This window comes from Pleurodeles waltl, chromosome 4_1, assembly GCF_031143425.1.
Source record: "Pleurodeles waltl isolate 20211129_DDA chromosome 4_1, aPleWal1.hap1.20221129, whole genome shotgun sequence".
NCBI lineage: Eukaryota > Metazoa > Chordata > Amphibia > Caudata > Salamandridae > Pleurodeles > Pleurodeles waltl.
Genome location: NC_090442.1, coordinates 1,022,031,236 through 1,022,319,593, shown reverse-complemented (window position 1 = coordinate 1,022,319,593; position 288,358 = coordinate 1,022,031,236). Strand labels below are relative to the sequence as shown.

The following is a 288,358-nucleotide window of genomic DNA, read 5'->3' as shown; positions in this document are numbered from 1 at the left end:
AACAAACAGGGAGGGACACACTCATCACAACTGTGTCTCTTAGCACAAAAGATTTGGCATTGGGCGATTCACAATCACATTCGCCTAATAGCACAGTACATCCCAGGGATTCAAAACCAGTTAGCCGACAATCTCAGTCGAGATCACCAACAAACACACGAATGGGAAATTCATCCCCAGATACTACAAACTTACTTTCGACGCTGAGGAACACCACAAATAGACCTATTTGCAACAAAAGAGAACGCAAAATGCCAAAACTTTGCGTCCAGGTATCCACACCCTCAGTCCAAGTGCAATGCGTTATGGATGAGTTGGTCAGGGATATTTGCTTACGCTTTTCCCCCTCTCCCACTCCTTCCTTATCTAATAAACAAACTGAGTCAAAACAAACTCAAACTAAATACTAATAGCACCAACCTGGGCCCGTCAGCCATGGTATACAACACTACTGGACCTGTCGGTAGTACCTCATATCAAACTACCAAACAGACCAGATCTGTTAACTCAACACAAATAACAGATCAGACACCCGAATCCAGCATCGCTCAATCTAGCAATCTGGCTCCTGAAGTCTTAGAATTTGGACATTTAGACCTTACACAAGAATGTATGGAGGTCATTAAACAAGCTAGAAAACCTACTACAAGACATTGTTACGCAAACAAATGGAAAAGATTTGTTTATTACTGACATAATAATCAAATTCAACCACTACATGCTTCCGCCAAATACATTGCAGGTTACTTATTACACTTACAAAAATCTAAACTAGCATCTTCTTCTATTAAAATACATCTCACAGCAATATTTGCCTACCTGCAGATTACACATTCAACATCACTATTTAGAATCCCAGTCATCAAAACATTTATGGAGGGTTTAAAAAGAATCATACCCCCGAGAACACCACCAGTTCCCTCGTGGAACCTCAATATTGTATTAACACGACTCATGGGTCCACCATTTGAACCCATGCACTCTTGTGAGATACAATACTTAACCTGGAAAGTAGCTTTCCTAATAGCTATCACATCTCTTAGACGGGTAAGTGAAATACAAGCATTTACTATACAAGAACCTTTTATACAAATACATAAACATAAAGTGGTTCTCCGTACAAATCCAAAATTTTTACCAAAGGTTATATCACCGTTCCACCTAAACCAAACAGTGGAACTCCCAGTCTTCTTTCCACAACCAGACTCAGTAGCCGAAAGAGCCTTACATACGTTAGACATCAAAAGAGCACTAATGTATTACATTGATAGAACAAAACAATTTTGCAAGACAAAACAATTGTTTGTAGCCTTCCAAAAACCTCATGCAGGAAATCCAATATCCAAACAAGGTAGTGCCAGATGGATAGTGAAATGTATTCAGACCTGCTATATTAAAGCAAAAAGGGATCTACCTATGACGCCAAAGGCACACTCCACTAGAAAGAAAGGCAACACAATGGCCTTTCTAGGAAATATACCTATGACAGAAATCTGTAAGGCAGCCACATGGTCTACGCCACATACATTCACGAAACATTACTGTGTAGATGTGTTAACAACACAACAAGCCACAGTAGGACAGGCTGTATTACGAACATTATTTCAAACAACTTCAACTCCTACAGGCTAAGCCACCGCTTTTGGGGAGATAACTGCTTACTAGTCTATGCACAGCATGTGTATTTGCAGCTACAAATGCCATTGAACGGAAAATGTCACTTACCCAATGTACATCTGTTCGGGGCATGAGACGCTGCAGATTCACATGCGCTCTCCCGCCTCCCCGGGAGCCTGTAGCCGTTATAAGTTGATGAAACTTGTAAATTTGTAAATATATACTATTTTTATACACATTATGTACATACATACTCACTCCATTGCATGGGCACTTTTACTATATACACAACTCCTACCTCACCCTCTGCGGGGAAAACAATCTAAGATGGAGTCGATGCCCATGCGCAATGGAGCCGAAAGGAAGGAGTCCCTCGATCTCGTGACTCGAAAAGACTTCTTCGAAGAAAAACAACTTGTAACACTCTGAGCCCAAAACTAGATGGCAGGATAATGCACAGCATGTGAATCTGCAGCGTCTCATGCCACGAACAGATGTACACTGGTAAGTGACATTTTCCATATCTCCATATATATATATTTGTACATCTACATATATATTTATTTTCACTGAAAAGACAAACGTTAAAGTGTTAGTATAGTTAGGTGAAAATTGAAGTTTGAATGTAACATTTTAACCAAAAAAACGCTGTAATTTACCAGTTATGGTTAACTGAAGTAACTAAAACATTGTGGGCCTGATTTAGATATTGATGGATGAGTAACTGTCACAACGATGACGGATATCCAGTCTGCCTGAATCTAAATCCAATAGGATATAATGGGATTTAGGTTTACGCGGATGTGATATCTGTCACCATTGTGACATAGTAACTCGTCCGCCAGTATCTAAATCAGCCCACAGGGTTTTCGTTACTTCAGTTAACCATAACTGGTCAATTACAGCGTTTGAGCCCTGGACATGCAGTGTGCTCATCAATTATGTAATTTCACTTTTTATCAGTGATGTTTTCAATGATGTCATAGAACACATCATTAGTGTTGTAATATGCGAGGTCATAAGCAGTGCATGATGAGGGCACAAGTTATAGTTACTCCAGTTAAGTATAACAGGAAATTTCTTTTTTTTTTTTTAAACATTAACGTTAGTATCAGCTCATTACTTTGCAAATTTACACATGTTAAAACCAAATCTCGGCATAGGTTTCACTTCATTAGTACCACTTTGACACCCAAATAGAGAAACAAGCACCAGAAAGCTGACCAGTCAGCCATTACAAAGGGCCTTCCATTGCTCAGCAACACGTTTCATGTTTTAGTAACTCTTGAACTGTCTGAGCTAGAAATATTCTATTTCTGAAATCTGCAGAATATGCTGATGATGGATTATGTGGCAAATACAGCATATCCAAATACATTTGCATAAATATAGTAGACCTGAGTGTAATTGTTAATTCACTACAGCCAAGTGGTACAATCTAAAGTGACCTCCCTCAGTTATGTAGCAAGAGAATATCCCTGTCAGACCCCCAACGGTGGGTTAGGGTCTAGGAGAGGCTACTGGACCACAGATAGGTGTAGGGTGTCCCCGGGTCTATCCTACCATGGCTCTGCAAACTTTGGCCAGTACAACCCCTTCCAATCTTGATTTTCAGCAATATTGATGGTGAGCAGTCACAGGCTCTCAGGAAAGTAGTGTGTGTGTGGGTAGGCACAGCTCATGACTCCACAATCACGTCAGCACAATAATGAATTGTCCAACCAAGTGCGTTACCTTCAGAAAGAAAATTAAATTACACACACAGGCCCATATTTATACTTTTGACGCAAATAAGCACTGGGGCATATTTGCATCAAAAAGTTTTCCGCCGGCTAACGCCATTCCAACGCACCAGCCGGGCGCCTTTTTTATGAAATGACGTTAGCCGGCGCTGCAGCATGGTTAGAGTAAAAATAAATTTCCGTAACCGGGCAGCGGAGGCGAAGGGAAGACTGGGGGTTGTGCGCCAAAGAATGGTGCAAGTCAGGTTAGAGTAAAAAATATTGGCTCTAACCTGACTTGCGCCATTTTTTGACGCACAACCCCCATGGAAATGACTTCTGTCTTAGCAAAGACAGGAGTTATGCCCCCTGCCCAATGGCCATGCCCAGGGGACTTCTGTCCCCTGGGCATGGCCACTGGGCACAGTGGCATGTAAGGGGGTCCAAGTTAGGCCCCACCCCCATGCCACTTAAAAAAAACAAAAAAATTCTTCTTACCTGCACTCACCATGGATGGGTCCCCCCATCCATGGGTATCCTCCAGGGGTGGGCGAGGGTGGCAGATGTGTCCCTGGGTGCAGGGAAGGGCACCTGTGGACTGCTTCCATGGTCTCCCACCATAGAAATTAGCCCACAGGTCCCTTAACGCCTGCCCTGACCCAGGCGTTCAAAAATGGCGCAGATCCAAGTGGGTGCCATGTTTTAAGGCCCGCCTCCTCCTGTGCGTCATTTTGACACCGGAGGATAAATAAGGCGCACATGCCTTAGAGTCATTTTTTGAACTGGATCACCTACCTTGCATGTCATTAGCGCAATATAGGTTTTCATGTACAAAAAATGACTCAAACTCCATAACTTTGGCGCTAGACAGGGTCTGGCGCCAAAGTATAAATATGGAGTTAAGTTTGCGCCAAATTTGCGTAAAAACAAAATGACACAAATCCGGCGCAAACAGAGTATAATTATGGTCCACAGTGTTGAAAAGGTGTAATTTAGTGCCCTGGGATTGGCTGTACCTCTACTTACTACTTTCCCTTCTTCCCCCCTTCTGGTTGAGGCATTTCTCCACAGGAACAAAGTTATAGTGTGATTAGGCTCAGGTGCATATTACACCCTGTAATAAATAAGTGTGATCAGTCTTCCACAGTTCAGGATTAGTTGTCACTGAGTGAGGCTTGGGTGTTCAGTTGGTGGTGCATCTTTCATCTCTGGCGGGGTGTGGTAGTTTCCAGATTTCACCATGTGAACTCTTTCCTGTCTCTGTGTGGCTTGCAAACTAGAGTCCTGATGACGATTCCTCTGGGCTCCCTTGCTGCAGTCACATCTTCGGTGAGATTGCTGTTGGCAGAGGCATTTTTTGCAGACATCAGATCACACTCAGTACAGATGGGCCGATGTACAGTGATTGTGGCAGGGTGTACAGACCTGGCTCAACAAGCTCACAGACAACCCAACTTTTGCCCAACAGCGTAGTTCAGACTGGATCATCTTCTGGTCACAGTAGTGAGAGTCAGTACACAATCTTCTTTCTGGTCACATTGGCACCTGCCAAGCTACGTTTTGTACAGTTCCCACCTGCAAATGAAGAGTTGATACCCATTGACACTTGAGGGACACAGAGTTCCGTCTTCCTCATGCACCCCACCCAACCACCAAAACAGGGTTCACTCTGTACCTGGCTCTTCCTGGACAACCATTTGTCCTACAAAGTGGACAGGTTTCTTCCCTCTCTCTAAGCGCTTCACGTCAGGTGCCCGAAGTCTTCCTGCAAGGGATATACTTAGGTGAGGTCCACTCACCTCTTGCTAGTTGACTGTCAGGCAAACACTAGCTCTGGTTGCACAGCAGGTCTCTGAGTATTCCCTTTTTTGGCCATATAGAGCAAGCAGGCAGGAGATGTATATCTGTTATTTATAGATTTAGGGTAGTTCTCCTTTCAAGTGTCCTTCCCAGACACAGACTTTGTGTAAAGTCATGCTCCTCACTGCAGGGTGCTCTGTAGCTTGAAGTACCTACAAAACAGGTACAAACAGGTGTGAATTTTCTACATGCGACTATCATCAACTACACTGAAGAGTGATCGGGGGAAGACAGAATGCTGATCGCACCTTAAAGGGTCTCTTTTATCTTGAACAACAGAGACTGCAGACCCAACTTTCACTCTCATTATCTTTCTCTTTCACTTGCACCATCCACCAAATGACAGTGCTACAGTAAGACTCATAAGCAAAAAAAGACCTGATTGAATTTCTAAAGGAGCTTTGGCACCTCTCTCCCAACTTCACTGTCAAAGTCTCCTCCTTCCAGCCTTAGGAATATCAGTAATACGCATCCTCTGTCTGAAAAAACAGCCTCTGCTACATCTTGTGCACAAGGCCAAGCCATGGGCATCCTAAAACGAATCTCGTGAGTCTCCATTATGCTTGTTCATTCATATATACAATGCACATATCATCAAGCTGCATACTCAAACACTCATAACGTATGTTTATGACATTAGTGCTAGGGTCCCGGTTAATGCACAGAAGTAGAACATTACACACATAGACCAGTAGGACTCCATACCAAAAAAGGCTACTCTGATATATACTACTGACCACAAATTCCTTACCTTGTGAATATTCCCTAGACCTCAGACTGGATCTGAAAAATTCAAAAGCAGTACCCCAGTGTACCGGTAGGTGGCATTGCGTGGCTCTTTATAAATGACATTCCGGTCCATAAGTAATGAACAGAGCCACATATACGCACCACACACACATGCTTACATCAGTTTGATTTTGCAACTTTTGACTCCGATCCGGAGCTCTGCTTCTTTATCTATCAGGAGATTTTTGTTTTTCTTTTCTCAAAACTTTTAGTGTGTAAGGGAAATACCCCCCCTTAAAACAACAAGGTTTAAACCTTGTGCGGACTGTAGCAAACAGATGTCGATGACAGATCCCCACCAGGTATGTCTCTGGTGCTTGGAATCAGAATACAACTCCAGGGCCTGAAATTATTAAACCCAGTTAAACCCGAAGGCTGTACAGGATCAAGAAGCAAAACTCCATTTTGTGACCAGTTAAAGTTGCAAGGAGGGTTCCATTCCCACTCCCACAGTCATTCCTGTGGCAGATCTTCGTCACAAGCATAGTTCTCAGTTAAGTCAAAGAAGAAACAATAAATCGAGTGGGAATCAACCCCTTCCTGACATTCTCAGTTTTCATAAACGGCGCAAGTATGTCAACGTGCCACCCTGTCTCATTCTTAAACTCATCAGGAACCATTTTCGAGTCTGGTCTCTATGCACCACAACTTTCTAGACCTGTTGGCAAACATGCAGCAAATTGTAGCCTTTAGGGAGGTTATGATGCACATTTTCAGCTTGCTTCTGGCTTCCCCTGGCAGGCCTTTGGGCCCCATGGGATCTGCAGGTCCACCAATCAGACTTACGGTGATGGGTTAGTACTCAGTGCTGACTGTGCCTCTCATACCTAACTCAGGTTCCGCACTGGCTTCAGTATTCACTTTGATTTTGGTATTGTACTCTGCGCTGGTACGTTTGACATTAACGCTCCGCTGGAGGCACCTTAGAAGGATCCACACCCTATAGTGGTCAGTAGCTCCAAGCCAAACTCAACTCGACCTTGGCTGGGGCCTTTCTCGGAACCTAACCAAGCACAACCCTTTTCCAGTGCTCATTCTGACACATAAGCTTTACCACTTGGCCCCACACATACATGTACACAATTTTTTGACTCAGATCAAAGCAGGACTATGGTGATGAGGAAGAATTTGTCCCACAGTATGATGAAAGCAATTGATACAAGGAATTACAGGATGCCAGTGGCTTAGCCAATTCCAAAAACACTGCATTTCTTTCTTCCCCGGTCCTGCCGCAGAGAAGAGTGCATCATTTGCTACTGTGATTAGAAGGGCAGCAGAGGTCCTTAATCTGCAACTCCCCTCTATGGAGGTTAAAACTGCTGGAGATCCTTGTGCCTGGCCAGGCTCCTCTTACCTGACCTTCCCTGCCATTCAATGAGCTACTGACAAATATGCTGTTGGCCAGATCCATGGTCTGGTCTTCTGGTCAACCAGGGAGGGGGTGTCGCTTGTCACCATATCACGTTGGCTCTCATTGTACTAAAGAGGCTGCAGGATTTGGGAGGCAGCATTACCTGAATTGTGTGAATCCCACACCATGTGACAATTGTCGGCCTAATCCATTTCTGACCAGCTAGCAGCACCTCGTCTCTGACCAAGAGAAGTGATGATTTGTGGCAACCGGGCGCATGACATTATGGCTTCTAAGGGAAATCGTGGTAGATCAGATCTCATCCTTTTATCTCAGTTACATTAGTCTCACACATGCAAAGACAAAGAGAGGCAGGAGATGGTTCAATAAGATTTACTGAATCAGCTGTGTCTAGATAAAATAGCATGAAATGCATTATTCAGAATGAGGAAACATACTAGAAGCAACATGGTGTCAAGGAAAGTGAAACACAGGAAATGTCCCACCATCCAGTCACTATGCACAATATATGTAATTCCTACCTAAGCTATGGTAAAGCACACCAGGGTAAGCCCTAATCCGCCCTTCAGGATTCCCCCAGGAAGAATCATCCCCCAGACCTGAGTATGACAGTAGTGGAGAAGCTTGTTATTTATAGAGATACCATCCCCATATAGGCCGGGGAACAGGTAGTCTCAACGAGCAGCTGCAAGGAAGTCAGACAGCATGCGGTTGTGGTCATCTGGCTGTAACCTCCCTATAACATGTATGGGGTAGGAAAATGTTTTTATAATAAAACAACTAATGTTCTGAGAAAGTGTCCCCACATAAAAATACATTTGTTTCTGTGAATGTTAGAGACTCAGTCTACCACTTGTGCTGACAATCGTATCTCGCTGCAGCCTTGAGGAAAGCACAGAGTAAAAGAATGTCACACTAAGAAATGTAACGCTTTCATAGGCAGAAGGACAGCAAGATAAAGAAACTAAAACACCACCACAAATGTGGCCAATTCTAAAAGAATAAAATGAAATCAAATAAAATAAAACATTACTAGGCTAACAGGCACAAGAAGCAGGCCTGGTTGCTAAAATAACATGGCCAAAGACATTACTAAAATGGTTCTACAACAACCACAGACCAGCTCCAGATGAGCCTGAGTGTCCCACGCAGCATCCAAGACCAGAGAGTTCTATGGTTCAGGCTTCACTAGTAAAGTCAACTCTCATGCCTTCCCTACAATTCCACCCGACCATGAATCCAAATGTATGGAAACCTTTGGCAAGTGCATGTTTTCTTCTGCCAGCATTACTTCTACTTCTACCTTCATAAGTGGTAGTTTAATTGATTGCTACACCCATGCAAATCTTTCCAGCAGTTCCAGACGACCTATGGACATCTTTAGAATAACTATTCAGAATGGCTGGTGTGCAGTGAAATTTGTTATCCGATCTGGCCTTGACAAAACCAATTGCTTGAGTAAGCCACTTGGGTGAGGTCTACGAGCTTTTCAGGGCATGTCCTGGATCCATAATGGATATGTCATTTGATTGCTCTGTCGTTGGTAGGAAGGCACAGTTAGCCCTAGTATAATTTAAGGAGTGTCATGCCACAGCTCGCTCCTTGGGTCTTTCCACACCCGCCAGACATTATCTTAAACATTTATGAGCAGCTTGGGATTCTGTCAGGGGCTTGGAATACCGTCAAATCTAGCCACAGCAAACTTATAAGCCTTTTTGAGGTGAAGGCCGCAGCTCCCAGAATCAGTGTCTAAGGCATCTATGACAACGGATAGTTCAGTCCCCCGATCCTCGAGCACCCACAACATCAGATCTGCTTTAGTGTGTCCTTTCTGGCACACAGCCGCTCTTTAGGAGGCAGGATCTGTCATTTCCTACAGGGATGGCAAGACATTATGTCAAAGAGATGGGTCCTCCAAATTGTCCATTGGGGCTGCACACTCCAATTTCTTTCCATCTTGCCACACCTTTCTCACCTATCAGGGTAGCTGGCAGAGGACCACTTATCCATTTAGCAGCAGGAAGCACAGGCCCCTTTGACCAAAGGGGCCTTAGAGGGTTCCAGCCTCAGAAGGAAAAACTTTGTGTTACTCCCACCACTTTCTTGTGCAAAAGGAAGGTGTAGGCCTTCATCCTATTTGAGATCTTAACCCTCTCTGCACCTTCTTGTGAAAGGATAAATTGAAGATGCTCACCCTAGCCCAGGTTATGTCTGCCCTGGAGCTTGCAGACTGGGTGGTAGAGTTGATCTGCAGGACACCTATTTCCATATTCCAGTCCTGCAGGCCCACAGCTGTTATCTGTGGTCCATAGTGGGCCAGGAGCATTTTCAAATTGGGGTGCTCCCTTTTGGCCGCACCACTGGTGCTCCAGTGTTGAAGAATGTGATTGCAGTGGTCACAAGACACCTTTGGGGGTTGGATGTTCCAGTCCAGGCCCCATGTAATCATTGACCACCTCCAAACTATAGCGAACCTTCTAACATTGTTAGGTTTCCCTATAACTGTGCCAAAGTCACACCTGACCCCCTTCGCAGACACTCCCATTCAGTGGAGATATCATGGGTACGGTGCAATTTTGTGCCTTTTACCAAGAATAGAGAGACTAGGACATTCGGACTATGATCCCAATATTTCAGCCTCTGTCCCGGATCTCAGTGATGATTCCTCTGAGGCTCCTAGGACTGTTGACCTCCTGCATCCTGATGGTCAAGAAATGCTGAATGGCACATGCAGGCTCTGGTATTCTAGGTCCCAGTGGGCACAAAATCAAGGCAACCTATCAGATTATATTCAGATCTTGGAGGAAACATCAAAAGACCTGCACCGGTGACAGCTCAGCCGTAATTGGGCAAGTGGCAGACCCCTTATCACGCCTCCTTACACATCCCAGACCGTACTGTGGGGATTGACACATCACTGCTGAGTCATAGAGGTCATCTGGGGGACCAGCGCGGGTAGGTTCTTGGTTCCTCTGCCAGGAAGTTCTACGCCACTTGAAGTGGCTGACTAGCCAGGGCATTTCATTGGTCATGAACCACCTGGCAGGATCTCTAAATGCTAGGTTGGACAAACTCATCAATCAACACTTAGCAGATTACACCTGAAGGTGATGCAGGGCATCTTTTAGCAATGGGGAGAACCCTGGCTCAGTTCCTTTGCCACTGCAGAGAATGTGCAATGTCAATACTTCTGTGTGCTGGAGTTCCCATGAAGGGTCTCTTTCAAAGATGCACTCAGCATAGGGTGGAGCTCAATATTCTTGTATTCTTCGCCATCCCTACCTATCCTGGATTGAGTTCTGAAAATCACTGGGAACGACTAAGCCCTAGTCATTTTAGTGGCTCTGGATTGGGCCTGTGAGTGTGGTACCTGGAACTCCTGGGCTTGAGCATCTGTCCTCTGATCAAGCCATCACTTCGGGAAGATCTTTTGTCGCAGCAGCAGGGCAGGGTCTTGCACCTGGACCTGCGCAATCTGAATCTCCATGTATGGAGATTAATCAGCTGCAGTTGTTGCCATTTGATCTCCCTTCCAAGGTTGTTGATGTTATCTTGGCAGTGATACACCCTTCCACATAGTCAGTATATGTCGGACACTGACAAATTTGTGGCTTGTTGCAGCAACTGCCAGATGACCCAATTATAAGCCAAACTGGCTGATGTTTTGTTGTTTGTTTTATCTTTTCCTCAGCAAGTACTGGGACTAGGCACCATTAAAGACTAAGGGGGTGATTCCAACTTTGACGGGCGGCGGAGGCCGCCCGCCAAAGTTCCCCCAACAGAATACCGCTACGCGGTCAGAAGACCACCGCGGTTATTCTGTGTTTCCCGCTGGGCTGGCGGGCGACCGCCAGAAGGCCGCCCGCCAGCCCAGCGGGAAACCCCTTCCCACGAGGAAGCCGGCTCCGAATGGAGCCGGCGGAGTGGGAAGGGTGCGACGGGTGCAGTTGCACCCGTCGCGATTTTCAGTGTCTGCATGGCAGACACTGAAAATCTTTTTGGGGCCCTCTTACGGGGGCCCCTGCAGTGCCCATGCCATTGGCATGGGCACTGCAGGGGCCCCCAGGGGCCCCAAGACACCCCTCACCGCCATCCTGTTCCTGGCGGTCAAAACCGCCAGGAACAGGATGGTGGTGAGGGGGTCGGAATCCCCATGGCGGCGCAGCAAGCTGTGCCGCCATGGAGGATTCCTCAGGGCAGCGGAAAACCGGCGGGACACCGCCGGTTTTCCCTTTCTGACCGCGGCCATACCGCCGCGGTCAGAATGCCCTTGGGAGCACCGCCAGCCTGTTGGCGGTGCTCCCGCGGTCGTTGACCGCCAGGGTCAGAATGACCCCCTAATTGTCTTACGGCTTTTTTTTTTTATAATTTCTGAATTAGCCTTCTTTGTTTAAATCACCTGTTGTGGTGAGGTTTCCTAATGGTTTACAACATACATTCCAACCAAAGCCCTTTGTGATTCTGCAGTCTGTCTTGAATATGGTTATAACGTTTTCGATGTGCACCTCGTTGGAGTCAATGCATAGTTGCCTAATGAGCCTTTTTGTCCTGTCTTTTTGGTAGCAATAATGTCTGCTGATTGCTTAAGTGAGTTGCAGGTGATTTCAGTCGTCGCCTTTTTTCCAGAACAAACTGCTGCTGAGACTCGAGCTGCATTACTGCCGAAAGTAGTGACACCTTTTCATGTCAGACAGGGTATCACCATTCCGGCCTTCCTTGCCCCACTTCATCCATCGAAAGAGTAGGAGAGACTCTATTGTTTGGATCATTCCACTCGATCCTTCGCTGCTACTACTGCACTTGCACACTAAGAGGGTCATTCTGATCCTGGCGGCCGGTGGCCGCCAGGGCCACCGACCACGGGAGCACCGCCGACAGGCTGGCGGTGCTCCAATGAGCATTCTGACCGCGGCGGTTCAGCCGCGGTCAGAAGCGGAAAGTCAGCGGTCTCCCGCTGACTTTCCGCTGCTCATTGGAATCCTCCATGGCTGCGGAGCGCGCTCCGCAGCCATGAGGATTCTGACCCCCCCTACCGCCATCCAGTTCATGGCGGGAAAGCCGCCATGAACAGGATGGCGGTAGGGGGGGTCGCGGGGCCCCTGGGGGCCCCTGCCGTGCCCATGCCAATGGCATGGGCACGGCAGGGGCCCCCGTAAGAGGGCCCCAAAATGTATTTCACTGTCTGCCTTGCAGACAGTGAAATACGCGACGGGTGCAGTAGCACCCGTCGCACCTTCCCACTCCGCCGGCTCGATTACGAGCCGGCATCCTCGTGAGAAGGTCGTTTTCCCCTGGGCTGGCGGACGGTTTAACTGGAACCGCCCGCCAGCCCAGGGGAAAACTCGTAATACCCGCCGCGGTCTTTTGACTTCATCCATCGAAAGAGTAGGAGAGACTCTATTGTTTGGATCATTCCACTCGATCCTTCGCTGCTACTACTGCACTTGCACACTAAGAGGGTCATTCTGACCCTGGCGGCCGGTGGCCGCCAGGGCCACCGACCACGGGAGCACCGCCGACAGGCTGGCGGTGCTCCAATGAGCATTCTGACCGCGGCGGTTCAGCCGCGGTCAGAAGCGGAAAGTCAGCGGTCTCCCGCTGACTTTCCGCTGCTCATTGGAATCCTCCATGGCTGCGGAGCGCGCTCCGCAGCCATGAGGATTCTGACCCCCCCTACCGCCATCCAGTTCATGGCGGGAAAGCCGCCATGAACAGGATGGCGGTAGGGGGGGTCGCGGGGCCCCTGGGGGCCCCTGCCGTGCCCATGCCAATGGCATGGGCACGGCAGGGGCCCCCGTAAGAGGGCCCCAAAATGTATTTCACTGTCTGCCTTGCAGACAGTGAAATACGCGACGGGTGCAGTAGCACCCGTCGCACCTTCCCACTCCGCCGGCTCGATTACGAGCCGGCATCCTCGTGGGAAGGTCGTTTTCCCCTGGGCTGGCGGGCGGTTTAACTGGAACCGCCCGCCAGCCCAGGGGAAAACTCGTAATACCCGCCGCGGTCTTTTGACTGCGGCGCGGTAATTTGGAGGGCGGGATCCTGGCGGGCGGCCTCCGCCGCCCGCCAGGGTCATAATGAGGCCCTAAGTGTCAGGCTGCTACCTGACCATCAGGGCACACATTTACAAAGAACTATTGCCTTGAGAGTCAGGTCCTTCGGGATGGGTATTGTGCCTGTTCAGTCCTCTAGGACTTTTGGGGCTGAACTATTCTACAGACCCATCACCTGGGGAATTAGTGCTTTGGTGTCTATTCACAAAGAGAAGAATCTGTGGTTAGAAGTATTCATCAGAATTAAATCCGTAACCCTTGTTGTAATGGCTATTCTATCTAATCACAGATTCCTTACCACCCTCCTACCTCCACGTTCTGTGGAATGGACTCTTTTAATCTAAAAAGCTCCCATTCTAGAGATCTGCACACTGGTCATACCAATTTGTGATGGGCTTTGCATCTAAGGGCACATATTCGCCTGCAAAAGAAACTGACACCAGTAAGTATCAGTGGTAAATATATATGACTCCATCATCACTTCCTGAATAACACCTACCAGAGCACAGGAATACTTCTTTGAGTTTTCCGGATCCATTCTGATACCTGAGGAATACTCAAAAGGTGAGGAATCTGCAGTTGGAGATTCACTGAAAACAACGCAACAGAAGGTAAGTAACTTGTTTGTCACAACTATGGATTCACAAAACATGGTACATTGCCATGGGCACTTTATGTATTAAAGCCATGAAAGGGATGGTAGTCTATTGCAAATGCAATAAGGGCACCCTTGGTGACAGATCCAGGACTTCACTTATGTGAAGGGACAGGCCTAGGCCTCTGCACATTAGTATGAGGCTAGAGGCATAAAACAAATCGTACCAGATACACATGATCAAGGGCAGGGGAGCATGAAAGTACACCATGCAGGGTACATTCCTGTCCAACAATTCTCCTCTACATATTATATATAAAATGACTCAAGTGGTGCAAGCAAACATCAGGCAATTAAACCATTATGGAAATGCAGAAACAAAAATAATTCGAATTTAAGGATCTTTTGTAGATTGAACCTCTTAGTGTTCTTTTTTAACATATATATGTGTCTCTCCATGCCTATATCCTGGTGGCAGAAAGTCGTTGCAATTCGACTTTCAGATTGAAATAATTTGATCGCAGGATGGAGGTCAGGTGTCTTTGCTATAATAGTCATAAATCTGAGCTCATACTTATAGGTATAGCAAACTAATCACCTTTGCTTTTCACCGGACACAATGTGATAAAACAGCCGCAAGTACAGAAGGCACATCCCTGGGATTGTGGATTAATTGCACCCTGCTCCGTCGCAGCTACACACAGTTCACTTAGTTTCACATTCATGGACCACCTTTCAACAGCCAAGAGTGGGCCAAGCATCTTCAGTCCTGCGCCACAAAACACAGACACATCACGCCGAGATGGCCCCAGGCCAGCGGAGAAGCAGAAAGGTTTCTAAGAACTGTGAGTAAAGCCATTCCAATAGCGACTGCAGAACGCAAAAACGTGGAGAGTGCCTTCCACTCGTTTCTGCGAAAGTATCACGTGACCCCACACTGCACTACAGGGATCACCCCTAGCCAGCTACCCATAGGACAAGCGATCCAAGACACCATAACCCACCACCCCCCGTTAGCCAAGCACCCAAATCCCATGACTCACTCTGAATCTCGGCAGATAAGCAACAATAAGTATGCCTCATGTAAGATGCGTGCAAAACAGCACCATGTTTGACCTGGAGATCTCGTACTTGTCTGGCATTGACACCCCGGAGGTAAATTCTGTTTAACCTTAGAAATTGTCCCCTGTCTGTCACAGCCATGAACGGGACCATGCTAACTGCCCTTTGAGGAGCAGAAACAGTCATGAAAAAATTCTCAGATTCGGTGGAGCTCCGCCCACTTGTAGCAAGGATTGAAAGTATTCACACTGGAAAGTGTGTGCCTGCAGATGCTATGCACCGGGGGAGTCCGACTCGTCCCAAGCTGTAGATGTTGACGAATTAATAATATTAAGGTTATCGGTCGGAGTGAACAGAAAATAACTCCTTCCTCCGAATGGTGGCTGACTTCAAGGTCAACACGTTTATAATGAAAAAGTTTTCTGAAGGGGTTTCTGACAGACAGCCAGCTCTGCCTGCAGTGCCCGCTCTGTGTCCCAAAAGGTTGAACAGTCAGGGGGGCGGCGGAGCTTGTGTTGTGCTCTACTTTCTGTGTCACTCCCATTCTGTAGTTTCAGCAGTTTAAGTAGTTACCTTACCTCAAAGGTGATACATCACAATGGCTGCTGGGTGGCCCCCACATCCGTGAACACCATGGGGAGTTTGAGTGGCTCATTTCCACGTTCGCAGTTCCCGCAGTGATTTCCCTCGTTATACTGGCTGCGACCTTGACAAAGGAGCATGGAGACAACTGAATGACACAAGGCAGCATCAGCACACGAGCTACCCTAAGCAGGACTATTACACCGGTTTCCCACACTGCGCAGAGCAGCTAGGCTTCATCTGAACTACAGGTCAATTGGGTTCGGAAACGAGGCTAGAACCGCAAGCGTCTTTGGTTAACAGTTCACCTTTGCGGTGAATTCATAACTAGGGTGACCACCTGGCATTGAGGCAAATTCTGGACAGGATTGTAAAAAATTCAGGACAAAGGGTCCAAATTCAGGACAAAAATTCAGGACAAAGGGTCAAAATTCAGGACAAAAATTCAAGAACAAACGTCAGTTTTACAGACACACGCAAGAGAGTCCATGCCTCACTGTGTTGTCAGTGCATTTATTTACTCTTTTTTAACATAGCACTATTTATTCACTGTGGTCGTTTTGTGATTGGCTCCTGGTATGCTACATTCAGGTGTCACATTACGTCCTTGTTCAGTAGTAAATTAATGCCCTTCAGTACTGCGGCAAGGCCATCACCCCTACCCAAATCTACCCGATCTTTCCTGAAGAGAAAGTAACAGCAAAATTTTGATTATGTTTCTGAACATTTTAAAACGCCTGGCAAATAGTTTGGGAAACATTAAGGTAATTAACCTTATGCTCGTTTAAACAAATTGAACAAAAACATCTGGCTTACCCCAACCGCCCAAGGACTTTCAACTTAACGAGGCAGGGCAGATGGTGTGGGTGACAGTCTCACACCTAATGTCAGGATGTGATGTACCCATAACTTGTCTGTGGTCTCAGTACTAGAGTGTATGTCCGGGACTCTACATTTATCTCAGAAATGGGAGCCCGGACTACAAATCAAAGATAATAAAAGAGGAGGATGAAATTGAGAGCAAATGGGAGATCCACGGCAAGTAATTCAAAGGGTTGTTGCCAAGAACTGGGTAAATAAGGAAGAGAACTACAAGGTGGGACAATTCCTAAAATCAGACAAGATGGGTCCACCAAGACTATTCTAAGGTATTGGGAACCTGGGGAGTTGTCACTGCACACAGGAGCGAAACAGAAGGGGCACTGTCAAGTGGTTGAACAAGCAACACCCATCTACCTTGGTAAACTCTTCTGGTGCAATGGTCCGCTGTTAGTGCTTGTGAAGGGTGAGCAGGGGCCAGACCCCTGGCAAGGTTGTGCAAGGCAATTGCTCGCTTTGTCCATGTCTTTATATGGTTTTGAAATTGAGCAAAGGCCAAACTAGAGATCTGGGTTATCCCTAAGTGTCAAGTACACATAGAATCTTCAAAATATTTGGGATGTAAATTGCACAAACACAATTTACAAATTTTTAAATGTAATTAGTGTTTCTTTGACATATGGCACTGTTTTTGCCTTTATATACATTTAGATCTCAGATTGAACTGGGAACCAGTTACCTTTTGATACCTAATGATTAATATCTACCATTCTAACACTGATTTCCAGGAAGAAAATCTCGGCAGAGCGAACGGTCCTTCCAAGCCCAGTTTGCTTTTTGGTCTTCTCTTCTGCTTTCTGTAGAGGCAATGTGGCACTAGCGAAGATGGTGTGCTACCCCAATGATAGTATTATTTTGCAAACCTTCCTCTGCTCGTCCTTCATTCCTTCTTCAGACAGGCCACACATCTGATTTGGTCACTGCGGCGCCATCAGGAGCTCTTTCCACTCTAAAGCTAACTGTGACTGCTGGTGGATTAGGTCTTCTGGACTTAGAATGCTATTATTCAGCTGCAGAGGTCCAATGGGTGGCTCGCTGGCCTTCTGCCCACCTTCCTGCATGAGATGGGGTTTACCAGTAAAGACTTTTAAGAAAGGCTTAATGCACTGCTCATTGTTTCCTACTGACCATTCTACGGATCACCATTCAGGGTTATCGTGTACGGCTTTCTCTTGCCTTGCCAGAACCTGTACACCACTGCACTGACACTCTACTCTTCAACTCTGCACTCTACACCACTCTACTCTATGCCACTGCAATCTAGGCACTATACTCTACTCTACACCACTCTACAATACTCCACTCTGCACCACTCTACACCACTGCACTCTATGCCACATGAGTCTACTCTGCACTCTGACACTGCACCACTCTGCATTACTGCACTCTCTGCTACTCTATTCTATGCCACACTACTCCACTGCACTCTATGTAACTCTACCCCATGCCACTCTATGCCACTGCACTCTGCCCCAATGCACTCTATACAACTGCACTGTACGCCACTGCCCTCTACTCTGTACCACTGTACTCTACGCCACTGCTCTCTGTGCCACTCTACTCCACTCTACATCACTGCACAGACACTCTACTCTGCAGCATTTCACTCTCCACCACTGTACTATACACCAATGTACTATGTACTACTGCATTCTATGCCACTGCACTCTATGCCACTCTACTCTGCATCACTCCACTCAACAGCACTTTGCTCTACTCTGCACCACTCTACACTACGCCACTGCACTCCCTGCAACGTCAGTCTATTCTGCAATCTATGCCACTGCACCACTCTACACTACTGCTCTCTCTGATACTTCATTGTATGCCACTCTACTCCACTGCACTCTATGCCACTCTACTCTGTCCCACGCCACTGCACTCTAAACCACTGCACTCTACGCTAACGCACTCTAAACAACTGCACTGTACCCCACTGCACTGTACTTTGCACCACTGAGCTCTACACCACTGCTCCTATGCCACTCTACTCCACTCCACACAACTATGCGACTAACTTTAAGCCATGCTGAACAGCAGCTACTCTGGTGTAAAACATGGCTAATGGCTATAACACATTAGCAAAGCCAATAACTCTTTCGTAGATGAGACCTATTGGCTTTGCCAATGTTTGTTAGTACTATGAGGTACCGAGGTACCTGAAAGAACTGTGAAAAATACAATTACATCATAATAAAGGCTGCTACAAAATGCGCAAATAAATTTTGGTTAAATAAAAAAAAAGTGTTTCTCAAATACAGATTTGAATAATATACAGTTTATACCTAGTACTAAATAATTTTATAACACTCCATTAAAACCACACACCCCACAGCTCACTTTGGAACACCATTACAGTACCTCTCTAAAAGAAATATCTTTGCCACCAGAAAACTTCAAGTGACTCCTTTTAGTAAAGTCAATGCAGGTTTTCAAGCCCCTTTGTATTTGCAGATTTACCAGTTGGGCACATTTGCATGTCTTTAGGGAAGGCGACCCCCTGGCAAGAAGGTCTGATTCTTATCTGTCTGCCCCTCCCACAGAGTACAGGAGACTCCCTGCCTTCCAGTCCAGCTGGGGAGACTGATCTGCCCGTAATTCACCCTGCCTCCGTTGTCCTTTAGGTGAAAGGCTAAAATTACGGACAAATGCTGTCCGTGAAGACTTTCATCACGGACAACGGACGGCAGGGCGAAATTACGGACAGTCCGTGAAATTTACGGATGGGTGGTCACCCTATTCATAACCTCTGGTTCCCTTGGTTAACAGTACACCTTGCCGGTGAACGCATAACTTCTGGTAACCTCTGGTTTCCTTCTGAGAATGCACACGTTACAGCGGTGACAAAATTAGTGCTGCTCACTCACGGCTGAATAATTAATTCCGCCAGAAGACCGAATTGGCGGAATTTAGTAATTCTGTGTTACAAGTGTAACACAGAATGAATACATTCCTCAAATTACGCCCATCCATACTTTTTAACGGTCTGTGTAAATGTAAGAAACTAACACCAGCATGCAAGGTAGCACTAGTTATAGGCTGATGTCATCACATCCTGGTCAGGTTGATTTGCAAATGGGGTTGTGTGGCACCACCTACTGGTACTGGAGAGCTGTTGCTGAGGGGAAAGTTTTCTACATCTAGTCTGGAACTTGGGGGATGTTGAGGCGACTGCTGGAAGATATAGGCCCTCATTACAACATTGGCAGTAAATGCTGCCTACCGCCGTGCTGACAGCCGCCAACAAACCGCGGCAGTATACCGCTACGGGTATTATGACCCACACATAGAAATCCGCCACTATACAGACACACACACAAGTCCGCCAGACCAAAGGTCAGTGATAAATTGGCGGCACTAAAACGTTATGCCAACAGAAATACGCCCACAGTATCAGGACCCACGAATCACCGTGGCGGTCTTTCAACCGCGGTAAACCATTGGCGGTACACACCACTGCGCTCAAAATACACACACACTAACAAAACTACACCACAATGGACAATTCAAACTATACACACCTGACACACCCACATTACCCACAACCCTTTCAGCAACAAAAAAAGATTGCCAACTGAGAGAGAGACAACCCAGGAGCACCCACTCAATCTGAGCCATAGAACACCATCACCCATACACCATCCACGCACCTCACAGCACACACCCCAACACAGCACCTCACATACCCTCACACATACCACTCACACCACATCTATGGCACCCTAAGACACCCCAGGTTTTCAGAGGAGGAGCTAAGGTTCATGGTGGAGGAAATCATCCGGGTAGAGCTACAGCTATTCGGATCACAGGTGCAGCAGATGTCCATTGCAAGGAAGATGAAGCTATGGCGGAGAGTCATGGACAGGGTCAATGCTGCAGGACAGCACCCCAGAACAAGGGATGACATCAGGAAGAGGTGGAACGACCTACGGGGGAAGATGCATTCCGTGGTTGCAAGACACCAGGTAGCTGTACAGAGGACTGACAGTGGACCCCCATCTCCTCCCCCACAACTAACAACATAGGAGGAGCAAGTCTTGGCGATCATGCACCCTGAGGGCCTCGCAGGAGTAGCAGGAGGACTGGATTCTGGTAAGTCAAATCTTCACTATTATATCACCCACCCTACCTGCATGTCATCACAAACTCCTACCCCTTCCCTCACCCCATCACTCCACCATCTCACATATACCCCACTATCATAATCCACCCATCCCAATCCCAAGCCCTGCATGCCACACCAATGCATGGACACCCATCACTAAGCATGGACATTAGCGAGAATCACCTAGCCCACAAAATCATAACTCACACAAGGAAAAGCTGATAGGGCAATCACAACCATACAGGGAAACATACCCACGTACAAGATGGCACATGCAGATACAATAACACTGTATTTACATCCCCCCAGGACCCCAGCTCAACGTCACTGGGGAGGAGGTGCCACCAACATCCTGTCTCCTCCAGAAGAGGCCCACAGTGATGAAAGCAGCTCTGCACGCCTGGATCATGATGACCAACCTGGCCCATCAGGGACCTCTGGACAGTCGGCTACCCAGCCACAGTCCCAACACACCACAGAGCCTCCCACTCAGAAAACACCAGCACAGCACCCACCCAGCGGGCCCATACCTCTGTCCCCAGGACACGTCAATCAGCAGTGTGTCCACCACTACAGGGACCCCTGGAAATCCCACAAACCCAAGACAATCAGGGACCTGGGTCAGTGGCAGTGGGCACACGGTTCAGGGGACAGAGGCACAGGACAACAGGGAAACTGGGAGGACTGCTGTGCACCTGGGGGAGGAGGGGCCCAGGGAACACACTCTCCACGAGGCACTTGCAGGGATCCTGGGAGCATACCAACATTCCCAGGAGACCTTGGGCCAGATACTGGCCAAGTTGCAGGAGACCCAGCGGCTGCAGGTGGGACAGTACCTGGAGATCAGGGAGGACCTCAAACACATCCACACTTGCAGGAGTGCTGGCTGACATGGCCAACACCATGAGGGAGACAGTGGCACACCAACGGGCCCCTGGCACTAGCCACACCGAAGAACAGCCCTCCACCTCCACCAGCGCTAGTGGACAGGAGGCCCCGTCACAGGACCAACAGGCCACCAGCACCCTACTCCCTGCAGAAGGAGAACCACCATACAGAAGGTCCCTGCAATCCAGGCAGAAGCCAGAGAACATTGCCAAGACCCTGCCAGGAAATATGACTCCCCTGAATGTCACCCTTGTGTCCCACTCTGTCACCCTGTCCACCTTGAACTGCCATTGCTCCACTTCCTATGCCCCCTTGTACAATGCACCTGTGATACCAAGGGACTGGGCTCTATCTGGACATTCCTCCACCATCACCCCAGCCCATTGCACATCCCCCTCCACCTCTTAGCACTTAAATAAACACCCTTGGAACAAATACAACTATGGAGTCTGTCAATTGATTGAATTCTGTATTAGTTCAACAAGCTGTAAACATTTCAAATCATATGTACAGTAATATATACATTGGTATGACCTGTAGTGGGCAGCACTAAACACACCAGGAGCCAGAGTGGGCCACAGAGATCTGAAAACAGAGATGCCAAAGGGTACAATCAGTGGCCATAGACATAGGGAAATCAGCTGCCATGTCAAATGTCTAACACAAAACTCCAATGGAAAGTGAAGTTACAGTGTCTTACCTGTGTGTCACTGGAAGTACTGTTGTATGAGTGAGCTTCTGTTGTCCACATCTTCTTCCTCTGCCTCCTCTTCCTCACTGTCCACAGGCTCCACCGCTGCCACAAGACCATCTCCAGGCTCATCTTCCTGCAGAAAAGGTACCTGGCGTCTCAAGGCCAGGTTGTGCAACATGCAACGATGATCTGGCACACCTTTTTGGGTGAGTAGTACAGGGATCCATCTGTCAGATGGAGGCACCGTAACCTGGCCTTCAGGAGGCCAAAAGTTCTTTCAATGATCCTCCTTGTTCGCCCATGTGCCTCATTGTAACGTTCCTCCTCCCTTGTCCTGGGATTTCTCACTGGGGTCAGTAGCCATGTGAGGTTGGGGTAACCAGAGTCACCTGCACATATTCGAGGGATACCTGTTAGACATACACTCACCCTTAGGGATAACACCACACCCATATACCTACATGAACTGGGTGGGGACCATAGGCTCACCTATTAGCCACGCCTGGTACCTCTGGAGTTGAGACATCACATATGGAATGCTGCTATTCCTCAAGATAAAGGCATCATGCACAGAGCCAGGATACTTGGCATTCACATGGGAGATGTACTGGTCCGCCAAACACACCATCTGCACATTCAGAGAGTGAAAGTTTTTTCTATTCCTGAACACTTGTTCATTCCTCCGTGGGGGGGAGGGGGACAAATGCTATATGTGTACCATCAGTGGCACCAATGATGTTGGGGATATGCCCCAGGGCATAGAAGGCAGCTTTCACTGTGGCCAAATCCTCCACCTGGGGGAATATGATGTAGCTGCGCATGTGTTTCAGCAGGGCAGACAACACTCTGGTCAACACGTTTGAGGACATAGGCTGTAACATCCCTGATGCCATGGCCACTGTCGCTTAGAAGGAACCACTTGCCAGGAAATGGAGCACTGACAGGACCTGCACTAGAGGGGGATACCTGTGGGCTGGCAGATAGCTGAAATCAGGTCTGGCTCCAATTGGGCACACAGTTCTTGGATAGAGGCCCTATCAAGTCTGTAGGTTAGGATAATGTGTCTGTCCTCCATTGTCGCCAGGTCCACCAGGGGTCTGTACACAGGAGGATGTCTCCATCTCATATTCCTCCTCAGAGGTTGAAGTCTAGGGAGAAAAACAGTGAGCAGAGGGACATATTCACACATCTATTGAATTAATGATGCATCTCTTCCTTTACAGAAACAGTATGTGAATTTGAGAGTCAGTTGATGTGCCAATGGCTGCTGTGACGCAGTTAGGTGCCATGCCCTGTGCCCCCCTGAAATTGGGGGCTGCCTGACCTCTGTGGAGAGACAAGTGGAAATGAGGTAATTCTGCTGGTGTTGTGTGCCGTGGCGGACGCCATTTTCTATCTGTTCACTCACTTGCTACCTGACCTTCAACAGGAGAGGACCTACACTGCACGTGCTGCTGTGACATGTGTCTGGAGGCAACAATGGCTCAAGTGTCTGGGGAAAGGGCCCCTGCCTTCACTTCGGAGGAGTTGGAGAGACTGGTGGATGGGGTTTTACCCCAGTACACTTTACTCTATGGTCCTCCGGACAAACACGTGAGTACACTGTGAGCTTGGTGTGTGGGCCATGAATGTATGGAGTGTTGTGTGTGTCAGCCTCATGTGGGGGGGGGCTGAGGGGTCCTGGGCAGAGTGCTGCATGTATGGTGGTCACTGTCTGTGCGTAAGGGGATGGGAGGGGTATGGTGGGTCATGAGTATGGCGGTCCGGATGGTATGACTAATCCTTTTTCTGCTGTCTTTTCCCTGCAGGTCAGCGCCCATCAAAAAAAAGGTATTTGGCGTGTCATCGCCAAGGAGGTGCGGACCCTGGAGGTCTTTGACATGGCAGAGCACCCACTGCCACAAACGGTGGGAGGATCTGCGCCGCTGGGCAAGGAAGACGGCGGAGGCCCAGCTGGGGCTGGCATCCCAACGAAGAAGGGGTGCCCGTCGTACCCTGACCCCCCTGATGTTCCGCTTCCTGTCGGTGGCCTATACGGAGTTGGATGGGCCCTTGAAGGCATCACAGCAGCCACAAGGGGGTGAGTACAGATTCATATTCTTGACTTTGCGCGCGTTAAGGTGTTACCAAGGTGGGGGATGTGGGCTGTGGGTGCCCCTAGGCCAGGAGCGAACATGGCAGGGTAAGTCCCTTGTTGGGCAGGCTCTGAAGCACTCCAACCCCAATAGTGTTAGTGGCCATCTACTATTGGGCAGGGTCCTGTGAGTTTCAGGTGTGCAGCTAATGGCGTTAGGCATTGTACCCCATGGGCTGTATAAATGGTAGTGCATGGCCTAGTGCATAGGGCTGCTCCCTGTGTGTTGTGTACGCCAACGGTAGTGGTGTTGCTGGCATTGACCAAGTGTATCCTCTGTCTCTTCCCCTCCTTTTTGTTTTGTCACCCTGTCCTTGTGTGCATTAGCATCATCTGGGGGAGGAGCAGAGGCACCGGCAATGGAGGGAGCTGCATCCCACATGGGCCTGGAGGCCGAATCTACCGACGGTGAGGGCACCAGTGGGACGGAGGGCGAGGGGAGCACCACGACGGAGACAGGAGGGAACACTACAGACAGCGACTCCTCCTCCGATGGAAGCTGCCTGGCGGTGGCGAACACCTCTGTGCCCACCCCAACAACAGGTACAGCTGCCACCCCGTACCAGCACTGCCCTCCCAGCAGCCCCTCAGCTTGTTTCCCGTGCCCGCTCACCCAGAAGGGTGGGCATCTCCTTCGCCCCAGGCACTTCAGGCCCTGCCCCAGTCAGCCCTGCTGCCCTCAGTGAGGAGGCTACTGACCTCCTGAGATCCTTCACTGTTGGGTACTGATTGCCATCCAGGGTGTCGAGAGGCATTTGCAACAAACAAATGCATACCTGGAGGGCATTCACTCTGGCGAGGTGGCCCAACAGAAAGCATTTCAGGCTCTAGCCCCCGCACTGATGGCAGCCGTTGTCCCTGTCTCCAGTCTCCCACCTCCCACTTCCTCTACCCAGTCCCAATCCCCTCAACCCCAGCCTATCCCAAGCACACCTTCAGACCAGCAATCACCCAAATCACCAGAAGTGGCTCAGGCAAACACAAGCACCACACTTCATCTCATGGGCACTCACACAAGCACCATCCCCATGCAGACACACCAACATCCACTGCCTCCACTGTGTCCCCCTCCTCCTCGCTGTCCAACTCCCTCCCAGTAGCGTCTCCACTCACAGCTGCATGCACTACATCCTCCTCCACTACCTCCATCACCAGCACGCCTATCACTACCCACCCCTCACTGGCAGTCACCACCCCCACATCCATGCACACGTCCCCTGTATCCTCTCCCACTGTGTCTGTGACCCCTCCTCCCAAAGTACGCAAACGCAACCACACACCCACCCAACAGCCATCCACCTCACAACAGCATCCAGCCTATGCACCCACACCCAAACACAGCAGACTTACACCTCCTACAACCACTCCCTGTTCCTCCACTCCCAAACCTTCACCCTCTTCCCTCCCCAATGTCCCTAAGAAGCTTTTTCAAGCCAACATTGACCTCTTCCCTACCCCTCCCCATCCATCCCCTCGGGCCATGATGGCCAGAACCCAGCCCAGCACCTCAGCCACCAAGCCCACGTCCGCTGTGGTTTCTGCAGCTGTCAGAGGCTGTAAGGGGGCACCCATCATGCCAGCCAGTGTGCCACCAACCCCTGCTAAAGCCAAGTAGATTCTGCCACCTGGCAGGGTCAAGAAGGGGACAGCATCCAGCAAGGAGAAGGAGCCACAACCACCTAGCAAGGCCACGTTAAAGACTCCAGCTGGCAGACCCAAGGTGACACCACCATCTGCCAAGGGCAGGAAGGGGCACAGAACACCAGCCAAGGCACTTCAGCCGTCCGAACCTGCAGGTGAAGGCCTGGTGGCTACCAGCACAACCGCCAGCACCGCGGCCAGCACCGCATACCTGCACCGCCACCTGCACTCCCACCTGCACCGCCGCAAGGACCACTGCACCGCCGCAAGGACCACTACTGTCAGCAGCAGCAGCCCCAGTGGGCAGCCGTCCGAGTCTGCAGGGGAAGGGCTGGAGCCTCCCCTCACCACTGGCAGCACCGGCACCTGCACCACGGCCAGCACCGCCACCAGCACCACCGCAAGCACCATTGCAATCACCGCTGAAAGTAGCACCACTGCCAGTAGCGCAGCCCCAGTGGGCAGCTGTCCGAGGCTGCAGGGGAAGGGCTGGAGCTGGCCCCCCACCACTGGCAGCACCCCCACCAGCACCGGCACTACCACTACTGTGCAGCCGTAGCCACCAGCAGATGGACTGTAGTCCTGCCTCCATGGAGTATCATGCATCCTGGCCACTGCAAATCTCGTGGCTCTGACACCCAGGTGAAGGACTGTGAACTGGCACCCCCCAAGTGCTGCATCACTGGGCACACAGCCCCCTCCAGAACCAGTGGAAGAAGGCATCCACTAATCCCTATCCTTGGCAGGATGAAGCACACTGGGCACAAAGCCCCCTCCAGAACCAGTGGAAGAAGGCATCCACTTATCCTATCCTTGGCAGGATGAAGCACACTGGGCACAAAACCCCCTCGAGGACCAGTGGAAGAAGGCATCCACTCACCCCATCCTTGGCAGGATGAAGCACACTGGGCATAAAGCCCCATCCAGAACCAGTGGAAGAAGGCATCCACTCACCCCCTCCTTGGCAGGATGAAGCACACTGGGCACAAAGCCCCCTCCAGAACCAGTGTAGGAGCCACCCAATTGAGAGACTGTGGTTTTGCACTCCCCAGGACCAAGCAGTGGGCAAACCACCCACTTGAAAAACTGTGGCTTTGCACTCCCCAGGACCAAGCAGTGGGCAAACCACCCACTTCAGAGACTGTGGCTTTGCACTTCCCAGGACCAAGCAGTGGGCAAACCACCCACTTGAGAGACTGTGGCTTTGCACTTCCCAGGACCAAGCAGTGGGCAAACCACCCACTTGAGAGACTGTGGCTTTGCACTCCCCAGGACCAAGCAGTGGGCATGGAGACCCCCTCCAGGAGCAGTGGCGTTGTCCCATCTTCCGGCTGAGGTGCCTCCCCTTCCCCGTCACCCTGAGGTGCCTGTGTGTTTTCGACCTGATGCCCCAGCAGTGTTCTCTCTGTATTGAGACAGTAGTCAAGTGTGGGCTTGGCCTATGGGTTTTGGCCCAGTGGGCCATGGACATTTTGAGTGGACATTGTCCCGCCTTTTATAAATATTGTATATTTTGTAAATACTGTTTTTGAGTTCTAAACGTATTTATAACGATTTCTAATATAAATCTTATTTGACTCAATTCCTTTTGTCCTTGTGTTATTCCTGAGGGTTATGGGGTGTATATGTAATGTTACTGCATCTGTTTGTATGTATGGTCTTGGGGGTATGGGTTAGGGTGGGGGTGGAGGTGTTGTGTGCTGCATGTGTGTGTCACTCTCTGCCCCCCCCTCCCCTGTGTGCTAGGTGCAGTACTCACCGTGGTCGTCGTTGCCGACATTGGTACTCCTGATATATGAGCAGATACACCAGCATGGGAAAGATGTGCAGCTCGGGCTCCATGGCGTCCTGGTTCTTCCTTGAATGTCGAGAGGTGAGTCAATTCCCTTCAGAACACTGTTTCCGCAGTGCTTTTGATGTTGTTGGTACCGCCCCAGAAAAGGTGGTGGATTGGCCTCTCATAATACAGTGGGTGGTACATTGTCTTCCACCTGGATGTTGGCGGTTACCGCTGCGGTGATTGTTGCTACCGCCATGGCGGTTGGAGTGTTAAAGTGGCTGTCTGTGTTGCCGGTTTCCGCCGTGGTCATGATTCAATTTTTTTTACCACTGGCCTGTTGGCTGTGTTACTGCCGCTTTACCACCGACCGCCAGGGTTGTAATGAGGGCCATAGTGTCCACCAGAAGTGTTGTTACCAAATTTAGGAACTTTGGCACTCATTACAACCCTGGCGGTTGGTGTAGCTGGGGTTGTCACAGAGGTGTCTGCCACCACCAGGAAGCTTCCATCGGAGGAGGTATCTGTTTCTGAACTGTCCCCTGCACTCTCCGCCGTGGTGCTCCCCTCGCTCTCCGTCCCACTGGTGCCCTCACCGTCAGTAGACTCTGCCTCCTGGGTCCTGGGGGATGCAGCTCCATCCGTCGCCTCTGCTCCTCCGCCAGATGATGCTAATGCACATAAGGACAGGGTGACAAAACAAAAGGCGGGGAGAGACAAACGATACCCTTGGTCAATGGCTGCACCAACACCACAGTTGGCGTACACAGCACAGCCACACACAGGGTACAGGCCTACGCACTATGCATTACACTACCAGTGATATTGCTAGCCACCAAGGCATGGGGAAAGGCACACACTGGCAAATCCAGCACACCTGGGACCCATGCAGCTTTGACCAGTAGTGGATGCCTACGAGCTAGGTAGCAGGATTATCCCTTCAGGACCCTTGCCACCAGGGGACCTACGCTGAAATGTCAGGCCTGGCCTAGGGGCACCCACTGACACACATCCCCCACCCGGTTACCACCCTACCATGCGTAAGTTGTAATGATAGGCACTGTACTCATCCCCTAGTGGCTGCTGTGATGCCCTCAAGCGCCCATCCAGCTCAGGATAGTCCACCGCCAGTATGTGGGCCATCAGGGGGGTCAGGGGACGACAGGCACCCGTTCCTTTTCGGGAGGCCATCCCCAGCTGGGCCCCTACGGTCTTCCGTGCCCAGTGCCTCAGGTCCTCCCACCATTTCCGACAGTGGGTGCTCCGCATGCCATAGACCCCCAGGGTCCTCACGTCCTTGGCGATGGCACGCCATATACTCTTCTTTTGATGGGCGCTGACCTGCAGAGGGAATACACACAGGAAAATAGTATGAGTCAGACAGTCTTGCCTGTTACACTTATGGCCCACCACACCCCTTCTCATCACCATTTCCACACACATGGCCCAGCACACAACCTGTACGCCGCCCAGGGGACATCCACCCACCCCCCCTTACACAAGGCCTTCACACACCCCTCCATGCATTCATGCCACATGCATCGTGCCAACAGAGTACTCACCTGTTGGTCTGGTGGACCATACAGCAGTCTGTACTGGGGTAGGACTTTTATGCAATGGGATATATCCCCAACATAATTGGTGCTATTGATGGAACACTTATTGCATTTGTCCCTCCCGTCAAAATGAACAGGTGTTCAGAAATCATAAGAGTTTCCACTCAATGAATGTACAGATGGTGTGCTTGGCGGACCAGTACATCTTCCATGTCAAGGCTACGAATCCTGGGTCGGTGCATGATGCCTTTATCCTGAGAAATAGCAGCATCCCAAATATGATGGCCCAACTACAGAGGCACAGGGTGTGGCTAATAGGTGAGCCCTGGTTCCCACCCAGTATATGTTGGTGCATGGGTATGGTGTGGGCCATATAGGATAGTGTGTGGCTAATTGTTGTCACCCAATATATACAGGTGACTCTGGTTACCCCAACCTATCATGGCTACTGACCCCTGTGAGGAATGCCAGGATAAGGGCAGAAGCACGTTACAATGAGGCACCTGAGCGAACCAGAAGGATCATAGAAAGAACCTTTGGCCTCCTGAAGTCCAGGTTTCGGTGCCTCCATCTGACAGGTGGATCCCTGTGCTACTCACCCAAGAAGGTCTGCCAGATAAAAGTGGCATGCTGAATGTTGCACAACATTGCCCTGAGATGCCATGTGCCTTTTCTGCAGGAGTAGAAGGCTGGAGATGCCCGTGTGGCAGCAGTGGACCCTGTGGACAGTGAGGATGAGGAGGCAGAGGATGAGGATGAAGACAACAGAACAGCAGTGATCAGACAATATTTCCAATGACATACAGGTAAGACAGTGTTACTTCACATTTCATTGCCATTATTTTGAAATTCGTTGGCACTGGCATGCTGTTATTTTCCACTTCTATGCCCACTTACTGTACCCTTTGGCAATTCATTTTACAGATGTTGGTCCCTCACAATAGCTCCTGGTGTGATCACTGCAGCCAACTACACGTCTTTCATATGTGCTCATTTACTGTACAGTTGAATTGCAATGTTTGTACCTGGTTAAATGTCTACATACTTGAAAAATGTGACATACTTCTATTTTTTCCAAGGGTGTTTATTGAAGTGCTACAATATTGAGGGGCAAGTGCAATGGGATGGGGTGATGATGGAGTAAAGTCCAGGGTATAGTTTCAGTCTGTAGCACAGGTGCATTGTCCATGGTGACATAGGAAGGGGAGCAATGGCAGTTCAAGGTGGACAGGGTGACAGAGTGGGACACAAGGGTGACAAATCAGGAGAGTCTCATTTCCTGGCGGGGATCTTGGCATTAGTCTCTGGATTCTGCCTGGATCGCAGGTAACGTTTGCAGGGTGGTTCTCCTTCTGCAGGGGGAGGGGTGCTGGTGGCCTGTGAGTCCTGTGGCGGGGGCCTCCTGTCCACTAGCGGCAGTGGAGGTTGAAGGCAGTTCAGCTGTCTGGCTAGTGGCAGGGGCCCGCTGTTGTGTGACTGCCTCCCTCATAATGTTGGCCATGTCTGCCAGCACCCCTGCTATGGAGACCAGGGTGGTGTTGATGGCCTGCAAGTCCTCCCTGATCCCCTGGTACAGCCCCTCCTCCAGCCGCCTGTTCTCCTGCACATTGTCCAGGATCTGGCCCATCGTATCCTGGGAATGTTGATATGCTCCCAGGATCTATGCAAGTGCCTCCTGGAGAGTCGGTTCCCTGGGCCTGTCCTCTCCCTAGTGCACAGCAGTCCTCCCAGTTTCCATGTTGGGCTGTGCCTCTTTCCCCTGATCCGTGTGCCCACTGCCACTGACCCCAGGTCCCTGATTGTCTTGGGTATGAGGTGTGTCCTGGGTTCCCTGTAGAGGTGGACACACTGCTGATTGAAGTGTCCTGGGGACAGAGGTGTGGGTACGCTGGGTGGGTGCTGTGGTGGTGTTTCCAGATGGGGGTGGCTCTGTCTTTGTCTGTGACTGGGCCTGGGTAACCGACTGTCCAGAGGTCGCTGACGGGCCAGGTTGGTCATCCTGATCCAGGCGACCAGAGTTGCTGTCATCACGGTGGGACTGGATATTGCTGGCACCTCTTTTCCAGTGACACTGGCTGGGATACCTGTGGGGATGTAAATGATGTGTTATTGTTTCTGTGTGTGACATATTGTGAATCAGTGGGTTGCCCTCTTTGGTTGTATTTTTGCCTGGCAGCTTTAACTTGTGTAAGTTGGTATGTGGTGGGCTAGCCTGATTCTCTCAAGTGTGCATGCTTTAGTGATAGGTGTCCATGTAGGGCTGTGAGTGATGTCCATGCATTGGTAGAGCATGCAGGGCTTGGCATGGGGATGAGTGAAATGTGATGGTGGGGTGTGTGGGAGGTGGTGGAGTGATGGGAGTGAGGGTGAGGGTATGTGATGGCATGCAGGATAGGGAGTAGTAGTAGTAGAGAGTTGACTTACCAGAGTCCAGCCCTCCTCCTACTCCAGGTAGAGCCTCAGGATGCATGATTGCCAAGACGTGTTCCTCCCATGCTGTTAGTTGTGGGGGAGGAGGTGGAGGTCCACCGCCAGTCCTCTGTACAGCGAGTTGGTGTCTTGCTGCTATGGAACGTACTTTCCCCCATAGGTCGTTCCACCTCTTCCTGATGTCATCCCTAGTTCTTGGGTGCTGTCCCACGGCGTTGACTCTGTCCATGATCCTCCACCATAGCTCCATCTTCCTAGCTATCGATATCTGCTGCACCTGTGCTCCAAATAGGTGGGGCTCTACCCTGATGATTTCCTCCACCATGTCCCTTAGCTCCTCCTTTGAGAATCGGGGGTGTCTTTTCGGTGCCATGGGTGTTTGTGTGAGGTGTGTAGGGTAATGTGTTGGGGTGTGTGATGTGGGGTGCGTGAGTGATGTATAGGTGTGAGTGGTTTGTGGCTCTGGTTTTGTCTGTGGTCTTGCTGTCTCTCTCTGATGGCAATTGTTTGTAGTCGTAAAGGGTTGTGGGTAATGTGGGTGTGTGTTTTATAGTGGTGTGGTGGTGTGGTGTGTGTATGGGTGTCAGGTGTCTGTTATTTGAATTGTCCAATGTGGTGTTATTTTGGTTGTGTGTGTATTTTGAGCACGGCGGTATGTACCGCCAATGGTTTACCGCCATTGAATGTCTGCCGTGGTGATTCGTGGGTCATAATGTGATGGGCGTTGTTCTGTTGGCGTAACAGTGTGGGTTTGGATACCGCCAGTTTATCATTGACCTTTGGGCTGGCGGAATTGTGTATGTGGCTGAATAGTGACAGATTGGTGTGTGTGTCATAATATGGTGAACGGATATCCAACGTGGCGGCGGTATGTTGGCGGCAGTCAGCATGGCGGTAAGTGGGATTTACTGCCAATGTCATAATGAGGGCGTTTGTCTTCTGTGATTGTAGGAAAGTACCATCTTGCCTGGCATGTTACCCCCATATTTCACTGTATATATGTTGTTTTAGTCTATGTGTCACTGGGACCCTGCCAGGCAGGGCCCCAGTGCTCATATGTATGTGCCCTGTATGTGTTCCCTGTGTGATGCCTAACTGTCTCACTGAGGCTCTGCTAACCAGAACCTCAGTGGTTATGCTCTCTCTGATTTCCAAATTAGTCACTAACAGGCTAGTGACTAAATTTACCAAATTCACATTGGCATACTGGTACACCCATATGATTCCCTAGTATATGGTACTGAGGTACCCAGGGTATTGGGGTTCCAGGAGATCCCTATGGGCTGCAGAATTTCTTTTGGCACCCGTAGGGAGCTTTGACAATTCTTACACAGGCCTGCCATTGCAGCCTGCGTGAAATAACGTCCACGTTATTTCACAGCCATTTACCACTGCACTTAAGTAACTTATAAGTCACCTATAAGTCTAACCTTCACCTGGTGAAGGTTGGGCGCAAAGTTATTTAGGGGGTGATTCTGACTGTGGCGGGCGGCCGAGGCCGCCCGCCACAGTCCCGCCGACAAATGACCGCACCGGCCATTCTTACATTTCCGCTGGGCCGGCGGGCGCTCTCCAAAAGAGCGCCGCCGGCCCAGCGGAAATGCCCCTGCAACGAGGATGCCGGCTCCGAATGGAGCCGGCGGAGTTGCAGGGGTGCGACGGGTGCAGTGGCACCCGTCGCGTATTTCAGTGTCTGCTTTGCAGACACTGAAATACTTTGCGGGGCCCTCTTACGGGGGCCCCTGCAGTGGCCATGCCATTGGCATGGGCACTGCAGGGGGCCCCAGGGGCCCCGCGGCACCCCCTACCGCCATCCTGTTCCTGGCGGGAGACCCGCCAGGAACAGGATGGCGGTAGGGGGTGTCAGAATCCCCATGGCGGCGGAGCGCGCTCCGCCGCCATGGAGGATTCTCCCGAGCAGCGGAAAGTCGGCGGGAGACCGCCGACTTTCCGTTTCTGACCGCGGCTGAACCGCCGCGGTCAGAATGCTCGAGGGAGCACCGCCAGCCTGTTGGCGGTGCTCCCGTGGTCGGTGACCCTGGCGGTCACCGGCCGCCAGGGTCAGAATGACCCCCTTAGTGTGTGGGCACCCTGGCACTAGCCAAGGTGGCCCCACATCATTCAGGGCAAATTCCCCGGACTTTGTGAGTGCGGGGACACCATTACATGCGTGCACTGTACATAGGTCACTACCTATGTACAGCGTCACAATGGTAACTCCGAACATGGCCATGTAACATGTCTAAGATCATGGAATTGTCCCCCCAATGCCAATCTGGCATTGGGGGGACAATTCCATGATCCCCCTGGTCTCTAGCACAGAACCCGGGTACTGCCAAACTGCCTTTCCGGGGTCTCCACTGCAGCTGCTGCTGCTGCTGCCAACCCCTCAGACAGGTTTCTGCCCTCCTGGGGTCCAGGCAGCCCTGGCCCAGGAAGGCAGAACAAAGGATTTCCTCTGAGAGAGGGTGTAACACCCTCTACCTTTGGAAATAGGTGTGAAGCCTGGGGAGGAGTAGCCTCCCCCAGCCTCTGGAAATGCTTTGATGGGCACAGATGGTGCCCATCTCTGCATAAGCCAGTCTACACCAGTTCAGCGATCCCCCAGCCCTGCTCTGGTGTGAAACTGGACAAAGGAAAGGGGAGTGACCACTCCCCTGACCTGCACCTCCCAGGGGAGGTGCCCAGAGCTCCTCCAGTGTGTCCCAGACCTCTGCCATCTTGGAAACAGAGGTATTTGTGGCACACTGGACTGCTCTGAGTGGCCAGTTCTAGCAGGTGACGTCAGAGGCTCCTTCTGATAGGCTCTTACCTCTCTTGGTGGCCAATCCTCCTTCCTAGGTAGCCAAACCTCCTTTTCTGGCTATTTAGGGTCTCTGCTTTGGGGATCTTACCAGATAACGAATGCAAGAGCTCATCAGAGTTCCTCTGCATCTCCCTCTTCACCTTCTGCCAAAGGATCGACCGCTGACTGCTCAGGACGCCTGCAAAACCGCAACAAAGTAGCAAGACGATTACTAGCAACCTTGTATAGCTTCATCCTACCGGCTTTCTTGACTGTTTCCAGGTGGTGCATGCTCTGGGGGTAGCCTGCCTCCTTTCTGCACCAGGAGCTCTGAAGAAATCTCCTGTGGGTCGACGGAATCTTCCCCCTGCAACCGCAGGCAACAAAAAACTGCATCACCGGTCCTCTGGGTCCCCTCTCAGTACGACGAGCATGGTCCCTGGAACTCAGCAACTGTCCAGGTGACTCCCACAGTCCACTGACTCTTCAGTCCAAGTTTGGTGGAGGTAAGTCCTTGCCTCCCCACTCTAGACTGCATTGCTGGGTACCGCGTGATTTGCAGCTGCTCTGGCTCCTGTGCTCTCTTCCAGGATTTCCTTCGTGCACAGCCAAGCCTGGATCCCCGACACTCTAACCTGCAGTGCACAACCTTCTTAGTTGTCCTCCGGCATTGTGGGACTCCCTTTTGTGACTTCGGGTGGACAGCGGGTGCTGCCTGCTTCTGTGAGGGCTCCCTACGTTGCTGGGGGCCCCCTCTGTCTCCTCATCCAAGTGGCGACATCCTGGTCCCTCCTGGGCCACAGCAGCATCCAAAAACCCTAACCGCGACCCTTGCAGCTAGCAAGGCTTGTTTGCGGTCTTTCTGCGTGGGAACACCTCTGCAAGCTTCTTCACGAAGTGGGACATCCATCCTTCAAAGGGGAAGTTCCTAGTCCTCTTCTCTCTTGCAGAACTCCAAGCTTCTTCCAACAGGTGGCAGCTTCCTTGCACCCTCAGCTGGCATTTCCTGGGCTCCTGCCCACCCTCGACACTGTCTCGACTATTGGACTTGGTCCCCTTGTCTTACAGGTACTCAGGTCCGGAAATCCACTGTTGTTGCATTACTGGTGTTCTTCCTGCAGAATCCCCCAATCACGACTTCTGTGCTCTCTGGGGGTAGTAGGTGCACTTTACACCTACCTTTCAGGGTCTTGGGGTGGGCTATTATTCTAACCCTCACTGTTTTCTTATAGTCCCAGCGACCCTCTACAAGCTCACATAGGTTTGGGGTACATTCGTGGTTCGCATTCCACATTTGGAGTGTATGGTTTGTGTTGCCCCTATACCTATGTGCTCCTATTGCAATCTATTGTAACTTTACACTGCTTGCATTACTTTTCTTGCTATTACCTGCATAATTTTGGTTTGTGTACATATATCTTGTGTATATATCTTATCCTCATACTGAGGGTACTCACTGAGATACTTTTGGCATATTGTCATAAAAAATAAAGTACCTTTATTTTTAGTACTTCTGTGTATTGTGTTTTCGTATGATATTGTGCATATGACACCAGTGGTGTAGTAGGAGCTCCTAGTTCAGCCTAAGCTGCTTTGCCATAGCTACCTTCTATCAGCCTAAGCTGCTAGAAACACCTCTTCTACACTAATAAGGGATAACTGGACCTGCCACAAGGTGTAAGTACCTCTAGTACCCACTACAAGCCAGGCCAGCCTCCTTCAGTGATATTCTCAGGGGAAGGACATTTTCCAAATAAATATGACGTCAACTCTGCTTAAGAGAGAACGGTTATTTACAAATACAGAAAGTTCAAGATGATTACCAATCAATCCATGAGTGGGCAGCCTTCTATCATATGTTTCATAGATCTCTTGTCATTCAAGAGCTGCTCCACATTACCAAGTATGTGGAATCTAGAGACACCTGGCGAAATTTGTCTTGATATTTGTCAAATATATCTGGGTCGTTCAGGATGCAGACGACCGGTATGAAAGCGAATACCTGGGTATGGGTGTCTGATGATGCAGTGATATTTAACGGTATGCTTGAGGGGATATCAGAGTGTACCTAGGGGTCTGAATGTCTGTTGATTTCAAGAGTAGCATGTTTGTGTCTAGGGATTTGTGTTACGGTCTGAACTAATAGAGGTTATACACATAAAGGGATGTCTATATTTAGAGTATCTGAGGGTGGGTGGAGGTATGTGTGGTGTAAAGCCTCTTTGAATATTTGTGCCTATGGGGAAATGATGGTTTCATACTATGTACCTGTGCATCCTCGTGTGTGACAATGTTTCTCTGTGTCTGACTGTGTACCCGAGTATCAGAATGTGTACCTTGGTGACTGGGGATGCACAAGTGCTTATCTGCGATTGTTGATGTTTTGTAGAAGGGAAGAGATTATTTGAGGGAAAACGAGTTTGAATGCTTTAGGCTGAAGGTAGTGCATCAGGTGTGAGTAATTGTGTTTTCTAAAAAACACTTTGGGTCTTGGTGTGTACAGGTTTTTGGGCATGCCCGCCTGGCAGTGCTAGACATTTAAGGTGTTTGTTAGTTTCAGAAGGAGTTTTTACGTATCTTAGGATCTATTTGGAGTCTAGCCATAAGCTGGGTGTTGGTGTCTGGGGCACATGTTGGTGATATATACGTGTACTACTGTTTGAGGTCGGCTGTGCTAGTCAGCAGGTGCAGCCTGAGGCAATGGTCGTCATCACAGCAACTTTCACAAAATAGATCAGAGTGAAGGGAGAATTCCTTGGCGTTGACAGAAGACCGAGGTTCAGTACCATTACTTAAGTGGGAGGTGGAATAAATGCTTCACCAGCCTCTTTTTTGTACACATGCATACACCGCAGATTTTCATTGTTGTAGACATTTTGTGTAAACTGAGTCGGGATATTGTTTTTCTGTAGTACGTTTGAGGACCAGTTTACGCTACTGATAAATTTAACTAAGTGTTTTTATTGTTGCCCGCTTGCATGAGCGCCGCATTGTGTGCGCGCTGTCATAGACAATTCAATTAGATAGGGGTTATTACTTTAAAATGTTGTCAAAATCAATGTCCTCTTTATCAAACATTTTCGGTTTGTTGTGCAGTGAAAGTTGATTTTCATACGATTTTATAATCTTTGGGACATTTGATGCACATTTCAGAGTTCGCCTACAGTGATATTTAAATACATTTATGGACATTCTCTGATTCTTTGACCTAATTATTCGTCCAGTCACTGACTGCTGTGTTCCATGTGTTTTGGCTACATTGCAGTGGCAGTTATATTATATGGGTGGCCACACTCACATACGTTGTATAACCACACATTTCCTGCATTATGTTTCTTCCATGAATATTTCAAATTAATAATTTGTAGGATAACGTATTATATTTATACAGATCATAAACTCATATTTATGTATTTCAAGATGGGCAATGAGCAAAGCTGCAGCTCGTCTTGTAAAAATAATTTCCGAATTACATTAACACTGGTTCAAGTTGTTATACATATCCAGGGGAGCTTAATGCGAGCGCAGGCTGTCCCTCTCAAGGCTGAGTCAGAAACTAAATATGTAGGTGATGCATTGACAGTGTGGGCATCTCAAAGCTTATTTTATTTTATATTATTATGATAAGATGATATGTCAGGGGGTAAAGACATCTAATACCCCCCGAGGCCGACTTGAATCTTTGGCCTCAGACAGGAGTAAGAGAACATCCAAACAAACAATATGAGCCAGTAAACATCAAATATATTATCCAAAAATCAAAATATTCAGTTTATAGTCAGTAATTTAAACACACCATGACCTATGTTGCCACGAACCACCACACCAATTTAGTAAAGTTTAAACATTTAGTGCCAGATGTACGAAGCATTTTCCACATCACAAACGGCGAATTGGGCCGTCTGCGACGTGGAAATTGCTATTTGGGATGTACAGACCAATTTTTGCGATTCAGTAATCTATTTACCGAATCGCAATAAGGGTTTGCAAGTCGCAATTAGGAAGGGGTGTTCCCTTCCTAACTGCGAGTCGCAGTCTCATGTATGATTGTTTTGTGACCGCGAATGCGGTCGCAAAACAATCGCAGTTAGCACCAGTTTCAAACTAGTGCTAACCCATTCGCAAACCCATGGGACCCTTCCCCTTTGTGAATGGCAGCGTAAATATTTTAAGAAAACTTTTCATTTTTTGTTTTTGAAATGCATCTCATTTTCCTTTAAGTTAAAAGGGATGCATTTAAAAAAAAAAAAAAACTGCTTTATTTAAAAGCAGTCACAGACATGGTGGTCTGCTGCCTCCAGCAGGCCACCATCCCTGTGAGGGCGGCTATTCCCAATGGGGTCGCAAATTGCGACTTGCCTCATGAATATTCATGAGGTAGGTCATTTGTGACCCCATTGGGAATTGCAAACAGTGTCACTGACACTGTTGTACATCAGGTTTTGCGACTCACATATTGCGAGTCGCTATGACTCGCAATTTGTGAGTCGCAAAACCTGAAGTTCGTACGTGTGGCCCTTACTGCCCTTTGAATTAACAATGCTAAGAGCACATAAACCATACACAAAACCAAATGATAGAAGTATAAAAACATCACAGGCTGTCCAAAACGTCTAAAGAAACTCAATCTAATCAAAGCATTTATCATTACAAACTTCAAAAGAACACTGAAAAATAACAACATAATTAAGTGAAAAATAGAAACAGCATACATTTAGTTTGTGCAGTTGAATTAATCACAATTATTTACTAAACATTTAAAATCAAATATTAAGTCAGGCATCCCTAGCTATTACTCTAATTGGAAAGCATGTGTGGGCTTCATGCAAAAATAAAAATAAAACAAAAATGAATTTGGAAAACATTTAACTATGGCACTAACCAAAAACATGCAGTTGGATTTTCTAAGGGAGAAAAAACCTGCAAAGAAAAACAAATGCACATTGATTATACCTCTCCTAAATGGGTCAGCAGCTTGCAGAACCTTCATCAGCAGAACGCATCAACATCAGGTTTTTATTAATCAGCATCAGGACATGAAAGGGAAACAGTTCAGTAAAGTTGGGCCTAATTTAACTTAACTGTTAGAATCATACACAAGAACTAAACAGCATATGAACAGAATCTCAGAAAATGCAGTACTGAAAAGAAGCTCAGAAAATGGAGAACTGACTTACATCACTCCAAAACTTTGCTATATTAAAGTCCCAAAAAATACTAACTAAGCCTTTTTTGGACGGGATTATGAGGTGGTTTAGTGTGCAGCCAATAATACATCATCTGCGCTTCAGATGTATCTTTTCTTCATAGAGCATATTCGGATTGGTTTACGCTGCCACTCCTCTCATCTCGGGTCAGCAGCTTCCATATAAAAATCACAAATTAAACTACACAGAAACATGACATGCGCTTCCTACCAAAAACTAAAGCAATTGTTAGATGTAACAACTATTACCTCGAACAAAATATGAAACATGAGCTCAACAGAATTTTCCACTGTGGAAGTCACACAGGATGCCTGAAGAAACATTATTTTGAAAAGTTAGCACACATTTAAAGATTGTGTTTCTGAAAATTACGAAAATGTGAGCCTTTTAACTAATGCTAAACATGAATAATAAAACATGTAATATTATATTTAAACCATTAACCCTTCAGTACATTTTAATAATCATCTTCTGTCAGTTTATTTAATTATGATTAATCAAAATACATTTCATTAGACATTATTTTTTCATGTCGAACTTCATTGTGACTGACGCAAGGGCAATCACTTTTTCTAAAGCACAAATTAATTTTTCTAACACATATTTTTCAGTTAAGTCTTTTAATATATGTTATTATACATTATGTTTTAGTGCCATATTTTTATGAATAATGTTTGTTTTCTAACAACAGTAGCATGGTCGAAGTTGCTGCTTCAGTGGATGTGTATTTCTTCCCAGAACAGAGGAATCCGTGAATGCTCCTTGATGTTTCAGATGAAGTAAACAAGTAGCTGGTGGCTGGTTGGCACAAGAAATGATCTATATTCAGTGCACTGCAACCTTTTATTAAGGTGACCACCAAACTTTCATTAGAAAATGACTGTCCTCAGAGGTATGAAAATTGTTCTACCGGATTCCATCAGACACATGCTGGTTCAGTGTGCCTTCAATGATTGCTTTGAAATAGCCATTACGGAAAAGGTTACGCATTGAATTGTGGTGGCCAGACATGGAAAGCAAGGTTGATATTATGGTTAAGTTCTGTCATCTGAACCCACTGACTGACAGTCATTTGATCATTAAAGTTCCTCCTTTTTCCTCTGTTCCCTTGCCTAACGGTATGTTGTGGAGGTGACATCAAGGGTCCCTTGAAGGTGTAACATTTGGAACGGTGTTTCTTCAATATGTTTATTATTAAAAGAATGGGTACTGTTGTCTGCCTACCGATGGATAATTAAGCACTTGCTGCAAAAAGGAAGTAAATGAGAGCATATTTGTCTCGAATGAAAACACTGCATGATGATTTGGAATTGGTAAATCAGAATCCGCATGTTATTCTCCATTCTATTGACAAATGCTCACAACAACTGGATTTATGTGTGGGATACAGGCCAGGATTTTATTTCTGAAGACACAGTGATGGGGGGGAGGGAGGGATGGGGGTTGGACAAGGAAATCCCTCTTGCTCAAAGCAGGTGGTAACAACTGTGAAACACAAACTAAACATCACCTACCATCAAAGCTCACTCCAAGTACTCAAAAACAGTGTGTACCAGTTTTACAAAATATTTTGACTACACCATTGCAAAGTTAATTCTGCAGAATAGACGCCTTATATTTTCACCAGTCTCTACTTAAAATGTGTACAATTGCTACCTGACAGACACATTAAATATCATTGCCATCTTCACAGTCCCAGAAATTTGAAAATAATCCATATGCATTCATTTCGACCACAGCCTTAATTTAGATAACAGGCAGTTATGATAGTGGAGAGGCACATACAAATGCACAACAATCCTGGTCAGCTTGGAACATAAGAATAAATCAAGACACTGCCCAATGAAGGCATTCCACACAAATATAAATCAAAAGTTTTTATTGTAGTGGACCAAACTATTCCGTTGCTCCCTCGTAGTCAGAACTCCACTCCTCCCCAACTAACCCGTACAACATACTAGTGATAAATGAAAGTGTCTAACAGCTTGTTGCTCTAAATCACCTCTCATCCATCTTGAATCTTTTTTCTTCTCCGACACCTACACATTGACTCTGGTCACATATGAAGCCCTCAACCATACCTACACCCATCTTCTAGCACCTTGAAACTAATCGTAGCACCCTAACCCACACTATATACAGACAGGAACATGCACATGACAGTTGGCCTACGGAGCCCTCTTCTTGGCAGTATTTTGTCCTGCCCTGGCAAGATGGGCAGAACGGACATCAGCTTTTTGTTTTTATGAAACCCCACTGTGTGGGTTTGTTTTTGAAAAAACACAAAGGGGGTCATTACAACCCTGGCGGACGGTGTTAAAGGTGCAGTAATACCGCAAACAGGCCGGCGGACAAAAAAAGGGAATTATGACCGTGGCGGAAACCGCCAACAAAGACAGCCACTTTAACACTCCGACCGCCACGGCGGTACAGACAAGCAGTGCGGCGGTCACCGCCAACAGACAGGCGGAAGACAATGTACCGCCCATAGTATCACAACCCGCCAATCCGCCACCTTTTCCGGGGCGGATTCACCGTGGATAAAAACACAGTGGAAACAGTTTCTGCAATGGGAAAACGCTCACCTTAACACATCCCACGAGGAAGGAGGACACCATGGAGCTGGAATTACAAATCCTACCTGCCCTTCTCTTCCTACTCATCTACGAAAACCAGCGCCGGCGGCGGCGAAGACAACGGTGAGTACTGCACCTACGACATAGGGGAGGGGGGAGGCAAAAGTCAGGGGGATACACACACAACACCCCCACCCCCACCCCCACCCTCGCATATTACAACACACACACCAATGCATTTACAAACATCACAGTAACAACCCACAACCCCCCCGGAAGAATGCAAAGACAAAATTAAATCAGTTCAAACATTGTAATGTATCAATATACATGTGTCAATTATATACAGATATATATAAACTCATACAAAGGTATATACAGTACGAGAAGTAGTGCAGATATGCACATCTCAATGTCCGTGCACCACTAGGCCAAAAACGCATGGGCGAGGCCCACACAAGATACCTGTCCAGAAACGGAGAGAACACTGCCGGGGCATCAGAGAGAAAAACAACAGGCACCTCAGAGGGAAGGGAAGGGGGGGGCACCTCAGCCGGATTACAGCACCACGCCACATCCACGACGGGGCTCCATGCCCATTGATGTATCCTGGGGAGTGCAAAGCCACAGTCTCACAAGTCTCTACAGTGGGTGGTTTGCCCACTGTTCCATCCTGGGGAGTGCAAAGCCACAGTCTCACAAGTCTCTACAGTGGGTGGTTTGCCCACTATTCCATCCTGGGGAGTGCAAAGCCATAGTCTCACAAGTCTCTACAGTGGGTGGTTTGCCCACTGTTCCATCCTGGGGAGTGCAAAGCCACAGTCTCACAAGTACATAACAGCCTCCACTGGTTCTGGAGGGGGACTGGTGCCCAGAGTGCTTCATCCTGTGAAGGACTGAGGTAGTGGATGCATGTCTCCACTGGTTCTGGAGGGGGACTGGTGCCCAGAGTGTTTCATCCTGTGACGGACAGAGGTAGTGGATGGATCTCTCCACTGGTTCTGGAGGGGGAATGGTGCCCAGACTGGATTAGTCTCCCCGTGACAGTTCCTGTCCCATCACAGTCCCAGCTGCACATGGGATAACGATGCTTCATGTGGCGGTCTTTTCCTTCTTCTGCGGTGCATGCCCTGTTCAGCGGAGCTTGCCCTGTTCAGCGGTGCATGCCCTGTTCAGCGGTGCTTTGCCATGGCAGTCTCTGGACTGTTCAGCGGTGCTTTGCCATGGCGGTCTCTGGACTGTTCAGCGGTGCTTGCCCTGTTCAGCGGTCTCTGGACTGTTCAGCGGTGCTTGCCCTGTTCAGCGGTCTCTGGACTGTTCAGTGGTGCTTTGCCATGGCGGGCTCTGGACTGTTCAGCGGTGCTTTGCCATGGCGGTCTCTGGACTGTGTAGCGGTGCTTTGCCATGGCGGGCTCTGGACTGTTCAGAGGTGCTTTGCCATGGCTGGCTCTGGACTGTTCAGCGGTGCTTTGCCATGGCGGGCTCTGGACTGTTCAGCGGTGCTTTGCCATGGCGGGCTCTGGACTGTTCAGCGGTGCTTTGCCATGGCGGGCTCTGGACTGTTCAGCGGTGCTTTGCCATGGCGGTCTCTGGACTGGGCATTGGTGTGTGGCATGACGGTCCCTCATTGCCCAGAGGGGCTGTGGCTGTCGGGGCCCTCCTGGGCAATGCCTATGGCAGTGGTCTCCTGACCAGTGACGATACTTGGGCCCTCCTGGCCAATGACTCTGGCGGTGGTCTCCTGACCAGTGACGATACTTGTGCCCTCCTGGGCAATGACTCTGGCGGTGGTCTCCTGACCAGTGATGATACTTGGGCCCTCCTGGGCAATGACTCTGGCGGTGGTCTCATGACCAGTGACGATATTTGTGCCCTCCTGGGCAATGCCTATGGCGGTGGTCTCATGACCAGTGACAATACTTGGGCCCTCCTGGGCAATGCCTATGGCGGTGGTCTCATGACCAGTGACGGTACTTGGGCCCTCCTGGGCAATGACTCTGGCGGTGGTCTCATGACCAGTGACGATACTTGGGCCCTCCTGGGCAATGCCTATGGCGGTGGTCTCATGACCAGTGACGATACTTGTGCCCTCCTGGGCAATGACTCTGGCGGTGGTCTCATGACCAGTGACGATACTTGGGCCCTCCTGGGCAATGCCTATGGCGGTGGTCTCATGACCAGTGACAATACTTGGGCCCTCCTGGGCAATGACTCTGGCGGTGGTCTCATGACCAGTGACGATACTTGTGCCCTCCTGGGCAATGCCTATAGCGGAGGTCTCCTGACCATTGACGATACTTGTGCCCTCCTGGGCAATGCCTATGGCGGTGGTCTCCTGACCAGCGACAATACTTGGGCCCTCCTGGGCAATGCCTATGGCGGTGGTCTCCTGACCAGTGACGACAGTGCTGGCGGTGGCATCCCGGGCCGCCGGGAAAGATGCCGCCCTTCTCCTCTGTGATGCTCACACCAGGCTGTGCAGACTTCTTCTGGCCCTTCCCCACCTTTAGAGGAGTCACAGCTGACTCTGCAATCCCCCTGGGACCCCTGTGAGTTGTTTTGCCTCCAGGAGACTTCACCCGGTCCCGTCTGCCACTTTACAACTTCAGAGCCTTTACAGGGGGTGGACTGGCAGTGTCTTGGCTCCGTGTCACACTGCCTGCCCTGGTGGCGGTGCACTCCACACACCTTGAACACGCACCACTGGTACTGGAGGCTTTTTGGCTGAGGCGCTATGACGGGACTGATGAATTGGAGGGGTGGGGGTGGGGGCAAAAAGGTCAACTTTGCAGAGGGACAGTTTCTGACGAACACTGGGATGGGTAGCTGGAGGGGGTCTGGGAGTGGAGGAAGAGGAGGTGGTTGTAGGAGGTGTCACTTTAGGTGTTTTGGGTGAAGGTGCAGGTACTGGAGGCTGTCGTGAGGTGGATGGATGTTGGGTGTGTGGGTGCCCGCGTTTGTGTACTTTGGGAGGGGGCGTCACAGACACACTAGGAGAGGACACAGGGGACGTGTAAATGGGAGTGGGGGTGGTGAGTGCAGGTGAGCGGGGTGTGGTGCTGGGTGTTTTGGTGCGAGTCCTAGTGCCTGTAGATGTAGTGCATGCAGGTGAGAGTGTAGACGACACTGGGAGGGAGTAGGGAGACGATGAGGAGGGGGACACAGTGGAGGCAGTGGATGTTTCTGTTTCTGTATGTGTGTGATGCTTGTGTGAGTGCCTGTGGGATGTGTGGTGCCTATGTTTGCCTGAGCTACTTTTGTGTGTTGAGGTGTGTGCATGCTGGTCTGATGGTGTGCTTGGGATGGGCTGGGGTACAGGGGATTGGGTCTGGGTGGAGGAAGTTGGAGGGGGGAGGCTAGACACAGGGACAATGGCTGCCATCAGTGCTGAGGCCAGAGATTGCAGGGTTCGCTGAAGGGCAGCCTGACCAGAATGAATGCCCTCCAGGAATGTATTACTGTGTTGCAACTCCCTTTCTACACCCTGGATGGCATTCACAATGGTAGACTGCCCAACAGTGAGTGACCTGAGGAGGTCAATGGCCTCCTCACTGAGGGCAGCAGGGGTGACTGGGACAGGGCCTGAGGTGCCTGGGGCGAAGGTGATGCCCACCCTCCTGGGTGAGCGGGCACGGGGCGAACACTGAGGGGCTGCTGGGAGGGCGGTGCTGGTAGGGGAGGTGCCGGCTGTACCTGTAGAAGTGGGGGGCACAGATGGTGCCGCCACCACAAGGGAGCTCCCATCGGCGGACGAGTCCGTGTTGCTGGTTGGTGATCCGCTGGCCGACGTGAAGCTCCCCTCGCCCTCTGTCCCACTGGTGCATTCTGAGTCCGTGGTGTGGCCCTCCATGGCCATGTGGGATGCAGCTCCCTCGTGCTCCGGTGCCACTGTACCTCCGCCTGATGATGCTGATGCACAAAAGAACAGGGAGAGCACAAAAAGGGGGGGGACGACGACAGAAAAAGACAGGTTGAGTGCATGGCATACCGCTACCGTTGGCGGACAACGCCGTGCTCCTGGCCTCTACAGATGCAATTCCTGGGATCTGGCCTATCTGGCTATGGTGGACATCTGCACACATGGATGCCACAGGGGCATTTATACCTGTACTTGGCACTCTACTGCGGTGGGGTGGAGTGCCACATGACCTGCATTACGGAGGGGCCTAGCCTATGGAAGTCGCCATGGCCTAGGGAAATCCACAGCCCTCCTCCCACACCTAGACCCCTCAACTGCGCGAAAAGTCCCCAGAATGATAGTGTACTCACCCCCTTGTGGCTGTTGTGATGCCCTCAAGCACCCATCCAACTCCGGGTAGGCCACCGGCAGGATCCGGAACATCAGGGGGGTCATGGTGCGACGGGCACCCCTCCCACGTTGGGAGGCCATCCCCAGCTCAGCCTCCGCCGTCTTCTTGCTACAGCGGCATATGTCGTCCCATCTTTTCCGGCAGTGGGTGCCCCGTCTCTGGTGGGCCCCCAGGGTCCGGACTTCCTTGGCGATGGCACGCCAAATGTCCTTCTTCTGGTGGGCGCTGACCTACATGACATGCACAAGGGAAGAAGAGAAGTCATTACCAACTGCACCGTCGATGTAAGTGTCCCCCCTCCCTACCCTTGCCATGTGGCACATGCATTCACATGCATTCATGTTCCCTGAACACTGCCCCCTTCCCTCTTACAACCAGCCCTCTCCACCCAGGCCTAGCCCATACAACGTGCTCCCTGTGTACTTACTTGTTGGTCTGGAGGACCGTAGAGTAGCGTGTACTGGGGGAGGACCCCGTCTACTAGTTTCTCCAACTCCTGACAAGTGAAGGCAGGGGCCCTTTCCCCGAACGCAGCAGCCATCATCGCTTCCAGACTGAGGTCACAGCAGCACTTGCAGTGTAGGTCCTCTCCTGTCAAAGGTCAGGTATCGAGTGATTGAATAGATAGAAAATGGCGGTGACTTCCACGGCGGTGACTTCCGCGGCGGTGCGTATCATCAACGCCGGTTCACTTGTTCATTGGCTCCTGGGACCCATAGGGTCAATGTTAACCAATGCTGCATTGCGCCGCGGTCTCCCACCGCCTACCACGACGGTGTGCAACGCCAGCGCAGTTACCTCACAATACCATTGTCCCAGTTTAGAGGTCAGGCAGCCGCCATTTCAGGGGCCCACATGGCTTCATTTACTTCTGCGTCACACATAGCTAGGCCTACACTCAACACACATACAGGAATGGTTTTGTGTTTGGTGTCGTGTTCTGTGTATCTGTGGGTACATACCTGGACATTTGTTGACTCTGTGGTCGCTGTTGTCCTTCCTAGGCACCGTCAGCTGGGACAATTGAGAAGATGGCGGAATCCTCCGGTGTACTGACCACTGGTGGACCTGTTGACAATGGAGGAGCGACATTTAATCATCACCTACAGGTTTGACCGTGCCACAATCCAGGAACTATGTACCCAGTCGGAGCCAGACCTGATGTCACCAATCCGCCATCCCACTGGAATCCCCCCTGACGTTCAGGTGCTGTCAGTGCTCCATTTCCTTGCAAGTGGGTCTTTTCAGACAACAGTGGCCATGGCATCAGGGATGTCCCAGCCTATGTTTTCCAACGTGTTGTCCAGAGTGTTGGCTGCCCTGCTGAAACACGTAAGGAGATACATAATTTTCCCTGAGGTGGAGGATTTGGCTACAGTGAAAGGTGACTTCTATGCCCTTGGACATATCCCCAACATCATAGGTGCTATTGATGGGACCCGTGTAGCTCTGGTCCCCCCCCACAGGAGTGAACAGGTGTACAGGAACCGGAAGAGTTATCATTCCATGAATGTACAGATGGTATGTTTGGCAGACCAGTACATCTCCCAGGTAAATGCTATGTTCCCTGGCTCAGTGCATGACGCCTACATCCTGTGGAATAGCAGCGTCCCTTATATGATGGGTCAACTCCAGAGGCACCGTGTGTGGCTATTAGGGGACTCTGGTTACCCCAACCTGTCCTGGCTACTGACCCCAGTTAGGAATCCCAGGACCAGGGCAGAGGAACGCTACAATGAGGCCCATGGGCGGACTATGAGGGTGATCGAACGCACCTTCGGCCTCCTGAAGGCCAGGTTCAGGTGCCTCCATATAACAGGTGGTTCCCTATTCTACTCACTGAAGAAGGTGTGCCAGATCATCATCGCCTGCTCAATGCTTCACAATCTTGCTTTGCGACGCCAGGTGCCTTTTCTGCAGGAGGATGGTCCAGATGACAGTGTTGTGGCAGCTGTGGAGCCTGTGGACAGTGATGAGGAGGAGGCTGAGGAAGAAGACAACGACAACAGGGAGTCAGTCATACAGCAATATTTCAAGTGACACACAGGTGAGAACATTTTCATTTTTACCCTTACATTCACTGTCACACGTCTTCCTCTATCCTGTGTGTAATTTCATTGCATTATTTGGTAACTGAGTTGTACCTTTACATTACGGTTTTACAGGTGTGGTTACCAACGTGTGTTATCTGCTTGCATCCTTCAAGGACTTGTGATGGGTGACATAGGTATGTTGGCTTTACAACTAGAAATGCATTTTGACACTGTCATTGATAATACATTTTACCAAATCACAGACTGACTCCAGATTTTTTTGTGGTTCAAGGGTCTTTATTGAAGTGCTCAAAAATGGAGGGGGGTTGTACTATGGTGATGGGGGACGGTGGAGGAATGTCCATGGCAGAGTCCAGTCCATTGGTCACACAGGTGCACTGGCCATATGGGCAAAGGAAGTGGAGCTGGGGCAGTTAAAGTATGGACAGGGTAACAAAGTGGGACAGTGGGAGGACAATCAGGTTGGTCTCATTTCCTGACGGGGGTCTTGCCATCTTGCTCTGTCCTGTTCCTGGATCTCAGGGACCGCTTGCGTGGTGGTTGTCCGTCTGCAGGGGGTGGGGTGCTGGTGTGGTGGTCCTGTGGCGGAGCATCCTGTCCACTAGCGCCGGCGGAGGTGGTGGGCAGTTCATCGTCCTGGCTAGTGTCAGGGGCCCCTTGGAGTGCCACGGTGTCCCTCAAGGTCTGCTGTATGTCCTTCAGCACCCCTACGATGGTGCGCAGGGCGGAGCTGATGGTCCTGAGCTCCTCCCTGAACCCCAAATACTGTTCCTCCTGCAGGCGCTGGCCAGGACTGAAACTTGGCCAGGACTGTCGCCATCGTCTCCTGGGAGTGGTGGTATGCTCCCATGATGGAGGATAGGGCCTTGTGGAGAGTGGGTTCCCTTGGCCTGTCCGCCCCCTGTCACACAGCAGCCCTCCCAGTTCCCCTGTGTTCCTGTGCCTCCGTCTCCTGGACCGTGGGCCCACTACCACTGCCCCCAGGTCCCTGTTGTTGTTGGGGTGGTGGCTTATCCTGGGTTCCCTGTAGTGGTGGACACACCGCTGATTGACGTGTCCTGGGTAGGGAGGTATGGGCCCGCTGGGTGCGTGCTGTGCTGGTGTTTCCGGAGGGGGGAAGGTCAGTGTTGGGCTGTGCCTGTGCAAGGGGAACCGACTGTCCCGAGGCCCACGATGGTCCGGGCTGGTCATCAGGATCCAGTAGGGCAGAGCTGCTATCGTCACTGTGGGCCTCTTCTGTGGGTGGAGTGGATTTGTCTGGAGCCTCCGGTGTGGTGACGGTCCTTCGTGATCCTGCAGGGGCATAAGTGCATGATTATTGCATGTGTGTGTGTCATGGTGTGCAATGGGTGGCTCACCGTGTACACCAGTGCAAGCATTCCTGTGGGGGGGCTTGTGTGATAATGGTTGTGGGGGTGTTCTGGGTATGTGCAGTGAGCATGCTTTGGTGAGGGGTGACCATGCTTAGTTGTGTCATTGAGGGCTTGGTGTTGGGATGTGTGGTTTGAGTTATTAGTACATTAGTGAGGAGTTGGAGTGATAGGGGAGGGGGTGAGGGTGGGGGTGTGTGATAGCATGCAGGTAGGGTGGAGGATATGATAGTTAAGATTTGACTTACCAGTGTCCATTCCTCCACCGACTCCTCCGAGGCCCTCTGGATGCATGATGGTCAAGACTTGCTCCTCCCATGTTGTTAGTTGTGGGGGAGGAGGTGGGGGTCCGCCGCCAGTCCGCTGAACCGCGATGTTGTGCCTGGAGACCGCTGAACGCACCTTCCCCCGTAGATAGTTCCACCTCTTCCTGATGTCCTCCAGATTTCTTCGATGCTGTCCCATAGCGTTGACCCTGTCCACGATTCTGCGCCATAGCTCCATCTTCCTGGCTATGGAGGTGTGCTGCACCTGTGAGCCAAATAGCTGTGGCTCTACCCGTAGGATTTCCTCCACCATGACCCTGAGCTCCTCCTCGGAAAACCGGGGGTGTCTTTGGCGTGACATGGGGTGGTGTAGGTGATGTGTGGGGTGGTGTATGTGTTGATGAGTGTGGTGATGTGTAGTGGTGTGTGGTGTTTTGTGCGTGGATGTTGTGTGGGTGATGGTGTTGTGTGCCTCTGTGTGGTGGGGTTGTCTATTCTGTGCTCTCTCTCTGGCCTTTGTCTCAAATTTTTGGTCGTAGGGGTTTGTGGGTGATGTGGGTGTGTGTTTTATATTGTGTTGGGTGTGTGGGAGTGTTGTTTGTATGTGTATCAGGTGTGTGTATTTCGAATTGTCCAATGTGTCGGTGTTTTGGAGATGTGTGTGTATTTTGAGCGTGGCGGTGTGTACCGCCAATGGAATACCGCGGCTGAAAGACCGCCGCGTGGATTCGTGGGTCGTAATAGCATGGGCGTGTTTCTTTTGGCGTGGAGGTGGAGGTTTTGTTTTCGCCAGTTTAACACTGACCTTTGTTGTGGCGGACTTGTGTGGGTGTCTGAATTTCGGCGGATTCCGAGATGTGGGTCATAATAGCTGTGGTGGCATTCCGCGGTCGCGGCGGTGTATTGGCGTTCTTCTGCACGGCGGTAAGCGCCTTTTACCACCAATGTTGTAATGACCCCCAAAGATTGAAAACGTTTGGCGAACAGCCTCAAAAACAGTAATAGCTATCCACCAAAACGATTTGTACACTGAAAGAAACCACTGTGATGGCGGTTCCTTTCAGTATACTGAGATCACCGCTGGCTGGAAAGTCGTCTCTGAATATGGTGGATGGTAGTCTGTCAGGGTGTCTGAGGTAATGTCCTTTGTCACCCTAGCAGACTGTTCTCTGTCTGCCAAACCTTAAATCAGGCACTTAACTAGTAATGTGTGTAAAGGGGGAGACTAATAGTTCAGGTGCAGCTAAAACAGATGAATCATTATATTTTTTCTGAAATTAAAGTAGGTCCCTAGTGCATCTGAAGTCTTTTGCCAGGGAATTCCAAAGGGTTGGTGGACCACCAGAAATACTGGTTAGCAGCCAAATGATGTAAGAACCTTTTTGTTTCTAGTCGAAAGGTGTCTTTGCTCCTCAGCCCTCTCAGACACCTAATAATATTTCAGGCCATGTGCATGTATTCTGCTGTTTTTCATAGTGCTTTGTAAATAGTGCAGGCCATTATGATGCTGGTACTTGGTGCCAGATGTTCAAAGGGTTTTAGCATTTGCAAACACAATTATTCGGTAAATCCTTTGTCAAATGTACTGACCTCATTTAAAGATTCAGAAAAGGTTTTCCGAATTGTTAAAATGGTTTAGGAAACCGTACCAAGTAGCTATTTGGAAGGGGCATGTATGTATGGTATGTATTATTGTCGAGCAATTTAAATCTGGTTTCAAAACTTCAATATTTAACACTTATACAAAGATAGTTGTAACCATTTGCAAATGGAGCCCCCTTCCCCTTTGTGAAGGTTGCAAAAAACATTTTTAGGAGTATACTCCGAAAAAATGAGAAGCTTTTCATATTTTTTAAACTCATAACATTTTCCTTTAAAGAAATCAATCAGTATTAAAAAATGACTGCTTTATTTAAAAGAAGACACAGGTGTGGCAGTCTGCTGAACCCGGCAGTTGGTTCTTAGAAACTTTTAATGGTCTCAAAAATACTTGTTGCAAATTATGACCAGTATTTTGCAATCATATGTTAGTACATATGGCCCTTATTTGTCACTGCAATTAGAAGCCTGTGTCGTTATCTTAACTTAGGGTTGATATGGTCAAATTTGTTCGTAGCAGAGAGCAGCCTGGTTGCCAAGTGCAAAACCGCTTTTAAGGGGCAGCTAGTCTAAAGTCATGAACAAAAAGTCTAAAGTCCTCTGTTGAAATCATTGGCATTCAGTCTGTGCAGGAAAATTTATTTTTTTCGTCTCAATAAGTTTTGGGACAACTATTCTTAAAGTTAGGATACACTGTTATAGTTAGGAAATAGAATAAAACAAAATAGAAATTCACTTAAAAAAAGCAAAGGCTACAGGAAGGTTACAATTAGGTTCACATTTTACTAGCACAAAACCATAGAAATTCAGCAGTTATCGTTATGGTTATCTCAAATAACTATAACTTGTGCACTAAGGTAACTATAACTCGCGGCCGCCATGCACAGTTTTCTCCTGAATAAGTTTACTGCAAATGTTGCAGTGATATAGTCAATGATGTCATAGAAGATGTCATCAGTGATGTAATATCTGGGATAATTAGCAGTGTATGGCGAGGGCACGAGTTACAGTTACCTTAGTGCACGAGCCACAGTTACTTGAGATTACCATAACTGCTGAATTTCTATGGGTTTGTGCAAGTAAAATGTGACCCTAACTACAACATCCCTGTAACCTTTGTTGAATTCAATGAATTTCTGTTTTTTTGATGAGAAGTAATTTTTAGTACTTTACGTTAATCGAACTACGGCCGCACCCAGGCCCTGCGGCCAACCCCATATAGGCATCCAACCCCACGCCACGCACAGCCTTCAGCCATGTGTGGTGGGGTTTGGCAGCAGGGCCCAGCAGCAGGCCAGGCTGTGTGGCAGACACTCCATTAAGCAGCCAACTCTGCGTCACGCACAGCCTTTGCAAAGAAAAGAAAAGGTGGCAGGGTAGGAATTCTTTGACCCCCTAGCCTAGCCTTGGTGCTGGGGTCCCCCTGGTCCCCTGCCAGGGCACAAAAGCATCATTTTTGTAACATTTTCGCCACCCCTCCTAGGGTTTTTTTGAGCCCCTGGGACCACCCCCTTCCCAGGACTTTATATTAACAGTGGAAGGGAGCCTCGGGGACCCCCCGTCTGGGCTTTTACCAGGCCCCAGGGACCACCACCACCTCCTTAGGGCTAAATTCAGTGTCTTGTCAGGGGGGCTGGGTGGACCCCTCCCAGGCCCGAGGTACCACTACCTTCCTGAGGCTAGTAACATATTGAAAACTAGGAGGGGAAAGCACGGCCCGCTCCCCTGGCTGATTGTGGCCCCAGGGCTCCCATCTTCTAGAGCCCAGCCACATCTACACAGGTGTCTTGGCCGCACCCAGGGCTCCCAGTGTGCAAGAATGGGGACCATGGAGGGAGCCTCAATGACCCCATGGTCCCAGCCGGCTCCCTGCATGCGGAGCAATCTTTTATCTGTTTCCTTGACCGCATGACAGTGGGCATGGAAACAGATGAAAACTTCACTCCTGGCAAGCAGGAGCAGTTTTACAGCTCCCGCTTGCTGGGAGTGAAGTTAGTGTTTGCTCTCACTTGGAGATCTCCCAAGGGTGGACACATCCGGAGATGGCAGGAGCCGGTCCTGGGGGTGGCAGTTCCCAGGACCATTTATGGCTACCCTCCTTTAATTTGCATGGGCCGGCCTCACTGAGTTGGTGGTCCCAAGGCTGCCTAGCATTACTCTGCCCCAGGGAAACGTTCCATGGGTGAAGCGTGGGTGTTCCCACGCATCCGCCCATGGATTTTGGGGCATTACCAGATGTACCATTAATGGTATACCTGAGAAGCTATGACTTCCCAGGAGAGGCACAACAAGGAGAAATATATTTATGTCTCCTTGTTGTTTCCTATTTCTGTGTGCTGTGTTCAGCAGCACGCTTAGAAAAAGGAAAATGCCTCAGAGGACTGTTTTTGTGATGGAAGGTGCCTCTTCCTGCACAAAAACAATCCTGCATTCGTTGGCATAAGGCAGCACATTGCAAGCAAGCACAAGGAAAGGACAGGAATGTGCTGTATCATGTTAAATACAGCACATTCCTGCCCTTTCTATTTCGTGCAGTGCAGATAGGTGGCTTGCTGTGCTGTGTGAAATAATGATAAATCTGCCCCTTGTGCTTTTGGTTTCAGAATTAAGATGTAAATCTTACCTTGTTTACAGAGATATTTCAGCTAGGGCATGGACTAAGAAGGGCATGTTGACAGGAAATGACATGTAAACCACAAAAAGGCTCAATAGCATTGCTAAGAACAAACCTCAAAGAACAGTGTGGAGCATATATTTAGCATTTTTATATTTGTTTAAAATCCAGATTAGTTTAAGTCAGATTCTGCAAGCATGCCCAGTGTCAGCCTACTTGGAAATAACAATTCATTGCAAACCTTGGATCCTGACAGCGGTCTGCGTCACAATGCAATGCCTTTTGTTAGCATGGACTATGAACTAGGATTGTCACATTTCCCAGAACAAAAAATAGCAACATATTTTGCTGTTCTAAAAGGACAAAGAGCTGCCAAGCAGTCGCGGCTCGCACTTGACAGAAGAGGCGGGGCAGCACGTGCTTTTAAATAAAATAAAATAATAATAATTTAAAAAGAAAAACACTTACCTACTCCGCCGCGCGCCGCTCCATCTGCTCTGCTTCGCCTCCTCATGTCTGCAGCCACAGACTCCCCGCCTGCCCTGTGGCCAATCCTGGCGCTGCTCAAAGCAGCGTCAGGATTGGCGGGGAGCGCACAGCCAGGGCGTTCCGAGATAGACTGTAAGACTGTGGAGGCTCTCTCCAGCCTGGATCTGGAGAGAGCCCTGTGCGCATGTTTGTTTGGCCAGCCTGAGACGGCCGGCCAATCACACATGAGCTCTGAGAGAGAGTGCTGTGCACTCCCCCTCAGTGCACGTCATCACCCCTGTGGCCCGCCCCTTTTCACAAAAACACGATCATAAACACAGTTTATGATCGTGTTTAGGGAAAAGGTTTGCAGCTGCTGCTGCTGGCGGGGGTGGGACAACGCTCCTCCGCCTTTATGGAGGAGCCACCCCTGCTGCCAAGTGAAAGGAAATTGTTTAAAACTCTCATTATGTGTATGTAAATAAATCCTGTTTGCTTTAGTAGTCACTTAGAAATAACTCAAACAGCTTTCAAAAGGGTAAACACTGGATTGCACTGCTTTTCCAATTTATTAATAGCATGGACACAAAATGATAGGCCAGGCTAGTAAAACATGGGCGAGTGGAAAACTTGCAATGGGTGCACGAAGAAGATCAAGTTTTGTAAAAGTGAACCTCAAGTAACTCAAGAAGACAGGGTCAAAGAAGAGCAACCTCATGCATAAATAAAGACAACATTAATTTAAAAACAATTCATATTACTTACCACCACATGGAAATATTCCCCCTCCGTGGATCTATCGTCCAATGCAAACCAACAATTTAAAAATTAACAATGAAAATGTACTTATACTAGCAGCCCAATGAAACCTTAATTTCCTTTGAGGACGCACAGCATCAGTTTGGCCTGGCAAGGGGGCAGTTTTTACAGTATGCAGGAGTGGCAGAGACAGGTAAACAGATTTGGGTCTGCTTTGCGGCTGCGCCGCCAGATTCTGCTGTGTTGGGAGCTCTGCTGACGATGGGCTCGAGACGGCAACTGGTCACCCTGATTTATTAAGTGCTCCAGGCGGATGGCATATGCGGACAGCTGCACGTGCAGCAGATTTGGGACACGGAGAAGGTGCCCGACACCGGTCATACTGAGGAGAGAGCGATGCGTCTTTGTCCGATGGGAGGAGTAGGGGGCAAGATGAGTGCTGCTAATTACAGCATTGCCATTGTGTGCTGTATTGTATGATTCATAACTTGAAATCTGTCTTATAGTTGCATTATGCCTAATACTCAAATGCCCTTTTATGGATCATGTACAGTGTTGTTCGTTCTTTGTTGGAAAAAATTATAAAAGTTTAAAAAAGAGGAAAGAAAATTTACACATAAATACCAAGGTCCACATAAATGTTACTGTTAAAATGTTTATTCAAGCAAAAAAAAGGCAACCCAACCCAAAATTCACTGAGATCTACACTCTCTCATCAACTAACCCCTGCTAGACATATGTGTGACAGTATAATAGTATACCATAATTATTACAACCTACCCCCATCCACTCCCCACCTAACCCTTGTCATAACCTGTTTCAGGGCCAGCCTGCAAAGTGAGCGTTAATGGGCCTCGAGCATGGCGAATGGCACCTTTTACCACTAATATCTCTGGGCCTGACTTACTCTGGCACTGCAAGCTGGGTGCCAAGTACATCCTTATGGCAAGTAACTCTCTCGGTAGGGAAGGCAAGGATTCACAGGCTCCTCAGAGAGGTGGAGTGCTGGGCTATCCAGCAGAGTGCTATCCTTTATCGAAAAAGAGACATATTTACATCACATGCCAAATCACAAAACTAACTAAAGTTAGAATAATCAGGCTGGGGGCTAAAACGGGCAGGGATTATAATCACACAAAATATGTCTAGGTGAGATTATAACAGTGATGCAAGATCAAAATTGCTTGTGCAAGCAGACTTCCTATTTCTGTAACCCTCAGGTCAGTTCAATTGTGTCCCACTACAGAAACGTTCTCTCAGAATTCAATGCCCAAAGAACAAAATACCCTTTCCCTTGAGGAATAGCGGCACAGTCAATGTTCAAGTTTATTTTGATGGTTTACCTGATGTTTTGGGTGCTCAGGAATCTTGAGTGTGAGCACACACTCAACAGCAGTGCAAATGGTCTTGCTCGCAGTTCACTGCAGTGGTGCAACTGGGGCGCTTTACTTCATTTCCCAGTATTGGAGGTGTACTGGAGCGGCTCTGTCAAAGCAGCAGCTCAGACTTAAGTAGGGCCACAGCCCAAAGGATAAAAAACCCTCCTCACCAACCCCTAACTGTTGGAGGTCACAAACAGTCAGGCCTTGGTGTCAGCTCGTTCAAGAGTCAGTACAAGCTAGGATGCTTCTGTTGGTAAGAAGTAACAACACAACCAATGATAGTCATTATCTCAGGCTTTCAGCTGTGCAGTTGTATGAACCCTGGTTAGGTAATTTATGGGGAGGCTTGGAGACCGAAACTTGGCTCGGGTGAGAACGATTCACACTGTCTTTATTCAGTTGGCTCTTCTGGACTGTCCCACACTCGGTGAACAGCGGACGACTTCATCTCCTCAGACAGTTGTCTCCCTGTTGGGTCAGGTATTCCTTTCCCTCCCTCAGCAGGACAGGCAGGCTTTCAGGCACCAGACAGACCAACAGCGTTTCCAATTGCTATAGACATAAGGTGATGTCCCCTCACCTCTGGGTGACTTGCTGCCAAGGACTCCAGCCCTGGACCTCAGTGAGCACTGGAATTGAAACCAAGTGGTATGGCTTGGGCCCCACTCTTACAGTCATTTTACAGGCAGAGGATGTTAATCCCACTTTCAGTGTTCTGGAAAGAGTTTCAAGTATATCATTTCCAAAAGTACAGTTTTCTTCTGTACAGCAGGCATCATCTGTATTGAAGGTGGTAGCTCTCACAACTGGTAGTGGTCATCTCCAAAGAGGCGCACTCGAACCATAAGCAGAATGAAGTATGAAGTCCCTGCACCTGGCTATCATCAGCCTTCTGATTAAGCAATCTAGTGGGAGAAAATGGACAGGCCCTGCCTAGAAGATTTCCCCTGCACAACAAAAGAGAGCCCTCTTTTCACCTACTTACAGCCCCATCAGCCAAATGGCAAAGCTCAGGAAGGGACGATCAAGCAGGCTACAAAGGTCACTGCTACAGTCTTAAAGAAGGCCTGTGTCTATCCTTCCAGAAATGTAATTACCAACTAAGCATTTCCAAGATGTAATCATTTATTCCTAATGGATACAACTTTCTGTGGATTGTTCACCTTTAGAATGAGTCCCAAAGCGATAAGCTGCAGGAGGGAGAAATATGTAGGGCATATTCATTAAGGAAGTCATGCAGCAATGCCCTGGCATAGTATACATGCTTGGGCTGTGAGGCCATAAAGGTTAAGAAATGTATGCAGGGATGACCACCTGGCTGCCCAGCAGATGCTAACCACCAGAACGCCTCCGGTGAGACCTGTGGAAGCTGCTAAAGCCCTCATAGAGTTGCCACGAAAGCCATTTAGAGGGACTTTCTCGGTCATGGCACAGCAGGTCTTGATAGAGAGGCTAACCCTTAATGAAATGTTCTGTTTAGTCAATGTTTTGCCTTCTTGGTGCTAGAAAACCATATAAAAAGTTGATTGTCCACTCTGTCCTGTCAAGTGTGGTTGACATATGATTAGAGTGCATGCTTGGGAAACAGTTTATGAAGCTGCTGATCTATGTTGGGATGAGGGGGAGGAACAAAAGTTGGATGAGTGATAGATTTAATTATATGAAATTCCAAAACTACCTTAACAAGTGGGTTGGACAGGTATGCAGGACCAACTTGTCTGTGAAGAAAACTATGGAAGGTGGACGAACTGAGAGAGCCTGACATTCTTCAACCATATGTGTAGAGGTTATTGCAAGTATCAAAAGTATTTTCAGTGTAAGAATTAGAACTGGACAATTGTGCTTCTGCTAAAAAAGAACTGACATCAAGAACGTCAACACGAGTCAAATCCCACTGCAGAACAATTAACTGAGTGGGAAAAAACAAGTAAAGAAAAACTTTCAGAAAATGGGCCCCTAAAGATGACTTGAACAACCATGGCTTATTGGGGAAGCATAGCACAGCTGATAGGACAACCAGGTAACCCTTGACACTAGCCACTGTCAGTTTCTGCTTGAAAGAGGAGCCAAATGAAGGATGACAGAAAGGTGTGACATAATTAACATTTTGGCTGGTAATGAATCTCTTCACCTCACCTTGCCGCAAACACTTCCCCAGCACTGAGCCCTTTTTTTAATAAAGTTTTTTAGAATACATTTATTATTGCAAAGTGGCATTTTTCCCACATGTCGGGTATTCAAAAGGTAAATGGGATTTGTGGATTTCTGAAGGATACTGAGAAAATAGGCTAAATATACTAAAGGTTTGGAGGTTTGTTTTGGAAAAATGTGTTGTTCCAGAAAGGGTATATGTTTTTTTAACATGGCATGACAGAAGGTTTACTGCAAGATGATCACCATCTTCCCAACTTTCAGGAACAAGCAGAGTTGTAATAATGTTTTACCACAGTGTTTGTATTTTTTCTAAGTGGTAGCTGATCTTGTGGATTTTTTTGTGGTTTCTATGTACTTGGGACCTGGAAAATCAGACAAATATAAATAGTCTCTTCAACTCTGAATTGAGTGAGGGCTATTTGTGTGGATCGCACATGGGTTTCCCAAATAAACCGAGGCTTGAAATAAAAAAAATAATGAAAATAAGGAGGAAAATATAGAAATACGTGCCAACATTTTTATCTATAATTGTTTACCCCAATGGCTGATGTACAAAAGTAATATACTGTTACATCCATTAGATCCTTCTTTTGTTTGTTGGTTTCCAGAAAAACACATGGAACACAGAGCCCACAACTGAGCTGCAGCTTCTAATGATATTGCATTGTGTACCAGCAATGTAGCAGTTCCTGTGGTCACATTTAATGAAAGAAAAATGGGTATGGAGTAAATGTATGTATTTAGGAATGGTGGTTATTTGTACAACTCTGACTTTGGTGGTACCCACACTACCATATTATTCAGAGGTTCATTTTGCAAAATGTGTTCTTTCTTGCATAATGGCTTACATGTCGCAGCCATAAATTAAGAGAAATTCAATTAATATGGACAACTGTTCTACTATACTGTGTTCTTACACTTCTCCCGATAAAAATGGTACATGACTTCTGTGGGTGGGCTTATCGCCTGCAACAGGAATGGCCCCAAACCGAATATGGAAGCATCAAGATTTACCTTTGTAAATTGGCCCATTTTGGTGATGTGGATAGCTGTGGAAGCAGGTCCCTGGCTCAGTCGCCACCAGCTACCAACTCCAGACATTTCTGAAAAATAGACACTCAAGAACGTCCAGGGTGTTGTGACTTGTGGTGATCCAGGTCCGCTTTCTATTCCAGAATGCGCTGCCAACATCACACCTGAGCTAAAATCCCACAATTTCCTGTGACGAAAAATTCTGGAATTTGCAGGGATCCTCAAAATACTTACCGCCAGGGTTCCTATAACATTGTACTGCAATTGCAAAAATGAGCCTATCACCTGTGACAGTAAATGCCTAAAAAATAACATGAAGACATTACATTTTCACCTTGATAACGGACACATTTTTCCAATAAGGGTAGGTGTGGTATTTGGACCCAGGCAGCACTGTCACCTAAAAAACAAAAAAAAAATCTTACTAAACCTCTGCAAACTACTCACCAAGGAGTGTCCAGGATTGTGTGAATTGTATGAATTCCACAATGCTTTCTTACCCAGAATCCCCGAAAACCTCATACTTTGGCTAAAATCACACAGCCTCTTCACATTTCTAGAGAGTAAGGAATGGAATCTGCAGAGATCCACAAAATTCTTACCAGCCAGGGAAAGCTAGTTTGGGGGCAAACCCCATATCTGCCCTTTGGAGGTGGCAGAAAAACTGCAGTGTCCATTATGGGTTGAAGACACAGCCTGAAGTCTGGGTGAGCTATCTCCATCCCTTTTTTTCTCAACTAATTTTCCTTGGAGTCTAGTGGGCTTTCCGCCCCACAATGAAGACAGAAAGACTACTGTTACTGATATGGGGAGAGAGCAATGCCAGCTGTCAGGCAGGCAGTCCCCACTGCTTTTTTTTAAAAAAAGAGTACGTTCCTGGTGTTTTCTGCTACAGCCCGGTGGGGGGTCAGAAGGAGGACACTACGCCAGTGCCACCTTGAGAAATATTGTTCTTTTTTAAGGGGAAGCACTGCTTCATTGCCCTGGAAGTGGGGGGCACTCTTCTGGAAAAGAAACAGCACACTAGACCGTCCAGGGACTGTTTTTAGGGTCGAGCCTGTGCTAGCATGCGCACGCGCATGCGTATCGCTTGCGAGACGCTGTAGTAGTTAGAAAAGGGCTCGGAGCCCTGTCCATGTCACGTCAGTGTCTTTCATTGGTTTCGTGGGCTTGCCTTTTAAAATCTGCTTGCTTTCATTAGTGGAAGGCATGCATACTTCAGCCCTTTTCTGGTGGTTAGCCCTCCTCGAGCGCAGCGACTAAGTACTGAAAACATACGAGGCTCGCTGTTTTCCCTACGGTTTGTGGACTACTTTTTCTCTTTATTCGCAGCGCGATCTCACTTGGCAGAAGTCAAGCGTTTTGCATGAAATCGACCCTGTTACATAGTTAATTGCACTTTTGCCGGTTACGTAGATAATTGCACTTTTGCTGATAGGTTTCACTATGAGTGAACTGTAGCAGCGCGATTGCGGTCTTTTTGTCCATTTAATGAGGCAAGAAAAGTCTGGTTGGGAGTTTACAACTGCTAATAGCTCTAACTCGGAGAAATGCGAGACCCGTTGCATTGCAAATGCTTGTTTTTTGATGGAGCGAATACTCAACCACAGCTTCACAGGACAAAAATAGATGGCGGACTTGTGTGGGTGTCTGAATTTCGGCGGATTCCGAGATGTGGGTCATAATAGCTGTGGTGGGATTCCGCGGTCGCGGCGGTGTATTGGCGTTCTTCTGCACGGCGGTAAGCGCCTTTTACCACCAATGTTGTAATGACCCCCAAAGATTGAAAACGTTTGGCGAACAGCCTCAAAAACAGTAATAGCTATCCACCAAAACGATTTGTACACTGAAAGAAACCACTGTGATGGCGGTTCCTTTCAGTATACTGAGATCACCGCTGGCTGGAAAGTCGTCTCTGAATATGGTGGATGGTAGTCTGTCAGGGTGTCTGAGGTAATGTCCTTTGTCACCCTAGCAGACTGTTCTCTGTCTGCCAAACCTTAAATCAGGCACTTAACTAGTAATGTGTGTAAAGGGGGAGACTAATAGTTCAGGTGCAGCTAAAACAGATGAATCATTATATTTTTTCTGAAATTAAAGTAGGTCCCTAGTGCATCTGAAGTCTTTTGCCAGGGAATTCCAAAGGGTTGGTGGACCACCAGAAATACTGGTTAGCAGCCAAATGATGTAAGAACCTTTTTGTTTCTAGTCGAAAGGTGTCTTTGCTCCTCAGCCCTCTCAGACACCTAATAATATTTCAGGCCATGTGCATGTATTCTGCTGTTTTTCATAGTGCTTTGTAAATAGTGCAGGCCATTATGATGCTGGTACTTGGTGCCAGATGTTCAAAGGGTTTTAGCATTTGCAAACACAATTATTCGGTAAATCCTTTGTCAAATGTACTGACCTCATTTAAAGATTCAGAAAAGGTTTTCCGAATTGTTAAAATGGTTTAGGAAACCGTACCAAGTAGCTATTTGGAAGGGGCATGTATGTATGGTATGTATTATTGTCGAGCAATTTAAATCTGGTTTCAAAACTTCAATATTTAACACTTATACAAAGATAGTTGTAACCATTTGCAAATGGAGCCCCCTTCCCCTTTGTGAAGGTTGCAAAAAACATTTTTAGGAGTATACTCCGAAAAAATGAGAAGCTTTTCATATTTTTTAAACTCATAACATTTTCCTTTAAAGAAATCAATCAGTATTAAAAAATGACTGCTTTATTTAAAAGAAGACACAGGTGTGGCAGTCTGCTGAACCCGGCAGTTGGTTCTTAGAAACTTTTAATGGTCTCAAAAATACTTGTTGCAAATTATGACCAGTATTTTGCAATCATATGTTAGTACATATGGCCCTTATTTGTCACTGCAATTAGAAGCCTGTGTCGTTATCTTAACTTAGGGTTGATATGGTCAAATTTGTTCGTAGCAGAGAGCAGCCTGGTTGCCAAGTGCAAAACCGCTTTTAAGGGGCAGCTAGTCTAAAGTCATGAACAAAAAGTCTAAAGTCCTCTGTTGAAATCATTGGCATTCAGTCTGTGCAGGAAAATTTATTTTTTTCGTCTCAATAAGTTTTGGGACAACTATTCTTAAAGTTAGGATACACTGTTATAGTTAGGAAATAGAATAAAACAAAATAGAAATTCACTTAAAAAAAGCAAAGGCTACAGGAAGGTTACAATTAGGTTCACATTTTACTAGCACAAAACCATAGAAATTCAGCAGTTATCGTTATGGTTATCTCAAATAACTATAACTTGTGCACTAAGGTAACTATAACTCGCGGCCGCCATGCACAGTTTTCTCCTGAATAAGTTTACTGCAAATGTTGCAGTGATATAGTCAATGATGTCATAGAAGATGTCATCAGTGATGTAATATCTGGGATAATTAGCAGTGTATGGCGAGGGCACGAGTTACAGTTACCTTAGTGCACGAGCCACAGTTACTTGAGATTACCATAACTGCTGAATTTCTATGGGTTTGTGCAAGTAAAATGTGACCCTAACTACAACATCCCTGTAACCTTTGTTGAATTCAATGAATTTCTGTTTTTTTGATGAGAAGTAATTTTTAGTACTTTACGTTAATCGAACTACGGCCGCACCCAGGCCCTGCGGCCAACCCCATATAGGCATCCAACCCCACGCCACGCACAGCCTTCAGCCATGTGTGGTGGGGTTTGGCAGCAGGGCCCAGCAGCAGGCCAGGCTGTGTGGCAGACACTCCATTAAGCAGCCAACTCTGCGTCACGCACAGCCTTTGCAAAGAAAAGAAAAGGTGGCAGGGTAGGAATTCTTTGACCCCCTAGCCTAGCCTTGGTGCTGGGGTCCCCCTGGTCCCCTGCCAGGGCACAAAAGCATCATTTTTGTAACATTTTCGCCACCCCTCCTAGGGTTTTTTTGAGCCCCTGGGACCACCCCCTTCCCAGGACTTTATATTAACAGTGGAAGGGAGCCTCGGGGACCCCCCGTCTGGGCTTTTACCAGGCCCCAGGGACCACCACCACCTCCTTAGGGCTAAATTCAGTGTCTTGTCAGGGGGGCTGGGTGGACCCCTCCCAGGCCCGAGGTACCACTACCTTCCTGAGGCTAGTAACATATTGAAAACTAGGAGGGGAAAGCACGGCCCGCTCCCCTGGCTGATTGTGGCCCCAGGGCTCCCATCTTCTAGAGCCCAGCCACATCTACACAGGTGTCTTGGCCGCACCCAGGGCTCCCAGTGTGCAAGAATGGGGACCATGGAGGGAGCCTCAATGACCCCATGGTCCCAGCCGGCTCCCTGCATGCGGAGCAATCTTTTATCTGTTTCCTTGACCGCATGACAGTGGGCATGGAAACAGATGAAAACTTCACTCCTGGCAAGCAGGAGCAGTTTTACAGCTCCCGCTTGCTGGGAGTGAAGTTAGTGTTTGCTCTCACTTGGAGATCTCCCAAGGGTGGACACATCCGGAGATAGCAGGAGCCGGTCCTGGGGGTGGCAGTTCCCAGGACCATTTATGGCTACCCTCCTTTAATTTGCATGGGCCGGCCTCACTGAGTTGGTGGTCCCAAGGCTGCCTAGCATTACTCTGCCCCAGGGAAACGTTCCATGGGTGAAGCGTGGGTGTTCCCACGCATCCGCCCATGGATTTTGGGGCATTACCAGATGTACCATTAATGGTATACCTGAGAAGCTATGACTTCCCAGGAGAGGCACAACAAGGAGAAATATATTTATGTCTCCTTGTTGTTTCCTATTTCTGTGTGCTGTGTTCAGCAGCACGCTTAGAAAAAGGAAAATGCCTCAGAGGACTGTTTTTGTGATGGAAGGTGCCTCTTCCTGCACAAAAACAATCCTGCATTCGTTGGCATAAGGCAGCACATTGCAAGCAAGCACAAGGAAAGGACAGGAATGTGCTGTATCATGTTAAATACAGCACATTCCTGCCCTTTCTATTTCGTGCAGTGCAGATAGGTGGCTTGCTGTGCTGTGTGAAATAATGATAAATCTGCCCCTTGTGCTTTTGGTTTCAGAATTAAGATGTAAATCTTACCTTGTTTACAGAGATATTTCAGCTAGGGCATGGACTAAGAAGGGCATGTTGACAGGAAATGACATGTAAACCACAAAAAGGCTCAATAGCATTGCTAAGAACAAACCTCAAAGAACAGTGTGGAGCATATATTTAGCATTTTTATATTTGTTTAAAATCCAGATTAGTTTAAGTCAGATTCTGCAAGCATGCCCAGTGTCAGCCTACTTGGAAATAACAATTCATTGCAAACCTTGGATCCTGACAGCGGTCTGCGTCACAATGCAATGCCTTTTGTTAGCATGGACTATGAACTAGGATTGTCACATTTCCCAGAACAAAAAATAGCAACATATTTTGCTGTTCTAAAAGGACAAAGAGCTGCCAAGCAGTCGCGGCTCGCACTTGACAGAAGAGGCGGGGCAGCACGTGCTTTTAAATAAAATAAAATAATAATAATTTAAAAAGAAAAACACTTACCTACTCCGCCGCGCGCCGCTCCATCTGCTCTGCTTCGCCTCCTCATGTCTGCAGCCACAGACTCCCCGCCTGCCCTGTGGCCAATCCTGGCGCTGCTCAAAGCAGCGTCAGGATTGGCGGGGAGCGCACAGCCAGGGCGTTCCGAGATAGACTGTAAGACTGTGGAGGCTCTCTCCAGCCTGGATCTGGAGAGAGCCCTGTGCGCATGTTTGTTTGGCCAGCCTGAGACGGCCGGCCAATCACACATGAGCTCTGAGAGAGAGTGCTGTGCACTCCCCCTCAGTGCACGTCATCACCCCTGTGGCCCGCCCCTTTTCACAAAAACACGATCATAAACACAGTTTATGATCGTGTTTAGGGAAAAGGTTTGCAGCTGCTGCTGCTGGCGGGGGTGGGACAACGCTCCTCCGCCTTTATGGAGGAGCCACCCCTGCTGCCAAGTGAAAGGAAATTGTTTAAAACTCTCATTATGTGTATGTAAATAAATCCTGTTTGCTTTAGTAGTCACTTAGAAATAACTCAAACAGCTTTCAAAAGGGTAAACACTGGATTGCACTGCTTTTCCAATTTATTAATAGCATGGACACAAAATGATAGGCCAGGCTAGTAAAACATGGGCGAGTGGAAAACTTGCAATGGGTGCACGAAGAAGATCAAGTTTTGTAAAAGTGAACCTCAAGTAACTCAAGAAGACAGGGTCAAAGAAGAGCAACCTCATGCATAAATAAAGACAACATTAATTTAAAAACAATTCATATTACTTACCACCACATGGAAATATTCCCCCTCCGTGGATCTATCGTCCAATGCAAACCAACAATTTAAAAATTAACAATGAAAATGTACTTATACTAGCAGCCCAATGAAACCTTAATTTCCTTTGAGGACGCACAGCATCAGTTTGGCCTGGCAAGGGGGCAGTTTTTACAGTATGCAGGAGTGGCAGAGACAGGTAAACAGATTTGGGTCTGCTTTGCGGCTGCGCCGCCAGATTCTGCTGTGTTGGGAGCTCTGCTGACGATGGGCTCGAGACGGCAACTGGTCACCCTGATTTATTAAGTGCTCCAGGCGGATGGCATATGCGGACAGCTGCACGTGCAGCAGATTTGGGACACGGAGAAGGTGCCCGACACCGGTCATACTGAGGAGAGAGCGATGCGTCTTTGTCCGATGGGAGGAGTAGGGGGCAAGATGAGTGCTGCTAATTACAGCATTGCCATAGTGTGCTGTATTGTATGATTCATAACTTGAAATCTGTCTTATAGTTGCATTATGCCTAATACTCAAATGCCCTTTTATGGATCATGTACAGTGTTGTTCGTTCTTTGTTGGAAAAAATTATAAAAGTTTAAAAAAGAGGAAAGAAAATTTACACATAAATACCAAGGTCCACATAAATGTTACTGTTAAAATGTTTATTCAAGCAAAAAAAAGGCAACCCAACCCAAAATTCACTGAGATCTACACTCTCTCATCAACTAACCCCTGCTAGACATATGTGTGACAGTATAATAGTATACCATAATTATTACAACCTACCCCCATCCACTCCCCACCTAACCCTTGTCATAACCTGTTTCAGGGCCAGCCTGCAAAGTGAGCGTTAATGGGCCTCGAGCATGGCGAATGGCACCTTTTACCACTAATATCTCTGGGCCTGACTTACTCTGGCACTGCAAGCTGGGTGCCAAGTACATCCTTATGGCAAGTAACTCTCTCGGTAGGGAAGGCAAGGATTCACAGGCTCCTCAGAGAGGTGGAGTGCTGGGCTATCCAGCAGAGTGCTATCCTTTATCGAAAAAGAGACATATTTACATCACATGCCAAATCACAAAACTAACTAAAGTTAGAATAATCAGGCTGGGGGCTAAAACGGGCAGGGATTATAATCACACAAAATATGTCTAGGTGAGATTATAACAGTGATGCAAGATCAAAATTGCTTGTGCAAGCAGACTTCCTATTTCTGTAACCCTCAGGTCAGTTCAATTGTGTCCCACTACAGAAACGTTCTCTCAGAATTCAATGCCCAAAGAACAAAATACCCTTTCCCTTGAGGAATAGCGGCACAGTCAATGTTCAAGTTTATTTTGATGGTTTACCTGATGTTTTGGGTGCTCAGGAATCTTGAGTGTGAGCACACACTCAACAGCAGTGCAAATGGTCTTGCTCGCAGTTCACTGCAGTGGTGCAACTGGGGCGCTTTACTTCATTTCCCAGTATTGGAGGTGTACTGGAGCGGCTCTGTCAAAGCAGCAGCTCAGACTTAAGTAGGGCCACAGCCCAAAGGATAAAAAACCCTCCTCACCAACCCCTAACTGTTGGAGGTCACAAACAGTCAGGCCTTGGTGTCAGCTCGTTCAAGAGTCAGTACAAGCTAGGATGCTTCTGTTGGTAAGAAGTAACAACACAACCAATGATAGTCATTATCTCAGGCTTTCAGCTGTGCAGTTGTATGAACCCTGGTTAGGTAATTTATGGGGAGGCTTGGAGACCGAAACTTGGCTCGGGTGAGAACGATTCACACTGTCTTTATTCAGTTGGCTCTTCTGGACTGTCCCACACTCGGTGAACAGCGGACGACTTCATCTCCTCAGACAGTTGTCTCCCTGTTGGGTCAGGTATTCCTTTCCCTCCCTCAGCAGGACAGGCAGGCTTTCAGGCACCAGACAGACCAACAGCGTTTCCAATTGCTATAGACATAAGGTGATGTCCCCTCACCTCTGGGTGACTTGCTGCCAAGGACTCCAGCCCTGGACCTCAGTGAGCACTGGAATTGAAACCAAGTGGTATGGCTTGGGCCCCACTCTTACAGTCATTTTACAGGCAGAGGATGTTAATCCCACTTTCAGTGTTCTGGAAAGAGTTTCAAGTATATCATTTCCAAAAGTACAGTTTTCTTCTGTACAGCAGGCATCATCTGTATTGAAGGTGGTAGCTCTCACAACTGGTAGTGGTCATCTCCAAAGAGGCGCACTCGAACCATAAGCAGAATGAAGTATGAAGTCCCTGCACCTGGCTATCATCAGCCTTCTGATTAAGCAATCTAGTGGGAGAAAATGGACAGGCCCTGCCTAGAAGATTTCCCCTGCACAACAAAAGAGAGCCCTCTTTTCACCTACTTACAGCCCCATCAGCCAAATGGCAAAGCTCAGGAAGGGACGATCAAGCAGGCTACAAAGGTCACTGCTACAGTCTTAAAGAAGGCCTGTGTCTATCCTTCCAGAAATGTAATTACCAACTAAGCATTTCCAAGATGTAATCATTTATTCCTAATGGATACAACTTTCTGTGGATTGTTCACCTTTAGAATGAGTCCCAAAGCGATAAGCTGCAGGAGGGAGAAATATGTAGGGCATATTCATTAAGGAAGTCATGCAGCAATGCCCTGGCATAGTATACATGCTTGGGCTGTGAGGCCATAAAGGTTAAGAAATGTATGCAGGGATGACCACCTGGCTGCCCAGCAGATGCTAACCACCAGAACGCCTCCGGTGAGACCTGTGGAAGCTGCTAAAGCCCTCATAGAGTTGCCACGAAAGCCATTTAGAGGGACTTTCTCGGTCATGGCACAGCAGGTCTTGATAGAGAGGCTAACCCTTAATGAAATGTTCTGTTTAGTCAATGTTTTGCCTTCTTGGTGCTAGAAAACCATATAAAAAGTTGATTGTCCACTCTGTCCTGTCAAGTGTGGTTGACATATGATTAGAGTGCATGCTTGGGAAACAGTTTATGAAGCTGCTGATCTATGTTGGGATGAGGGGGAGGAACAAAAGTTGGATGAGTGATAGATTTAATTATATGAAATTCCAAAACTACCTTAACAAGTGGGTTGGACAGGTATGCAGGACCAACTTGTCTGTGAAGAAAACTATGGAAGGTGGACGAACTGAGAGAGCCTGACATTCTTCAACCATATGTGTAGAGGTTATTGCAAGTATCAAAAGTATTTTCAGTGTAAGAATTAGAACTGGACAATTGTGCTTCTGCTAAAAAAGAACTGACATCAAGAACGTCAACACGAGTCAAATCCCACTGCAGAACAATTAACTGAGTGGGAAAAAACAAGTAAAGAAAAACTTTCAGAAAATGGGCCCCTAAAGATGACTTGAACAACCATGGCTTATTGGGGAAGCATAGCACAGCTGATAGGACAACCAGGTAACCCTTGACACTAGCCACTGTCAGTTTCTGCTTGAAAGAGGAGCCAAATGAAGGATGACAGAAAGGTGTGACATAATTAACATTTTGGCTGGTAATGAATCTCTTCACCTCACCTTGCCGCAAACACTTCCCCAGCACTGAGCCCTTTTTTTAATAAAGTTTTTTAGAATACATTTATTATTGCAAAGTGGCATTTTTCCCACATGTCGGGTATTCAAAAGGTAAATGGGATTTGTGGATTTCTGAAGGATACTGAGAAAATAGGCTAAATATACTAAAGGTTTGGAGGTTTGTTTTGGAAAAATGTGTTGTTCCAGAAAGGGTATATGTTTTTTTAACATGGCATGACAGAAGGTTTACTGCAAGATGATCACCATCTTCCCAACTTTCAGGAACAAGCAGAGTTGTAATAATGTTTTACCACAGTGTTTGTATTTTTTCTAAGTGGTAGCTGATCTTGTGGATTTTTTTGTGGTTTCTATGTACTTGGGACCTGGAAAATCAGACAAATATAAATAGTCTCTTCAACTCTGAATTGAGTGAGGGCTATTTGTGTGGATCGCACATGGGTTTCCCAAATAAACCGAGGCTTGAAATAAAAAAAATAATGAAAATAAGGAGGAAAATATAGAAATACGTGCCAACATTTTTATCTATAATTGTTTACCCCAATGGCTGATGTACAAAAGTAATATACTGTTACATCCATTAGATCCTTCTTTTGTTTGTTGGTTTCCAGAAAAACACATGGAACACAGAGCCCACAACTGAGCTGCAGCTTCTAATGATATTGCATTGTGTACCAGCAATGTAGCAGTTCCTGTGGTCACATTTAATGAAAGAAAAATGGGTATGGAGTAAATGTATGTATTTAGGAATGGTGGTTATTTGTACAACTCTGACTTTGGTGGTACCCACACTACCATATTATTCAGAGGTTCATTTTGCAAAATGTGTTCTTTCTTGCATAATGGCTTACATGTCGCAGCCATAAATTAAGAGAAATTCAATTAATATGGACAACTGTTCTACTATACTGTGTTCTTACACTTCTCCCGATAAAAATGGTACATGACTTCTGTGGGTGGGCTTATCGCCTGCAACAGGAATGGCCCCAAACCGAATATGGAAGCATCAAGATTTACCTTTGTAAATTGGCCCATTTTGGTGATGTGGATAGCTGTGGAAGCAGGTCCCTGGCTCAGTCGCCACCAGCTACCAACTCCAGACATTTCTGAAAAATAGACACTCAAGAACGTCCAGGGTGTTGTGACTTGTGGTGATCCAGGTCCGCTTTCTATTCCAGAATGCGCTGCCAACATCACACCTGAGCTAAAATCCCACAATTTCCTGTGACGAAAAATTCTGGAATTTGCAGGGATCCTCAAAATACTTACCGCCAGGGTTCCTATAACATTGTACTGCAATTGCAAAAATGAGCCTATCACCTGTGACAGTAAATGCCTAAAAAATAACATGAAGACATTACATTTTCACCTTGATAACGGACACATTTTTCCAATAAGGGTAGGTGTGGTATTTGGACCCAGGCAGCACTGCCACCTAAAAAACAAAAAAAAAATCTTACTAAACCTCTGCAAACTACTCACCAAGGAGTGTCCAGGATTGTGTGAATTGTATGAATTCCACAATGCTTTCTTACCCAGAATCCCCGAAAACCTCATACTTTGGCTAAAATCACACAGCCTCTTCACATTTCTAGAGAGTAAGGAATGGAATCTGCAGAGATCCACAAAATTCTTACCAGCCAGGGAAAGCTAGTTTGGGGGCAAACCCCATATCTGCCCTTTGGAGGTGGCAGAAAAACTGCAGTGTCCATTATGGGTTGAAGACACAGCCTGAAGTCTGGGTGAGCTATCTCCATCCCTTTTTTTCTCAACTAATTTTCCTTGGAGTCTAGTGGGCTTTCCGCCCCACAATGAAGACAGAAAGACTACTGTTACTGATATGGGGAGAGAGCAATGCCAGCTGTCAGGCAGGCAGTCCCCACTGCTTTTTTTTAAAAAAAGAGTACGTTCCTGGTGTTTTCTGCTACAGCCCGGTGGGGGGTCAGAAGGAGGACACTACGCCAGTGCCACCTTGAGAAATATTGTTCTTTTTTAAGGGGAAGCACTGCTTCATTGCCCTGGAAGTGGGGGGCACTCTTCTGGAAAAGAAACAGCACACTAGACCGTCCAGGGACTGTTTTTAGGGTCGAGCCTGTGCTAGCATGCGCACGCGCATGCGTATCGCTTGCGAGACGCTGTAGTAGTTAGAAAAGGGCTCGGAGCCCTGTCCATGTCACGTCAGTGTCTTTCATTGGTTTCGTGGGCTTGCCTTTTAAAATCTGCTTGCTTTCATTAGTGGAAGGCATGCATACTTCAGCCCTTTTCTGGTGGTTAGCCCTCCTCGAGCGCAGCGACTAAGTACTGAAAACATACGAGGCTCGCTGTTTTCCCTACGGTTTGTGGACTACTTTTTCTCTTTATTCGCAGCGCGATCTCACTTGGCAGAAGTCAAGCGTTTTGCATGAAATCGACCCTGTTACATAGTTAATTGCACTTTTGCCGGTTACGTAGATAATTGCACTTTTGCTGATAGGTTTCACTATGAGTGAACTGTAGCAGCGCGATTGCGGTCTTTTTTTCCATTTAATGAGGCAAGAAAAGTCTGGTTGGGAGTTTACAACTGCTAATAGCTCTAACTCGGAGAAATGCGAGACCCGTTGCATTGCAAATGCTTGTTTTTTGATGGAGCGAATACTCAACCACAGCTTCACAGGACAAAAATAGATTGTTATGTTTGATTATTAGCCAGGTCTGCCTGTCCTCTGTTGGGGCATAATCCCGGCGTGAGCATTTTAAGGAAGGGCATAGAGCAGGGGGGTGCCTTCTCATCATGCCCTCCTGTTTGTCAACTCCCTCTTACTCTGATCAAGCAAGGAGTGACAAATTCATAGCTTATCTTGTTCAAAGATGTCTGCAAATAATTTAGAAACCCCTGGTTTGGATGTGAAAATTAAACCTTTTAAGGCCTCATTACGACCCTGGCGGCCTGCGGTGCCCTTGGGGGCCCCTGCACTGCCCATGCACTTTGCATGGGCATTGTAGGGGCCCCAAAGCACTGCCCCATCGTGCAGTTCACAGCCTGAATTTCGGGCAGAGAAATGCGCGATGGGTGCAGCTGCACCCGCTGTACATCAACATTGCCGCCGGCTCTATTATGAGCCGGCTGCAATGTTAATGTGACTTTTCCGCTGGGCCACGCTGTTTCCGTCCGCTGCCCAGCGGAAAAGACATAATAGGGAGCAAGATATACCGGCAGCACTGGCGGTATAGTGGCGCCCTCAGCTTCGACGGTCTTTGGACAAGACCGCCGAAGTTGTAATGAGGGCATTAGAGTGAGGCGAGAGTGGGGGGCTAATCCCCCTCTCCCCATATTCTCACTTTAAAGGTTTTTATTTTCTCAGATTCTCTTGATCTTTTGAACCTGGGAAGAACTTGGCTAGGCACGTTCTCTGCTGTCTGAGTCTGATGCGGTTATGGAGCTTAAGCCGCAGAGTTACACCGGTCAGCTCAGTAGTGAGAAACTGCACGCATCTCCCTTAATTTGACAATACCATTTTGTTCTCTCATGTTAACGGTTGTCGTACAGGCTGTGCTGTTTCTGCCTTTCTCTTAGGCCTGGCTGCTCTAAGTGATTACTCGGAAGTAGTCCATTCAGCGTCTAGAAGTTTACATTTCTTGTACGGTCAGTCACAAGCGTGCTTCTCATTAAAGAGCTGGTACCTGCAATGAGCTAGCACTTTTGGCTTTTGTCACAAGTGCTCCATTGGTGACTGTATGCAAAAGTATATAAAAACTCCCCTGTATTGTGGGGGAAATTTAGCATTAGACAAAGACCGTGGCAAAGGGGAATCTTTGACACTTGATCTTGCAATTTCGTAGACTGTTTACTTTTGCTTTAGTAAATGTAATTAGACTTCAAGTAGGTGTGAGAGCTGATTTAACTTTGACAATAGTTCAATGCTAGGGCTACCCAAATTAGAAGGTATTGCAATAGTCCTAGTGGGAACTGATGAATGCAGTGGCGGCTGCTGACATTTGAAAGTGGTGGGGCGTAAACGTTCCGGATGAGCGCACTGTGGTGAGTGAGCATAGCAAGTAAGTCTGACTGTCATAAGGGAGGGGGATCATCTGGGGTTCTCCCCCGAGAAACATTTAGAAAATGAGTGAGCAAATGGTGCATTTTGAAGTAAATTTGAGAATGCAACAAGGTTAATAAAGCAATTGTGAAATTGTACCTATTACATCAATAAAGAGATTTCATATGTAATGATGTAGGTGGCTGCTTATTCACGTGCATGCGTATCGCTTGCGAGACGCTGTAGTAGTTAGAAAAGGGCTCGGAGCCCTGTCCATGTCACGTCAGTGTCTTTCATTGGTTTCGTGGGCTTGCCTTTTAAAATCTGCTTGCTTTCATTAGTGGAAGGCATGCATACTTCAGCCCTTTTCTGGTGGTTAGCCCTCCTCGAGCGCAGAGACTAAGTACTGAAAACATACGAGGCTCGCTGTTTTCCCTACGGTTTGTGGACTACTTTTTCTCTTTATTCGCAGCGCGATCTCACTTGGCAGAAGTCAAGCGTTTTGCATTAAATCGACCCTGTTACATAGTTAATTGCACTTTTCCCGGTTACGTAGATAATTGCACTTTTGCTGATAGGTTTCACTATGAGTGAACTGTAGCAGCGCGATTGCGGTCTTTTTTTCCATTTAATGAGGCAAGAAAAGTCCGGTTGGGAGTTTACAACTGCTAATAGCTCTAACTCGGAGAAATGCGAGACCCGTTGCATTGCAAATGCATAAATGTTGTTTTTGCTAGCAATATTTAGTGAATCTTGTGAAATAAAACCGTTGATTAGGACCACACCTTCAGGCAGTAAATTATGGAAACTTCTAGCCAGTGTAGAAAATCACTAATGAAATTGCTAAATAAATCATGTGCCCAAACACTGTTTTTCCCAAGGCTTTCAGGTATCCATAATCTTGATAATAGCCCATTCAGATACAAACTGAAAGATCTGCATTGCTAGCAACGACTCGACTGTGTCTGGTTTGAGCGTTGTTTCTAGTGTTTAGGTTTAATTTCGGTACCACCTCAAACGATGGTTATGAGTCGTAAAATTATTTTATAAATCATGTAAGCATCGCAGGATGCACTACTAATCGAACAATGAGCCAGATAAGTGTCAATAAAAATAACCTACACCAATTTATTAAAATAGCACATACTTTTATATAAACCTTGATACCAAGATCACTGGAATCAGGTGAGTACTTTTAGAGATATGGATTTTTACAGTTTTTAAAACTTGAAACTATTTGGGCGTGCTAATGTTATCTTATGAGAGGAAACACATGGACTGCATTTAGACACTTCACAGTGTCTAAAAGGACTGTTCTCCAGGACTTAAAGTGAGTGTGGGGCAGGGTCCAAGGCCACACCAAACGGTCACCTTGGAAGGCTCTGGAGCGTCAAGGTGCAGAGGTGTGTAATGGTGTTGGGTGTCCCATTCACTTCAATAGGTAACAGTCCGGTTACAAAGTTGCTGCAGAGATGGACTGGAAGGTCAGTCCAGGGGAACCCACATGGGGGCTCGACCCTTGAGGTCCTCAGGGACATGTCAGTCTACAGGGGAGCAGCTCTTCTACTCCAAGGGACTTATTCTTGGCACTTTGCGAAGCACTGGCAGCTCTCCCAGTTTCTTGGAGGCTGCAGTGGCAGGACAAGTCAGTTGCTCCTCAAGAGTCGGGCTCAACAGGCAGGCCGGCAGGGTTGGCCCCAAGTCAGTCATGCTCCTCAGTTCTCAGTTTCAGCAGGCTTCTTGTCTACTCTTTCTTTTCTTTTGTGTTCAGCGAAGATCTGAGGATCTGGTATCAGGGGGACCCATAAATACTCAAATTAGGAGGTGTTAAGGGAGTGAAGTGTAGAAGCCTATGGTCACTATGCCGCCTGCTTGACCACTTCCTGTAGGGAGAGGGCATTACCCTGTCCAGAGTTCCTAAATTCCACCACACACAAGATGGCGGAATTTCCTAAGTCGTGTCCATTTCAGACTGGTCACTCTAGGGTTCTTCCCTCTCTGGAAATGTAACACACCTCCTGCCTAGCTAATTTTCCTGCCTGTCCTGGTGCCAGATGGGCCCTGGGCAGGGGTCGTCATCTCCCTGTGAGAGAGGCCACATCTGCATACCAAAGGCTGTGGACTTCCTTGAAGTTCCCTGTCTTGGAATGCAGGTCATCCTCTGGGGAGGGGCATTCCACACCCCAGCCCGAACAAGCTTTTGTTTTGAATCTCCAGAGAGTGAAGGCTGTCACCCTGGGGAGTCAGATTCTTGTCTGTTGGTAGCAGACTGGACAGAACTGGTTACTGAGCTCACCAGCAGTTGGTAGGTTTAAGGGGGCACCTTTAAATCAGTCACTGAAATCAGTGAGGGTTTATTAATATAAGATGTTTGATAACAGACATCCCTAGTTTCAGTGAAGCCATCATGTAGCTGGCAAACTCGTATTGATCAGTGTCCAGCTTATTTATTTAAAATGGCTTCACTGCATACTTACTATGTCTCGGAATCGACAGACATTCCAGGGGCATATCTGCTCTTGCAGATATGCCCAAATACATGATATAATGAACCCTGCCTTAGGGCTGTAAGGCCTGCTGTAGGGGTGACTTACAACTATTACAGGCAATATTTGAGGGTACACGCATACACAGTGTGTGCCACGTTGTGTTTTCACTTTTGGGAGCACCTTGTCACACAGCCTGCTATGGCAGGCTGCATGAGGTTGATGCTGGGTCCCTTTGAGGGGCACATGTTGTGCTGCAGCTCTTAGGAGCTCTCTTCAGTACTCATGCCCTGCCAGGGGCACCATTTACTAAGGACTTACAGAGGTACTAAAGGTCCTGTCCACTTGGGGATTAAGTGACCAGGGGCCAGATGTAGGTAGGAAAAAAATAGCGACTCGCAAATTGCGAGTATTTGCGACTCGCAATTTTTGTGTCGCTAACTGCAATGCAGGTAGAAAGTGCGCGGACAATTTGCGACTCGCACCCGGAGTCGCGCCACAGATATTGAGTCCGCTGTTTGCGAGGTCTCTTTTTGCGACCGCGCAAAAAACGGACTCGCAATTTGCGAGTGGGTGTCGCAAATTGCGACTGTACTGACAATTGAAAGCAGGTGCTGCAGAACACTCTGGAAAACACTTCAGAACACTCTGGAAAACACTTCCTGGTACATGATGATGACATCACAGCCAGGAAGTTTACAAATACACCTGGGAGGAGGGAGGACCACACCCTTTTAAACTGCAGCACAGCTAACAGAGCACCAGCAACCATGGCTGACACTCCCAGGAAGAGAAAGCTCAAGTTTGCAGAGAAGGAGCTGGAGGTGCTAACGGATGAGTGCTGTCAGCACCATGATGAGCTGTTTGGCAAGGCAGCCCTCAATGTGCCAGACTCTGAACAAAAACGAATTTGGCAGGATATACAGGACAAGGTAAACTCCCTGGGGGTCAGCCACCGGAGTGTGGACGAACTAAAGAAGAGGTGGTACGTCCTCCGCTCCCGGACCAAGGAGAGGGTGGCAGAAAGGCTCCGGGAGATGAGAGGCACAGAAGGGGGACCATCTACCATACCACCACCCACACCCCTGGAGGAAAGGGTTGAGGAGACCCTGGAGCCGGAGGCTGTTACTGGTATTGGAGAACTGGACACCTCTGAGCCCGACCATCAACCGGTGAGTACCATGTGATATGCCTGTACCCCCATCAATGTCATACCCCCACCCACCATGTACACAGGGGCATGCACAACCAAGACAGCTCCATTTCAGAGTAGCAAACACCAAAATGATGCATTATGGGCAATGTAGTCAAGTAGGCAGTTCATAGGCTACTGTTTATTAGGAAGTTGTTAACTGATAGTAGACACTGACAGTGTTTTCCCCATGTCCCACAGGTCTCCCACAAGACACCCCCACCAGCCCAAGCAGCCAGGTGCCAATGGTCAGCCAGCCCCGAGAGGAGACAACAGGACCAGCCACCACTCCCACCTGCACCACCAACACCATCCCCTCTCTGGCAACACCTGTTGCAACAGTGGTCTTGGAGCCTGCACCAGGTACAAGCCAGAGTGCCACATCAGACATCACAGGGCCTCCACCGCTGCGCAGGCGACGCAGGATGATGACAGCAGGGCAGCAGGCAGAGTCAGGGCTTCCCTCCACAACACCAACGGAGGCCCAACTGCTACGGGGTCAGCGCCTGCAAAACCAACAGTTGAGGAGGATTAGTGGGGTTTTGCAGCGCTTTGACAGGAACCATGCAAACAGCATGCAGCAGGTGCATTCACAATTGGAGGTCATTGGGAACAACACAGGTGACCTTGCCCTGTCAATGCGCGAACTGGTGGCTGGACTGCTAACGCAGAGTGACGGTGCGCGGCGCAGGGACCGCCTGCTGCTGCAACGCCTGGACAGGATGGCCTCCTCTATCGTCAGGCTGGCAGTAAACACAACTTGGATGTCTAGGAGAACAGTCAGCCTCCAGGTTGACATGGGCCACTTTGCGGGTGATGTGGCAAGGGTACTGGGCCGGATCACCCATGCAATAGACCTCATGGAGGCACGGCAGGAGTCCAGGGGTACAGGTGACACCCCACAAGACAGTGAGGAGGGCTCCACTGTCAGCAGTGTCTCTGCCGGTGACACCAGGGTGCTACAGAGTGGGAGTACAAGGCAGAGCACTGCTGACCCACCTAGTACCAGCCAGGCTGGCCGAGCCCGCCGTAGGGTGTGAGCTAAACACTGTCCCTGATGTTGGGGCACATGATGGCAATGTGTCCCATGCCAGGTGGACTTTTGAAGTCCCTGAACAGTTTATCCTTGTATATAGTTTGGTTTTTGGCACATATTAAATCATTTGTTCGATACACTTAACACATGGAGTGTTTGTTCTATTGGTGAGTATGGTAGAAGTTGGCACGTACCTTCCAAAGTATTGGTTTGCAATGTGTTCCTGTCTCAGTCTGCCTTGATTTGCGATGCTCCTATCCCCATGATGGCGATGTGGTTGCTCTTGCTCTTCATCCTCCGAATCTGGGTCTGCAGGGGTGAGAGGTAGCCCACGTCGGGTGGCAATGTTGTGCAGGATAGCGCATGCGACAACTATTTTGAAAGCAGTTATGGGGGTATACTGGAGGGCACCTCCACTTCGGTGGAGGCATCTGAACCTTGCTTTCAGCAGTCCGAAGGTTCTTTCAATCATGTTCCTGGTCCTCTTATGTGCACTTTTTTATCGCCTCTCACATTCATTGCTGGGTGTTAAGTACGGAGTCAGTATCCGTGGCCGTAGTGCATATGCACTGTCACCTGTTGGGCACAAAACGTACACTGTTAGCAAGGCATGGTTGGTTTGCACATTGATCTGTGTGCATGTCTACAAGGTGTATGCAGCTGTACCTAGGAGGTATCCGTCTCCAAACTCCCCACGTTCCAGGCGTTGGTGTATCCCACTGTGCCTAAAAATGTAGGAGTCATGAGTACTGCCTGGAAATTTTGCAACCATGTCAGTGATGACATAATGGGCGTCACAAACAACCTGAATATTGAGTGAGTGGGTACACTTCCCATTGCGGAACAGATATTCCAGGTTTGCAGGAGGGCATATTTGAATATGTGTCCCGTCTACACACCCTATGACATGGGGAAAGTTGGCAATCCGGTAAAAGTCCAACTTGGTGCTGTTAATTTCTGCCTCATTCCTGGGTAGGTAAATGTATCGGGACATGTGTGTGAGTAAGGCATCTAGGAATGCCCTGAGGAACCTTGATAGTGCACTTTGGGATACCCCACCTGCCACAGCAATGACCCCCTGATAGCTCCCCGAGGCCAAGAAGTGCAGTGAGCATAGCACTTGCACATGCATAGGGATGGCGCAGCCGCGCACAGTCTGGCGTTCTAGCTGTGGTTTGAGTAATTCTACTAAATCTAGTATAGCTGCGCTGCTAAGTCTGTATTTGTCATAAAATTCCTCCTCAGTTTGCTGAAGAGTGTCTGCCTTGTTCTGTAAATCTTCTCCTGTCTCTGGCTCCTCCTCCTCCTCTGCTGGGCTGCGTGGGCTCTCCTCCTCACTGCTATCAGGTATATCTCCGCCATCTTGAGTAACCCAGATGCCTTCTGGGTCCCCTTTTATACTTTGGTAATGGTAACCACCTGCTATGAGTTAGTGGTAAATTGGACGTGCAAAATGGGCTTTTTGCGACTAGTCGCAATTTGCGAGTTGCTATTGCATATGGTTTGCGACTCGCAAATTGCGACTTCCTATTTGCGGGTCACAAAATGGGGTCGCAAATTTTGTGAGTCGGTACCGGCTCGCATTGCATTTTGCGAGTCGGAAATCGGATTTTTGCATCCCATTTCCGATTTTGTGGGGTCGCAAATAGCGATTCGGGCCATTTGCGACTCGCAAAAGTTTGCTACATCTGGCCCCAGGTGTCTTGTTTTGGCGAAGGAACACTGGCACTGGGGACCTGGTTAGCAGGAACCCAGTGCACTTCAATCAAAGGTGCATCAAAAACACAGGAAAAAAAGTGTGTGTGGGGTTACTGCAACCAGAACACAGCTTCTTACTAGGCCTGGGCGGAGTTTCACTCAGCGGAATTCCATGGAGTTGCCTAAAAACCCAGTGAAATTCTGTGGAGTTTTGCTTGTGGCAGAATTCTGCCCCCCTGGTCCTAGTTAGAGCTACTGGGAAAATGTCTGATGGTCATTCTTCCCCTTCAAACCAATCCCAAAATCCAAACGAGACATTATTTATATTATACCAGTCCATCATGATGCCATTAAGAATAGCAGAGTTCTTATTTGACAATCTTTCCCACCCTTTATAAAATAACACAGAAACCATCTGACAATGTGCTACCTGGAACAAACCTGCTATTTATCTATATCTGGTTTTGAATCGAACAAAACAGACCTACCTGAGCAGCAGAGAGCTTAACAAAGATAACAAAATAAAATGACGAATACAGTTAAACATACACTACACTGTGCCACATTAATTTAGCTTAGATGATTACATTAGGGCTCAGAAAAAACACAATTCAAAAACAGTTATAGAATATCAACACACGCATTATCGTCAAAAAAACATTTCAATTCAAAAGCGAGTCAACCCGTGCACATGTTCTTTTCAGCTGCCGGCGCCATCTTGACTGAAGTGCGAAAGTGAAGACTCACAGAAGATCAGAAAAAGCAACATTTCCTTCCCCTGCGACTCTTCACATTAAAATTGTATGTTGCTTTTGCTATACTCAAAACAATCATTGCATTAGAATGCCGACTTTAATTTGCTGAAAATAAACTATTTTGTCAAAGCGCCTAAACGTTACCAAAGCACCATAATAACAGATGCAATCAACATATGGCAAAATATCGTCCTCAGGAGGTTAGCAGGCTATGCCAGGCCTACTAAGGACACAAATCTTCTGGTTACAGAATGATCACTGCAAGAGGCCCACTAGTCCCCTGAGCTACCTACTCAGATTGCCCTATTGCAGAATACCCTCCCTGCTAACTGTCTAGCGCCTGTGGATATGTTTCCTTGCTGGTCAGCATGTGCCTTACTTGCCCCATGTAATTCCATAATCCATCCGGCACCGAAGAATATATCACCCAAACCACAATGAAGTTTCCCACAGGTCCAAATCCACCCACGGATCCTGGAGCGCCAACCGCATGTCTCTGATGTCTGCTCCGACCAAGACTTGCGAAAGACATCAGGGCTGCAGCCCTGCTACCACGTCCAGGAGCCGGAAGAAGCAGCAGCAACGGTCCTTCTGTCTATCTCCAGTTACAGAGCAGGGCCCAGGCTAGTGCGGTGTCACCAATCAGGAAGCAGGGAGATGGGATCGGCCATGCAGGGCCTGCCTACAGAGGTATCAAGAAGCTTTCAGGAGTTAATTAAACTAGGGTGAGTGGCACTGAGTGCTGGTAAACTCTGCCTCACAACGTAATCAGAATTGTTGCTGAACTCTGCACTCCAAGTGGATTGCAGAGTAGGCAAAACTCTGTGAACTCCCCCAGTGGAGCGGAGTTTACCGCCCAGGCCTCCTTCCTAAATCTATCATCATGAACTTGGAAAAAATAGTTTCCTCCAAAGTAAGAGGGTGAAGCTCGCTGACACCTGAGAATAGTGATAGCTACCAAGAAAGCTAACTTCCAGGAAAGGAACAGGAGTGGCTCAAATTGTGGGCCCATACGTCTTGTCTGGACAATATTAAAGTTTCACACTGGGACAGGTAGGACCCTTGGTGGCATAATCCTCTTGAGTCATTACATAAAAGCTTTAGCAATGTGAACACTACAAAGGGAAGTATGTTCCCTGCTTTGAAGATAAGCAGTGACAGCAGCCAAATTAAGCCTGATGGAAGTGTATGCAAGGCCTGATTCTGCAAATGCCTGACTTCTGCAAGTGGAGCAGATAACAGACAATGTCTTGGACTGCTGCCTGGAGAGTGTCAATATACTTAGGAAGACAATAGTGTACAAGCATTTTCCATGTAGCAGCAAACAGGCTCTTTTTGTGGGGCTGCATGCCTCTTAAAGAATGGCCACACATTCTGAAGGCAGATTGAGGTACCCAAACTCTAACACTTCAGAAGCCAAACTGCAAGTCTGAACTGTTTGGGTTGGGATGCCTGAGAATGCCAGGATTTTGTGAGAGAAGATTTGGCCAGTTGGGCAGCTTCATGTGAGGCACTTTATACAGATCGAGGAGAGTGGTGAACCATGGCTTCCTCACCCAGGTTGGGGCTACTAAGATAGGAGTGAAGGATATTTGTTAAAGCCTGTGTAAGTCAACAATCAGCAGTAGTGGAGCAGAAAAACATAGGCAAATATCCCAGACCAGTTCATCCATAGCGCATTGCCCATGAACTGTGGGTGTGGTCCTTTTACCTGACATGCTGCACTGCGTAACGCTTGTGCATCATGTCAGATATGTACTGTGAATGTTTGAGTGTAGCCTGTTATGGCCTCCACCTGACACATGGCAGTACATCCAATGGAGCCCTCTTCCGCTGCCAACTTGACACCACTGCTCTAACAGACGATTTGTAAGATTGTTTGCTTTTATGGAAAAGCAATAAAAGGCAAGGCAAGTAATTAGTGGCAGACCAAGGTTGTGGGTCAATGCTCTGACGCCCCTTGTGGGCATTTTACCACAGTAGAGAGCGATGAGTATGGTCCCAGGTCAACACTAGATTCACCCAATGAACCTCCACATGTGACCTTTGTGCTGCTAGGCACTCCTGCAACAGGCACATGTATCACATGGCATGTGGGACTATACAATGCAAGAGGCCATCATGCCTAGGAAACACATGACCTTTCTACTTGTTGCGTGAACGGCCAACACAGCAAGACACTTTGTAAACACTGTGGGAGCTGTGATGACTTCAAAGGACAAATGATAAGGCTGATCACTTACCACAAACCAGAGGAACCGTGATGTGCTGGATGAATGGGGTTGTGGAACAGTGTGTCCTTCAGGTTGTGGGCAGTCATGAAGTTGCTTTGTTGCAGTTGCGTCATGACATCCTAGAGTGTCACATTGTGGAAGTGTTCTGACAGGATCTACTTGTTGAGCGGCTGAAGGGCGACAATGGGCCTTGGTGACAGGTCCTTCTGGAGGATGAGGAAGTATAGAAAGTATACCTCCTTGCATTGTTGTGGCAGCAGAGGTTCTATGGCCCCTTTGCAGAGTAATGCATGCATCTCTTCTTTAAGCAGAGGCTGATGTTCCCGGGAGACTTTGGGGGTTATTCTAACTTTGGAGGAGGTGTTAATCCGTCCCAAAAGTGACGGAAAAGTGACGGATTTACCACCAGCCGTATTACGAGTCCATTATATCCTATGGAACTCGTAATACGGCTGGTGGTATATCCGTCACTTTACCGTCACTTTTGGGACGGATTAACACTCCTCCAAAGTTAGAATAACCCCCTTTGTGTTTGTGGCGGTATGTCAAGGGGTGTTTGAAAGAGTTCTAGGCAGTACCCCTCTGCTATGATGCTGAGAACCCACTGGTTCGAGGTGGTCTCTGTCCACTAGGACAGAAACCCTTGTGGACTTCCACTGACAGTTGTTATTTGTTCAGATAAAGGGTAGGGTAAGGGAATCACTGCTTGGCAGGTAAGACAACTTTTGGGGCTGCGCCTTTCCCCCTGCCTATTCCGTTGTTATTTTCATATTCTCCCTTCTAGTAACCCAGAGAGGGTGTTTGCTGCTGCTGTTGCCTGGGGAAGGAAGTGGATGCCTCAGGGTGGTGATTTTAGCCACAATACTGTGTGCAGAAAAGGAGCCACAGGCCAATGTGATCTGTAAGACCCCCATGGATTTAAACTGTCCCCTGGGAATTTGTTCTTTTCCTGGCTTTATGGACCACTAAGGAGTCAGGTGGCAGGTGTTCCCTGATGTAAGGAGGGTCAGAGGGTGAAGGTTGAAACTTTTTGTCCACTTGAGGCGTGATGACTCTCACCTTGACTAGCTCATTGAAGATATCATGGGGCGGTTTAAGCCTCCCCCTTAACATTGGCTGATACTGCATGGGTCTCTGGGTGGTAGGTAGTGTTTCCATGAGTCGGTCTGTTTATGCATTTCCACCTTGTGGAAAGCAGCTGTCTTCTGCAGTACCTCGTGATAAGCAGCAGTGTCATTCCGTGGGGAGGGCTTAGATGGATAAATGTCTAAGTCAGTGTCACCCAGGGGCTCCACATCATAATCATCCCACAGGTCATCATGTGGTTGTGTCTCATAAGGTGTACTGTACCCATAGGGAGACCTTGGACTCCCCCCACCAAAGTATTAGGTAGGGGAACCTTGAGGTGACTGTGGGGGAGGGCCTACTGGTGGTAGTGGAGAGGGTGGTGGTATAGAAGAAGCTAAAGGTGGAAGAAGTGAAGTGTGAGGCAGAGGTAGCTGTGGCAGAGAAGGTGGTGGTGATGTCCCCTTGTTATGGCACCAAGGCTTTTTAGGTGCCAACTCGGATGGTGGATTTACAGCCTCCTCAAAAGTCAGTTTCCTCTTTGAAGGAATAGGGTCTTTTGTCTGGGGAGGCGGTTTGTCCAAAATTCATCTAATCCCAGACTGGATTTGTTTCCACTGTTGTCTGGCATCAGCCTCTTCTTGAAGGTGCTAGAGTGTTGGTTATTCCTGATCCTCCAAAGTGGTAGAGGATGCTGCTCTGGACGTCAGCTTTCTCTGCAGTGAAGATGGGAGCCAACAATCTGTCTAATGTTGAAGGGTGGGGCTTAGTGACGGACTTAGACACCGAGTGGTGTGTGTGCGCATCGGGGCTGACTCAGATTCTCTGTGCTGACCACGGCCTTGTGGAAGTGGTGGATTGGAAGACTCATGGCTGGTCTGTGGGCTTAATGCTCAGCCTTCTCAAGTGAGATGCTCAGCTTCAAGATGGTGTCCAGGGTTGGGAGGCAGGATGACTGTACTCTCTGTGGTCTTTTTTGTTGATGGACCCTGTGCACATGGAGGTTCATCTACTTCGACATAGGAGCAGGAGTCCTCCTCCATCACCAACACTTGAGCATGTGCGCCAGAAGCCTCTGGCTGCGGTCTCCCCTCGTCTCATGTTCTCCAAAAGGTTCAAAATATCACCCCATTGGTGTTGCGCCATCGAGGCCAAAGCGATGCCACAACCCTGGCAGTACCAGAGTATTTTCTAGTCCCTCAGTGCAGGGCACGCAGAACAGGGGGCCTCCTGGTGCTCCGGGTACAAACAGTGGTTGCATACCTGATGGAGGTCTTACCTTCGCTCAACACTTTGGGCAGTATCTGAATGAAGTCCTTTCCATTACTTGTACATTCTCTGGTGCCAAGGAACAGACAGAGACCCAACGAAGCCGGGTCCCATAGAGCCTGTTTTTTCATTTGATGAGTTAGAAAGGTTCTGAGCGGGCACAGGAGAACACCACATGGTGTCGGACTAGTGCCTGATGGAACACATCTAAACCCGATTGCGGAGAAAAAACTATATAGCAATGGAGTAAATGCCCATACACATTACCAGTAACGGCTGGAGTCACTATACCTCGTGACTCACGGAAACCATGGCGGTAGGCACTATCAGTGCCAGGGGAATTCCTTCCCTGGCACTGATAGGCGTCTCCCCAACCGCCTCCCCATAGGCCTCCCCCACCATCCTCCTCCCCCTCCTGACCCCCCCTCCCCACATATACACACATACACGCACATACATACACACCCATACACACACTCATACACACATTCACACACGCATGCATACATACATACTCACTGCAAAACTCACAATCACACATCCAGGCACACACGCACTCACACAACACAATATGCACGTACACACACACCCACTCATGCACACATGCATTACATACGCATGCACGCATTCAAACACAGTCACACACACCCCCACACAACACCCCCTACACCCCTCTCCTGTCGGAGCAGCAGCGCCGCCAGAAAAGCACAGCCACACCGTATCTTGGAACATGATACGGTAGGCAGTGTTTTGCTGGCGTGGCAATGCTGCTGGCAGCAGCGCCACCTTACTGCCTTCCGCCGCCATGACCATTCCAGCAGAATTCCGGCTACGGTCATAATGGCATGGATGGCCGGTAGCCACGGCGACTGTATGTTGGCGGCTGTCGCCGTGGTGGTAGGTGGCATTTGCCGCCAATCTCATAATGAGGGCCTTAGTGTTTGTCCTAAGAACTACCCTATCTTTATATAACTGGAAGAATGGTTCTTCTAAAGTTAAAGCCGGTATTCCACTTACACGTCTTAGAAAAGTGATAGCTACTAAAAATGCTACCTTCCATGAAAGAAATTGCAAAGGACAGGAATGTATAGGCTCAAAAGGTGGACCTATGAGCCTAGTGAGTACAATATTAAGATTCCATGATGGGGCTGATGAAACCCTGGATGGAATGACTCTTTTGAGGCCTTACAAGGCTTTGCTGACTGGAATCTTGAATAAAGAGATATGTTGTCTGTTTTGGAGGTAAGCAGCTATAGCTGCCAAATGAAGCCTAATAGATGAGTATGCTAAGTTTGCTTTTTGTAAATGTTACAGATAACAAACAATGCCTTGAACTGAGGTGTTAAGTGGGTCAATGTGTTTAGGTTGATAGCAGCAGACAAAACATTTCCATTTTGCAGCATAACACCGTATAATTGTAGGTTTACATGCCTCCTTTACAATCTCCATATATTCTGAGGGGCGAATCAAATAACCAAACTCTATGACTTCAGGAGCCATATCGCAACATTGAGTGTCTTGGGGTCTGGATGTCTGATTTAACCTTGATTTTGGGTGAGAAAGTCCGGCCTGTTGGGAAGTTTCTCGTGAGGAACTACAGACAGGTCCAACAGTGTTATGAACCAAGGTTGATGTGCCCATGTGCTAGCTACAAGGATCATGGTGAGTGATGTTTGTCTCATTTTGCGAACTAGAAATGGAATGAGTGGGAGAGGTGAAAAAGCGTAAGCAAATATCTCTGACCAATTCATCCATAGAGCATTGCCCTTGGACTGAGGGTGTTGGTTTCTGACGCAAAGTTTTGGCATTTTGAATTTTCTGCGGTCTCGAAGAGGTCTATTTGTGCTGTTCCACATCTTTGAAAAGGTTGGGGGGTTCCACCATTGCAGAGAGCGTTGAGTCTGGGGGTCCAACAACACTAGATCTTGGAGATCACCCTGTGACTGAGACCACTGATGAGATAAGACACTGCTGTAAGGGACACATGTGTAGTCTGGCATGGGGAACAATGGCAATGCATGAAACCATCATCCCTAGTAACTGCATCACTGTTCTCACTGTGCAAGTGTAGTTTTCTGGTAGTTGGGAAACAAAAGTTTGAAAAGCTTGAATTGCTGGGCTTGGATTTGCCAATGCTGACTGAGCATTGAGAACTGCCCCCAGATAGGGCTGTATCTGTAAAGGATGGAGGTGGGATTTGAGAAAGTTGATTGTGAATCACAGGGTGTGGAGAAGGTCTACTGTGGTTTGAGTGCGACGCTGATGTTGTATGGTATTGGCTTTGGTGAGCCAATCGTCCAAGTAGGGGAAGACATGGATGAGTTGTCTTCTGAGGAATGCCACAACTACCGCTAGGCACTTTGTGAAGGCCTGGGGGCGGTTGTCACCTGAATGATAAAACCTTGAATTGATAATGTTTCACTACAATGACAAATATGAGGTATCTGTGGTGTGCTGGATAAATGGGAATGTGAAAATGTGGGTCCTTCAGATCTAAAGTTGTCATGAACTCATCTTGCTGTAATAGCGGAAGGATATCTTGGAGAGCAACCATGTGGAAATGCTCTGAAAGAATGTATAGATTGAGTGGTCTGAGATCTAGATCTTAGTGACCCATCTTTCTTTGGTATAAGAAAGTATAAGGAGTATACTCCTAACCCTTGCTGTGAGATGGGCACTGGCTCTATAGCCCCTTTGAGAAGAAGGGATTGTACCTCTTCTTTTAAATGAGTAAGATGGTCTTGTGAAAGTTTGTGAATGCGAGGTGGAATATTTGGTGGGTTGGAGATGAGCTCTAGACAGTAACCGTGTTGGATAATTGATAGAGCCCACTGATCTGTGGTGATATTGGACCATTGTGTATAGAAATGCATCAATTGACCCCCTACTAGAGATGTGTGAGCTGGTGGAAGGTGGAAGTAGTCAGTGGAGAATTATAGACAGACCCTCTAGAGGTGGCCCCCGTTCCTCTACCTTTATTGTTTGCACCTCAGTAGGAACCTCTAAAGGAACCTCTATTATAGAAATGGGTGCCTTGCTTGGTTTGGGAGGTGGAAGGCTCAGTCGATGATGTTTTGAAGCCTCCCTGAATTGTGGGTGATGAAAATGACCCCTTTGTGGTGTGGTGAGTAGGGCCCGCATAGCCTTTGCTGTTTCGAGATCCTTATTGATCTTTTCTAATGTGGTGTCAACCTCCTGACAAAACAAATGTTCCCTGTCTAAAGGCATGTTGAGAACTGCCTGCTGAATTTCTGCTTGAAGCCTGAACATCTGATCCAAGCATGCCTTCTGATAATATTACTGGTATTCATACCATGTGATGCGGTATCAGCTGCATCAGTAGCACACCTAATAAAGCTGTTTGAAATAGTTTGGCCCTCAGAAACTATTTCCTGTCCCCTTTTGCGATGTTCCTCTGGGAGGTAATGGAGAGGATCCTCCATTTCATCTTAGTGGGCTCTGACGCAGCTTGTCAGCAGTGCCTCCGAATTGGCAATACGCCAATGATTGCCAGCTTGCGCAGTCACTCTTTTATCTACTGCATCTAGTTTTTTGCTCTCCTTATCAGGGGGAGGTGTATCTCCTGTTGATTGGCTGTTAGCATATTTCCGGCTGTGCTGACAACTATAGAGTCAGGAGGGATTTGTGACCGAATAAATATAGGGTCTGCAGGGGCCGCCTTATAATTTTTATCGGCCCTTGCGGTAACAACTCTTGCTCTAACAGGCTCTTTAAAAATGTATGTGGCATGTCCAAGCATATCTGGTAGCATGGGCAAAAACTGACTTTCTTTATTGGTGGTAGTCAGTGTATCGAAGAGAAAATCCTCTTCAATAGGGTCAGTGTGCATTTGAACATTGTGATATGCAGCTGCCTGTGCTATGACCTGCTGATATAAAGTTGCGTCTTCAGAGGGTGAAGGCCGTGCAGGGTATTAATCAAGGTCATTTAGTAATATGGGTTCTGGATCATATGAATCCCAGGGGGTCAATATCTTGTGAAATCTTCCCAAGTCATCTCCCTGAGGTGGTGGTGAACCTTGTGGAGAAAATTGTGGCTCAATAATAGGTGGAGAAGTTTGGGAAGGTGGTGAAGGAGTAAGAGGAAGCACAGGAGAGTGGGGTGGAGAAGGCTGAGGTCGAACTGGAGCCTTGTCCTTGTCTTTGGAGACCTTATTAAGTAGATGAGCAGTGTCCAAGATCTCCTGAAAAGTATGTTTCCTTTTGATTGGGACAGGGGGGAAAGCAATTATTCTTCCTGTTCCTTTTTGGATATGGAGCTGGCACTGATGAGTGTCCATTATTCTGAGGATTGACTCCACTGGTGAAGCTGCTTTTGAGGAATGACTGGAGTCTTTGAAAGACAGAATCTTCGGTTCCGAAGAATTCCGGAGTAGAAATTTTAGAATTCCGACTCGAAGCTGTTGGCACCAAAGCGGATGTGGAAGGCTTATTGCTCTGAACCAAAAAGCTCGGATCGAAGGGTTGACTCGATCCCAAGGCTGTATGAGATGCGGCCGAGCCAGCCGGAGGTCTATGCTGAAAACTGCTTAGTCTTGGCTGCTTCGGTGCCAAGCCGGAAGGCAGGCCATCCAAAGGTAACTTTCGGAGCTGATCATGGCCCGAAGGCAGTGGTGGACCGATGACCTGTTTGTGGGGCTTCTTTAAAGTCTTTGTATGGGAGGTCAGAGCAGATGTACTCACACATTGGGCTGAGGTGAGAGGCTGACTTTCGATTTCAGATTGAGTGTCCAACTCCGAATCTTCTATGGAGAAGGCCTCTTTGTGTTTAATCTCCTCCTGTGCAAGCTCTTCTCTGAAAATATCAGGAGTGTCTTCTACGCCATCTCCAATCAATGCGCTCTTCAGTCTCGGAGAGTCTTCTTGGATCGAAAAGACAGGCATCGCAGGTTTCTTCCTTATGGTCTGGGAACAAGCACAAGTTACACACCAGGTGTTGATCGGTGTTTGGGAATTTTGAATGGCATTGAGGGCTAAACCAAAATGGAGTCCATTCTATCAGTCCTGCAAATCCCGACACCACATGGAGGAGTAGGCCCAAGATAGGCGCTGACACCCCAAAGGGCAGTAAGCCAACTACTGATATAGAAATTTGGGTTGACTACATTAGATAGTGAAAATGCCATTGAAATACAATACCATCACTTAAAGGAAAAGAAGAATTGAAAACAGACCGAGCCAAGGAATTCCGGAGCGAGAGGAACACACGTCCGAACCCGACGGCAGAGAGAAACAATCTAACAAAGGACTCGATGCCCATGGGCAGTATCACAGAGGGAGGAGTCACTCGATCTCGTGACTCAAAAACATTCTTTGAACAAAAACAACTAGGAACACTCCGGACCCAACACTAGATGACGGACTTATGCAAAGCATGTTATCTACAGCCACACACGCCATCAAACAACAGGTTTTCTCTCATCACATTCTTGTATATGCAGAAAATGATATGCAACTTATAAACCCAGATTCATAAACATTTGAGTACCTTGGACTGATTCCAAAACATCAATTATGAGAGGTAAAATAGATATGTCTATGCTTCATTGTAATCTGATAATCAATGCAAGGTTGAAGATCTTGAGCGTTCTTGAGAACAAACACCAAAGGCGCACCAACAGGTGATAAAGATGGAGCTATCAATTGATTTAGAAAATGTAAAGGTTGCACCAACCTGGCAATCCAGATCTAACAGGAGTGATGTTATATCCACACTTCCCTGAACCCACTGGTGAACACTCAAAGGAAGTTTATGCTGTCTGCAGTGAACCCAGGGAAAAGGAAATAGGACATTAGAAAGAGAAACAGAGACACTAGATATCTCGACTGTCTGGTCTTACAGCTGGGCTCATATTACACTTCAGAGGGAGGTGTTTATATCTACAACAAGAAAGCATTCCTATATTGTTTGTCAATTACTTTAACCTTCACTTTTTCTATTACAGATATGATATGCCTTATGACAATATCTGTATAACCCATTCTCTATGATGAGTGAAAACTCTGAATTCCTAGAACTGAAAGATGGGACACACCATTTTAATACATGCCTGAAATCCCCTGAACAGTAATACATGTTTCTATACATATAAATATAATCAGTGAATTGCAAATCAAGTATTTGATCTGAATGATTCTCAATATACATTGTTCACCAACTGTAACATAATGAATACACATTATTATTGAGTTTTGATTTCTGACAATATGCCTTCACTTCCCATTACTGGCAATACCTTAATACCATAGAGGATTCAAGTAATAGCAACCAGTCCATATAACTATTCTCTAATTCCTCTCTGTGCAAGAACAACAGAGTTTATAATCCAAGGAAGGATGAATTATAATCCAAGGAAGGATGAATCCTAGGAAGGATAACTCCAGTACTAATGTGCATTTTAAAGTCCAAGTCCTTGCTCTCAAGTGTTATCCAGAATCCATATCTGCAATAAACAAGTCCTTGAAACACTAGGCACTTATACTCTGATGTAAGATGGCTGACAACATTGCAAGTCTTGTGATAGTCTGGCGGCTGTCTGGAAAATTAAGTTTGTTTTGACTCTGCCTGTGCATTTCACATAATGCTAGTGCCGCAGCCGTAAAGCCTCAGACTAAGTGGTGTCCAAACTTTGAATATACAACTAATACCCCCTGAATACTCGTGCATCTCTAAAGTTCAGAGAAGGACAGCTTTGTACCCACCCAGCAAACACAGAGGAGTAAGGGACATGAATTAAGAAAGCAAAATCTCCCGTAAATAAGCCTTAAAAGTCTCCTTCCAAAAATGGCTAAATGTATACAAAGGGAAAACAGCACAAAATTAATCTAGAGTTGTGCAATCATATTCAATATGAAGAGGAAGACAACAGATCATTGGATTGGCAAAATCTGAAGAATAAACAAGATACTATGGCAGCTATTAAAGCAGATGTAGAATTAGTTATCTCTTCACTTGGAGGACAATAACTTCCACAACCATAACAATGATCATAAGAAAACTTTGATAACAAAGAAATTGTGCAAGCAGACCAATTTACATAAGAAATATGCCTCTTCAACCAAGGAATTCAAAAAATGATAGCATACCAGAAGGTATCAAAAGATAACACTTCTGTATGATCTCCAAAACCAATCTGCATTGGGAAAAAAGCCTCTCAAACGGTACCAGAAGTTAAAAGAGCTATATGCAGTTCGAATTATTTCAAAAGTCTCCTTGGCATTTTTAGGAATACTATTCCTTTTGGCCCAGCCCTAATCAATAGATATGCCATTGCCACATCTATCCATCAATGCTGAAGTATTCATAAACTTTCCTTCTTTAGTTTTGAGAGCAACTGATAGCAAAAATAAATTATTATCAGTATTATCCATAGATGATCTAATCAAGGAACACAACTTTCATAGTGCACTACGATGGGAAAGACTCTGTCTTGCCAACATTCTTGTGAGTCCGTTTATCAGACCTGAATCAAGTGTCCAGAATCACCTCAATATAAACACAGTCCAGGCCTGTGTTCTATCTAACTTCCAGTTAAACAACTGCTTTCAACTTCTATTTGCCTAGGTTTTTCTTTGAAACATCAGGTTCACAGAAACCTCTTGTCACACTGACAAGAGAACACTAAGAGAATTACAATAAATACTTATGAACATTCTTTCCTTATGTATCTCTTGCACTATATGGTCAAGTAACAGCACCAAAACAAAAAGTTCAGCAAAAATGTCAGGACATTAGGAATACACCAGAACATCCTCAATTTCCTCCAAATCATGTTGAAAAAGAGTCACCTAAGTTCTTTCCACCAGATATTTTCAGCTGCAGCTCCCACAAACAGGACATCGATTTCTTAATATCACACAACGCTTCTTCAATAGAATACCCCAAAAAGGCACAATAACACATCTTCTTCATCATCAACAGGAAAATGTCATAAGACAAGAAACAAGAGTCAGTATTTGTCACCAGAGGCAGATCCAACAGAATTGCCAATCAGATTTCCCACTTTGACATTATCTTAAAAAAACTGTTCCGGGTGAAAAGCAAAATGCACCATATGGAAATCCCAAAAATCTTAAGGGTTTTAAGATTCCTAGAAAAACACATTCCACTTGTAGGGACTACTGGGATGTCTGTATAGTATATCACTGAAACCATGTAAGCACCAAATCCTCAAGGTGAACTTTTGTGCTTAATGCTGGCATAGATCAACAGCATTGAAAAACTTAAAAGTTGCTGGTTTGGGCTGTCACCCCTTCACAGACCTCTGAATTGACCAGATGACACAGACATTGAGCAATGCATTAAAGTCGGTATTCAGAACGCACCACTTCCAAAACAAATGCTCTCCTTCCTCTTTGGCCACATAAGGGGGCATATTTATACTCTGTAAAAATGTTGACTCTAAAACTGCACATAGCTAACTCCATATTTATATTTTGATGCTGGACCAGTCTAGTGTCAATATATAGGGGTTAGATGCAAGGTAGGTGTTCCTGCCCACAATTTCACACCAAACACCCTACCGCCTTGTTTATACTCTGGCGCAAAAATGACACCCACGGAGTAGGCGGACCTAAATAATGGCACTAAGCCTGCTTATCACCATTATTTAATGCCTGGGTCTGACCAGGCGTTAGGGGACCTGTGGACCCATGTCCATGGCTAAACACCATGGAATGATCCCACAGATGCCCACCCAAGCCCCAGGAACACCCCCACCCCCACCAGGGGGACGCCATAGGAAGAAGGGCCCCATCCTGATTAAGTACAGGTAAGTATAAATGTTTTTTCTGTGCTATTGGGGGCCCCTTACATGGGGTCCCCTGCCTGGCACTGGGTATTATAGCCTTGCCCAGGGGACACTGGTTCTCTGTGCTGACCAGTGGGGTGGTGGGCATGACTCCTCTTTTTACTAAGACAGGAGTCATTTTTGGGTGGTAAAGCAACAGAAAATGACGCGAGGCTGCTTAGGGGCATATATTTGCAGCTAACCAGCCTAGCGTCATTTCCGGCCCAGTAACGCCTTTTTCCCTACCACCAACTCCCTCCCCCTACACAACTTCCCCCACCCTCACCCACCAGGTAGCATCTTCTTAGACCCTAGTCATCCCAAGTTTTTTTCCTTCTGAGGTTGGCAAAATGAGTACAACTTACTTGGATAACATCACCTATCGGACATCTGCAAACCATTTTGTTTATGAAGTGTACTAGCGTTAGAGTAATTATTATTATAGAGGAATTGCAATTAATCTCTTACATGATTGGTAAAAAGTGTAATATCAGTTTAAGGGAGAAAACAGATAAAGAGACACTAAGGTCCACCACATGTATTCATAATGTTGAAGATGTAATGCTAGCCATTCGCTACTAAAGGTTTTTCAGGGGTAAATTGTGTAAGATTTTGAAGGGGGGTACATGAGTTCTTGCACAAAATGAGATAAAGAAAGGAAAATAATCTAATGACTGTTACAAGAATATTAAAATATCAACTGCCTGAATGAAAGTTGATATATTAGGCAACTTTTGTATAGATTACTCCATGTCCAGATTTTGTATCAGTTCTATTTTGTGAATTGATCTCATGCCCATGCCTTTCTTGACAATACAATGGCCATCAAATCATGCAAAATGTTTACAGTGGGTATTACTGCCTTAGTTAACAATTTTATTTTTATCAAGTTATCTAAAGTTAAAGAAAAAGTATGAAAATCCTTTAACTTCAATATCCATCATCAAAGGGGAGTGGAAATTGTTTGTACATAATCTTCCAAGAGGCTTATTTCTGTATATACTGTAGAACAAACTACTTTTTAGTCGCAGCCTGTGCGATCACTCTCACTAGACCACTAAACTGAGTTTGTAAATCTAAACAAGCAGTGATGCATTTAGGCCACAATGACACACACAGCAAATATAAAATATGTGTGGTAATGGTTGATATTGCTAGCCAAACATTTATTTGGGGCTATTAACAGTCAAGGTACCCAGTAGGACTCTGCATTGCAATACTTCAGCTTGTACGGGATCGCATCTCATTCTTTACATAGCTCACATTGTGACAAGAAACACTAATAGGTGCTGCATGATGGTGGTCTGTTAGAGGGACTATGACCGGTATATCATAGGTTTTTTTCAGGAAGCTCCGAAACTAGATTGTATGCAGCAAAAAGAGGTAAAACGTTGGGTTGTGATCAGAAAAGAGTCCACTTTTTCTAGAGGAGTTTTGTGGCAGAAATGCAGAAAGATTTGGAAAGCAAAGTGGGGAATTTTGCTTAGGGGTAAGGATTGACCCGAGTGGTTATGTATCTTAGGTTCGTGCAGTGCATAGACATTAATGAGAGTAAGCACTCTGAAGGTAACTTGTTGTTGACCCAAAAGCAAAGGTGCATTCTTTAGATGGCCCTGGATATAAGGTCTAGGGCCAATATAGAAGTCTTTTTTCGGAGTGCCTGGAGGAGAGCTATATGAGAGATGGAATAAGCATATTGTAGGCATTAATCATTCTGCATATTAATGCCTACATCTTCTTGCAAAAATAATTGAGAGTAAGCAGGAGACACAGGTTCTTGTCGAATGAGGACACCGTCACTCTTGTATGTACTGCTAGGATTATGAAGCAGTCATCTTTTAGCAAAGGACTGGTTCAAAATGAAATAATTCGGAGTTGATATGATATTTATGAATGAAGAACAGTACCACTGTCTTGGACGCTTAAGCTTCAGGAAATTCCTATAATATTCCGTTTTTATGGGTGAGCGCAAAGCGCTCAGTCCCATTCTGTAATCTCTCTTTGGGCTTCCAACCATGCGCATGTCACATCAGTCACTGACATTGGTTCGTGGGCTTGCCTTTTAAAACCCGCTTGCTTTCATTTGTGAAGGGCATGCATACGTCATGCCTTTTCCGGTGTTTAGTCCACCTACACAGCACCGGTAAACTACTAAAAACATACGAGGCTCGATGTTTTCAGCATGGTGTCCGGACTACTTTATCTGTTTATTTCCCACGCAGCGCGATCGCGCTGCATTTTACATAGTCCGATTGCACTGAGTTTGTTTTTCTTCACAACGCTACTAGCTCTAACTCGAGCAAATGCGAGACCCGTTGCTTTGAAAATGCTTGTTAATATTGGATCGACATTAGTTTGAAGCTAGATATTGATCTGTTTAGCTACAAATCGGCAGCTTCTGTTGTTCATTATCAACAAAGAAAGTGATTTCAGTTTTAAGAGATCTGATGACCTACATTATAGGCTAAACTCACACTTTAATTGGGAGACATGAATCTAGACTATGTTAAGGGTTTATCAAGTGGTGTTGATTAAGCTGGAGATGAATTGGTGAAATTGTTTTGGGAGCAATTTGCAAAAAAGGATGAGAACTACGGGAGGGCTGACACTGTGATTGGAGACACTTTGGAAAGTCTGGAAATCAACAATAACGTCCTACAGGACAGCTTTAAATGTGGCACTAAGGTTAATAACATCAATGAGAAAGTGTCACTTCCATCTGTTTCCGCTAGGGCATTCTCCTGAATATTTGGTAGTGTATTCCTGCTGTCGCAGATCAGTAAAAAGATTGGACATAGGGAGGTGACACTGAAGTACACAGAGGAGGAGATTAATACAAACAGAAAATTGAGCAAGAGGTGGGGCACCACTAAGACAGCACAGTCATCGGTCGAAGTATTACTAAAGTTTCCTAGAGTGGATCATCTACCTTTATAGACACATAATAGAAACACGGGGACTATGAAACTGAAACCTTGTAATAAAGAAAAATTACTATATGGACTGATGTCAGTGGAACTGTCTGGAGACTGACCAACAAAGAAAGCAAACACAAGGAGAGTAAATAGTACATAGAGGGTTGGGCCATGTTATGATCGGTTTATAGTGAGCGCGAGCAAGTATCAAAATGACTGATTCCTGACAGAGACAGCCAGAGTATGGCGCCAGCTATGTGGAAGTGAAACACTTTCTTACCAGTGACCAAATGCAAATGCTTCCTGAGGAAATTATAGTTATTTGTTGATTATGATTAAATGACACTGCTATCAGAAAAACTACATATGTAATAAAATATACGTTTGATGGTTGAAACATGTCAATAAAAGATATTAAAAGAATAGATTTTGTTGTGGTGTTGGAAGAAGGTAATGGGATGAATCGAATGGAGGTTATGATGGGAGTTGCAAATGTCTATAAAGGTGACGTTTATTTATCGATGAATGGATGTAGATGAGAGTGATCAAATGAGATGCTGTTGCACAGCATTTGGGAGTTGAGGAGACAGAACAAAGACCATCAGGATTTATGACGTGGGTAATCAGTCTGATCATATGTTTGAGTCATTTGGGTTTCTACCGATTACTGCTAAAACTGCTCTATGTTTTCAATCTTGGTGATGTGTTTTCCTGGGTTCCTTTCAAGCTTATGAGTACTGAAAAAAGGGAAAGAGGCCACACTTCTACTTACAAGGTCCCGTCAGGCCAACCTTTTAATACTGTGATTCATTTAGGGCACAGTACACTACAAAAGATCAACATCTGAAGCAGTACTGGAGCAATGTCTGGGATTGTATTCAGGAAATTCTGAATTTACAGAAAACAAATTTAATTTTAGTCTTTGCCTATAGCCATGTCCTTTCTCACACACAATGAAGGGACAAGATGCCTAAATCGCTAAATTTCATGAATGAGCAGCATTTGAGGTTGGAACAAGAATCTGTAAGAATTAAATGCATTTACTCAGAAACGTGAGGCCTTACTTCTCTCATGAACTGAGATGCCACAACAGCCTGGCAATAGATCATCACCGGATGGACTACTGGACTACGTAAGATGCACAAAATGCAAAACAGTTAGGTAATACTCAAAGGCAGAGGACTTGGGCACTGCGTGTAATCCTAATAGCTTATAAGCAGGGCTCCTGGTTTCAGGTATCTATGTTTTTTTTTTAATTTTCATCTGTATTTATCAATATTTATTTTTTGGCCATCTTATTGGTATTTATCCATATTTATTCTGTGTTTTGAAAATAAATGGAGTCCCAAAATGGTATATTACCACATTTATTTAACTCTTAGACGTGCACTCAGACGTGGAATCTTGTCTCATTTTACCAGTGCAAGCAGCCATTTAACAAAATACTACACCTATATCTGCATATTAGCTTTACACTACAAATATATGTTAACAAATGCCTGTATTTAAGGAAACCTGACCCTGTTTTGTAAGTCCCTATCTATCTGCTCAGTTTTTGAATGGAATTCATTAACACAGCATGGAGAGTTTTCACAAACAGAACACATTTCAGTAATTTTCCACTTTAAAAAATAAATACAGACTGGAAACACATTGTTTTCTATCTGTATTCATCTGTAAACATCAGTAAAAACGAAAAACTGTGAGCCTTACTCATAGGAAATATTCCATAGAAGACATATGTCCTCAGGGGCTCTTTTTCAGTTCGGTTCAACACTGGCAATTGCTGAATATATGCATCATCTCGTTCCTTGTTGCATTTTTTAAGATATAGAACGTTGCAACATATCTAAGTTTGCATTTCTGATGGTCACAAATAATGTGCATCTTGCAGAATTTTAATTTGTGAATAATTTTCTATTACATTGAATAAAGAAATTTGAACAAAAGAGGAAATTACTGAACTGAAGAAAAGATCAAACATGGGCCACTGACATACAACATTGATGAAGAGCTAAGCTACAAGGACTCAATCAGCCAAACTAAAGGAAAGGCTACAAGCAGGTTTTAGATTATCTTTTACATATATAGAAAGGGTCTTTTAAAATGTAGGTGTTGACTTGTTCAGTAAAATAGCAGTAGACATCAGAGAGACGCCCAGGAGGGTTAAAAGGTTGGTAGGACATATGTTCAATCACTTTAGTAGAAAAATAATTTCAACTGTGACATTATAAGCTAAGCTCCATGTCCACATGGACCCTGCAGTCACAGACAGTGTTCTTTCATTGCATTCATGGCGAAACCTAGTATTGAGGGAGGTGGTTGTTGTACATATGCTTCAAACAAAGTGAGTGCTAGCAGCAGAATGTTTCTATTCGTAATAATGACAGATATTTCTGTGAGCCTTTTCTGTTACTGGTGGACATTGAAATTAGGGTGTCTTTCACTTTGTCTGTAAAGTGCAGCTGGTTGCTCACCTCCTAGAGATGAATTCCATAATCGGCTAAACTGTCTGAAGAACATTTCAGATTGCTCATGGCCACTGTGTCACGGGATTCCCTCTGCTCCGACAGTCACTTTCCCATCTTCTTGACCTTCCATCACCCCGAGGTGGACCAGCCCAGAAGAGTGATGGACAGTCTGAGGATTTATTTGACCTGCAGTCCAAAAGGCAGAACTTCTGCCAACATTTGTTGGTGCCTGAGTATTGGCAGAGCTTGGGCACTCAGAGCCAATCACAGATCCTTCTTTATCAGTTGATGTCAGGAGCCTGCATTGAGCAGAGTTTGTATCTGAAGGTATGCATACAGATGAGTCTCTAGTCCCCTGTAACTGTGTGTCGCCTTCTGCTCCTTCCTCAAAGTCAGATCCTGCGGAAAACAAGAACAACAGTGAGTTATCTGTATGAAAAGATGGCTGTATTATTTCACTGCTGTATATATTAGGAGTGTGAGTCTTCTGTGTGAATGCTGTGCTGTTGATATAGTCTCAGTACAAGCATGCCAGTCGGCCTGGGCTTGATAACTGTACCATGTACATTTGCAATAATATCTCTATGTTCTTCATCAGGGACATAATAAGGGTTTTGGGGGCCCTGGGCCCAACGTATTTTGTGCCCCCCTGTTTGGAAAAGCTTTTAATTTATGATCAAATTTCAGCTCTTTCATACCCTCTTTGGCTATGTCACTGAGTGCTCAGACACATGTCAACATTTTTAATGTGTTTACATCTAATATTCAGGATAGTGACGTGTGTTTTCAATATTGTAACACAGCAGCAGTTAACTGATATTACTGCAAATAATCTTTTTGACACCCTTCCATTCTTCATATGTGTGGTCCCGTTTAGATCTAAAAGAAACAGTTTTTATGGATAATGCATTAAACATGAACACATTACATTTCTCCGCAAAATGTCTGTAATAGACTCACACGTCACCCACCTTAAAAATGAGTAAAGGAAACGGTATTTAATGCTATTTGTTTAAGAATTATTTATGGTCATCAGGACAAGACTCTCTGCAGAACAGCGCTGGCTCAATCAGGCTCCCCCCCCCCCCTCTCCGCCAAAAGGCTGGGGCCCTGGGCCAGAGCCCTCTTTGCCCATGCCTTAAAACGTCTCTGTGTATTCATGACTGTCCTGAATATCATTGGACTTTTATGCCACTCACCATCTCCTTCCACAGCGTCGCTGTCCTCTGTGTGTCAGCATCTCCTGGTCCTGGGTGTCCCCCAGCGGCGACACAGGAAAAGATAAAGCATAGAATGAAGCATTGCAGGGGACATGAACGCCCATACATAACTGCACATTGCGCCTTGCCCATCCACGTGCTACAGCAATCTGCGTGCTAAGGCCCATGTACATCATATTCAGAGTGCTTTATTCAGTAGCAGTGGTAGCATATGACAAGCACCTTAAAGCCTTTGCATTATTTATATGGCGTATGGCAACGCCTTCATCTTGTTGCAACATAATTTTAAACATACAAATATAAACAGCAATGACAGTTTATCAAATTCATCCGCCAGACCACTTTCCAGTAGATTGTACCGGTCCAGCTTTACACTTGCTTCCTTAGCAATCTTGAACCCTTTTCACAGTCCATTATAAATAAAATTGCTATCCTGTATATTTCAAGGCATCAAAGCAAGTATACCACACAAATATGGACTGAGCATCCAAAATATAAAATTCTGCTATTAGTCTCACTATAAAGAGACTTTTCAAAGGAACATTTGACAGTGACATTTTGATGCCCACGCTGTCAGGTGCAGTAAATGGAACAACAATATCTCTGCCCTGGTAAGTTATGTTTGCAGTGAAGAAAGCTTTGTGAGATTCAGGGCAGTTATGCACACAACAGCTTTGCCCTAAATTCTGATTAGAAACCAGTTGCTGTAGTAGAGAGTCAACCAACATGAGTTTGTGGCAAACTATTTCCTAAAGATGGCCAACATTCTGGCCGCAAAGGACACATCTTTAGAATACTCCGTGCTAGGCCCATATATTTATCCAAATTCAATCCAGATAATCCAGTCCCAAGTGCATCCCGCACTGGCCTAATAGATGTATACTCCTGAAGGCAATGCAAATATATAAGTTGAGCGGTGATGAAGTGTAGCGGCTGATTGAAACAAGCATTTGCAATGCAACGGGTCTCGCGTTTGCTCGTGTTAGAGCTGATAGCGTTGTAAACTCCTAACCCGACTTTTCACCTATTGGCAAAAGTGCATTTATGTACATAACCCGAAAAAGTGCAATTAACTGTGTAAAGCGCTCGACTTCTGCCAAGCGAAATCGCGCTAGGAAAATAGAGAAAAAGTAGTCCACAAGCCAGACAGAAAACAGCGAGCCTCGCATGTTTCCTGTACTTGGTCGATGCGCTTGAGGAGGGCTAGCCACCGGAAAAGGCATGCTTTTGACTAATGAAAGCAAGCAGATTTTAATAGGCAAGCCCACGAACCAATGAAAAACACTGACGTGACGTCGACAGGGCTCCAAGCCCTTTTCTTATACCTAAAGAGTGTCGCGAGCGATATGCATGTGCGAGCGCATGCGACGCAGGCTCGACCCTAAAAAGAGAAGTGCATAGCTGACCATGGACGACTCCAATCCAGGCCTGCGACGGAAGCCCAGCGCCGGCTCGATGGGATCAGATATCTCCCATCTGGGCCCATTCGGCGAGAAAGAGCCCTTACCCCTGAAAAGGAGCGAAGGCCAGACCTGGGAGAAGAAATCATCCCCGAGACACAGTGGATACGAGCGTCGGGGGATGAGAACAGCAGGCAAACTAGAGGTAACGGTGTACGAGCACGAACAGGGAAACAGCCCTCCTACATGCTCAAACGTAAGCGTCGCAGTATATTTAAATGATGCGGCCCATCCCCTGCTGATTCTGCCCTCTGGGGGATACCTGTATATTTTGGAGGTTACTGCCTGCGCAACTCTCCAGGGGGACGGAGACCTGTCAAATCGGACGCTTCCCCTCTTGGCTGTGGAAGTGAAGGAGATCACCGGCACCTGAAGGAATCATCCCTCCCCACCAGCCTCAGGACCACCCAGGACCACTCCGCATTCCGAAGACTCCTAAAAACCTGGCTTTTCGAGCAGCAGTAACCCCCCCTTTCCCCTAGCGCCTTGAGACCCGCACGGGTGAGTAGCGCGCTTTATAAATGTTAATGATTAATGATTTGATCCCCCGAGATGCAGTCAGCCTGGGCACCAGGAGACGTGCACAATGGACAACACAGGGGCGGTAGCGAGTGAACACAGAGGGGAAAACGCCCCTCTTGCATGCTTCAAACAGACGTTGTGCACTTTAAGTGCGGTGGCCCCCTCTTAAACAACCTTCACTTCTCTGGGATCCCTGTGGCTGTCGGAGGCCGCCGCCCGCACAGCACTCCAACTAGGACGTGAACCTGTCTTGCCTGCCCCGTGCCTTGCTGAGCCCTCCAAGTTGCAACATGCGGGAGGGAAATGTAAATGGCACTCTTCAATTAAACCCAACGTTTTTTTTTCCATACACATTGCTCGCCTAAACTATATCTACCTTCAAATATTTTCCCTGATGGACAACTACGTATATATGAACTTAAACACAACATCGTTAGATTGCTGCAACATTGATATTCAGTGCATGGTTAATTCATCCTTCATTACCGGAGTGACCTGTCATGGCATTATTTTATCAAGACGATGCGATAGGTTTCCTCATCAAAAAAAGGACACAAATGATAGATGGTGATAGGGTGTACCTCTGATCTACCAGGGTGAACTGTCATAGCGAAGTGCATTGCTGAGATCCTTCCCTGCTTCACCAACTAGTGTGGAAAATGAGGTGCTGAGCAACATGAGGTGATTTGGGGCCACTTCAAAAGTACACATGTGAAACCAAGCTGCTACATGTTGCCTAATATTGCTCTAACTATATCCTGGCGATGATCCCATACAAGCTGAGTACGCTGGTGTTGACATATACACCAGTTCACTGCGAAAGTATCAGCAGGAATCGGCGCCCCAATTCCGTCCTGTGCAACACGCAGGGAGGCGCATCTCCTGTTTTGCAGCCAGGGGGAGTTTGTGTGCTCCTTTCCCCACTTGGCCTCCCTCTCAAGCACTCAACGCCCAGCCACCCAATTCGCTCCAGCTGCCTGCGACCATTGCCCGCTCAACTTGTTTGAGCTGAATTGAACTGACGCCACCCTCACTGGTAAAACTGACCCTGAGCATTTTAGATGTGATCAGAAAGCGTTAACAATGTTCGGCACTCATCGGATGCAACTCGAATCACTCAATTAGGCCCACCATGATTTGGGAATCTAGAACCACTAAATCACTGTCCAATGGAGAAGCAAAGACAACCACCTCAACTTCAGACAGAACCATCTATAGTCTGCAACAACTCGAAGTGACTCTCCAACCTCACTGTACTAAATTTGACAAAACACTGCAGGCCATCTTGGACACAAAAACGTCTTTGGAGGCCCGAATTGATATTTTCTCAGTGTGAACGTGCTACGAGCTGAGCATCGGAAACTAACGGACAGAGTATATGACACAGAATCTACACTGGCCACAATGTGGCCTGCAGTGTAAGATCTACAAGAGAAACTGATGAGGGTGGAGGAGGAGGTAGCCCACCTTCACCACAGAGCGGAAGACACAGAAGGCCGATCCCGGCATAATAATATCCGCTTCTTAGGCTTTCCTGAACGCACAGAGGGGCCTAGAGTGGAGCTGTTCCTCAAGGAGTGGCTAAGGAAAACAGTCCTGGAAGGCAAGATCCCGAGGTTCTTCTCTTGTGAGCGAGGGCATCGGACACCAGGCAGACCCCCACCATTGGGAGCCCCACCACTCCCCGTCATAGCCCGCCTCCTCAATTCTCGTGATTCTGCCCTGATACTTCAAAGGTTCCATGCTAAGGGCCCTTGGCAATATGGCAACACAACAATCACAGCATACCCCAACTACACAATGGAGGCTCTGTGCCAGTAGGGATCCTACTCCAAAGTCAAGCAAAGGCTCTGCGAGCTAGAAATTAAATATGCCCTACTATTCCCTGCACAACTTAGAGTGATTGATGGGGAAACTGCCCATATATGCTCAGCATCAGAAGATGTGTGGACCTGGCTCCACGCTGAAGGGCTCATGCACGACCTGCCAGAAGGCTCAAGCGATGGAGGTTGACTGACGCCCAAGACCAAACGAAGTAAGCGCAGAACACTTTAGACGAAACCCACCAAGGATCAAGCTGTGGCAGAACAGGAACGGGCTGTGTCTGAGGTTTCCCTACACAGTGCAAACTCCTTCTCCCTTCTGCGTATTGAGTACTTATTGGAGTCCGAATTGGACTCGGGTGGCTCATACTCCTCAACCAAAGGAATAGTACAAGGCCCAAAACTCACCTCACCATCAGTGGACGACCTATAAGGTAGGCTATATCGACTGAGGGGGTAGATGGATGGGGTCAGGAAATGAATGCTGTTGGGCCTGGGCTCTCTCCAAGGTAAGCTGTATTGTTGGCGGGACTGAACTCTGCAACCTTTGATATGGGCCAAGCACCACACCAGGAGCAAAAAAACAAGTACAAAATAGACAAAAAAACAACACAAAGTGATTCGGAAATGAACAATTTATGTTTGTGCACTTTTTTTGTTTTTTTATTGGTTGTTCAAATGGGGAGTTTGGCCGGAGACTATTGTGTCAACTGACCCGGGGGGAGGGGGGAAGGGAGCGGTGAGGGAAGCTGGACGACGGGGATGTAATATTGACAAATCGTGCATGTAGCTCATGTCTGCAGGATATACACCTGGACCCGACAGAGGACACACATTTGATTATACATCATTTTGGGGAACACACACTGCAATGTTCCCTTCACAGTATAATGTGATACCGTGGAACGTCCGGTGTATGGCGACCCCATCCAAACATTATCATGTCCAGGCCTACCTCAAATGTCGACACACACATATATCTGTTTTTCAAGAGACACACTTAACTGCAGCCGAACTGCAGAAAGTCTGCATTAAATGGAGGGGACAGGTATATGGCACATCAGCTTCGATGTAGAACCAGGGCGTGCTCATCTGGATTGCACCTGGGGTTCCTTACACAGTTGAATGGCATAAAGTTGACACCGAGGGGAGATATGTGATTTTTTAGGGTCACCTGGATGTGGAGGAGCTAACTCTTGTAAGACTTTATGCTCCTACACACACTTTTTGACAAACCCACGCCCATGTTATTCAATAGACCCAATACCGAGTTTGTGGTACAGAGACTTTAACTGTGTGCCTGATGTTAATCTGGACGCGTCCACGGCCACAATACAGGGCACAGCTGGGATCAGGGTGACACAACACTTCAACCAGTGGTTGCCTCAAAGTAGGCTCCATGATGTGTGGAGACTGGACTACCCACTGGAAAGTAAGTACTCTTTTTATTCACCGGTCCATGACCTTCATGCCAGACTCGACCTAATTCTATGCACAGACTCCCTATGGCATATGATCACAAGGTCAGAATATCTGGCCTGCACACTCTCGGACCATTGTCCATTACAGGTGAGCATGCAATGGGGTAGACCACGACCACTCATTCCCACTTGGCGCTTACATACAGAAGCACTATTAGATGTCTTCTTTACGGAGGAATTATCCACCAAAATACTCCAATACTTTAAAATAAATGAGGACTATACCGTTCAGGGCCACGGGATGGGATGCCCATAAAGTGGTGGTGCTCGAACACTCACTGACTGCCACATTGGGGTCCGACGCACACATGATGACTTACATAGAGTGGAAGTGGTGCTGTGACCTTTAGAGAGAGAGAGGTGGCTACCACGGGTGTTGGGCTCGAGCGTCTTGGGAAACTACGTGCATAACATGTAGAGACAGAGACGAGACTGGGTATGCATGACTACAAATACCGTCTTACTAGACAACATGCAGAGGGCGACCGCTCGGGCAGGTTGCTGGCATGGCTACTTAAGGACACACAGCAGCAATCGCCGATTGGTTCAATCTGACAAGGCGACGGCTCATTGGCCACGTCACAAGCGGATATAAATGTGTTTCGTGACTATTAGTGCACACTTTCTGGGGATCTTACTCCATCTAACCCAGATTTACTACAGAGGTTCTTCTGACATTGCGTTGCAGTATTTATCCCCAATGCAAAGATAGGAACTGGAAGAGCTGCTTCAATTATCTGAAATTAAATTAGCTATCACCCATATAGCTAGAAACAAAATCCCGGGCATTGATGGGTTGCCCATTGAATATTATGCGGCTTTTTCAACACATTTTGCTCAACCCTTCCTGGAAGAGCTAAACTAAGCCCTTTCTTGAGGCCTGTACCAGATTTGCAACGCACAGCACTATTTGTGGTCCTGCCCAACCCGGGACATGACCCTTTGGACATATGGTCCTATCGTCCATTATCCTTACTGAACCTAGACTGTAAGATACTAGGTAAGAAAATAGCCAATAGGCTGCTCCCGGTGGTGGGGACCTTGGTCCCGCAGGACCAATTGGGCATCATATCAGGTCGCAGTACTTTCCCTAATATCCAGCGTTTATTGTGAATTATTTATGCCCTATCCCTAGAAGCGTATAATAGGGTTGCGGTATATCATGCTATCGAAAAAGCCTTCAATACCATATGCTGGGACTTTTTAATAGCCATGCAACACAGTATGGACTTTAGTGAGAGGAGACATGGTTGCCCACTCCCTGCTCTTCACAGTTGCGATGGAGCCATTGGCTTGCCACTTACGATTGTGAGTGCGGGAATGGGGAATCACAGAACTTGATGTACACCACATTATCTTGCTATACGCAGATGATGTGTTCGTTTACTTGTGAGACGTTGTGACCTCACTACCAGAGCTGATATGCTTACTGAATTACTTCAGGGCTGTTTCGGGTTTTATGGTCATTTGACCCAAATCTTGTCTATTCTCTCTGACGCCCACTTCGGAACCCTACAGTGACCCCTCCCCAGAATATTGGTTACAATGGTGTTATGATACATTCAAATATCTAGGAGTCCAGATTTACCATACTGATAAGGCACTAGAGGAGGGTAACTTAAAGAAGGGGGTGAGATCAATAAGTGGCTCTTTACTCTTCTGGTGCTCATTACCACTGTCCCCTGTGGGAAGAGTGGCGATTGCCAAAATGTTAGTTCTTTCCGCTTACTGTATTATTTTGCTGCCTTGCCGATAATACTCCCCAAAAGTTTATTCCGGGAATTGAATGAACTTTTATCACACCTAATATGAGGTACGAAATGCCGACGGGTGGCCCAAGGAATAGCACAGCGCCCACTTCTTGCAGGGGGAATGGGCACCCCTAATTTCGAATCATACTATGTAGTAGCCCAGTTACAATGGCCTGTGTGCTGGGTGGATGATCAACCGACCGCCTAAAGCGCTGCTGTCCTCTCGCCACTAGGTGTACTGAGTGTTTATACCTGGTCAACGGATCACACTTGTTTACCCCGCAAGGAATCGAGTTTGATGATGAAGGAACAAGTGTGTCAGAGGCAGTACAACCATGGCCCTACACCTACCACCCCATACTCGCCATTGATCTTCTTGACACTCCCACCAGGCATACGAGACATTGCTAGCAAACATGATTTGATGCCGTGGAGGGATGTGGGAATTGACTCATTAGGTGATTTTTTGTCAGGATGGCATTCTAATGTCATTTAAGAATATTACGGAAACATAACAATGACAGCGGGACATTTCCTAACATATCAAGCAACCAAACATGTAATAAGAACCACATAGAGCAATGGCACGAGAGAACCATCCACATCACCTTTCTGACTGTTTTCTGATGATCTGGCTGAAAAATCAGGATCACAGCTTAGAGCACTTGTACTCTTGCAGAACTGGGGTATGCTTTCCCCTTTGCATGAATAGAGTATGGCCCAGAGAAAGGGCTTTACCTAAAGGGATTGGAGATAAGATTTGGTGGCATTGATGGTAAAACCTAGAATGTGCAAGAGATGTGCAGTGGCTTGGGTGCGTGCTAGGCACTGCTGTTTCATTGTGCTCTTGATCAGCCAATTGTCTAAGTAAGGGAAGATGTGGATCCCAATTCTTCTGAGGTGTGCATCACCATGGCAAGACACTTTGTAAAGACTTTGGGAGCTGTGGTCTCTCCAAAGTGCAGCACTTTGAACTGATAAAACTGAGCACTTACCACAAACCGAAGGAACCAGCGATGTGCTGGGTGAATGAGAATATGGAAGTAGGCGTCCTTCAGGTCGAAGGCAGCCATGAAGTCGCTTTGCTGTAGTTGAGGAATTACATCCTGGAGTGACTCCATGTCGAAATGTTCTGACAGGATGTACATGTTGAGGGGTCTGAGGTCGAGAATGAAACTTAGTGACGTGTCCTTCTTGGGAATGTCGAAGTGTTGGGAGTGTTGCCATTGCCACGGTGCTGTAGCAGCACGGGTTCCATGGCCCCTTTGCAAAGTAGTGCATGCATTTCCTCGAGATGCTAATGCTGCAGTTTGTGCTGCAGGGGGTTGGTGAATGCTTGGTGGCATTTGAATGAGTTCAAGGCATGACCGCACTGCTGTGATGCCGAGAACACAATGATCTGAGGTGATCTCTGCCCAGCGGGACAGAAACCGTTGTAGTCTTCCCCTGACGTGTTAAATGGTCAGTGGGGTTAAGGGAGGCACTGCTTGAGGGCTGCACCATTTCCCTGCCTCTTCAATTGTTATTTTTATATCCTATCCTGTAATATCCCCCAGAGGGTGTTTGCTGCTGCTGATATTGTGTGCCGTAAAAGGAGCCGCGGACAGATGGTGTCTGTAAGACACCCATGGCTTCAGCTGTTTCAGTGTCCTTTTTTATTTTTTCCAGAACCTGGTTAACTTGTGGGCCAAACAGATGCTGGCAATCAAAGGGCAAGTTGACCAGGTGCTGCTGTACCTCTAGTATTAAATTTAAACCAGCACCCAGGCATCTCTGTGTTGAAGAGTATTTATGCCATATGCAGTTGTGTCTGCTGCATCTAGGGCACACAATGTTAGTATTAAATATAACTTTACCCTCTGATACTAACTCCTAGCCCCTGTTTCTATACTGTTCCTGGAAGTGTTGCAACAGCTCCTCCATCTCATCCTAGTGGGCACAGTCATATTAGGAGAGTAACCCTTTTGATCTAGCGATACACCAGTGAGCAGCAGAATGGGCTGCTAAGTATTTCCTTGCTGCTTTTATTTTCTTACACTCTCAGGCTGGGGGTAGGGGGAGCCCTGGGAATTTGTCCTTTCCCTGGCCTTAACTAAGGTGTCAGGTGGCAGCTGTCCCCTGATATTAGGAGGATCAGAGGGTTAGGCTTTAAACTTTTTGTCCACTCGAGCCGTATGACTCTCGTCTTGACCGGCTCTTTGAAAATATCATCAGATGGTTTAAGCATCCTCCTTAATATTGGCAAATTCTGCATGGATGTCAGAGTGGTGGTTAATGCTTCAATGAGGAAGTCATCCTCTTCTGCCTGTTTATGCATTTTCACATTGTGGAAAGCAGCTGCCCTCTGCAGGCCCTTATGGTAAACAATAGTGTCAACCGAAGGGGAGGACTTAGCCGGATAGAGGTCCGGGTCAGTGTCAGCTGGGGGCTTCATATATGTACACAAAAGGAGAGCACTGGGAGTGTTGCTAGCCCACACCGCCTCCCTCAAGAAATCATATCATCACTAATGGTGTGGGGTAGTAGGAACTGAAGGTAAGGCTAGGTCAGTCCTTTTTCAGTGGTATTAGTAAGGTCACTTTGGATCCTCAGGTGGGGAAGTCATATTTGGAAAATGTCCAAACTAAGGGGTGCTGTGTTGTCCTGCAGGGGGAAGGGGGATTTCCCTTACGGACTAGGTGGTCTCACACACATAATAGTGTCTTGCTTCATCATATGACCACCTAGCCCCACCCAAGTAAGATAGTACTACTTGGGCGGACTCAACCTCTTGGTTAAAAGAACCAGAGGGAGTGCTGAAATTAAGCTGACTGGATAGTTACATTGATCCAGAAGGAGTGAATAATAAAATTACCGAGCATGTCACCCATAGCTACTACTAGTTTTAATAAAGGTGCATGTTGGTAAGACTAAAACTAAAGGGGAAAGGCTCGTTGGAGAGTAATGTCTCTTGGAGTCTAAAAAGAAAAATGGATGACCAACATGTTTCTGCCCTCACTAGGTGCTGGTAGGTCAGGGGCATTCGTCAGGGTCGGAGCACACGCATTTAAGTGGGGTGCTCAAATGGAAAAAATATATATGTAAGGCCTACCTGAACGGGTAGTTCACGGTAGGGTAGGCCTGTAGTAGATATAAATACATAAATACATAAGCCACTATTAATTCAGAGTGAAAAAACCGTGGCAAACCACTGCAAAGCACACAGCAATATGTGAAAAAAATTGTGAAGGGCACTCACAAACACATGCAAAAGTGACTTACCCCGGGGTAGGGGGCAATCTGCCTCTGGTCTGGCTAGTGCCGGGGAGGGGTTTTCCCTTGTAGTCACACTCTGAGGAGATAGAGGGTTTAACAAGGAACAAAAAAGGGGGGATCAAGAAATAAAGGAGGGATGTATAGGACCTAAAGGAAAAAAGTGTAAGGAAATAGAGAGAGTAGACAAGCAGGGGAACCAAGCTTAGAACAATGGAAAGGAGAACGGGGAGAGAGAAAAGAACAGAAAGGAGGCAAAACAACTAAAGGAAAGAAAAAGAAAAAGAGGAAAGTAAGAAAGACAAGAAATCAGGGGGAGCGGGGGGGGGGAGGGGAACAGAAGACTAAAGCAGGGAGGGGAGACAGGGATTACAACAGGAAAAAAGCCCCAAAGGGGCTACACTTACCACTCCAAAGGGAATACCAGGGGGAGGTACCTACGTGCCGGAGCCAGGCCGCTCTGGTACTGACTGCATGGCTGATCTGGAATTTATGTGAACCAAAAGCCAATCGGCAGGAAGCTCGGGGCGGGATCCAATTAGGAAAATGTCAGATGTATCGGGCGTCCTAGATAGAGAGCCACGCCCGACTCCGGCCGCACCCCCTCGGGGGTTGCGCCGGTGTAACATGCTAGAATGCCCCCACTGCTCGTGGAACGCTGCCGGTTGGTGCTCAACCCGCGGGACCTCTGTGATGTCGAGGCCCGCGGTGTTGTTCGTGCCGGCAATCGAAGTACTGAAGCAGGGCGCTTCCCCCGCGGTGCGGATCGCACGCGCGGGGAGCGCCCTGTGATGACGCGTCGCGGGAAGCGCGGCGCGTCCAATGTGCACTCGGGACTCTGGGAAATTGAGTCCCGTAGTGCAGAAGAAAGTCGTCCGGTTCGGACGACTGAGTGAGGGGGGGTTTATTGGGGAAAAGAAGGAAAAGGGGAGAGGAATGAAGGGGGTGAGGAAAGAAGGGGGTGGGGGGGGGGAGAAAAGAATAAAGAAGAAGGGGGAGGGAGGGGGAGGAAGGGGAAAGGGAGAGGAAATGGGTGGGCCGGGAGGGAGTCCAAGGGAACAAGCAAAGCAAAATGAAAAAAAGGAGGAAAAAGAACAGAAAAAAAGAGAAAGAGGAAGGAGAGAGCGGGGAGAAGAAAAGAGGGGGGAGGAAAAGGAGGAAAGAAAGCTGGGGGCTTCATGTCATAATCATCCCACAGGTGCGCATGTTGTGTATCATAAGGTATATAATACCCATAAGGAGTCTCTATATCTTAGGAGGGAGGCCTCCAAATGCAGCACTGCAAACAGCAGTTTCTAAATTATTCTTTCCTTGGTCTCTCGAATATTTTACCTGGTCAATGCATTCCTTGGGCTGTTAGCTCTTATCCTGTCCCCTGGCCATGGCCACTGGGCACAGTGGCATGTAGGGGGGCCAAGTTACGCCCCCCTATGCCACATAAAAAAATATATATATATACTTACCTGCACTCACCATTGATGGGTCCCCCCATCCATGGATGTTCTCCAGGGGTGGGCTAGGGTGGCAGGGGGTGTCCCTGGATGCAGGGAAGGGCACCTGTGGACTGCTTTCATGGTCTCCCACCATGGAAATGAGCCTACAGGCCCCTTTATACCTGCCCTGACCCAAGCGTTAAAAAATGGCGCAAATACGGCTGGGCGTCATGTTTTAAGGCCCGCCTCCTCCTGTGCGTCATTTTGACGCTGGAGGATAAATAAAGCGCACGCGCCTTAGAGTAATTTTTTGCACGGGAACGCGTACCTTGCATGTAATTAGCGCAAAGTAGGTTTTCACGTCCAAAAAATGACTCAAACTCCATAACTTTGGCGCTGGGCGGGTCTAGTAGCAAAGTATAAATATGGAGTTAAGTTTGGGGCGAATTTGCGTCCCAAAAAAAAAAAAATGCCGGAATCCAGCGAAAACAGAGTATAAATATGCCCATATTTATACTTTTTAGCGCCACATTTGCAACATTTTTTGACGCAAAAGCGGCACAAACTTACAAAATACAATTGTATTTTGTAAGTTTGCGCTGCTTTTGCGTTAACAAGCGGCGCAAATGCGGTGCTAAAAAAGTATAAATATGGGCCTAAGAGTGCTGATTTTCCATGCCTATTTGCATTAGGTGGAGCTGCCCTTATTCTGCTGACTCCTAAGTCACACAATCGCACCTAAAGAAATATAGGCAGGGCACAAGTCATGGGTATGTACTACAGGGGAGGTACAAACACCAGAAGAGGAAGGAAAGTCCACGGAAGCTGACAAATAAAAAGCCCAACCCATGCGCTCAAGCTCTGGGTATTTACACTCACTCCATCACAGATATGCACATGCTTCTTGCTCACTGTGTTATGTGTAAATACTGAACAGTGACATACATTGTGCTTGTCACTTACCACGATCGTCACTGTCTGAGACCCCATCGATTGTTTCTGGGACAACACTACAAGCAATCAGGTTTTCCATGTCTGTGAGACCCAATGAGACGGGTGAGCCAGCTGTGGGGGTGGGCACAGTACTTCAGTACTGCGACAGCTTCTGCATGACAGGTCGCCTCATCTGTCGGTATTTGACCTTTAGCTGCCCTACAGTTCGCATTACAATGCCCTCCGATGCCACACGCTGCCTGATCTGTTGCCAGAGTTCACGTTTGACTGCGTTTGATGCAGCCCCAGTATGGTAGAGCTGCCTGTAGTGCGGGGTGGTGCTTAGAACCAAGGCTCGCATCTCCCCCGTCGTGAAAGGGGGTGCCTTCCTTCCCCTGCCACGGCCTGGCCGTTACTGGTTAACAGTTCCCAATCTGGGGGCAGCCGGAGCAGAGAGTGTCCGGGGCTCGGTGTGCGTGCCCACTGCATCTTTATACAGCGGCCTGTAGGTCTCTGCGCTGTTAGGGGGACAGATTGATGAGTCTTCGGCATACAGGGACTGCGTTAAAGCAAGAAGTTGGCTGCTCAGAATAGAGGGTGATCTGGAGCATGGCGCCCCTAGAGGCACTTTAACCTCGGTGTTCGACTGGCTATTGATTTCCGAGATCGCGAAGGTCTCTGGAGAAAAGAGGAAAGTTAATTAATTCATCTCCATAATACTACAGCTGCCACATTAAGTGTTAATTTTGCGAAGAGTCATGGATTATTTTAATATTCCTTATTTTTTCTAACTTTTCAGGAATTTTAATAAATTATAAAACGTGTTATTATTATAATTATTATGAGTATACGTATTATTATTAACAATAATATATATATATATATATATATATATATATATATATATATATATATATATATATATATATATATATATTGTAACCATTCGCAGCCCCTCTCATTTCTGATATATTTTAAGATTATAAATTGTTTAGAAACAATGTAAACAAGCATAGGCAAAGATAACAGGTCTCGCCTATAAGATCAATTGGCTTTGGCAATGATTTTGGAAGCAAGAATGGCTAGGTAATGCTGTACTGTAACACACACATGGACAGTGGAGAGTGTGCAATTGAGGATTGGGACGCACATGGCAACGGAGGCAGGGGGCAGGTGAGGATGGGGAAGCAAACAGATAACGAACGGTTGGAGGAGGGCGATGGGGAAGAAACAATGGCAACCAAAGATGGGTGCTTTGGGAGAAACTGCAAGAACACTAACTGAGGAAGTGAGGGCAACGAGAGAAACACACAGGCGAGATGAAGGAACACAATTACATGAGGAAGACAGCTCAGAAACACATGCACTCTCATAGAGTGCTTAACGAAAAAGAAAAAGTTAGAGCCTGAAACGGGAACAGTGGAAGAACACAAATAATGGGTCAGTACTACAGAGGCGGGACATACACCAGAAGAGGAAGGAAAGCCCATGGAAGCTTACTAATAAAAAGCGAGCACCTGAAAGTGACAATACAGCCAACCAATGGTAGGCAAAGATCACTGTAAGCTAACAATATGTCTTGCAACAGACAGCACATGCACTGTCTTATGGGAGACCTAAACAGAACGGAAGAGCTAGCGAGGGCTGAGGCATGATAATGGCAATCTGAAAAGCCTGAAAAGAATACTGTTAGGAATCTGCATGCAATGAATGGTCTGATCACAAAAAGATGTGAACTGAAGTATCAAGCTTGCTTTTTATAGGGGACCAGCACAACAAGTTCTGCTAGACAACAGAGACCCCTGGTTTACCTCAACATACAACACAGGTTGATTGCAGTTGACAATTAAGCACTAATAAAATATCAGAGGTGTGTCTAGCGCAACGCACAAGAAGCCCTTGTCAAGCACTAACAGACAATGTATTTCTTCATGCAGAGAATACAGAAAATAGGAAAAAAAGTCAGTGAGTGGAACTGCTTTACGAAACAATCTAATAGACTGCTCAAAACTGATAACAAGAACATTAGGCAGAAGAATTCTAATGATCAAACCTGAAAAGTAACTACAAACTTGCCATTAAAGAGTCACTCCCTGACCAGCTGTAGCACTGTAATAACAAGCATTGGCAAAACCAATCGGTCTAACCTATTGAGAGCTATTTGCTTTGACAATGTGTTTTAGCCCTGTTGTACAGCAGAGTGACTACTGTTCAGCATGGGTAAAAGTTAGCGGCATGGCATATGGTAGAGTGACGTAGAGAAAAGTGGCATAGAGGAGAGGAGCATAGAGGAAAGTAGTGTAGAATGATGTGTGGGGAGTGGCATGTAGCGAAGTGGAACAGAGCAGAGTAAAGTGGTGTAGGTTAGAGTGGCATAGAATGGAGTACAGTACAGTAAAGTGGCATAGGGTACAGTGTCATGGAGTAGGGTGGAGTAGAGTGGCGTAGAATGGAGTAGCGTACAGTGGAGTGGGGTGGAGTGGAGTGGAGTGGAATGGAGTGGAATGGAGTGGTCTAGAGTGGAGTGGTGTTGAGTGCTGTAGAGTGGCACTGTGTGGAAGGGAGCTGCATAGAATAGAGTGGAATGGCATAGAATGGGGTAGAGTTGAGTGGTGTATAATGGAGTGGGATAGAGTGGAGTGACGCAGAGTGCAGTAGGGTGGGGTGATGTAGAGGGGAGTGTTGTAGAGTGGAGTGCAGTAGAGTGGCACTGTGTGGAGTAGAGTGGGGTGGAGTGAAATGGAGAAGAGTAGCATAGAGTAGAGTGGAGTAGAGTGTGTGGAGTGGCAGTGAGTGGTATAGAGTGGCTCTGTGTGGAGTAGTGTAGAGTGACATGGAATAGGGTGGTGTAGAGCAGAGTGGTGTGGTGTGGAGTGACAGAGTAGAGTGGAGTAGAGTAGTATTATGTGGAGTGGAGTGGCATGGAGTGACATAGACTAGAGTAGTGTAGAGTGGAATGGCACAGAGTAGAGCGGAGGGGCATAGAGTGGAGTGGTGTAGAATGGAGTATAGTAGAGTGGAGTAGAATGGAGTGGTATAGAGTGGAGTGGCATACAGTAGAGTGGCCTAACATAGAGTAGAATACAGTGGCACAGAGTAGAATGGAGTAGGGTGGAGGGGTGTAGAGGGAAGTGGTACAGAGTGGTGTAGGGTAGAGTAGTACACAGTCATGGGTGCAAGTAAATAAAGCATCAATAAAGATGGCAGAAAGAGTGAAATCTGTATGCCTCTGTTAAAAGTTTCAAAGCACACGGCATGTCCAGGGATAACACTGAAACATGTGTAAAATTAAAACAAAATAGTGTGTTGCAAAAAGACAGCGAAGAACAAAGACGACGGAGAACACATTTACTTGGTCCATGCTTCTGCTCCGGTGACGGTTTTTCAGGCTCTTCTTCAATTGGGTGCTCTCTAGTCTGCCGATAATCGGGTCCCATGTCTTCCTCTCCTGAGAGGGTCCCGGTTGTTCCTTTTCGCGATTTGTTTGAGACGCTCGCGTCTCTCTCTTCTTCCCTGCTGCCTCCTACTTTCTCCTCTTCCAGTGAGGTTCACGCCATAAGGCCCCACCCCGGTAGTCATCTGCATCCTCGATGAGGCTGCTGTCATCAGTGCCCCAGCGAACACCATAGGTGTTCCTTTCATCGTTGTGCCCCCATGGCACTTCTCGCTATGTTCAAGGATCGGGTCGTGGTCCGAAACGAGGGCCGACCGGCGACACTGCCAAGATCCAGCACTGCTGTAACTCTAAATCACTGGCAAGCTTTAGAGATGAGAAACACTGAAACACTCACTTCCTGTTTCAAGCACTCTAATAACCCTGAATCATCTGTAGATGCTATGGTGAGTGAGACGATTCATGGGACAGCAATGCCCCCTCTATGGTATTAGAGGCTTCCACCTCCGCCAGGAGTAATCCAGCACACACCACAATTATGAGTGTGCGCCAAGGAATAGACTTTTCATTATGGTTCTGAGACCCAGAGCCTAGCTCTGTAGTCTGTAAAGGCTCATCATTTTTTATGATTCGCAGGATGACTGACCTATTTCTGTTCAGAGATAAGGGCGGTGCCTACATGCCCCACAAATATAAAGTTACTTTTGAATGTGATGCCCAGACCATGCACTGACATCACCATGAGCACTCTATGATGGGTGACTGCTAGCAGGACTCCATATTGTCTGTGAGCATGAGGCTACCTGCTGGGAAAGTCATCACCTTTGAAAATGACTGTGGTTGCTCTAAAACAAACAATGAAAAGGACGCTTCAAATTGGTTCCTAAGTACTGACAAAGAGATCAACATTCCCTGTTTGAAACCTCTATAAAAATGGGAACCAAATTATCCCACTTGGATAATGTCCCTAGTTCTTTACTGATCAAAGGGGGGAGTACTCCAAAGAGAACTAGAAGTACTGCTGAGATCCAGGGCTAGTATCTCCAAAACCTGTAGGGACCTTACCTGAAGTCTGCGCATATTGCTGGAGAGCTGCGAGTCTGCCCATGGCATGACCAGCTAAGAAAGGGGAAAGAGTGCTGGATCGTACAGGAAGAAACTGCCATAGAAGGTGAAACCTAGTCACTGTGTCCAGAGTGTGACCCAGACCAGAAGAAGTAGACCCATCTGTGGAGTGTAATGGGTGTCAACCCAGGACTACATAGGGTTTCCCAGTGTCCTACAAGTTTTCATAACAGGCCAAGTGAGCTGAATAATTCTGTGATCTCAGTACATATCAGCGACCACAACGCTTGCCATTTGCCTCATGCTTTAGAACAGATATGGACTCTGCTTTAACATAGAGCCTAGCAACCAAAGACCCAAGATCAGCCTGGTGGCTGGATTCCTGAAGACAAAGTATCTTGGGATGCCACCAAACCTGCGCTACTCTTGTCTGGAGGAATAAGAGGAGGCAGGTGTGGTGCTGCCAGTCCGCACTAATGGGGACTATGAGCAGGGCTGTTCTCCTGTGCTCCAGTTACCATCCACTGCACCATCTTACAGTGAGTTTGCACCTGTCCTAGATTTATTCATGAACAATTTGGTTTGTTTAGAATCTGGTAACATCCATCTTAGGTCTGACTAACAGTTTCTATGTGTAGTAATATTTTTTGGTGTATGCTTAAAGTACTTCTCATTTTGCAAATAAAAACATAGGTCTGGGCAGTCCTTATTGTGTCTGTTTGACTGTTTGGGTTTTAAGTCTCTACCCCTATACAATTTCCCACAGAGGCTAGTGACTACTCACCCTCGCTACCCTGAGAGTCAAGGGCACAAAGGGTGTATTTTGTGCCCTGTTTGAGGTGCCATACTAGGTCAGTCTCTAAGAGATGAATGCTAAAAGGCCTCAGCCCCCAAGATTGTGGACCACTAACCCCTGTTTAACCTATGGGCCCCGAATGGGTTCTGATAGGGGTCAGCAATTGCCATCAGCCAATAGCACAAAAAAGGCAGAAGCTTCTGTAGCTTACCTATGTCCAGGCTTTTGCTGGTTTGTCCGACCTTCTCACCAAGATGATCAATGAATATTGAAATAGGCTCCTCTTCTTTTTTCAAACAAACGCGTGTACTGAGATTTGGAGACACTGCAAAACAAGTGATTAAAATAAAATCTAAAAAATGGTGTGATAGTTCAAAAACATTTCCTTCCATATAAAGTCAGCATATATTCAAACACTGCAGACTCTTATTTATAAAGTTACAAAGAAAGCAACTATTTCAGAATCTGTTGAAAGGGAACCATGATTCCCTTTCCGTGGATTTCTGTAGCTCAAACCACTCAGTAGTGCTGATGGTGCCAGTTGATTGTTTCATGTGGCACCCTATTGTGGTTTTAAGGGTGCCACATTTAAACTACAATCCTTTTTCCTCACCTCCACTAAGGCAAGAATAGACTCCTCTCCCCTCTGCGTTCCCTGGACTGTTCAGGTTTAGAGTTTCTTTTCTTTTTACACTGATCAAAGCACCGGAATCAGTTATTGTATCACCTGTTGAACAGAGACAGTAATAAGAAAAATACATATGCACTTGAACAACTTGGGGTTTTGCTTGTCATGTGTTACTTGTGACGGGGCGGTATGGCAAAAGTGTAATGGAGTCCAAGGTTGAAAGGGGTGGACCGTATAGCTAAGTAATATCATAAGGCATATTTAGCAACACAAAAGGATGATGGACAGAGTACTGAACAATGCAAACACTCACCCCCAGTCACAGATCTGGGTTTAATCCATCATTCTTTTGCTCACCATGCCACCCCAGTTTGGACCCAGCCATATGCAAATCAGTCTTGACCCTGTTCCTCGTGGGAACAGTCCAGCCCGAACTGCCAAGCCAGGTCCTCCCTGGACTGGAAACAAGCATCCTAGAATCAGTTTCAGGATAGCACCCTTCATCAACCAGGCTAGCTTGAATCTAGTGGCACAGTGAGCACGGAACCCACGTCTGGACATACCCTTCCCACTTAGGGCAACTTTAGCAAAACAAAAGGATGATGGACGGAGTGTTGAACAATGCAAACACTCACCCTCAGTCACAGATATGGGTTTAATCCATCCTTCTTTTGCTCACCATGCCACCCCAGTTTGGACCCAGCCATATGCAAATCAGTCTTGACCTTGTTCCTCATGGGAACAGTCCAGCCCAAACTGCCAGGCCAGGTCCTCCCTGGACCAGAAACAAGCATCCTGGGACCATTTTCAGGGTATCACCCTTCATCATTCAGGCTAACTTGAATTCAGTGGCACAGTGAGCACGGGACCCACTTCTGGGCATACCCTTCCCACTTAGGGCAACTTTAGCAACACAAAACGATGATGGACGGAGTGCTGAACAATGCAAACACTCACCCCCAGTCACAGATCTGGGTTTAATCCATCATTCTTTTTCTCACCATGTCACCCCACTTTGGACCCAGCCATATGCAAATCAGTCTTGACCCTGTTCCTCGTGGGAACAGTCCAGCCCGAACTGCCAGGTCCTCCCTGGACCGGAAACAAGCATCTGGGACCAGTTTCAGGGTATCACCCTTCATCAGCCAGGTTAGCTTGAATCCAGTGGCACAGTGAGCACGGGACCCACGTCTGATGTTGCTTTGTGCGCCCTAAGTGGAAGGGGTATGCCGAGACATGGGTCCCTTGCTCGCTGAGTCACTGGAGTCAAGCTAGCCTGGCTGATGAAGGGTGATACACAGAAATTGGTCCCAGGATGCTTGTTTCCTGTCCAGGGAGGACCTGGCCTAGCAGTTCGGGCTGGACTGTTCCCATGGGGAACAGGGTGAAGACTGATTTGCATCCATGCCCGAATTGGCGCTGAGGAGAGGTGCCCCGGTCACCTGACATCCTGGACCCGCTGTGTCTGCTTTGACCCTGCCGCCGTGAGAGACAGGAGCTCCGGCATATCATCCTGGTGGCCCCAGGAGACTGAGGACTGAGACAAGTGAGCGGAGCACTTCTGCTGTGCTGGAGCGGCCCTGTGGCGTCCACGCTGCCCGCACGAGTGGTGAGTTGCCAACCGGCAAATCAACGAGGGGTGAGAGATGCGGCGACATCCGCTGGTGCGTGTTGCTTATGACTTGGAGGCAAGTTGAAGGTGTCAGTACCAGCTGCCTCTGTACCTCTTGCCTTTGCGAGCTAAGGCCCGTGATCCCTGCTTCTGCCCTGCCGTGGCCCCAGCTTCCTGATCCACACTTTATCTTTGATTGTGGAGGGCACGTCTGCTGTATTGCTGACTGTGGTTCCACTAAACTGGTTCATTGGCAGGGTGAAGCTTCAATTACCAGTGTTGAGGCCTCTCGGAAATTCACTAATGTAGGGGGCAGAGTGAGTGCTGGTTTCCATACTTGGGGGTCCCTAATAGCCTACAACACAAGACACTGCAAACAGGGGCAATGCAAAGGACATTTATCATTGCGGGCGTCTCCAAAGCTTGCAATGCTTAGGGTACAGTCCCTATATTAGCCACGGCTTGGCACCATTAACTAGCACAGATCCCATGATTATTGTTCCCTAGAGTGACACCGCTGGACTACAAACCTGAGTTCTTATTTTTTTCCAAACAGTGGGGATGCGCAATGCACAGTGACTTTGTCAAATAATGGAGCCTTGGAATATGCGCCAAGTGCACAGCGTTAGAGATTACTTCGCCCCTGATGCCTTGGCTCACCCTCCGGCACCTGGATTGTGGTTCTTAGTGCCGTGCTCCGAGTCTTGCGCACTGAACGCTATGCCCGGGGATTCAGGTGTCCTAATATGAAAAGGGAACTTATTGGCTTTGACCACACCTGATAACATCTACAACACACGTTCTGGTTAGTTCACGGGCGGACCACCAACTGCTGTCACCTAGCAGACCTGCAAACGAGTGTCCCAGGCGCACCTGGTGGCTGTCTGTTAGTACCACCCTCTCCACATTGCCTCTGGTGCTGCTCTGTATGGCCATAATAAAGGTTGAAACCTAAAGCCAGGCCCTCCCTGGACCGGAAACAAGCATCTGGGACCAGTTTCAGGGTATCACCCTTCATCAGCCAGGTTAGCTTGAATCCAGTGGCACAGTGAGCACGGGACCCACGTCTGATGTTGCTTTGTGCGCCCTAAGTGGCAGGGGTATGCCGAGACGTGGGTCCCTTGCTCGCTGAGTCACTGGAGTCAAGCTAGCCTGGCTGATGAAGGGTGATACGCAGAAATTGGTCCCAGGATGCTTGTTTCCTGTCCAGGGAGGACCTGGCCTAGCAGTTCGGGCTGGACTGTTCCCAAGGGGAACAGGGTCAAGACTGATTTGCATCCATGCCCGAATTGGCGCTGAGGAGAGGTGCCCCGGTCACCTGACATCCTGGACCCGCTGTGTCTGCTTTGACCCTGCCGCCGTGAGAGACAGGAGCTCCGGCAAATCATCCTGGTGGCCCCAGGAGACTGAGGACTGAGACAAGTGAGCGGAGCACTTCTGCTGTGCTGGAGCGGCCCTGTGGCGTCCACGCTGCCCGCACGAGTGGTGAGTTGCCAACCGGCAAATCAACGAGGGGTGAGAGATGCAGCGACATCCGCTGGTGCGTGTTGCTTATGACTTGGAGGCAAGTTGAAGGTGTCAGTACCAGCTGCCTCTGTACCTCTTGCCTTTGCGAGCTAAGGCCCGTGATCCCTGCTTCTGCCCTGCCGTGGCCCCAGCTTCCTGATCCACACTTTATCTTTGATTGTGGAGGGCACGTCTGCTGTATTGCTGACTGTGGTTCCACTAAACTGGTTCATTGGCAGGGTGAAGCTTCAATTACCAGTGTTGAGGCCTCTCGGAAATTCACTAATGTAGGGGGCAGAGTGAGTGCTGGTTTCCATACTTGGGGGTCCCTAATAGCCTACAACACAAGACACTGCAAACAGGGGCAATGCAAAGGACATTTATCATTGCGGGCGTCTCCAAAGCTTGCAATGCTTAGGGTACAGTCCCTATATTAGCCACGGCTTGGCACCATTAACTAGCACAGATCCCATGATTATTGTTCCCTAGAGTGACACCGCTGGACTACAGACCTGAGTTCTTATTTTTTTCCAAACAGTGGGGATGCGCAATGCACAGTGACTTTGTCAAATAATGGAGCCTTGGAATATGCGCCAAGTGCACAGCGTTAGAGATTACTTCGCCCCTGATGCCTTGGCTCACCCTCCGGCACCTGGATTGTGGTTCTTAGTGCCGTGTTCCGAGTCTTGCGCACTGACCGCTATGCCCGGGGATTCAGGTGTCCTAATATGAAAAGGGAACTTATTGGCTTTGACCACACCTGATAACATCTACAACACACGTTCTGGTTAGTTCACGGGCGGACCACCAACTGCTGTCACCTAGCAGACCTGCAAACGAGTGTCCCAGGCGCACCTGGTGGCTGTCTGTTAGTACCACCCTCTCCACATTGCCTCTGGTGCTGCTCTGTATGGCCATAATAAAGGTTGAAACCTAAAGCCACCAAATCATTGTCTCAACAATACCGGCTATCTGTTGACTTCCTCTGCTCACACAGATCGGACCCTGGACACTCTGCACCGGCTGGAAGCAACTCTTTGAACCCGTTGCAGGCCATCTTAGACATTAAAATTTCTCTGGAGGCCTGGTTTGACACAGTCTCCATGGATGTGAATTTACTGAGGGCTGACCTCCACAAGCTGGCTGATGGGGTCGATGAAACAGAGTCCGCCCTCACCACAATGAGACCTACAGCACAGGAGCTACAGGTGCAGCTGAAGAACATGGGGGAGGAAGTGGCCAGCCTATACCACAGAGTAGAGGATGCAGAGGGCTGCTCTAAGTGCAACAGCATCTGCTTACTGGGATTATCGAATGCTCCGAGGGCCACACTATACAGCTATTCTTCTAAAACTGGCTCATGACGACATTACTCGCAGATAAAGTGCAGAAATTATTTTCCATAGAAATTGGACATCGGATCCGGGGTAGACCACCCCGTGCTCCACCACGTACCATCATACCCCGACTTCTTAACTACTAGGACCAGGACTTGTTGCTACAGCAGTTCTGTGCTAAGGACCCCTGGCAATACAAAATTGCAGTGATTATGGCGTACCCTGATTTTATGATGGAAGTGCAGCGACTTCGTAGCTACTACTCTAAAGTCAAACAATGCCTCTGTGAATTGGGCCTTAAGTATGCGCTTCTTTTCCTGGCAAAACTCAGAGTGGTCGATGGAGAGAAGATCTGTATCTTCCCCTCACCGGAGAATGTGTGGGCCTGTCCGCATACTAAAGGACTTGTAGAGGACACACCTCAGGAGTCCATTGCTGGGGAATGGTTGGTGCCTAGGCCTCAGGGATGCAAGCAAAGACCCATCAGGACAAAGCTATCCAGGAACCAAGTGGCGGAGGAACAGGCACAGGTAGTGACAACACAGCACAAACGCTTTCGCTCTTCTACGCTCTGAGCACCCATTAGAGTCGGGATCGGACACAGGTGGCTCTGTCTCATCGATAGCTAGCGTCTACCATGGCCCGAAAGTCACCCCACGGTCTGCAGATGACTTTTAACACAGGTATTGCAGGCTTCAGCATGAACAAACTGGTGCAACAGGATTGCCAACATGCCTGAACTTACCGAAGGTAAGCTGTAAATCTTCGGAGGCTGGATGCTGATTCCTCAGTTTTGGGCCCAATCTAGAGGAAAGGCGGACAGTAGATCTTCCATACTCCACAGAGAGACTCCAAAGTGGATATGTTCACCTGTTTTACACCTTGATCACATTAAGGTTTCTGTTAAGGGGCGATTGGCTGTGGACTCAAATGTCAACTGGGGGAACACAATTGTTGTGTTATGTTTGTTGTCTTAGGTTTGTCTATATGAAGCCATTGCAAATATACAGTATCCAGTGGGGTGCGTACAGGAGAGAGGGAATAATGCATTACCTACTTGTGAACTATTGCAAACATGAGATACAAATTGTATTGCACACATGACCCGACATCTGGTGCATACACTATAGAGACACACTACATTGATCGCATCTGTGGTCCCATTCGTTGTGGAACATCATTGTGCAGATGCAGGGGTTAGACACGTGGCACTCGAAGGCAACCTAGATGAGGGGGCAGCTGACACTCATGGAGATTTTTTTTAAATGCTAAAAACCTGTGCTCTTCTGTGCCAGGCCTTTGGGGGTGGGAATTTTCAGTTATGTTCGGGAGGTAATCTAGGATCGCTCTACTCCCCCCTTGGGGGGTGCTGTGGGTGCTCGGATAGCGCAGCACTACCAGAACTGGCTAACTCAGAGACGCCTGCATGATATGCGCCAACTGGGTCATCTGACAGACCATGAATATTCATTCTATTCCCCAGTTCACGATCACCACAGCAGACTCGATCTGGTTCTCTGCACCGACCAACTGGGTCCACTAGTCACCCAGTCTGAGAACCTGGCCTGCACGCCTGGCCTGGACGACAGCCCACTGTAAGTGGTCTTCCAATGGGACAGACCGCATGTGCGAATTCCTACCTGGCACCTGCAAACAGAAACACCTTCGGAATCCCCCTTTCAAAGGCCTCTCCACATGCATCACTCAATACTTTGATCTAAACAAGGAGTCCACCCCACTCAGGGCTACAGAATGGAACACACACAAGTTGGTGGTATGGGGACTTTGCATGACTGCCACTTGTGGGATCCGACGAGCACTACACAGCAAACTATTAATAACAGAAAGGGAACTGTGTCTATTGGAGAAAGCAGTAGCTGCCCGAGAGATGGGGATCGAGCTTCTTAGCCACATATGTACACAATATAGGGTGGTGGAGACGAGAAGGGTTGACATGACTACAAACACAGACTGACTATGCTGTACACAGAGGGTGACCAGGAAGACAGATTACTGGTATTGTTGGACAACGAGGACCAGCAGCAAGCCCCAGTTGGAGCTATCATACAAGACGATGGCTCATTGGCCTCTCCGCAGGCTGATATCAATGACGCATTCCTCAACTACTGTACTATTGCACCCTTTATGGAGCTGTGGTGCCCCACCCCTGACCTGTTACAAGGTTTCATGACTGGACTCCCATTACCTGGCTTGTCGCCACTCCAGAAAGCTGATTTGGAGGAACCCATTTGGCTGGAAGAGGTAGGATGGCCATAGCTCAAATAACTAGGAATAAGACTCCGGGCTGCCTGTTCACTACTATGCCACATTTTCTGTCCTGCTCACCCAGCCCCTCTTGGAGGTATTTAATAAAGTCAGATCGCCTGGCCAGCTCCCGGACTCGCAATGAGAGGCACTCATAGTGGTCCTCCCTAAACCGGGGTATGATCCCTTAGATGTACAGTCATTCTGCCATCTGTCCCTCCTGAACCTAGACTGCAAGGTGCTAGGAAGGTTACTCACGAACAGGCTGCTCTCATTGATTGGTGCACTGATCCTCTACAAGCAATCTGAATTTATACCAGGTCATAGTACTTTCCTCAATACACACCAGCTTTTTACAGATTATACATGACACGCACCCGGAGGCATATGATAGGGTTGCAGTTTCTCTCGACATCAAGAAAGCCATCGATACCCTGAGTTAGGAATTCTTACTGACAACACTGCAACATATGGGGTTTAAGGCGTGGTTTATGGGTTAGTACCTTGTATTCAAACTCAATGGCTAGAGTGCGAATGGGTCAATTGATATTGGACAGCTTCCCAGTCCTCAGAGGCACTAGGCCAGGATGCCCACTGTCGCCATTGCGCTTTGCGATCGCCATGGAGCTACTTGCATGTTGCCTGCGACTGTGGGTGCAGGACTAGAGGACCCAAAAACTCAACATCTATCATATATACCTCTATGCAGATGACGCATTAGTTTATCTGTGCAATGTTGGGGCCTCTCTACCAGACCTGATGCAATTACTGGTCGATTTCGGGGCTGTCTCAAGGCTCTGAGTAAAAAGACCCAAATCTTGCTTGTTTCCTCTCTCTCTGACCCTAGAACCCCACGGAGACGTTTCTCCAGAACACCGACTCAAATGGTGCTACGATAGTTTAAATATCTAGGTGTCCAAATATACCCCACTGATCAGGCCCTCAAAGAGGGAAATGTGGATTGAGCAGTTCGATCAGAATGTGGATCCCTCCCCTTGTGGTGCTTGCTACCTCTGTCTCCACTAGGGCAGGTGGCAATAGCTAAGATGCTAGTGCTTCCTAGACTGCTGTATTTCTTCACTGAACTCCCTATAGTGCTCCTTAAAATAATTTTTGGGGAGCTTAATAACCTGTTATTAACTCTGCCCTGGGAAGAAGGTCGACAATGTGTGGCACTAGCCATAGCAAAGAGATGTGTATCTGGCGTTTTTACAGGTTTTTTGTGAGACTCAAAGAATTTCCCTATTTTGGCATGCATTTTTTAAAGAAAATAAGATTGGTTTTATTTTAACCAACATTATTTTGAATATCCTTCACTTTTTTGGCTTTCATGGAGCAATGTTTCTAATTCCCTTTTCAGGTTTTTGAAGGATTCTGTATCAAGGACATCAGTAACACAACAGTACGTTTTTTTAAATGTATTAATCATCCATGGGATTTGTTTACTTGCTTTATTGTTGTTTCTATTATTGCAATGGTTTTTAGAATGCTTTGTACTATAGTTATATATATATTCACAACTATTAGGTCATATGTGTTAAATTTATAAGGAAAAGGTGTTATCTTTTCTTTTAATATATATTACTTTCTTTATTAATATTTATTTAATTAATTTTTACTTTTCAGTTTAACTATTTAGTTTTATTAAAATACACGTTTTACTAAATAAATATTGAAATAATATTTATAAGTAAATTAGTATGGTACTTTTTTTTAGCTATGGTTTTATTTTAGGTTTCGTTGAAATATTGGGATTTTTTAGAGTGGTATTCTTTCTATGGTTCTAGGTATGGTGGGCCTTGAATGTTAACAAAGGTTTGTACTTTGCACTGTAGTATTTGACATAGTTCTTTGGTTTGTTTGATACTTTAGGTTTTAGTTGGGTAACAGATTGTTCTACTCTAAGTTGTTGGTAACTTTGTTCTTTTTAAAATATTTCGAGGAACACTGATAGAGGCTAGGATGGTTTCAGACTAGTGCAGTGGCGGCTGGTTACCTTTGAAAGTGGTAGGGTGTAAAAGTTGGGGATGAATGTTTTGCAGCTAGTGAATGAAGTGAGCAAGCCCAACCATCATAAGTAAGGTTTGGGGGTTCTCCTTCCAGGAAAATGTTGAAAAGAGTGAGCAAATTGGCATTTTAAAGCAAATTTGAGAAGATGTATAAAGAGCAAATATTACTCAAAGGGTTTAGAGCGCTTTACAATAAAAAGTGTCCCATTACAAGAGATACAATTTGTACAAAATGTTGCTAGAAGTTATGATTATTACAAAAGGCTGAAAGAGGCAGGAAGATGTTCTATAATTGCTTGCAAGTTAGATGCCTCGTCTGCATTTTATTTAACTTATAAGGTATATCGATATAAGAATATACCTTATAAGTTATACGTAATATGTAATATGTATTCTGTCACTGTGTGCTGTAGATCAAGCTTGCTGCACTGCACAGCACATCTGTTAACTCCCTGACCTGATCACAAGAACACACTAGAGTGTATGATCGAAGGCAACTGGATCACTTAAGAATTTCCTTTTCCCAAAGATAATTCGATAGCAGAGCATACTACAGATCAAGGCCATCTGATCTGTTACCAGGCAGCCCGTGTTTTTGCTTATGTCCTGAAAAAATGTCTTGAATTTATTGGTTGCATTTGGAAGGGGCAGAACAGCCTGCTTTTGGCAAACCAGTTCTATTATTCAAGGAAGCTACAAGCCATTTGTTAGGCCATAAGCACAGGTCTCACAGGACTTGCAGTAGAACTATGTTGGTGAAGAAAGTACCTACCTCTTGCCTTTGTCGTGCAACGACAGTCCACTGTGAATTACACAAGTAGTTTTATTTCTTCATATGTGCAAGCAGCAGTTCAAAAAAAACACAGTGTTCGGCAATACATTTGGAAAAGTTAACAGGTCTCTCCCCTTTTGAAAAACTTTTACATTTTAAGACTTATGAAAGAGATGGTATTTGGGCGCTTATGGGGGAGATATTCTATCTATGTTCTATGATGCTGGATCAGATAGTTTACAACAGTTGTTTTGTCAATTTATTTTAAGAACTGTAATAGGACAGTGACAGAACACCTAGCTATGCCAGCCATCTAAAACAGAAACTGTGTAGTGGAAAGCAGTAAATAAATTGAAGCAACTATGACAGTCAGAAACACTACATCCTCTCTAAGTGGTATTTTTAATATAGTTGGAAACAACATTTTTCAAGTAGTATAATTAGTAATAGCCCATATGTACAGGCTTCTGACCAAGCAGAATTAGATTTAAACATAGCTTCGGTCAGAGAAGCTCAACTTAGCTGCAGGGATGCCAGTCACTCATAATGATTCAATTCATTGAGGGGGGAGTAAAAAGAGAGTGACACACACACGCAACACGCAACACCCCCACCCCCATCACCATACACACAACCAGATGCACAAACATTACATATTCACCCGGTAAGCCTCAGGAATATTGCAAGGACAAAATTATTTGAACAAAGTGAGTGTAATACGATAAAATACTATGAATAAGTGCATCAAAATACTAACGTATATACATATTTACAAATGTTGGGACACTGCCCAGTCCTCAATGTCCGTGTGCCACAGGGCCACAACACATAGGCCAAGGCCCCACCTCACTCCTGCAACAACACGGAGAGAACACTGCTTGGGCATCAGGTCGAAAATACACAGGCACCTCAGGGGGACAGGGGATGGGGGGCACCTCAGCTGGAAGATGGTACAACAACACTGGCCCTGGAGGGGGCTACATGCCCTGTGCGATGTCCTGGGGAGTGCACGGCTACAGTCCCTCAAGTGGGTGGTTTGCCCACTGCTTGGTCCTGGGGAGTGCAAGGCCACAGTCTCTGAAGTGGATGGTTTGCCCACCGCTTGGTCCTGGGGAGTGCAAGGCCACAGTCTCTCTAGTGCGTGGCTACTTCTACTGGTTCTGGAGGGGGCATAGTGCCCAGTGTGCTTCATCCTGGGAAGGATGGGGTGAGTGGATGGCTTCTTCCACTGGTTCTGGAGGGGGCATTGTGCCCAGTGCGCTTCATCCTGGGAAGGATGGGGTGAGCGGATGGCTTCTTCCACTGGTTCTGGAGGGGGTATTGTGCCCAGTGTGCTTCATCCTGGGAAGGATAGGATGAGTGGATGGCTTCTTCCACTGGTTCTGGATGGGGCATTGTGCCCAGGGTGCTTCATCTTGGGAAGGATGGGGTGAGTGGATGGCTTCTTCCACTGGTTCTGGAGGGAGCATTGTGCCCTGTGATGCAGATCTTGGGGAGTGCAAGCTCACAGTCTCTCACTTGGGTGTCAGACCCACAGGATTTGCAGGGGCCAGGCCGCACAACAGCCCATGCAGGCAGGACTACACACTGTCCGCCGGCGGTGACAGCTGCTCTGTGGTAATAGTGGCGGTGATCGTGTCAGTGCTGGCAGTGGTGGGGGGATGCTCCAGCCCATTTCCTGTAGCCTCAGCTGGCTGCCCACTGGGGCTGCTGCTGCTGGCAGTGGTGCTGGTGGCCGTGCTGGCAGTGGTGGGGGGAGGCTCCAGCCCATCCCCTGCAGCCTCGTACGGCTGCCCACTGGGGCTTCTGGCAGTGGTGCTGGTGGTGGTGCTGGTGGCAGTGCTGGTGGCAGTGTTGGCAGTGGTGGGGGGAGACTCCATCCCATCCCCTGCAGCCTCGGACGGCTGCCCACCGGGGCTGCTGCTGGCAGTGGTGCTGATGGCAGTGCTGGCTGTGATGGGGGAGGCTCCAGCCCACTGCCTGCGCCTCGGACGGCTGCCCACTGGGGCTGCATGCTGCTGGCAGTGGTGCTGGTGGTGGTGCTGGCAGTGGTGGGGGGAGACTCCAGCCCTTCCCTTGCAGCCTCGGACAGCTGAACCACCATGGTTGGTGGTGGGGGCTCCGAATGAGTCCCAGCACCAGGCCTCCTGTCCTTCCTGCCTGCGGTGCAGGGCCCTTGCCCTTCCTGTCAGCAGCTGGAGATTGCCCCTTGTCCTTCCCTACAGCAGCTGGGAGTACCTCATTGCCCTTCCTAGACGCTGCTGGTGCTGCTTCCTTGCCCTTCCCGGTAGCAGCTGGTGGTGCCTCCTTGCCCTTCCTAGACATGGCTGGTGGTGCCTCCTTGACCTTCCCTGTCGCAGCTGGTGGTGCCTCCCTGCCCTTCCTTGAAGCACCTGGTGCAGGCACCCTTTCAGTGTGGCTGCCTGGTGCCGGGGATCCTCTCCCACCTGCCGTAGCTCTCGACTACTTTGGCCGTGGACTGGGTTCTGACCACCCTGGCCCGACGTGAAGGACGGGGGGGGAGTGGTAGGGAAGAGGTCAACGGTGGAGAGGAAAAGCTTCTTAGGGACATTGGGGCGGGAAGAGGGTGAAGGTTTGGGAGTGGAGGAAGAGGAAGTGGTTGTAGGAGGAGTCTTCTGATTTTGGGTGCAGGTGCATGGGCTGGATGCTGTTGTGAGGTGGATAGCTGTTGGGTGTCTGAGTGCTTGTGTACTTTGGGAGGAGGGGGCACAGACACAGTGGGAGAGGACACAGGGGACGTGTGCATGGATGTGGGGGTGGTGACTGCCAGTGAGGAGTGTGTACTGATAGATGTGCTGGTGATGGAGGTAGTGGATGAGGATGTAGTGCATGCAGGTGTGAGTGTAGATGCTACTGGGAGGGAGGTAGATGACGAGGAGGAGGGGACACAGTGGAGGCAGCGGATGTTGGTATGTCTGCATCTGGACGGTGTTTGTGTGAGTGCCTGTGGGATGATGTGCGGTGCTTGTGTTTGTCTGAACCACTCCTGTGTGTTGTCCTGGGTGCATGCTGGTCTGCCTGTGTGCTTGGGATAGGTTGGGGTTGAGGGAAACGGGATTGGGTAGAGGAAGTTGAAGGGGGGAAGGCTAGAAACAGGGACAATGGCTGCCATCAGGGAGGAGGCCAGAGCCTGGATTGATCTCTGTTGGGCTGCCATACAAGAGTGAATGCCCTCCAGGAATGCATTTGTTTGTTGCAAATGGGCTGCCAGCCCCTGGATGGCATTCACAGTGGTTGACTGCCCAACAGAGATGGATCACAGGATCCTCACTCAGGGCAGCAGGGCTAACTGGGGCAGGGCCTGAGGTGCCTGGGGCGAAGGAGATGCCCACCCTCCTGGGTGAGCGGGCATGGGAAACACGCTGAGGGGCTGCTGGGAGCGCGGTGCTGGTACGGGGGTGACGGCTGTACCTGTAGTTGTGGTGGGCACAGAGGTGTCCGCCACCACCAGGGAGCTTTCCATCGGAGGAGGTATCACTGTCAGAACTGTCCCCTCCTGTCTCTGCCACGGTGCTCCCCTCGCCCTCTGTCCCACTCGTGCCCTCACCGTCGTGGGCCCTGTGGGATGCAGCTCTCCCCGTCGCCGGTGCCTCTGCTCCTCCGCCAGATGATGCTAATGCACATAAGGACATGGTGACAAAACAAAAAGGGGGGGAGAGACAAAGGATACACTTGGTCAGTGGTGGCAACAACACCACTGTTGGTGTACACGACACACACACACACACAACAGCCCTATGCACTAGGCAATGCACTACCAGTCACAATGCTAGTCACCAGCCCAATAGACAGGGATACCTAACGCCAATTGCAGCATACCTGAGACCCACAGACCCCTTCCCAGTAGTGGATGCCTACTAGCTTGGTTGGAGGAGGTTTACATCAGACCCTGCCCAAAATGGGACCTACCCTGCAATGTACGGCCTGGCCTAGGGGCACCCACAGGCCCACATCCCCCACCCGGATGCCACCCCACCACACGCAAGTAGTAAATTGGGGCACTGTACTCACCCCCTTGTGGCTGCTGTGATGCCCCGAAGTGTCCATCCAGCTCCGGATAGGCCACTGCCAGTATGTGGGCCGTTGGGGGGTCAGGGTTCGACGGGCACCCCTTCCTCGTTGGGAGGCCATCCCCAGCTGGGCCTCTGCCATCTTCCGTGCCCAGCATCTCAGGTCCTCCCACCATTTCAGACAGTGGGTGCTCTGCCTGCCGTAGACCCCCAGGGTCCGCACGTCCTTGGCGATGGCACGCCATATACCCTTTTTTTGATGGGCGCTGACCTGCAGAGAAATACACTCCGGAAAAGGTATCAGTCAGACCGTCCTGCCTGTTACACTCATGGCCCACCATAGCCCTCACATCCCCTTACGCACAGACATGGCCCACCATTAATGCAGCACGTTGCCCAGGGCCCTTCCACTAACCCCCCCACACACAAGGCCCTCACACACAGCACTCCATGCATTCATGCCCCATGCATTGTGCTTACAGTGTACTCACCTGTTGGTCTGGAGGCAGATACAGCCTTCAGTACTGGGGTAGGACCCCATCCACCAGTCTCTCTAACTCTGCAGTGGTGAAAGTAGGGGCCCTTTCCCCAGTGACACGAGCCATGGTCGGTTCCAGACACAGGTCACAGCAGCACTTGCAGTGTAGGGCCTCACCTGTTGAAGGTGAGGTAGCAAGTGAGTGAACAGATAGATAATGGTGGTCACGTCCGAGGGGGTGCGTACCGTCACCGCCGGCGTACATCACTATTGGCCACTATAACCCATAGGGCCCAATGGTATCCAATGAGGAGTTGCACAGCGGTTCTCGACCGCCTCCTGCAACGGCGCACAACGTCAGCGGAATTACCTCATTTCCACCTGTCCCGCCATACTGGTCAGGCCGACGCCATTTCAGGGGGGGCACAGGCCATGGTACCTAACTGCGTGACAGTACACATAGGCACCATTTGGGCCTATCCAACAATATACTGCTACAGTCACAACATGCAATGCAGTGTAGTGTTTGGAAATATGGAATATTGACCAGCTAATCACTGTTTTGCCCTCTAGATTGCAACCGCTGCGGATTAAGGAGATGGAGACATCCCCCCATGTACAGACCCCTGGTGGACTTGGCAACAATGGAGGACAGGCACATTATCCTCACCTATAGACTGGACAGGGCCACAATCACAGAGCTGTGTGCCCAATTGGAGCCTGATCTGATATCTGCTATCTGTCAGCCCACCGGGATCCCTCCTCTTGTGCTAGTCCTATCTGTGCTCCATTTCCTGGCAACTGGCTCCTTCCAAGTGACAGTGGGCTTGGCAGCAGGAATGTCTCAGCCAATGTTCTCAATAGTGTTGACCAGAGTGTTGTCTGCTCTGATTAAACACATGTGCAGCTACATCATTTTACCCCAGGTGGAGGATTTGGCCACAGTGAAAGCTGATTTCTATGCAATGGGACATATCGCCAACATTATTGGGGCTACTGATGGTACACATATTGCATTTGTTCCCCCCCCCCGAGAAATGAACAGGTGTTCAGAAATCGAAAGAGCTTTCACTACATGAACGTGCAGATAGTGTGCCTGGCGGACCAGTACATCTCCCATGTCAATGCAAAGTATCCTGGGTCTGTGTATGATGCCTTTATCCTCAGAAATAGCAGCATCCCATATGTGATGGCTCAACTCCAGAGGCACCTGGTTACCACCCAGTGGATGTTGGTGCATGGGTATGGTGTGGGCCCTAAGGGTTAGTATGAGGCTAACAGTTGTCCATCGATATTTGCAGGTGACTCTGGTTAACCCAGCCTCTCATGGCTACTGACCCCTGTGAGGAATCCCAGGACAAGGGCAGAGGAACGTTACAATGAGGCACATGGGCAAACAAGAAGAATCATAGAGGGGACATTCGGCCTCCTGAAGGCCAGGTTTTGTTGCCTCCATCTAACAGATGGATCCCTGTACTACTCACCCAAGAAGGTCTGCCAGATCATCGTGGCATGCTGTATGTTGCACAACCTTCCCTTACGTCGCCAGGTGCCTTTTCTACAGGAGGATGAGGCTGGAGATGGGCGTGTGGCAGCAGTGGACCATGTGGACAGTGAAGATGAGGCAGAGGATGAGGATGAGGACAACAAAAGTGCAATAATACAACAATACTTCCAATGACACACAGGTAAGACACTGTAACTTCACATTTCATTGACAGTTTGTTTTGTGTTGGACATTGTCACTGGCAGGCTGATTTTCCCACTTAAATAGTCACTTACTGTACCCTTTGGCATCATTATTTGCAGATATGTGTGCCCCTCTATCGCTCCTGGTGTGTTGCCTGCATCCGGGTAATTCCTATGTATACATTACTGTACAGTTGTATTACAGTGTTTAAAGCTTGTTAAACAAATACATAGTTAAATCATTTGACAGACTCCATACTTGCATTTTTTCAAATGGTGTTTATTTCAGTGCTAATAAGTAGAGGGGGATGTGCAATGGGCTGGGGTGATGATGGAGGAAAGTCCAGGATAGAGTCCAGTCTATTTGTATCACAGGTGCAGTGTCCAAGGGGACATAGGAAGGGGAGCAATGGCAGTACAAGGTGGTCAGGGTGACAGAGTGGGACACAAGGGTGACAATCAGGAGGGGTCTTGGCAATAGTCTCTGGCTTCTGCCTGGATCGCAGGGACCGTTTGCGGGGTGGTTCTCCTCCTGCAGCGGGAGGGGTGCTGGTGGCCTGTTGGACCTGTGTCGGGGCCTCTTGTCCTCTAGCGGCAGCAGAGGTGGAGGGCTGTTCATCGGTGTGACTAGTGGTAGGGGCCTGCTGTTGTGCCACTGACTCCCTCATAGTGTTGGCCATGTCTGCAAGCACCCCTGCAATGGTGACCAGGGTGGTGTTGATGTCCTTCAAGTCCTCCCTAATCCCCAGGTACTGTCCCTCCTGCAGCCGATGGTTCTCCAGCATCTTGTCCAGTATCTGGCCCATCGTCTCCTGGATCTTGGTGAGTGCCTCCTGGAGAGTCAGTTCCCTTAGACTGTCCTCCCCCTGCCGCACAGCAGTCCTCCCAGCTTCCCTGTTGTCCTGTGCCTCTCTCCCCTGAACCATGTGCCAACTGCCACTGACCCCAGGTCCCTGATCGTCCTGTGTTTGTGGGGTGGCCTGGGGTCCCTGTAGTGGTGGACACACTGCTAACTTACGTGTTCTGGGGACAGAAATATGGGCCCGCTGGGTGGGTACTGTGCTGGTGTTTCCTGAGGGGGGAGGCTCTGTGGTGGTATGGAACTGTGCCAGGGTTACCGACTGTCCGGAGAGCCCTGATGGGCCAGGTTGGTCATCTATATCCAGGTGTCCAGAGCTGCAGTCATCACTGTGGGCCTCTTCTGGGGGAGGACTGGATGTTGCTGGCACCTTCTCTCTGGTGACATTGGCTGGGAGACCTGTGTGGATGTAAATGCAGTGTTATTGTTTCTGCGTGTGACATCTTGTACATGGGTGTGTTGCCCTCTATGGTTGTTATTGCCCTGGCAGCTTTGCCTTGTGTGAGTAGTAATTTGGTGGGCTTGCTGTTTCCCACTAGTGTGCATGCTTTAGTGATAGGTGTCCATGCAGGGCTGTGAATGGTGTCCATGCATTGGTGTTGCATGCAGGGCTTGGTATTGGGATGACTGGGTTGTGATGGTGGGGTGTGTGGGAGGTGGTGGAGTGATGGGAGTGAGGGTAAGGGTGGGGGTATGTGATGGCATGCAGGTAGGGGGGCTGAAAGTAGTAAAAAGCTGACTTACCAGAGTCCAGTCCTCCTCTTACTCCTGCCAGGCCCTCAGGATGCATGATTGCCAAGACTTGCTCCTCTCATGTTGTTAGTTGTGGGGGAGGAGGTGGGGGTCCACCGCCAGTCCTCTGTACAGCTATTTGGTGTCTTGCTGTCATAGAATGCACCTTCCCTCGTAGGTCGTTCCACCTTTTCCTGATGTCATCCCTTGTTCTTGGGTGCTGTCCCACGCCTTGAGCCTGTCCACTATTCTCCGCCATAGCTCCATCTTCCTATCAATGGATGTCTGCTGCACCTGTGATCCGAATAGTTGTGGCTCTACCCGGATGATTTCCTCCACCATGACCCTCAGCTCCTCCTCTGAGAACCTGGGGTGTCGTTGTGGTGCCATGGGGGAATTGTGAGTGGTGTGGGGTGATGTGTTGGGGTGTGTGATGTAAGGTGCGTGGATGGTGTATAGGTGATGGTGGTGTCTGGCAGTGATCTTGTATGTGGCCTTGCTATCGCTCTTGTGGCACTTGTTTTTAAATGAGAAGGGTTTTGGGTAATGTGTGTGTGTGTTTTATAGTGGTGCGGGTGTGGTGTGTGTATGGGTGTCATGTGTGTGTAGTTTAAATTGTCCAATCTAGTGTTGTTTTGTATGTGTGTGTGTATTTTGAGCGCAGCGGTGTGTAGCGCCAATGGTTTACCGCCATTCAATGTCCACCGTTGTGATTCGTGGATCATAATGTGGTGGGCGTAGTTCTGTTGGCATAACGGTGTGGGTTTTGCTACCGCCAGTTTATCACTAACGTTTGGGCTGGCGGACTGGTGTGTGTGGCTGTATAGTGACAGATTGCTATGTGTGTGTCATAATATGGGTAGCGGTAATCCGCTGCGGCAGCGGTATGTTGTCGGCAGTCGGCATGGCGGTAAGAGGTACTTACTGCCAATGTCATAATGAGGGCCATAATGTTGTGGGAGTAGTTCTGTTGCCGTAACAGTGTGGGTTTTGCTACTGCCAGTTTATCACTGACCTTTGGGCTGGTGGATTTGTGTGTGTGGCTGTATAGTGACAGACTGCTATGTGTGTGTCATAATATGGGTAGCGGTAATCAGCTGCGGCAGCGGTATGTTGGCAGCAGTCGGCATGGCGGTAAGCGGTACTTACCGCTAATGTCATAATGAGGGCCTTAGAGCCTTAGCCAACAGCCACATAGTTGAGCACTTGTGACAGCTGCATACCATAGATACACTTAAATCTGAAACATAACCATAAACAATCAACAAAAGAGATCTGTTTTTTACACTGTGGTCCGCCACTTCTCTGACTCGGAGTATGTCTATAAATTTGGTAGGTCCTGGGAGTGGGACATTTCCAGTCTTTGAGAGGTTTCACAAGGTGATGTGAGGACAGGTCTCGTCTCCAGTACTCCCTCGTGTGCAATGCCATTACTGGTGGCAATGCGCATGAAGAAAGAAGAGAGCACAAGAGCAGAAATGGCCATTCAATGCATGGCTTCATGATAAAGCTATACAGTGATTGGTCATACTTCCCCCGCGCTGCCTCATGTGCAGGGCCACTGTACCAGAGCCAATCCTGATGCTGTTCTCTTGCTGTGTTATTATACTACACAGCATGAGAGCAGCACCAGTATTGGCTTGGGCAGGTGTCCTCAGCACTCATTAGGAGGCCGGAGGGCTCTGGCTGTGATTGCCCCGGCTCCCTAATTGCCCTGGTGGAGAGAGGGCTCTAGTGTGCATGTCAGGTTGGACACAGAAAGGCAGCTGTCCAACCCGACATGCCCACAGAGTGAGGACTTGGAGTGTGGACCCAGGTGAGCCAGACTGGACATGTCAATTGTCTACTGCTGTCAATTACTTTGAAACTCCAACCCCGCAGCCCCAAAGAGTCAGGAAATGTAAGAGACTGGGCTGTGGCGCAGCTGAAAAAAACTGATGCCACGGCCAGAAAAAAAAAAAATTGTATTCACTACATATATATTTACATTTAATACAGGGGTAGGGGGTCACAAATATAGCATAGCAACGCCCCATTGCCCTACTAGAGGAACCGTCCCTGTACTAGTGTGCATTGAAAGGCGTTGCGCCGCTCTTTCACTCCGTTGTCTGTTTTGGCTTCGTGAGTAATGGTGCTGTCATATACATTCCATGATGATACTTAATACTTGGTTTTGTATCTGTGTCCAGAATGGTTTAGTATGCCAACCCAAGTATCTTCAAAATAGTCCATTAGGGGACTTTTAGGGCCTCATTATGAGTTTGGCGTCACGTGCACTGCCATGGCTGCGGTCCGACTGCCACTGGCTTGGCGGTCGGACCACCGTATTACGATGCTGGCAGTCCCATAGAGCAAAGACCGTCGTGGTCCCACCGGCAGGCCAAACAGGCCAACGGAGCCAGTGTTTCTGCCGGACACATTATGAAGTTGCACACCGCCAGCGTGACCATGGCGATCCAACTACCATGTCCCAGCAGGCAGAAACGGACAGCATAAATGAAGCAACTCACCTGCAGGAAGCATTACACATCCTGTGCCGCCATGGAGCCCATCACACACGTCCTGCCACTGCTCATCGATGAAGCCGAAAATCCACACCCCCGTGGATGCAACCGACAGTAAGACAAAACACTCACCTGTGTCAGATCGCCATGCCGTTATGGGTGTCACGCTACGGGCCCCAAGTACACTTGTCATTGTGTCCACTGTCAAAGTCACTCACAAAGAACAACACATTCAGAGCTGTCAACCCCCCCTTGGGCAGGTCACTGACACTGCACTACCACACGCCACAAAAAACACACGTCTGCCCAGCTCACGTACAGGGACTGTGAAGTGTACAGAACATTGTGTCACACAACAGCAACACCACAGAAACATCACATCTACCAATTCAACTGACACCCTCACATTCCTCACATACCTTGGACTGTAGTCAGATAGAAGGCACATAGGTATGGATGTGGCATGGAACACAAATACCCCTTCCATTAAAGATCCCTGTAATGGGCCCACACATCATCCACATTGCAACACAGTAGAAGGTCAATGGGATACACAATAGTTTGGGAAACAAATATCCAAAACTCCCAATGCAAACTATACCAGCACAATAGGGATGGGGGCATCAGGAGCACTCATGGAAGGATGCTGCCCTGGGGCACATTTCACTTTGCACATGCCCCTAAACCAACATTTGCACAAGAACTGGCCTTTCATGTATCTCAGGGAGAAACAATATTTGAGCCAAGTGACATGCCTATCTGCCAAATATGTAAGTGCAAAGAACACGCAACAGCAACTGCATGGGCCAAACATCTGAATGAAGCAGCTGCAAGGTATACACACCAAAATGGACACATGGTAAATCAAATGCAAAGAAAGCTAGCGCAATTGAACACGCTCCATGTGTGGACAAACAAAACTCTAACTCCCACACTTGAGACAAATGTACAATCCATATAAGGGGGCAATTCTAACACCATACATGCTAACATTGGCCAACACAAGATTAAATACAGCAAACATAACACAATGCAGTGACACCCCAATTGGATTAACAAACACAAATCCATACAGTGAACATCTACCCCTGCTGCTTTGGATAACACCAACAGTTCCCACAAAGTCAGACATTTAAACAGCACATGGATCAGCAATCAGGGTGAAACACACACAACTGTAGGCATACAACACAAGTCACTCAGGAACAACATAAAGGTAGAAAAGTAATGGCAGGACAAATGTGTACCCAACAAAACAACAACTTGGGTTTATTCAATTCAAATGCGGAAGAGCAAAGGCCATTGGCCAGTCCACATGAGTCCATGCACATTACTGTGCCCAGCCTTGACTCCAGTCACTACCAGGGAACCTCCACAGGAAGGGGCATCAAGTGGGTAGGCAGGCACCTCAGGGATCATCCTAGGGTGGGGTGGTGTTGGATTTGGGATTGCTGGGTTTGGGAGGGGGGGCTTTTTCTTCAGAGGGGTGGGCTTCTTCTTGGGGGGAGGATTATGGGTGCCTGCAGGAGGAGCAGGTGTGACAGGGGAGGACTTGGGTGTGGAAGGGATGGGTTGGGATGTGGGTGGGGACTTCTTGGGTTGGGGAGGGGGTTTGGATGTAACAGGGAAAAGGGCAAGGTCGAAAAGGAAACTCTCTGGGAAAATGGTAGGGTCATCAGAAGGGGTTGGGGATTTGGAGGTTGAGGGAGTGGTGGGCTTGTCTGTAGGTGTGGAAGCCTTGGGTGTGTGCATGTGTGAGGTGTGATTGTGTTTGGATGGTGTCTGTTGTATGTGTAAGTGTGGGTGTTTGCATGTCTTGGGGGCTTGGAGGTGGAGGTGCTGGCTTGTGTGAGAGTGGTAGATGTGTGTGTCTGCTGGGGTGATATCTGTGGATATGGTGGATGTTGTGAATGTGTCTGTGTGTGTTGGAGTGGTGTCTACAGGTATGGCTGATGTGGTGGATGTGTCTGTGGGTGTTGTGCTGTTGTCTGGGGGTATGGTGTCTGAAGTGTGTGGGTCAGTGGGTTGTGAGCTGTTGTCTGGGTGTATAGTGGGTGTGGTGGATGTGTCACTGGGTGTTGTGGTGGTGTCTGTGGGTACAGTGAAAGTGGTGTGTGGGTCAGAGGGGGTGGTGGGGGTATCTGTTGAAATGGTGGCTGATATGGTGCCTGTGGGTGAATGTTGAGGGCCTGGGTGCTGGTGTGTCCTCTGGTGTTTGTGTCTATGTGTGCTGTTAGTGTGTGTTGAGGTGGGTGCGTGCAGATGTGTCTGTGTGCTTGGGACAGGTAGGGAAATAGGGAATTTGGATTGGGAGGAATGAGGTGGTGGTGGTGGGGATTGTGGGGTAGGATGGCTGCTGTCAATGAGGAGGCCAGGGCCTGAAAAGATCTCTGTAGGCCAGACATGTCACTACAAATGCCTTCCAGGAAAGCATTTGTCTGTTGAAGTTGGATTGCCAACTCCTGGATGGAATTCACAATGGCAGTTTGCCCCACAGAGATACTCCTCAGGAGGCCAATAGCCTCCTCACTCAGGGCAGTAGGGGTAGCAGAGGTTGGGGCTGAGGTGGCTGAGGCAAAGGAGATGCCTACCCACTTGGGTGAGCGGGCAAGTCCAACTGGGTGAGGAGCAACAGGGAGGGTGGTGATAGAACTGGGGTGGTGGACAAGGATGGTGCAGGAGCAGGTCCTGATGGGTCTGCCACCACTAGGGAGTGGCCACTGGAGGTAGAATCCGATTATGACAAGGTTGATCCTGTCTCCTCCGTGGCACTCCCCTCACCCCCCCCCCCCTCGGGCCACTGGGTCCCTCTTTGTCAACAGTGTCATGACTGGAGACTGGAGGTACCGTGGCCAGATGCTTCCCCACTTGGCTGCACCCTGTCTGTTTCGCTTGCCTGTGAAGATGCTGCAAATACAAAGAGGAAAACGGTCACCACATGTTCCTGATCACACTTGAACAACAGCTATGATTGGCAAACATTACCATGACAGACTACATCAAAGTGGCAGCTACATGTACTATACCATATCCATGCATACCACATGAACTGTCAACAGTTGCCCACTAGAAAATCAGTATCTCAGACAACTCCAATTGCATGGGTGAAGTTGTGCAATCACAGTAACGATTGAACAAGTAGGAGACCACATTACCTTCAATGCGTTGCCTCATGGAGCATACCTCAGTTACCTGTTGTCATACAATAGTAGGCCAATGCCAAGTTCATTCCCACAGATCCCACACATATTCATACATACATCTATTTGTCACATACACAATAACACAACAATAAGAAATGGTGCTCCAGAATCCTGCCCTGTTGCTGACAGCAGTACATTATCCTGGAAACATATCAACAATGCACACTTCACCATGTGTAAATTGTCCTAATAGAGTCATGGAGGTAGTACTAATGTTGCTCAGATATACTACACATTTGGCATGGAAATGTTCACTGTAGACAAAGGGGTCATTCTGACCTCGGCGGTAAAAGGCCCTTACCGCTGGTCAGAAGACGCCATCATACCGCCGCGGCCGCAGTAAACCGCCACGGTCATTCTGACCTCCAACTGCCAAACCGCCAAAAACCCGACATCCACGGAAGGCCGCCTCATCAGCGGGCAGCGATAAACTGGAGATGACCATACCTCCACCGCCACGCCAACACAAACACGCCCATGCCATTACGACCCACGAATCCACGCGGCGGTCTTTCAACCGCGGTATTCCATTGGCGGTACACACCGCCGCGCTCAAAATACACACACCTTTACAAAACACAGCCACATTGGCCAATGCAAAATACACACACCTGATACACATACAAACAACACTCCCACACACCCAAGACAATATAAAACACACACCCACATCACCCACAAACCCCCACAAATCGAAATTCTGAGAGAAGGCGCAAGACACAGATAGAGAGCACAGGGAACGCAAACCACAACACACACAGAAACCCAACATCATCAACCACACCACATCTACGCACACATCACCACACTCCACCACTCACATCACCACAAACACCACCCCACACCTCATCCACACCACCCCATGGCACCCCAAAGACACCCCAGGTTTTCGGACCAAGAACTCAGGGTCATGGTGGAGGAAATAATAAGGGTAGAGCCCCAGCTCTTCGGTACACAGGTGCAGCACACCACAATAGCCAGGAAGGCGGAGCTATGGCAAAGGATCGTCGACAGGGTCAACGCTGTGGGACAGCATCCCAGAAACCGGGAAGACATCCGAAAGCGCTGGAACAACGGGGGAAGGTACAGTCGATGGTCTCAAGACAGAACATCGCTGTGCAGAAGACTGGCGGCGGACCCCCACCCACTCCACCCGAATTCACAGCATGGGAGCAAGAGGTCTTGAACATTCTGCATCCTGCGGGCCTCGCTGGAGTAGGCGGAGGAATGGACTCTGGTAAGTCTAATCTCAACTACTTCCCTCCCCCAACCACCAGCATGCCAACCCACACCCCCACCCTCACCCCAACCCCCCAGCACACATCCTCCCTGCCAATGTCTCACCAGCACAACCCACCCAACCCAAAACCAAACCCTGAATGCCAACACAAACCATGGACACCCATCACCTATGCATGACCACTGCACATACCCATCCCCCCCCCACAAACCACCCTCACAACTCCTCCCACAAGGGAATGCCAGCACTGGGGGACAAGGGCACCCACAAATCGCACGCCATGGAACACACAGAAGCAATAACCATACTCTTTTACCCCTGCAGGGCCCGAACGCCAACACACCGGCCAGGAGGGTCCAGATTTGTCCATCCCACCCCCAGAACAGGCCCCCCCAGTGAGGACAGCAGCTCTGTCGACCTAGAACCTGATGACCAGCCCGGACCATTGGGGACCTCTGGACAGTCGGTTCCCCACACACAGACACAGGCCACAGCAGACCTAACCCCCTCTGGGAATATCAGCACAGCTCCCACCCAGCGGGCCCATGCCTCTGTCTCCAGGACGCATCAATCAGCGGTGTGTCCGCCACTACAGGGCACCCAGGCTGACCCAACACCCCAACAACAACAGGGACCTGGGGGCAGTGGTAGTGGGCACACCGTCCAGGGGACAGAGGCCCGGGGAAACAGGGCAACTGGGAGGGCTGCAGTGCGACAGGGGGGGGAGGACAGGCCCAGGGAACCCACTCTCCAAGAGGCCCTCACCACCATCATGGGAGCATATCACCACTCCCAGGAGACGATGGCGACGGTACTGGCCAGGTTCCAGGAGATCCAGGGACAGCAGGAGGAACGGTACATGGGGTTCAGAGATGAACTCCGGAACATCGTCCTGGCCCTCAACCAATTAGTCACCACATTGCGGACCATGTGGCACCCCAAAGGGCCCCTGTCACCAGCCTGGACCAGGAACAGCCTACCACCTCCGCCGGCGCTAGTGGACAGGAGGCCCCCACACAACGACAGGCCACCAGAACCCCACCTCCTGCTGAAGATCAACCACCCCGCAAGAGGAACCTGAGATCACAAAGGAAGACAGAGTAGGATGCCAAGACCCCCGCCAGCATAAGATACCCCCTGATGTCATTAAACTGTCCCACATTGTCACCCTGTCCAATCTTGAACTGCCCCTGCTCCATCCTTCCACAGGCATATGGACAATGCACCTGTGCGACTGAGAACTGGACTCTGCCATGGACATTACTCCACCCCCACCCCTCACCGCGTTACTATCATGGACCTATATGTAGCACTTAAAATAAATCACTAATTGCACTTAAAAAACTCAGGAGTCTGCTTGTTTTCTTAACAAATGTATTACACATAACGGTTCAAAAATGTTCAGTTACATTGTGATGACAACATACCAATGTCAATGTGCTTTACTCCATGGGCAAACAAAGCAGAAGTCACGCAGTGGGTCATACAGCTCTGAAAAGGGAAGGGAAAGTCACAATTCAGTTTAAAGGAACTGGGGGGAAACACAGAAAGTAGAGATGCAGGAGGCCTGAAGTAAATGTAAAATGGCGTGGGGGATTCTTACCTGTCTGCTACTGAAAATACTGTTGTATGACTGTGTCCCTGTTGTCCGTGTCGTCCCCGTCGTCTTCCTCCTCTTCACTCTCCACAGGCTCCGCAGCTGCTACAACACCACCATCTGGACCATCCTCCTGCAGGAAAGGCACCTGGCGTCGCAATGCAAGATTGTGAAGCATACAGCAGGCCACGATGATCTGGCACACATTCTTTGGTGAGTACATTAGGGATCTACCTGTCATATGCAGGCACCTAAACCTGACCTTCAGGAGGCCGCAGGTCCTTTCTATGATCCTCCTAGATCGCCCATGGGCCTCATTGTACCGTTCCTCTGCCCTGGTCCGGGGATTTCTCACTGGGGTCAATAGCCAAGGCAGGTTGGGGTAACCAGAGTCACCTATTAGCCACACACGTTGTCTCTGTAGCTGTTCCATCACATAGGGGATGCTGCTATTTCGCATAACATACGCGTCATGCACTGACCCAGGGAACTTGGCATTTACATGGGAGATGTACTGGTCAGCCAAACAGACCACCTGCACATTCATAGAATGGTAATTTTTTCTGTTTCTGTACACCTGCTCATCGTCTTTTGGGGGTACTAAGGCCACATGGGTCCCATCAATGGCACCAATGATGTTGGGGATATGTCCAAGGGCATAGAAATCACCCTTCACAGTGGCCAAATCACCCTCCTCAGGGAAAACAATGTAGCTCCGCATGTATTTCGTCAGGGCAGACAACACTCTGGACAAAATCTTGGAAAACATTGGCTGAGACATCCCTGATGACATGGCCACTGTTATCTGAAAAGACCCACTTGCCAAAAAATGGAGCACTGACAGAACCTGCACCAGAGGGGGAATCCCTGTGGGTTGGCGGATGGGGGACATCAGAGCTGGCTCCAGCTGGGCACACAGTTCATGTATAGTGGCTCTGTCAAGTCGGTATCGCAGTATTATATGACGTTCCTCCATTGTCGACAGGTCCACCAGCGGTCGGTACACGGGAGGATTCCTCCTTCTCCTCGCAAGTCCCAGCGGACGGTGCCTAGGAAGGACAACATGGAGTACAGAGTCAAGCAACCCACAGGTACGTAACCACAGCTTGCACAGTACACGAATCGCTATGCATTGAATGGCTTGTATGAGTGGCAATGCAAGGCCTAGGCCTGTGTGACGCAGTAGAAATCAAGCCATGTGGGCCCTTGAAATGGCAGCTGCCTGACCTGAGAAGTGTGACAGTGGGATGTGAGGTCAATGCGCTGGCGTGGCACACCGTGGCGGTCGAATACCGCGGCGCAAAGCCGCATTGGTTAACATTGAATCCTATGGGTTTCAGGAGCCAATGACGAGGTGCGCCGGCGGTCGCGGTACGCACCGCGGCGGTACGCACCGCGGCGGGTGTGACCGCCATTTTCTATCTGATTAATCACTCGAGACCTGATCATCCACAGGAGAGGACCTATACTGCAAGTGCTGCTGTGAACTCGGTCTGGAAGAGACAATGGCTGCTGCGACTGGGGAAAGGGCCCTTGCCTTCACTTCAGAAGAGTTGGAGAAACTTGTGGATGGGGTCCTGCCCCAGTATGCGCTACTCTACGGTCCTCCAGACCAACAGGTAAGTACACTGTGTGCACGTTGAATGGGCTATGCCTGGGTTTTGTATGGTGGATGTAAGATGGTGGGGTGGGGTGGGGAGAGAATGAGGAGTGCAAGGCACGACAGATGAGAGCATGTGCCACATGTCAAGGTTGGGGGGGGGGGGGGCAATCACATCTAACATGCAGAGAATTAATGATATTTACTTTTCCACCCAGTATATGTCAAATAGGTCAGCGCCCATCAGAAAGTTGCCATTTGGTGTGCCATCGCCAAGGACGTCCGGGCCCAGGGGGTCCACGACAGACGGGGCAGCCACTGCCAAAAGAGGTGGGAGGACATCCGCCGCGGGACCAGGAAGACCGCCGAGTCTCTGCTGGGGATGGCCTCCCAACGTAGGAGGGGTGCCAGCAGACAATTGACCCCCTTGATGTCCCGGATCCTAGCGGTGGCCTACCCCGATTTGGATGGGCGCGTGAGGACATCACAGCAGACACAAGGGGGTGAGTACCAGTACATTCAGCTATCTTTACACGCAGTGGAGGCGTCTGGGTGGGGGAGGAGGGCTGTGGGTGACATTAGGCCAGGGCGCTTTCTGTAGTGTAGTCCCCTCCTTTAGGCATGGCCCTGTGCCCCCGCCCCCAACCTCTGTAGGGTGCCAAGTACAGCAATCGATGGTCCAGCATTACCCATGTGCGCATTTGTTGTCCATTGACCTGTTGGCCTAGTCACAAGTACTGAGTAGTGTACCCCGATTGCGCGGCGTAGTGCATGAGGCTACTGTATCTGTCCTCTCCGCCAACGGTGTTGACTAAGCATGCACTCAACCTGTCTTTATGTCTCCCCCCACCCTTTTTCTTTATCTTCTTGTGCATGTGTGCATTAGCATCATCAGGCGGAGGAGAATTGGCATCGGAGCACGAGGGAGCTGCAACTCACAAGGCCCCGGTGGGCCATGCTACAGACACCGAGGTCACCAGTGGATACGGAGGGCGAGGGGAGCTTCACAACGGGGACCCGTGGTGACACCAGCGACACCGACACGTCCTCGGATGGGAGCTCCCTTGCGGTGGCGGCAAAATCCGGGCCCCCCGCCTCAACAGGTACAGCCGCCACCCAGCGCACCAGCTCCGCCCTCCCAGCAGCCCCTCAGCCTTCGCTCCGTGCCCGCTCGCCCAAGAAGGCGGGCATCTCCTTCGCCCCAGGCACCTCAGGCCCTGCCCCTGTTACCCCTGCTGCCCTCAGTGAGGAGGTCATTGACCTCCTACAGACCATCATTGTTGGGCAGTCTTCCCTTTTGAATGCCATCCAGGGGGTAGAGAGGGAGGTGCATCGGAGCAATGCATACCTGGAGGGCATTCATTCGGGTCAGGCTGCCCATCAACGATCGTTCAATGCTCTGACCTCAGCACTGACGGCAGCCATTGTCCCCGTTTCCAGCCTCCCTCTACTAACTGCCTCCACCCTGTCTCTGTCTCCTGTTCCTCAGCCTATCCCATCCACACCATCTGACCAGCCTGCACACACCTCAACACCCAAGGGCAGCTCATCCAGACATAAGCACCACAGATCCCACAAGCATTCACCCAAGCAACACCCAGATGCAGACATGGCAACAGTCACTACCACCTCTGTGTCCCCCTCCTCCTCGTCTCCCTCCTCCCTCCCTGTGACGTCTCCACTCACACCTGCATGCACACCACCATCAGCCAGTACTTCCACCACCAGCACACCCTCCAGTACAGTCCGCACACGTGCAGTCACCACCCCCACTGCCATTTACACGTCCCCTGTGTCCTCTCCCACTGTGTCTGTCACCCCCTCTTCCAAGACACACAAACGCAGGCAGCCACCCACCCAACAGCCAACCACCTCACCACAGCCTATGTCACAAGCACCTGCACCCACAGACAGCACACCTGACTCTCCTACAACCACATCCTCTTCCTCCACTCCCATAACCACTAAACCTACCCTTTACCTTGGTCCTAAAAAAGTTTACCTCTCCACAGTTAACCTCTTTGCCCCACCTGACCCACCCCCTCCATCTGGGAAGAGTCCCAAGAGCACCTCAGCCACCACCAGCCCTGCTTCAAGTCTCAACCTTGTGCATGGGTTTTGGAGTCCACCCTTTCCCAGCACTGACACATCGGGCAGCAGCAAGGGGACAGCCAGCCCCCCCCCCCTGGTAAGAGGACCCGTAAAGTCAAGGGCCGCCGCGAGAAGGCCGACACGGCTGCCCCCAAGGAGCAAAGTCCTGGGCCGTCACCTGCCACAACATCCAGGGGAGGCAAGGGCCAGAGAGCCTCATCTAAGGAGGGCAAGGGCAGCAGGGCGGAGAAGTCAGCCAGCAGGGGCGCGGACCAGGAGGGCCCCACAAGCCCCATCCCAGGTGTGACGGAGGACACCCACGGGCCCAGGACTCCGTCACAGAAGGGTCCAGCAACTGCACGGTCGGAGGGCGACTAAGCAGGGAGTCCTGGCCAGGTCTGGCTCCCTTGAAAGACACGACAAGCACCGCTGAACAGGGCCCCGCCGTGCAGAAGGGCACTGCTGAAGAGGGCCCCGCCGTGAAGATAGGCACCGCTGAAGAGGGCCCCGCCGTGAAGATAGGCACTGCTGAAGAGGGCCCCGCCGTTAAGATAGGCACCGCTGAACAGGGCCCCGCCGTGAAGATAGGCACCGCTGAAGAGGGCCCCGCCGTGAAGATAGGCACCGCTGAAGAGGGCCCCGCCGTTAAGATAGGCACCGCTGAACAGGGCCCCGCCGTTAAGATAGGCACCGCTGAACAGGGCCCCGCCGTGAAGATAGGCACCGCTCCGCTGGGCCCTTCCTGTCAAGCACCGCTCCGCTGAGCCCTGCCGTCTCAAGCACCGCTCCGCTGGTCCCTGCCGTCTCAAGCACCGCTCCGCTGGGCCCCGCCGTCTCAAGCACCGCTCCGCTGGGCCCTGCCATCTCAAGCACCGCTCCACTGGGCCCCGCCGTCTCAAGCACCGCTCCGCTGGGCCCCGCCGTCTCAAGCACCGCTCCGCTGAGCCCCGCCGTCTCAAGCACCGCTCCGCTGGGCCCCGCCGTCTCAAGCAGCGCTCCGCTGGGCCCTGCCGTCTCAAGCACCGCTCCGCTGGGCCCCGCCGTCTCAAGCACCGCTCTGCTGGGCCCCGCCGTCTCAAGCACCGCTCCGCTGAGCCCTGCCGTCTCAAGCACCGCTCCGCTGGGCCCGCCGTCTCAAGCACCGCTCCGCTGGGCCCTTCCTGTCAAGCACCGCTCCGCTGAGCCCTGCCGTCTCAAGCACCGCTCCGCTGGGCCCTGCCGTCTCAAGCACCGCTCCGCTGGGCCCCGCCGTCTCAAGCACCGCTCCGCTGGGCCCTTCCTGTCAAGCATCGCTCCGCTGAGCCCTGCCGTCTCAAGCACCGCTCCGCTGGGCCCTGCCGTCTCAAGCACCGCTCCGCTGGGCCCCTCCGTCTCAAGCACCGCTCCGCCTGGCCCTGCCGTCTCAAGCACCGCTCCGCTGGGCCCCGCCGTCGCAAGCACCGCTCCGCTGAGCCCTGCCGTCTCAAGCACCGCTCCGCTGGGCCCTCAAGCACCGCTCCGCTGGGCCCTGCCGTCTCAAGCACCGCTCCGCTGGGCCCCGCCGTCTCAAGCACCGCTCCGCTGGGCCCCGCCGTCTCAAGCACCACTCCGCTGGGCCCCGCCGTCTCAAGCACCGCTCCGCTGAGCCCTGCCGTCTCAAGCACCACTCCGCTGGGCCCTGCCGTCTCAAGCACCGCTCCGCTGGGCCCCGCCACCTCAAGCACCGCTCCGCTGGGCCCTTCCTGTCAAGCACTGCTCCGCTGAGCCCTGCGGTCTCAAGCACCGCTCCGCTGGGCCCTGCCGTCTCAAGCACCGCTCCGCTGGGCCCTGCCGTCTCAAGCACCGCTCTGCTGGGCCCCGCCGTCTCAAGCACCGCTCCGCTGGGCCCTTCCTGTCAAGCACCGCTGGCCCATTGACAGTGCCGGTTCGGTGTCGAGCTAGTGTTCACGCTGCACTCTGGGCACGATGCCTCCTCCAATACCTGTGGAGTCTGTAATCCACCTGATGGCCTATGTCTCTGCACTCCCCAGGATGGCACAGTGGGCAGCCCACCCACTGTAGAGACTTGTGAGACTGTGGCTTTGCACTCCCCAGGATGGCACAGTGGGCAGCCCACCCACTGTAGAGACTTGTGAGACTGTGGCTTTGCACTCCCCAGGATGGCACAGTGGGCAGCCCACCCACTGTAGAGACTTGTGAGACTGTGGCTTTGCACTCCCCAGGATGGAACAGTGGGCAGCCCACCCACTGTAGAGACTTGTGAGACTGTGGCTTTGCACTCCCCAGGATGGAACGGAACAGTGGGCATGGTGGACCCTTCGTGGATCTGGCGTCGTGGACTCATGTGGCTGAGGTGACCCCCTTTCCCTTCCCCCTGAGGTGCCTGTAGTTTTGTCATCTGATGCCCCAGCAGTGTTCTCTCCAACGGACTCAGGTCTCCTGTGTGGGCTTTGCCCGTGTGTTGATACACTTTGGCCCACGGACAGTGGAAATTTACGTGACTGTGCAGGACTTATTGCCTATATTTATCGGTTTCGCAATGTTCTTACTTGATTTTTTTACATTTCTTTTTGCTATTTTGCCATGGCTTCAAAAAACCTATTTTATAGATAAATTTAGTTTCTCACTTTAATTATGTCTTTGCATTATTCCGGTGGGTTTGGGTGGTGTCACTGTGACTTGGTGCTCTGCATTGGTGTGTAGATAGTTTGGGGGGGGGGGTCGCATATGTGTGTGCCCGTAACCTTTCCTCCTCCCCCCTCCCCTGTGTCGTAGGTGCAGTACTCACCGTTGTCTTCTGCGCCGGAGTTCGTACTCGTGGTAGATGAGCAGGTAGACAATAGCTGGTAGGATGTTTAATTCGGGTTCCATGCTGTTCTCTGTCCTCGTGGAGTGCATAGAGGTGAGCGTTTTCCCGTTCGTAGTCTGTTTCCGCCGTGTTTTTATCGGCGGGGCTCCCGCCCCGGAAAAGGTGGCGGATTGGTGAGTTGTGATAGGGTGGGCGGTACATTGTCTGCCGCCTGCCTGTTGGCGGTGACAGCCGCGCTGTTTGTCTGTCCCGCCGTGGCGGTCGGTGTGTTAAGTTGGCGGGCTGTGTTGGCGGTTCCCGCCAGGGTCAGAATTCAATTTTTTGGACCGCCAGCCTGTTGGCGGGTTGGCTGCCGCTTTAACACCGACCGCCAGGGTTGGAATGACCCCCAAAATGTACACAGTCAGGAAGAGATGTCTCTAAAATCCACAACACAATGAATCAAATAGCCCCAGGGAAATCACTGCTACTTTATGGCACCCCTTACAATGACATATTCTGATTGCATCAGCAGAAGCCATTAGTCCTTTGTATGTTGGAGAGACCCAAGGATTTGCAAGTACTTGTGGAAGGCCCAAAACACGTTGCCCAATGGGATGCTACATCACTGTCTCTTTTTTAAGTCCAGCAAACCCAGAAGTTAACGGATGAACAGTTGTATCCAACCACATGTGATTCCAACATAACTGCAAGTCACTCCATGGTAAATGCAACAGTCAGGTAACAACCTTCTGCATTTCACATGTGCAGTGAACTTTGCCACATGATGCCACATCAATGACATGGAAATGCACATTTTGTGCAAAAACTCTAGTTCCAACTGTAATGTCCCTCATTGCTACTGCAGTTGTTCATGCCATATGACATGCAGTGACGGTGAGGGTATGTATGAGTCAACAATCAATGGTGAGCCACTTTCAGTGGCACCACATGAAATGTAGCCTCACTGTAGCTGTCAAATTCCAAACATAAGTTGGCATACGCATATGTGAGTGAAGACAGAAATCATCCCTTGAACACAGGCAGACCATGCATGAAACAGCAGTGTACACATTTTCTCAAAAGAGAAAGGGACACATGCCAACATGTCAGCACAAGGAATGTTGGCAACAGTGATGGGCCATAAATCATGTCAATGGACATTCGCCACTTACCAAGGGAATGTTTTGATCTGTAGCTGCACCCAAAGAACAATGTATGCTCTGCCACATGTATGATGGCCACCTTCACATGACAGACAGTAGTGAGGCACCAGAACTCGTCCCACACTGAAGACAAGTGGCCTATCGGGGGCAGATGCCAATTTACTCATGTGAGCAGACATATAGCTGAGGACAGTGATCCATCACTTCTTTTTCTTTGGGCTGTAACACTGAGGAGTAGTGATCTGTTGCATAGAATTTGGACTCACAACAACAACAAACATTACTGGATTGATCAATGTACACAGTCATGTGTTGTCCCTGGAGAGCAATTTTTGGGTGGATTGTACTCAGTTGTTTCTTAGGTCCCTGGGCTAATATGCAAGGCACATCAGTATGTAAGAACCTAACATATAAACTTGGTTATGTGATATGATTTAGCCAATGTGAAGGTTGACTTCTATGGTTTTGCCCGCCTCCCCATGTGGTGGGGGCATTGATGACACACGTGTTGGCTTGGTGCTAGCACAGGCCACTGAACAAGCCTATCACAACAGAAAACACATCCATTCGGTCAACGTGCAAGTTGTCTGTTTGGGAGATCTCTCCATATCAAATGTGTGTGCCTGTTTTCCTGGACCAGCCCATTATTTCTTTATAATGCAGAACAGCACCACACCCCAGCTGATGTCACAACTGCAACCATAGATGGCGTGGCTGGTTGGTAAGTCACATCTGTACTGATTGTGTGTGGGCAATCATGAAGTGAGTAAGTCATTGTTGCACTTATGTCCCATTCCTTAACAGGAGACTCAGCATATCCAAACCGTCCTTGATTATTGACGCCGCTGAGGAAACCAACTACGCCAGGGGAAGTCTGCTTCAATGAGGCCCATGGAAGAACATGGCGGGCCAGGGAGCGGGCTTTTGGGTTTCTGAAGGCCAGATTTTGCTATCTGGACATGATTAGTGGAGCCCTCCTCTACTCACCCGGGAAAGTGTGTCAGATCACTGTGGCATGCTGCATGCTCCACAACATCGCCCTGCGGAGCAATATCCTGTACATCTCAGAGGAGGGGGAGCCTGTAGTGCCACCGGGTGAGAATCCTGAAATGTCAAATGAAATGGCAGTGGTTAGGAGGAAGGAGCCGACTTGCGAGAAGATATCATCCACAGCTACTTCTCATCCCTTTGCTTGATGTCCTAGTGTGCTGGGGGGATCAGCTTCTACAGAGGCAGGGGTGTCTGTAGCTGGTTGTTCCTCTGGCAGGGCCTTCTTTCCTGTGGCTGCCGCCGATGTTGATTGGCCTGCTGTTTGTGAGCCAAAGGAAAGGGTAGATTGGTTTTGAAAAGCCCTGCTCAGGGTTGTCTGTCCCTCAACACCTCTGTTATAGAGGCCATGTTGAAATTGTGGGCCTCTATCTGTTTAGGCATGTCCCTATGAATGTTCCTCTGTAGCTGCTTGATTTTCAGAAGTTCGATCAATACCTGGCACATCACGCCTTGGGACTCCTGATATACCCCCAAGACGTGGCTGATGGTGTCCTGGCCAACAGCAGCACCAGTGGCCTCACCCCACTGGCCCACAGCATCCCTCCCACACACCCTACCACCACAAGCCTTGCCACAGGGTGCCCTCTCCAACTTGTTCCTGGACCCTCATGGTCCGAAGTGTTGTGCGGCACCTCAGGATCCAGGGCCGGGGGAGCACAAGATGGTAGAAACTGTGCTAGGTACACAGTTTGGGGGTGAATGGTTTCCTGTGATGTTGAAGGAACAGGGTTGGGAGGTGACGTTGTGGCCACAGCAAGACTCACTGTTGCTGTTTGACCAGGTTGCCCAGATGGGCCAAAACCCTCCTCCACGTCCACAAGTCCAGGAGTGTTGTTGTCACTCAGGGCTTCATCGAGGAGGGTAAAGGTAACCTGTTCTGTGACCTCCGTGTGTCCAGCGGCAGATCCAACTGCTGATGACAAACATACATTGTTACCGATTGAATTGTGAAATCTACTTCCAAAGGTTTTGTGTTACAGTAAGCAGAGACCTTGGACAAAGTTAAGCTATAGGCAATCAATTGTGGCACGTAACCATGGTATTGGGTGATTTGACAGGACATGTGCGAAGCATGCCAACCCAATTCGACTCAATCAGCTGATGAGAAGTGCAGATCAGTTGCACTTTGGAAGATGGGCTGAAAATAACAGTTTTCCACCAGTGCAGCAAACACAGTGGAGAGGCAATATATGGCTTTGACCACTTAAAGGCCTAGTTGAGTGGGATGCAGGCAAACCCAGGACTTTGTTGTATATGTGACTGGAGTCATTGTGTGGACAGTGGTGCGTCAATGTGTCTGCTGCCAATACCAATTTGGTGATGCAGCTTGAGGCCTTAGGAATACTTGTTGTACATACTGGGTAAGGTGTCATTCCTGTTTTCAATAGTTTCATCTTGGGTTAGCAGGTCAGGATGGAGCTAGTTAGACAGACATGTCTTTGATTTGAGCACGATCTGTATCTTGATCCCTCCCAGATGAGTAAACTTCAATTGAGAGTTCACTATCATCAGGGGTATTTAGACAAGTAACCACTCAGCTGGTGTTTGGGGTTACTGGAACAGGGCCTATTGTGTTTTACAGTCAGAGCACGCTCTCTACTACACACACTGTACGAATGGTATCCTCCCAGGAGAGTACACTTCAATTGAGAGTTCAGAAACAAGGGTATTCGGGCAAGTGTAGACTGTGCTGGTGGTGGGAGTAACTTGAACATTGCTTCCTGGGAGTTGCAGTCAGGTCAGTCCCTCTACTACACACACTCTATAAATGGTATCCTCTCAGTTTAGTACACTTCATGTGGGAGTTCACAAACAGATTAATTGAGCCAAGTGAACACTGGGTTGGTGTTTGGAGTTACAACAACAGGGCCTATTGGACTTTGCAGTCAGGTCAGTCCCTGTATTACCCTACACTAGACAAATGGTATGGTCCCAGGTGAGTACATTTCATGTGGATGTTCACAAACAGGTATATTTGGGCTAGTGCACAATGTGCTGGTATTTGGATTTAGAGAAACCGTGCCTCCTGGGAGTTGCAGTCAGGTCACTCCCTCTACGCCCCAGCACTTGACAGATGTTGGGTATTACATATCTGTAAGCAGGCTGCATTTAGGTTTGTGCCTGCATTTACATTTTGGGAGATACCATTAATCTTGGAATGTGTTTTTGGTATTGTGAGCTTCACAGGCACCATTGTGACGTATGGAATGTGATGGGCCTTGGTAGCAGTGATGTTGGGTCCAATGATACACATTGACACGGTTTAAACTCACATATTATTGGTATTGAATGGTGGTGAAGTACATGTACAAGGCAGTGGCAAAAGGTGAGCTGTGAGCAGGCATGACATTGCATTACTGTGACTTCTTTAGTGTTGTAACTTACCAAACTCCACTCCCCCAGGTACTCTTCTCAAGCCCTCAGGATGCAGGATGGCAGGACCTTCTCCTACCAGGAAAAAAGTTGTAATCGGGCACTGAGAGAGCCACCGCCAGCCTCCTAGGCCTGCAGCTGCTGCCTGGAAACCAGGGAATGGACCTTGCTCCTGAGGCCGTTTCACCTCTTCCTAATGTCCTCCTTTGTGCACAGGGTGGTGCTTACAGCATTCACTCTGTTGACTATTCTATCCCACATTTCCATTTTCCTACTGAAAGGAGTGTACTGGACTTGGCTCTACTCTGATGATTTAATCCATCATGACTCTCAACTCATCCTCTGAAAATCGTGGGTTTTTGGACTGTGACATTACTGGAAGTTTAAGGGGGTGACAATGATTAACTAAACAAGACAAGTAAATATGGGGAATAAACATAGACGATGTGTGTGAAGGGTGTAAAATAGGATGGGGAAAAAGGGCTCCCTTAAGACAAAAAAATGGATGAATGATGTGTGTTCTGTCTTGCTGTGCTGCAGTGGAAATGCAAAGGATTGTGATATGTGAAGGGGTGTTTTTTATAGTGACCTTTGCAGCTGTGTCTTCTGGAGCAATGTGTGTCAGCTGTGCTGTTTTTTAATTCATCCAATGTGCACTTGGCTTTTACCTTGCTGAATGTGGACCGCGATGGTCGACCGCCATTAGCCAACTGCCGGGAGGGGACCCGGCAACTGTTTGTTTGTAAAATGCTCGGTGGTTTGCCGTGGCGCTGACGGCATTAGAGGTGGGACCGCCTAAATCCAAGCCACCGCCCCATTGGCGCTCTGCCTTTTTTGCCTGGCGGACAGTGGTCCTGCCTGTATGAATCATAATACAGCAGTCTGGGGACCACTAGCGCAGTGGTCTTTTTAGTTTGGGACTGCAACATGGCAGTCCGGCAGTCCAACTGCCAAACTTGTAATCAGGCCGTTAGTTTGATTTGCTACTTCTGTAACTGGAACGTAAGATAGGGCAATTAATTTTTTATCTTGTAAGTGAATTGGGCATTTTTTGCATACTTGACACAGTGTAGATTTTTTGAGGTGTCTCCAGCTTTAAGTGGTAGTAACAGCTCTGTATAGCTCAATGGGGCTTTGTTTTTAACATGAAACTAATTACAGTTTTTTCAATGTCAATGCTACTTTTTTGGGGAGTGTAATTGTTAATCTTGGATTTTATTTGTATTAGTAGTTTGTAGCACTTTGTTAGGCAGAAGTGCGTACACTAAAAGTATGCTTTGTATGGTATTTGTGTATGGTGTATATTTGTGTGAATGTAGAGGGCATGATTTAAGCATCCACATCCTATCCGTGTTACTCTTAGAAGAGTGTTTTCTGTTGCATAAATTATTATTCCTCTGTCATTATTAGTGCTATCATGCCTAAGGAAGGATTCTTCACTGTGTGTAGTAGTTAAGTTATTAGAGAATTATAGGAACAGCAGGGGTTTCTGTTGTAGATTTTCCAGTTCATGCTCTTCATGTTTGGGATACCCTGGAGTTACCCTGTAGTACAGAGTGGAACTTCTGGTTTTAAAGTATTTCCTGTAGGTTCTTGTGAACTAGTGCTCACTTCTCTAAGATCTTGTAATATATTTCTAACTTCTATTTCTGTTACATTTGGTGGGTGATTATGTTCTCTAATGTTCAATACTATATTGTTTCTAGTAATAGCCCTCCCAAACCATGCATTTGAATACTTTGTGCAGTTACACTGAGCACTTCCTGTGCTAGTGCTCTCTTGACTGTAAGCATATCCGATGTGAGACAATAACAGTTTTCCTTTTTGAGATGTGATGTAAGTGGCTCTTTCCACCATTATATCTGTGAATGTTAGAGGTAGATATTAATTAAATGTTTGAAGCAACTGCATTTATAATTATCACTAATATTTAAACAGGTGTCATATTATCATTTTATAATTACTGATTTTGGGGGTCATTTTGACCCCGGCGGTCAGTGTTATAGTGGTGGTGGTACCACCAACAGGCTGGCAGTACATACGCCAATATAATGACATTATCGGTTTGGCAAAAGCCAAACCGCCAATGTACCACACCGACCGCCACGGCGGTAACGACCACTGGGCTGGAGACTACAGTCTCCAGTCCAGCGGCCGTCACTAGGCCGCCCACAGTAATATGACCCCGCCCACCTGCCATGATTTCCGTGTTTTTTTTTACCGCCACAAAAACCATGGCGGTAGGCACTATCAGTGCCAGATAGGGGTCTCCCCCGCACCCCTCCCCCTCCCCAGAGCCCTCCCTCGCCCGACCCCCCTGACATACTCACACCTACACACACAGACTTACACACGCATTCTCACACCCATGCCTGCATTCACCCACGCATGCATACATCCATGCACACACGCATTTACACATGACAACATACACGCACACTCACACCCATTCATGCACACACGCATTCCAAATGCTCCACACCCGCATGCACGCACACAAAAACATACACACACACACAACACAACCCGCACCCCCCCTCCCCTGTCAGAGCACCGACTAACCTGTTTGCAGGAGGTTCTCCGGCAGGTGATGCGGCGCTGCTGCCGGCAAAAGTGTCCGCCAGTAGAACACCTCCAGGCAGTATCATGGATCATGATACGGTCGGCGGCGGTCTACTGGCGTGGCGCTGCTGCCGGCAGCAGCGCCACTTTACCGCCGTCCGCTGGCATGACTGTAGCCGGAATTCCGCCATCCTTATGGCAGAATTCTGGCTATGTTCATAATATGGTTGTCGGCTGGTAGCCACGGCAATGGTCTTTTGCCGGCTGTCGCAGCGGTAGGAGGCATTTACCTCCTATGTCATAATGAGGGTGTTTATGTTTAATTTTGAAGAAAAGTTTGTTGAGGTCTTTGTTTAATTTTGCAAGTTATGGGACTGGTGCTTAATTTTTGCCTGTCTAAAAAAAGAAGGTTTGTTAAAATTATATGATTGAAAAATAGTTTTATTTATTTATAGGGTTTATTTTATTTTGGATATATGTTTAAACTGTACAGGGCTGTTGGCTGTTGCCTTTTTTATTTATCATTAATTTAGATTATGTTATTTACTATTTAGAGTTGAAATTCTTTTTGTAGTTGGATTCTTCTGTTTCTGGGTATAGAATCCATCAGTGTTGTTTTCTTCAAATCTTTACGTTTTTGCTGCAAATTAATGTATGTTTTTGTGTGCTTTCTATAGTGGTAATTTCATTGGAAAAGTATCTGTCATTTAGTTTTAACTTTAATTTAATTGGTTGTTTTGTTTGATGTGTAAATTGTTATTGATAGTCTAGTCCTTAGTTGGTGGCTAAATGGTGTGTGCGAATATATATATATATATATATATATATATTACCAACAATCCTCCTGTTACATGCAGAGAGTTCCCGGACACCAAGTGGAGGTCCAAAAGACTTTATTCACCAATGCTTCCTCTCAGAACAACGCGTTTCAGCCGTAGCCTTGATCACGTAACAATTGAGAGTGTCTCACAAACCAACTATATACCACACCCAACATGCACATAAGGACAAAAATAAAAGAAGGACTATCAAATCACCCAGCTACCACATAATGTGCAAATGTCAGCACCATCTTGAAATGTCTAAAATAGCCCATAAGCTATACCAAAATTGATCTTGCAATTACAAAATTATCCACATCATTTACTCTCTTTATACATTAATTAAATTCCTATATAATCCTCTAAATAACCTACATATTGCATATAAAATATTAAATATTGAATATTAAATATTATTAATAACCCAAATGGTCAGGACAATTATTTGCATTCATTAAATCACTGACATAATATTGATGCGTGCAATATCGAAACATAGAAATATTGGAAAAAAAATATTGTTGACAAAAATATGACCTACCTATACTTGAACTAATAAAACCACAAATACTGAAAACACAAATATCGTTGTTAAAAATAATGATTTGTACTTGAAAACACAAATAACGGAAACAAAAATATTGTCACCTTTAAATAAACATATATGTCAAAAATATTGATTCACACAATATTGACTACAATAACATTGCCAAAAACATTACAATATCATTATTACTTTTTATAAAAACACAATTATTTAAACTAAACATAAAGGGGGTTATTCTAACTTTGGAGGAGGTGTTAATCCGTCCCAAAAGTGACGGAAAAGTGACGGATTTACCACCAGCCGTATTACGAGTCCATTATATCCTATGGAACTCGTAATACGGCTGGTGGTATATCCGTCACTTTACCGTCACTTTTGGGACGGATTAACAATCCTCCAAAGTTAGAATAACCCCCAAAGTATTTTATACACATGTTAAAATTAAAAATAAACATATTACTTCAGCAACATATTTACATTTCCCCCCAAAAATGTATAACTATATTCAACATATACAGATAAAACCTAAATCATGTGTACCAAAGAAGACATAACTGATAAAAAAAATCAGCTAAAACTAACTAGCCAATAAAATCAAATTACAAACAACCTTGACCAATAAAATAAATCAAACAATTAAATCAACAATGTAAAAAGCACATTCATTTTACGAACTAAATACTTTTAAAATGATAAACCCTGCAAGACGAGTAAACTCTGCTAGATTCTCTAATCAGACCCTTGAAAAAATATACACATCTCAACAACTACGTAACCAAGTAAGTAAAACATATATTTAAACTAAAACTAACTTGTTAATAAACTTAAATATGTATCATAGCACATAATTAACAAAAGTCTCTCCAACTTCTATCGCTTTACATGTACATCTTAAAAGAGAACACTACAACTTAGAAAAGTGATAACCTGACAGAAAAAACCCCTATCACAAACCAGCAAAAAGTCATAAGAAAGTAAGAATACATAGGGGGTCATTCCGACTCCCGCCGGCCGCGGTAACCGCGGTGCCGGCGGGAGCCGCCAGAATACTGCTGCGCGGTCAGAAGACCGCCGCGGTTATTCTGTGTTTCCCGCTGGGCTGGCGGGCGACCGCCAGAAGGCCGCCCGCCAGCCCAGCGGGAAACCCCTTCCCACGAGGAAGCCGGCTCCGAATGGAGCCGGTGGAGTGGGAAGTGTGCGACGGGTGCAGTAGCACCCGTCGCGAATTTCAGTGTCTGCTATGCAGACACTGAAATTCTCAGTGGGGCCCTCTTACGGGGGCCCCTGCAGTGCCCATGCCATTGGCATGGGCACTGCAGGGGCCCCCAGGGGCCCCACGACACTCCTCAGCGCCATCCTGTTCCTGGCGGTCAAAACCGGATGGCGGTGAGGGGGTCGGAATGCGCCGCCATGGGGGATTCCTCAGGGCAGCGGAAAACCGGCGTGAGACCGCCGGTTTTCCGTGTCTGACCGCGGCCAAACCGCCGCGGTCAGAATGCCCTTAGGAGCACCGCCAGCCTGTTGGCGGTGCTCCCGCCGACCCCGGCCCTGGCAGTCAAGGACCGCCAGGGTCGGAATGAGGCCCATAATGTATTAAAAATGAGAAACTCACCCCAATAGCGAGTAAAAAATTAACTTAACAACCTCAAACTTTGCAAACTACCAACAAATACACATATAAAATTAAACTAATGTTTTTTGTCCTACCAACAGAAAACACTTGGTCCATATTACAGCACCCCTAACAGATAAGCTTCAAAACGGCATTAAACATGTAAAAAAAACATGTAAGTATAAAAAATAGACGTAGTTGCATAATTTTAAATGTAATAATGAAAGTATAAATTAAAAAATATATATTTATTTACACTGTGAAACTACTTTCAGATACAATCACACAATAAGCAAAATATATTACAACTCAGAATGAAAGCAATTACTAAGGGGGTCATTCCGACTCCCGCCGGCCGCCAGAATACCGCTGCGCGGTCAGAAGACCGCCGCGGTTATTCTGTGTTTCCCGCTGGGCTGGCGGGCGACCGCCAGAAGGCCGCCCGCCAGCCCAGCGGGAAACCCCTTCCCACGAGGAAGCCGGCTCCGAATGGAGCCGGCGGAGTGGGAAGTGTGCGACGGGTGCAGTAGCACCCGTCGCGAATTTCAGTGTCTGCTATGCAGACACTGAAATTCTCAGTGGGGCCCTCTTACGGGGGCCGCTGCAGTGCCCATGCCATTGGCATGGGCACTGCAGGGGCCCCCAGGGGCCCCACGACACCCCTCACCGCCATCCTGTTCCTGGCGGTCAAAACCGCCAGGAACAGGATGGCGGTGAGGGGGTCGGAATCCCCCATGGCGGCGCAGCAAGCTGCGCCGCCATGGGGGATTCCTCAGGGCAGCGGAAAACCGGCGGGAGACCGCCGGTTTTCCGTGTCTGACCGCGGCCAAACCGCCGGGGTCAGAATGCCCTTAGGAGCACCGCCAGCCTGTTGGCGGTGCTCCCGCCGACCCCGGCCCGTCGGAATGAGGCCCTAAGTCACATGGGTTACACCTACAACCAAGAAAGTGCTTCAACAGAAAATGTTAATTGGAAATGTACCAACTATTATTCCAATTCATGCTATGCAAGGGCCACTACAAAAGATGATGTTATAATTCATGTAAGAGAACACAACCACCCCCCAAATGTGACAGAAATAGAATTAGGGGATTGTTACAGGGTATATACAGAGGCAAGCACTAGCTCCCTGGAAAACACAACCAAAATCCTAAAAGATATAGGGCCTCATTCCGACCCTGGCGGTCCTTGACCGCCAGGGCCGGGGTCGGCGGGAGCACTGCCAACAGGCTGGCGGTGCTCCTAAGGGCATTCTGACCGCGGCGGTTTGGCCGCGGTCAGACACGGAAAACCGGCGGTGTCCCGCCGGTTTTCCGCTGCCCTGAGGAATCCCCCATGGCGGCGCAGCTTGCTGCGCCGCCATGGGGGATTCCGACCCCCTCACCGCCATCCTGTTCCTGGCGGTTTTGACCGCCAGGAACAGGATGGCGGTGAGGGGTGTCGTGGGGCCCCTGGGGGCCCCTGCAGTGCCCATGCCAAAGGCATGGGCACTGCAGGGGCCCCCGTAATAGGGCCCCACTGAGAATTTCAGTGTCTGCATAGCAGACACTGAAATTTGCGACGGGTGCTACTGCACCCGTCGCACACTTCCCACTCCGCCAGCTCCATTCGGAGCCGGCTTCCTCGTGGGAAGGGGTTTCCCGCTGGGCTGGCGGGCGGCCTTCTGGCGGTCGCCCGCCAGCCCAGCGGGAAACACAGAATAACCGCGGCGGTCTTCTGACCGCGCAGCGGTATTCTGGCGGCTCCCGCCGGCACCGCGGTTACCGCGGCCGGCGGGAGTCGGAATGACCCCCATATTGCCTAAGTCCCCAAGCACAACACACCTATGCCCACTTTAAAATGCTTAATTGCAAGAACGAAAAAAAGCTACCAGTGAAACTCCTCCTGCTCCTAAAAGACACCAAGACATAGAAACATCTGAACATTTAACAATAACACTTATTGAGGAACCTTTTATAGGACAATCTAAACAATGGGAAACAAATCCTAATAGTCTCTACATCAAATAACTGACTAAAACTAAGCCATTGTCAAACCTGAATGATGGATAGGACTTTCAAAAATGTGTCCTAAACCACACACTCCGATATACACCATACATGGTGAATATCAAAACACAAATATCTCTTTTATATTTTCTTTTATATATGCCCTACTGCCAAACAAACAAGGCAGCACTTACCAAGAACACTTAAACCACATTAAACATAAGACAACTAACTACTACCCACAAAAAAGTATCATAGATTTTGAAATAGTCATGATTCAGACAATTTCAAAATCCCCACTAAGCCATACAAGTCAGTTACTAGCTTTTCAATCACAGCATATGGAGACACCTCAAACAATCAGCACTAGTGGGCCAATTACGAACTTGTCGGTCTGGCCATCGGACCTCCAAGACGACGGTCTGGAGGACGCAACCAAGCCAACGGCCCCCAGACCGCAGTATTATGATATCACTGCAGGGCTGCTGGGACAGTCAGTGCGGCGGCATTGACAGTGGCTCTAAAAGAGAGCTGAGGCAAATCCCAGCTGCACTGACAGTGCTGACATTAGCACTGCCATTCTTGAATGTGACTTTCATTACCACCAACGCGTCAGGATCCACATTCCTGGCGGCGTCCGTGGTCTTGTGGCGGTCCAACCGCCAAGGCTGAGGGGGTCGGACCGCCACCGCAGAAAGAGCGCCATACTCATAATAAGGCCCTAAGAGTAGAATATGCTACAAACCGCCAATTCGCCCTTGAAATTAAAAAAATTAATAGCTCTAGCCTATGTCTCTGTCACAGAAATAGCTAACCACTACAATTTACTAATAGAAAGCCCTTTATAGCAACAAAACTTACACAAACTAAGCCCCCTAATGGATATTTCAAAGACAGTAGGGTTGGCAGACTGCATACCTCTGGACACAGATGCCAACCCAAATTCCAAATACTATGGTGGAATCTCTATGACAGCTCCTTTGCACAGGAAGCCAAAACAAACAAGACAGTGGAAGGAAGGCACAATTCCTTGCAATCCACACTAGGCAGAACCCAACTTACACTCTACAGTCTTATAGAAGCATTGCAAAGCTACCAACAACTACAAATGGAGCAATCTGTTAGCCAAATTGCCCCTAAACTTAGCAAACAAAACAAATGAATGTATGACATGCTACAATTCAAAGCCAACTCTTCATAAACAACAAAGTATTACATTAGTTAGAAATAATAGCCAAAAGTATATATTATGAAATAAATATTAACCTACAAAAGTCCCACAAACCTGCCACAAAACCTGCCACAAAATCTAAACCAAGATAACAAATAATTTTAATATAAATAATAAACATATTTTATTACATCAGTCTAAATATTAAATAAAACTCCGTTATTAAAAAAGACTCAGATAATAAAATAATATATAAATTAGTTACATTAGAAATATAAACCTGACCGGCCAAAAAGCTCAAAGAACAAACTAAATCATCACAAAAAAAATACAACACATGAACAAAACATTTCCAAATAATAATCATATAAAGTTTACACAAACAATAAAATATAATATTCCCCACCCAAAAGAAATCAAATAAATCTAACTTACTGCCAGGTAGCTGCAGATCTTCTTCTGTACCCACGTAGTTAAAAAGTAATAATCTGCCAAAACTGGAAAAATATTTTCCAAAAAGCCCCCCAAAAATGCTACAATTAAAAAAATCCAATAGATCCAATAGATGTCCCATGAAGCAATCCAAAATATGAAATATGAAGGTACCACAAAAAATAAATGTTCTTGGAAACCTGGAAAAAAAGAAATCAAAACTAAAAATGTTGGTTTATTATAAACCAAAGATGATTGCCTCAAAAAAAGAAAATGGTAACTCCCAATGTCCACAGGACACTTTCGTAGACAAACACTTACAAACAAGATAACCCACCCGCAAAATATAAAACTTTCCCAAAATGTGCATTGTACTGAATCATCATAAAATGCGTATCATAACAGAGTATAACATAGTGAAACATTTGTAAAAGAGTGTACAAAACCCCCAAATTACACACAATAAAAAACACTAGTATTAATACAACTAAATGTACAAAAACAATATATGTAACATCTAGACCTCCAATAACCTCAAAAAGCTTAAAGAACCTTTAAAAGGGACTGACCTGTTCTGAAGCACAGCAACACCTTACCACAACCTTGATCCTGGAAGCAGACTAAAAATGACAAATAGAGTACAAAATATAAGGAAGTGGTAAAAAAAAAATGGCCACTAAATAAAATTAAAAAACAGACTATCTCCCCATAGGAATAAATGAGAAAATTGAAAAGTGCTGAAAAAATGTATTTAAAAATGTTTGGAAAAAATTCAGGTAAAATGTCAAATATAGTTATATAAAATGTGAAAAAAATGTAAAGTATAAATTAAATAATAGTAGAAAATATATACAATTATTTAAAACTTACTTAAAAATATGTGAAAATAATATTGAAAATATATATATAGCAATATATGAAAAGTTTTTTTTAAACAGTCAATATTTAAATTTTTTAAAATATACACTGTAGAGTGTAGTAGCATAGAGTAGAGTAGAGTGCAGTAGGGTGGAGTGATGCACAGTAGAGTGTCATAGAGAGCAGTGGTGTAGAGTGGTGCAGAGTGCAGTGGCATAGTGAACAATAGAGTGGCATAGAGTACAGAGTTGCAGAGTAGAATGGAGTGGTGTAGAGTGCAGTGACAGAGTGCAATGGTGCAGAGTAGATTAGTGTTGAGTGCGAGTGTGTAGAGTGCAGGCGTTTAGAGTAGAGTGGTGCAGAATGCAGTGGAATAGAGTAGTGCGGAGTAGAGAAGAGTGGCATATAATGCACTGCATGGAGTTGCATAGAGTGAAGCAGAGCGTCGTAGTGTGCAGTGTCGTACAGTGGATTGTTTGAGAGTAAAGTGGCATAAAGTGGATTGGTGCAGGGTAGGGTTGAGTGGTGGTGGGTTGAGTGGAGTGGTCTAGACTGAAGTGGGGTAGAGTGAAGGGTGTACACTGGTGTAGAGTACACTGGCATAAAGTAGAGTGGTGCACAGTAGAGTAAAGAGGCGTAGATTGAAGTGGCATGGGGTGGTGCAGAGTAAAATGGAGTGGTGTAAAGTAGAGTACGCATGGTTTGGTGGTGCACTGCCATTACAGACAACATATCTTTAATTGTAATAACCATTACATTTGCACAGCCAGCTTTACCGATAAAAGTAAACAGCTCACAAATGATAATGTGTGGATATATCATCACCTAGTGTATTGATTTGTTTTTGTCATATTAAAATATTTGTTTCCACAATACTTCAGAATTACAAAAATGTAATTCATTTGTGCTTTCCTAATTCTGATATATTCTCAAATGTCTGCAAAGTTCATTAGAGACATTTAAGCTTTGTTGTGTGCTAGAAAAAAAAGATTTCTCAGCAAGTTTATTACATAAATTGTCTCACTTTGAAGTCAGAGAAAAGAAATGTAAACACCAAGCTTCCTCAGAAGACAAAGCCTCACATTTGACCTCTCTTTCAATGCACAACAATTGTGACAAAATAAGAACAAGATTTAAAGGCCTATTTACAGAAACCGTGCACTGATGGAAGACTACAGTCAATAGGGTTTGGGCAAGGGAAGGGACAAACTCAACCAGATAGTCTAAAACAAATAGGGCCAGCAAATAGAAAGCATGCAAATATGAGTTACAAATCACAAAGACATTGGTAAAAAACTGACAGAATGCATTCCCAGGGAAGCTTTCCAAATGTCCCCAAGATGTTGTTAGTAAAACAGGTAGGTGGGCTGTCTGGTAGGCTTCGACCTAACAGGTATTGAACATTAATAGGGTGACATTTACTATTCTTTTTTGGATTTACACAAACTTGTGGATGGTGTTGGAAACCAAAGGGGTGACATTTACTATTCCCACTTTAAACTACACAAATTTGAGGAAGGTGTTGGAGACTAAAGTGGTGACATTTACTATTCCACTCTAATCTATACCAATTTGAGGAAGGTGCTGGACACTAAAGGGGTGACATTTACTAATCCCACTCCAATCTATGCCAATTTGAGGACAGTGCTGGACACTAAAGGGGTGACAATTACTATTTCCACTCTGACCTGTGCCAATTTTTGGAAGATGTTGGGCACTAAAGGGGTGACATTTACTATTCCCACTACACCCTATACCAATTTTTGGAAAATGTTGAACACTAAAGGAGAGAAATGTACTATTTCCACTACAATCTACAACATTCTATACAGGATGCTACCAACTAAAAATGTTATATACACAATCATTATTCCATACTTACACAAAATTCTAAATATATAAAATAAACTACAATTCACTACCCAAATCTACACCTGCGTGCCAGTGAGTGGTACACAAACCTGAGAGGACTTCTGGCAGCATTTCCAGCAACCCCACAGACAAAGCTGCTCTCTGCTGATGAAGGGCTTACCCAGAAACACATGTCCAAAGATTTACAGCACTTGCTCACCTACTAAGGGGGCAGTCTTGGTCAGTGTGTGATAACGAAGCTCTCGGGAGATCTTGTTCGCAGATCGGTGAACTCGGTGGCGAACTCAGCAGCTGTGCGCGCTGCTCTGGCTCCAGCTCCAGCGGGCAAGTGCCCCCGTGACCCCGGGCCATCTCCCTCTCTTTTTGCCAGGACGGGACGGCGGTCAGAGGAGCCCAAAGGTGCACAGACAGTGCGTGAACCGCGGAGGCTTGGCGGTACAGCAAGGTGCCTAGGAGTGGTGCCTGGACTCCGCCTGGACACCGCCTGGGCCGCCTGGACTGTTGGAGGCAGGTGGAGCACCGGAGGAGCCCGGAAGAGCCCAGAAGGAGCCCAGGAGAAGCGTGGGAGTCGTGGGAGCCGCAGAGGCTCGGAGGCTCAGCAGTGCAGGAGCGACGGTGACAGAAAAACCATGAGTTGTTTCACCACGACGTTGCATGGACACTTGCCCGGACTGCCAGAGGCAGGTGGCCTGTGGATCGCGACCTGGCAGGGGGCCGTGCTACATTGGCAGCTAGCTATTTTGTGGTGATTGAGAAGTGGGTCCTCTGGGCTTGGAGAACCCTCCCCATCTTCTTGGTTTTGTTTCGCCTTACCTTGTCCTTGCTTCACTCTTCTGGTCACAGAGTTTGAAGCAACGTAGATGCGAGTGCGGCTTATCGTCCTACGTCGTGTTTTCTGTTAAAGCTCCCCAGGAGTATCAGTCAAGGAAAAGCCGAAAGCACGGAACAAAAGGTCCCTGTTTAGACGAAGTCTATATTGTTATAATCAACCTTGGGAGTGCCCTGTTTGGCAACTAAAGTCTCTGGATGTGCCTTGGTTTGAGATTCGGCCTGCCTAAAGTACCTTTTGGCTTACCATATCTCTCCCTATCTTGGAAAGAATCAATACGCAGACAAAGAGCCTGAGGGGCACGAATACAGGAGCAGAAATGTAAAAGAAAGGCAAAAAAATTGTCGTCCAGGTGTCCAAGGTAATCCCTTTCCTGGACATGACGGCTAAACGTCTTCGAATGGGCAGAGCCTTTCTTAATCAGGCATGTAAAAAGACTAAATCAAATCCTCTAGGAAACAAGAGCAGGTCCCACCTGAGTACTAAAAATTGCTGTACAATCCTGCTTTTTCTGCATAAGGAGATCCCTGATGATTTCTCTTCCAAGAAGGAAGTTTTTGCAACTTCTGATGGTCCTGTTATTTCCGGAACTGCTTTGGCTCCATCTCCCCCTAATGGGCAGTCGCCCATTGCTGGGGGGGACCTGGATAATACGATGCTCTCTCCCGCCTACTCGGGTCCCCCCCGGATATAGGGGATTTCACCTTACCGGACATTGAAATGAAAGGAGCATATGACGTAAAGAGCATCTCCTCTTGCTGCGCGTCCCCGTCCTTAGCCGGAAGAAAGGAATCTCCTCGTCTAAGACTTATAAACAGTACACGGAGTGCTCCTTATCTCCAGCTTTTCCTTCTCTTTCCCCTGAGTTTTTGTTCTCTAGAAATTTACCAAGTGCTCCTTTGGACCAACATACATTATTATCGAAGTCTTTTAAATGCTTAGAGAGAATACTATCTTCTATTTTAGCGCTGTTATAAAAATCGATAAATAGCTTTGACCATTCTCAAGACACCCTACTGGCTATTTTGAAAGCCCTGACTGGCCAAAAGAAGGAGGATCTAACTTTGATAGAGATAGCTCAGATGCTTGCAAAGGAAGCTCCCAACGAACTGGGGGTAGTCGTCCTAGTATACCATTGTGCTCCTCAGATGTAATGTTGAACGAGAACTCCTCTGAATATCCAGTCCAGTCTATCAAGGGAACCCAGGCTGGTAAACCACGAGTGTTGCTTATCCCCGTGAGATGTGAGGAAACTTTCAACTTTGAAAACATTGACTATTCTCTGAAAACTTATTTTCTCCTGCACTTCCTCAGTTGAGTTCCTCTGTGCCAGTAAAAGTGGAGTTAAAGCCACCCTCTCCAGTGGTCCCGTTCCCTATTTTTTTAACACAGACTAAGATCCTTCCCATCCGCTCAACTGTGGAGCACAAGAGGAATGAATCTTTTAAGAAAGTAGACAATGTAGGGAATTTAGGAAAGCCTTTAAAGGGAAAAAGCTGGGAAGAAAAGCTAAAAAGAGAATTTCCAAAAGAAGACCTAAGAAAGTAAAGTTCAATGTTCAGACTCCTGCAGGAATTCCTTCTCCCATGGAAGACAACAATAAAGTCCCATCGGAGGATAGGCCTATCAATTGGAAAGACTCAGAAGACTTAGTACCCCCCTCTTCTAGGGATGAACTTGATTTAGTTCCCTTCTGGGATCCTCCTTTGGATGGATTAGATGAATTATAAACTGTAAAGAAGGTTACATCTTCTCTTAAACCACACGCTGATTAATTTTGTAATTTGCAAACAAATGTAATAACTTTGCATTTAATTCCTGACAATTTGGCTAGTGGAGCAGTCAATTGCGAGATGGATAATCCTTCCAGTCTCTCTGAGATGACATGGTGCCTTGAGTTTTGTGCTTTATTTGATTCCAATTTACTTTTAAACCGTTCTCTTTTAATATTATGTTTTAGAGATATACCGGAGTTAAAATTAATCAAAAGAGATTACATCTCTTGTGTATTCCTGATGCAGGGTCTCGACTCTGTAAAGACAAGAGTTTGGTTTTATTCCAAAACCATTGTAAATTTAATTTTAGTAAATTGTGAACAACTGCAATGTAGAGGCATTGATGTGGTCCCCGTCAGGAGTAAGGATTACGATCTGTGTAGAATGCAGTTCTCTACTGCTCCTTGTATGAATAAAAGTAATCTTTTGTGTGGGAGAGAATCCCCCGTTCCCTCCTGGGAAAATGTTATGGTCTCTCTTTACCAGGGAGGAAGAGTGGTGAAGCTCGTTAAAGATGTCCCATCCACTTCCTGGTCTTCCTCCAAGGATAACTGGAGCTGGCTGGCAGGGGCCTTAAGTAATACCAGGGCAAATGGGAAACTACTACAACAGGGCGTTTAACCATAATCTCCATGTGGTCTCTTGGAATGCTGCTGGACTAGAGAAACACACATGTAAATTACATCAGATCTGCTCTCTCCAAGCAGATATATTTGCATCCAAGAGACCTGGAGTGTAACTAAATTCTCTTACCCGGGGTACACGGCCCTTTGTCAAAAGGCACAGCTGTCCAGGATGGGGCATGCAAAAGGGGGTACTGCTGTACTTTTAAAAGATAAGTATAAATGGGAGTTCGAAATTATTCTGGTTTTACAATATTCGTATCAGATAATTAAAATTGTTCCTCCATTGGAGGATGGCAGGAAAATGCCATTGCTACTGGTAAATGCTTATATTCCCCCTGAGAAGGAGTATGCTAGGATGTTATTGCACTTGCTGAATTGTATTTCTTCCTTTTTAAGTTCTCATGAAACTGCATTCAAAGTATTGATCTCGGGGGATTTAAACTGTAAAATTTCTAACCTATCCCTTTTCACTTTTCGTGATACTGAGAGGGATTTTTTCCTCAATATTCTTCCTATCCTATTTCCTACAAGAATTAGGACTGACAAAAGTGGGCATATTTTATTACAAGGCATGAGGGAACTTAGCTGTATAATTCTGAATGGCCGTTTCCAGTCAGATTCTACTGCAGCCTTTACTCATAAATCTCGCCTGAGTAACTCCATCATTGATTATCTCTTGGCCTCCTACCCCTTAGCACAAGTAGTGGAGGATATCACTATTATTGATACTTTATTTAGTGACCATAAGATTTTGAGCCTTATGCTAAAACTCTAAATGTTGCCTATTGAGACTTGGAATTTTAAGGGCCTCAACGTCAATCTTAATAGGAAAACAGATAGAATCTATTGGTCTCCTTTGAAAACTTTATCTATGAAAGAATCACTTGAAAGGGTTTTGAGAACTTTTGATGACTGGCATGAAGATCCGTTAAAATGTTTTTCTTAATTCATGGGAAATTGCATTCAGAGAGTCCAGTCACATTGCACTAAACCCCCACAGAAGAAAGTAATGCTCCCTCTTCTCCTTTTGAATAGGGAAATTAATAGACTGGTTAGGTTGCAGCACGGATGGGAATCTGCGGAGAGGAGTAGAAGAATTTCCCTTCTCAAGAGGAGAAGAGCACGGGTGAAGGAGGGAATAAGGAAGGAGGAGGCAGATCAGCGTTGGATAGACCCAAGGGAGGCAGCCAGGGCTAAAAATGTTCGTAAATTTTGGTCACTCATCTCTGAAGGCTGTGGCTCACGTAAAACCTTGTCAGCCCCTCCGATAAGCCGAGTCAGAATGGAGGGATTACATTGTCTCCCTGTATGCGAAAAATGAGGAAGTTGAGCTAGTTGAACTGGACCTTAAGAGTGGCTGTAGGTTGGAGTTTGAAGCTTTTGGTACCCCTTCAATTTCTGAGATAGAGGGGTTTATAAGGTCGATGAGGGCCTCGGGAGCAATGGGCCCTGATGAGGTCCCAATGGCCGTAATAAAAAAAGAGCCCTTGCTCTGGGCAAAGATTCTTAACCCAGTATTTGACTCCTGTTACTCGAGTGGTATAATTCCGGGGTCTTGGAAGGGGAGTATTATAGTCCCCCTGAATAAAAAGGGTGATAAATCTTTACCTATAAATTATCAGCAAATAGCCCTATTGGACGCCGTTGGTAAGATCTTTGCTGAAAGCATACTAGTGCATTTAACAACCTGGGTTGAAGAAAATGTGATTCCTGATATTGAACAAGCAGGCTTTAAGAAGAAGCACAATACCCTAGATAATATCCTTTTAATGCAAACGATAAATGAAAAGTATGTCCTGGTTAGAGGTGGGGTAGTATATGCCACTTTTATTGATTTTTATACAGCGTTTGACAAGGTAGACCGTAGGATATTATGGATGAAATTATCAAAATTGGGGGTTCCTACAAATTTGCTACGCTTAATTATTGCCCTGCACTCTTCAACATGGTGTAAAGTACTGCTTGGTGGAGAGCAGGGTTTGTACTCAGAATTCACGACAAAGAATGGTTTAAAACAGGGCTGCCTGTTGGCACCCCTGCTCTTTTCTTTATACATTCATGACCTTCCCAAGGTTTTCCACCTATGATTGGAGGCGTTTCAATCTCGAGCCTCCTCTATGCGGATGACATTGTGGTATTGGATCTCACTCCGAAAGGTCTTAACAGGCGGCTGGCTGCCTTACATGATTTCTCGAAACAGCATCACTTAAAAATAAATGTGTTAAAATCTCAAGTGGTATGCTTCTTGGGGAATAAATCCCGAAAAGAAATTAACTTTACATGGTCTGTGGGTCAGCAGAGCTTGGAGCGGGTGAACTCCTATTGCTTTCTGGGAAAAATGTTATGCTGTTCCCTTACTGATTGAGATCATATGGATAATAACATCAACAAGGCTCTGTCGCAGTCCCATGGGATATTAGATTTTTATAATGCTGTGGGTCTGCGGCATTTTTCCTACTTACTCTCTGTTTATCAAGCAAATATTCCGTACACCCTTCTGTATGCCATAGAAAGAATAGCAATTACAAAATGGGAGTTTTTGAACAAGATAGAAGGACGGATTTTAAGAATACTGGTCTCCTGTAATAATTTGGTTTCGGTGTCAGCCTTAAGGCTAGAATTCGGCATCAAGAATATTTATACACAGGGCCTAGCTGCGGTAATTCGGAGAGCCTTCTGCCTAGTGCAGAGTGCAGAGTCCTCTTTAAGATTCCTAGCAAATAAAGAAATATTTGGCTCATTAAGAGATAAATCTCAGTTTTATAGAAATTTTAACCTTGCTATGCAACTACTGCAGCTAGATGGTCACTTGTTTCTATCTCAACTCCCCTTGTCCTTTAAAACGAGCCTAAAAGAGTCGACTAGGACCAAAAGCTTCTCTTTGGACATGGAGTTTTGTAAAACAAAATGGAGGCTAAGCACTTTAACTAGCGTGGTGATTTTTAATTATCCGCAACCCTACTTGTGGTGGAATTTACCTCATGGAGTAAGACGTTTTTTCATCCTGTTGAGATTCAATAAATTTCCTCTCAAAGACGTAACTGCTAAGTGGGATAGATCCTCGAACATTTGTGATTTCTGCCAGTGGGGGATACAAAACTTTAGTCATGTTTTATTTTTTGTCCGAATTTAGTTGAGCTAAGGAAAAAATGGTTGAAACCGGTATGTGCTAATCTCAATATATTTTCACCAGATGAGATACTGAAATTTATGTATAATCCTCCGAACGAAATATTTTGTTTTGGGATTTTTACATTTTTTAAGTCTTTTTTAAATCTTTATTGAACTTATCTTTCCTCTGGTGGACATACTGAGATTGAGGTTGCTACAATCTTAAAACTCTAAGAGATTTTACAGCGTGGGACGAATTGTTTTGGGCTCTTCTAGGACCTATCTGTTTTGTCGTATGTATTAAACCTTTTTGTGGGCTTGTATCTATTCCTTTTAATGTTGGGTCTTGTATCATAATGCTAGTCTTTGAACTTTATATGTGCAATCAGGTAGAGGGGGAAGCAAACAAAAGTGATCAAACGATAGGCTTTACCGATGGTCGCCGCTTCCTGTGAAAATATGGTATGATTTCTTAAGTTACAAGTGACGGGTGGTGACCTGCTTATATTGTATTGTAAAGACAACCTCGTTTTCCTCTGCTCCTTGTTTTTATGTATAGTATTTAAGTTAGTCAGTATATATTTGGTATGGGTTTTATTCTTTTTATCTTCTGTATTGTAGATGAATGTACATGTGGACCTCTTTGGAGTTCCAAATCGTGAAATAAAATTGATTGTTTGATACCCAAATCTACAAACCAATATATTTATATTCAAATATTAAATTATAAAATATTTTTAACACTATTAATAAATATTATATTTATGAAATAATTTACTACCATTGCTACACGTAAAAACATCAAATACAAAATAAACTCATAATCTAAAATGAATCATAAATATTAAAAAATAACATCACATTTCAAAATATAAATAAAATATGCAAAAAATAACATCATTGTTAATCAAAAATGTAAAGTCAATATTTTATTAACCAAGTTGTATAATTGTTAAACTTTATAAAATGTATTTTTACATATTTTTTATTTTTTCAATTTACATTTTTTTAATGTTTACTATAAGTTCATATTTTATTATGATAAATATACATTTAATTAATTATAAATAAATATTTGTTAGTGGTATGATTGCTACAAAATAAACTTATAATTGCAACAACATTAATTTGCATATTATTTAAAGAAATTGACATTACATTTACTTTAAAAAATCCACTTTAAAAATCTCCCCAACCTTATCCCCCAAAAGCCTAATATCCCACTGCTAAAAAATATAAAGTCATTGTTCTTCTACATTAATACAACTAAAAACACAAATGTCAACAATTTCATAAACACAAAATTATCTTAATAAAAAAACAAACTTAAAAATTAATAAATATATACAATAAAACACACTACAATAAATGACATACAAAATAACACAAATTATATTACATACAATATTTTCTAAATTAATATTTTTACAATATTAAAAACAAAACTTAAAATAATATTTTTACCTTTGATATTCTGTTGACGATATTTTTGACATCCCGATATTCTTGAAACAATATTTTTGTATCACAGTATTTTTTTTCGACATTTTGTCCAAACAGTCTTTTAGCCAAGGTCATGTCCTTGCTTCAAGCACCGAGGCCAGGTATATAGGGGAGTTACTTTAGTTCACAACAAATAGTGGACACCTGGGGACACGCCACACATCAAGTAATCAAGCTTAGAAAGGAGCATGATGCAGCCTCTAGGTATCAATTTCAGAGGTATATTTCTCTAATAACTCACTACTTTAAAAACCGTCTCAAGGCTCTGGCTCAGCATATTGAAGCTATTGCTTGCCTCGTCTTTGCCTGCTATTTTATTATCTAAGTCTCTCCCTCAACCTATGGCTTGGAGCCTGGTTTTGAATGGTGAAGGTAAATATGCTGTTTTGTGGAGGTACTCCTCTAGAGGGTTCTCCGCTGCTGGGGAATTAGCCACCAACATTATCCATATAGTTACTGTATGGTAAGGGTAATCCTGTTGACAGATTCTGAACTGGTGACGAATCCTCCAAAAGAGGAATTTCTACAAAATCCATAAATCTGTGGAGGAGGTGGACATTCCTTACTCAACTAATCTCTTCCACTGTTATGAGCAGAGGAAGATGCAATCCTTTGTGTTCTGCGCCTTCTTTCTATATTACACATGGCTGCTTCCCCATTTGATGAGTGGCCTGATTCACAACCAAATAAAGGTTTTAGCTGTAATAGAATAAGCCTAATGTGATAATACATTTCTTTAAAATAAATTAAATAAAGGACATCTTCCAGATAGCAAAACATATGGTTAAAGAGACAGGGCATCTTTACCCAGCAAGAGCAAAGCATGGTGAATTTCTTTCATCACATTCCTGTAAAGCGCCTTCTGCCATTCATCGAAACGTTTCCACTCCTCCGCAGAGAAATAGGCAGAAGCATTGCAGAAGACAACCTGGGTCAAACAGAAAATATTACACCAATTATCGAAAAACTAATTTTGGTAAAACTGAATACAAACAAATGTGTCATCTATACCCCATTCAGCCTCTAATGCCTTCTATTACTTCTTTTGATCAGTTAAAGGTGTGGAAAGGGGTTGGTAAATAGATTATGTGGAGATACAAATAATGCTTTTGTGACAACCCAAGTGGGTTTTGCTACTGGCTTATTTGCACCCTGGTGATTACACAGGCAACCATCTGCGCAGGAGATAAACCAGTTGCCTCTCTACAGACACTGCATTCCATTTTATCAATACGAGTAGTTGCACCACTATATATTGAATTAGGATGACAATTGCATTTCTTTGTTATTAGGGGTTTTGCATAATACGAGTCCCAGCCATTTAGGGCTTTAGGGAGCCATGATGGATTATGTGCTTGTTTGAGGCTTTTCTCAGAGAGTAGTGACCCTTGCCAACTGAGGGGGTTGTCCTCAGAAGATATTTGAGACAAGCACATATTTCCTTACACAATTCAACAGCTGAACTGCGGAAGTATAAATCCTGTGTGCAGTGTACATAAGATGCTAGTGTATTCGAGAAATATGGCTTGAGTATAAGACATCCACATGCCCAAATACAAGTTAGCAATATGACTTTATATGCAAGGATTATGTAAGGCTAGGGTGCCAGTCCTTCCCCAATCAAACACCACTCCCAGGCAAACCTGCCAGTGGGCCATGTGGTTTAGTTCTGAAGCTCCTCCTGATTTTAGGAATCCTGGGCCTTTGCCAGAAAAGAGACACGTCTTCAAGGTTTTGTGAATATCTGTCTCACCTGGAAATAGCGTTTTGAGGTGATATTACGAAGCAGGGGTTCAATCTGTCGGCACTGCAGCCATAGCAAGGCAAAGTATTCTTCACTAGGTCAATGCTAAACTGGTATGCAATGGCGAATTTGAAGACGGTACAAAAAGCAAAACACTGACATATTTGGACACCACTGGCAGATAAGTACCTTGTTTGAGTTGGTGGTCTCCCATCCCAATGGGCTCTCGCTTGTGTTTGCAACTTGATAAATGTGTGTTTTGGGTCAAGGGGCATTTGTCCCGCTAGGGCAAGTTATCTCTTTAAGTCAGAGATGGCGCCTATTCCACTGAGGACTCTAGGGAGTGCAAGTCTTGGTTGCCCGTTGTTCAGATCAGAGAGCGCCTACACCATTGAGGTTCTCTGCTCTGTCATATGGGGGATAGATCCTTATTTCAATCACAGGAAGCACTAGTGCAATAGCTGCCTATGTATGGTTAGTATTGGCATACATCTTTGTTTGGGTCAGAAATTGAATTAATTGCCCCTTAACCTGCGGTTGTGTTGAGGACACGTTCGCAGAATATGCGTCTGCACGAAGTGACCTCGGGAAAAAGCATTCTGGGCTATTCGGAAGTGTGTGCTTCCCAAAAAACATAGTCCAAGAAGGGATTGGGTGAGGTATGTTTTTGGGTGAAGCTTAGGGTGTTATAAGGAAGGGTAAAGAGGGGGACGTCTTTTCCACCTCTTATATCCGTCCCTGGATACGTTCAGTTTGGAATTTGAAGGGAGTGTGATGTTGAGTTGTTTGCTTTAAGGAAAAGGGCTAATGGGAAGATTAAGTGTTGGGGGTTTGTTAGGAATGTTTTTGTATAGTGAGGTTTCTGGTACGCTGTAAGACATTGAGCAGGATTATTTTGGTTTGTGATGCACACCTGTCTCATTAAAGCGGCCCTTACCAACTTAGTGGTATCCTTGCACTGCCCAACCCGAGCCATATGGTACAATAATGTGTGCATGTCTGTGAAAACCTTTAATTTGGGTTGCTGAGGCCCTGCCTCAGTGGCGCATACATGTTGTTTGTGTCCCATAAAGGCCTTAGTTGTTTGGTTAATCTTAGTTGTTGTCATATGGTACAACTACTAATAGGAATGTGCACTGTGTCCAGCTTAGGGCACATCTTTACTCCGTCTCCGACCACGTGGAGCACCAGCCTGGTAGGGCTCCAATTCACTTATTAAGTGGTTTGAGGTGTGCAGGAGTCTGATTGGGTGCCAGCCCTATACGTTGGAGGGCTCGCAGAAACCGTGGCAGAGCACTAATGGTATCTGTCTTGAACACACGTTGAAGCCCCTGCCTTGATGATACCCTCGCTATCAGTCAAGCGAGAACCTCGTCCTGTACTGTCCACATTCTACTCGTCATGTCTCATCTTTCCGGGGTGGTGTGGGGACCGCACCGGTCCTAGTGCGTTTTTAATTAACGTAACGTAGTGTGCTTAATCCTGTTAGAAGTTTACATCTGTCACTGATGAGGATTTTAAGAGTTTTCCTCTCTGTGTACATCTCTTGCTATGCTCACCTCCTCGGGCTGTTGACCAGACATGTCCCCCAGAGGCTCCTGCAAAGAAGACGCTTCCAATAATGGGGCGCAGTGTTCAACTGCTGCAGTCACCAGCATGGGGGGAGGTGCCGCTATTGAAAGCCAGGCGAGCGAGCACCTCCCTCCCTCTAAGCGCCACACGTGCACTCACTGCAGGCGCTCGGAGCCGGAGACACTGCTCCCTGGCACAGACTCCGAGAGGCAGGAACGTAACCGGTGATTAAGTAAAGTGCTCCAATACCTTCGGGTAGAGTTCGCGCTATGTAAAACTGCAAAAAAAAAGATGCTCGTGAGAAGGGCAGGAACAGAGCTCACTGTTTCTTCTGCCTGTCACTATGCTCGGTCATCCTACTCTCCGATCTTTACAGGAAGAAGGGGCGGGGTGTGGCCGGAGAGTGACCGAGAGGTGTGCATGCATATCCGCGTGTCTATCGACACACGCGTGTCTGTATCTATGTGTGTACTTTCCAAGGGCGTAGGAGACACTGCACTTCTGGGAGACGGTCACTGACAGCCTTTACTCTAAGAGACAAAGCACGAGCCGAGCTATCAAAACAGGCAGCTTACATAACAGATGTCATGAACAAATGTGATAAAAACGTTAAAATTACAAATATGTATTTTTTTAATTTTATTTTTCGGTGTCCCAATTAATTATATACGATAATCTCACTGAATTCGGTAACATTTTTGAACATCAATACCTCGTGACAACGTTGCCTTGAGTTACCCAAAATGCCAGTTGGTCATGTTCTTTAATTATACAGCCGATATTGTTATTAAATATGTGTGCGAAAATCGCATAATTACATAAATACTTCATGTAGCACTATATTGTTGCATTATTTATGCTTGTGTCAATTGTTAACGTAAAGGGGAATTTTGCACTAAAAAAAAGCACAAAAATACAATGGACGCAAACAACAGTCCCTCGCGTTCTGGTTGGTTACGCTTTTCCTGTGCATCTGCACGATAATTTTGCTGCAAACCCTAATTAATCAAGTGGGGAATATGGGATCGGTCCCCAGGATTCGAAGTTGCACACTGTGCTGTTCACAGACTAGGGTTAGACCCTCCGATTTCCGTTAAACACCAAAGGCCAGTGCATTATATTCAGATATTCAATTACTGATATTCAATTGGTGTAATCATGTGATGTTCAGTAAATACACTTATCACCTCTTAAATCAAAATGACAGTATACACCCATATATATGTGCATAGTCATAAAATATGAAGGGATGATTTTCTGTTTGGAATCAGTGGCAGCTGCTGCCAGGGACGGCCAGAGGGGCAGCACATGGAGCTGTGGGTGTGGGAGGGGTGAGGGTGGGGAGGGGAGGATATTAAAGAAGATAAAAAACACACCTGTGCTGCTGGAAGCCACCTGGGTGCTTCTCTGCTCCCCTCCCCACCCAATCAAGAAGCTTCTAACAGCATCAGAGAAGCCCCGGATTGGCCTGAGCGGGCTGAAATGCCGCTCAGGGAGGGAGCGGGAGCCTAAACTTGGTCTCCACCTGGCTGTAAAATAGAGCTCGGGTGGAGAGTTCTAAATGCGCATGCCGGTTTGGCTGGCCTCAGACGGTCGGCCAAACTGACATGTGCACTTAGAGTGCACCTAGGACTCCTCTTTCCGGGTGACGTGTGGGTTGCTGGCCCCGCCCGGCCCTAGAGTCAGCGGAAAAATAAAATAATAATAAAATCCTTTTACTATCATTTTATTTTACTGCCTTTCAGCAGCAGGGCGAAGATTCTCCACCATAGCGGAGGGGCTGCCCGTTAGGAATGTTTCTGCAAATACTGAACATCAAACACAGTGACAGCATAGGCCTTTCTGAAATGAGGCTGTACTTTGCAAACCTCTACTTAAACAGCTATAAACTATGGTGCAAACTCCGTGGGGGTTCAAGCCCCCTTCATTTTTTTGCTAATTACTTAATTGCTGTCACTGTGGTGTTCAGCCTTTCCTAAAAGTTTCTGTTTCTAACACCAACCAAGCCAGCAGATCCAGAAGTAACACAAAAATAAATAGCATCTCCTGTCTTCCCTTACTCTGCTGGCTGACCTAGGCTGACAGAGCGATTTTAGGAGCGGTTCAACACTTAAATGACTGCAATTAAATAATTAACAGAACAAAGAGGCCAAAGAGCCCACACAATTTGATCCTCAGGGTAAAGTGCTTCAAGTAGACAGGCAATGTGTAGCACTGATTCAGAGAGACATGTTCTGTCTGCAACTATACATTCTTCAGTTCCCAGTTCAAAATCAGAGGGGATATTGTCCCCTTTCAAAATCAAATCTTGGATATTCACTCCACACTCTACCACAGAGAAGAATGCTTGAGTTATTCCGATGAAAAAAGGCTAACACCGAGGTATGTCTTGCCTGGATGAACGAGAGACCCAGAACAGGATAAACCATTGAAAGCAATGTGGGTGATAGACGAAGAGAAAGGAGGGTTAAAAGAAATTAATGATATTCCAAAGCCAATAGCTTTAATTTAGATGAAAGTAAATTATTTGATAATGGTGAATGCAGTGGCGGGGCAAATAGAGGGGTCACAGTTCAGAAGTCCCTTGAGAGTAGTCAAAAATGCAGTTAAAGCTACAGGTGGTTGGATATGGAATCTCGTGTTTCATTTTTCAGAGACTTGGGTGTGACACCAAGTGGGGTGCGTTTTCATCATTATGACTTATAAACAGAGCTTGATATGACTTCAGAAGCTCAGCAATCTTGTGGTGAAGATAAACAAAATAAAAGATCTAGCAAAACATGCAAATAAACAGTATTTAAAGGGCTCTGTACTCAAACAAACTAGATGATATGTTCTTAAGGCAAATCCAAGTTCACCTTTAGTTTTTCTCTGTTCATGATCACGTCTTTTGTGCACTTTTAGTAACAAAAAAATTCTATATTTTTTCACTTGTTCGAAGTGCATGTGTGATCTCCTGGTCAGTGGTGTAGTGGTTGTTGAATGATATGGTCTAGAGTGTTCTGAGTGATGTAATGATTAATGTGAGAAAGGATTCAACAGAGAAGGTTAGGCAGTTGAAAAAAGGCAAAGGTGACCAGCGGATGGAGTATGGCGCAGAATGAGCTTTCTCCTGTATCAGCCTTGCGGTTCCTCTCTTGTTACTTCTTTGGTAAATGAAACTGCTATTAGTAGACCTCTCACAGGGGGAGAAGAGTAGACGAGGTCTGCAATGAGAAGTCCCGCAGAACTCCCCCAGAGGCTGATAGACCACTAGAATTGGGTTGTATGTGATTTAAAAGAAAAACAATTTCATAGAATAAAATTACTGAGAAAACAATTAATCTAAATTGTTTAATGGAAATTTTCAGAATGAATGGCATTTACCTTTTCATAGAAACCAATTAATAGAATATCTTTTTGGTCGAAATTGGCTTTGAAAAGTTATTTTTTGTGTGAACACAATGGTTGCCGGTCTACTTTTAGAAATAGCCTGAAATGTTTATTTCCATGCTTTACTTCAGGGGACTATATTTCATATTATATCCTTTACACTATCAAACAATGGCTTTGGGTGCTTTTAATTCAATCACCCATCACCACACATTAACATCATCCATTGCTGACCCATCAGAACCCCCAAGCACCATCAATACCTGCCCCCTAAAATCCCTCTCCACGGTTAAGCTACACTCATCCCTGAAGTCGAAAAGCCCTTTTTACCCCCAAAATTCCACCATCCCTGAAACATAAAATCACTACCCCTAATTCCACCCATTGATGAACCCTAAAAAACCTTTTCTACACCTAAACTCCAACCATCCCATACCATTAAAACACCTCAGCACACCCACACTCCAGCCATACCTGAACCTTAAAAAACCCTCACTGCCCTTAAACACCAGCCATCTATGACCTATAAGAACTCCTTGTGACCCTAAACTACTCATACCTGAAGTTTTCCCTAAAATTATCTTTCATGAACCATAAAAAGCCCTCTCTACATCTAAACTCCACCCATCCCTGAATCCTTATAACCCCTCACCACCCTAAACTCCACCCCATCCTGAAACCCAAAAAAACTCTTCACCACCCCAGCCGCTACCCATACTTGAACCTTAAAAACCCTCACAAGCCCTGAATCCATGAACCCTAAACCCCATCAACAGCCTTACACACCACCCATTCCTGAAACCTAAAAACACCTCACACACCTAAACACCACTTATTCAGGAACCCTAGAAGCCCCTCACCATCCCTACACTCCACCCTTCTCTGAACTCTAAAGCTACCTTTCTATGCCTGAACCCCAACTATTCCTGACCACTAAAAAACCCTCATCACCCTAAACATTACCTATCCCTGAACCCACAAACTTCACAGTACTCCTAAACTCCACCCAGAATTAACATAATTTTAGATTTTTCCTTAAAATTATCTTTCTTTTAAAATGTTTCCTTTAATTTTCGATTTTTTTGTATATCCTAAAAATTGTCTTTCCTTAAAATTGGTTTTCCAGGAGTTGGTTTTCTCCAAAGTGGTTTCTCAGTTTTCCATTAATTCACAGACATCCCTAGAATTGGGGTATGGAATTCTCATGGATCCTGCAAATCTTTTACAACAGACGCCTGAGAAGAATGTTATACTAAAGTAGATACATCTTAGATTACACCAATCACAGCTCCAGGCACATAAGCACATGGAATACCAGGTATGAAAAGCGTTTTAGAAAGCAAGAGTGCTTTGATACTCTCTGTCAGAAGACACAGTTCCTTGCAATAGCGAAAGGCAGATGGTAAACATTAACTGGTATCACGGAGGTGCAACGCATGAAAGGCTGCAGGGATGGTACAAAATCCTCTTTTGGATGATGGTTCAGGTGCTGTTTATGGAGTCTGTGGTTAAAATAAAACATTAGCTCTGTTGCCAATACCTTACAGCCACGGCAGCATTAGGCCCCAGACAGCAAGGTTGGGATAGATTCTTTTTGCAGAAGTGCCAATAAAGCATTACAGTGGGTAAGTAAGTGCATTGTGAAACGGTCATGGCAAAATGTATTCTGCTGGTAGTATGTGAAATTAGCATAGTAATGTGTACTTAATGAATGCAATGTCATTATGGCACCATAATATGCAGTCAATGAGGGCAATGTGAAACTATCATAGCAATGTCTACATTTCGTGGGCAGTATGAATTAGTAGAGCAACTTGTACTTAATGACATAAGTGCTACCTGCATAGGTGCATGGAAACGTGTCCTTACCTGAGGAAATTTGAAGCTTGCATGGTAATATTGAAAGTGACAGGCTGGCATATTAAGCAGACCTTTAACACATGTCAGAAGTAACTTGGGCCATTAAGTGCATTAGTAGAAACACTTGGCCACCGGTCTCGTGTAGGGCGTGTGCGCTATCCACCCATCTATGCATTAGCTAAGGCCCTTCAGGTTGGAGCACCTACCGCTTGGGCTTCCCAGTGACTGGGTGCCTTCTGCCTGTTACCACCACTTAGGAGGCTTGCCCAGAGGGACAGAAGTCTGTTAATTGCCCAAGAAGTGATGTGCCACAATAAACAAACAACCACCAAAGACATAATTTATAAAATAGCCAAATCAATAGCAAACAGATCCAATACATACAAAAATATTGCCAGATCAATAGAAATTCAATACATAAGAAAAAACAGGAGCACTTATATCAGGGTGAAGAAAGAGGAGAAGGAGACCAAAAGGGTAGTTGAGGACAACGGGCTTTGATAATTGGTGATCTCAATTATTGTTACTGTTCCCTATTCTTGTAATGTATAACACACGTGGAAATCATAAGGAGGAAGATAAAAAAAAAAAAATTGGGGGAGTTTATTTCCCCCATTGATTTGTGTTGAAGTGGGGGCAATTCCAGGCAGGAGAAAGTTAAATGAAAGTAACTTGTGGCTTTACATTTCAGGAGTCGGGGTCATTTTGCATGTATGATGTCATTCATCTTTTATTAGAGAAGTGAATTTAGGTACTGCAGCCGTGTAAATAGGGTGAATAAAGATGACGCATAATCCTTGCCTCCAGTCCTGACATAGAATCTCTGACTCTGGCAGGTATCTCTGCACCTATATTTGTGGGTTACGAGTAATTTCCACTAGAAATGGAATGACATGCAGACCTGAGAACACTGGGTCCAAATCCTTTCTCAGGGCACTAAAGGGTCCAGATCAGTACACATTTACCACCTGCTTCAATGTGTGGAAGTAACAGGAGGGTAAAACTGGTTTAATTTCAGGAACCTTTGTCTTCCCCCACCTTCAATGCTTCAGTATATGGGTGGGGTTAGGCCGGGCATGGCAGCTGTCTGCAGTCCCAGGTAGCAAGCCCAAGCTGGCTATCTCTGGGCACAGAACTCAAAATGATTGTGCCTGGAGATGGAAAACCTGGTCATTGCATAGTCAGAGACAGTGGTAAACGCACAGATGTCCAGCTCACAGCCTTGCCAAATGTAACATATCCATGCGTGCCAAAAGACCTGATTCAGGCAGGAGAATCATGCTTTTTCAAACCAAAAATTGCTTTAATTTGGCTGTCTCAACCCTGAAATTGCCTCTCCTTCAATAAAACTCCATTCCTCCAATTTCTTTTCAAAATCTCCCACCTTCCCGTTCGAAAATGTTGGCAATGTATGCACATCACAGGTTACACTGACACAAATTGTTAATCTCTGCATTGGAACAAGTTGTCACACAATTTAAAGAGCACCCCTGAGCTCAGCAGCAGTCATTTGTTTGTACCACCCAGTGTAAAAAGTTGTCAGTTGTCAGTGCGCTGAGAAAGTTTCTGGTGCTCAGAATTCGGCAGCTACCAATACCTACAGCCCAGTCAGAAGATAAATGTTCAAGAAAAGCTTGACAGTTGTCATGGTTAAATCTCAGGATAGTGTGAGATGATGGGTGGTTCCTGCTCTCCGTAGACGCAGGTAATGTTAAATTCAATGACAGTCTACTGCCAGTGAGCAGCACTGTCTCAGTGCAAGTAAGTAAATTTGGGCAAAGAGTAGGTGGCACATACTTCCAGAGCTTCATGTTGTGCCAAAGAAGGGCACTTTCAATTATTTCATATTGATATAGGGATTTTTTCTGCTTAATTTTAATTCTAATTAAGTTTCACTCATAGTGTTACACATAAAGGCATGGAAAGTCACACATAAGCATACTTAAATCATGATCATTTCACACACAAGCAACTAAAATCTTGGTAGTTATGAGCGCAGTATCCACTTTCAACCAACCCTGAGGTATGAGCAACTCCACCAAGTGTGGACAACCCAGTCCATGTCCTGGGTCACTCGTAATGAGGGCCTGTCAAGGACATCTTAAGGATTTTGAAGGCCCTGGCCCAACATTTTTGGGGGGCCCTTGTTTCCAACAACTTTGAATTTCTGATCCATTTTCAGCTAATTCACACCCATTGGATTATACATTCAAAGTCTAAAAACTATAAAAGAAAGAAATGAGAGGCAATTTCTAAAAATTTAAAATTTACCAAAAACTGACCGGTCTCACCCATCTCCTTTAAGACTCCTCCTTTTCTTGATCCGATAAAGCAATGGCCTATGCTGCAGTTGTACACTCTGAGCCACCATTAGTTTTAAGTATTATATAAGGTGGCTGCATCTAAACATTTTTTGGAGCAATCTGCACTTTCTACTGACAACGCTACATGTTTACCTTTATAATCTGGATTGGATCTGATTAATCTGGTTTAGCATGAACGTTTCACTGGCATTATGATTTGGATACACAGTGGAAAGACTGGGGGAGGTTGCCGTTCCCTCGCCGTGGATTGTTGTGCATTTTTTAATCCCGTAGGAGTCACATTCCTTGGAAAGACGATTTTTTTTTAAAGTTGGTTAAGCAGCCAGGTAAATATGTTTGAATTTGGCTGAGAGTACTTGCTCAATTAGAGGGGTCCCTTTAAAAGGCGGGCCCCTGGGCCAGAGCCCACTTTTCCCAAGCCTTAAAACGTATCTGGGGCCTGCACACAAGTCCAGCAATGAATGTGCTGAGGCATATTAGAATGTTTCCCTAAGGATACTTGTGTTGCGCTGGAACCATTGTAGACCCCCTTCTTAGAAATGGATAAGCAACCAACTCCAACTCCATATTGTGTTGATTGAGTATAGGGTGCTTTGTGCCACATACTTTCTTGTTTAGAGCTAACTAGAGAGCAACAATCTGTTCAAGCGCTCCACCAAACACTAGTCAAAATAAATACTATGCTCGATAAGTAAGCTGTGGCCCAACTGCTCTTTTCAACATAGACAAAGGGGAGTAGTAAAAATTGTTATAGCTGTTGCGTCAAAAATTTTAAATTCTATTAAGGACACGGAGGCGAGGATTATGCTATCTCTTTCTTTACTGTTAAAATCACAGCAGCCAATCAACACTTAACAAGATCAAAAGCTACATTTCCCATGAACAACTGTAGTGCACACATTGACCAATCCCCTATTGGTCCCTCTGTATATATGTCCCTGCTAACGCAGTCCTTCCTCTTTCTTTGTAAAACCATAAAACATTTAACAACAGGAATCTCCAACCATACTGGAACCACTGCGTAGTGCAGAAAGACCTCCAGATGCGTCACTCTACTCTGAATTCTTGTCCAGAACTTCATGTTGCAGACGACATTGGACATCCCTTCATTTATTGTCCGAACCTAGAAACAAAGAAGCATACTAATAACATCGTACTTGATAATCATGAAATCCAACGGGTGGGCATTTGAACTTTTAATATTCCGACTTAACATAACATCATCATAACATTATGCATATTTATATGATACAACTGGGTGGGATAATCCTCTCTGCCGTGTCCTTAGCAGAATTGAAAATTCTTGACGCAACAGCTAGAAAAAATGTTACTCTATGGCAAGACCGGAGGCTTCAGATTATAGTGGTTTAAAGCTGATTAACCACTGCAGACGCTATATCGACAATAGGTTTACGATAAAATACCTTAAAGGTAGAGTCTGAAGACCAATCTGCTGCAGCCATGATGCCTTCTAAACAGGAGCCTACGCAAAAAGCTGTGGATGCTATGGCCCCACTATCAGAATGCACACCAAATTTAGTAATATCAATCCCAGCCTCCCCTAGGATCCACTTAACCCATCTTGCCAAAGTAGCTGAAGACACCGTTTTATATGGATTCTGTAACGCTATTAACAACTGACCCGGGTGTCGCTACGAAACTCTCTGGTCACAGTCTTGTAAGCTTTCAAACATTGTACTACACACAATTTTGCAATATGAGAAAACGCTGGGTAAGAAATGCAACCTGAATCTGTTTTGGTAAGTCTGGAAATAGAAAAAGAGACTCCTGAAGGAGTAAATACTCTACCTGATAAATCCAGAGCTCTGACATCTGAAACACACCTGCAGGATACGAGGCACAAAAGAAGGGTAAGCTTTGCTGTAAACTGTTTACGAGACAAATCTTCATTACAAGGCCACGCCCGTAAGAAGCATAAAACATTTACATCCCATAAATCAGAATATCTGGGTTGAGGTGAATGCACGTCTAAGAAGGTTACAAACTAAATGGTGTTCCCCTACTTGCCCCTACCGGTTTACCCTCCAAATGTAAGTGACCCGCAGAAATCGCAGACCTGAAATTATTAATAGTTCTGTATGGCAATCTTTGCGACGCCAGCTCGGAGAGAAAATTAACAATCATGTTAATGGTTGTCCCCAAAGGATCAACACACCGTTCTCCACACCAACCAGCCCATCTCTTCCATGCAGACTCATATTGCTTATGAGTGGAAGGGGCCCAAGATTGGGATAAGAAGAACATAGCATCTTCCGAAACTCCAGGCACTTGCCAACGTCGCCTGAAAGTCTCCAAGCCATGAGGGACAAGTGCCCAGATATTACTAATGGATGAGAAAGGCCCGCCGGATCCAAAAGTAGCGACGGGTGAGACTGGATCCGAACCGGAAAGGCACATATTAGGCACATTGCCACTGGGAACCAAGGCTGAGCCTTCCAAACAGGAGACACCATGACCAGTTCCGTCGATCTCCTCCGTACCTGATAGAGTACTCTCTGAATCAAGGCGAAAGAGGGAAAGGCATAAAGAAGACCATCTGGCCAGGTCTATAGGAATGCATCCGACCCTGCCGCCAGAGTATCCGGTCTTCAGCTGTAAAACAGAAGAAGTTGCAAGTTCAGGCGAGATGCAAAGAGGTCGATTAGACAAGGACCCCACCGCTGATTGATACTGAGAAATACTTTGTGATCCAGCAACCAATTACTGCCATCCCTCAGAAAGCGATTTCCAATCCGCTATCGTACTAGATCCTCCCAAGAGATATTCTGCTGTCACTTCTATGTGATGTTGAAGGCAGACAGGACCTGGTGCCCCCTAGTCGATTGATATAACATACCGCAGAAACGTTGTCCATACGAAGTAGAATGCAACAGGCCACTTTGCGGGGCGACAAAGACCGAATCACAAATGCCCCCCTGGAAGTTCCAGGCAATTGATATGGAGCCTCAGCTCCTCTGTCGACCAGCGACGCACGGTCTCCACCGATCTGCAATGTGCACCCCAACCCCACCGGCTGGCATCTGATTCTATCACCAACTCCAGTGAGGACGCAAATATGGCCTTGCCATTCCACGCATACATATGATTGAACCACCATGTTATCTCCGCTTGAGCTTTGTCCGATAATGGAATCTGGTCTGAGTATGCTAGACCTCTGCGAAGGTGCAAGATCTTGAGACACTGAAGGGCCTGATAATGCAAGGGACCCTGAAAAATTGCCTGAGCCAGCATCCTCAATAATATTGCGAGCCAGCGTCCTCAATAATATAGTCGGGGAGACAAGGGCTCTCCTCAACTCTTTCTTGATCACTCTCCACTTGGAGAGGGGTAGACTTAACTGAGCTAGAATGGAATCCACTCAGAAACCTAAGAATTCTATTGAGTGAGAAGGGGACAGGTTGGATTTGTCTAAGTTGATCAGGAACCCCAAGTCCTGAAGGATTTGGACAGTCCAGGACAGATGTAACTGAACGAAGTCTTCGCTTTGCGCCATAATTAGAACATCGTCTAAATAAATTATTAGGCATTGCACTGCCACCGTACAAGTTTGGTGAAACACCAACGGGCTGATGAAAGGCCGAATGGGAGGATGGTAAACTTGAACCATTGGTCTCACCAGCGAAACTGGAGAAACCAACGGTGCAGAGCGTAAATGGGGACTGTTAGATAAGCGTCCTTCAGATCTAAGCATACCAACCAATTGTCCTCTTGTAAGAGATCTCGTAACAGATGGATACCCTCCATCTTGAAGTGGCGATACACAATCCAAGAGCTGAAAGATTTGAGGTTGGGAACCAGACGGGAGCCACCACCTTTCTTTTGTAACAAGAAAATCGTGCTGACAAAACACCCAGGATGAGGAGACATTCTTACAATTGCTTGTTTGTGGAGCAGAGAGGCGATCTCTTTGTCTATGAAACTGCTCTCTGGTTTGGAAAAATGCATGGGACGATGAGGAGCCACCTGATGAGGAGTGGAGTAGAACTCCAGCCTGTAGCCTCAAACTGTCTAAAGGACCCCTGGGTCCTGAGAGATACTTTCCAATGCGGCAACATGTCATTGTATCCTCCCCACTAGAATCACTTCTGAAAATGGGATTACTCTCACCTGTCGTGGCGGCGTCTGTCATGTTGCAGCTGTTTTGGATGCCCCCTCTATAGGTTCGTCCACGACCTCTCCGGTATCTGGTGGGCTAGAAGGTTGAGGAAGATTGATATCCGCTGGACCTCTATAGCGTCCGGCCCTGACAAAAAGGCCTCCACTGAACATTTTCTTCATGGATGTTTGCGCTTTATCAAAGGCTGAAAATGTGGCAACATATTTTCCCAAATCTTTAACAAACTTTTTGCCGAAGAATAGGCTGTTCACCAAAGAGCCAGCCTCCACCGAGGCCAATTCCACCAACTTTGGATCAATGCACATGAGGAAAGGCTTTAGCCTTTCTGAGGATATTGCACAGTTGGCGTTGCCTAAAATACAAATAGCTGTCTGAGCCCCTTCCAGAACCGTCTCAGGGTCTAAATGAGCGTGGGACTCTTTTGCTTGAACCGCCAACTCAAGAATTTTTGCGAGTGGTCCTGTGATGTCTAAAAGCTTGTCTTGACACCCCTTCCAAGCTCTGTCAAGGCCCTTCTTAGGGTCCTTTGCAAATTTATTGAAAAACATGTCCATACTAGGACCCAACTCAGGGGTGTCGGCCACTTTACCTAGGAGAGCAGGCCGGGGACACTCAGAGCGCAGAGTACTGCGTTTGTCTTTATCAAAATCCTTATGCAATCTGTCTTGCACATAATGGGCAACTTCTGGACAGGGAACCCATTCCATAGAACGGGGATGAATAATATTATCCTGATCAAAGCATAGATTTTTTAATGCTGGAGACTCTTCTGTGTGGTGCGTTTTCTTCTTGCATTTAGCCGATTTGGGATCTGCATGCTCTTTATCAGATTCAGATGATTCCAAAGAGGAAGATTCATGGGCTCGTGAAAGAGCAAGATCCCGAGGAATCTAGGTTAGAATAGTGCCAGTATTCATGATCTTTCAGTACAGAAGCCGCCATGTGTGCCAATATTTCGGCAGACGAAGCATGACCCATAGAAATTCTCTGGGAAACACCCCCATCTGGTATCTGGTCATCTCTGATTTCATTCTCCGAGGGGGGTCTCCCCAAGAGTTCACGCTGCCCATATCATATAAGGGGTTGAGCAAATGGCTTCAAAGCCTTTATGAGGGCCTGATTAACTGAATCTTGGACGTGATGTCCCAGGGCCTCGACTAATCTCTCCTCCATTTGTTGTTCTATAGGCACTTCGGGAGTATCGCGGTAGTAGTCATCCTCGGCAGCGTAGTACACCATAGCTGAATTAGCCAAAGGAAAGAAGGAGTTCAAGGTGGGATATGCCCGGCAGGTAATTAAATCTTGTATAAGATATCTTTATTTGGTTGCAAAAAGGGCAGAACCAAGCCAGCCAAATAATTGGAAGTGGAGGGAGCACCTGATAAACCCATAGGCCAATCCTGAACTAATTTATGCCCCGTCAAGCATTTTGGAGGCTGCCGAACTGAAAAGTATGAAAATTGCGCTCTACGCGCTACCGCATATCGATCCCACACTGTGAGAGTGCCGGAAACGGTCCGCGCACATGCGCATGTCTGTCAAAATAGAGGACGGGCTTCGTCCTACCGTCTCGTCAGGCGAGACCATCAAAGGGTAAAACCCTTAACCCTTTCTGTGCCCAGGACGTAATGGTTACGTCCTGAGGCACAGTGCTCGTGTGCCCAGGATGTAACCATTACGTCCTGGGCACAGAGCCCAGAGGGAGCGCTAGCGCTCCCTCTGTGGGATTCCCCCCCCCACCCCCCTAAGGCAGGGATGGAAGGGGAAACCCTTCCCCTTCCACCCCCGACCCCCCTCCACCCCCCGTGACATCAGCACGCGATCGCGCGTTGATTGCCGCAAGGCCTCCTCCCATCGCGCTGGAAGCTCAGCTTCCAGCGATCCGATCACGTGGAGGAGGCCCGGAGAGGCTTCAAAGGGAAGGAAATGTATTTCCTTCCCTTTGAAGTCTCTCTCAGCGTTTTAGCAGCTGGATTGAAAGCAATCCGGCTGCTAAAACGCCCACTAGACACCAGGGATTTTTTTGTTGTTGTTGAAATTGACATAAGGGAGCGACCCCTTGGGCAAGGGTCGCTCCCAGGGGGGGCATTTTTTTGTAAAGGCCCGGCCTACAATTAGGCCGATCTGCCCCCAGAAACCTCTAGGCACCAGGGAGAATTTTTTTTTGTTTTAGTTTTCTTTTGTATTTTTGAGGTGGGGAGCGACCCCTTAGGCAAGGGTCGCTCCCCTGTGGGGCAAATTATATTTAGGCCATTTCTGCCCCCCTTGGGGGCAGATTGGCCTATTTTTAATGAGGCTAATCTGCCCTCAAGGGGGACAGAAACCACTAGACACCAGGGAGTTTTTTTTCCACGAATTTCAAGCAAGGGGAGCGACCCCTTAGGCAAGGGTCGTTCCCCTGGGGGGCAAATTTATTTTAGGCCATTTCTGCCCCCCTGGGGGGCAGATCAGCCTCTTTTAATTAGGTCAATCTGCCCCCAAGGGGGGCAGAAACCACTAGGCACCGGGGATTTTTTTTATGTTGTTTTACAGATGGGGAGCGACCCCTTAGGCAAGGGTCGCTCCCCTGGATGGGCAAATTGTATTTAGGCCCTTTCTGCCAGATCGGCCGATTTTAGGTCAATCTGCCCCCAAGGGGGGCAGAAACCACTAGGCACCGGGGATTTATTTTTTGCGCCAATGTCACGCAAGGGGAGCGACCCCGTCAGCAAGGGTCGCTCCCCGGGGAGGGGGGTTGGGGGGGAATTTATTTTAGGCCATTTCTGCCCCCCCTGGGGGCAGATCGGCCTATTGTTATTAGGCCGATCTGCCCCCGGGGGGGCAAAAACCTCTAGGCGCCAGGGCAATTTTTTTTTTTGGTTTGTTTTTTTAGAGATGGGGAGCGACCCATTAGGCAAGGGTCGCTCCCCTGGAGGGCAAATTGTATTTGCACCATTTCTGCCCCCCTTGGGGCAAATCGGCTGATTTTAGGTCAATCTGCCCTGATTTTAGGTCAATCTGCCCCCCATGGGGGGCAGAAACAACTAGGCACCGGGGATCTTTTTTTTTGTGCCAATGTCACGCACGTGGAGCGACCCCGTAGGCAAGGGTCGCTCCCAGGGGGGGTTGGGGTGCCAAATTTATTTTAGGCCATTTCTGCCCCCCCGGGCCGGCTGAGCTAGAGGCCAAAATCCACAGGTAGGCACTTTGCAAAAAACACCTCTGTTTTCTGTGAAAAAATTTGATGTGTCCACGTTGTGTTTTGGGCCATTTCCTTTCGTGGGCGCTAGGCCTACCCACACAAGTGAGGTACCATTTTTATCAGGAGACTTGGGGGAACGCTGGGTGGAAGGAAATTTGTGGCTCCTCTCAGATTCGAGAACTTTCTGTCACCGAAATGTGAGGAAAACGTGTTTTTTTAGCCAAATTTTGAGGTTTGAAAGGATTCTGGGTAACAGAACCTGGTCAGAGCCCCACAAGTCACCCCATCTTGGATTCCCCTAGGTCTCTAGTTTTAAAAAATGCACAGGATTGGTAGGGTTCCTTAGGTGCCGGCTGAGCTAGAGGCCAAAATCTACAGGTAGGCACTTTGCAAAAAACACCTCTGTTTTCTGTCAAAAAATGGGATGTGTCCACGTTGTGTTTTGGGGCATTTCCTGTTGCGGGCACTAGGCCTACGCACACAAGTGAGGTATCATTTTTATCGGGAGACTTGGGGGAACGCTGGGTGGAAGGAAATTTGTGGGCCCTCTCAGATTCCAGAACTTTCTGTCACCGAAATGTGAGGGAAATGTGTTTTTTTAGCCAAATTTTGAGGTTTGCAAAGGATTCTGGGTAACAGAACCTGGTCAGAGCCCCACAAGTCACCCCATCTTGGATTCCCCTAGGTGTCTAATTTTCAAAAATGCGCTGGTGTGCTAGGTTTCCCCAGGTGCTGGCTGAGCTAGAGGCCAAAATCCACAGGTAGGCACTTTGCAAAAAACACCTCTGTTTTCTGTGAAAATATTTGATGTGTCCATGTTGTGTTTTGGGCCATTTCCTTTTGTGGGCGCCAGGCCTACCCATACAAGTGAGGTACCATTTTTATCGGGAGACTTGGGGGAACGCTGGGTGGAAGAAAATGTGTGGCTCCTCTCAGATTCCAGAACTTTCTGTCACCGAAATGAGAGGAAAAAGTGTTTTTTGGTCAAAATGTGAGGTTTGCAAAGGATTCTGGGTAACAGAACCTGGTCAGAGCCCCACAAGTCACCCCATCTTGGATTCCCCTAGGTGTCTAGTTTTCAAAAATGTGCTGGTTTGCTAGGTTTCCCCAGGTGCCGGCTGAGCTAGAGGCCAAAATCCACAGGTAGATACTTTTCAAAAAACACCTCTGTTTTCTGTGAAAAAATGTGATGTGTCCAAGTTGTGTTTTGAGCCATTTCCTTTTGTGGGCGCTAGGCCTACCCACACAAGTGAGGTACCATTTTTATCAGGAGACTTGGGGGAACACAGAATAGCAAAACAAGTGTTATTGCCCCTTGTCTTTCTCTACATTTCTTCCTTCCAAATGTAAGGCAGTGTGTAAAAAAGACGTCTATTTGAGAAATGCCCTGTAATTCACATGTTAGTATGGGCACCCCGGGATTCAGAGATGTGCAAATAACCACTGCTTCTCAACACCTTATCTTGTGGACATTTTGGAAATACAAAGGTTTTCTTGATACCTATTTTTCACTTTTTATATTTCAGCAAATGAATTGCTGTATGCCCGGTATAGAATAAAAACCCATTGCAAGGTGCAGCTCATTTATTGGCTCTGGGTACCTAGAGTTCTTGATGAACCTACAAGCCCTATATATCCCCGCAACCAGAAGAGTCCAGCTGATGTAACGGTATATTGCTCTCAAAAATCTGACATCGCAGGAAAAAGTTACAGAGTAAAACATGGAGAAAAATGGCTGTTTTTTTCACCTCAATTTCAATATGTTTTTATTTCAACTGTTATTTTCTGTAGGAAACACTTGTAGGATGTACACAAAAGACCCCTTGCTGAATTCAGAATTTTGTCTACTTTTCAGAAATGTTTAGCTTTCTGGGATCCAGCATTGGTTTCTCACCCATTTTGGTCACTAACTGGAAGGAGGCTGAAAGCACAAAAAATAGTACAATGGGGTATGTCCCAGTAAAATGTCAAAATTGTATTGAAAAATTGGGTTTTCCAATTCAAGTCTGCCTGTTCCTGAAAGCTGGGAAGATGGTGATCTTGCCACAGCAAACCCTTTGTTGATGCCATTTTCAGGGAAAAAACCACAAGCTGCCTTCTGCAGCCCTTTTTTCCAATTTTTTTGAAAAAAACAAAAATTTCACTGTATTTTGGCTAATTTCTTGGTCTCCTTCAGGGGAACCCACAAAGTCTGGGTACCTCTAGAATCCATAGGAGGTTGGGAAAAAAGGACGCAAAATTGTGAAGCGGTTGCAATCAAAAATGAAACGTGGAGTGCCTACAGGCACCGCAGGCGCCTTCCTCCCTACAATGAGGATGAGATCCTCTATCGAGAGCTTCGTTCAGCCTAGCTCCCACTACACGCTGACAAATTAGTGCAATACATATACCAGGCAATCACCACAAATCAAAAGTGAAACGTCTACTTAGCTGAACTGTGAGCAGCAAAGAAAGAAGGATTGTGTTCGCAGGTACATGTATACAGAGGGACCGATAGGGGATTGGTCAATGTGTGGACTACAGTTGTTCATGGGAAATTTAGTTTTTTTATTTTGTTAAGTGTGATTAGCTGCTGTGATTTTAACAGTGAAGAAAGAGATACCACAATCCAAAGCTTCCGTCCTGCCATCGAATTCAAAATCGTTTCAAAGTAAGAGGTGCTGGGATGAGATAATAACAGTTCGCATCTCCTGTTCACAGCCTAAGACGAATGAGGACCAACAAGTCTCGGTTTTGAAACTCCTGGGCGTAAAAAATAAGAGGAGGAGCGTGGAATGGGAATAACTTGATAAAGGGGAACGGCTTCCAAGTACACTGCCGTGGAAGGCCAAGGAATGGGGTATAACACGCCCACACCAATGACTCACTACTCGAGTATGCGCAGTGGCGTGCAAATAGGGGGCGGGAAGGGGGAATAACTTCAAGGCGCTGAGCTCCTTTCCTGAGGTGGCACTTGCACAATACTAGCAGGGACACTACGCAATGAGGAAAAATACTCTGTTTTCTTGGTTTTCCACAGTCGCTGGCTTTAAGAGCACGGCTGGGTAATAACTCAGTCCCCGGTCGCGCAGCTGCTCCTCCTGACACCCGCGGAAAAGGCCAAATACTTAAACGTGCAGGGTTAGCTACTAGAAACAACTCGCCCTGTTAGTTTTGTTTCTTTTTTGCTGTACCGATTCCTTTATTGCGTGCACGCAATTTCATTTCTAGCCGGGCTGCACAACCCGCTCACTCACGGCATCTGATGAGCAGACGTTCTCGAGCATCACCTCTTCACCCTTTCTTCTTCCACCGCTTGCTTCTGTTCTCCTCCCTGCCATCCGCCTCTTTCTTGCTGCTTTCCCTTCTGAGGCAGGTCGAAGTCACAGCCCTGGACCGTGTTTTACACCGCCAATGACACTGCAGTTCTCAGGAGCAGTGACCAAGCCTCTATAAACGAGTCTGAAACGCTCTCTCGGTGTTCACCCTGAGGGGAGAGCGAAACAGTCAGTCTAAGGTAAGCGATCGACCGGAACTGAGGTAGCCAGCTTTCGATTTATCACTTTACAAGACGTTTTGCCATGCCATTAAAGGGCATTTATTTAAGGAGAGGGTGTGTGAGCAGGGCGAATTATGGGTGGTTGGGCGCCTTTTTGGTGTTTGATTGCAAAACTTCCATATTTAAATCTGCCCCATTACCCGTTTAAAAAAATGTAGGTTTGGAGGGACATTGAGCTTATTATGTATGAATATTTGTCATACTGTATCAAATTTGCAGAGACCCTCTACCACCTCTTGGAGTTGGCCTCGACTATTTGCTATCAATAACCTTGTAGAGTCAAGTGTGTAAAGGAAATAACTAGGTTGTTTAATTAGAATTAAAGTGTGTCTCAGGTACTGGGTCACCAATGCATGCACGAATGCCAACAGCTGGTAGCAATTAAAAAGGCAGATTTATATTTAAAAAAAACTGTGTAATTTCATGTCCTCATCTACATTGATTACAGTGTAGGACGTTCTAATAGAATGCCAAAACAGAGCAATTTCTGGCTGACAAAATTGTGAGTCCCTGCCCTAAAGTGGGACTGTTTGCGTATATGCCAATGCTAAATGAAAGTACGCACCCTGGATATTGACCAGTGACTACCTACTTCCCAGGAGCTAGATGAAAGGCTTTGCTAATGTGGCCCAACAGGTACTTTTTAACAAGAATATTTTTATTTAGATATTTTAAATATATAGTATAGTACATAACGTTCAGCATTTTAAGCGAAGGTCCCCAGCCTAAACCACTTAACCTAAGCCACATACCCACAGAAAATAGGCAGGCCGCTGTCATTACCAACAGGTTCTTGCTAGACATGGAATTATGGGACTTGATATCGAACATCAGATTCATCACTTTATCACAAAAAATATGCTGGTAATAAGCACTGCGTTTAAAGTCCCTGCAGGACTATCAACACACTAGCATTTTACACGGAGGGATGTACCTCACCCTTACCATCAGACCCACTCATCTCTATTGAGGTCTCATGGGCAAGGTGGAAGCTCCGCAACCATAAGACATGGATGTTAATCCAGGTGCCCCTGTGCAACACGTGTGTAAAGCATTTAACAAAACCAAACGACAGAATAAGGAAGTCACACGACACAAAAGAAACAAGACACCAGGTTAGAAAAATAGTTTAGATTTTTATGTGTCTTTAGAGATATTGATCACCAAAATCCACCGCAGAAATCTGGAGATTTAGATTTTTAAAGGAATAAATAACTTTGGCATCTACTGCAGACAAGCATTGGTCAACAAAAACTTTGGAAACTTTTGAAAAGTTTGGAAAAGTTAATTCAGCAACTACAGCCCAAGTGGGGCAACCAAGTCAGGCAGGACAGGGGGACAGAGAGGATACGTGAACAGTTACATGGTCACCAGAGCATTTTTAGAGCAAGATCCAAACTTTACATAGACTATAATGGAGTGGTTTTGATGCTGAGGGATGCAGGCACAAAGATGCTCAAGGATGCTCCAGATGCTGTGTGGTCCACAGGGGTGAAGTCGGGTCGAATCCTCGGTCCACAGGTGAGTGGGGCTGACTTTGGCCACGGAGTTCAGGGTCCCACAAAGTCCTCTTTGTAGGGTTCAAGGGCTCCCGATGCAGACCTTGTGCTTATTGCAACACAGCAGTCATGGTGCAGATCTTTGGTGAAGGCTGGTGTCCCTTTTGGGTGATGAATCTGGTCACAATCAATACTCACGAGTCCAGCAGACATGGGTGCACCTTTTGTCTATCTCCGAATTGTCCTTGGGGTGGCCGGCATATGGTATCTCCACCCCAGACTGGACCGGCCGCCGCAGCCTACACTTCACCATCACTGCACCCAGTAGCCACATCTACTGGAAGTTGGAAGCCATGGAATGAAAATCGTGTCATATGCAGATGACACACAACTCATCATTTCCCTCACTGAAGACCCGGACACACCCAAAAGGAATTTCCACTCCGGTATGAAAGCCGTCGCCACCTGGATGAGAGAAAGCCGCCTCAAGTTCAACTCTGACAAGACAGAGCTCATCATCTTTGGAAACGCCACCTAAGCATGGGATGACTCCTGGTGGCCCACATCTCTCAGCACAGGTTAACTCAGTCAACTCCTCTAGCTGGCACACCCTCCTCCAACTCTGGATCCCAGCAGACTGCCGCAGGACAGTCACCCACGCCTTAGTCACAAAAAAGCTTGACTATGACAACTCACTCTACGCCGGCACTACGAGGAGAAACATCAAAAAGCTGCAACTCATCAAGAACTCCGCCACCAGACCTGTCTTTGACCTCCCACACCAAGAACATATCTCCCAGCACCTGAGGACCCTCCACTGGCTCCTGATAAAAAAACAAATCATCTTCAAGCTACTCACCCACACTTACAAAGCTATATACAACGTCGGACCGGCATACCTAAACCACCATGTCTCCTTCCACACCCCCCCCCCCCCCCCCAGATCCCTCCGCTCTGCTCAACTGACACTGGCCACCATCCCTAGCATTCGAAAAACCACTGCCTGAGGACGATCCTTTACCTACATTGCAGAAAAGAGCTGGAACAACCTGTCCCTAGACCTCAGACAAAGCCCAACGCTCACCATCTTCAGGAAGAAACTCAAGAAGTGGCTCTTCGGATGATGCTCCACCTTTCCTCCTGCTCCACCCTGGCGCCTTGAGACCCTCACGGGTGAGTAGCCACGCTTTACAAAAACGGAGGCAGTAGTCTTTTTCTCGTCCTCTTTCTGTGATCCAGCGTGGACTGAAGGTCAACGTGCCATCTGTACCATATTTATCCCAGGACATTGCCCTGAGGGGGCCACGTAATCAATAGGCTACTGGGTCCCCTCCTACCTAGTGACAACGTTCCTGTGATGTGTGGTATCTGGCTATCCTAGAATGCCACATTCTTGCCCCCTTCAAGATGGCACAACCATTCCTCGGTTGTGAGGAGCACGGTGGCCCACCCTAGAGGTGTGTCTACCTGGGGACAACACGCATGGTAGAACCCATTCTGGGGTGAGTTTTCCACCTATGCCCTGTTGCCATACTGTCTGCAAGGACAAAAGGCATCCTGCTAAAGGGTGTTGGGCCAGAAGGTCCATTAAAGGCGGCTTCCCATTTGAAGCACGCCGCCAGGCTAATTCCCTGACCGGCCATCCTGGCAGAGGAGGTGACACCTCTCTGCTCTAGTACTGCCTTTGTTCTTGAGCCTGGGAGTTGTTCCCGTCTTCTCAGGCGGTCAGAAAGCTGTCTGCATGTGTGTGCCTTTGTGAGGCCCCTGGACAAGCCGAGCACAGAGTGGTCACATTTCAGAAGTGGGCAACTATTAATAGTAACATTAGTTTTGACCTGAACATCAGATCACATTTAATGTCACGATTAATTTTATACCTCACATGATCCAGTTTGGTAGTCCCAGTACAAAGTTAGCCTGTTGGGGATGCCACCGGGTAACCCTGTGTTAGCCAAATTACCCACAGCAAAACAACAACTTGGAAGTGTTCCTGTCGAGGCATATGGAGGTACGTATGTCTCACTTGACCAAATATAGCTCCCTTCCATAGGGCTGTCTAGGCCTTCCTTAGGGGAGACTTACATATAATGTTAAGGGGCAGGGTGGCTTTGCCTTTAGTTTTAAATGGCAAAGTCAAACTGACAGTGAGAACATTGTCCTTACAGTCTGCAGTGGCAGGCTGGGAGCCATTTTGGGTCTTGTCCTACGAAGGGTGGTACAAACAGTGCTGCAGCCCTGAGTGGACACTCTGCCTTACAGGCCTTGGGTACCATATACTAGGGACTTACATGTAAGTCAGGTTTTGCCATTTGGGTGTATACAAATCAACATATTCTTGGCATGAGGTCAGAACCCTGCACTGAGGTCAGGTTATAGGCCTCAGTGCTCTCTTAGAGTTGAAAGACCTGCAGCATCGGTCCACAAATATGGGAGTAAACATGCAAAAAAGAGGCATTTCCCTACAGCTCGTTACAGCAAGGCACCCATTCAACCTGACATGCGCACTTCACCCCAAGATGGAGAAAAAAATGAAGAGGCCAGGAAGCAGAGTACTGGGACAGGAATGAGCTGCTCAGGAAACAGAGGGCAGAGTGCACTACCTTGAATCCTTGGCATCAACACCCACAGCACCGAGAGGTAAAGGAGGTGACCATCTTTAAAAATGTCCCTCTCAAACCTACAGATGACTTCTCAAAGCAAGCTTCAATCTCATGCAACAACACAACTGCATCACATTGTTGATACAGCTCTGATACACTCACCAGATGATATTGTAACTCCGCTTTTAAAATCTCAGTCAGAAAACCCTCTGGATTATGAAGAGATTTTCGATACGTCACAGTGTCTGGTTCCTCATGCGTCTATTAAACAATTAACACAAAGGGAACGGAAGTGTCTGGAAAAGGCAAATAATAAAAAGGAGAAGAAACATACAACAAATCCAGAATACACAGTGTGAGAAATTGGGTTGTTGGTTGACTGTTGTGTGAGCCCTTGTCAGGCAAGAACCACAGTCCCTGACCTGGTGAACTACAAAAATTCACTGACTTCACCTGTGTTTGATCCTGGGTAGCTTGGCATAAAAAGCGATCAGGCTTTACAAAGAGGCAATTTGTAAAGTATTTATGTAGCACACAAACAGCAATAAAGTGAAAACACAGTACAAGAAAAATCCCAAAGCAATTCTGAAAAATAGCACATTTTAATAAATTATTTGACATCAAAATGACAAAAACCCAATCAGTAGAACCAGTCATGAATTTTTAAAGCTTAAGGTTCAAAATAGTGCCTAAAAGAGAAAATCGCCAACCACTGCCATCGGGTCGTGGAAGACCTAGGCAAAGTCAAAAGTTAAGGCCAACCACAATGGAGCACGGTTTGTATACCAGAAGTGGATTGGGTCTGGTCATCCCTGATCTTTGGACTTAAAAATTTGAGAGAACAAATGTCTGAGAAGTTAGAAGTTCAGCGAGGGAAGGCTGCAGGAGTGTCCAAGGAGGGTGGTGTAGCAAAGTAGACTTGAAAATTTTTACCTTTTAAATTTTTAGCTGCTGAAATGGAAGTCGAAAATCTCCAGGGAGATAATGCAAAAAGCTGTTGCCAAAGATAGTTCCACAAGGCCGGATACCCCTCTGGCGACAGACTGCTGAAATGGATGTGTTGCTTCGGAGAAGAACGTAGCAGGAGAATCCGTAAATTCAATTTGACTGGGGATGCACCTTGGGCAGATAGGTGAGCAGGTTGATCCCGGTTGTCTCCTGGTACTCTGAGCACTTTTTGGCCAATTTCCGTCTAAGGCCTCAGTTTTAGAAAATGGCCATCTGCGCACCTTTAGTCCCACAACGAAGGGTCCAGGAGTGGACGGAGACATATTGGGAGTTCAGGAGTCACTCAGGCTGGGTCCAGGTGAGGGTTCAAGATGGTGGGAGCCGGTTATGTCCCTATGGCTCTGAACATGAGGCCAGCAAACGAGCCGTTGGAGTCACTTCTGGTAGGCCAGAGTGCCAGTGTAGATGCAGGGATGGCCTCTGAGGGTTCAAGGCAGACTCCGGGCAGTAAAGGAGTCCTTCCAGGTTACAGCAGCAGGCAGTCCTCGGAGTGTCTGAGGTCCAGTAGCGAACTGAAGTGTGGGTCTGAGAGTCCTATTTTTATACCCTGGTGCCTTGCTCCTAGAAAGTGGGGGAGGTTTCTGGAAAGATTCCTTGAAGTACATGGATCTCTCTGCCTCCGCTGCCCTGGCTCCAAGCTGGCTGCAGTGACAATACAGGGTTATTAAGCCTATTGTGCCTATAAAACAGAACACAGTCTATTCGGGTGCAAGTGGGGCTGTGCTCAGCTCTCCCCTCCTCCCCCCAATATCCTGCCAGTTGATGAACCTTTGAGGCACACATAATCCCACTATTGTTTGACTGTCTGGGAAGAATTCACAAAGTCTGTCAGTTACACCAGGTCACATGACCCAAGGCAGGCTGCAGGTGTAAAGGGCTATGGACAGGAAAATGCCAACTTTATAAAAGTGGCATTTTCAAAATTGTAATGCTAAATCAGACTTTACCATTAAAGATTACAATTCCATAGGTACCAATCATGACATATTCTCCACCTCTCGTTTAGGAATTATGGCTTATTAACTATATTAATAACCAAACCACGTTTTAGGGGGCTGAGCACAAGCACTTTTACTCCATAAAGCACTTGGTTAGCAGTGGTAAAGTGCACCAAGACCTAGGACCAAACAGAGCAAAAATCCAAAAGAAATGGAGGCAAGAAGGCAAATAGTTTGAGGGAAGACAAGTTTAACAGGCAGGAAAATATAATCTGTTCCCTATATTTAAAACCTGTGGGATAAAAAAAATCAACAGTGCATCCAGGAACAGACTGCAAATTAATTAATAGAGGTTTTAGTCTCCCCGTAAATAAAAGGTCATACTACTACAAAAGTAACACCTTAAAATCAAAAACCTCTGGACTATATTTTAGAAATAACAAAAACAAATTAAGACTTCAAAATGATAACTAGAAATTGAACATTAAACAGTATAGGAGAAGTTTTGAACTAACAGTTCGCTGCATATTAATTAAAAGCAGCGGCTTAGCCAGAGGATGTTACAGACAACTGACAAAATTGTACGTAGGACAATCTGGCAAAATCTAGCTTGCTGTCTGGCCACAACGTCCACACAGTTAAATTTAGAGAAGATATGTAGGCTAGACCTGGTAGCTGCTTTGTAGATGTTAGCTAATGGTATGTTACCCAAGAAGGTCATAGACTGGGTACAACTTATGGGCCTGGCTAGAGACTTCACGCTGCCCCCCCAGAATGGAAATTGGTACCTCCGGTACAAGAAGACTTGAGATGCACTGAGAGGGGGTGCAGTCCTTTACTTTAAAGAAAACCAGGGATCGGTGGACTCATCATTCAGTCTTTGGGAAGCGTTTAAGGCAGTGATAAGGCAGTGATAAGGGGGCAGGCACAGGCACAGAGGGGATGGAAAAATAAGGAAATGGAGCTGGTGTGTGCCAAACTCGATAAAGAAATAATTGAGCTAGAGGGAGAGGTGCTTGCTACTACTGAATATGGCTGCCATAGGCTACATCTCTGTCAGCAAGACTTGCGGGGCTGGCGTGAAACCTGGCGCATACACATTCATTGGCAACACAATGCCACCTGTATGAAGTAGGCGATAAAGCCAGCAAACATTTGGCATGGCTTGATAGGCAGGATAAATGTTTGTGGGAGCTGGGGATACCAGGGAGATCTGGAGAATTACAAATGGCCAATGGGGCCATTGCAAAGACCTTCTCCACCTATTGTGAGCGCCTGTACGCTCCCCAGGCCAATATGTCCACTGTGGACTGTGCTGATCTCCTGAAGGACCTTTCTTTACAGAGCCTCACGAGAAGAATGGTAGACTCTGCAAGTAGATTTGACGATTGAGAAACGGGCACAGCCATTGCAGGGCCTCCACCAAACCCATGTTAGCTATGTTCCAAGAGGTGTTCGAAACGGTCTGCTTACCAGAAGAGCAAAGAACCGCAGTGGTTGTGGTGCTGTACAAGGCGGGTAGACGACCAGATGAGTGTGACTAGTACAGGCCTATATCTCTGCTTAGTGTAGAGTTGAAGGTTTTGGTGAAGGCCCTAGTGACCCGGTTGCGGAATGTCATAACTTCAATAGTACACCTGGATCATTCGGGCTTTATGCCCAAACGCAGCACTCGCCTCAGTCTTAGACGCTTATACGTCTTACACTTGACGACTGCAAAGGCAGCGGAACCGGTGGCCCTAATGGCTTTGGACGCCAAGATGGCCTTTGACTATATAGAATAGTCTTACCTGTTCAGTGACATGAGACGCATGGGTTTCAGATCAAGGGTCTATACCTGGATAGGTTTACTTTACCTGTACTCGGGCTACTTGATTAACTGGTCTAAGTCAGTGGTCTACCCCTTGCAGGGGGAACCCCCCCGACTGCCACAGAGCTGTGGGGCACCTGTGGTCCCTGGGGGCTTAGTGATATACATTATGCAGGATCCCCGGTAATTCATCGAGAGGAACTTGCTCCCTCTGATGGAGAGATTGCGGGGGGATGTCCTCCATTGGAGCAGCCTGCTGCGGACTCTGATGGACAGAGCAGCCCTCCATAAAATGATAACCCTGCCTATGGTTTTATATAACATGCAAAACACACCAGTCTGACATTCCCCCCCACCCCCCAAAAGTATTTAGGAAGATTGAGGAAGAGGTCCGAAAACTCTTATGGCAGGGCGGGGCTCCAAGGATAGTGTTGTCTAAATTACAGAGAGGACTGTACAATGGGGGCTCGCCGATCCCGGATATCAGGCTATACTACTGGGCCTCAGCTCCTTACAGTTAATGAATAGATCTTTGCTGATTGGGGGGACCCGACATACCAGGTAGGCACGGCAGCCATGGGTAAGGGGGGGGCCACAAAGAACTCTTATATGGGACAAAGAAGGGGAAAGAGGTCCCGCAACACACCAGGACAGTAATCGGTATATTGAACGAAGCCATGCAACACATGGGATGGAAAGGGAAGCTCACTGGGTTAATACTGCCTTGGCATAGGTCTCTGCTTGTGGTGGTAGGAGGTCTCCCTGGCTTTCCGAAATGGGCACTAATAGGCATTGAACACCTGGGGATGTTTGGAGAGGACAGGCTATCATCCGATTAGAAGATCTTCGCCAAGAATATGACATGGAGCTCGAAAACGTCCGCTATTTACAACTGCAGCATGCCCTTTGATTATACATATGGGAGGGAGAAAGTCTGCCGGACTCCTCCCCTCTGAATGATTGTATCCTTACTGAACAAATTCCCAATAAGGGAGGATCCATGATTTAAAAAATAATAATAATTCATAACTGATTTGTTGGGACCCTTGCGCTCCGCCTGGGAGGAGGTCCTTGGGGACTTGGATGGAGAATGGGAGGAAGTGCTGCAGATTGCCATAATTGCCAATTCAGACTAGTTCAACTGAAAATCCTACATAGGGCCTATTACTCACAGACACTTACATAAATATAAGATAGACAAGGCTGACGCCCCACTGTGCAGAAGGGGCTGCAAGGGAGAAAGTACATTTAGCCATATCTTGTGGTAATGTCACCAATTACAGGGCTGTTGGTCCAAAATAACGGTGACAATGTCCCACGTTACATCCCTGGAGGTTTCCCTGGACGCCAGATGGTTAATCCTGGGAACCTTCAATGAACAAACATGGCCCAGGTATGAGGAGATTTGGTTGAACTTAGCGGTTGCAAAATGCAACATTGCATGGAGCTTGGGATCCCGCCGGGCCCCGGCGGTGGCGGGATGGGAGGCGGACCTGGTCTGGTGCCAGAGGGCTGAGCAAGTGATTTATGAAAGCAGAGGCTGCCCCAAGAAAAGGGAAAAAATCTGGGGGCAATGGTGGGAATTCCGGGGTTATGGTTAGGTTCGGGAAGGGTGTGGTATCTGGTGGGGTGTGGGGCTGAGGAAGAGCTCACCATTACAACTCCTGTTGATGGTCCATAAAAAGCACCACTCTGACTGTACAATTATGTACCTCTTTGAAAAGGTGTTGTATCCCAGCTTGACTCAACTGTGATGACTGTATGCTTCGTTCAAGTGATAATGTTTGTAGTTCACTGGTTCTATTAACAAAAAGAATTAATAAAAAAAAAAGAAGGTCATGGAAGCCCCTTTTTTACGAGTGGAATGAGGTCTAGGCGGGGCAGGAAGGGTTTTTTCTTAGCTTGCATAACAAGTTTGTATGCTTTTGACTAACCACCGTACTACATCTGATTTGGAAAGAGCACGTCCGTTGTGGGGCTTTGGAATCTGACGCAAAGTTGTTGGCTCTAACAAAATGGTTTTGTTCTATCGATATAGTATAAGAGTATGCAGAGCACGTTCTGCTACCGATTGTGGTTGTGGAAAAAAGACCTGCAGTTTAATCGTCTGATTAAGGTGGAAACTAGAGACCTCCTTAGGAAAGAATTTTGGATTGGTGCTGAGGACCACTATATCTTGATGTACCTGGAAAAAGGGCTCTTCTAAAGTAAGAGTCTGTATCCCATTGGATCGTCTTAAGGAAGTAGTGGCCACAAGGAAGACCACTTTCCAAGAGATAAATTGCAGTGGGCAAAAGTGAAGGGGTTCAAAGGGAGGACCCATGAGTCTAGTGAGTACAATGTTAGGGTTCTAACTGAAGTAGGGGGTGTCCTAGCTGGTTTTGCTCTTTTAGGCCTTCATGTACGCTTTGACAGGTATGAATAAAGAAACGTGTTGCCTGTTGTGTAGGCAGGCAGCTATGGCAGTCAAGTGTAATCGGATCAAGGTATAGGCTAGGCCGGCTTTTCTGCAAGTGCAGAAGATAACAAACAGTATCCTGTACAGAGCTGTGAGGGGATTAATGTGTTTTGTGAGGCAATAGTGTACAAAACGTTTCCATGTGGCTGCGTAACAGGACCTGGTGGTGGGTCTGAGCTCCTAGTTAAGAATAGACATACTCTCTTCTGGTAGGTTGATGTAACTAAATTCAAAGACCTCACGAGCCAGATCACAAGATTGAGTTCCTGAGGGCTGGGATGCCTGAGAGTGCTGTGGTTTTGTGTGAAAAGGTCTGGGTTGTTGGGGAGTTTCTCATGTGGAACTACAGAGAGTTCTAGCAGTGTGGAATACCATGGCTGGTGTGCCCAGGTTGGTGCCAGTAGAATGAGTGTGAGGTATGTGTGTCTCCTCACCATGGTAAGCATAGGAAAATATCCCAGAGCAACGTATCCATACTGCATTGCCTACAGACCGTGGGTGTGATAGTCTGGCAGTGAAGCTTGGGCATTTTGAGTTTTCTGCAGTGGGAAACACATCTATTTGTGGGAGCTCCCATTGCTGAAAGTACAGGAGTAGGACTAGGGGGTAAAGTTCCCATTTATGTACTTGTTGATGTGTCCTGTTGAGCAGGTCTGTTATATTGTTGTCCACCCCAGAACATTTTGTACGAGTATATGTGTTCTGTGATGTATTTCCCACCCCCAGATCCTCTGGGATAAACTAGACAGCAATGGTGAATGTGTGTCCCCTTTTTTTCTGTAGGTAGAACATGGTAGTTGTGTTGTCCATGCGTGTCAAGACCGTCATGTTCTAAACGATGGGGAGAAAATCGCGAAGAGCAAGCTGAATCGTCACCAGCCCTAGGTGATTGAGGTGAAGAAGTTGCTGGCTAGGGGATCAATGACCCTGAACGGTAAGATGTTTGAGATGACCTCCCCAACCAGTGAGTGAGGCGTCCCTTTACAGAACTGGGTCAAGAACGGGCCACTCCTGTAACAAATTGTGTGTGTTCCACCACTGCAGAGAGCAATGTGTGTGGCCCCAAACCAACACTAGATTTTCTAGATGACCCTCTGCTTGAGACCACTGGCAAACTTAGCCCCCCTGTAATGGGTGCATTTAGAGACTGCCATGAGGGACTATGGCTATGTAGGACACTATCAGGCCTAGAAGGCGCATCACAGCTGTGACTGTTACCTGCCGACCTGGCTAAAAAGAGGCAGCAAATTTTGAAAGGCTTGTAATCTGGCTGGTTTGGGGTAAGCTTTCCCACCTGTGCATCCAGGGCTTTACCAAGAAAAGTCTGTACCTGATGGGGTTGAAGGTGGGATTTGGTCAGATTGATGGTGAAACCCAGACTATGCAGGGTATGAATTGTGGTCTGGATGTGCCCTAGACAGAATTGCTTCATGGTTCTCTCTAGGTAAGGGAACATGCGGCTGCCGCTGCTTCTGAGATGAGCGGCCACTGCTGCCAGACAATTGGGTGAATGCTCTAGGTGTGGTGGGAGCACTTAGACTTGGTATTAGTGTCCACTTACCACAAACCTCAGATATCACTAACATGCTGGGTAGTTGGGTATGTGAAAGCAGGCGTCCTTCAAATCCAGGGCAATCAGAAATTCACCTTTCTGCAAGAGTGGTATAACGTTCTGTAGAGCCACCAAATGGAATTACTCTGACAGAATTTGTGGAGAGGCCTGAGATTGAGGATGGGCCTGAGAGAGCTGTCCTTCTTAGGGATGAGAAAGTAAAGGGATTATATTCCCTTTCTGCAGTGTTGGTGTGGAACAGACTCCATGGCCCCCTTGTCCTTGAGGGCTTGTGCCTCCTTCTCGTGAAGGAGGCACAGATGTTCTTTGGTCAATCTGTGTTGACGAGGGGCAATGTTTGGTGGTGTTTGTGTGCGATCTTACACACCACCCAGGGCCACTGGAATTATGCAAGTGTGCAGCCTCTGCAATTTTCACACAATGCTATTTTGCCGCATTTGCCACATAGTCCATCATCTGCCACATAATCTGCAGATTTTAACAAAAACAAAACATTGTTTCTCTCTCAAATGGTTCAGAACTTACTAAAAATACAGCAGTGCATATTGCTGCGTGGCAGAAGGCCCTTTACAAAGCTGGACTGGTCACCTTTCTGTTGCCTATTGCTATATTAGGGTGTTAAGCTGGTACTAATTAGGGGCAATCAATGCCTAGACAGTGTTCCCAAGTTTAACAAGCATTTGCAATGCAGTAGGTCTTACATTTGCAAGAGTTAGAACTATTAGTGTTGTAAATGACAATGTCTTTTACCTATGTGTTGCTTTGATTTCAATCAAGGGTCTCTCAAAACGCTTTTTTTAACTTGTTGCATCTGTTTGATTTGGTTTACCTTGTGCATTTGTTTACACAGAATCATTGTACCCAAGGTAAATAAAAACAAAACTAGAAAATAATGTAATATCCTATCTACAAACTTTTATTGTGTTGGTCGACTCAACCATCAATTAAAAATAAAAGTAAAGAGGCCTCTTAAGTCTGGTCCTTTCAAACCTGATCACGACCTGCTCCTTCCCGCATAATTGCATAGAAAAGAAACGTGTAGCTCGAAAATCATCTGTACAGTACAGAAGTATACTTGGGAGAAAGCTCAAGACAAAATAAATGTATGTGGAGCTATTCCACTTTCCGCTAAAGATTTTTAAGAAATCAGGCGGTTCTTTGCTGGGTCAGTACTCGAGCATGCAGGGCAAGCAAGGAAGCTCACTGGCAAGCAGCTTTCAAGTGTAAAGTCACTACATATTTTCAGTCCATTTTACAATCTACCGTGCCTAAAAAAATAAAAAAATAAAAAAATTCTATAAATACAAATACTCCCTTTGGCTATACGCATACAGGAAGTAAAACAGCATTTTGAAATTTAAACACGAGCCCAGGCAGGATACTCTCATCGGGTAAACGCATACAGGAAGTAAAACAATATTTCGAAATTGGAACACGAGCTGACGCAGGAAACATTAAAAAAGAATTCCCCCAAGCAACAGATAAACAATTTAAAGTGTAAGGAAACTGTACTTAGCCAGTGCTCCTCGGCCAAGAAAGATAGTGACATATCAGCTGCGTGAACCAGTTAAGAGGCAGCAAAGAAGAGCAACACTGCAGTCAACCTATGGTAAGCAGCATGTGGGATCAAGATCTTCTCACTGAATACAGCAGGTCTTGCAGACAGCGCATGCGCGCTACCTAGGCTCAACCTTAAAATGACTAACTAATGAAGTAATACTATTACAAAATGTGCTGCATAATTTGGCTTTTCTAGCCACATAATTTACTCAGTCGTGACTCATAACTTGGCTAACTCGCACTACATAACTTTAGTGCCCTGACAATACCCCTCCTGTAGAAAATCTAGAGCCCAGTGGTCTTTGGTGATTTCTTCCCAGGGAGCAGAACCCCTGTAATCTTCCCCCAACAGGTGTTTAGGAAGCTGAAGGACGTCACTGTTTTGATGGGACGGCCCCTTTAAGGAAGGTGCCATTACCTCATCCTCTTCCGTTATTGCCCCTATACCCGGCTCTAAAGTAACCCCGCAGGGGAGCCTGGTGCATTGGCTTTGTGTGGGTAGAAGAGGTTTCTGAAGTGGGGGTATTAGATGCACCGCAAAACTGTTCGCCGAAAGGAACCTGGGGGGAGGAGGGGAGCTGGTCTGTGTTTGTAGGGCACCCATGACTTTAACCGTCTGAGTGGCCTATTTGATTTTCTCACGCATCTCATTTACCTGTTGGTCAACAAGATGCTCACCATGAAAAGGGACAGTGAGTAGATGCTGCTGCCAGGCATGACGTTGCAGGAAAATACTAGTATTAATGCAGCGAGCAGCTGTATCTGCAACATCCAGAGCAAAGCGGATGTTAGTGCTAGAGATGATCTTCCCTTCTGCCACTGACTGCTGCCCCTTCATAGGGTACTGCTCTGGGAGGTGCTCTACCAGGTCTGCCATTTGGTCCCAGTGTGCATGGCCGTACTGGGAGAGCAAGCCAATTAAATTCGCAACTCGCCAGTGGGACGTGGACTGCGCTGCCACTCTGTATCTCCCATATCAATTTTCTTATACTCCCAGTTGGGAGAAGGTGCATCACCTGTTCCCTCAATGTTAGCATGCTTTCTGGCTGTATGAGCAACCAAACAACCTTTAAATCAGGGGGTAGTTGACCATGATTGTATGAAGGGTCAATTAGGACAGGGTTTTTACGTCCTTTCCACCATAGGTGTAAGCACCCTCCCCCTGACTGGGTCCTTAAAAGTCTCAGTAATAGACTTGAGGACACCCTTAAGTATGAGGAGATATTGAAGACAGCGTTGGAGAGTTTCCATAAGGAAATCATCCTCCTCTTGCTGCACATGGAGTTCTACATTGTAGAACGTGGCAGCTGTGTGTAACACCTCATGGTACGAAGTGACATCATCAGAAGACGATGGCTTTGTAGGGTACAGATCTACGTCTGGGTCTGTGTCCGCGAGGGTTCAACATCATAGTCATCCCACGGGTCCAGACTCTGTGTGTCATGAGGGTGGTCATAGGGGTCAATTGGGAGCCTAGGACTGTCCCTACTCCTGAATTTGAAGAGCCTTTAAGGGCATGAAATGGAGACCATAGAAGCAAGATCGTAGACGGATGTGGAGGTGAAGAAAGGGGAAGACGCAGGGAAGGAGGATGAGCAGAAGGCAGTTGAGAGGGTTGCCTTGTCATGTCTCTTTTGCTTTTTGAGTTCTGGAAGTTTCAGTGGGTTTATGACTTATTCAAAAGTGAGCTTTCTCTTATGAGGTGCAGAGTCCTTTGTTACATGTGAAGGCTTTGCCAAAATCTGACCTGTGCCTGGTTGACATAAATGCCCTGTTGCCCAGCATCCCATCCAAGTGTTCCTGCAGCCTCTCAAGAATTGGCTGATCAAAATTCCTCTGAGGCTGCAGAGAATGCCACAGTGCAAGGTGGTCTTGATAGGACTGCAGACGTTTGCCGACCTGAGGGTGCTGAGATCGATCTCGGGTCAGATTTCGAGTCGATGTGTCTCAACACCAATCTTGGCCTCTGCTCTAAATGTTTTGGGACCGGACGTCTTGGCTAGGATGTCTCTGCTCTGAAGATCTCAGCTCCAACACTTTTGAATCTGAGGGTGGCCGAGGATGTACCTTCAGGTCCAGAGCAGAAGCTGCGCTCGAGGCTTGGAGTGGGACTTCTGCGCCAAATGTGTTTTAAGAGCTCGTCCATTTCCGAATGCCGGTGTCAAACAATTCCGGATGGCAGTGGTGCACCAGAGGCCTCATGAGTGACTTGGGAGCTAGAGGTTTGCGTCTCTGAGTGGTGAGTTATGTGAACATCTTTACTCACTGTAAACATTTGAGCGCTGGTGGAGAGACTTCATCTTTCCCAGAACCAAAGCTTCCAAGTAAAAAGGCCGCTTTCATTATGACTCCTGGAACATCTACCTCTTCAACATCCGACTTCTGTTCTCCAAATGTGACCAGAGTCTCCTCTACCTCTTGCTTTTGCGTCACAGTGGCGGAAGCGATCTGACGTGTGCATCAGTTCTGAAGTGATTTCTTGTTTTCGAATGCAAGGCAGGCCGAACAGGTGTCCTTATGGTGGTCTGGTGACAAACAGAAGTTGCAGACTTCTTGGGGGTCTGATCTCAGATACTTGACCTGACAACTAGGACAGAATCGGAATGGAGTCGACGGTGTTAGTTTGACATGGAATGCAAGGTATGTGACAGTAGAAAACCAACAAAAACGCTGGATTGTTTGTAGATACCGACAAGAGGACTGATCCGGGGGCCCGACGAGAACACCACGAGGTATCGACAAGAGGACTGATCCAGGGGCCCGACAAGGACACCACGAGGTATCGAACCGGAGCGGTGGATGACACGTCTGAGCCCAACAGCAGAGAAAAAACAATCTAACAATGGAGCGGATTCCCATGGGCAATAGCACTAATAGGTGGAGTCATTATACCTCATGACCTGAAAAGGCTTCCTTCGAAGAAAAGCAAGTTATACACACCCAAGCCCAACACTAGATGGCAGAAGTATGCACAGCGTGTGTATCTACAGCTTCACATGCTACAAACTGTTATTTCCCCCAGAATACTAGTCAAAAGGACTTTTGATATATTAAATAGAAACAACATCCTAAAGTTACTTGGATCAATAAAGGAGCTGTGGTATCTAAAATCATAACACTCAACATCTGTTGCATTTCATCCCAAGTGTTTCCACATCAGGATTAAGCAACCATAATATAACATTTTCTAGCTGTCTCATCAAGAATTTTCAATTCTATTAAGTACACGGAGGCTCGGATTATGCTTCTCTTTCTATGCTTTATTTTTCTCAGCAGCTAATAAAAAGTTACTTTTATTAAAACTACATTTCCCAGTAAAACATACTGATCACATGACCAACCATTGAGGATCCCCTCTGTAAAACCTGGTGACATCAAAACTCGTCCTCTCTTTGCTGCTCCTCAGTCAGTTAAGTTCACGTTCTTTATTGCTATATATATTCAAGCTGCATGTATATTGTTTTCGGACCCTATGGATCGCTTTAATTATCGTGCAGCGCTTGCCTTTTACTGTATTTCAGGTGATGTAGAGCGCTTCGGCTTCCGTGGTCATGAGGCCCCTCGCGTACCTTTAATTGTGTTGAGCGGGGGGGAAGAAGCCAGTTGCGGCTGCCATATTTGGTCGGCTGCTGCGATCCTGTGTGCTAGGCCTTTGGGACTTTACCAACACGCGTGCGCGCTAAAGCTGCACAAGTGTTTCAGCAGTGAGGAGGCTTGGGGTAGTGTCGGGAGGTGCACTCAAAACTCTGTTTAGCCCCCAAAGTGTGTCTGTTCCTTCCTCTGTGCTTACTTTTGGCTCCTAATACCCTGGGACACCAGTGTGTCCTGGATTGCAAAATATTGGCATAGGCTCTGCCTAGAGTTTTGAGCAGGCATCTCCCCACACTTTCTAAGCTACCTTTTTGCATTCTGCGGCCACACTACCCCTTGATTATAGCTTTTCAGCTATTTTGGCGCACTTTTGGTGCTGTAAATACTGTTTGGCCTGGCATCTTGGTATATATTTTTGGTTAAAAAAAAAAAAAGAATCAGATTATTGAGGCAAAACTATAAAAAGGCAGACTTCACAGTGAAAACTGCAAAAAAATAATTAAATGTGGCCCCACGTATACGCTACCTTTTAAACCTAAGAAACAAAAGGGATTCTGGAGTTCCAGCAATACCTTGTTATATGGGTATAGTAAAAGTAACAACAAAAATAGAAAATTAATTTGGAAATCACATATTGAAAAACAGTATGGGATCAAATTAGTCCATCAAAATGCAAATAATCCATGCACTTCTCAGCATCTTCATAAGAGTTTTACATTTTCTACAAAACAGTTACAACTGATAAAAACAGGTGCTTCTGTTCAGTCAAAGTGGAGGAGTAATAAAGACACCTTTAAATCTTGTTGGTGTCACATTGTCTCTGTGTTCAGAGACAGTGGTCAAAGGTCAGTTTCTCTTACAATTAATTTTTCATCTCACTACAGAGTTCCAGGATTTTGTCAAGTTTTTCCTAACACACAAAATTTAAATAATTAATTCAACTGTGCAGACATTTCCGAAATATATTCCAGTAGTTGTGAAAGCCCGTTGTTTGTACTTCTGTGTGATGAAAATAATATTTTAATAGGAAGAAAACAAATCAGAACACTTTACTTGGTTATGTGCAAAAAATAAATGTTGGAAATGAGGTCGCTAGTTGGCAGTCGGTTTGCACCCTGTCCAAGTAGGGATCCTCACTCTAGTCAGGATAAGGGAGATAACCACCTCAGACAGCCCCTGCTTGCCCCCTTTTTTAGCTTGGCAAGAGCAGTCCTGCTTATCTCAGAAGCAATGTGTAAAGCATTTGCACATAACACACAGTAATACAGTGAAAACACTACAAAAGGACACCACACCAGTTTTAGAAAAATAGCCAATATTTCTCAGTGTAAAAGAATACCAAAACGAGAAAAATCCAATGTACTGTAATATAGATATGAATTTTGCAAGAATTAACTGAGAAAAAGGCAGTACCTTGAAGTTGATAGCTGCGTCTGGGGCTGTCACATCGTTGTAAACAAGAAATCCAACAGTTCAGGCCGGCCGCGGCACCGCTGGAAATCTACGATGTTGGGAAGAACCCCAAACAGTACCTTGGAAATGTAGGGTGTTGTGATCCTCGCAATGAGATCCGGGGTGCGGTGTTGTTGGCGTTAGTTCCGAAGCTCGGTGTGGGGGTCATTGGGCCTTTGAAGTCACACATGTTGCAGATCGAGCTCCTGGCTCATGACGAAGTAAGGAGCACTGGCATTGATGGCGTTGGGACTGCGGTACGAAGCGAGACGGTGCAACGTGCGGTGCCGGCAGGTCACTGTGCAGACAGTGGCTCAGTGATGCCATCCTGCGGCGTAGATGAGACCAGGGCTGTGGTGTGAAGCGGGGCAGTGCGACGTGCGGTGTCTCCAGTTCTCAATGCAGGCAGCGAAGTCCTCATTTAAGCAATGTCATCGATAGTCCCAAGGCAGCGATATGGCACGGGGCGGGCTGTGTGCAGTGCCCACAGGTTGCGGTGCAGACAGGGGCATCTGTTGATGCCAGAGTCAATGGTGCTGGCGTCGTCGGACCGGAGCTGCGGTGCGGGACAGTGCGTTGTGTACGTCACAAGTTGTGTCCTCAGGCCACGGTGCAGGCAGTGGCGTCCGTGTGGAGCGTCGTTGTCAGGGATGCCAAGGCTGCGGTGTGATCAAGGTGATGCGGAGTTGGGGGCCACAGGTCACGGTGCAAGCAGCGGCTCGGTGACTGCGTCAGGTGGCGGCGGCAGTGAGACCGGGTTTGCGGTGCGAAGCAGGGCTCCATGCGGTGTCGTCAGGTCATGGTGCGGTCAGCGGCATCACAGTGGTTTTTCTTCTGTTGCAGCACAAAACTCCCAGTGCTGTAGGCAGATGAAGCTGAAGTCTTTGATATCTCTGAGACTTCCAACAGGAGGCAAGCTGTACTCCAAGCACTTGGAGAAACTCCACAAGCAGGATGCACAGCAAAGACCAGTCTTTGCCCTCTTTAAGACAGAAGCAGCAACAGGCCAACCCAGCAAAGCACATACAGCAAAGGGGCAGTACTCCTCCTCCAGCTCTTCAACTCTTCCCATTGGCAGAGGTTCCACTTGATCCAGAAGTGATCTAAAAGTCTGGGGTTTTGAGTCCACTACTTATATCCCTTTCTGCCTTTGAAATAGGCAAACTTCAAAGGAAAGTCTCTGTTGTTGACAAGATCCTGTCTTGCCCAGGCCTGGCCCCAGACACACACCAGGGGGTTGGAGACTGCATTGTGTGAGGACAGGCACATCCCTTTCAGGTGTGCCAGCTCCTCCCTCCCCACTCTAGCTCAGGAGACTCCTCAGGATATGCAGGCTACACCCCAGCTCCCTTTGCCTCACTGTCTAGAGGGAATTCACAACAGCTCAACTGTCAGTCTGACCCAGACGGGGAATACACAAACAGGCAGAGCCACGGAATGCTTAAGCAAGAAAAGGCCCACTTTCTAAAAGTGGCATTTTCAAACTGACAGTCTAAAAAACTATTTTACTAAAAGATGCATTTTTAAATTGTGAGTTCAGAAACCCCAAGCTCCATATCTCTATCTGCTATCTCTGTCTGCTCCCAATGGGGAACTGCACTTAAAAGATATTTAAAGGCAGTCCCCATGTTAACCTATGGGAGAGATAGGCCTTCCAATAGTGAAAACCGAATTTGGCAGTATTTCACTACCAGGACATGCAAAATACACCAGTACATGTCCTACCTTTTTAAATACACTGCACCCTGCCCATGGGGATACCTAGGGCCTATCTTAGGGGTGCCTTATATGTAGTAAAAGGGAAGGTTAGGGTCTGGCAAGTGGGTACACTTGTCAGGTTGAATTGGAAGTGCAAGACTGCACACACAGACACAGGGCTACTCATGTGGTTGGCACAATCAGTGCTGCAGGCCTACTAGTAGCATTTGATTTACAGTTCCTGGGCACACATAGTGCACTTTACTAGGGTCTTGTGAGTAACTTAATCATGGATAAACCAATCACCAATACAATTTACATAGGGAGCACTTACACTTTAGCACTGCTCAGCAGTGGTAAAGTGCACAGAGACTATAAACCAGCAAAAAGGGAGTCCAGCATACCATAAAACAGGACGTCGGAAGACAAAAAGACGGGAAACACAACAAAAGATGCCAGGTCTAACAAGAAATATGTTTTCTGAAACCCGATTTTCACAGATTGTTACTACTTTATATAGTTTTATCAGTAAAGCTGCAAGTTAGTGGGAAGGTTTTTGGACATTGCTTGGAAATGTTCTATCTGTAAATGACAGTGTGCAACCACATCATGCTTTAGTAATGTATTTATTAAAACTGAGTGTTTAAACATAAACTGAGAAACACTCCTGCCCTGATGGCAATGTGATTAGTAAACTAGGAGGCAAGTAATAACAAAGAAGTATTTTGCACAATTAATAATGCTGAACTCACATATTTGAAGGTTCAGGCGTGGCAATAAAGAAAAAGTTGACTCTGTAAGCTGAAATATTTGACTAGGAACACACAATTTGAGACCCGTTTACAGGTCAAGTACGTTACAGTACAGGTCGAGTAGATTATTTAAATTACTCGACCTGCAGGTCTAGAAACAATTTTATGATTTTTCAAGGCCTGCGAATGGTATCCCAACTAAACTATTTAAATCAGACCAGGAATATTGGTTGAAAAATGTATCTTCATTTTACACTTACTGCCTATCTAGAAGTGAGATCCCAGACTCAGGAGGAGGGTTCATACTTCATCCTGTATATAAGAACGGTCCTTCAGATGAACCTAGATTATAGATTAATTGCATTAATGGATGGAGAGGCTGAATACTTTTCAAGTCTGTGGTTATCAGACTTGAAAGCATGGGCTCAAAATGCAAACATCATACCATTAAATCAGAAAGGCTTCCGTTCAGGGGCCAGAACCATTACTAACATTGTGGGCTGATCTCTATTAAGAGGACTTCAAAATAGGAAGCTCCTGTTACATGCTTGTTTTGTTGATTTAAAAGCGGCCTTCCATAAAGGATCCGGAAATATTTTGAAGTCTACATTGAGCCAATAGGGAGTACCTTTATATTTATTACGAACAATTCAACTCCTATACACAGATGGGGGTGCAAGGGAAGCTGGGGGTTGGAAACACACTTCCTCAGAAGATACCCACAGTTGATGGACTAAACCAAGGATGCATTTTCACCAACACATGTCCCACTTGAACTGAACACTTACTAAACCGAACACTCATCCACCAAGACTAGCGCATCTACCGTTATAAAGCTTGCAATGCGCTGACAATGTTATCTTACTGTGCCAAACTCAGATAGGCCTACAAAGATCAGTTTCTGCATTTGATACATACATTAGTAGGGTATTTTTGGAACTAAACAAAGACGATCACTTTTAGCTCTTCTAAAAGAAAAAGTGGGTTCTGGGTCCTTAAAGAAAATCGAATCTGTAGAGTTTTAAACTTATCTCTGGGTTATCTTTGATTAAAAAAAGGAAGTTACGAACACCATCTTCAGTCCTTATGAACTAAAGCCAATTCATTGGCATATGGCTTTAAAATGGTAAACTCGAAAATACAAAGTCCTTCGTTTGAACCACTTTTAAAGATTGTAAAAGCAAAGTTATTGCCTACAATTACATATGGGACAGAAATCTTGTATGGGAAAGAAGTCTGTACATTAGATGCGGTTCACATGAACGTATGCAGATCCCCGTTCAAGCTGCGTAAAAACACCTCTCAGTCACAATTCGGCTTGATCAAACATAAATTCTCCCGATAAGGGGTGTTCATTAAAAACAGTAGAAATCTGAAGGACACCCCGAGGGATTCATTAGGTAATCTAGCCTGGCAAGCAATTACCAGAGGCTAAATCAAATAACACAGGGCATTATCATTTCAATATAGCCTCGAAAAGTCTCCAATTAGATAATTTACGGGCTTCTGCAACAACACCTTCCGAATTCAAGCAACTAATGATTAAGACAGTTAAATTATATACAGGATAAAATGGAATTTGCAAAAAAAAATTGCAACTTAGATGGTTGGTAATACGTAAAATTGGAATATGCAACAGGGATATTTGGGAGTTCACGTTTTTGAACATCTCAAGCTGAAATGTTTAAATTATAGAGTGCATGCTTCCGGATTAAAGATTTAACCCCAAAATGGGAACAGACGTGGCCAAATAAGACCTGTAAACTTTGTGGGTACCAAAGCAAATCCATATTGCTAGCTTTAGGTTAGTCGGTAAACAATTGTGACTTTGGTACTTTTTGCTATTTTATTATAAATGTCTTCTTTTGGTTTGGTGTGTAGGTCACTTGCGCCATTCATGGGGAACATAGTGTATTCCATGCATACTTTAAAATGCTTTGGATTTCCATCCTCCAGTCATTGACTTCTTTTGCTCTGGAACCTTCAGCTATTGCTTGAGATACTATCAATTACATCTTCGATTAGCCAGCATGAGTATCTAAGTCTCACCATTTTATACTGGCTAATTAGATGTGTCCTTCGGTATAATAATCACATTTAGAAGCAGAATAGGTTGTTTTCCCAAATTATCTCGATGGATTGAAAGTTTAGCGCACAATTAGTATTAAGAAGCCACTTCAAGTTGAGAAGGCAGTACAAGCTGAAGTGCATTGGAATTTTATGACGACAGCTGCTTGTATTCCATGTCTTCTGAAGCGCTCACAGAGTAAGGGCTGGTGATATGGAAAAAGGGAATAGTGCAAGCAGTCTAGGTAGTGGGCAGGCCCAACTACTTCACCATTCGACAACCAGGGAGAAAGCCTGCTTGCACAGTGGTTGAAGCCATCTGAAAGATTGTATTGGTAAAGTACACCCAGGATTTGAAAGACTCTCGAAGGGATGATTGCCAGCATTGTAGATCTGTAAGGCTGTGTTTTTGACATTCGTGGACTTTCAGTACAAGCATGCACCAAAACGTTGTGCTGACAACTCTAGATGGAGTGGCTTTCGCAACCAAGGAAAAGGAACATGTAAGAGTTTATCTTCATTATTTTTATGACCGTGCTGATTGCTTCGCATCTGCAGATGCATATTTTATTAGATCATATTTATGCCAGCTTGTTTAAATAAATACGTTCAAAGTTGCGTTTCCTTGAGCTGCGGCTTACATTACATACAATTTACTACATTACATGATTGTGGGAAATCAGTTAAAGGCGCCTTCTGCATTCACTGGGAAAGCCTCAGCGACTATTTCACATCTGAAATTAGTTGTTTATTTGCCATATCTCTTTCCCTTGTAGGGAAAGCACGTGTTGAGCATTTTGTCTGCGGTATTTTTCTCTCTTTTTTTGCTCCTCAGTGGCAGCCACTCTGTACCTAGCCCATTTGGCGAAGAATTCATGCTGTACCTAAAAGCTTCCTGTGAACTGCCCAACATGTATGATTGTTTGATAGCGTTTTGTCTCTTACCATTCAAACCAAAGACTAAACTTTTGGGTCAGTATTCCATTTCTTACTTCGCTCCTATAAGAACGTTGGCACGGATAGCTTGGCACCAGACTTACCCCACATTCTGAATAAGTAAGAGCAGATTCTGCCTTTTGAATCATCACAACTTAGTTTTGAGGTGTATGTACAGCACTATATTTGTCCAGTGTTCTAGTGACACAGTTCCAGTACTCAAATCAAATGACAATGATGTCTGAAGCTGCTTCACTGCATAGATGCTCTGAGTGAGTTCAGAAAACCTTACACCACATACATTCCCTGGCGCCTACCACCTAAAATGATGACTTGCAAACATGGAGCTTTCGACTGTGCAGTCCTAAAGAGTTAACATACACTGTTATTTGAGGAGACAATTGCAGAATTGGAGCTTCACTTTATGATGTGGTGCATTGCAGAATCCTGCGTTGTTGGACATTGTTGAAGGATTCATGTATCTAGCTCAGACAGAACTCGTGCTTACAACTTACCTCTGAATCTGTCTTTCTTCAGGTCATTACCATGTCATCAAGCTAAAATTCTTGATTGCCCTTGGACTCGTGATAACAACATGGATGACGGAGAAAGTGGTGCACCATTGAGACATCTGGTGAGTGAGAGGTTTTGTTCCATGGCATTACCGATGGTCACCTGTATTTAAAATGCCCTTGCAATTCACTGTGTGAGTGTCTTCTACTGCGTATTGACGTTGTGACATTTTGTTTTACAAAACCCCATTCCCTCTAGCTTCAGTATTTCCTCTTCATCATCAGCTTTGAGCTCTTCATACATGCTCAGTAACTGAAGTTTGGTCTCCTTTCTGCTAGATGTCACAATCCCTCTGTGCCTGAAAATGCCACAGGAGATGGTTGCACTACTGCTGGTGGTGACAAGCTCTGTGCACACCCTTCTTCAGTGATGATGATATTATTATTATTCTGTAAATAACACCCGGTATTACTATCCGATTTACTGGTACTCATGATTACTGACTACGGAATAATGCAGGCCTACCTTGGCCGAGCAGGATTCATAAGAGCTGGAATCACTTTATGGTTAAAATATGCTGCTTAAGCCAGAGGCAGTGTTTATGTGGTGTCGGCAGCTAATTCATACTTGCGTGTAAAAGCCTCTGCTGCAGAGTTGCGTTTTTCTAGTGGTCCTACCTATGTGCAATGGAGAGGTTTACAATGGTATAAGAGCTTTATATGTCTGTTGCTTACTGTGGCTTTCAGCATAGTGAATAAGCATATCCCTACAAAGAGATTTAACAGACTTCTAAAGTCCTTTCATATTACTGGCTAGCAGTCTGTGCTAAGCTCTCAGTAAAGCACTCTTACTTTAGATGCATATCGAAGCACTGATCATAGATGGTATCTGTAAACTGCATAGCTTCAGGAATTGTTACTAAAAAATCAATACTTAACATTGAGACAATTGGGATAAACATTTTCAGTGATCACTGAGTAGATCATTGCAGGATCCACTAATTAGAGCTTTCATCTGATCCTATAAAGATAAATGCCTCTTCGATTCAGAAGCACACGTCATCTCACTGGGCCATAAACAAGATACTACCCCAATATTATAAACCTACTAATAGCAGAGGCTCATTTTAATGTTTCCATGTGCTGTACGCAAGACTAATGATGCAGATGCCTGACCTCGTGAACCCGCCGGGCAGCCAGTAAAGGCTTTGCTAAGAGACTGGCTTTGTAGAAGGTCTACATAGTTGTCTCAGAGTCAGGGCTGTGTATTGCTCGCCTTTCTTCCACAAATTCTAAGGTTTGCAAAAGAGCTAATAATACGCTTATATAGGCATTTTTTTAATAACGCATAGGCCACTTGTTGACCTAAAATTAAACACACATTTTCTATACCAATGGTCAAAGAAGCCTGAACAGGCATCAGCATTTATTTAAATATATACAGAGAGGAGGAGGGAGGGAAAGAGAGAGAGCTAAAGGCAGCAGCATCTTTCCTCTGTCTCCCCTACACCCATAATTAAGTTATGGGGCTCACATCTTCCAACCAAAGCAAAACATTTTAATCTTTTATCCAGATTAAAGATGCTGCTTAGTGACCGGTCTCCGGAGCGCACTCTCACAATATATCCACTTCTGTACTAGTACCAGTAGGTATACAGACAAAATGGTTATGCCATCATATACTTTACAGCACTCTCTGTTGGCTCTAACCTGTATGTCTAGACTGAAATTACACTGTCTTCAGTAAGGTGCTGTATCTGTTGCACGTTAATGATCTAACTCTTGTTTTGAACCAGCAGAAAATGGAGCAGTGAGCAAATAGAGAAGGGCTGTTTTGAAGATTATGCTGAGAAACGACAGTTGTTCAAAGCTGATTCAGAAAAAAGAAAACACTCTGCAAAACCCTGACAGGGGAAACAATTCTACAAAGAAGATGGGTTCAAAATGTAAACGAGACCCTGGTGGACAGAAGAGTACTCGATTTAAGAAAGGATTTAGAAAAGTGATGCATTCAAGCTTACAACAAGGAATAGCAAAGATGTCATACAGCAACAATGCAGAACAGAATGTAAAGCTTGTTAAATATAAACAGAACCCACAACCAAAGATGACAGACTATACATGTCCTACGTGCCAGAAACAGTTCTCTGTCAAAGGGTACTTGACAAGGCACCTCCGAATACATTCATGTGTGCACCAACATCAGTGTACCGAATGCAATAAATGTTTCAGTAGAAAGAAAAATCTTGTCATCCACCTGAGAACACATTCAGGTGAGAGGCCTTTTGAGTGCACTGAATGCGAGAAAGGCTTCAATGAGAAAAAAAGTCTCATTATACACCTAAGAAGGCATTCAGGTGAAAGGCCATTTCAGTGTACTAAGTGCGAGAAAGGCTTCACTACACGGGGAGGTCTTGTCGTACATTTGAGAACTCACTCTGGGGAGAGACCATATCAATGCACTGAATGCCACAAAAGCTTCATTCAGAAGGGGCATCTTAGAAAACACCAAAAAATACATTCAGGAGAAAGACATTTTCTTTGTCCTAAATGTGGAATTTCTTTTGTTCAGGAGACACAACTTATTAGTCATCAGAAAGTGCACAGTTCAAAAGAGGAAAAGTCTACTAGACACAAGGAAGAGAACAACATCCTAAGTGATTTTCATGAACCCAAGGCAACACTGACTGCAGAAAGACAGAATCAATGCAATGAATGTAGAAAAAACTTGAGAGAACTCAATAATCATATCAGATTTCATAGAACATATAAAGGGGAACACCTATGTAAGTGTACTGAATGTGAAAAGATCTTTGCAGAAAACACACATCATATTATGCAACAGAGAATGCACTCAGGAGAAAGACCCGGGAAGAGACACACAGTTGTGGCTAGATTGTTAGAAGTATCTGTCCCCAATGAATATTTCATATTACACCATGATTAATACAACAAGGTTCAAATTGCAGCACAAGCAACAACGTGAAACTAAAATGTAAACATTAAAATTATACATATACTCTGGTTGCTGAAAGTGCAGTAGTTCTGCAGTAGAAGATGGCAGCAACCAGAGAGTTCAGACCAGCAGAACCTGGTGGTGATATATGAGCAGCACTGTAATGAGAGTGCAAAGGATAGTTAAAATAATAACAAAATAGGCAGACATGATAGTTAAGGGGTAAATCCATTTTTTATCCACAAGTTCAAATCCTAGCAAGGCACACTCATCCTCCCATTCCTCGGAGGTCAGTAATTTGAGTACCAATGAATTGGTTAACAGTAACAACTAGAGTGTTTGGGAATGGTAGCCATGTGGTATGAAATCTATGTAAAAATATATTTTTATTAAAAGATTCCTTTCCAAGGGCTACAAGAGTAAAGAAAGTATGCAAAAAATGAACACAGCCTACATACTGTCAATTACATTTTTAAGATGCGTTTTCAAGAGTAACATGCAAAAGGTACATTTTAAAGTTTCAGTTGATACTATTGCCGGTCATTTACCCATTCACGCATGATAACCCATGAACACCTATCTCTTAAAAGAAGCAAATTACACATATGTGTATTTACTGCTGTATGGAGACCAGGCCATCCAGTAAATGATACCATGGGTGCCATTAATTAAGGCACTTGAAGGAAACAACATACTCTGGATTTTTTTTCTAGAACAGTAGTTGACAGCTACATGTGTTTGAAAATGTAAAACACTTTTCATGTTTCTGCGCTTAATTTGACTGGTATATGTAGAGATAAACATAACATTAAAATATTATACAATCTGTATGAAATTAATATCAAGACAGCAGTTACTGGACATGGCCAGGACCTACTTGACCTGGCTTCAGGCATTTCACAACAAACATGGAGGGCAGAGGTATAGATACGTGACTGGCTGTTATGGTAGAACATTACAAAATCCAAAAATAACACTGAAAAATGGATGCTATGGTTGCCTACTATGGTCTTTAATTCTGTGTCAGGACCGGAGGCGAGGATTAGGCTTTCTTTCTTCACTTTATTATATATATACACTTTATATAAACAGCAGCATTAAATAAGTATGTAAAACGTCAAAACTACTTGTCCCAGCAGACAGTAGAAAAGAAAAGAAACAACATCAACAAAGGACTTCCTCTTCATCTAATCGGCAGTTGTCCAGCATCTGACGAGCCCAACTCCACGTCTTCCCCTCCTCTTTCTTCACTGCTCCCAGTCAGGTAAGTTGCATTTTCTCATTATTCTGATCCGTTTTTTGTACCATTACTTTCAGTGTGAGTTTGTACGCTAAGACAAGTTCTTCAGCCTCCGGAACGCTTTTGTTTCCTTCGCGGCTTGTTGTAACATGGCTCTGTTCGCGGTGCGGTCTTCCAACCGCTAGAGGGCCCGCGCATTCCTGGCATCTCAATCCCAAGATCCTGACTCCCATCTTGACAAACCCAATGATTCCCTGTGCTCTTCGGACGTGGATTTGGATCCAGAGGGTCCTGCTCCCTTTCTGTCTAAACTCTCAGTACTGGATGAGGTCCCTAAGGATGATATGCTTGATCCCGACAATCTGGTCCATCCACGGTCGGCGGAGTGGCTGCCTGCCCCCAAAGTGGCTGCCTATGTGGCGGGTCGTCTTCGTAAGCCGCTGTATAAAGAAGTCCGGAACCGCCTTAAAGAGAAGTGTCCTCACCCCTCTCTCCAGGATAAGGTAGCCCTTACTCCCGAGATTGACACCAACATGACAATGTTCCTGGGGAAGTTTATCAAGGATCACAAAAAAGGTATCGACCGGTCCTGGTGAGCCTGCCGGGACAAACTTCTGGATGTTGTTGGCCCGCTCACAAAAACTTTGGACATGGCGGAAGACGCCAGAGCTTCGGGATCTCTCATATCTCCTAATGTCTTGTCAGATTGGGCTCAGCGGGCAATAATCCTGCTGGGCAATGCTAAGTGCGCTCTTTCTGCGGAAAGGTGCCAGTCTCTTCTAATCAAGGTGGACCCCAAACTGGGGGAACAGGCTTCTTCGGAGGCAGCCCCAGTCCCCCAAGGCGGCCTCTTTGGGGAGCCCTTCATCAGGGAACTCAGTAAATTTGTTTCTACTTTCACGTCCTTGGACAAAGCCCAGACCTCTATCAAACAGGTCTTCTCCTCCCGGGTTTTCACTTTGGCCACCTGAGTAAGGGGGCGCTCAATTGGCCGTTCAACCCAGAATGACTCCAGAGGAAGAGGACAATGGCAGGACTCCTCCCGCTGTGGGTCTTTCTACCCGACCTGCCTATACCCTGGCACCGAGGATCTAGAGGCACCAGTAGAGGCAACCTCAACCCCTTCAATAACCAACAAGGTGAGGGTTTCTCCCGGTATGGGGTGTGCTTTGGGGGGCAGATTGGCGCTGTTCTATTACAATTGGGCAAACCTCACTTCCGACACATGGGTTCTGCAGACCGTAGAGAGGTTTCACATAGAATTTTATGATTCCCCCATACAGGTAAGGAGACCTCGTCCGCTGACTTTCTCTTCAGCACAGATGCGTGTTATCGATGCCGAAAGAAGCAAGCTGTTGTTCCCACTTCTCCCCATCCTTCAGGATTCGTCAGCAACATTTTTTTTAGTGGAGAAAAGAGACGGATGTTATCGTCCCGTGATCAGTCTGAAAGAATTGAACGAGTGGGTGGTGTTCTGACATTTCAAAATGGAGGAGATCCCGTAGAAGGTGGATGCCCTCCAAGTCAACGACTGGCTGGTGCGGCTCGATCTGAAGGACGCATATCTAACGATTCCCATCTTTCCGCCCCACCGTCGCTTTCTTCAATTCCAATGGAAAAAGCAAACTTTCGAATTCTCCTCTCTTCCGTTCGGTCTCTCTTCCGCTCCTTGGTGCTTCACCAAGCTCCTCCGCCCAGTGGTGGAGTTTCTTCGGTCCAGAGGTATCAGGCTCATAATGTATCTGGATGACATTTTCCAGATGGACCAATGTCCCCGCCATCTCTCTCTTCATCTTCAGTCGTCCGTTCATCTTTTGGAATCCCTTGGCTTTGTTATCAACAAAACAAAGTCAGTTCTCACTCCAACCCAATCCCTCCAATTTCTGGGTTTTGTGGTGGATTCTGTCAGAGCCACCCTAAGTCTCCCGGCTCGCAAGCTGTCCAAAATACAACACAAACTCAGACGGCCTCTGGCCAAGGGAACAACTTCCCTTCGCAATCTGGCTCGTATTGTAGGCCTGCTTTCCTTGTCCTTCCAGGCGATTCTTCCGGGCCCTCTCCACTATCAGGCCCTTCATCGGTTAAAGATTTCCCATCTGCAGAAGGGCCTCACTTATTCTCAAGTGGTTTCCCTCTCGGACGAGGCCAAGGAGGAAATGCAATGGTGGATTACTCACATGGAAGCATGGAACGGCTGTGCCATTTTCAGTTCAGAACCGGATTTGGTAATAGAATCCAACGCCAGCACCTCTGGCTTGTGAGCGCGCTGTGGGGAATTTGTCATTGGCAGAGTGTGGTCTTCAGACGAACGCTCCCTCCATATCAATCACCTGGAACTCCTGTCAGGCTCTTTTGCAGTGTGGTGCTGGACGAACGACAAACCGCAATGCTGCGTCTTGTTGAAAATGGACAATGTGGCGGCTGTGCGTTATATCAACCATCTGGGGGGCACCCGCTCGAACGCTCTTTCCGATCTAGCGAGATCATTCTGGGAGTATTGTCTCACCCACCAGATTTCGGTGGTGGCAGAACACCTCCCAGGAGCCTCCAATCAAGTGGCAGTTTGGCACTCCCGTCACTGGCACAACTCAAGCCTATAGCTACATGCACAAGTGTTTCAAGCGATCCAGGCCAGATGGGGTCCTTTCTCGGTGGATCTTTTTGCGTTCCACCTGGATCATCAACTCGAAAGGTACTGCAGTTGGAGACCGGATCTGGGAGTGATAGCCACGGACGCGTTCCTCCAGGATGGGTCCCAGCAACAGGGTTAAGTTTTTCTCCCCTTTGCAATGATAATGAGGGTATTAGCCCAACTCCGGAGGCAACAGGCGGATCTGACGCTGATCCCACCGATGTGGAAATCTCAAGCCTGGTTTCCAGTTCTGATGGAACTTTTTGGGGATTTTTCCAATCCGTTTACCCCTGCTTCCAGATCTCGTGCTCGGTCCGTCAGGTCTTCCCCACCCTCTCATAGAGGGATGGGCTCAACTTAATGGGATGGACGATTATCGAGAAAGTTGGAAGATCCCGGGGATTTCACCAACGGCTGCTGCCCTCCTCGCCAGAGCCTGGTCGGAGAGTACTAACGAGAGGTACAAATCTGCATGCAAAAGCTGGTTGGGTTGGTGTCTTCAATGACGCTTGGATCCCTTGGGGGCAAGCGCTGTCCATATAATTAATTTTTTGGTGTCCCTCGCTTCAGAAGGGATGGCTTATAGATCGATAAATACCTACCTTTCCGCGGGTCACTGTCCGATTGAAGGTTCTCCCGCAGGGCAACATCCCATGGTTTGCAAACTTTTAAGTATTAGACTGTCCCTACCCTCCAACCTCTGTATTCTTCCCTCTGGGATGTTAATAAGGTTTTGACTCTTTTCTGAAATGGCCGTCCAATAAATACCTCTCCCGGAAGCAACTCGGCCAAGCTGGCGACTCTTCTCTGCCTACTATTCTGTTGTTGGGTCTCGGATGTCAGGGTATTGTACTTAACAGGTAGAGTGTTTTACCCAGGAAGGGGTCACATTTCATATTCATAGACGCACTATATCTAACTCTTGTGTGATTTTTTTTTTTTTTTCCCGCGATTCCCACAGATTTCTCAACTGCGTAGTCAAAACGATTAAAGATCATGAAGCCATGACTAATTACCTTAGTCCACACAGAGAAAATCAACTTCTCATTGCTCTAACGAAACCCCATAAAGCGGTGGCGTCTTCTACAAACGCTAGGTGGGTTACATGGGCAATGAGTGAAGCAGGGATAGATACATCTATTTTTGGAGCACATTCCGCAAGAGGCGCGATGGCATCTATGGCATGGACCTTGGGGCTCGTTTGGAAGAGATCCTTACGGCAGCAGACTGGTCCTCTGATTCCACCTTCAAGAACTTCTATTTTAGACCGATTCAAACAGTGGCCTCGCTAGTGGTCGATTAAGCTTTAAAGTAGCCTAATCCTCGCCTCCAGTCCTGACATAGAATGAAAAAATTTCTAGCTATTGTAACGGAAAGTTTCAATTCTGTTAAGGACACGGAGGCAAGGATTAGTCCCTTCCTGTCCTCTTAATACAAGGAGCCACCCTATTTCAGGTGGGTTAACTGTCTTGTAAGTTCTATGTCCACAACAGAAGATTAATTTTAAACTTTTGTTATTTTTATACAAATGTATGTTTGGTTCTAAATGTGTCATGTTGACATTTTGCATTTTGGCTTATTTGAGACCTATATTAGTAAGGTTTGATATTAATCATTCGGTTCTTGACAGGCACGGTGACTTCAAAACAGGAGCAGCAAGATTCAACCTAAAGAGTGGTTGCAAGAAGAAAGTGGCGGGGAAGACGTGGAGTTGTGCTCGTCGGACATTGGACGTTGGCCGATTGGATGAAGAGGAAGTCCTTTGTTGATGTCATTTCTTTTCTTTTGTACTCTCTGCTGGGAAAAGTAGTTTTGACGTTTTACATACTTGTTTAATGCTGCTGTTTTGAATAAAGTGAAGAAAGATAAAGCCTAATCCTCGCCTCCGTGTCCTTACTAGAATTGAAACTTTCCGTTGCGATAGCTAAGACATTTTTCATTAACCATAATGGTTTAGAAAAGGTAAAATGACTTACACTTGGCTAGGTCATTTGGAAACTAATCTCCCATCTAATTGCATTCCTTTGTTGGTGATGAATGGACAGTCATTTTCTTTTTACTATTCAATACAGTCATTGAGGCGTTGGTAAAATATGCAATGAGCAATTGAGAAATCATTTGTTACTGCAACTAAACCAAAAATTAAATGTTCAAACCATATCTCTTACAGAGTAGCATTTGAGTGTGTGGACCAGAGTAGTTTACAGTCTAAGTCAGACCAACTGAACATGAAATCAGATCTCCAGTTTACTTTAATGCCCGTTAGGGTGACATGTCTAGTTGAGTACTGATCACTAATATTTATCTTTGATTCCTTACAAAGATATTTTTTTAGTGACCGTGTCATGCATAAATATTAGGACGCCACCCACCCAATGAGGTGCGCTGATGGGGGCTTTGTGAAAATGTGCTAGTCAAGTACTGGATGTGGGTCAGGCATATCTTAGAATACAAGTTATTAACCTATGGGCCACTTGCCATATAGAAAGTATGATATACAGTGAACCTTAATAGGTCAAGACTTTGATAAAATCTTTAGTGGCAGATATAAAAAGAATAGAGAGTATAAACTTGAGTGGGTTGACCGATCTTTCTCTGATTTGTTTGTTCTATGATCACAAGAAGCAGGCATTCTCAAAAACAGGCCTCCGATTTAAGCATTGAATTTAAATAAAATGTACATATATTTTGTTTGCCTGACAGAAATAAAGGGTTATGACCTAGTTTCACGGTATGTACAAGTGGTTGATTAATGCACAAAATAACAGCAATAATCAAGTAAGCCAAAGCATTGATTTTGTGATGTACGTTTAATCATTTTAGGCTGTGTATAAAAAGCATACACATTTTATTGATCCGATCACATAAATGAATTTAATTTGAATAATCTTATAATTCAAGTTCGGGGGTGACATTAAGAATGTTGCCCATCTGAGAGGTTTCATTACCTTCAACAGCATTTACGTTCCTGTTTGGATCTCATCACGTTTTGCTGCAGAGTAAAGTAAATCTGTTTTGAGTTATCCTTCACAAACGTGAAAAGGAATGCTCATTTTGTTGAATAAGTTTTCATTTTTAAAAGTATTATAAAAATGTCTTATTACGTTGCAGCAATAATTACGTTTTTTGCATAGCCTAGTTACAGTGTATTGATTCCTAGCACACACGTTTAACTTTCTTCGCTTTTTGTATGTATATTTTCCTTCACTATTAATAGGTTGATATACATTAGCAACTGCGGATAAGTGTTTCTTTAATATGATCAGACTATTTGAAATAACTGCTGAGCCCATAATAAATCTGTTGGTGAAAATGATTTGCTGAACGGTTCCCTCCGAATTTTTACTGCACTTTTAGCTGAGTCCTTCCCAAAGAAAATGTGACTAGAAACCTATATCCAAAACTCCCTATCCAGAGACGAAAACATGGTTGCTAGAAAAATTCAAGATGGCCAGCCTGGTCCAGACCATATCCTCTTGCAACTAATAGATCTGCCGTCACCATTTGACCTCCAACGTCATTTTATATTTCCAGATGTGAGTAGTTCATTAGTAATTCCTTGAAAGTGTTGTTGGCTGCACATTGTTATTTGTGCATGTCAATACCTTTTATACAGTTGTACAAAAACCCACTGACCAGCATTGGTCTGCCTTTGCTTCTAGGACATCCATATCACTCTGTACGTGGAAAATTTGGGCCTTAGGACTAGCTTTGCATTACAAATTTGTCTTATGGTCTACAGCAGTGGTTCTTAACCTGTGGTCTGGGGGACCCCTGAGGGTCAGCAACACCTACTCAGGGTGTCTGCAACTGCGTAGAAAATTAAGTAGTATTAACAGATGAATTAAGTGTATGTAAATGAAGAATCAAAATGTAAAATCGCTAATTTTAAAACGTTCTGTTAAGGAATTTGAGACTAAAATTTAGTTGGTATCCTCAAATTGGTTCATGTGAGCAGTGCAAGTGCATCAAACAGAGTATAGTATGTATGATGGGTGGCTTCACCTGAATGAAGATAAGCTTCAACCTTTCCATTAAAATTAAGCTTTTGTTTTTTATATTTGTGTGAATTCATTAAAATATTTAATTATTTGTGTATTTGATGAATGCTTGTATCTGTTTTTGTATAATGTTTTGCAGTTTAAATCATTGAAATCGCCCAGGCTGGGGTTCACAAATTCCAGTAATAACCCAGTGGCGGTCGGGGGAGGGGGACATGGTGATGTGGGGTGGAGGTCCCAAATTCCAATAATGACTCGGTGGGATGGTCCCCAGATTCCCATAATAATTCAGTGGGAATCCCTGGATTCTAGTAATGATTAAGTGGAGGTCCACTGAATTCAAAAGATTAATTACCACTGGTCTACAGTGACTATGGGTCTTAATACCCTCTTCAAAGACAGCTCAAGCTTTCTCAAACGCTGGCATTTGTTGATCTCTCTTCATAGGTCAAACTCCTTTCTCTGTCTCAAACTTTCCCTCCTTTTTTCACAGAGTAACACTTTTGACCTATCACTGATTTAGGATGTTCTCATAGGACAGCCTATACCCCACCACCATTCTGAAAGACATAATAATCCTAACCAATTGCTGACACTGCTTTGTTGACTTGAACAGTGCTAAGTAGACCACCATAAGGCTAATACCGCCACGTGGCATCTTCATTGACCTGATGAGTAAAGGCTCAGGCCCGACCATAAACCAGCGGATGGCCTCTACAGAATCTTGGTATGTAGTAGTTTGCCTAAAGAGAAAGTAAAAGAAGAACCTTCATTATGAACTATTGGAATCTGTGGTCAAGGAGAAACTCCAACTTTGGAGAGCTGTATGGATGTGGACCATTGTAGCCTGGGTAACTGTTGTTGGATGTAGCCCAAAGACTCAAGTAGCCTCCTGCTCTCCACTGGGATTTAGAATAGGTGGATGTGCTCCTTGACTATGTATAATGGTTTTAGGGTGGTCTTGATTCGTGGCAAAACTCTGATGGCCCCAACCTCTGAAAGAAATTACCTATCATTCCTCCTGTGGGGAAGTAACACCCAGCCAATTGTGTGTGCGTCCCAATAAAGAAGCCATGAGAATGGGTAGTTTCTTGCCTTTGATAAACAAAGTGGCCTATTGGGAAGTGTTTTACATTTGTGTGTGTAAAGAAGAGACTGTTAAGATTATATCACTGCATCCATGTAGTTAGACATTCATATTTGTTAATGCGAAAGGTATGAGAATAGTTGGAAGTGTGACAAGGACAGCCAAAATGGCAAACACAGGGTAGTGTGGCTCCTGCATCTCAGCCCTAGAAAGTATGTAGCACTAGAGGACTCCATACATAATCATACTGAGGGGCTATTCAGATGTGGCCCCCACCTTGAATGGCAGCACTACACAGGTCTTGATGTTAAGGGCCTACGGAATAGACGGTGGTGCACATCACAGGGACCACATGGACTGCTGAAGAGGTGGAAGCCTAGTAGAGCCAGAGGAGCCTGCTGTGAAGAACAGTCGTGTTGATTGTGCCAGTGCTGCTTTTCTTTGCCTTTGGGAAATGAGGACACCATGCTGCTTTGTGGGCACACTGTTGCAAACACAGGCCGGAGTATATCTCAAGAACAGTGAGTGGGTCGAGGAACTCATCAGAGCAATTGAGAAGAGGAGCAAAAGCTGTCTGGGAACCAAGTGTATGCTTGGTGGGTGCACGGAGAGAAGTCTACCTCAGAAGACTAGGTATACTGCAGAGGTGGCCTGAACTTGGTGGAGGCCCAGTGGAGAAGACTTCTGGGAAGGAGAGGAGGATACCGCTTGCCGGGTGAGCTGTTGAGGGAATATTAGATAAATGAAACATGAAGTAAATTGTTGCGGTTCAGGCCCTGGACAGTGCCATATCAAGGATAGGCCCACACCCTAGAAACGAGCTACCCTGAGATTAATGCCAGGGCACTTGTATGACATAAAGAAGCAGAAATATGTCAGGAAGGAGGATGCTGGGCCTAAAGCCCATCACCATTGTGTATAGAATAAGACCTTAGACACCCAGGCCCCCCATTTTCTTTCCCCTAGTGCACTGAGAAGGATCAGACTCTGATTAGGTGGACTGGTGCTTTATCTCAGCCAACAGCAGGTGAATGACTCACAGACAGACGTGGAGGGCTAACAGAGACCACCTTCAGTGGGGTTGGCTACACAAGCTTTGGCTTTCCCATGGGTCTCTGGTGGGCCCTACGTGGCAGATGGAAAGTGGGATGATGGTGTATTGACACAATATCTTACATAGCAGTTGGCTGGAGGGATTTCCTTCTTATATTGTCCAATTTGCTGCAAGGACTTCCCTCCTGCGCAGCTGCAAACATAGTTTGCGGGAAACACAAGAGAGCTCCCTCACCACAACCTGCAAGGCCCTGCACATAGCATACCCAGGCGAAGCAGTCCAGAAAGCCAAAGCAAGACTTCGGTCTGGCTGCTCCAAAGGAGACAGCAGATAAGCTAAACATGATCTTAAACACAATTACCAGAACTTGGGATTCCTTGAAGACTAATATGCAGTTTTTGTGAATCTGGGCCTTCTAATAAAGGATCAGCGTAAATTGTCTAAAAGCGTGTTCTGCATCTCAACCATGCTCCAGACACTAAGGGGCATATTTATGAGCCCCATGCACTGCCAGAGCGTCACTTTTGTAACACTCTGACGGCCCAGACCACAACATCGTATCTATGAGGCCACGCAAATCCACTTTGCATGTCTTTGAATGGCCTCATAGATATGGAGTAAGGAAGGGCATTGCAAATTGCCTTACTCTGTGCTTGGCAGGCGTTCCATGGGTGTTGCCGAGGATGTTCCCACGCCACACTAATGAATTTTGACACATTCCCAGACTTACAAAACCATGTAAACCTTGGGATGCACCAAAACCTTAGAAAGAAAAATAAATGCCTCTCTGGATTGTTTTTGTGCAGGAAGGTGTCCCTTACTGCACAAAAATAATCCTGCAGACAACACAAGCAGCCTTGCACCATGGTGCAAGGGTGCCTGCGTTGGTGCTAGGCTGCTGAAGTGGCGCCAGCGCAGGGGGAAAAGGACAAGAATGCAATGTATTGCATAAATACAGTGCATTCCTGCCCTTTCCCTGTGGCCGAGGGCAGTGCAGCAGGTGACGTCTTGTGCAGCCCCATGCCGAAACCCCGTAAATGAGAGCTGAAGCTCTCAAGTTGCGGATATGTTGCAATTGATACATGACCTCACAAACGGAGTGCAATCACTGGATGGCAGGACAAAAGATGGCAAGGACAGTGCTTGAGATAGTAATATCCAATTATTGAGCTTACCTGAAGGAACTGAGGGAAAAGAGGCATTTCTCAAAGGATGGTTGTGTAACTATGTGGCACCACAAGGTTCCCTTTCAGCTCTCTGGAGAGTGCACACAGAATCCCTGCATGCCATCCAACCCCGAATAGCGAAGCTACTACATTTTAATAACAGTGACATCCTGCAGTCAGCGAGAAAAATGGGTCAATTCGCAGTGGGTGACAAGAAGATCTGTATCTGTTCCCCACCAAACTTTGGCTGTTCAGATTGAGAGAGATGGGACTGAAATATGCATTGCTCTTCCCTGCTAAACTTAAAAAGTATTTGTGGTCAGAAGTCCTTCTTTTACACAAAGCCTGCAGCCGAGTGGTACTGGGCTGAACAAGAGAGTCTCAAGTTCAAGCAGCGCTTCCAACTAAATGGGAGCAACAGAGAAGGCGAAAAGGGCGGAAAGGGAGAACAAGTAAGTTGGTTCCACTTGCGCAACAGATTCAAGAGCCCAGGCAGCAAGCCCTTGTGAAGGCAGCGACTCTTCTATTGACAACAGCAGATGCTGCAGTGGATTTAGGGGAGATGAGTGGGGATGACATATTGACACAACCACCCACAATATATGGAGATGGCCCCTGTCAGTCCCCAGACAACAAATAATTCCCTGTGACATTAGCTTTTAAACTTGGATGCAGATGAATAGATTGTAGGCTGACTGAAGTAAGTGGCATTTGTGAAAGGGTCTTGTAACAGTTTGTTGCTGTGCACCTCCTTCCTACGCGATGACGAAACAGCATGATGTCTGTGATGGCACTTAAGCAGGGTGCAGGCAGCATTGGATGCGAGCTCTCACTGTAACTGGATTGCAGGATATCTGGTCTGACTGAGCTCTGTTGTAGCAATTTAGGCATTCATGTGCTACCCCCTACTTTTGTTGAATAGTTAGAATTTTTTGGACAGGAGGTAGTTCCTGACCCAGCCCAGGAGGTGGGAGTTAAGATTTGAGAATATTAAAGATTACAGTTAGTTTAACTGGAATAGGCACACATATCCCTGTATAATACGCAATCATTGCTGCAAATTCGCAGTGACCTGCATGTCGAGAGAGCACTTAACTTAATAGGGGCACTGGGCAACATCTAAGTCATTTAGTTTATATCAAGACACACACACCGAAGAAACACAGGTAGGCACACAGTAATTACACAGAATATTAGAGGCTTTATGAATGCCAAAAAAGGTCTATACAGTGTTGAAAAGTGTGTATTTGTCCTGCAGGAGACACACCTTAAGCTGAAGGAAGACAGGCTGAGTCACAGGTTGAAGGGCCAACAGTTGTGCACCTAGTTTATGCCATAAGCTAGAAGTGTCCTACTGTGGGTGCGCCTGAGTGCCTTTCACAGCTAACGTGCAGAATGGTTGATCCTGAGGAAAAGTACAAGTGTGGTGAGAAGGTGGTCTATGTGCTTGGGTTGTAACAGCCAAATATGGGTCAGGCAACATTTCCTGAAAGCCTCATCACGATATTGGCCAAGACCCCACAAAAGCTGCTTATAGTGGCAGGAGATTTCAACTGTGTTATGATCATAGACATAGACAGGTGATACCCCTGCTACTTGGAGCACTGACGTGTAAATAGTCATAAAGGCTGCTGGACCAGGTGTCGGGCTAGGGCCTTACAGAAATTTGGAGGGCCACATACCCACATAGCAGAGCGTATTCTTACTATTCTGCTATCCACGCCCTGAACACTAGGATAGACTTTCTCCACTCCACACCCACTGAGAATAGAACTTTGGATTGAGTATCTGGCCAGGACTCTCGGATCATAATCCTCTGCTTTTATTACTGCAATCACAGTTATACCCTTTGGAATTTCCACTTGATACTAGAACCAGCTGCTGTCGAAGAAGTATAATAGCTGATGAGGTGACCTGTTTTTTCAAGGTCAGTTCTGGTTCCACTGGAGACCTAATGATCAAGGAGAAATACTGTGCATTAAGAACATAGTAGAAGCTGTTTTGCTTGTGCAGCTTGAGAACCACAAGAGTAAGTTGCTCAATCTAGAGATTCAGGGCCAAGGGCCAGAGGCCAGTAATGGAGATCTTGTGAGAAAGAGTCAGTTTACATACTATATTGCATCAGGCTGCGTTCACACAATTTCAGGTAATACAGGTCTGAGGCATTTGGAAGTCGACAGACCAAGCCATCTACTGGCCACGTTGATTCAGGTGGAAAGCTAACATAAAGAAATTGCGGCCATCCGACACTGGGATTACCATCTCTTCCTTTCATAATTCGGTATAAAGGCAGTATTTACCTCCTATTAAAAACAGCTTTACAAAGTCTGACCCATCTGTGCAGAAAGTGTCTGGATTAGTCTGCTTTATGCCAGTGAGGCCCCACTCTTGTTGGCTGAAATCAATTTGGCCATAGAACAGCTGCCAATGGAGGCAGTCCCCGGCAGAGATGCCCCTCCTCTTGGATTCTATAGCACTTTTCAAGGCTAGTTAGTACATCAGCTCCTGGACATGTTCCAAGCATCTAGAAGAGGCAAATTGCCACCTTCAATTGGGGATGCAATCATTACCATGTCGTCAAAGTATGGTTCACACTTATCAGATTGAACATCTTATCATCCTAAAAGTGCCTAAATCCTGTTTAAGAGCAGTTATTCCTTATTTGGTACATCCAGACCAGACGGACTGTGAGCAAGGCAGAAGCACATCTCCCTTCTTTCAAGTCATGTCACTTTCATTTAATTGATGACATTTCCGAAGACAGTGGTCATGTGGTTGTGGTTTCCATTGACATGGATAAAGGGTTTGATCAGCTCAAATGTAATTACGTTTTTATGTGCTGGAGGAATTGGGTCTGCCAAAGAAATATTATGGATCTGTTTATTGCATGCAGATCTCACAGCAAGAGTGCAGACGGGGATGGTGGTGTCGGCCCAATTTTTAAACCATATGGGCACGGGCCAGGGATGCTACCTTTCTCTGGATTTATTTACACTAGCAATGGAGCATTTTACCAGGCACGTGTGCAGGATGGCGAGGGACCACAAGAGGGAACTTCAGGGCAGTATATATGACAAATTGCTTCTGCAGAGGTGTTGCTATATGCTTGTATCATTTTGAGCAGCTAGCCTATATTTGTATTGCTGATTGCAGAGTCTGGCTCAGACTATGAGCTTCCGCTCAATAAATTCATACCCGTTTCTTCTCATTGACACACAGCAGCAGTCCGAACATTTGCATCCAGTACACACATGGGCTGAAATTAGCACTCCACTCGTTTAAGGATTAAGTGTGAATATTTGTAGATGACAATAAGATGTAGTAGCAGCAACTTAACCCCTTCTTCAACATTGGCGAGGGGATCCTTTAATTTTGGGGGTGAAACAGCCTCTCTCCACAATAGGACCAGTGGCTCTTGCTAAGATTATCCTTTTTTTCACATCTCTTGTATCTCTTCTCTACCACCAGCCATTTTTACTGGGAGCTTCCTTAAGGTGCTGAATGCGGTTCTAATTAATTCGATTTGGGCAGATGCAGTGTAGACTTATCCAAGGTGTGGCACCCAACAAAGGGGGGCTTGGAGACCCCAACCTGGAAACGTAGTATTTGGAAGCACAATTCCAGTGGGTGGTCCTGTGGTCAGATCCTTTGGCTTCTTCAGAGGCTCAATTGGTGCAGGTAGCATTAGGCAATGCACCTATCATTAAGTTCTTCCATTGAACACAGTGGCGTCCTTGCACGCTGGCTCTCCACCTAGACATCGCTAGATAGTGTTGGTGTAGGCATTTGCAAAGAACTATACAAAACGTAGCATATGTCCTGGAAAACCCCTTATGTTCCTGACGCAGATTAATAAAGTGAAGGAGATTATGGATCATGAACAATGGAGTGAGGCAGGGGGCCACACACGTAGCACACCTTTACAGCTCCGATTTATTTTGAGAATGCAACATATTTTGTCAACATGGGCAGAGGATGTCACATGGCCACAAATCTAGGTACGTTTGTAGAAATACCTGTTTTAATCTATTCCACTTCAATTTTGCACTCTGCACGTATCTCACCTCAGCCAGATTACATATCATGTTCCCAATGGTGGAGATCGTGTGTCCCAGGTGTGCGAGGGAAGGAGCAACATTTTACCACATGATACGGTCTTTCTCTAATTTACAGACCCTGTTTGGTAAGGTAGTCAAAGTGATAAAGTGGTTGTGGAAAGGATGGGCAGATGAATTCTGCACAAGCCAAAGCCTTGCTCGCTGGGCCTCATGCCCAGACCCACGGTATATAAGAACACCTGTCATTGTATATTGATTTAGCACTGGCAATGTCTAGGAGAGCCGTCGCAACTCTCGAGAAGTCAACTTACTTTTTTCCTATTAATAGGTAGCAACATGAACTGAACAGGCAAACAGGTTGAAAACCTATCAGTTGGCACTTAAATTACAGACTAGTATGGGCGGTAGGCGTGTCAGGGTGGGGTGCCATTCTCTTGAGATCCTCTCGGAACGCTGACGACAAACCTCTGTGAGCGGTTTAAATGTGTTTTACACCTGTTGCTTTATAGATAGTTGCTTTCAGGCTCCTTCGAACATTTGTTTATGACATACTTACGTTGATTGAGACAACGTGTTGTGTAAGTTGCCATACTGTGTCATACTCCAGTGACTTCTTAGTTTTCTTTTGAATGAAAAATCATTAAAAAATGTGAGAAAAGATGTGGTTGCACATGCAGACCCTTACCATCTTTGGAGGGGTCTGTATCGTGCAATTTAAACTATAATGAGTACTTTGCATAGGAAATGCCTGGAGGTGAAAGGCCCCACCATTTGGGTATGCCTACTTCAAAGACTAAATAATATGCTTTGGAGCCCACAGAGGAGTAGCAGAAGAGCAAACAACAGAAATGAGCATTCTACAACCAGCTACGTTATGGCTTACTCCCGGCTGCAAGGGATAGCAGAAGGTATCCCATAGGAATGGGCAGTGTACGTTATCAATAGTATAGGCTCTCAAGAGTTTTCTGTGCAGCAGCAAAGAAGCAACCCACAGGAATAGGTATTAGATATCAAACCATAGTGTATGCCAGAAGTAGTCATCCAGGACAAGCAGCAGAACAGCATACTGGAAAGCACACTGTCCAAAGGGCCTTCATATATACTCTGAGGAGTTCCACAAGGAATGCCAGAAGGGGTATTGGAATGCTAGCCACATTGTGTGGTTGAGGAGAATACCAAATGCAGCAGAGAAGCAATCCATAATAATATGCCTAAAGAAGCAACTACTAGCTAAAAAGCTTTATATGGGCTTAAGGAGTCGACCTAGGAGTGTTACAGGAGCAGCCTGTAGAAATGGGTATTATACAACTCACCATGGTATATGCTATGCGGGGTCCACCAAAGAGCAGTCGACGAGCAAAGTCATAGGAATAAGCATCATCCAACTAATCATGGTGTGTGGAAGAGGAGTTTACCCAGGCAAAGGTGCAAAATAATTTTGAAAAGTTTAGTTAGATAAGGAACATGAAAGAGAGTGGCATGAGGAGGCTTTGAGGAAAGGGATGTGGGGAGACCAGGGCAGAGGTGCTGACCCTAGGCCATTTCATGCTCAAACAGGAAAGATGCCTCTCTGTTCTTTGTTTGGGATGCCCTAGTAACCTTGTGTTTGCAAAAGGAACAAAAGTAGCGTCCCGCCAGCAAATAGCAGTTGTCAGGCCCTCCACAAAATGATTACCTACTGGCAGTCACCAGTAGGTAGTTATAGTTAGGGCCTAATTTCCCTAGGAAAAGTGTTTTCTGTTTTACCAATTTCTTTGGCGCCATTGACGAATCTTCACAAAACTTTCATAGCTATTACAACAGTCAGTCCAGCTGCTATCTTTAAACTTTTGGGGTGATCCATCAATGGGGCCGGAAAAAATGGGCAGTCCCAAAACGCATTTTCCCCATGCATTTTCCAACAGGCAGTCACCAGTAGGTAGTTATAGTTAGGGCCTAATTTCCCTAGAAAAAGTGTTTTCTGTTTTACAAATTTCTTTGGCGCCGTTGACGAATCTTCACAAAAGTTTCATAACTATTACGACAGTCAGTTCAGCTGCTGTCTTCAAACTTCCGGGGTGATCCATCAATAGGGGGCCGAGAAAAGGGGCAGTCCCAAAACGCATTTTCCCCATGCATTTTCCAACAGAGATTTTGAACATGACTTCAGCCGAGCCTCTGGACGGAAATTTTGTGATTTGGTGTAAATCCATTCTGTAGTTTTAGAGATATTAAAGGAGCTTCCGCAGATCCAGGAGATCTCATGCTGAGATCTGATTGGCTGCTATCACTTCAACCAGGAAATGTTGGCAGCCATTTTGGGGCTTGGAGTCCCAAAAGCAAATGTAAAAAGAAAAAAAGGAGGGGGGCAAGGTAGGAAATCCCTAACCACCTAGCCTTGGTGCTGGGGCCCCCCGGGATCCCACCAGGGCAAAAAAGCAGTTTTTTAAAACATTTTCGGCGAAATTCAATGAGGATCAGTGAATCCAACCAAAAATATAAAAATAAAATAAAAAAAACAAGCACAGTATCCTCTGCTTGTTTAAAATGTTGCCCCCATGTCGGCCAGGACCCGAGGGCATGAGGCTACATAAAACATAAAGGAGGGGGTTGCACACAGCCTTCCTCCTAGGGTTCATTTGAGCCCTGGGACCACCACCTCAATGGGGTTTTATAGTAATAGTGGAGGGGGGGCGTAAGACCCCCCCTCCTTTGGGCTCGTAGAAGCTCCAGGACCATCACCTCCCCGGTGCTTTATTAAAATATTGGAGGGGAGCCATGCAGACCCCCCTCCTGGGGCTTATGCATGCCCTGGGGACCACCATCTCCCCAGGGCATAAATAGAAACAATGCATGGGGCTGTGTGGACCCTGGGGGACCACCATTTCCCCAGTGCCAAAGGCATAATAAAAGATTGGAGGTGGACTTTGCGGCCCCCTCCTGGACCATGTACAGTCTCCAGGACCACCACCTCCTTGGGGCTGGCCCGTGTCAATTAAAGGAAGGCCATGTGGTCCCCCTGCTAGAGCCATTAATGGATCTGGGGACTGCCAACCCCCATTGCTGGCTTCTGCTATCTGCTGAGGTGCCCACCTTCGGGAGATAGCGGTTTACTTTTCTTGGCAGGAGCTGTGACACCCCTCTCCCCCACAAGCAAAAGCAAACACTATCTCCACTCCCAGCAAGCTGAATAGTGACAACTGCTCCCATTTGCTGGGAGCAGACTTTACATCTATTTCCCTGTCATGTGGGCAGGGAAACAGATGAAACATTGCTCCCACACACAGGGAGCAGCATATGTGGCTGGGACTGCAGGGACATTGAGGCTCCCCTGAGGTCCCCGGAGTGATAGCTTACTAAAAGGCCCCTCCTGAAGTTCCACCTTGAAAAGTTATCTGATGAAGACGTTCAAGGAACAATTACATTGGCAAATATACACAAGCTCACTGTAGACATTATTTTGGCATCCTTTATACAGCTTTAGTGTAGTAGATGTACTATACATTTACCCAACGAGTTAGCACTTACTAATAAGCCAGTAGAAAGTACTCCAGTTAGGTAGACATTTTTCACAAAATGGTGGCCTCTTCTTGGATAATTATGCAAGGCAGGATTAATTCTGGCATGATGCTCATTTCACAGAAATTAAACCTCAACGGGAAGCACTTGCAGAAATACACAAAGCAGGTGCCGAAGTTGAAGCTCCACTTTTGTAAAGTACTAATCATCCTAACTTCTTGTGCATGGCCAAGGCAAAGCAAGTGTGTTTTCTCTTCATTTCCACCTTGAAAAGTTATCTGTAATCCTTGATAGAGGTGTTTGCATCCTTGCTCTTGCAAGGGCAGTATCTCATGTAGTGACTGTGACGAGTGGGTTCTTTCTTGTCATTTGCTGCTCAGAACAAAGATCGCGTTGTGCCTTTTAAAAACGACTAGTATGTAAAATGGCCTAGAAGCCCCGCCCCTTTGGCCCTGCTCCGTATACATTAATGGTATTCAACGTCTTCCTGCCCTTTTTTCTAGGATGATGGACAGCTTACTAAAAGGCCCCAGAGCGCATTTCCTACCGATTTTGGAGGCGTGTTCTTCATGCACAGGAATATGATCACATCTTCACCAAACAAAGAAGCACTTCATGCGAGGCGTGGGGTTGGGTGGTTATAGGAGATAGGCTGCAGGCCAGGCCTGTGTCAAACACTCACTATGCACAGCCATAGGCTGTGTGTGGCGCAGGTTTGTGTGCCTATAGGGGGTTGGCCGCAGGGACTGGTTGCATGGCAGGTGTTACAGCGTACCCCCACCGTGCACGGCCAAAGGCTGTGCGTGTCACAGGGTTTGGTGGTTATAGGGGGCTGGCCTCAGGGGCTCGTTGTGTATGGCGGGGGCATGGATTATAGTTACTTGAAATAACTCTAACTACTGAGTTCCTATGGTTTTGTAAGTTTGAAACGTGAGCCTAACTTTAACGTCCCTGCAACCTTTGGTGTTTTAAGTGAATTTCAGTTTTTTTTTTTTCCTAAATATACTGTCCCTGTAACCTTTGTTTTTTCAGTGAATTTCTAGGGTATATTTAGCGTTATGTGTTGGAAATATTTGAGAATGTTTCTGCAGGACTATTCCTAAACTTTGTGCCTTTCTCCTCCTATTTTTCTGACCCTCTTTCTGTTGGCTTTAGGACTCAGAGCACTTTACCACTGCCAATCAGTGGTAAAGTGAATGTGCTCTCTCCCCTAAAAATTGGTATAATTGGCTTACGCCTGTTTGGCTTATTTAATTTACCTGTAAATCCCTTGCAATGTGGTCTACAATATACTCAGGGCCTATCATTTAAATGCTACTAGTGGGCCTGCAGCGCAGATTTCACCCACTACAGAAGTAACCTTTCAAACATCCACTGCAAGGCCTGCATCCACAGTTTACTGCCACCCTGACTTGGCAAGTCAAACTACTTGCCAAGGTCTGAACACCCTTTTTACTACACTCAAGTCACCCTTAAGGTAGGCCCTAGATAGCCCTATGGGCATGGTGCTGTGTATGTAAAAGGTAGGACCTATATTTTTATATGTTACACGTCCTAGTAGTGACAACCTGCCTACTTAGTTTTCCGATGCTGTGATTGCTGCTCCTCTCATAGTTTTGCATTGGGAGTTCCCTTATGTAGGTCTAAGTGGTAACTTCTGATCTATAAGCTTTAATGTGGGCATGTTTGGAATGGTAGTGAGAAATCCTGGTTACTAGTGTAGGTGGGGGGAAGCAGCCTTAACCACGACTCCCAAACAACGAAGTCGTGGACAACGAAACCGGAACAACGCTTTCGTTAACCACGACTTCCTTGTTTGGTGCCTTTACCACGCATGTGCTGAACCACGCACATGCGTGGTTAGGGCACAAGAAGGGAGTCGGCTGAGGAGGACGATGTGATCAGGTAAGTATAGCTGGGACTGGGGCTGATTTAGGGGCAGGGGGGTTGGGGTATTTTTAGTTTTAGAGGGTGGGGGTCGGGTGGTTTAGGGACAAGGGGGGGTTGGGGTGTTTTTAGTTTTAGGGGTGGGGCCGGGGGGTCGGCGTATTTTTAGTTTTAGGGGGTGAGGGGTCAGGGTGGTTTAGGTTAAGGGCGGGGGAAGGGTGTAGGATCCTGGCCTGGCTTTCAGTGGGTACCTGATGGTACTTACACCTTGTGCCAGGTACAGTTATCCCTTATTAGTAGATTAGTAGTGTTCTAGCAGCTTAGGCTGATAGAGGTAGTTATAGCAGAGCAACTTAAGCTGAACTAGGAGACATGCAAAGCTCCTACTATACCACTTATATAATATAGCACTATATCATAAGAAACACAATACTCAGAGTTACTAAAAATAAAGGTTCTTTATTTTAGTGACAATGTGTCAGAAATATCTCAGAGGATATACTCCCTTAGGAGGTAAGTAAAATACACAAAATATATACACAAACCAAAATCAGGTAAGTAAACAGTTAGAAAAGTAGTGCAAACACTGTAGAACACAATAGGATACAATAGGCCTAGGGGCAACACAAACCATATACTCTAAAAGTGGAATGCAAACCACATATGGACCCCAGGCCTAGTGTAGTGTGTAGATGGTCGCTGGGAGTGTAAGAAAATACTAAGGGTGTCCAAGATACCCTACCCCAAGACCCTGAAAAGTAGGAGTAAAGTTACCCTACTGCCCCAGAAACACACTATAGTCGTGATAGGAGATTGTGCAAGGACAACAACTGACTGCAAGGCACTGAAGACAGATTCCTGGACCTGAGGACCTGCAAAGGAAGGGGACCAAGTCCAAGAATCACAAAAGTGTCCGGGGGGGCAGGAGCCCACTAAACCCCCAATGAAGGTGCAAAAGGGCTGCCTCTGGGTGGAAGAAGCTGAAGATTCTGCAACGACGGAAGATGCCAGGAACTTCTCCTTTGCACAGAAAATGTCCCACGGCGTTTCCACTCAGAAAGTCCGCAAAGAAGCCTTGCTAGCTGCAAGAGTCACGGTTGAAGAAAATGGGTGCTGCCCTGGCTCAGGAAGGACCAGGAGGTCGCCCCTTGGAGGAGGAGACAGAGGGGGCGCTCAGCAGTACAGAGAGCCCACGCAGAAGCAGGCAGCACACGCAGAAGCACTTGAACAGGCATTCAAGAAATCTGAGCACGGCAGTCCTCTAAACACTACAAAGGAGGGTCCCACGAAGCTGGTGGTCAACTCAGCGAGCTGAGCAATGCAGGATGGAGTGCTGGGGACCTGGGCTACGCTGGGCACGAAGGATTCCTTGCAAAAGTGCACAGAAGCCCTAGCAGCTGCAGTTCACGCAGTACACAGGATTACTGTCTGGCGTGGGGAGGCAAGGACTTACCTCCACCAAATTTGGACAGAAGGACCACTGGACTGTCAGGGTCACTTGGATCCAGCTCCTGTGTTCCAGGGACCACGCTCGTCAAGATGAGAGGGGACCCAGAGCACCGATGATGCAGAGGTTTGGTGCCTGCGTTAGCCGGGGTAAGATTCCGTCGACCCACAGAAGATTTTGTCTTGGCTTCCAGTGCAGGGTGAAGGCAGACAGCCCTCAGAGCATGCACCACCAGGAAACAGTTGAGAAAGCCGGCAGGATTAGGCGCTACAATGTTGCTGGTAGTCGTCTTGCTACTTTGTTGCGGTTTTGCAGGTGTCCTGGAGCAGTCAGCGGTCGGTACTTGGCAGAAGTCGAAGAGAGAGATGCAGAGGAACTCTGGTGAGCTCTTGCATTCGTTATCTGAAGAGAAACCCACAGTAGAGACCCTAAATAGCCCTCAGAGGAGGATTGGCCACCTAACCAGGTAAGCACCTATCAGGAGGGCTCTCTGACGTCACCTGATGGCACTGGCCACTCAGAGGCCTCCATTGTGCCCTTACACCTCTGCATTCAAGATGGCAGAGGTCTGGGACACACTGGAGGAGCTCTGGGCACCACCCCTGGGGTGGTGATGGACAGGGGAGTGGTCACTCCCCTTTCTTTTGTCCAGTTTCGCGCCAGAGCAGGGGCTGGGGGATCCCTGAACCGGTGTAGATTGGCTTATGCAAGGAGGGCACCATCTGTGCCCTTCAAAGCATTTCCAGAGCCTGGGGAAGGCTACTCCTCCCCAGCCCGTAACACCCTCTCCCAGAGGAAATCCTTTGTTCTGCCTTCCTGGGACTGGGCTGCCCAGACCCCAGGAGGGCAGAAGCCTGTCTGTGGGTTGGCAGCAGCGGTAGCTGCAATTAAAACCCAGAGAGCTAGTTTGGCAGCACCTGGGATCCATGCTGGAGCCCCACGGATGCAAGGGATTGGCACCCCAATACCAGATTTGGCATGGGGGGGACAATTCCATGATCTTAGACATGTTACATGGCCATATTCGGAGTTACCATTGTGAAGCTACATATAGGTATTGACCTATATGTAGTGTACGCATGTAATGATGTCCCCGCACCCACAAAGTCCGGGGAAATTGCCCTGAACAATGTGGGGGCACCTTGACTAGTGCCAGGGTGCCTTCACACTTAGTAACTTTGTACCTAACCTTCACTGAGTCAGGGTTAGACATATAGGTGACTTATAAGTTACTTAAGTGCAGTGTAAAATTGGCTGTGAAATATCGTGGACGTTATTTCACTCAGGCTGCAGTTTCAGTCCTGTGTAAGAATTGTCTGAGCTCCCTATGGGTGGCAAAAGAAATGATGCAGCCCATAGGGATCTCCTGGAACCCCAATACCCTGGGTACCTTGGTACCATATACTAGGTAATTATAAGGGTGTTCCAGTGTGCCAATCAGAATTGGTGAAAATGGTCACTAGCCTGCAGTGACAATTTACAAAGCAGAGAGAGCATAAGCACTGAGGTTCTGGTTAGCAGAGCCTTAGTGACACAGTTAGGCACCACACAGGGAACACATTCAGGCCACAACCTATGAGCACTGGGGCCCTGGCTAGCAGGATCCCAGTGAGACATATAAGACACACTGACAAAATAGGGTTTTCACTATGAGCACTGGGGTCCTTGCTAGCAGGATCCCAGTGAGACAGTAAAAACACCCTGACATATACTCACAAACAGGCCAAAAGTGGGGGTAACAAGGCTAGAAAGAGGCTACCTTCCTACAAGGAGGGTCGGGCATTTTTAGTTTTAGGGGCGGGGGTGGGAGGTTGGGGTATTTTTAGTTTTTGGGGTGGGGGTCGGTGGTTCAGGTTTAGGGGTGGGGTCTCGGGTATTTTTAGTTTTAGGGGGTGGGGGGACGGGGTGGTTTAGGGGCAGGGGAGGTGGGGTCGGGTCGGGCATTTTTAGTTTTAGGGGCAGGGTGGGGGGGTCGGGTGGATTAGGTTTTAAGGGTGGGGTGGGGGTTTGCGGTAATTTTATGGGTGGGGTTGGGATGGTTTTAGGGGCAGGGGTGGGGGATCGGGGTAATTTTAGGTTCGGGTGGGGTTGTAGTGGTTTTAGGTTTTAGGGGCGGAGGTTGAATTAGTTTAGGTTTTAGGGGTGGGGTTGGGGAGTCGCAGTAATTTGGGGATGGGGAGTTGGGGTGGTTTTAGGTTTTAGGGGTGGGGTGGGGGTCGTGGTAACTTTAGGGGCCGGGTGGGGGGTTGGGGTAGTTTTAGGGGCAGGGGTGGGGGTGGTTTTAGGTTTTAGGGGTGGGGGTGGGGGGTTGCGGTAATTTTTAGGGGCAGGGGTGGGGTTCAGGGGGTTTGAATGCTGGAACCATGCATGCCGTTCACTAATGCCTTTACCAGTAATGCCTTTACAACAAAAAATCGTTGTTAAGGCATTTGTGGTAAAGGCATTAGTGGTAACAATGCGTTGTTCAGGCATGTGTGGTTCCAGCATGCGTTGTTCCGTGATACATTCGTAGGTGGGTTTTACATTACTATTTGAGAAATGCCAATTTTGGAAAGTGGGCATTTCTCTTTGCTTATAACTTTGTTGCTTTGCAGCATGGCTCCAATCCTTGTCTAGGACAGAGGGACAGCTACAGGTTTTATGATGGAACCACACATGCCAGAACAACGCATGCCTCAACAACGAGGTCGAAACCACAACCACGTTGTTTCCACGCATGCCTTTTCCACACATGCCTTTACAACAAATTTTGTTGTAAATGCATGCCTAGTAAAGGCCTGTGTGGAAATGGCATGCGTGGTTCTTTCATGCAACCTCTCCCCCACCTGCTGTGAGGCCCAAAACTACCCCCACCCTAACCCGCCCTGAACCCTAGAAAAAAAAACTACCCTTACCTCCACCCCTGCCCCATAAAACTAAACTACCCCAACACCACACCTGCCCTGAGCCCTAAAAAAAAAAATGTATCCTGCCCCCCTCAAAACTAAATACCCTGATCCCCTACCCACCCTGAGCCCTAAAAAAACACTACCCTGACATCCTCCACCTCTGACCCTCAAAACGAAACTACCCCAATACCTCCCACCCTCCATGAGCCCTAAAACCTCCCCCAAAAAGTAAAATATCCTGACCCCCCACCCACTGTAAGCCCTAAAAAAAAAACTATCCGACCTCCCCACCCCACCCCTAAAAATTAAATTGCCCCGACCCCCCACCTGCCCTAAGCCCTAAAAAACTACCCCAACCTCCCCCACCCCTGCTCCTAAAAACTAAAGTATCCCGACACCCACCACCCACACTTAGTCCTAAATCCACCCCCACCGCTAAAAACTACCCACCAACCCTGCCCCAACCCACTTAGCTCCCAGCATCCTCTCCCGATTCTTCCTCCTCTTCTCTCCACCCTCCTCTCGTCCTTCCTTAAACCATCTCCCATCCCTTTAAAAATAAACTACCCCACCCCACACTCTAAGCCCTAATTTAAAAAATACCCAAACCCCCTCCCACATCTGCCCTTAAAAAAAATAATAATAATAACCCGATCCCCCCACCCTAAGCTGTAAAAAAAAAAATATACCCAAACCCCGGCCCTTTAAAAACAAAACAAAAAAAAAAGCCCACCCGAACCCCCCACCCACCCCAATCCTCATCCTTCAATCCACACCCCACCCATGCCCCAGCCCCACTTACCTCACCGCTCCTCCGTGTCCTCTCCCGAACAAAGCATGGCTTTTTTTCTGTGCCTTAACCACGCATATGCGTAGTTTAGCACATGTGTGGTCACAGAAAAAGCCATTTGTTGTTCCGGGAAGCGTGGTTACGATCGCGTGGGAAACGTCCACGTTGTTTACAGTGCATGGTTAAGGACGTTTCCCACAGCTACACTTTGTGCATACTCCCCAGACAGCCATCCATCACAGAGGGTTAGGTGTGACAGGGTTAAATCTGCATTCATTTACATACTGATATCTTCCCGGGCTCGGAGAGAGGGAGGCAGGTGCACTTTACCTTTGTATAGGCTGTGTCCTGCCCTCACACAAAGGGCTCATTTACCCCCTACTGATGTCTGGAGCCAAGGTAGATGGGAAGGGAAATTATTGGAACTGGTCTGATATGCCAGGAAAATTCTCCCACCTTCTAGATGTTGGGCATTTTGAGTATAAGTAGAGGGGCTCTTGTCCCCTGATTTTAGACTGCTGTACTGCAAAAAGGACTCATCTGGACTGGTCTTCTACTTATTGCCCTGCTGCCTGGTGTCTGTTGGGTGGCATGAAGGACTGATCTGGATTGCATTTCTACTTATTGCCCTGCTGTCCCCTGACTTTGGCCCCAACCGGGCACTACGTGATGGCCAAGAAGAACCGCCATTTCAGCCCCCTGGCTTTCTGTGTGCTGGCCTGCCTGCCTGACCCTGTTGTGCCCATCCCCCAAGTGCTTCCCAAGCAGCCCAGCGCAGGGGGAGTGCTGGTTCCTGCTCCTTGGCTTATGCAACTTAGCGCATGAAGAGTGCTTACCTTTTTAATTTTGGACCACATGGGGAGCGTCATCCATCACTTTTATACCTTTCTCTTCTGCCTAATGTTGATTAAGTGCAGTGGATGGCCCGGGCGCTTTGCAATAGTATGTGAAGTGCTTGGTTCCAGGTGGTGACCGCGCAGCCAAGCGCCCCCTTATTTCCCCACCTTTGCACATGGCCAGTGCTGCTTCTAACTCTCCTTCAGCTGCGAGTGTGCCACACATCGAGGATAACATGTGGTCTGTGGCTCCCCCCTCCACTCTCCCTCCCGGGGACTCATGACATGCGAGGATTAGGAAAGTGCCGGACTGTGCCACCCTTCCCTGGCAACTGATTACTCTGCTGGCCATCAGGAACCCTCTAGTGGGGCCCTACCTTCAGGAAGGACGTAGTGAATGGAGCCATGAAGGAAGCCGGACCTACTGGGACACTGACTGGTGCGACGGGAAGGCCCAATGCTGGACAGCGCTCAAGGACCGCCTTCCCCACTGCACCCTAGTCCAGCTGTCTGGTCCATCTCGTCCCACAGCCAGGCACTGCACCCTTCGGGCAGTGGCCACAGAGCCGAAGTGAACCTCCCGGCTTGTGCAGTAATCTCGCACCCCTTGCACCGTTCCCTGACACACAGGACCCACCGAAGAGGTCTGCCCTGCCAGCTGGGGAGTACTGGTCCTGTTCTGGGCACTGTAGCGAAGTCCCACTGCCAGGAATGGCAGGACTGAGGAGAATCACTGTGGTCCGTACAATAAATGGGGAGGTGAGCTTGCATCATATACCCACATCTAAGGAGATAACTGTGTTGCCAGGTCCTCCATCAATCTACCGTACCCGAACTAGTAGGGGGTCCTGGTGCCATACGTTCACATATGGGCAGTGGTTGGTCCCTGACTTGTGGGATAGCCTATGAGGTGGTCTCTAGAGTGGCATGAGGCGACTCCAATGCTTATAAGATGTCCATTGTAATGCACAGTTGGGGGAGAGGGCTGGATTGGATGCAGGGCCTGGCCTGACATTGTGCTGGCCCCCAACCTTGCTGCTCTTGCCCTCCTTGCCATCCATTGTCCAAGTCCATACCCCTGCTCCCTTATTACAGCCATGTGTGGCCGTTGTTCTGACACTGCCCTTCCCGCCTGCCCTGAGCAGTTAGCTTGCTTCTCCATCCACATCCTCCCTACCCTCAGTTGCCCAAGTCCATGCACCAGCTCCCTCCCTCCTGCCCTTTCCTGTTGTGCTGTCACTACCCTCCATTTAGCTTGCTGTCCCTGCCCACTTCTCCTGTCCTCCGTTGCCCAATTTTATTACAAGACCGGAGGCTCATATTATGCAGTCTTTTCTTGCTTTAATTTTTAATAGCAGCCAAGTAAAAAACTACAGTTCCCAGAAAAAACAAACTACAACAATGACATCATAGATGAACAACCAATAGGATATCGAACACCAGTATTAATATCTTAACTGCGAGCAACAAGTCCTCTTTTCTTGCTGCTCGCAGTCAAGATAAGTAAATCCATTTGTTTTGCTTTGTATATTGTACTGTATGCATTACTGTGCTTTCATTTTTATCGTGTAAACTGTGTTTATTCCAGCTAATACGTCTGCGTTTTAGACGCGCGTCTTGTTTGCTTGATGCAGCGCGTATTTCAACGGTCATTTTCGGCCGTTGCAGACGCGCGCAGGCACGCGCGCGCATTCCTTTCATTCTCCTCATTCCTGGCTAACCTGTTGTTGCTGGAACTCGCGTTGGGCCCCGCATTTCGAGCGTATTTTCGCTCGTATTTTCTTAGTCGGGCCCGCGTTTGGCCACTACTGTGCCGCATGCTTCTCCACGTCTTTCCTTCCGGACTTCGTCTTTTTCCTCAGTAACCGCCCCTAACTCTGGTTCCTGCCCCCTTTAGCCACTCCCTCTCTCAATTAACCCCTGTTTGACCAGTTTCCCCTGCATTTCAAGTTTGTATATTTTACAAAGCCTCTTTTCCATTATTAATACATTTATTATTACTTTTGTGCACAATGGCTGAGGAAGAAGATTCACAAGTTTTTCAAGAAAACTTGAAATCTTTCATAAAAGATTCAGTTCAACAAGCAGTAACTGTTTCTATGTCTGATATTACCAAAAATTTAGAAGCCTCTTTTTCTAAAATGATATCTACTTCCAAAGTACCTTTTAATAAAGGTAAGAAACGTGCGGCTTCCCTCCCGGTGCCTTCGAAAGGCGTTTCTTCTGGTCCTTCCACCCGAGAGGTATTCAAATCGGGTCCCTCTCTCTCCCCAGTTCATGTTACACAGTTGAGAGACACTGATGATGACGATGATGACTCTCCGAGTCCTACTGATGATATGGACGGATCTTCGGATCCTTTTTCATGTGGGCCTTTGGAGAAAAGGCGTAAAATTTCTCCTGGTGACGGTGGTGACGTTCACCCTGTGTCTCATATTTTGGTGGACCATGCGGGGGAACCCTTATTTGACCCTTCCCTCATGGTTCATCCAAATTCAAAAGAGTGGTACCCATCTGATCACGTTGTTGATTATGTCTCATTCTTTTTACGGCACCCTCTCGATAAAGCTACCCGCAATAAGCTCAAATCCGAATGTCCTCGCCCCTCGTTACCGGACAACATCACTTCTACCCCGGTGATTGACCCCAATATGCTTATGTTCTTTACAAAATTTGGCAAAGACCCCAAGAAAGGTGTTGATAGAGCTTGGTCAGGGTGTCAGGACAAGCTCCTAGATTTGGTGGGCCCTCTCACCAGAATTTTCGATTTGGCAAAGGAGGCCAAAATGGATAACACTCCAATAGACCCTGAAATTCTCTCGAATTGGGCGCAACGTGCTATTTGCATGTTGGGTAACGCCAACACTCAACTTTCCATTGAAAGGATGAAAAGTCTCCTGTTAAAAATCGATCCCAAACTGGCTTCTCTAGCCTCCAAAGATGATGGTCCGTCAGCTAAGGGCCAATTGTTTGGGGATTCTTTTATCAAAGAACTTGGCAAATATGTGTCCACCTTTGCCTCCCTGGACAAGGCCCAACTTTCCATGAAAAAGATCTTTTCATCTCGGGTTTTTGCCAGGGCCGGCAAAGGCAGGAGTCGCTTTGCCGGCCGCACCATCAGAGGCCAATATTCCAACAGAGACTCCTACAACCAACAATCCCAGCTTGAGACCTACACAGGATACAAGCCAAGGTTCTACCCCCGTCCTTCAAGAGGCTATCGTCACAGGGGTTACGCCAACAAGGGAGACCAAACCTCCGGTAAGTGTTTCCAGTTCTGGCCTTCCTCCGGTAGGAGGCAGACTGGCTCAGTTTCTAAATTCATGGCTTTCTCTCACTTCAGATCCCTGGATAATTCAATCCATTCAAGGTTACCTATTAGAGTTTTACCAAACCCCAAGTCAATCCCGTTTTCCTCTTCCCCTTGTTTTTTCCCAAGATCAAACCGAGCTTCTGCACGGCGAAATCCAGTCTCTCATTACCAAACATGCTATAGAACCCGTCCTGTTCGATCCTGCGGGTTTCCTAAGCACCATTTTTCTTGTCCAGAAGAAAAATCACAAATTTCGATTAGTTTTAAACCTAAAGGCTTTCAACAATTTTGTCATTTACCGGCACTTCAAGATGGAGACCATTCTCCACCTAAGAGACATTCTGCCTCAGAACGATTGGTTGGTCAGATTAGACCTTCAGGATGCCTATCTCACAGTGCCCATTCATCACTCACACAGAAAATTCCTTCAATTCCAGTGGCAAGACTCCTTTTATCGATTCAGAGTTCTTCCTTTCGGTCTTACTTCCGCTCCTTGGTGCTTCACCAAGATTCTCAAACCCGTCGCGGCCTTTCTCCGCGCTCACGGTGTTCGTCTAATCCTTTATTTAGATGACTTTCTTTTGATGGCACAGGACGAACGTCTTCTTCTAGACCATCTTCAGCTTTGTCAGAACCTTCTTCTCAGCTTGGGCTTCCTCATCAATTTTCAGAAGTCGGTTCTGATTCCAACTCAGAAGTTGGAATTTCTCTGATTTCTCATAGACACTACTCAGTCGGTGCTTCAACTCCCTCAACACAAAGTATCCTTAATCAAAAAAGAGATTTGTCAATCATTATCCCTTCCTCACATCTCCCTCAGGACTCTGGCACGTCTGGTAGGACTTCTAGCTTCCTCTATTCAGGCCATCTTCCCCGGTCCTTTACATTATCGCGCCCTTCAACGGCTCAAGATCCGCCATCTTCACAAGGGCCTCGCTTATTCGGATCCCTTGGTCCTAGATGCCGAATCCAAAGAAGAACTTCTATGGTGGTTGACGCATCTAGACGCCTGGAATGGCTGAACTATCTTCTCTGCCACCCCAGATCTTGTATTAGAATCCGATGCAAGTCGGACCGGTTGGGGCGCAAGATGTGGTCAGTTCTCGACTGGAGGCGCATGGTCTCTGAAGGAGTCCTTCTTGCACATAAACAGTTTAGAGATGCTTGCAGGTTCCTTTGCCATCCGCACTTTTGCAAAAGACAGAGTAAGTTGCACCATCCTTCTAAGGATGGGCAATTTGTCCGCGGTCAGGTACATCAACCACCTAGGCGGTACCAAATCCAAAATTCGCTCCACTCTGGAGAAACATCTTTGGGAGTATTGTCTTCCTCGTCGAATCTCAGTCAAGGCAGTGTATCTGCCAGGCAGGCTGAATACGGTGGCGGACTGGTATTCCAGACACCTTCACGATTCCAGCGATTGGCAATTGCACCCTTCAGTATTCAATCATCTTACTTCTATCTTTGGCGAAATGTCCATAGATCTTTTTGCTTCTAGCCTCAACTCTCACCTTCCTTCCTATTTCAGTTGGAGGCCAGATCCACAGGCTCTTGCCACAGATGCTTTCCTTCAGACTTGGCCGTCATCCCTTCTTTACGCTTTCCCTCCCTTCCTGCTCATTCCTCGAGTCCTTGCACAAGCGCGCAGGCAACGTTCCTCTCTAGTTCTCATAACTCCTTTCTGGCAGGCCCAACCTTGGTATCCAACTCTATTGGAGTTGACAGTAGATCACCCCGTTTGGCTTCCTCACTTTCCCAACCTCCTCTTAGATCCCCAAGGCCAACAACATCATTTGATTCTCAGCAATTCCTTGTTCCTCATAGCTTGGAGGATTTCAGGTCGTCCTGGAGAACCCCAGGAATTTCGGAAGATGCTGCTAAACTCATCCAGCAGGCCAGAGCCCCTGGTACCTCCAAAGCATACAAGTCCGCATGGACCCTTTGGAGTAGCTGGTGTATGGACAGGAATTCAAATCCCTTTTCAGCCGATGTAGTGCTAGTTGTAAATTTCCTTGCTTCCTTAGCCTCCCAAGGTAAGGCTTATCGCACTATTAATATTTACAGATCTGCCATTTCTGCTGAACATCAAAGGATCAATGGCAGGCCAATTGGTGAACATCCGCTCATCTGCCAATTATTAAAGGGAGTAAGATATGTTTTCCCGCCATCTCCTAAATATAATGTCATGTGGGACGTTAATTTGGTATTACGATTTCTTACCACTTGGCCAGATAATGATCTACTCTCTCTCAAACAGCTTTCTGCTAAGTTGACCATGCTTTTGTGTCTAGTCTCTATCAAACGTGTTTCAGATGTTAAGGCGTTAGATGTTACTTCCTTTTTCTTCTCCCTCCTTGGTGTTTCTTTTCAGATCAAGAGACGTACTAAAACTAATTTAGCTTGTGTCAATTACCCATTTTTTCCCTCTCAACCCAAGTTGTGTGTTGGAAATTGTTTGAAAACTTATGTGACTCGTACTGCAGATTTGAGATCATCCTCTGCCTCCCAATTACTTATTTCCTTTCAGAAGCCCCATAACCCTGTTTCTTCACCTACTCTAGCTCGTTGGATCAAATGGATCATGTCCCTAGCTGACATTGATGTAGGATCTTTCGGTGCCCATTCTGCTAGAGGGGCTATGGCCTCTCGCGCTTTCTGGGCAGGATCCTCCTTACAGGATATTCTCAAGTCTGCAGATTGGTCTAATGAAAGTACTTTCAGAACTTTCTATTGTAAGCCAATTTCTCATGTTTCAGACTCTGTGATTGCTATGCTTTGAACATGCATAATATGAGCCTCCGGTCTTGTAATAAAATTGAGATTTTCTTAGCCTTGGTGTCTGAAAGGCTAGATTTTATTAAAGACACGGAGGCGAGTATTATCCCGCCACTGTTTCTAACGCACCCTGTATCTTTATTTTAGTGCCAACTCCTTCGTCCAGCGTTGGCTCGTCATGATTCTCATGGACTGCTCCTGCCGACATTGGACTCGACCATCAACGTCCACTCTTCCCAGGCTTCACTCCTCACTCGCCATGTTCGAGATTGTTTCATGGACATTGTGACTTTGGTTTCAATTTTTTATGCCATTTTATTTATTACTTCTCCTCTTTAGTTTTGCATCAAGAAAAGAGGACTTGTTGCTCGCAGTTAAGATATTAATGCTGGTGTTCAATATCCTATTGGTTGTTCATCTATGATGTCATTGTTGTAGTTTGTTTTTTCTGGGAACTGTAGTTTTTTACTTGGCTGCTATTAAAAATTAAAGCAAGAAAAGACTGCATAATACTCGCCTCCGTGTCTTTAATAAAATCTAGCCTTTCAGACACCAAGGCTAGGAAAATCTCAATCCCATCATTGCCCTCCTGCTTAGCCTCTGTGCTTAACTTGTTGCCCTACCCTCCTTTTCCATCCCTTCGATGTCTCTGTGCATGCCCCTGCTCCCTCCTTTTTACCCACCATGTTCCATGAACCTGCCCCTTCTATCTACTCTGAGTGTAATGTTGAGCTCTCACTGCCCCTCCCACCTGTTTAGCATTGTCAGATGCCTGCCGCCAGTCCCTGCCACCTCAACCCTGCTTGAATTCCATGTCCCATCCCCTCCCTCCTGTCCTCCATGGCCCATTCATTTTGCTGCTACTCCTTTCTGCTGCCCATGCTCTGTTGTGCTGCAAGTGCTCCTCCTGCCTGTCCTGAGTGGTCTGTTGTGAAGCCTCTTCTTCTGCCCTTGCTTGTCTGTGTCCAGCATCTAACCCTCCCTTCTGTCCTCCATGGTCCTTAATGCATGCCCCTGCCCCCTCCCTCTTGCCCAGCATGGCTGCTGTGCTGCCACTAATCCTCCCGCCTGCCATGCATGGTCATCTGTGCTGCCACAGCCCCTCCTACCTGCCCTGTTTGGATAGCTTGCTGCCCCAGGCCCCCTCCTACCATCCCTCCGTTGTCTGTGTGTATGCCATTATAGTCTCACTGTTGCCTTCCATGGTGTGTTATGCTTCCATTGCCCATCCCGCCTTCCCTCCATGGTTAGCATGCTGCTCCTGCCTTGCCCCCTTGCCCACTACACTTGGTTTTCCGTGTGCAGGCTGCTATTTCCACCCTCCTGCCCTTCATGGTATGTTATGCTGCTACTGTCCCTCCTGTCTGTTCAGTATGGTCAGCTTGCTGCCCTTTCCTCTTTCCCCTCTGCTGTCCATGTGCATGGCCCTGTCCCCTCCCTATTGCTTTCCATGGTCTGTTGTGTTGCACTGCGATCCCGCTTGCCCTGTGTGGTGTATTGTGCTGCTGCAACTCCTGATGCTTGTTCCGTAAGGTCAGTTTGGTGCCCCTGCCCATTTCCCTCCTGTCCTCTGTTATCTAAGTCCATGTCCCTACCCCTTTTCTCCTACCCTCTGTGATCCAGTGCACCATACTTGCCAACATTTTGAATGAAAACCCTGGGGAATTGATTTTCCCCATGGACTTACATTGAAAAAGAGATTTTAGGCAGGAGACAGATAGAAATAAAGCCCCAAAAAACATTGGACGTATCCTGCCTGAATCGGGTCTATTGGCATACATGGTTGTACTGCACTGCCTCTTCCTTCTGCCCTCAATGGTCTGTTATGTTGCCACAGCTTCTCTTGCCTGTTCTGTATGGTTGATTTGTTGCCCCTGCCTCCCTTTCTCCTGCCTTCCATGGTCCGTTGGTCTGCCACTGCCTCTCCTGCCTGCCCAGGATGGTCAACTTGTTGCCTCTGCATCCTCCTCCCAGCCCTCAATTATCTAATTCTGTGACCCTGACCTCTACCTTCCCCCAGTATTCTAATGAACAACTAGATTGCTAACATTCTATATTTATTACAAAAGAGTGGCACGCCTGATGTCATCTTGAGGGAATTAGAGCATTTCCTTTAGAAATTATAAAAATGAGAGGGTCTTATTCCCATAGAAATTATGGTTAGTACTCTAAAAAAAAAAAAAATGGGGGACATGTTATCTGAGTTCTCAAATAGGAAAAGAGCACTTTTAAATTATTTGCTATCTTTTTTTTTTATCCAGTCAATCACTTGATTATATGTTAGTTAGGGGAGAGAATGTGGTGTTACGGTCAAAGCTGCAAACTTTGTAACTGGGGAACCAGGTTCAAGTTTTGGCATCAGCTCGACATCCTGTGATTCCGGGCAAATCACTTGATCTCCCCATGCCTAAAACCAAAATTAACTTGTCCTTGTGTAATGTAACTGATGCTCATGTAAAGCACCTTTGGGTCAAGTCTGCACTATAAAAACTGCAAAAAGACAAAACAAGTAAGTGTTTTGCAGACTTCTGTCACTGGGCTATACTTGGGCTACATTTGGATGATATTTGTGCTGTGTTTGCGCTCTTTTTGTCTCTGGTGGCCATCTTGGGTGACTTATTTGTTAAGAAGTTCCCTAATTTCCTCATTTACTGCAGTATCCTCAGTAGAAAATGCTTTCAGTTTTCCACTTTGGTTCCATCAAGATGGCGTTCAGATGTGCCACACTTTTGGCATACATTCAGAATGTTAGCACTCTAGTTGCTTATTAGAACACAGTAGTAAAGCTGACAATCATCAGGGAGTTAGTCTGCTGCTGGTGCTGAAAGTGCATATTTCCTTCTACAGCACTAAACATAATTTCTTAGACAAAATGAGCCCCCTCATTTTGTTCCTCTCCTTGCCACACTTTTGTCACAAGTAAGACTGTTAGCGCTCTATTTGTTCTTTAGAACACTCTGGGAGGCTACAGTAGAATACAATATTTCTATCTTATGCAACAAGAATTTTCAAACCTATTAAGGACTCAGAGATGAAAATTATGCTTCTCCTTATTTGCTATTTATTAATGTCAAAAACACAGCAGCCAATGAAAACAAACTTTTTCTTTAAACTATATTGCCCATAAGATTTATGGATGACATCACAATAACAGTCCAACCATAACCCTTCAAAGTTATTTAGTACAGAGGAACCAAATATCCCCCTCTTTCTTTGCTCTGAGATAAAGTTTTAAAGTCTATAAAGGATTCAACAACAACGTTCCTGAAATTGGTCTCCCACGTAGGAGGGATGAAGATTCACGAAAGTGCTCAGCACGCAGGCCCATTTTGATAGCTGATGCTGCTTCCACTAAAGGGATTTTTGATCTGAAACTGTAAAGAAAACAGATGACAATGTGGTAACACCCTGTCTTAAATGAATTATGTTATGCAAGCGAAACAAGTCCTGCAAATGTAATTCTAACGTTAACAATGGTTGACTTGCTAAAGAAAATAATGCATCATCCACAATTCTTGATCATGGGCATAACGATATTGATTAATAATATATAAAAAATGTCCACATTTGAAAACATTCCGTCTGTAAAGATTGGTAGTGATAGTCAAAAATAAATAGATGGGATAATCCTGGCCTCTGAGTCCTTATTAGAATTGAAAATTCTTGTCACCTAAACTAGATTTTTTTTATTCTATGTCAGGACTGGAGGCTTTGGATTATGCTAGTTTAAAGTTGTTGGAGTACAAAGGAGGCTACATTTGCAAGAGGCTTATAATAAAATGTTTTAAATGTCGAATCTGCTGACCAATCAGCAGCTCTCATTATTTCTTGTAAATGTGACACTAGGAAGAAAGACTCCTAATGAATGAGCCCCAAATTTTGATATGTCAATTCCTGCCTCAGCCAAAAGCCATCTCACCCAGTGTGCTAAAAGGTAGCTGCCGTCACTGGACGGAATGGCTTCAGAAGGGAAATCTGGAGTTGACATCTAGGGGTCTGGCAACACTCTCTGGTTCGATAATCATATTCTTTTAGGCAATGTACTATGCATAGCTTGGGTTCCTCAGGAAAACTAGAGCAGGTCACTTGCTTAGAGAGGGTTTTGGTTCTTTTTGAGATGCACAAGGTAACCCAATCCAGAGAAGACACTTGTCCTGAAATATCTAAAGCTCTGACATCAAAGACTCTCCTACAAGATACCAGGCACAACAACATGGTTAGTTTGGCTTATAATTACTTCTTTGAAAGGTCAAAGTTACAGGGCCAATGCCGCAGGAAGTTCAAAATGACGTTAACCACCCATAAATAAGCATATTTAGGATGAGGAGGATTCACTAGACAAATGCCTCTCATCACTCTACTCACTAAAGGGTGTTCTCCTACAGATTTCCCATCCAGTGCCGCGTGGCTTGCCAAAATAGCAGACTGGTAGTTATTGACTGAATAATATCTCAAACCTTCCAATGCCAATTATGCCAGGAAGTTTGCTATAGAGGTAATGGGGGACGCCAAGGGATCCGGATTCCATGTGTTGCACCAACGAACCCATATGTGGCAGGCAGGGGAGTAACATTTATGGGTGGTGTCTGACCATGAAGCGGATACAAAGGAGAGAGATTGTTGCAAAAGGCCTGGCAGAGACCAGCATTGCCGGAAATGCACCATGCTATGAGATGGAGTTTGTTCTGTGTTATCAGAGGATGGGGTATCCCTCCTGGATCTAGCAATAGGTTGTGTATCAGGGGAATCTGTACTAGAATGTCGCTGGACATTTCCAGAAGTAGTGGGAACCAGGGCTGCGCTCTCCACCTAGGGATGACTAGGATCAGTTCCGCTCTATGAACGTACGCTGCTACCCTCGGTATCGTGAGGAACGGGGAAATGCCTATAGAAGTGGGCCTTTCCATTGTAGTAAAAAGGCATCCCTGGCTATGGCCATGGGATCTGGCCTCCACGAGAAGAACCGGTGTATCTGATGCGAGAGATGGGAAGCGAATAGGTCTATCTGACATTGGCCCTCATCTCTCTTGGAGGGCTTGAAACACAAGGTGATGGAGATTCCTTTCGCTAGAATCCCTGAGGAATCTGGAGTTCCAACCTGGCAGATGTTCCACTGTCACTGTTATCTGATTCTGGAGGCAGTAATGCCAATATGTCTTTGCTATCTCTGCTAGAATTCTTGATCGTGTGCCCCCCAATTTGTTGACATCCATACTGCTGAGATGCTGTCCATGTGTAGGAGTACACAGCAATTGGACCTTGGGGCCAGGGTCTTTATTGCAAAGGACCCAGCTAAATGTTCTGGGCAATTGATTTGAAGATGAGACTTGTTGCGACCAGCGACCTCCTGTGGAAACTGAGCCGCACCTGCTCCCCAGCCCACTTGCTGGCATCTGATTCCAGAATGGCATCTGGTCGGGAGACAAAGATGGCTCTGTCATTCCAGACAGACAAGTGGTCTAGCCACCATTGGAGTTCACTGCGAGATTCTGGAGTGAGGTCTATAAACTCTGTGTATAATAAGCTCTACTGTAACTAGTGAGTTTTTAGATGTTGAAGTGCCCTGTAGTGTAAAGGGGCCGGGAATATGGCCTGAATGGAGGTCGCTAAGAGGTATACAATCCTGGCCAATACTCTGAGGGATATCCTGGCTTTGCGGAGAGTTGATCGAATCTCTTTTTGGATTTAGTGTAATTTCTCGTCCAGAAGAGATGAAGAAGAGTCTATCCAGAACCCTAGAAACTCCATCTGACGAGAAGGGGTCAGGTCTGATTTCTTTGAGTAGATCAGCAAACCCAAGTCCTGGAACAGTTAGATGGTCCATTCCAGGTGTTCTTTGAGGGATTGGGTATTCTGCGCCACAAGGAGGATGTTGTCTAAGTAGTTGATCATCTAAACGCCTCTGGATTGGAGAATCTCCGTCACTGGACGTAAGATCTTGGTGAAGCACCAAGGGGTGGAGGAGAGTCCGAACGGCAGAACCTTGAAGTTGAACCATTGACCATTGCACCTGAACTGTAAAAACTTCTTGTGAAGAGAAAATATTGGGATTGATAGATATGCATAGTTTAGGTCCAAACGGACAATCCAGTCGCCTTCTCTGAGAATGTCTCTGAGGAGGTGGATCCCCTCCATCTTGAAGTGTCAATAAAGGATCCAACTGTTAAATTCTTTCAAACCGATCACTAAATGCGAGCCTCCTCCCTTCTTGTCTACTACAAAGATGTTGCTACAAAACCTAGAGAAGTCGGGTTGACATGGGGAGATAGCATCTTTGTTAAACAACTGGTTTATTTCTTGCTGAATAAAGGTGCAATCTTGTATGGAAAAATGGAATGGTTGAGGTAGAACTGTCTGTTGGGGAGCCTCGAAGAACTCTAGGTAAAAACCTGAGACTGTCTCCAGTACCCACTGGTCCGTAGTTAACATGTACCAATTGTGTAGAAAGAATCTGGTTCTGTCCCATAGGATTACTGATGAATGAGGTATCAGGCTCAACTTGAGAGCTGGCGTAGGAGCTGTAGTTGCTTTGGTATGAACTTCTACCGAAGTGTGCTCGTCCCGCTTGCGCCCTGGCGGGGTAAAAGATGTCCCTGTGGGAAGTATATCCTCTGCCTGAGGTGGTGTAGTTGGCTTGAGGTCTGCATGTAGGACGGCCTGACAGATGTCCTCTATTTCTGCCGGCCCTGGTGAAAAGCCGCTGCTGAAATACTTTGCTGAGCGAGGTCTGATCCTTGTCTAGCGCCATGAGGGTATGGCTGAATTTGCCCACATCCTTTACAAATCTGTCCTTAAACAAAAGACCATTGGCAGAGGTCCTGGTTCTGCACTGGCCAGATCTGCCAACTTGGGGTCAATGCGTAGGAGTATATATCGTCTTCTCTCTATAGAGATTGCACAGTTTGTATTTCCTAACATATATGGTGCTCTTTGAGCCCAGCCTGCTAATGATTCAGGGTCTACGGGGAGCCAGATTCTTTAGCGCCCACCGCCAGTTCCAGAATATTGCGTAGGGGGCCTGCAAGGTCAAGTAGTTTGTCCTGGCATGATTTCCAGGATCTCCCTACCCTTCTTCGGATCTTTAGAAGAATGTTTAATGAAGGTTGCTAGATTGGGGTCTAGCTATGGCTTCGGGCGGCCTTCCCGGGGACGTCTGAATGAGGGCATTATGAGGGGAGAAGATTCCTGACCTCTTTGTCCAAGGTTTTTCTCAGTCGTGTCTGAGCGTGCTCCGCAACTGCAGGAATGGGAGTCCAGTCTGCTGATCTAGGGTGAATGATGGCATCTGGGTCGAAATTGAGGGTGGAGTTATGGTCTAGACCTTCGCCAGTTGGGGCTGGGGTTTGTATGTCATCTGGAGAATGGCGTCTTTGCTTCTGGGAGCACCAAGTGCTGTCATTTGGGTCTGAGTGAGGGGAGCAATTGTCATCAGAGGCATCATCCTGAGTAGGGAAGGAGAGGGCTTGGGTGCTGGTGGAGGGCAGTGCTGAATATTTGTGGTCTGAGCCTGTGACTGTGGTCTGGGCCATGGGAGCACCATGGGGCCATTCGGCTTGAGGCACAGATTGTTCGTCTGCGCGGAGAGTCAGGGGCATGGGGTTAGATTGGAAATAAGGAGGGAACGGTCAAGGTGTACCTTTTAAGCTGTCTAGCAATAGCTGGCAGCACTACTGCTAGGGCCCTGATCACTGATTGGGCCACTGAGGCGTCAAGGGCGTACACAATGTCCTCGGCAAGCAGCAGATCTTCTTGCTCCTGGAGATATGTGGCGTCATCTGACGGCTGTCTCTCAGTGATAGTGGCTAAAGGGAACATTTTGGAATGTTTTGAAATATTTTGGAATATTTATCACAAATTATGATGAATATACCCAGGTTCCTGAGCTCCTAGATGTAAATAATGGGGCGGGGGCTCAGTGTATATTAGGCCAAATGAGAGGCTGGGCACACTTCATGTGTGAAAACACAGAGGAAGTTTAATAGCTTGATAGAGCATGCTTTCCCCCATCAGGATAAATCCTGTGATAGACAATTTTTACAAACCTGGTAGCAGGACATGAGGAGGATGTTTGTCTCACACGCGTAGTGACTGCTATGCAGAGCCGACTCACAAGTCGTCAAGTCTCGACGTGGGCCCGCATTCCAATTTTGAATGGAAAAATGACCGGCATCGCTTTGCACCCTCGCGAGCAGCGAGCCGGAAAAAGTACTGCAGTCCTTATGCAATTGCGCTCCGTCCTCCAGCCTTGCAGCACCCCTGCCGGGTGCAACAAGTGTACTGTGGCCTAATCCAGGGAGCGATATGCAGGGACAGCACGGGCTGTGTAGTCTCACCGCGCGATCTTTCCGAGTGGCGACAATGCTGTAAATCAGTTACTCCGTGCGCTGAGCAGTCACGTGCACTTGCAAGAGAAGAAAAACAAATATATTGCATGCGTTTGAAATGCTCGTTGTCAGTCGCGCTGCACAGTACTTCACGTAGTCACTTATAAAGAAGTTTAGCATTCATGAACATAAGAAAGGCTTGGTACTCATCTTTATGCGAAGCAGCAATGAATGAGGAGGATAGTTGGTTTCTCTAGACTATATAAAGTTTGAAGGGTTATGATTGGACTGTTATTGTGGGTAATGCAGTTTAAAGAATGTAGTTTAAAAGAAAAGTTTGTTTTTATTGGCTGCTGTGTTTTTGACATTAATAAACAGCAAAGAAGGGCATGCATAATCCGAAGACTCCGGTCCTGACAGAATACAAGAGAATCAAGTGACGGTCTGCTCCTGTTGTAAGTAGATGTTTTATGGAGAATGTCAGACTTCATTCTCATATGGCTGAGAAAGATAGTGTGAATTTACAGAAAATATGCTCTTGTCTTAACTTCAAGAGCACCTCCTATAACCTCTATGGGAAAAAACATGAGAAAGCAGTTTGCTCTAGAACATGGGTACTCACAAACTTTTTCTCGGGGGCCAAAATTGCAGTATGGTTTGCGGCCGAGGGCCGCACTGAAGTGACAGCGGGGGGCGGGGCTTAGAGGGGGTGGGGCTTAGAGGGGGAACAACCACCCCACCCCCTTTTTCAAAACAATGCCCCTACCCCAGTAACACACACAGCGCGCACACATACAGCGCCATCTGCTCTCACCCCTACCCCAGTAACACACACAGCGCGCACACATACAGCGCCATCTGCTCTCGCCCCTACCCCAGTAACACACACAGCGCGCACACACAGAGCGCCATCTGCTCTCACCCCTACCCCAGTAACACACACAGCGCCATCTGCTCTCACCCCTACCCAAGTAACACACACTGCGCCATCTGCACACAGCGCCATCTGCTCCCACCCCTACCCCAGTAACACACACAGCGCCATCTGCTCTCACCCCTACCCCAGTAACACACACTGCGCCATGTGCACACAGCGCCATCTGCTCCCACCCCTACCCCAGTAACACACACAGCGCCATCTGCACACAGCGCCATCTGCTCTCACCCCTACCCCAGTAACACACACTGCGCCATCTGCACACAGCGCCATCTGCTCCCACCCCTACCCCAGTAACACACACAGCGCCATCTGCACACAGCGCCATGTGCTCTCACCCCTACCCCAGTAACACACACAGCGCCATCTGCTCTCACCCCTACCCCAGTAACACACACTGCACCATCTGCACACAGCGCCATCTGCTCCCACCCCTACCCCAGTAACACACACAGCGCGCACACATACAGCGCCATCTGCTCTCGCCCCTACCCCAGTAACACACACAGCGCGCACACACACAGCGCCATCTGCTCTCACCCCTACCCCAGTAACACACACAGCGCGCACACACACAGCGCCATCTGCTCTCACCCATACCCCAGTAACACACACAGCACGCACACATACAGCGCCATCTGCTCTCACCCCACCCCAGTAACACACACAGCGCGCAAACACACAGCGCCATCTGCTCTCACCCCTACCCCAGTAACACACACACACAGCGCACACACACACAGCGCAATCTGCTCTCACGCCTACCCCAGTAACACACACTACATTAAAAACAAATAAATAAATAACCAAAGAGCCTTACCTGACTCAAAGCACTGTAAAGATGCCACAAATGTGGAACAGCAGGCAGGCGGGCAGCAGACATGGAGCCGGTGACAGGAAGCAGACGACCAAAGCCCCATAAAAGTTAGCTGCAAGCGCTGACTTTTATGGGGCTTTGGCTTCCAGGATCGTCAGGGCAACGCCATAAACAATGGCCGCCGTATGTAAACATAGAGGAGGGCCGCGGGAGCATGCTCCCGCGGCCCTCCTCTATGTTTACATACTGCTGCCATTATGATGTGGCGTTTGGTGTGCGTCTCGCGGGCCGCCAAGCTAGGTCCGTGGGGCCGCTGGCGGCCCGCGGGCCGTACTTTGAGTACCGTTGCTCTAGAACATGATTCATGAAATCCCAGCAGAAGGCTTTAACAGGGTAAAATCACCTTAGAACACACTACACTTTCTAAAATTAGTATGGTACCATCAACAAATCATTTATATTGTAACTAAAATCTGGTATCACCCTTTATACGTTCTCCTTTTTGTGAGCCTCAAAACCTATCATTCACTACAATGAATTTTAATGGGGTGTTATCATGTATAGTGGTCCCAAGATGGCTACCAGCACTTCCTGGTTGAAATGCTGACAACCAATCAGATCTCACCATGAGATATGTGCTCAGGCTCTGCCTGGATATACACATTTATTTTTCCTTTAATATCTCAACAGCTATTGATTGGATTTACACCAAATAACAAAAAGCACGCTTTCTGGACCAAAAGCTACCTTTCTGCTAAATTTGATGTAATTCCATCCAGCAGTTCGGGCTGTAGTCGTGCCTAAAAATCCCTATGGAAATTGCATGGTTGAAAAAGCGTTTTGGAACCCCACCTTTTCTCTGCCCCCGCTTGACTAATCGCCCCAAAACTTTAAAGACAGCAGCTGAGGTGACTGACAAACCCGTTTTGAGAATTTTGTGAAGATTCGTCAAATGGAGCCAAAGTTACTGGCAAAACATAAAAATGTTTTTCCTATGGAAACAAGATTCTACCTATAACTACCTACAGGCAACCAATAGGATAGGTGTAGATATATATATATATATATATATATATATATATATATATATATATATATATATATATATATTATTTTTTTCACAAGGAATGGATAAGCTCGGAATGGTGGAGCAAAGAAAGTATGCGGCTTGAGGGTTATCGGGGGGGTAAAGCAGCACACGAGGAAGAAAAAAAAACAAAGGCACTCACACTGAAGGCTAAAGATAAAAAATAAAGTTCAATCAATGTGCACGTGTAAGGATACAAGCCATCTAATTAAAGCAATGGTTAAGAAACTATGCTCCAGTAGAGGCCCACATACACTTGACGATTAAGAAAAGCCATTGAATAAGGAGTAAGCAAATACAAATTAAAAGAAAGCCTAACAGTGGTAAGCAATGAGCCCCCAGTATGTTTTGATATGGTCCACAAGAGGTCTAAAAGCTGTCTCTGGGCAAAACCTAAAAAAGCAGGATGCTGCAACCTTTTATAGGATATAATGGAACTCTTAATATGGCAGATGAGATATCCGTCACGTTTGTGACGGAGTATCCCATCCGCCAAGGTCGTAATCAGACCCTAAATGAACAGCCCTGAGGAATGACATGCTCCATTGGCTTAGCACTGGATAGAAAGAGAAAATTATCAGTGCTTGTCTCCATTCATATAAGTAAGAGATTAACTATGTCGAAGCTTTGTCCCGAAGGGCCATTACCTGCTAATGGCTAAAACAAGAGTATATGAAATGGATTAAAAGGCCACAGAGGTCAACAAAATTAAAGCTACTTGGATGCCATTTTCTATTGTTCATCAAAACACACCAAGAATGGAAAGCGATGCGGTCTCTGTGCTGTGCAAAGATCTAATTCCCAAGTCTGCTGGATCTAAAAGAAACTTGGCTAAGACACCCAAAGTAAGCCCATTCACAGGTTTTTCCAATTTGTTTATAGGCGCAGGGAGATTTGAAATTAAGCGAATGTAACTCTGAATAGTCAAGTCAGCTGCTGTTTTTAGGTCCTGCCTACATTATGCATGCTCTGTGCTGCAAGACTTATTGCTTATAATTCAGTGGGCTTACAACCCGTTCACAGCATGCCATTTGTTGTTTTCATTGTCACTCTTGTTTGCAATCGTTAGACTGCTTAGCTCTTGTAGGCTTCCCTTCTTTCTTGTCTTAGCTCCTCTCTGGAGTATGAACCAAGTACATGTGTTCTTTCTTGTCTTTATATTTTATATTTTGGAAGTATTTCAGTATTAATCTTGGATTTGTAATGTGCTTCCTTATTTTTAACCCAGGCACACAACTTCTTATTTATATTGCGTTCACTCTATTTGCTGTCTCTAATGATGCTTTAGTTGCTTAGAAAAACAACTGTACTACTCTGCACCACTCTACTCTGTGCTACTCCACTTCACTCCAATTCAGTATTTATGCCACTCCACTGTACGCCACTCCATTCTAACTCACTCCACACAATGCCACTCTATGCCATGCTACTCTATGCCACTCTACTCTACGGCACTCTAACCTACACCACTCTGCTCTACGCCACTTCATTCCACTATATGCCACTCTTCTCTGCGCCATTCCACACATTTCCGCTCTACACCACTCTACGACAGTCTACCCCATTATACACCATTGTACTCTATGCCACTTCACTCTACTCTTTGCCATTTCATGCCACTCTAATTTACACCACTATACTATATGCCACTGTACTCCACCTTACTATATGCCACCCTACTCTACTCCAGTCTACTCAATGCTAATTTAATCTACACTTCACACTACTCTATACCACACCACCTTACCCCTTGTCACTCTACCACTCTATGCCACTCTACTCTACACTAATCTACGCCACTCCATTTCACTATACGCAACTCTATGCCACTTCACTCTAAGACACTCCAATCTACACCACTCCACTCTCTTCTACGTCACACCACTAAGTTTTGAACATGCTGAACAGCAGTCATGCTGCTGAACAACATGGCTGAAAGACATTGGAAAAGCCAACAGCTTTCACATTGGCGAGACCTATTGACTTTGCCAAATCATGTTTTTAATAGTGCCATGACACTAGCTTGCTTCAAGTGAGAGGAAACCGAACCAGAGGAGATAAAGGAACTGCACAAAGAAATCAGGAGTGGGCTAACACAGTGTAGTGGCAAATGAATTATCCGTGCAGGACATATATCAAGAGAAGTTCGTAATTTTATGGAGATCAGCAATTTTCTTGTACCTAGGGTAAGCTGATCACATTCGGTTATAAAAGATGCTTTGTGGGCGTCTAATATGGTCGCAGAGAGTGAATTTAGATAGGTAGCAAATGAGAAGTTATTTGCAGCTTGTATTTTCCTTCATATAACAGGGGAATCCAAAATGTTCAATGTGTCAGGAAATAGATGACATTAAAACTACACTCATTCTATCTGCATGATCCACTTTCCATCAGAAGCTTTCACTTTAAAATGTGTTGTGACTGGTGACCATAGCATTCTACTCAATTTCCTTAGCCAGTAATGTTACATCATTGGGGAAATATCTAATGATACAGAATACGATCCTTCTGACGTTTACTGTCTCTTCCAACATGCTGATGGCTGTGGCACCCGTGTGTTCTGTAGCAAACTCTGCTCTTCATGGCTTATCAGTAGGGACATTATCCTTTGCAGCTTCTACAGATTGGGTTGACACAACCAGAGATTTCATCTCCACACACCTGGAGGAGCACTTGCTGCACTCTGCTGTTGATTTTCCAGCACTTCATCCTGCTTCTCATGGCAGCACCTTATATCCATGCCCATGTCCCTCTGCATGATGCCACCACAAGTAACAGTTCTAGTTATCTCACTTGTGCCACTTGTCCATTTGCTTAGGTCGCCACATTTATTTAGCAATCTGCCATGGGCTGATTACGACAGATGGTGTTTGTGGGATTTTGGCATTGTTGGATTTTGATGAGAGTCATGAGGAGGTAATGTTGCCTCTGCAGGAACACATTCTTAGGTCTTGTCAAACAGACATTTACAACTGTGTGGTGGCAAAAGACATTGGGAACTTAGTTTGCTTACTGCCTGCTTATTGCTTACCATTGGTTGGCTTTATTGTCACTCTCATTTGCTTGCTTCTTATTTGATGTATTGTATTTTTTTCTTATGTTTGTCCCTGCCCTAGATCATACCTTCTGTACAATCCTTTTGACTGACCGATTTATATCTTTTCACTGCTCACATGCAGAGAACTACTTTTTTCATTTAGGGCTCTTTGTGGATGGACGACTTAGTAACTAAATAAGTACCTTTTACACCTACAGCTCTGGAATCCTCTCTATATGACAATCTACATAAGTGTGCAGGTGCATGTTGTATCCAGTCCTGGCATATGTAGGAGTACAGTGCTGTCATGTGATACTGAAAACATGCATGTATTGTGTCAAGCACTCATGTCAGCCAAGACCCAGCAAATCATTGAACACTCACCCACAGCATGAGTATAATGAATAAACAAGGACAAATGAAGATGAGTCACAAGAATGTTTAATAGAAAATAAAACCTTATCGGTGGAAGGGTTAGGAAATAGAAAAAAATACAATAAAAATTGGGATATGGTAAAAGGCGGTCTGTGAAGATGAGAGGTAGCCTTGAAATGGAAACCTCTTGAGAAGGGAATAATGGCATTATCCTGGACAGTGACACTGTATTGAAAGTGCAAGATCAGATTATTACCAAGCACTAGAAAATCAACCGGACTATCCTGTATTAAAAAGATGCATAACTAATGGATTTGCCAATGCTTGTTTTCTGTGCAACAGTGAAAGGGCGGGGGAAAAAAACACAATGGCCACCAATATATCAGCATGTACATACAAATGGCAATTTTGTAAAAAATCATATGTGGCCACTTTAGAATTGCTCTTAAAATATTTCAGCAAATACCTGTTTTGCTCAATCTTGGCTTACTGACCTACCATTGAGGGCCTCAGCACACCATATATAGATTTCCAGATGCAATGGAATGGCTTTCCACACTATTTCTGAACCAGACGTTGCAATCCTTATTCAACTAAGTCTTGAAAAAGCTCTAAGTCAGCAGGCCACAAAAAGGCAAAATGTGTATGCTTAATTGCTTCAGCAGCTACCATCTGTTTAAACATGGAAAAACTTGCTATGTGGATCATTGCGCTTCGTTCAAAGATTATAGCTGTAATTTTGTGACTGCCACTGAGAATATTTCAGTGTGTATATAAAACTGAATCTTTGTAGTCAATATTTAAATACAGGTTTGGACCTAAACTGTCTTTCTGAGTTTAAATAGGTGCAGCAACTTTTGTTTCATTTAAAAAGAGGTATAAAAGGGGACGACTGACAGAAACTTTCCACGTCATTTCTTTTCATTTTTAAAATAATTTGTATTTATCATTATACACATTTAACATTGCTTCATAATCTTGAATGGTAAAACCAGTACCAAGATAATCTGTGTGAGTTTCATAGCAGATGTTTCAGTGACAACAATATGCAGCTTTGCAAAAGAAAGATAATGATTTGTGTGCAAGAAAAAAGGGCTTATATTTGGCAAGTGGCACCATGAGCTAACTTGCTGCTCTACCCAGTTCGGTGTGTCAGCTGTACAATAAAACCGTATACCGATATAAGTAAAAGACTGTCTTCATAATAATTCAATTTTATTAGATATGTGGCCAGGGAAGGGTGCAGGCCCTGTGCGGTTCCATGGCTACCTGACTACATTGCTCAGAATTTCTCATAACCAACTGTATTGGGTCATAACAGCTACAGTCATTAACTATTCACCGCATAGGCTGGCTGCATAGCACAATGCCAGGAAATAAACTCCTCTAATCATTCGATTATGTGATTCATTGAATCATACCATGTCTCAGAGATCCGTCAGCCATGGCACTAGAAATATGCAAATTAAAGGAGGACTAGGGGATAGGAAGGAGAAGTTGAATCAGGCAAGAAAGAAAGCGAGAGGAGACTGGAAAGAGGCTGATGTGAGGGAAATATAGCTACTGTAGAAACATTTAGAATCTCCACAATTCAAGCCATTTCAAGATCCACATTCTGTTAATGTATGCAATGCTCATCAAAAATACACTCTTCTTCAACAGAACACACTGAAGCAGAACTCTGAACATACAACAAACACAGCTCATGTAAAGAACTAACTGGTTATTAAGCATTCTAACAGCACTTCATCTACCAGCTGCCTACCACACGCTCACCTCTTCTTGGCAACAGGCATGCCTACCAATCAAGCTGTCTAGTTTGCAATCAAACTCTCAATTCTTTTACGCCGATTCATTCACCTAACAGAGATGCATCATCATTATTTTTATTGTTTAGTTAATTAAAACCATTACAAAGTAAAAATCAACAATAAATAATTGTCTAGAATAAGATTCTTAGTAAGGGCCTATGCGTTAAGAGGAAAGAAGAGTATCAGCAATATTACTATATATTATATAAAAGATGAAAATACTATTGTCTGAAAAGAGACTTAAGTTACCAAACTAAGAAGGCCTCTAAGGCAATAGCCTAAAGTGCTTCTGCAAGACACATACAATTAAGATCATGTCAGTAATTCAGCCCTTTCCAGAAAGACCTGTGCAATTAGATGGTGTTAACAATCAGATAATACTTTGCTTCTAGACATGATTTAAAGTATAGACTGGCCGGTGGGGCAATATTAAAGCTTATGTAGAAGAACACTTACATTACTGGTTGTATTGATGCCCATACTTTCCAATTCTTTCTTTGGCCCTTTTTAAAGGGGACTACCCCACCTTCTAGTTTATCAGATAGTGGCCCTCCATTCACCATACTAACCACTGCAGCGGACAAGGAGAGCAGCCGCCTTAATGCTGTGACATATTTAGTGCATCTGGCCAGAACCCAAGCCACCAAATGAGAGAAGCAGATGAGAAGCAGATGTTAGATGCTTCCAGGCATGAGCGCGCCTCCAAGGCTAGGTATACTGGTTCCTAACCCTGATATAGTACTTCAGTGTTGACGCTTGCCAATATCGTTTCTGTTACACTAAGCCCAACTCTAATCTTAGCCTGGAATGTCGGATGTATCTTGGTTGTTGTACAGTTTTCTTGTACACCCTGCAGTGTGTGTGTTCCAACGCTGTGTCTAGGGATCCAGATATGCCAAGCGGCCATATTGCAGGGCGGCAAGGAAAGTCACCTTTGTTACCCTCAATATTAGGGCTGTGGATGCACTTCTTAGTTATTTGTTCAGTTGAGCAATCCCATATGTAACTGCAGCTGAATTGTTTTTAAATGTGCTTATCTGTAGCCCTGCTGTGTTGTTTTCACAGAACCACACGCAGAGGTAGTGGTTCTTCGTGGCTGTGTCAATAGACACACTCCCCAGTCACCAGATTGTGTTCTTTTCTATTCTTATACTTTCCAAATATGAGAATCTTTGTTTTTTTCTTTGGTTCACTTGAAGCTGATTGTCGATGATAAATGCTTTAAGGGCATTTAATGCCCGCTGTAATGCGATTCTTGTGCAATCCATTATCACAATGTCATCAGCATGCTGGACTATTTGAAGCTTGGTAGGGCCAATCTTTGACAAGACCACAAAGCTGCCCCCCAGGCTTTTCCCTAGATCAGCTGTGTACAGGTTAAACAACAGAGGAGCCAGGACGCACCCCTGCTTAAAGCCCTGTTGGTTTCAGTTCTCCGAGTCATCACACCAGGACCTGAAGTCACTCGGACCAAGTGTCCAAGTATAATTAAATGATGGCACTTAGGAGCTGTGCAGGGATTCCCCATGCAGCAAGCTTCCTCCATAAAATTGCTTGGTCGACCCTGTTGAATGCAGCACTATAGTACACAAAAGAGCAGAATAACGGAAGGCGATCATGTTAAGCCGGTTGCTGTTTAAATAATGATAGTGCCACAATGTAATCCACTGTGGATTCCCCGGGTCTGAAGCCAGATTGAAAAAACAGCAAGAGCTGTTGCTCCTGTGCCAAAGCCTCCAATTGGTCCAGCAATATACAGGCGTATATTTTTGCCTCTACACCCAAGAGAGCTAATAAGCAATAGTTTGAGGGGGCTGTACGATTCCCCTTTTTGTAAATTAGACCCTCTCCAGGAGTCCAGGACTGTAGCAAACTGGAACGCACTGTTAAAAAGCAGAGACAACCTCCTTGCCCAGTCTGCCGCAGCTCATTTGAACAAAAACGCTGGCAGACTGATAGGTCCATGGAGCCTATCTTTCCTTTTACACTTAATGATGTTTTCGATCTTCATAGGGGTGATGTGTTCGGGACTTACATGTTTTAATTCATCATCATTCACACCACTGAATGCACATCTCCACAAAATGAATCAGACTCCGGTTGATGTTAGACATCTCAAAGCCTCCTAGAAAGACACCTCCAGAATACTAAAAAGCACTGCAACGCCATACAAAAGGCACATAGCGCACTATATATATGCTAAATACCGTAACAAAACACTTCCCTCACTTCTATATATGTGCTAAATACTGTAACAAAACACTTCCCCCACTTTCAACATGTGCTTTGTACTCAGCAGTCCATCGGGCATGTATGCAAGCCTCCCAATTGAAGGGAAACACAAATACATTGGATATGCACTCACATGGAATATGGTGCACTTTGGTACGTTTCTTCTACCCATACCCCCGTAAGAGTAACATAATTGAAATAAGGACATCTGGCACAAGTGTGAATACTTTTCAAAAGTGGAGTAATCATATGCCAATGTGTTACTATCCATGGGTGGTTCCATGACTGCACTGAAATAGTATGGCACTGCATGTATGTGCGAATAGCCACATAACATCTCTGTGCTGCCGGGCAAAGTAGTTAAGATCATCAGAAATATAGCCCTGCATGGTAGAACATGTTGTTCCCAGTTATTGAGATCCCTAGTAGACTGACCTGGAGTCCAAGGGCACATATATCTAGAAATGTAATTCTGTATACCTATGAGCAGATCATTGTGATTTGGTCCAGAGGTGGCAGGACAAGATATATATTACTTTTAGTAGTGGAAGACCAAACACAACATGCCTGAATAACTATCTTGGACAGCCATCGATTTGACCTGAAGTTGTGGGCACACCAATGAACACAGCAAACATGGCATACGTTAAGTTCTGATGGATCACAACATTTCTTTGTCAGAGAAAAAAGGGGTCTTGACCATGTGTGAGCTACAAATGCTGAAATGTTTAGGGTCAGACCCATTTTAGGCGTGATAATGTCAACCACTCTTGATCTTAAATTTGCATTCAAATATGTCATTTTATTTCACCAGTATGAATATAAGACGACCAGTAACAGAATGCAAAGTGCAAAGGACTAGATGTACTACTCGTGTGTCAAGGAAGAATATGGGAATCGTCTTCAAATCACATATGGTAAATCTTTTGAACATTATAAGGGTAAATTTCATTACGTCAATGTGGTAAACAACTTTAGGGAATGGGTTGAGGGATAGAATACTATTGAGCGTGAGATTAATGTGGTTAGCTTAATGTGTGGGTCGGAGCAATAAGGCTGGCTCGCTTGTAGGGTCACCAAGGTCCAAAGGGGTAAGAGGTACTCTACTTATTACTGGTCAGAGAAGTGTGTCCCATTAACAGGTACCACTCACCGATTTTCTGCCATTCCTTCTCTTGCAGTTGGGTGTGAAGGTCTGGGTGAGTCACTGCCAATACGTGACGCTGAAGAGGAGTCAGTCAGAAAAGCACCTTCTTTTTCTGATGGGTGGACCTCCCCAGTATAAGAAGTGCCTTCAGCCGGGCCCAGCGTCGGAGATCTTCCCAGCACTTGCGAACCTCATACCACTTTCGTTTATGGATCCTGATGGTGATGCACTGTTGGGCGATGGCCTCCCACACCTTTTTCTTTTGTTTCATGCCTAGCTGCTCATCTGAATCCCCATAAAGTTGAGTACTTCGAAAGGACCCCCTCCACAACTATGCCCACCTCTTCAGAAGTGAAGTTGGGGCCCTTTCTGACCTTTCGTTAGGAATATGAGGGTCCCGAAGCGTGGCTGTCCCTGCACAGAAAGCCATCTTAAGCAGAGGCTGGACAGATGTATCCAAATGATATGGGTGCACAGCTGTCTTGAAACAGAGAAAACCGGCATGAGTACAAGACCTTTCCTGCTAGGAGGAGACAAAAAGCAGTGACATGACTAATGCATAAAGGACTGCAGGACAGACCTTTATGGGTTATGTATGGAATTCAAGGAGCAGACCAAATAGGATACAGCAAACAAATCACTGGTCAGTACTCAAAAGCTGACTCTCTAAAAAAAGAAACGACTTAACTTCTGTAAAAACAATAAATATCGGAACATAATCAGGAAAGTGACAGACAGCATAATTCAACTGAGACCAACAAACAAAGAGCTGCAAAAAGTGAAACATGATCTGACTAAATCACCCGATGAGCCAGCAAGGTGACTCAGCCATATAAAAGTTATTGAAGGCAGGATAGATTTCCTTGCTTGCTAGAGAGAAGCAGAATGTGACAAGTTCAGGAGGGATCTAATTGTTATACAAAGAGTCCCAGTTTAGCGAGCCCATCCCTTTAAAGAAAGACTTTTGTCATCTGTGGGGACGCATATCAAAGGGCTTACCTTAGAAATATTAAGGCTTCTTCCTCTTTGTACGACATACATTGACACATCAGATTCTCCTTAATACAACCTAGAACATCACTTTTCACTCCTGGGTGAAATTGCCGCCCTATGAGCATAGCAATCTACAACCCTGGGCACTGAGCTGGACACCTAGTTAAGATAGGACCCAGCAATCATTGCCGGACAAGGAGAGGATGTTTGTGAATATGGCAACCTGCTTAAAAGCAGAAACACCTGCAGGAGTGTCGCATTGTTAACAATACTGGCACGAAATGATTACCAATACTTAAATGCGGGAGAGGATGGGGCAACGGTCAGAGTGACTGCCTCAGGAGCTAGAGATGTGGGTTATGGCATCGGCGCAACGTCCTGTAATTCTGGGCAAGTCACTTAACACTGAGAATTACTTAAAGCAATCATCTTGGATTCTGTTAGGAGTAGAAAAAAACATATCCAGAAGTCCTCACGGAGTCACCTTGAAGCAATGAAACCACACCCTGAAGTACTCATAAATTTATTCTGTAGTAATACAAATACATCCTGAAGTAATCTGCTCCGTCCCCTAGTTGTCATGGGATCATCATTAAGTAATCTGCTCCCATCCCCTAGTTGTCATGGAGTCATTGTGAAGTAATCTGCTTTCATCCCAGAGTTGTCAAGGAGTCATTGTGAAGTAATCTGCTGTCATCCCCTAGTTATCATGGAGTCATCAATAAGTAATTTGCTCTCATCCCCTAGTTGTCATGGAGTCATTGTGAAGTAATCTGCTTTCATCCCTGAGATGTCAAGGAGTCATCGTGAAGTAATCTGCTGTCATCCCCTAGTTGTCATGCAGTCATCCTGTAGTAGTTAGAGATAATCACACGTTTTCCAAGGGAGTAATCACAGCATCATCCTGGAGTAGTTGTTGTGATGACTCTGGAGTCATCTCATTTAAATATTTCGCCCTATACACATACTTCAGGATGGCTTGGGATGACTTCAGCAGATAATTACAGGAATAGCCCAGCTGAAGTCATCAGATGACTTCAGAATGACTCCAGGAAGATCTTCCTTTTTGACTTGGGTATATAAATCTGCATTTCACATTTCATTTCAAATGCTACATTCTCAAAAGCAGAGCAAAAAGTGAGTATCTTGTAAGACTCAGTCAACCAGTGACAAGGGAGCACTGGTGTTTAACAAAGACACAGATGTGTTCATTTTCGGGGTGAGTGACATTCAAACTTGGTCTGTGAAGTTAAGAAACTTTGCCAAGGCAGGTGAAAAATTCGACTTCTAACTTTTTTCCAAGGCAAAGTTAGCACAATGTGATTGATTCCCTGCAGCTGAATATACCATCCATGGTGGGTGCGACTTCAGTTTTCAGATCTTAGAAAATGTGCGTTATGTGTGTTAACCTTACTAATGGGCAGTGGTTCCTACTCGCATATTGGTTGTTCGGGGTAGTCGGGCTCCTGCAACAAGTGAGTTTCTTCCTCTTGTTTAAGCTTTAGTGAATACACTGATGTGATCAAGGGATGACCTGATGATAAACATGAAAAAATACTGTGAAAGAATACCACATAATGCCAAAGCTGCTTCAAACTATTCATTTGATCATAATGAACCGTTTGTAGGCCTGTACGAGGAAAGATGCATCACGTCAGCCAGCCTTTTTTTTCAACTATCTTTTCAGTCAGAAATGAATTTCTTAATTGAAAATTCAGCCTGAAGTCCACATATGGACATGCATCCCCTGCTTCCTTTACTGATGTCACTGGTTGAAAGAACCCCTGTGATTATGGTTAAATCTATAAAGAGAACACCTGTATAGGGCGCTACACCAGAAACATATGTAGGCACTAAATATTCTGCCTCCAGTCAGCACTCTGCCATCCTAGATAGCCCTGGGGTGAGCTTTGGAGTGTTCCCTGACCCTTGCCAGGAACTTTCATGTGATACACCCCTACCACATCGTTAAATGTATATTATACAAAAAAGGCTATGGATAAGGGTTATATAAGCATAAATTAAATAAGTGTTGACAAAGCAAAAAGCTACTGGATTTGCTAATGCTAGTTTTTAAAGCATAGTAAAATAGTTATAGACGTTTTAAAATGGTAACAGTGAGTCATATGAGGATGCACTGCCAGCAATCTTGGATTGTTTTGCCTTTGTGGGAAAAATTCTAAGATGGGCGCTGGTGCATCACGGTGCAAGCATGGGTGGCCATTTTGAAACATTTTTTCTGAAAGAAAAAGCATTCCAAGATGCTGAAGCACTATGCCGCAAGAGTACAAGCAGGTATGTTAAGTGTGTTGATATGGTAAGGTAGGTTAAGTAGTTATGGCAGGTAAGGATAGTTGCTTAGGTAAGAAATGGTAGGTTAACTAAGGTAAGGTATGGTTGCAAGGTATTGTATGTTTAGACGTGACAGGTGTGATATGGTTTGTAAGGTTAGGTGTGCTATTGTAAGGCATAGTAAAGTTCAATATGGCACGTAAGGCTAGGTATAGATTGGTACTGATGATTAGATATCTATGTAAGGTTAGATATGGTAAGGATAGGCATGGTATGTAATGTAAGTTTGGCATAGTATGGTAAAGTCATGAATGGGATGGTACAGCATACCATAGTATATAAGGGTAGGTATGGTAGGTACAGTAGGTGAGGTTAGCTGTGGTAGGATATGTAACGTTGTGTGCCGTAAGTAGATTTTAGGTATGGTATATTATGTATGGTCAGGCATGGTATATTAGGTTACATATGCTAAAATATGATAGGTAAGATTATATACAGTATGGACGTTTAAGTGTGTTATGTAAAGTTCAGTATGGTACAGTTAAGTACGGCACGTAGGGCTATGTGTGGTAGGTTAAGTGTGGAATGGTTAGCTATCGTAAGGTTAAGCATTGTATGTAAAGTTAGGTATATTAAGGTTATGTATGTTAAGGTTTGTTATGAAATGCGAGGTTAGATATAGTATGATATATAAGGGATGGTCTGCAAGGTTAGTTATGGTATGTAATATAAGTAATGGTATGTTCAGGAATAGCCAAGTAGTCATGAATGCAGCTTCCATCCTGTCATTTGACTTCTCTCGGCACCCCTTTACCTGACTCTAGCTCCTTAAGACACGTGTGCAAGGCCCAGCTCCCTCGCATTCCTAGGACCCAATTCATTTCATTACAAAAGGTATCAGCCATCTTGACATGCTGTAACCTTACAGATAAAGAAACTGATCATTAAATATTAAGCAATGTAAATATTTTCTCAAGTCAAATCAGAATGTTATATGTATTCACAAGAAATGTTATTACATAATTTGCAATGCTAAGAACACAGTCTTTTTAAATACTTTTGAATGTTGTTTCATAAAGATTTTAAGCAAAAGCGCCTGTACCAAAGGAGTGGCCCAGTACCAAATTACAGCTGCAGTGTCCTTCGAAAACCTTTTTGAAAATCATGAAATCTGGAGAAAAAAACAGGACAGGGAGGATGGTGCAGCACAGGAGGAGAGGGGGAGAAGAGTGTGTGGGGCGTGCCTACCTGTTGATGAGCAGCGGTGGGGGGGAGGGGGAGAGAAGATGTTGCAACAGAGGAGGGAGCGTTTATGGAAAAAAATAAGTGGACAGGAAAGGTGGTGAAGAAAAAATCAGCTGAGATGGGAAAGCAACAAGGAGCCCCCGGGAGTCAGAGAGGTGTGGAGGCAAAAGCAGCACACGAGGGAGAGAAGAGAGTAAGAAAACACGTGCATTCCCATGGCATTAGTGGCGTAATGAAACCTAAGGGTGCCCCCATGAAAAGAACATGGAGGGGGCACCCCTCCCCACTTATGCCAGGTGCCGTGCTGAGGGCGCCACCTTAAGCTCAAGGGCCCGCCGCGGGGGCTGCAGGGGCCTCTGTTACGCCACTGCATGGCATGCTAAAAGAACAGAAAAACTGTAGTTCTCTGAATGTGAGCAGAGGACGAATACACGCCATCCCATCAAATGGATGCTAAAGAAGCTATGTACTCCGGGAGGGAGAAACACAAGAAAATAAAATTACTGAATGAGAAGCAGGAACATTAGATTGACAAGAAAGAGAAGAAAGTATAAGTGTTGGGAAGAGAGGAACGCTGTGGAGCAAGCAATAGTTCACAGAATGTTTTGCAAGCCTAGGCTACACAAGCAGGAGCACAACCGTTGCACTCGACGCCTGCAGGCTACCTGCTACATTGCTAGATCACACTTATCTAACACATTGAACTCTGACCCCACACACACTCCATACCAACATATGCACCACGCTACCACACACCTCTCCGACCAGAAAACACAAAAACAAATAAACAGTATAAAACAACCAAAGAAAGCTAAAACATGAAATAAATCACAAGGTAACAAAAAATAATAAAAGATGAAAAGCTACTTTAAAGCAAAGTCTTTTAACTTCAAAGGCAAATGTATTCTCTGTTTCTCGCGGTCATGACCTTCTCACCTCCTTCTCTCAAACCAGAAACCAGACTCCATCCTTCATAACTCTCCAGAAACTGAGACTGACCAATGACAGTTCCAACTTCCTTATTCGACATATTAAGCAAAACAATCTACCCAATTCTGCATACCACCATCTCACGAGCCCAACTCTTGATAACAAAATCGACAATCCCATTAAATACAAATACTCTGGCTAGGTTTTAAACTTTACTACCAATTACACTCAAAGCTTTCCTGAAAACCTCTGCAAGAGGATCTGACCTCTGTGATCTGCTTATTCCCAAGTGATAATTTAACCTGAACCAAATTTCCAACACAAAAATGTGATGCTTCACATTTTCCTCTAAACCTTCCTTTCTTAATACAGCAGCACTTGTTTTAACCTGAAAGTCAATTCTTGTTCCCTTTCCAGTCTTCTTCTTCAACCACCATGGTACTGATTTTGATGGCAATTCATGCCTTCTTAACCGTTAACTGTTCAAGTGGAGAAACACCCAGGACTTTAAAATATACCACCTTTCACTGCCAACTGTGTGGACTCCTTAATAACCCTGATAATCTTTACAGCTGTTGAATAGACTCAAAATGGAACACCTATATTTTGTATGCTATATCGAAATCTTGGAAGGATAACCACGCATCATTTGACTCACAAATTGTTACCCGTTTCTGCCATGATTTCTTATGGGATGCCCTCCTGAAAAAAATACATTGTCAAGAAATCCAATTCTGGATTCTGATCTGACTGTTACCATTATCTTTACTCCAGGCCATTTGAGAAATTATCAGTAATGAAAATCCCACAAGCCTCTAGTCTCGGAACCACAGCAAAAGGTCTGATCACATCAAAACCTAATTTCTGCCTGGGACCATCAGGAAGACCAGCAGCTGAGCTTCCACTGCCCACCGCACCAGCCTTCACAGACTTATTAGTCCACCCACATGCTCCACTGACCCATTTATCCGAAAAGGTATTCATTGAATGCCAATAATCCAGCTTGCCTGTGGGTGCCTGGAATGATATTGGGACGGTAAGTTACAGGAACCAAGAGCACATGTGGGACTGTTTTGCTTGCCTTGTGCTTCTAATGTTGTTCTTTGACAAAACTCCTAATAAAAGATTTTTTTTAAAACCTTGTGGTGATTACCATTTCACGTGCGTAGTATCTCATTTTTTTGTAATTCAAGCACGTCTTTTTACTTAAAAAACGGGCTTGCCAATGATATATTCTGCCTGTTTTTGACTGTTTGCGATCTGAGTATATACCCTCCACACTACCTCCCCAAGAAGACTTCAACTGCTTGCTTTTACTACACCGAGTATCAGGTGCTGAAAGGCCCAATTTGCAGAGCTATAGTAGAACAGACCCCAGGAAAAGAAGGAAACACCCCCCAGATGTGTGGCTCCCTAGCCCCTTCTTGCCGTGCAGACCCATGAATGGAGTGCCACAGGAGCCAAAGCCCACAATATGTATGATTTAATTAATTGGTAACTACAGGTAAAACAGATGTGCTGTCGAGCCAGAGTAAAAAAAGAATGACGTTGAGTTAGTGTGTGAGAACAGTGTTGCTTTTTAAGGGATACACTACTCAAACTGACTGCAAACTGCAGCAAAAGGCTCAGGGAAGTCTAGCATCCGCTACAGCCCTACCTGCCTGTTTGCTGTTTTTGCAGCGCATGTATGAAGGTGGGGGATATATATCACAGCAGACTGGCAGGCGACTCCACAGCAGTAATAGATAAGAGAATGTGGCTATGTCCCTGCAAAACAGTCCCTCTAGTCCTGCAATTGAATTGACTGAAGGAAGGCAATGTAGGCATATTAGTCTTATGGGATATCACTTGGAAATCTGCTGTGCTTAGTAAAGGTAAAACTACACAAGGAATTTACTAGCTACGTAAATGCTGCAGTGAACACAATACATTAAATTACTATGGAAACAATCAAATACAATACACTTTATTTAGGTGAGGGCCAACACCACCTCTGGCCTCCCACTGTTCACGTATAATAAACTGGCAGACAGAAAGCTGCAGTCAATTTAATAATACAACAACCACTATCCAAAGTGAACTCGAAATTGTAACTGTTAACAACTGAGAGGAAGTGTTTATAAGAAAGAACACAATAAACTACTGGCCACATTGAATACACTAATGATGCTAAAAGGGTACATCAGAGTTAGACAACTAACTAATTAAAATATGGAACTGAAATGTGTGCAAGCAGATTGACCTTTAGGTGTACATTATGCCTTGAAATGGTCTACTTTATTGATGAGCTTGCCTTGTCTGATGGCTATTTATATCTATACACATCAGAAATTTCAAATTGCCTGCGTCTGCCCAATTGGTTGTTCTCTTCTTTATGACGCTCCTGTCCTGGACTGCATGTAGTCAAATCCACCCTCTATCCTATTGCCTACAGTGGTCAAAAGATCCCACAAGCATCTCATCAAACACAAACTCAAGCTGAACTGTGATGATAACACCAAAGACCAATATAGAGAAGCTCACAACAATAACAGGGCTCTTGGACGTAGTGGCTTAGGCATCAGGAACAGTATGACTAAATGCAGCAGAGAAGTATGGGATCCGAACAAGTAAGCCCTATTCGCTTACCGGTATAACCTTTGATACTCTGCATTCTTTCTAACATCTGGGAGTCCTCTGTAATATGATGCACATGCGCCTGGGGAACGTCCATTTCCTCTTGTTTGATATTCATTGGAAAACATGTGGCTTGGCTAGAGATCTTTCTTCTCTTGGTGTCTGACTGGTCCATTATTTGGACGACTGTACTGTAATCCATATGGCTTCACTATACATCTACACTATGTGTTGCAGAAAGAAACAGTAAAGTTGGAAGACATATTTCATGTTTAGAAAGAAATGCTGCCACGCCGTATCTTTGACCAAATAGGCAATTAAACCTAGCCAGTGTCTAAAACCTTTTATGAAAAAAGGTGAAATAATTTTTTCACCAGGTTACATCAGCAGTGTTATTGTGATTACAAAAAAAAACACGACTATTGTTCTAATTCTTAAAAGTCAATGGAAATAATGTATAACCAAAGGTTATTTCTATCAGTTCTTGTGGATCGAGATGGAAGGATGTTATATAAAAGAGTGCTAGAAAATTAAAGTGTCCACCATTTTCATGGCTTTTCAAATCAATATTTTTCTATATGATTTTGCCTGAATTGACATAGAGGTTGGGTTTATTTATTTGTGTGTTGATGTGGTCTGCCAGCATGGTCAGCATGGCCAGCTCCTAGTTTCGATTTCCTTTGTATGTCACCGCCTAAGGTTGATGTCAGTATCCTCACAGGATGCAAATTTATTTTGTTGGTGTATGGCATGTTTAGTATTCAAGTCTTGTAAAATGATCTCGGTATAACCTTTTGATACAGTATTCAATTAAGTTAACCAAAACAGACTTGAGAGTGTTGTCTCTCACATAATTGGTACACATTCAATATTTTAACTGTTTGCATTACACGTTCTAAAAATGATCCCGAATTTTCTTTGTGAATGATAGCTACGACCCCGCCGTCTGGAGTGGTCAGTTTGCCTTTTTAGTGCAGGGCCTCTTAGACTACAGATGCCATTTAAGCAACAAAGTCAGATACATTCTGTGAGGAAAGTGGAGTACTATACAGTATGGTGTGGTTGTGCAACTTCACCATTTAATATCCTCACAATATCCACTTGGGCCAGTCAGGCTTGTTTGTCAATGCTTAGTTTAATACTGGTTAGCTGTGGCTTCGAGGAACAACTGTAAAGCATTTAGAAGTACCAAAACAACGAAATAAGAAAGTCACACAAAAAAATAAATCCTACACCAATTTATCAAAATAGATATTATTTTTACGAATTGTTAGACACCAAAAAAAAAAACAATATCGACTGGAGGGTTCTGGAGATGTAGATTATATTTTTTAAGTGAACCATAACTCACTGATTTTAAGCAAAATTCCAACAAGCACTGGTAACTGGAATGTTTGGGAACTTTGTAAAAGTTTTCTAAGGTTGCATTTGGCAATTCCGGACAGCTTTTGATGACCAACTCCAGCAGGGAGGAGGTCAAGGGGGCCAGTAAGGAATTGTAGGACAATTACCTTGTCAGCAAAGCAGTCTTGGGTCCAGTTCCTGACCTTGATGCAAAGAATACTGAATGCTGTAGATGCTATGTGGTCGATAGGGGTCTTCCTAGGGCTACTCCTTGGTCCACGTCACAGGTGGGACGAATTTGGCCACAGGGGTCGATATCCTTTGAAGTCCTCTTTGGTCCAGTAAAAGTCCAGTTGCCCCTGGACTACTAATCGGTCACAGCAAAACCAACGGTTCCCTGTGGTGAAGGCTATTGTCTGTCTTAGGTGACCAAACTTCACTCTGATGGCTCTCTTGGGTCCAGCAGAGTGGAGTACAACTTTTGAGCACGGGGACGTAGTCCTTCAGGCTGCACATCAGAGTTCAGAGGCGATCAAACAATTGTGGCTACTGACTGACAAGAATGGGCTTCATTGGCTTTTGTGGCCCCAGTGCAGTAACAAGAAGTCAGCCAACTGACTCGGAATTCACTTCTTCTGTCTGGGGCTCAGGACCGACTTTTCTACAAGCCAGGCACCACAAGCACAGTCCTCTCTTTAATAGCCCAAGGATAAGCAGGTGCAGCCCAGCCACCAGTTCACCCTCTCTTGCCAGATCCAGAAAACAGCCCCAAGCCCTTCTTTGGTCCTCTCTCCAGTACCGAAGTTATCTGAGGTCTGGATTGCTGGGGTGCTATATTTATATCCAAAATGCCCGCAGCGGAGGCAGCGGCTACTACTGTAATGGCTACTAGGACCTTTCCCACCTGATGACTACTTTCTTCTAGCTATCTCAGAGTGAACTAATCT

At 46.4% G+C, this 288,358-nt stretch overlaps 2 protein-coding genes and 1 long non-coding RNA gene across 7 annotated transcripts; 1 reads left to right on the top strand and 2 right to left on the bottom strand.

Moving 5' to 3' along the window:
- Positions 1 to 98,833: 98,833 nt before the first annotated feature.
- Positions 98,834 to 179,941, bottom strand: LOC138288367 (zinc finger protein 862-like). 3 transcript variants are annotated; one of them, XR_011202379.1, is made up of 6 exons: positions 179,717 to 179,941; positions 177,221 to 177,341; positions 119,409 to 119,522; positions 113,973 to 114,620; positions 101,267 to 101,316; positions 98,834 to 100,466 (listed from the first exon to the last, which is right to left on the bottom strand). XR_011202379.1 is itself a non-coding variant. In XM_069229928.1 (5 exons), the coding sequence occupies exons 1-5, from the start codon at positions 179,813 to 179,815 to the stop codon at positions 100,359 to 100,361; spliced, it is 492 nt and encodes a 163-aa protein (XP_069086029.1). In that variant the 5' UTR covers positions 179,816 to 179,941; the 3' UTR covers positions 98,834 to 100,358. The 3 variants fall into 3 exon arrangements, 1 of the variants encoding a protein (XP_069086029.1); XR_011202380.1 differs by lacking the exon at positions 177,221 to 177,341; XM_069229928.1 differs by lacking the exon at positions 113,973 to 114,620.
- Positions 179,942 to 188,087: 8,146 nt separating this feature from the next.
- LOC138288366 (uncharacterized) lies at positions 188,088 to 197,979 on the bottom strand. Its single transcript, XR_011202378.1, has 2 exons — positions 197,841 to 197,979; positions 188,088 to 188,408 (listed from the first exon to the last, which is right to left on the bottom strand). It is a non-coding gene; the product is annotated as an uncharacterized lncRNA (long non-coding RNA).
- On the top strand, positions 197,966 to 233,482 carry LOC138288365 (zinc finger protein 501-like). 3 transcript variants are annotated; one of them, XM_069229927.1, is made up of 5 exons: positions 197,966 to 198,100; positions 209,239 to 209,389; positions 222,622 to 222,718; positions 226,692 to 226,816; positions 231,055 to 233,482. In XM_069229927.1, the coding sequence occupies exons 3-5, from the start codon at positions 222,680 to 222,682 to the stop codon at positions 231,191 to 231,193; spliced, it is 303 nt and encodes a 100-aa protein (XP_069086028.1). In that variant the 5' UTR covers positions 197,966 to 198,100; positions 209,239 to 209,389; positions 222,622 to 222,679; the 3' UTR covers positions 231,194 to 233,482. The 3 variants fall into 3 exon arrangements, with proteins under 3 accessions (XP_069086028.1, XP_069086027.1, XP_069086026.1); XM_069229926.1 differs by having other exon boundaries at positions 226,689 to 226,816; XM_069229925.1 differs by lacking the exons at positions 226,692 to 226,816; positions 231,055 to 233,482 and adding an exon at positions 224,396 to 226,682.
- Positions 233,483 to 288,358: the final 54,876 nt, after the last annotated feature.

Bases quoted from the DNA above. Each gene is read 5' to 3' on its own strand.
- LOC138288365 (XM_069229925.1), top strand. From the start codon at position 224,440: ATGCTGAGAAACGACAGTTGTTCAAAGCTGATTCAGAAAAAAGAAAAC.
- LOC138288367 (XM_069229928.1), bottom strand. From the start codon at position 179,815: ATGCTGGTGACTGCAGCAGTTGAACACTGCGCCCCATTATTGGAAGCG. The intron at 177,342-179,716 runs GTGAGCATAGCA...TGTTTGACCCAG, and splicing joins CTGGTCAACAGCCCGAGGAG to GTTGTCTTCTGCAATGCTTC. The intron at 101,317-119,408 runs GTAAGCTACAGA...GGGGACACCCAG, and splicing joins CAGCAAAAGCCTGGACATAG to GACCAGGAGATGCTGACACA.